Genomic DNA, 288,358 nt, shown 5'->3' with positions numbered 1-288,358 from the left:
GTCCTATTTTTCATTGAAGTCCCATTTTTTCTCCTGAAAGATTATACTCAGTTTTGCTGGGTAGGTGAATTTTGGTTGTAATCCCAATTCCTTTGCCCCCATCATTGACTCTTTAAGAGACCAGGGTATCATTGTGCCTTGTACATCACCTTGCAATAGAGAATCTATCTTCACTGTTAACCTAAGCCAGCTGGGAAAGACTTGTATGAACTGATGTATAGTGAAGTGAGCAGAACCAAGAGAACATTGTGCACAGAGACAGCAATATTGTTTGATGAAGAACTGTGAATGACTTGACTGTTCTCAACAATACAATGATCCAAGACAATCCCAAAGGACTATTGATGAAACATACTATCCACCTCCAAAGAAAGAACTGATATTGATGGAACAGACCAAAGCATGCTATTTTTCACTCTTTCATTTTTTCTTTTAATCAAGTTTTTTGTACAAAATGATAAGTATATTAATGTTTTATGTAATCATACATGTATAACCCATATCTGATTGCTTCCTGCCTCAGGGAAGGGTGAGAGGAGGGAGGGAAGGAGGGATAAAAATTGGAACTCAAAACTATAAATAAAAATGTCTATTACTTTAAAAAATAAAAAAATTAAAATTAAAGAAACCTAAACTAAGTAGAGATGGCAAGCCTATTTATTGCTTTGTACAAGATTTGTGTAATGTTAATGCTTATATATACTCAGGTACCCAGTAGTGCCTAACCCTGCTACCATCATTTCCTCATTTTCTTGTGAGGCTACCTATTCACTGTGATATAACTTTGCTCGGCTTTTTAAAAAGCATCCTCATTCATGCAGAATCTCAGTATCTGGAAGAACACACAAAGGACATGGACTCATTGACCTTCAGGATACATAGAAAGCCCTGACCTCTTTTCTCAAATCCAACAGCTGGATCTAGCTTTCATCACTTTCAAGAGCTCATCTTTAATCCAATACATTGATTACCTCCAACTGGCAGGACCCAATGTTGAAGTGTGTCAAGACAACAGCTGTCACTTTCTTCAGCTCTATCAAAGAGGTCACAAAGTTTCTAAATCAAAAGTTTATTGGTGCCATCCATAGATAGAGAATCTTGGTTTCATTTTATCTGCTAGTATCCACTCTGTTTCCCTTAAGCATGTGTAAACCTCATAAAATCTGTCTGTTCCCACAAACAAAAGACATCCATCAGAGTCATGTCATCCTTGGAGTAGCCAGACATTGTTGACAGTGGATCCCATCCTTTGGTGAGTTCATGAAACCCCTTAATTCTCTGACTAAAGACTGTTCCATAACATTTGCAGCTTGACTAGCAACACCTCTCCACCATTGCAGATCTCAAAAAGGCCTTGTTATTGGCCCCTGAATTGGAGCTTCCAGGTTATAGGAAGCCCTTCATTCTCTGCACATAAATGAAGAGGGATGGCTTCCAGTGTCCTGACCCAAACATTTGGGTTCACTTCACATCCTGTGACTTATTATTCTGCTCAGTCTGATGTGGCTGCTGGCACTCAGCCCTGCTTATACCCTTTTGTTGGAGAATTGTAATCTGGTTATGGGTGTCCCCTTGACAGTGCAGTGTCCTCAAAGGGTTGAGGCCCTTTTACTTCGCCATTGAAGTCAGGCCTTTTCTGACCAAAGACTTGCTAAATAGGAAGTGAGCTTGGTGGGTAAGGAGAATGTTATGTTCCATCCTTAATCCTGCCACATTGCTACCCAATTTGCCAGTCTCAAGGAAGCCACTGCAGAGCTGTATCTCTATAGTAAACATGGCTGAGAAACTCCATGATGATCTCTTTGACACCCCCTTGAAAAATCCAGATTATGTTTTATATACTGACAGGTCTTCTTTCATTAGAGATGGTCTTCATTACACTGGTGCTTTTGTGATCTCTAGCTATGACTATTTAGGTGACCTCTCTGCCCTGTAACTTCAGTGCCCAAGATGCTGACCTTACCAAGATATGTCACCTTACCAATGGAAAAAGCACCACAATCTAGAATGACTCATGGTATACATTTAGTGTCTGTCACATGTTTGAGATGCTTTGGCTGCAAAGGAGTTTTTTTAACATCTGCTGCTAATGTTATTGTGATTGCAAAATTCATTAGAGTTCCCTCATCTGCTTTGAGGCTTTCTGTTGCCCTAGCAACATTGTCCTGCCCACATCAATGGGACCTATCCTGTTTCATGAAGGAACAGTAGTACTGATACCTCCCCAAACTTGCTGCCCTAGAGGAACCTGCACATGTTTTTCCTCTCTCTCCGTCTGATGAAGAGGACCTCTCTCTTGGATATTGTGACTTTAAAAGCACAAAATGGAAACAATGCTTTCAGGCTAAATAGGTTGCTGGAGTCTGAGTGACTGTGGCAGGTAAATCACTTCTTCCCCAGAACTTCTATCACCAAATGTGTTTATAAAAGGGGTCATTTTGGTACATAAGAGATTGTAGACTTGGTTAGGAGGGTTTGGGTTGCCCAAGGAATCAACTGTTTGCCTCAATTTCATCATGTGGAAAATGAGATGAAGAAGGAAGTGGAAAACCACTCCAATATCTCTGCCAAGAAAACCTCAAATGGAGTCACAGAGTTAGACATTACTGGAAAATGACTGAACAACAACAAAGGGGTGGCCCCAAAATTTTACCTTACTACCCCCAAAGCTTGGGTCAGGTTGAACAAAGAGCTTAAAACCTTGATTACCAAGCTGTATGTTGAAACCCATCTAAAGTACCTTTATGGCTTCCTCTAGCTTTGTTCACAGCAGATCAAGGGGAGAATTACATATATCTCCTTTTGAATGTCCTCTCCCTCCAAGCAAGACTCTTTTTCCAGCACACACATCTCTATTAGGAGGAAATACCTCTGTTGCTTCTTATATACAGTAACTACAAACCAGTCAACGAGAACTCCATGACACAGGAATGACAACAAACTAGAACACTGGACTGGACCATAATTTTTATCCTGGAGATAATGTCTACATCAAGAATTTCTAATGGACCAACAAGGCCCAGACAGCTTGAGAAGGCCTATTCCAGGTATTACTGACCACTCCAACAGCAATCAAGATCAGGGAAAAGAATTACTATATACACTGTTCCTACATGAAGCCTGCCCCTCACATCAAGGACTGAATGTTGACCTTGATGAAGTATCGCCCTGCCTTGTTCTCTGGACTTGTCCTAACTATATTACTCATTATTGCTTTATATATTCTATCCTAAGCTGGGATTCTCCTTTCTGCTCCTCACAAGAAGACTAGAAAAGACTTAATACCATTAGCAACGTCTATAGAGAAGTGGGATGTGCTTTGCATTACCTTAAAGCTATTGGGCTTCATGGATACTGGGTGCATCAGGGAGACTGGATCATTCTCCCCATTAATAAGAATGAAACCATTCCACAACCCAGTCAGATGAAAGAGGTGTACACACACTACAGATTGAGGGAACTTGAAGGTCCTTGCTTCCCTGTTTCTCATGGCAAAATGCTATATAATTGAAGAGAATTTTAAAAAAAAACAACTTAAGTGAATACAGGCCATCACTTATACTGATATGGGAAAGAGTCACTTCCTTATGGCTCTTAATGACTCCACCCACAAAGTAGAAGTATAGATTTCCAGTATTGTTGCCCACCATCTCATTGTGTTTTTAAAAAGAGGAGGGAATTGGGGCAGCTAGGTGGCACAGTGGATAGAGCACAAGCCCTGGATTCAGGAGGACCTGAGTTCAAATCCGGCCTCAGACACTTAACACTTACTAGCTATGTGACCCTGGGCAAGTCACTTAACCCCAATTGCCCCGCAAAAAAAAAAAAAAGAGGAGGGAATTAATGCTACTCTAAATATGGGCACTGTTTTGAATTGAACTAAGACTACGCCATTCCCAAATATTTCTAAAGGAAGCCCTTTTATTTGTGCCACCATACCTGTATAGAGCACCATTTCTGACAATCACACTACTCCAAATTATTTTTTTCTTTCTAGCAATAGCATAGCAGCTGGTGTTTTTGATGGGAGTCTTTGAGGTATTGGCTACCATCCAACAACTATCCCAGGCCCTCTTGAGCATGCATGCTGCAAAATGGCTGTCCTCCTCATCTGAAGATCCCTGGGCAGTTTTCTGTGTGGGGCAGTAAGGCATATTCCTTATTACCCTCCAATTGGTATGGTGTCTGTAGAATGTCTTATGAGTCGTCAATCATACAATAGGATTCATAGGGGGAAACTCCACTAGAAACGGGAGCATGGTGGCACAAGCACCAAAAAAAGAGAAAAGATCCTTTCCATTGGTAATGTATTAACCATCCAGGACCCTGTAAAACAATATGGGGGGCAGCTAGGTGGCACAATAGATAAAGCACTGGCCCTGGATTCAAGAGGACCTGAAATCTGGCCTCAGACACTTGACACTTACTAGCTGTGTGACCCTGGGCAAGTCACTTAACCTTCATTGCTCTGCCAAAAAAAATTAAAGTCTGAAAAGAAGTTAGCTGTGCAGGACTAGAAGCCAGGAGCAACATGAGACTGAATCTATAGATCTGAGAGTCCTCTACAAGAAGATAATCAATAAACCCATGTGAGCTGATGAGGCCATCAAGAAAATATACAGACTCTCTATGGCTCAAAAGTCCATTCTCTGCTACCTATAAACATACCTCCCCCAAAACAAACAAACAACTTTACTAGATCTTACCATGCTTTCCAGCTATCATCATATATCCATCTCCCCTTCTCAGTCAAACTTCTTGAAAAAGCCTTCTATAATCAGTGTCCCTACTTCCTTTCCTCTCTCTTCTAAACTCTCTGCAACCTGGCTTCTGACCTCATCATTCCATTGAAATTGCTTTCTCCAAAATTTCTTAATTGCTAAATCCATCACCTAGTCCTCATCCTTCTTGACATCTCTGCAGTATTTGACAATATTGACCACCTTCTCCTCCTAGATACTCTTGTCTCTAGGGTTTCCAGGACAATATTATCTCCTAAGTCATCCTTTTACTTGTCCAATCACTCTTTCTCAGTCTCCTTTTCTGGTTTCTCATCCAATGTCATGACCACAAACCATGGGGGTCCCCCAAGATATTTTTCTTTTCTCTCATAAACTTGGTGATCTCATGAGCTACAATGGGTTTAATTATCTTAATACATATGGTGCCCAAATCTAGATATCTATCCTTATTCTCTCTCCTGAGATAAAGTCCTGTACCACCACCTGCCTAAAATTTGACATGTCCAAAACAGAATTCTTTCTCCCTAAAACCTCCCATCTTCTGAACTTTCCTATTATTTTGTTTTGTTTTGGGTTTTTTGTGGGGCAACGGGGGTTACATAACTTGCCCAGGGTCACACAACTAGTAAGTGTCAAGTGTCTGAGGCCGGATTTGAACTCAGGTATTCCTGAATCTAGGGCCGGTGCTTTATCCACTAAGCCACCTAGCTGCTCCCCACTTTCCTATTATTATTATTATTTTTTTATAATTTTTTTTGTTTTTTGTTTTTTTTTTGCAGGCAACGGGGGTAAAGTGACTTGCCCACGGTCACACAGCTAGTAAGTGTCAAGTGTCTGAAGCCGGATTTGAACTCAGGTACTCCTGAATCCAGGGCCGGTGCTTAACCACTGCGCCATCTAGCTGCCCCTCCTATTATTTTTGAAGGGCACTACTACCCTCCTTGTTATCTTTGACTCCTTCTTATCCTATCATCCAATCAGTTGCTACATCTTGTTATTTCTAATTTCACAGCATATCTCTTCTATTTATCACCTTTTCTTCACCACGCTAGTTCAGGCCATTATCAACCCTTGCCCACACCAGTACAATAGATTTCTGTCTTAACTCACTGCCTCAAGTCTCTCCCTACTCTAGTCCATCCTTCATTTAGCTGCCACTCAGTCCTATTTGCTGATCTTCAAACACAACATGCCATCTCCTGTCTCCATTCCTTTCCCTGTGTTGGAATGGTCAACCCCTCAGCTTTACCTCTTAGTTTCCCTGACTTTCTTCAAGACTCAGCTACAATCCTACTCTATGTAGAAGGGTTTTCACTCTGACTGCTAGTACCTTCCCCTATGAGATTACTTTTCATCCACTCTGGATATATCTAATAGGTAGCTAGTCATTTACATGTTGTACCCTCTGTTATGTAAGCACCTTGACGTCTGGGGATGTTTTTTTTTCTTTTTTTTTATTTCTCTAGCACTTGGCACAATACCTGGCTCAAAGTAAGTGCTTAATAAATATTGTTGACCAATTGACATATTGGGTTCCCAGTAGCTATTCCAAATTTGTGGTAGTCTGTTGCTCTATATCCTTCTCTCAAAATAATACCCACCACCACCAGCACCACCAATGTATTTACTTTTTTCCCCAGGTATCTAGTAGACACAATTAGTTCAAAATGAAGGCATTTAATAACATAGCATAGTAAAAATGTTTGTATAAAGATACAGTGCACTCTCTACAGATACACTTATCATTTACTGAAAAAAAAAAGCATGCATTGGGATCATGTATGAGTGGTCACATGTTAGGGATACATGTAGAAGAACAAGTCCTACTTCTAATTATATAGTTCCTTATAGCCTTTGATGATCTCATCAAATTATTCTCACTAGGCCTGCCTCTCTGGCCATAACATCTCTAATGGGTGGAATTCTCCAGTGGGCCTTGCTAGTCTTCTCACATAATCTCTGCTGGTGTGTTGCTCTATAGGCCTCAGGATTTCTCTGTTGGAATTTACTTCCTCTTCCTATCTTCTGAGATTATCTCTTCAGGGCCAGACAAGTGATATTAGCTTCACTTTCTTAGGGTATAATGGCTAGAGTCTATTCCTGATAAAAGCAGGATGTTTATCATCACTACATCAGGTTATCAAACACAAAGCAAAGCAAAACAAAAGCAAAACAGGCAGTGTCTCTGTCTGAGCAGAGATCAAAACCTTGTGTTAGAAGGCCAGTCAAAATGATGGATTAGGAATAAGCAGTAGAGCCAAGGTCCCCTGACAACTGAAGATCACAGATGTACCCCAGACCAAGTAGTGATCAGAAATCTAAGGAGAAACCACAGTAGTAGGTTATCTTTCCAGCACAAGATCACACATTTGATCCATAATTAAGTGACCAGGGCAAGGAACTATGGCACAGCAATGAGCCAAGATTATAGAGCCAATCTCTGAAATCAGAACAGGGCCTCAGCAGTGCCACTCTGATCCCAGAAAAGGCAATAGGACCTTGAATTCGGCCTCTAGCAGCATGGGGTTCAGCGCTGTCACTTTAGTCCGTGAGAAGGGAATCTCAGAGTCAGACTCCAAGAGCAGAGCAGGGCTGCTATGCTGTGACTCTGATGTCCAAATCAGGACATCAAAGAAGATGAGGTGTGTATGTGCAAGCCCACAATAGCTCTGCCAGATATACACAGAACCTAGACCTAACACAAAGTTTCAATTCAGGAGATAAGGCTGGAAGAATAAGTAAATGAAAACAAATAACTATTATAATTCCAGGCATGACTAAGACACAAACTGAGAAGAGAATAACTCCAGAACACCTATGAGCTAAGCCTTAAAAAAAGAAAAACATAGCTTAGTCACAAGACCAGTTAGAATTCCTAGAAGAAATGAAATAAGAGTTTAAAAAAGTTAAAACGATAATATAAATGAAATGAGAGTGCTAAAGGAAAGCACTGATAAAGAAAAGAGCTGTAGAGGAGAGACTCAAAGAATTAACAGCTTAACAAGAGGCACACAACTTGATTCAAATTATAATTTGAATTGAAAATTAAAATGGACTGAGAAAACAAGATAACATTTGAGCAGAAATTAGGTTTAGACCAACATCTCGCACAATATACCAAGATAAGCTCCAAATAAACATAAAACAAGTTTGCTGATTTGGTGCAGGTATAGTTGATTCTTCCATTCTCATCTTGAGTAGCCCTTACTGGTTAATCTTTAGAGATCTTCTTTTTGCTATTGGCCCATGTTCCCAGACCCCATCACCCTACCAAAGATGTGACAGTTGCCATGACAGTTCACTTTGTCTGAAAATTGCATGTAAACCTGGGCTCCTGGCAGCTCTGTGGCTTTGACCAGAAGACTTGTCTCACTACTAGCTTGTTAGCATGCTGCCCCATGGGACTGTGGCAGTGAAGGAAGTTGCATGTAACTCTATCCCTGATTGAATTCATCTATCCATTCCCTCAAAATAAGTGGTCAAAGAAAATGAAAAGGTCTTTAAAGGGGAAAAAAAATCTAAGCTATCAAGAAAGATATTTTAAAATGTTCTAAAACACTAAATTAAAGAATCAAATTAATGCAACTGAGTTTCTACCTCATATTTATCAGACTGACGGAGATGACAAAAAAGGAAAATAACAAATATTGGAGGGGTTATAGGAAAATAGGTGTTTTAATGCACTATTGATGGATCTGTGATTTTTTCCAGCCATACTGGAAAACAATTTGAAATGTTGCTCAGAAAATTACTAAATTATCTATCCCCTTTGACCCATCAACACTTTGATTCCATCAATAGGCTGCATCCCAAAGTGACCAGAAAAAGAGGGAAAGGACCCATTTGTACAAACATTTATATTAGTTCTTTTCATGAGAACCAAAAATTGGAAACTAAGAGAGAGTCCTCCCACTGGGGAAAGGGTAAACAAATTAATAATAATATAATAAATAATAATATTTCGCATTATTGTGCCACAAGAAATGATGAAATGGACAATTTCAAAGGGAACTGGAAGACTTCTATGAACTGATACAAAGTAATCAGAACTTGAAAAATCATTTATACAATGATAACACTACAGAAAAAAACTTTGAAAGACTTTAGGTCTATGATCAACATGATAAATTATGAGTACAAAAGAATGAGTATAAGACATACTACTGCCAAAGAAATAATGAATTTAAAATTCAGAAAGATACACATTTATGGAGATAGATAATGTGGGAATTTATTTTGCTTGACTATGTAGATATATAGTGAGGGATTTGGGTTTTTTTCTTAATTTGCTGGATGAGGGATAGTGTGAAGGACAGACAGATTAATGAAAAAATACTTGTTGACTGAAAAAAAATTAATTGAAAAAGAAAATTAGATGGACCAAACAGAAGTCAATGATTCCATGAAACAATAAGACATATTAAAACAATACAAAATTATTAAAAGAATTCAAATACAATTTGAAAAAATAGAAGAAAATATAAGATCATCCATAAAAAATAACTGACCTGGAAAACAGACTGAGGAGAAATAATTTAATAGTCATTGGACTGAAAGCCATGACTTAAAAAAAAAAAAGGAGCTTGCATATCATATTTTAAGAAAGAAAACTGCCCAGACACATTAGAACAAGAATGTAAAGTGAAGATAGAATCTACTGATTGCTTCCAGAAGAAATTCCAAAAATGAAAATTCCCAGGAATGTCATAGCTGAAATTCAGAGCTTGCAGGATTAAAAAAAAATACTGAAACAGCCAGGAAACAAGAGTTCTGGTACTAAGAAATCACAGCCAGTATCACACAAGATTTGGCAACTACCACTCCAAAGAGGTGGAAAGCATGTAATACAATATTCCAAACAGGAAAATATATAAGTCTACAACCAAGAATAACTTACTCAAAGGAAAAAAATGAACAGAGGGAAAAAATAGACCTTCATTGAAATAGGCGACTTCCTAGCATTCCTGATGAAAAGACCAGAACTGAGTAGAAACTTTGAAATATAAATACAGGAGTCAAGAGAAACATTAAAAGATAAACACAAGTAAGCAATTGGAGCTTTTTAAAGATAAAGTGGAAGGGAGTGGATGATACAAGTGTGCCTCAGAATCCTCAGGGATCACAGAAAGAATCAAATAAGACAGAGAACCTTAGAGTGGTATTGTCGTATTTTGGTGACCTTAAAAGAAAAAAATGAAAGGGAAGGGGAAAGGGAGAAAAAGGAGGAGGAAACATCTCAAATAATCAGGGTGTGCAAATAGAACTTGTGTACAAGGTAGAGGTGGAGAGATTGGGAGTTACTTGAATCTAACATTCATCTGAATTGGTCACAAACACACTCATGCGTGCACAAAGAATGTGTTGTAGAAATACATTCCACTCAAAAGGAAAATAGCAGGGAAAAGGGAAAGGCAAAAGTGGGAATAAGAGAGAGGGTAGATTCAGAGAGGGATTAGTCATAAGCAAAATAAACCAAAGCTCAGAGGAGAAGTCATGAATCAGAGTTTAAAAAGAAAGAAAGGGCAAGAACTTGTGAAAAAGGTGTGTTGATCTAAGAAAAGGAAAAAGAATAAGATGAAGGGAAATATATAATTAACATTGATAACTATAAATGTGAATGGGGTGAATTCACTCATAAAATGACACCCCCTCCCCCCGAAAAAGAAAAGGACATATCTTGAAAGGACAAAGGGAAGATAGGTACATTTGATGCACTGTTGTTGGAGCTGTGGACTGGTACAGCCATTTTGGAAAGTATTTTGGAACTATGTCCCCAAAATTACTCTTAGGGCATAAACCTAGAACTGGTATGCTCTTTGACTCAGAGATACTAAGTCTATGCCCCAAAGAGATCAAAGGAAAAGATCCTATTTGTACAGAAATATTTATAGCAACTCTTTTTGTGGTAGTAAAGAACTGTAAGGGGGTCACTATTATTTGGAGAGTGACTAAACAAATTATGGCACATAAATATAATGGAATGCTATGCAATCAGAAATTAAGAAAGTGATGCTTTTAGAAAAAACTTGGGAACACTTATATGAACTCATACTGAGAATGATTTCTACTAGAACATCAAAATTGTAAAAATGGACTATTTTGAAAGGTTTAAGAACTCTGATCAACCAATGTTTCAGAAGATCAATGATGAAAAATACTACCCCACTTCCTGACAGAGAGTTGATGGACTAATGTACAAAATGAAACAGACATTTTTGGTCATGGTCAATATAGAAACTTATTTTGCTTTGACTTTTTTGTTACAAAGGTTTTCTTTTTCTTTTTTCTAGGAGGTGGAAAAAAACAAATGCTTGATAATTTAAAAGTTAATTTAAAGCTCTCTTAGAGATGACTATCTAAGTTAGGATCTCAGTAATCATACGCACTCCTCAGATCCTCTCTGGCTTAGCTACAAATGAATTTGAGTCAGAACAGAAGGGAAACATAGTGTTCTCCACCCACCTAACACAAATTCCTGTTTTTATTATGCATATCTGTCAAGAGCAAAACCTGAACACTTTGTCCCTGTATTTTGGCCAGGAAAATCTTTTGTCCTTCTGTGCAAGTATGTTCAAAATGTATATAACATAGATATTTACATGATAATTTGGGTGGAAGAGATACTTGTAGTTGCCTCACTTTCTTTGTCTTATAAAATGGGGAAAATAATAACATTTACCTTCCAGGGTTGTTTTGAGGATCAGATAATATGTGTAAAGCATGTTACAAACTTTAAAATGCTATACAAATGCTAGCTGCTGTTGTTGTCATTGATGATAATGATGATAGGAGTTATGTGATTTGCCTAAGATCATATATATAATATCACCTAGAACTGAAGGCAATTCTCTAGATAGGGACAAATATGGCAAAAGAAACTTACCCCCAAAAAAAGGAAAGGAAGGGAAGGCAAAGAAAGGGAAGAGAAGACAAAAGGAAAGGGGGATCAGAAAAGGCTTCATATAGGAGGGAACTTGGCTTGAGCTGAGTTTTGAAGGAAAGTAGGGATTCTAAGAGGGTGAAGATCACTAAGAACTGCTCCACTCTAGAAGACACACAGGCGCCACTGTTCCCTTTCCCCACCAACAGGCCTTTCTAGGTCTCAAGTCTCTTAATGACTGCTCTGGTTTGGTTGTGGGCGTATAGGACTGAAGCTAGATACCAGGGATAACAGGGCCTTCTCTCATTGCCTTTTCCACAACCCTAGTTATTATCATTCCATATTCCCAGCAGTTCAAGGCAGGATCAGGAGAGGAAAGGTGGAGCCAGGGAGGGAATGAAATGACATAAAGAGAGAAGGTAGGATCTGAATTGGCTGAGAGCAAGGGCAAAGGGTCAAAGAATAAGGGAGACAGATTCCAACTACCATCACACAGAACCATGGCTGTTGGTTGTTACTAAGCAACCTCACCCTTCCTGAACCACCTCCCCATCCCCTGTATCTTCTGACTGAGGACCAGTGATCTAGAGCCTACTAGAATAGGCTGTCAACTGTTTTGGGGCTCCTTTAACTGACTTTCAAAAGTAGTCACTTATTGCAAGGTCCTGTGAGCCAGATTAGGAGGATCTGGAAACAAAAGTCCAGTATCTAAATAGATTTTTCTATTTTCCTTTCCTGGCTTTGGGTTTCTCCCATAGATATTACCTGAGGATCACTTTAGCCCCTGAGCGGCAGCAATCATGAGTCTGGGAATCATGGAAGAGGAAGACCTGGCGGAGTACTTCCGCTTGCAGTATGGGGAACGGCTGCTGGAGTTGCTAATGTAAGTCACAGACAAACCCTCCAATCCTCAATATCCCTGGTTCTTGACACACCTCTTCACCTCCAAAATAGGCTCCCAAATATCCCCAGCAAGCAGTCTGTGATAGTAGAATGAACCCTAGGGTACAAATCAGGAGACCCTCTAGGCATGTCTCCACTGATGATTATCTGTATAGTAACTTTCCCTCTCTGAGTATCAGATTTCTCATTTGTAAAATAAAAGTAAAATCTCCCCACTTCCCCAGTTCTCTTTTAAAATTTTTTCTTACTTATCAATAAACTTAATTATCAATAAAAACAAACATTGCAATGCACAAATAAGATTGTGAAGTTATAAACTTTTCAAAAGCATCTATTACATTTAACAAGACAGTAATGAAATTGTCCTGTTGTGTTCCCTTGTAAACTTCTTGTTCTTTTTTGTGTATTTTTAAATGTTTTATTGATGGTATTTCTTCTTTCTTTTTGGCTTTGTACCCCTCTCACTACCTACTAACCCCTTTCTTTCCAAATAGAAGCCCTCTCTTATACTAAGTATGTAGTCTAACAAGAGAAATAAAGCATATGGTCCATGCCTGAAAATGTGTGTCTTATCCTGTCTCTCTTTGCCAAGCAGGGGAGGAAATCTCATCATCAGACTCCTGAAATCATGAGACTAGTCACTGTAATGATTAGTGTTCTGAAGCCTTTCAAAGTGGTTTTCCCTTACATCATTGTAGTCACAGTGTGAAGGGTTCTCTTGCTTCTGCTCATTTCACTCTGCACTAGTTCATACATGCCTTTCCTGATGGGTAGAAAGCATTTTGTGATAGTGGGGGAAAAAGTCCCAAAAACAAAATACATTTTATTGTAATTTCCTTGCCCCTTCCCCACATAAAAGTCTAATGTCATCTGTCTTTGTCCATCTCTCTCTCTCTCTCTCTCTCTCTCTCTCTCTCTCTCTCTCTCTCTCTCTCTCTCTCAGACACACACACACACACACACACACACACACACACATACACACACACACACACCCCTCCACTCTCTGCTCTTTCTTCTTGAACTTCTGACACCATTCCAAAGCCCTCCCCTGCCCCATTTCTTTGGCTGATCCTGTGGGAAGAATAAGGATGACTGATTCTTCCCATAAGAGTAAGGGTATCGGGGGCAGCTAGATGGCGCAGTGGATAGAGCACCGGACCTGGAGTCAGGAGTACCTGAGTTCAAATCCGGCCTCAGACACTTAACACTTACTAGCTGTGTGACCCTGGGCAAGTCACTTAACCCCAATTTCCTCACACACACAAAAAAAGAGTAAGGGTATCTGATTCTCAAAATTACTATCCTGTCCAGGCCTTCCCAGGTATGCTATAGTGTGTATCACTTAGGCGCCATCAGGCCCTTCAAACAGTCATACTTTATTTCTGGTACCTTTGCAATAGGAAGTTCCCATCAACAGAGGAGCAGTCACCATCTCCATCCATCCGGCTCCTGGAGAAAAAGAAAGAGGCCAAAGTGATGCATCAAGCCATGGAAGAAAAAAAGGAGGTGAGGAGATGCCAAAGAAGGAGCACAGGGAGGAGTTGAGAGAAGGAGGCAGGGTGAGGAAGGGGTAATGCATAGGAAAGGGTGTGTGTGTGTGTGTGTGTGTGTGTGTGTGTGCATGTGTGTGCACATGTGTGTGCGTGTGTATGTGTAGAATAGGATGTGGGAGGGAAAGGAGGAAGTGTTCTTTTTGAGGATGGGAGACAGAAGCTCTCACCTATTGAAGTCTTGGTCTCTTCATTTTCATGGAAGAATAGAAGGGAGACAACCCCTTTGCATCCCTTTCCCCCTATGCCCCATCCAGAATAAATGCAAATCCTTATAGCTTCAGACTGATCCTGGTTTAGTGGCTCCATGCTCAAGGGTGGGGAATTGGTAGCAGTTTAAGGCTCTACAAGGAAACACCTGCTGAATCTGCAAGGATTGTGTGTGGATTTCTAGCTCTAGAGAACACCCAGCTGCTTACAGCCATGAAGCTTGAGTACTAAGTTCTGTTGACTTTTTTCATATGGTCCCATAGACATTTAAAAGGAGAATGGAAGCCCTGAATATGCGCTGGGAGGAACTTGGGGCCAAGGAGGCACAGCTAAAGGCTCATATAAAGAAGTTTGAACAGTTTATACAGGTATGCATAAGAATCTGAGTAGCTACAATCCCTCCATTCCATATACATAAATTCATCACCTCCACTCTCTGCTCAAAAACCTTGTCTGGCTACCTAGTGCCTCTAGAATAAAGCATATGTATGCCACCTGTACCTGGCATTCAAAGCCATTCAGCTTACTTTTCTAGGTTTATTTCACAATACAGACCTTATGTGAATTCTGTTCCAGACTAATCTACTATGACTAATTCTTATCTTAACCTTTTAAACCGCAGTTCCTTTGTTCCATGTCTGGAATGGCCTCCCTCCCACAACCTCTATCTTTTGAAGTCCCACTCTTGTCAAGGATAGGCTCAGGTGCCACGTTCCATGAAACCTTCCCTGGCCACACTCCAGGTAGAAGCCAACTCTTGAGATTTTCCCTAACACTATGACTGTACCTCTCCCAAGCACATTTGTGATGTAGTTGTTTCGTATGCATTTCTTTCCCCATAATAGAGCATATGTTCCTTGAGAGCAAAGAGTGTATCATTTTTCATCTGTATTCCTAGAACCTAACACAATGTCTTTTTTTTTATAAAGTAGGCCCTTAACAAACATTTCAACAAATAATTACTGAGTACCTGAGTTTAAGTACTGAGTGTAGGAAGGGCTCTGTGCTAGGTAGGCATTGTAGGTGTTACAGCAAGTAGGAAACACTTCTTCCTCTACAAATTTATAGTTTAGTTGGGAAGAGAGGACACAAACAGCTATAATACGCACAAGGTGGTATGGAATAAGCATAAGGAGCACAGAGCGTGTTATAGGAAGGTGTTAAGAAGGAAGAGATCTCTTCTGCATTCTTCTTGCCATCTGACAACATGTGTACAATCTGTAGCCCCAGCTGCTTCATCTGATTCAGTCCCCACAGACTTTGCCCATCTCGGCTGCTCTAGTTCACTTCTGTTTCTCTCCGTGGCCTGCCCTCTGTTCATCACAACCATCTGTTTTTAGCACTTCCCTGACATAATCCTTTGTAGAGAGGAGAAAAATGAACTCGAGAGACACTGAGTGACTTAAAAAGAAATTATTTCAAATCTCTTTCTCCTCTGTAAATTAGAGGATTGAACTAGACAGTATGCTTATCAAATCTGCAGATGAGACAAAGATGGGAATGAAAGTCAATACACCGGATGACAAATAAAGGAGTTAGTATCTAAAGAGATGCTGACAAGCTAGAAAGAGATGTGGTATGTTGGAAAGAGTGAAATTTGGAGTGGGAGGAGTCAAAAGGCCTCTGTGCAAATCCTGCTACATACTCCTTGTAAGACCAGAGAAGAGTCTCTTAGGCCATTTGAAGGGTTCAGTTCCTCATTTATAAAATAAGGAGGTAATGTCCCCTTCAACTCTAAGTCTATGATCTGAATGTAATCCTCCTCTCAGAAGTCAATGAAGATTGGAGATCTGTCAACTAGATAAAGGATTCACCTGGTTTCTTCTGGTTGTATGGAAAGTTGATAGAATTTTCTCCAGTGGGGGGAGACAGAGATTTTTGACTTTGAAAATAAAGAATGGGGGGCAGCTAGGTGGCAGAGTGGATAAAGCACCAGCCTGGATTCAGGAGGACCTGAGTTCAAATCCGGCCTCAGACACTTGACACACTTACTTAGCTGTGTGACCCTGGGCAAGTCACTTAACCCTCATTGCCCTGCAAAAAAAAAAAAAAAAACCACCAACAACAACAAACAAAAAACAAAAATGAAAATAAAGAATGGTGGTGGTTCAAAACTTGTTGAGGGGGGCAGTTAGGTGGCACAATGGATAAAACACTGGCCCTGGATTCAGGAGGACCTGAGTTCAAATTCGACCTCAGACACTTGACACTTACTAGCTGTGTGACCCTGGGCAAATCACTTAACCCTCATTGCCCTGCCAAAAACAAAAAACAAAAAACTCATTGAGGACCAAGACTTTTCTGGTGTGTGGTCAAGCCACAGGCCAAGTGAGTCCTCTGACCAGAGCTAAGGGAACCCTAAGCACCAGATGCATTGTCAGGCAGAAATGGAACAATAAATAAAGACAATTCTTGGTAACTATCAGACAGGAAGAACAGGTACTTAATGTGATCCTGGACCTGAGATCTACTCCTTCCTGTGTTCCCTCATCTATTCCCTTCTATTACCTGTCCCAACATAGTACCGGGTAAAGAGGAAGAAGCTGCAGACTAAGTGGTGAACATTTAGAACTGATAACTCTTGAAGCAGGGCTTTTGGCTTTCTCTTTAATGTATTTGAAACTGTATTGAAGCCAGACAGTTATTGAATTTGTGTCAGTTCTTTTTGAATGCAACCAGAGAAACTGGAAATGAGAGGGGGCACATCCAGAAGAGAAGGAGTCTAGTTTTGTAAACTTAATTTGGATTTTGCCAGTGTAAACTAACTGGAGTTTTGGAACCATACAATTAATAGAAATGAGAGTTCATTTGAGATAGGGGGTTAGAGAAAATAATCCCTGGGAAGTGTGAGAATTGGAATGACACCCCCTGCTGGGAAAGATATTTCAGGGAATCTCTGCCATGAGGAGAAAGCATGTGATTTAGAAACCATGTGACTAAGATGGCGGAGAGGAATCAGCAAGCTGCCTGAGCTCTCCTTCTATTCCCTCAAAAAGAACATTAAATCTAGCCTCTGGACAGATTCTGAAACTACAGAACCTGCAAAGAGACAGAGAGACACAGTCTTCCAACCAGAGATAATTTAGAAGACTTCAGGAAAGGTCGGTCTGACTCGGCCAAAAGGGAGGCACAGGGCAGGGCAGCAGCCCAGTGCCAAGGGGGTCGGGGCAAGTCAGCAGGAAGCTGTGGGCCACAGCCAAACAACTGAGGCCCCTGGATCCTGGCTTAAAAATCTGGTGGCCCAGCAGGACAGTGGAAAAACCTACCTAAACCAGCTGATAGGGCAAGTTGCCAGCTAGAGGGCCATGAACAGGATAGGCACGACTAGGCCCACTGATCCTAGCGCCATCAGACAGGAAGTGCAGGGCAGGGGAACTGCATGCACCATAAAGGTCTCAGTGTGTAAAAGGCCGGTGACACAGCACCTATACCCCACAACAAGAAGCTCAAAACAGGGACCCTAGTGCCCCCAGAGCAGACCTCAACTTAAAAAATAAACAAATAAGCTGCAATAATGAGTAAGAAGCAAAAAAGAGCCCTCTGCATTGAGAGCTTCTGTATCAACAGGGAAGAGGCAAACACAAACTCAGATGAGGACAATACCCTCAAATTGCCTACATGTGAAGCCTCACAAGGGAAGGTGAATTGGTCTCAAGAACAAAAAGCCTTCCTGGAAGAGCTCAAAAAGGATTTTAAAAATCAATTGAGAGGGGCAGCTAGATGGCGCAGTGGATAGAGCACCAGCCCTGGAGTCAGGAGTACCTGAGTTCAAATCTGGCCTCAGACACTTAACACTTACTAGCTGTGTGACCCTGGGCAAGTCACTTAACCCCAATCGCCTCACTAAAATAAATAAAAATTTAAAAATCAATTGAGAGAGGTAGAAGAAAAAATGGGGAGAGAAATGAAAGCAAAACAAGAAAACTATGAAAAAAGAATCAGCAGTTTGGAAAAGGAAGCACAAAGATTGACTGCAGAAAACAATTCCTTAAAAAATTCATCTGGCCAAATGGAAAAAAAAGTGCATAATCTCACTGAAGAAAACAATGCCTTAAAAAATTCATTTGGCCAAATGGAAAAAAAGGTGCATAATCTCATTGAAGAAAACAATGCTTTAAAAATTTAAATTGGACAGTTGGAAGATAAGGAATCCATAAGACACCAGGAATCAGTTAAGCAGAATCAAAAGAATGAAAAAATAGAAGAAAATGTGAAATATCTCATTGGAAAGACAACCAATCTGGAAAACAGATCCAGGAGAGACAATTTGAGAATCATTGGACTGCCTGAAAGCCATGATCAGAAAAAGAATCTAGACACCAGGAAATTATTAAGGAGAACTGCCCTGATATTATAGAATCAGAGGATAAAATCATCATTGAAAGAATCCACCGATCACCTCCTGAAAGAGACCCCCAAAAGGAAAACTCCAAGGAATATTGTAGCCAAATTCCAGAATTATCAGGTGAAAGAAGCAAGCAGCCAGAAAGAAGCAATTTAAATATCATGGAGCCACAGTCAGGATTGCTCAGGACCTGGCAGCTTCAACATTAAAGGACCACAAGGCTTGGAATATGATATTCCAGAAGGCAAAGGAGCTTGGATTGCAGTCAAGAATCCATTACCCAGCAAAAATGTGCATTCTCTTTCAGGGGAAAAGATGGACATTCAGTGACATTGGGGACTTTCAATGTTTCCTGATGAAAAGACCAGAACTGAATAGAAAATTCGATCTTAACATACAAGACTCAAGAAAAGTTTAAAAAGGTAAACAGAGGGGAAAAAAAGTTACTCAATTAGGTTAAACTGTTTATATCCCTACACGGGAAGATAATACTCATAACTCTTAAGAATTGTAAATGTATTCAGGCAGAGAGAAGGACTTTACACAGAGGGTATGAATATAAATTGTCTTTGATGTGATGATACAAAGAAAATTAAGGGGTTAAAAAGGGAGTCTATGGGGAGGAGAGGAAAGGGGAGGTGGAATGGGGTGAATTACATCATATGAAGAGGTGAAAAAAACAACCCTATTACAATAGAGGGAAAGAAAGGAGGAGTGAACATTGTTTCAACCCTACTCTCATTAGATTTGATTCAAAGAGGGAATAACATGTACATTCATTGGGATAAAGAAACTTAGCTCATTCTTTAGGGAAGTAAAAGGGGAAGGGAAAGGAGGGGATTGATAGAAGGGAGGACAAAAGCAAGGGAGAAAAGGGTAAAGAAAAGGGAGGGGGTGATAAAAAGGGAGGGCAGATTGGGGGAGGCAGGAGTAAGAAGCAAAATGTCAGTGAGGAGGAATAGGGTGAAAGAAGGGAGAAAAAGTTCAAAGGGGGTAAATAGAATGGAGGGGAATAGACAGTAATAATAACTGTGAATGTGAATGGGATGAACTCTGCTATAAAACGGATATGAATTGCAGAGTGGATTAAAAAAACAGAATCCTACAATATGCTGTTTACAAGAAACACATTTGAAGCAGAGAGATACACACAGACTAAAGGTAAAAGGCTGGAGCAGAATATATTATGCTTCAGCTAAAGTAAAAAAAAGCAGGGGTAGCAATCCTTATCTCAGACAAAGCACAGGCAAAAATAGATCTTATTAAAAGAGATAAGGAAGGAAACTACATCTTGCTAAAAGGTACTATAGATAATGAAGTAATATCAATATTAAATATGTATGCGCCAAGTGGTATAGCATCCAGATTCTTAGAGGAGAAGTTAAATGAGTTACAAGAGGAATTAGACAGTAATACTATACTAGTGGGGGATCTGAATCTCCCCCTCTCAGAATTAGATAAATCTAGCCAAAAAATAAATAAGAAAGAAGTGAAAGAGATGAATAGATTTCTAGAAAAGTTAGACATGATAGATGTCTGGAGAAAATTGAATGGGGATAGAAAGGAATATACCTTTCTCAGCAGTACATGGCACATTTTCAAAAATTGACCATGTATTAGGGCACAAAAACATCATAGTCAAATGTAGAAAGGCAGAAATAGTAAATACATCTTTCTCAGATCATGATGCAATAAAAATTACATGTAAGAAAGAGCCACGGAAAAGTAGAATGAAAATCAATTGGAAACTAGAAAACATGTGACTTTAGTGTCTGGAAGTTGCCTGGTGTCCAGAAGTTACATCTATAGAACCACCTGTGGGACCTGTCAATTAACTTGGAGCTCTGTGTGTGGACAGCCCTGTTTCCGTTTTTTCAGGAGGCTTCTGGGAGAAGCTGGAAATATCCCTACAGCCTTTGAGGCTCCTGGTCTCTTTCTTGTCGTATCTCCTCAAAGTTCAAGCAATGTTTCCAAAATGAGAAGGGAGGATGCAGCCTGTTCCTAGAACAAAGAACTCTACAGTGTCAGAGATGGAAAAGACTTCAGAAATCTTTAGAGTTAGCTGCTGTGTTATTTAAAATCTAAATTGTGGGTTCTAATCTGCCCCCCCAATCTTGAGGGGAAGCTGATAAATTCAACAAGAGTTCAGGCTTTTAAAGATTTTTAAAAATATATATTATAAGTTAGTGAAGAGAGAGAGAGAGATTGAGAACAGATTCCTTATACCATGTAAATCCTAGCTCAGATCTAATTTGGTATAGCCAGAGAGAAAGAAAGCAATTTCCTTTCCTAGCAGCCTACATGAAATCTCTCACTACCACGCCAGCGTCCGAATGACTAAGAGCCCCGCCCCCCCACCTTCTCCATCTGTCGCAACACTCATTTCCCAGAAAAAAAGGCCAAACCTCAATGGCTTCTTCCAGAAGCCATCTGTGAAACAGGAAGCAGGGCTGTCCATACACACAACTCCAAGCTAATTGGCTGGTATCTCTGATTGAAAAGTCCCACAGGTGGTTCTACAGATGTAACTTCTGGATGCTAAAGTCACGTGGTCTCTAAATCACATGCTTTCTCCTCATGGTGGAGCTTCCCTACAGTATCTCTCCAGCAGGGGTGCCATCCAATTCTCACACTGCCCTCTCTTACTCTATAGAGGAGAAAACTGAGGCCAAGAAAGAGAAAGTTACTTGCCCATGGTCAAATGGCCAGTAATTAGCAAACCCAGTACTTAGATTCAGGTCTATCAATTATTTCCTATATTTTTTCCATGATCACACAGACTCTCCTGTCTATCCCTAATGTGACGGGAATTCTACCTACAGAAATTTCCCAAACTATTTTTTTTTTTGGTTTTTTGGGTTTTTGGTGAGGCAATTGAGGTTAAATGACTTGCCCAGGGTCACACACCTAGTAAGTGTCAAGTGTCTGAGGCTGGATTTGAACTTGAACTCAGGTCCTCCTGAATCCGGGGCTGATGCTCTATCCACTGCGCCACCTAGCTGCCCCTCCCAAACTACTTTTTTAACATGATTAACCCCATCCCACACACATTTACATTTTACATGATCACATCTAAACTAACCAATCCTCAGCAATTTAGAGCATGATGACCTTAGACAAATCACTGTCCATCTTTGTGCCTGTTTCTTTCTTTGTGAAATGAAGGGTTTGGACTAAATGATCTCTAAATAAATCTAAACTTCCTTTCCAGCCATAAAATACTAAGATCCTAAGGAAGTTGCTATAATCTCTCAAACTTTCTACTCCTCAAATTCTTCCATTTTCAGCAGAACAATAATACCTGTGTGAGATTTAAAATTGGATATTAGATCATAAATCTACCCTACTTAACCTTTCCCTTAATTTATCTCCCAGACTAGTAAATGGAAGAAGCTTCTGGTTTTCTAGATAGACCATTTATTGTATGGTAGTCACAAGGTGATGTTGATTAGAAGGATAGAAAAGTAGAAACACAATACAAATCGTCTTAAGTCTAAGCTTAGTCTATATTCCGTATAAAATTCACCAAAAGAGAAGGCCACCTTTGGGGAGAGAGAGACCGTCTGTGCAGGGCAGTCAGGAGACCAGCAGAGCAGGAAAAAACTCTCACTTCCGTTCTCTCCTTGCCTTTTAAGCTCGCACCCCGGAAGTCGAGTGCGTAGCAGGCAGTCTGACGTGCGCAGCAGGCGGACTGGCGTGCGTAGCTCATGCCGTTGGTCTCCTCCCCGAAAGGGTGGTCCTTAAAAAAAACTGGCATCTTTCAGTTATCCTAACCGGCTGTTAAAAAACTTTCATATTTTTTTACCACACCTGAATGTCTTTAAATGTTCTGCAAAATGTCCTTGCCAGGACTGGAGGGAGGACCTAAGAAGTAACTCCCCAGGGGAGAACAGTCTGCTATAGATAATGGTCCCACTCTAGCTCTGACTGAGCAAACAAATACATCTCATAGAGGAATTTTAGTACCAGAGATCCAGTCTGTATAGTGGGGGCCAAGAAATCCCCTTGGCATTCAAGTTCATTGTCATGAATTCTCCATCCCTGAAGATACTCAAGGAGAAGCTGGAGTACCACCAGTCAGGGGTAAGCTGTAGAAAACAGGGTGAGGACCACCAATATCAAGCAGAAAGCTGGACTAACCAACCCAAAGGGGTGCCTTCCTGTTCTAATATTCTAATCACCCCCATGCTATGCCCCTTGCTAGGCTGACCACAGGAGCAAGGCAAGGCTGCTTGACCCCATGCCCTCTATGCTCCCCACATGTCCTTCTGGGGCCTCCCTCTAGGAAAATGACCAGAAAAGAATTCGAGCTCTGAAGAAAGCCAGCAAGGAGAGAGAACTGAAGAGGCTGCGGGTGAAAGAATTGGCTAGGGCTAAGCAAGAGATGGCTGCCCTGAGGCAGGAGCATCAGAGGGTCAGTGCCAAATTGCAGGACTACTCTATATTCCAAAAGTACTTGGAGAAGGTGGTGGAGAACTCCGAGGTAAGTGGGCTAATTCCGGTGTTCCTCAGGTTGTGGGGGGAGAATGGGTTGGGGATGATCTTTCCTTCTTGCGGATCAGCCTCCCACACAGGGGAAAGTACCCAGACCTGAGGTCAGATGTCTCCAAGACTGTGAGTGCCTCTGACTTCTTACTATCTCGGGTTAAATTGTCTAGCTCCCTCTCCCCACCTTTATTCCCAGTAACTTAGGTGGCTCTTTAAGACTGTCAATGGGTCTTCAAGAAGCAAGAGGAACTTAGGCCACAGATGGAGATGGGGGCAGGATTTGGCTGGTAGCTTGGTGAGAGTTTTCCTCCCTTGGATTTGGAGCATACACTCCAAAAATGTACATATTTATTTAATTACTTGTTTTATATATATATATATATATGTATATATATATATATATATACACGCACATACACATACATACATATATATATGTATGTATGTATGTATGTGTATGTGTGTGTGTGTAAATGTATGTATGTATATGTTTATGTATGTATGTGTATATATACACAAATATATGTGTATATCTATTCTCCCCATATATTTAAGTACACTATAGAACATATCCCCAAATATATTTTTAAAGGATGTTTAGGAAGTGGAAACTCTCACTTTGGAGACCACTGAATAGGCAACGCTTCTCCCTCAAAAAAAAATCAATCTAATGGGTTTTTTTTTGGTTTTGTTGTTATTTTGTTTTTAATAATCCATGCTCTTGTTTTATAAAAATGAGGTTTTGGGAGAAAGTACTGCTTATACTCAGATCAATAATGGGACCAAATATTAGAGAGTCTCTACCCCACCCCAGCTCCTTTTCCCAAAAGTATTTTCTCCTCCAAAATCTCTCCTTAGTGCCCCAGATTCTAACATCAGCATCATATTCAAAAAATTTCCATTCTGAATAGGCCCTTAAAGGTCACCAGTTTCAAGCACAGGACTTGCCCAAAGTAATGGAGCTAATAAGTGGCAAGACTAAGACTGAGAATTCAGTCTCCTGACTCTAGCACCTATAAGCACCTTGTATTATTCATAAGGTCATTGGAGAAGGGAAAGGGGTATAGATTCTGACTCTATTTCGAAAAGCCTATGATACAGACAGAGAGACAGAGCAAGAGCATTTCCTGAGCACTTCTATATTCCAAGTACTATACTAAGAACTGGGGGGTACAAATAAAAGCAATACAGTTCCTCCCCTCAAGAAGCATATATTTTAACAGGAGAAAGAGAACACACTACAACACAATAAGGAAAGCTGAACCAGGGGTGGGGGGTGGGGGGTGGGGGTTCTCTTGAAGAGGCATGATTTGGATCTGGTGGTCAGGAAATGAGGTTGGGGCCTGTTTCCTGGCAAGATAAGGTTAGAAAAGAATTTGGGATTAGTAACCCTCAGAGCCAATGGTGGTTTCAGGAGCAGACTCCTGAAGGTGAGAGTAGGAGTGGGAAGGAGATGATGATAATGGCCAGAGTAGAAGTTATTGCACCATTGGGCACTGAGAGTACCCAGCCTGGAGCCTCTAGGCTGAGAGGACTAAGGGTGATTCTTTCTTTCCTTCTCAGGCTAAGCCTCTGTTTGGGCAGTGAGTTGGGCCCACCCGAGAAGGCTCTAATCAACAAAGAAGGGCCACAGGTTAGATTATTGTACCCTTTCAGTGTATGTACAAGTCTAGATTCTCTTTCTTACTCTCTTTTCTCCTCTGCCTCACTTACATTCTTTCCCACTAATTCACTAGTGTAGTATTTTCTTGATTTTATAGAGCAAGAAACTGAGGCTGAGAGTGAAATGACTGCTCAGTAGTCATCAGTGCCAAATTTGGGTTTTCTGACTCTGTTTCCCTCATGTTCTCAGTGTGTCATTGTTAAGAGTCTCATCCTAAGCCATTCCCACTTTTTAGAACTAGTGGGAAAGAATGTGATTAAGGTAGAGGAGAAAAAATGGTAAGAAGGAGAAACTAGACTTATACATATATATGTATATATATATATATACACACATATATATGTATGTATGTGTATATATATATATGTGTGTGTATATATATATATATATATATACTAAAAGCATATGATAACCTAATCTGTGGCCCTTCTGTGTTGAGCGGAGCCTTCTAGGGTGGACCCAACTCACTACCCAGGCAGAAGCATGATAAGCTTGAGGGGAGAAAAATGGAGAACCCTCAGTCCTCTCAACCTGGAGGTTCCAGGGTGGGCCTAGCTCCCCAACCAGGCAAGGAAATTATTAATCTGAGGGGGGGAAAAGGAGAACCCAGAGCCCTCAGTCCTCTCAGCTTAGAGGCTCCAGGTTGAGTACCCTCAGTGATTCAACTATGAGAACAGATAGAATGAAAGAGATAATTAGAATTCCCTTTCTACTCCCCAACTTTTTAAAAAGTTTTTATTCTTTATTAATTTAGCATTTTCCACCATTTCAACTAGAAAGTAACTATTTGGGTGGGGAGGGGCAATGAGGGTTAAGTGACTTGCCCAGGGTCACATAGCTAGTAAGTGTCAAGTATCTGAGGCCGGATTTGAACTCAGGTCCTCCTGAATCCAGGGCTGGTGCTTTATCCACTGCGCCACCTAGCTGCCCCTGAATCCCCAACTTTTCAAGGTAAAATGGTATCACCACCACTGTTCTCCTTAATCCAAATGGGTTGGATCTGACAAGTTTGGAGAAGTGTTATTTATTGTTGTTATTCGTCCTTCATTCTCAAAGAAGACTAATAGATGGGTCTGGAAGGTAATGATTCCTATTCGCTTCCAACCTGTTATAGTTTGAGGAGATCCATGAGGTTATTGGACGCTACAAGACACTGGTGAGCATGCACCATGATCTAATGCAGTCAGCTCAAGAAGGGCAGGAGAAAATTGACAAGGCCAAGGCCCGGCTTACTCGCTATGTGGAAGAAAAGGACGATGAGGTCCTACAACACAACAATGAACTTGCCAGGTTGCAGATGCGGTACGACCGTGCCCGTAGTGATGTCATCGTTTGGGTAAGAAGGCCTTCACATCATAGGATTATCAGAGCTAGAAGAGAACTCAGAGATCATCTGGTAAATTCCCTCATTTTATAAATGAGGAAACTGAGGAAAATGATAAACCATAGGAGAGAAATGACACCCAATATCACATAAGTAGAAGAGCTGGGATTTGAACTCAGGTCTTCCAGCTCTAAATCCACTATTCTTTCCATTATACCACATTACTCAGGAAGGTGGCGTCTCACCCCTTTGTGTGCCAACATCGGTGACTCCAACATCAACAACCTTGTACTCTTGAATTTGGCCCACTCAAAGGTGGAAGATAATCCCAACTTTCAAGGGGAAGGAATATTATATATAGATCCTCATTCTATTCTCAGTAGAATCAGGTAATGGTGGCAGCTGTTGGCCTTTGCACCTCCTGGCCTTGACCTTCCCCAAATTGACAAATAAGGAGGTAAATGAGGGGGGATGAAGTCAACCTTCTCCTTGCTTTTTTTTTTTTTTTTTTTTAGTGAGGCAATTGGGGTTAAGTGGCTTGCCCAGGGTTACACAGCTAGTAAGTGTTAAGTGTCTGAGGTCGGATTTGAACTCAGGTCCTCCTGTATCCAGGGCCGGCGCTCTATCCACTGTGCCACCTAGCTGCCCCCATCTCCTTGCTTTTGAATAGTGCTGCATCCCAGATCTCCCAGACAGAATGACTTCTTTCCTTTTCCAAGGAGCATTATGTGACCCAAAAAGGAGGTTTACTGCCTCTTATCCTGCCTGGTTGTGGTAGTGAGTTATCTGAGGGTTGGACAAGTTCTGCTTCCTCCATGGGCTTTTAATCTACCTTCCTCATTCCCCCTCCTCCTCTCTATTTCCAGGAATCTCGATGGGCACATATCCAGAATACAGCTGCCAAAAAAACCCTCCTATTGGGGACCATCAAGATGGCAACCCTGAACCTCTTCCAAATTGTGAGCAAGCAACTGAAGGAGACCACTACACAAGTGCCTGTGGAGGACACCCACAAGCAGCTGGACCTGGTAGGAGGACAAGGACAGCCCTTTACAGGGTATCAGGGGATTCTGATGATAGAGTCATGGGACTTCCTTGTGCTGCAAGAACCAAGCCTGTCATGGACATTAGGGATAGTCCGGAGTCCCTAATTCACTAGTTCTGGAGGAGGTCAGGAAAGAGTGGGCGTTTGTAATACCATGACAAGCACCCTTTTGATGTTTCCTACCTGCTTATAAAACACCTCAGCTCAGGATGGCATTGATTGTGTCTAGGTACACATCAACCCAACTCATAGAGCCTCCACAGCCTAGGATTTCTGGTCACAGGTTTCTAGAAACAATCTTTGCTGTACCTGTCAGAGTTCAATACAAATACATATATTTATGATCTGATCCAGAGAAAAGCAATGATCAACTTTCCCTTTCTTCTTTGCTGGGCTTGGGATGACGGATGCAACATTGCATATATACTGTCAGACTTGGTTATACTTTTAGAATAAAGACTAATTTTCCTCACAGAATCATAATCACAAAATCAGAGCTGGAAGAGATCCAAAAGATAAAGTTTAATTTTGAGTAAAGACCTTTGGCCTTGGTCAGAAATATAAGGAAATGCAAGGTACCAAGTAAGAATGTGCCTCTCCAGGATAGAAAGTAACCCCTTATAAAGCACCACTTCAGTCTCTCAAAGCTTCAATCATTTTTGAATGACAACTATTCTAATGAGTAAAATGGGGGATTTTTTGCACATTTGCTTTGTGATAATTATTTTAGCTGCTCAGAGACTTTTTTTAAACCATCTTTCTATATGTGGTTTAGCTGTGTTCTGAACAACTGTCTAATAATCATAACTTTAAGTAATTATTATTGTATTGTCATTGTAATTGCATCCTTTCACTAATCCTTTCCATGCTGCTCATTCAACTAAAGAGGAGTTAGGATATTTTGAAGCAGTGGGACCTACATCCCTCTTCTCACAGATTCCACAAAGACCTGGGCACTAATTAGAACCTGAGAACCTGACATTAATTAGTTAGTTAGAACCAGACAACCAGACAAATCTAACTAATTAGAACCTAAAGAAACTTCATTTTTTCTTGGGAAGATGATCCATATGGGATTGGGGCAGTTTTGTATGGGTAGGTGTTTCACAAGCTAAAAAATTTATTTTCTGTGCCTTGTTTTGTCAGATCCAGGAGTTCATTCAAGACCTGTCAGATATCTGGGCAGAGGTTAAGAAGAAGGACACAACCATAAGCCAAAGCAAACCTTTCACATAAGACCTAGAAAAGGAAGCAATAGTTCCCAGCCATTCTGGGTCAGTACACTCTCAGCATTCCAATGGTACCCCCCTTTCCACTGAATAATAACCATCCCTCCCTCAGACACCCACTAAATGTGATTCCAAGAGACATTAAATTCTAAACAGACACAATTTCCATTTTATCATTGGCAGTTTCTTCATTATAGGAGGGTAGATGGGAAGGATTGGGAAGATAGCATCCAAGAATGGGAAGGTTGGGCATGTATACCTTAGATTTAAGGGGGGGAAAGATTTTGAAAAGATCGGAAGCAAGATAGACTGTGACCTGGGTTCTAAAAGTGGAAAATGGCTCAAGACAGATGGGAGACTCCCCAAAAAGAAATACTTAGAATACGATCACATATTATTTCTGTGAGGAGAGAAAAGTGGTCAAAAGGATCTGGATAAAAGATGGAAGACAAGAGCAAATAACCAAAAACAAATAAAGCAGGTAAGAAAAGCCCAGACCTGCAAAGATAGTCTCAGAGGAAGCTAAAGGCCAGAATGAGTAGAGGCATCTGAAAAACATTTAGGATACCAAAAAGGGCTGTTTTGTTTGTTTGATTTCCCTTTCAGGGAGAGAAAAATGGGACATGCTTGTTGTTTGCATAAGAGGGGAGGGATGTTATTTCCTTTCCCCCTACCCAGCTCAATTAATGCAATTACAAAATGTGATTCTGTTATGAGGTATAAAAACTGTTCTGACTGGTCCAGAAGGGAACCAGGCAACTTGTGGAACATATGACTTAGCTAAACCAGAGGGAAGGGTGGGAGGAGTGGGGGGGGGGAGGGTTGAATAGTTTAGAAGTTAAAGAGTGGGAGAGATTTCTACCACCTTCCAGTGACTCAAGCAGTAAAAGTGAGTGTAGGCTGAAGTGATATGCTGTGAGTTCTTTGGGAGCAGGAATTGTCTTTTCCCTTTCTTTGTATTCCCAGTGCTTATCACAATAACTGGCGCATAAGAAGGTGCTTAATAAATGTTTCTTGACTGAGTTGGTATCATAATCATAGATGATGGGGGGCGGCTAGGTGGCACAGTGGATAAAGCACTGGCCCTGGATTCAGGAGTACCTGAGTTCAAATCCTGCCTCAGACACTTGACACTTACTAGCTGTGTGACCCCCATTGCCCCATAAAAAAATTTTTTAAAAATAATAATAATAGATGATGGAGAGAAAAGAGAATCTCTATTTTTCTTCCATTTTATCTAACAAATTTCTGATTTTCAAATCAGAAAGGTTAAAATAAGCATAGTTAAGAATGAAGCAGGAGGTGCTAAGTATGGTAAGTTATTTATAATTGGCATCCAAGAACCCTGAATAAGGGTTCTTGCTGGCATAATGCTCCAGAACATAGGGTCAGCATGTTCCGATGAGGCAAGAGAGGAGGACTTTAGTGGAAGAAAGGGATGTATTTTCTATACTTAGGTACTTCTGGAGAAGAAAGGTGAAAGAAATCTAACTGGACGGTACCTTAGAGATCATTTAATTCAACTCAGTGTTACTGGAGTGGAAACTGAGACCTCAGAGAGGCTAAGTGACAAATCCCATAGACTGACAGACTGTTAGAGCTGAAAGACACTGTTGTCCAACCTCCTTATTTTATAATGAAGAAAACAGAGACCCAAACTTAGCACCAGGGCAGGAACTAGAACCCAGTTCTCTAACTCAACCTACATCCTTTCAGCCAGGTTGCTTAAATCTATCCTCTCCAGCAAAGCCCTAGAAATGCAAGGATGCATTTTAAAGTACTAATTACATATTTATAGAACTAGACAAAATATAACAATTCATGTAAAAGAACAAAAGTAAAACTATTCAGGGAAACTAAGAAAAAGTAAAAAGAGAAATTCTCCCTTGGGAAAATAATATCTATATTAAACATCTATGATTAAAATCAGATATCGAAGATAAAGGGAATTCACACAAATATGTTAAGACCAAACACCTACTCCCCAATAGAAAAGTAATCAAAGAATAAATAGTACTCAGAAGAAGAAATACAAATGATTTCTAGCTACATGAAAGATTGCTCCAAATCATTAATAAGAGAAATGCAAATTAAGACAGTTCTGTAGTTTTACCTCATACCCATCAAATTGGCAAAGATGATATAGCAAGGTTTCTGAACTTACTCTCACAACTCCTATTCGCATTGATAGATCAGGTGCTCGATGGTATGCTACTAAATCTTCCTTTGGGGTTTTAGGGGTATTATAGTTTATAAGCCCCAACCAGTGTTCTTCCTATCATGATTGTCAGTTGATATAAATTAGTCAGCCAGATTTAATGAGCTATTTGAAAGGAATATTTACTCAGATGATATGCTAAGAGTTGGTAAAAAAAAAAAAACAACCCTCCCCTTCAACCTTCCCCCACCCCACCCTGCCCCTACAAAATGTGTGAAAGTCTCCCACCAGCATATTTAGAGTCCCAAGGAACATGGACTCAAACTTAACACTTGTGGTAAATTTCCATGAAAGTCACCATGCATCCTTCCCAACAAACAAGTTTCTTTTCTTTTTAAAAAATTTCTTCTCTCTTTTTTTAAAGTAATAAATATTGTTATTTATAGTTTGGGATTCCATTTTTTAATCCCTCCTTGCCTCCCTCCTCTTCCCCCTTCCTGAGGCAGCAAGCAATTAGATATGAGTTATACATGTGTGATTATGTAAAACATTACCATATTATGCATTTTGTACAAAAACCTTAAATTAAAGAAAAAAATGAAAGAAAGTGAAAAATAATATGCTTCAGTCTCTGTTCCATCAATAGCAGTTCTTTCTTTGGAGGTGGATAGTATGTTTCATCAATAGTCCTTTGGATTGTCTTGGATCATTGTATTGTTGAGAATAGTTAAGTCGTTCACAGTTCTTCATCAAACAATATTGCTGTCTCTGTACAGAATGTTTTCTTGGTTCTGCTCCCTTCATCAGTTCATACAAGTCTTTCCAGGCCTTTCTGAAATCATCCTGCTTGTCATTTCTTATAGCACAATAATATTCCATCACCATCATATACCACAGCAACAAATCAGTTTCCTTTTTTTTTTTTTGTAGGGCAATGAGGGTCAAGTGACTTGCCCAGGGTCACACAGCTAGCAAGCGTCAAGTGTCCGAGGCTGGATTTGAACTCAGGTCCTCCTGAATCCAAGGCCAGTGCTTTATCCACTGCGCCACCTAGCTGCCCCTTAAACCAGTTTCTTGATAGAAATGAGGTGCATCACATATACCTGAACTAGTGCTATATCCTTCCTGCATATATTTTCCATTATATAGCTAATTAAGCCTCCTTTGATTAATTGCTGAATGGCCTACACATCACATTTCCTTGCAGTCCCAGACCTGAAACATTATACTACCCTGACCTACAAGACAGGCAAATTGAACTCTTTTTTGGGTAGTATTTTATTTTATTTTCCAATTATATTTGAAGATCGTTTTCAAGATTCATTTTTATAAGATTTTGAGTTCTAACTTTTTCTTCCTCCCTCCCTTCCATCTCCCCTCCCCAAGATGGCAAGCAATCAGATATGTTTTTCATATATATATATATATATATATATATATATATATATACAATCATGTTATACATATTTCCATATTAGTCATGTTGTAAAAGAAGAATCAGAAGAAAAGGAAAAAACCACAAGAAAGAAAAAATGAACAAATAAAGTGAAAATAGTATACTTTGATCTGCATTCAGTCTCCATAGTTCTTTTTCTGGCTGTGGAGAGCATTTTCCATAATAAGTCTTTTGGAATTACCATGGATCATTGTATTGCTGAGAAGAACTAAATCTTTCACAGTTCATCATCACACAGAGTTGCTTTTACTGTGTACAAGGTTCTCCTGGTTCTGCTCACTTCACTCAGCCTCAGTTCACGTAAATTATTCCAGATTTTTCTGAAATCCACCTGCTCATCATTTTTTATAGCACAATAGTATTCCATCACATTCATATACCACAACTTGTTCAGCCATTCCCCAATTGATGTGCATCCCTTCAGTTTCTAATTCTTTGCCACCACAAAGAGAGCTGCTAAAAATATTTTTATGCATATGGGTCCTTTTTCCTTTTTTATGATCTCTTTGGGATACAGACCTAGTAGTAGTATTCCTGGGTCAAAGGGTATGCACAGTTTTATAGCCCTTTGGGCATAGTTCCAAATTGCTCTCCAGAATGGTTGGATCAGTTCAGAACTCTACCAACAATGAATTAGTGTTTCAATTTTTCCACATCTTCTCCAACATTTATCATTTTCCTTTTTTGTCATATTAGTCAATCTGATAGTTGTGAGGTGGTACCTCAGAGTTGTTTTAATTTGCATTTCTCTAATCAATAGTGATTTTGAGCATTTTTTATATCTCTATAGGTAGCTTTAATTTCTTCAACAGAAACCTTTCTGTTCATATTCTTTAACCATTTCTCAACTGAGAAATTACTTGTATTCTTATAAATTTGATTCAGTTCTCTCTATATTTTTTAAATGAGGCCTTTATCAGAAACACTGGCTGTAAAAATTGTTTCCCAGCTTTCTGCTTTCCTTTTAATCTTGGTTGCATTGGTTTTATTTGTGCAAAACCTTTTAAAATTTAATGTAATCAAATTGCTTCATTTTGCATTTCATAATATTCTCTGTCTCTTATTTGTCATAAATTCTTCCCCTCTCCATAGATCTGATAGGTAAATTATTCCTTCCTCTCCTGTGGTATCACCCTTTATGTCTAAATCATGTACCCATTTTGACCTTATTTTGGTATATCATGTAAGGTATTGTTCCATGCCTAGTTTCTGCCATACTATTTTCCAGTTTTCCCAGCAGTTTTTGTCAAATGGTGAGTTCTTATCCCAGAAGCTAGAGTCTTTGGGTTTACCAAACAGTAGATTACAATAATCAGCAAATTGAACTTTTTGCCAGGAACTGTAAGTAATATTGATAGCCAGCCTTGGAGTCTAGAAGACTCAATTTAAGTCCTTCTTCTAAAGCATATTCTCTTGGTGACCATGGGTAACTATCTTGCCTTGGTGCACCAGCCAACTCTATAAACTGCAGAGCAGGTGGCAATCTGAATTGGTAGGAGTTTCATCATTGAGATTTCCCTATGCCAATGGAATCACAGTTCTAGTAAAAAAAAAAGTGACATTGGGAAATATTCATAGAGTGACCCCATGGGACTTTGAACTTCTGTATTTTGCCTATTTTTTTTTTATTTTTGCCTCATCAAAACATAATGGCCCTATGTTCTGGGAGATTACGCCAGCAGAACATAAGCTCTGCCAGTTCTTAGTGCTTGAAAAGGCTTTGAATACAAGTTTGGCAACAGCTGGTGTTGAAGAGCTGTCCTAGCTAGGTATGGAGAAGTTGAAAGTTGTGAGGGTAACCAGACCGTCTAGTAAGGCAGTGAAGAGAATACCAACATGGATAAAAACATGAATACTAGAAGCATTCTTTCCACCCTCTCCTCTCTTCTATCATTCTATCTAGAAAGGAATCAACATGATTAACAAACCATGATAATCAGTGTTTACTGGACTTTCCAATGAGAAGATGAGCTTCGGTTTCTAGGTGGAGGCTGAACACAGAAGACTGAGAACAGATGAGATTACTGCTTATTGGGTCTTCCATACGATGGGTGTAGTTGACCCCAAGCTTATATAAACCAATGTAACTCAAATGTCAGACTCCCAACATCCCTCTATAATGGCATCCTTCTAAAGGATTGAGTTGAATCTTGGGTATTGCTGTAATTATAATCCTATCTTATTTTACTCTTGCCTGGGGATCCACCAGATCCTCTCTGCCTTCTATCTCCCAAAAGTCCTTCCAATTCCTTATAAGCACTGTTTAACAAAAGCATTAACCATAGAACTCATAGAACAGATTTATTAGATAACAGATAAGACAGTGATTATAGTTCCACCTAACCTCACCTCCCTTTCCCTAGGGGCTTCATCAGTTGTCCCCTCAGCTCACAGTAGCAATTAGTGAAGTCCCTGTCATATGCACTGATATTATGGGTTCCAAGACCAATTCAGTGTTAGCTGTGTTTCTCTTCCCTGCAATCTGTGAGTTCCCTTGATCAAGTACCCACCTGCCTGCCATCACTTTCTGAATGCCACTCATTCTACATTCCCTCTCAGCATGTGCTCGTGGCTCTTGAAACTTCTGGCAACAAGGTCACTTCCTCCAAACAAATCCTCCTTCTCTTTATGGTTGCTTTATCTTCCTTTTTCTAATGCCCATGTCCCTCCATTTTCCACCATTCTGTGACCACTTACATCCCTTCAGAGCTGTTTGGGTCCTTTCTGCAGTGGTCTTCTTAGTTCATGCTCCACTATAAATTAAGTTGCAGGAGTAGGGCACTGGAGAGATAAGGTGCGAAGTCAGCCTAAGAATGGGAGCTTTGTGCACTCTGAGTCTGACTAGATATGGTATAGTAAAGGAGAAAAGAAGGCCCTCACCGCAACGGTGGTACTAATGTTTCCAAGCAATGGAAGAAATAAGGTTGAGAGGGAGAAAAAAAAAAAGACTGCGACATCCAGACATACAAAAACATTTTATTTGAATAAAAACACTCTGGTTGATCTAATTTGTATCTCAGGATTAAAAAGAGGCTTCTCCAGCCCCTATCATCCACCTTCTCTTGTGTTTTTAGTGCACCCTTCCCATTCTTCTAATATACATTCATACTAGGTGAATTTTTTTAAATTGTACTCTAAATTTAGAGCTGACCTCAAAACTTCTAATGTAGGAGACCTCTTTGTTTCTGGCTCAGTGCCAGCACACAGGGCTGGCTCCTTATCATCATTATCATTGTTACTATTTAATTCTTTCAGTTGTCCTAGAAACAGGGACTGGAATGGTTTGTCACAGCCAAGAAATGTGCCCAATGAGCTGCAAGGGACAGGACCCTGTCTCCAACCACTTCCCTTGTCAATGCTCTGCTTGTTGAAAAATAAAAAGTTTCCTCTTTAGTTCTTGGGAGTTCTATATGTTGGATATATTTCAAATTCTCTCTGGTTTCCCTTCCACATCTTCATCTCCTCCAAATCCCAGAAATTCTCTATTCTCCCCAAAGGCAGTGGTGGCCAATTTCTTTTCTGTATCTGGGATCTGTCCTCCTAGCCCCTGACCCCTCAGTCACACTCCTTCCAACCACCCTTCCCTCCTCCCAGCTGAACCTAACAAGGCACAAATAGTCTGGGCTGTTATTTCCTACCAGGTTGTTCTCTGAATTCCAAGTGCTAACTAGGGGCTGGAATGCAGTGTGTACCTTGCTCAAAATCTATCAGCCCCACTTCATTACCTGTAACAGGCACTTGGGAGTGAGGAGAACTGGACTCCAGTCTTGGCTCTGGAGGAAATATGTGCTACTGACTATCAAGTCATCTCACCGAGTATGCTCACTCATCTATAAAATGAAATGGTTTCATTCATTCAACTAACCTGACAACTGTCCTAGGGGATGAAGTATACTCAAATGACAACAAATTACACTTATATAGAGACTTACAATTATAAATGTAGTATGGACGGGGGGCAGCTAGATGGCAAAGTGGTTAAAGCACTGGCCCTGGACTCAGGAGTACCTGAGTTCAAATCCGGCCTCGGACACTTGACACTTACTAGCTGTGTGACCCTGGGCAAGTCACTTAACACCCATTGCCTGCAAAAAAAACAAACAAACAAACAAACAAAAAAATAAATGTAGTATGGTTAATTCACATCTGTTTAGGGAATATAAATTATGTAAGGGCCTAAAATTCTAGCTGTGATGTCTAAAATCTAATGAGTGGTCGCCTTAAATTAGAAAATGTATAGCACCAATCTTTGGACATTAAGTATTTATTAAAGTATATTAGGGGTTAGTAAAGAGAAATACTTGGATAAAGTATCCCTATTCTGCCTGTCCCCTGTTGTCTCTGCCACCAAGCCCAAGTCAGGAACCAAAAAGGCCCTTGCTTCCCCCATGGCTTCCCCCAGAACTCTCCTGTGAAACAGGAAACAGGGTGGTCCACACACATACACACACATAGCTCCAAGCTAATTGGTTGGTAGCTCTGATTGACAGGACCCACGGGACGGCAAACATCACTTCCTGATGCTGATCTGACCTTTGAAACCCCAGAAAGGTCACTTCCGGATGCTAAAGTCACATGGTTTCTTTTCAGGCCAGAGCACACAGTGTCCCTCCCAGCAGGGGGTGTCATTCCAATTCTCACAATTATTAGTGAAAACAACATGATTTTTCATTATTTTCTTTATATTCAGAGTACCCAGCACAAAGGCTTGCACAAAGTAGGCACTTAATAAATGTTCATCAAACTGAATTAGTTATTATGGAAAAAGCATTAATCGGAAATCAAGAAATGAAAGATAATCTTGGTTAGAACCATTAATTAATTTGTGACCTTAGGCAAGTCATATAACCTCTGTAAACCTCAATGTCATGATGATGATGATAGTGATGATGATGATAGAGAACATTTATTTCGTACCTACTATGTGCCGGGCACTATGCAAAATGCTTTACAAATATTATGTCATTTTATTTTGCAGGTCCCTCCCACCTCTTCCATATTATTTACCTGGAGTTCCAGAGGAATTTAGAGCAGGGCTGAGTTTAGAGCAGGCAGAGAGGGAGAAAGGGAAAAAAGAGAGGAGCATCAGGACCTGGGTAAGGACAGTTCCAGTTCCCCTTCGGGAAGCTATTCAGCAGTTCCCCAGATACAGACAGCCAATCACAGAGTTTAGTTGGTAATCTGAGTAAGAATTTCTCTTCAAACTACAAGAAACTAAGAGAGGCTCTAAACTGAACAAGCTTCTGGCTCTAGTGGGTGACACAGTCAAGGCATTTGGCTCCTTCAGTATGCATACAAAGCAGGAATGTAACTAACAATTTGGTGCAGAGACAAGAACATAAAATTATACCCCATCTATTCCAATGGCATGTGTGTTTCTGATAGGACTAGGTCTGGACCTGGGATTTCTTTTGAAAACTCTCCATTGAGACTTCCTTTACCAAGGTAGAGATCTACCTTCTCTGTAACTTAAAAGTCTTTGGGAGTAGCCTGTATGTAACAAAGGCAGGATTTGAATCCAGGTATACCTGGCTCCAAGTCCAATTCTCTAACGTCTAGGCCATGTTACCTCTGTGCTTATGATACTAGATACGTATTTTATATACATTTTTTGCAGCCACATAAAGTGGCTCACTTGTTTAGCCCTTGGATAGGATCCAAAATCAAGAGAACCTGGATTCAGATCTCACCTCTAGTGTTTACTAGCACTTCCTTGACCATGGGCAAGCCATTTAATTTTCTCTGAGTTTTAATCTGACTGAAATGGAAAAATAGAGATCTGAAAAATGGAAATAATAACATCTATAATATTTACCTCATAAGGCAGTTGTGAGGCTCAAAGGAGACAATATATGTACAATTATTTGCAGACCTTAAAGGCTATACATGTCAGCTATTGTTATTTTTACCATATATGGCCAATGAGGACTGAGTGCTCCTGGCAAGGATATCACTCACTACAGATGGTGGGCCCCCTGTGTGAGATTAGCTACATACCAGCCCAGGACAAACAGACCATCACTCACCCAGATGGACGGGTAGGCAGACAAATGGGTTATTTATAGTTCTGGTTACATTCTTTCAACAATGCATGTTAGCCAAAAAACACACAATACCAAGTTAATCTTTGACTCTTTAACTGAATATATTCATTTGAATAATGAGAACTGAGAAATTTAAGGAGTATGTGGGTGAAGGTCTGCTGATCTTCCTCTTCTTTCTCAGCTGCTTTTCCACCACCAGCAGCCCCATCAAGTTCTCTCTCATTTGATTCCCCTTCCTAAAATCTTCTTCCATCATCTTCCTCCCCTGTTGACTATGATTGGTCCTAAACTTATCCTGATTTTACTTCTTTAAAATCTCCCTACCTGCTAACTCACTCATCCTCTTCCCTGGTGACATTCCTTTCCTTTCTGATCTTCTCCTTGATGGCCACTGACATCATTCCTTTCTGGCCACTGGCACATGAATGAATGGACAGATTCAGATTGCCCACTGCAGTTAGACAAGAAAGCAAAAAGAAAATTCCTATTCCAGAGACAGGCAAAGCAGCAAACTCTTTAAAAGAGTTGGAGATTAACTGCTTTTTTTATTCCCATGGAGTCAGGGAAGCCAGATCTCTTCTCCCTTTGCTTATAATTTAAGTTGCCAGATGGACCGTGGAATATTCAATCACAGATAGTAAGCTTGCACTTTTCTGATTGTCTTGGGGCTGGGATCACCATATAAGAAAGAGGGAATAGTCCCTACCTTCAAGATGCCCAATTAGGGGAAAACAATTTACTCATATGAAAAATATATGACTGAAAATTCATTTATATTCTAAACTGACATTGCCCTTAGTTTCCATATACATTTCTTTGTAAAGGAGGTAGACACTTCACAGATAATAGGGTTTCTAGTCTCTATGGCTTTATAATTATATATAAGTTAAACTTCCTTATGTCAATATTTGTACTTTTATTTCGCCTTTTTTATGTGTTATTTGAATCAATAACTTGTTTAGATAGGTTTAGGTTGAAGCTATTTCAATTATATACTAAGTAGGGGCAGCTAGGTGGCACAGTGGATAAAGCACTGGCCCTGGAGTCAGGAGGACCTGGGTTCAGATCCGGCCTCAGACACTTAACACTTACAAGCTGTGTGACCCTGGGCAAGTCACTTGACCCCAATTGCCTCACTAAAAAATATATATATATATATATATATATATATATATACTAAGTAATCTTAATTTTATTATTTCTTCTTAGTATTGGTTTTGATATTTTCTCCCAAAAGTAAATGGTATGGTTGCAAACAGTTGATTAGACAGATAAGCAAGTTAAATTGTAAATATACTTGCTGAAATATATATGTATATGTACATATATTTTAAAAGAAGCTATATATGTTTTTGCCATCTCATATGCAATCCTTTCTTCTTATTGTTTTTAATTTAAATTTTTTTCCAATTATATGTGAAGATATTTTTTGAGTTCCAAATTTTTCTTCCACCCTCCCTTCCTTCCTCCCTCTCAAAGCCAACAAGCAATCTGATATAGGTTATACATTATGATCATGTTAAACATTTTCCCATATTAGTCATGTTGTAAGAGAAGAATCAGGACAAAAGGGGGGAAAAACACAAGAAAGAATAAACAACAACAATAACAACAAATTGAAAATAGTATGCTTCAATCTGCATTCAGACTCCATAGTTCTTTTTCTGAATGTGCAGAGCATTTTCCACCATGAGTCTTTTGGCATTGTTTTAGATCATTGTACTGCTGAGAAGAGTTGTCTATCACAATTGATAATCACACAATGTTGCGATACTGTGTACAATGTTCTCTTGGTTCTGCTCATTTCACTCAGCATCAATTGATGTAAATCTTTCCAGGTTTTTCTGAAATCCATCTGCTTATCATTTCTTAGAGCACAGTAGTATTCCATTATATTCATATACCACAACTTGTTTAGCCATTCCCCAATTGATAGAACACCCCCTCAATTTCCAATTCTTTGCCAAATCCTTTCTTTTTCTTGTTTGTATTTTGAAATATTTGTGTTTGTTGATGTTTGTTAAGTTCATAATAACTAAGAAAGAAAACAAAAAATTGACTCCCATATCAATATCCAGTCATTTCCAATTATTCCAATTTGCAAATCACATTGTTCTGATTGAACTAAGCCCCAGACTATTGCAAAGTCTCCTAAATGAGGTTAATTGCATTTGAAAGAGCTTGGCACTACTAACAACACAAGAAAAACCAAGTAGATAAAAAATATCAGTTGTCCAGACTATTATATGCAATTAGATGGAAAACCCATAGAATTAGACAATTAGTGCATATATCTTTGACAGATGATGCAATGAGTCCAGAATTGAATAGGAAGAATAGATTGGCTGGAAATTGTGCAATACTTTAAAAATTATTTTATTTTGACAATCACTTTTTAAATAATCCCTTCCCCCATAAGATTTCTCATAAAACAGCAGTTAAAGAAAACCATATAGTGTGGTGATTAGGAACGATAGCACATATAACTTTGCATGCTTAAGGTTTATCATCTCTTATGTAATGCCTGGACATGTGTATGTGTATGTGTGTGTATGCATGTGTATATGCATACACACACACACACACACACACACATATATATATATATATATTTATATACATATACGTGTGTGTGTGTGTGTGTGTGTGTGTGTGTGAAAACAGTACCATAGGGCAAGTTCTACAACATAATGGCTGGTGGTATGGCATAGCACATGTAGCACAGTATAACAGATAATATACCTTAAACCTCACACTCTCTGGGATGGTTTTCTCACTCTAACCTGCCCTCTCCTCATGCTGCTTTTCCTGGGGTATGACATTTGTGCTGAGTGAGGTACTCTACTGGGCCACTCAGTTTTGGTATTTGACCATCATTTCTACAATCTCCAGCTTCAGGCTTAGTTCAAATCCTGGCCTAGAGTATGCTATGTACTTTTAAGAATAATTGAAACTAGGGGCAGCTAGGTGGAGCAGTTGATAGAGCACCAGCCCGGGATTCAGGAGGACCTGAGTTCAAATCCGGCCTCAGACACTTAATACTACCTGTGTGACCCTAGGCAAGTCACTTAACCCCAATTGCCTCACCATAACAAAAAAAAAAAAAAGAATAATTGAAACTCATGCCCTGGGACCAATATATGCTTGGTCATGGTATCAACTGTCCCCAGCTTTGGGCTCAGCTGAAATACTAACGCAGGACACTGTTAAGATCTTTCTTTCTTCTTCTTCCTCTTCCTCTTCTTCTTCTTCTTCTTCTTCTTCTTCTTCTTCTTCTTCTTCTTCTTCTTTTTTTTGTTTTTGCCGGGCAATGAGGGTTAAGTGACTTGTCCAGAGTCACACAGCTAGTAAGTATCAAGTGTCTAAGGCTGGATTTGAACTCAGGTCTTCCCGAATCCAGTGCCGGTGCTCTATCTAGCTGCCCCTGTTAAGATCTTTCAGAAAGCATTGAACCCATACCCTAGGACCAGAAGGATTCTTCACTTTGAGGCCTGCCATATTCCAAGCAAAACCTGAGCTACTAACAACACAAGAAAAACCAAATAAATAAAGAATATCAGTTGTCCAGACTATTATATGCAATTAGATGGAAAATGAATAGAATTAGACAATTAGTGCATATATATCTTTGACAGATGATGCAATGAGTCCAGAATTGAATAGGAAGAATAGATTTGTTGGAAATTGTGTCAGACAATCCAATCCCATCACCAAGTTGCTCTACCCATCACCAAAGCTGGACTCCTCAAGGGAGCAGGAGGAGGAGGAGGAGGACAATGATAACAACAACTCACATTTATATAGTGCTTAAAGATTTACACAAGCCTGTGGAAGAAGTAGAATAGGCATTATCTCCATAGTTCATATGGAGAAACAAGAGATTCCCTAAGGTTAAGTGATTTGCCGCTGGTCATATTGCTAATAAGTATCAGAGACGGGATGTGAAACCAGGTCTCTTGACTTCAGTTCCAGCACTTTACCCAGTATTCCACTAGTTTTGTGATTCCATTTATTCCTACTTGGCTTTATTTTCGTACTAATCCATCCACTCATTTCCTGTTTATATTTCAGCCATACTGTGGACTGTCCTACTTACTTGGTATCACATTGTGGAATGTGAATTTTCAAATTCTAATTGATGATTTTTCTCCTGCTGCCATCTTGGAGCAGTGCTTGCCCTAAAAATCTGTAGGCTCCCAGCAACCCAGCTTTCTTAGTTTACCCTATCTGGCTTGGAGCCCCATCTCTGGTTCCAACATGACACTCAAGTGTTCAAGAAGAACGGGGAAAGCAAACAAAGAGGGGGCAGCTAGGTGGTGCACTGGATAAAGCACTGGCCCTGGATTCAGGAAAACCTGAGTTCAAATTTGACCTCAGACACTTGAAACTTACTAGCTGTATGACCCTGGGCAAGTCACTTAACCCCCATTGCTCCACACACACACACACACACAAAGTAAGGTGAGAGGAAGAACCTAAAATGAAAGTAGCATTAGCAAAACTTCTGATACTTGAAAATGATTATTGGGTATATTCCTAATTCTTTATAGAAATTCCAAGCTCATCACTTAAAAGTAAAAAGAGTTTAATCTTCTACAATGGGTCTCCACTTCTTCTTGTGTGAGATATTAGCCAAACTTTTTTAAATGGCCTTAATTGTTGTAGCATTGTATTTAATGTTAGTTCTCAGATTCATTTATTAAGTATTTAAGTGATTGCTCCCAGCAAGACCCTGTGTGTAAAATCGAAGAGGACACAGCTCCCATTCTCCAGGCACTGGTCTTGTGCTCTCCAGATTCAGTGAAGGTCAGTGGAAGAGACATCTCAGGTCCTTCTCTCAGAGTTTTGGCCTTCTAGATTTGTTCTCTTTCCAACTTATTCTTAGTATGTAGATGTGCAATCCATGTCCATAGCTGGAATCTCCCTCTATCCAGTGTGAACCTGACAAAGAGTTCCCATAGTTTGTCCCTCCCAATCCTACCTTTTACTAGGGAGAACCAGGTAAAAGGGACTCAGTAGTATACAGAACTCAAACACAGAATATGGGGGCCTGGGCATCAATGAACCAGAGACCAGCTAAAAAATAGGAATTAAGAAAAGAGTATGGAAACCCCAAAGGACAGGTAAGACATACAAAGTCAAAGCAAAAAGTTAGTAACCAAGAAATCCAAAGAAATGACCAAGATCTAACAGAACCTTAATCTTCGATTGCCTGCTGGCTCTGTCTCAGGGGCCTTTATATTCTCTTTCCTGTGGGGAAAGCCACTCCTGGGTGAGCTTGGGTTGCAGCTTGCAGGTGGTTATAACTACAAACAGCTGGCTGGCTGGCTAGTGAATGCAGGGTGGGAGACAGACACAGTTCTTTGGCAGAAGTATTTCCCTAACAACTGTGTGTAACCAAAAATCTGTGTGTATGACTTGTTTATATTCTGTTTGTAACCCATGACACAGAACTACAGTTCTGCAATAGTCTCCCACAGGTTTGATTTAATCATGGGATTTTCTTTCAAAATTTTCTTTGGCTTACACTACCCAATGCCCTCTACCACCACCACCATCACCACCACCCCCAACACACTCCCTGCACTCCCAGGATTTTCTCTGAGAATATCAGAATTTGGGTAATTTTATTTCCATTAAGGGTTTTCCCTGGGAACTTTGCAATCTCAGCTTCTGTCTAGATCTCCCCACAAAACCAAGATAAGTTCTTGGTTTCCCATTAAAGTCCTAAAGTATGCCTCATTGTGGCATGGAGCTGATATAATCATTGTGATAAAAGTTGACATTGATATAACACTTCACTGTTTACAAGGGGCTTTCACATAGAATATGTCATTTGATCTCAGCATAGCCCTGTGAGGTTAGAAATACAGGTGTTATTGTTCCCATATTATAGATGAGGAAACTAGAGCCCAGAGAAGTCCAGTAACTTGCCCAAAATGAATGGAAATTTTTGTGAGGATATAATGAGACATTATATATGTGATAGTGTTTTAAACAATATACTTATACTAAATTATTACAAAGCCTCTTGCCTCAGGCCTAAAAGGCCCTTGCGATGGGGAAGAAGTCCCAACAAAATACCCAGTTTGGGACTAATCTGGATTAATAATTATACTTACATATTACTTTAAAGTTTACAAAGCATTTTATATACATTATTATTTCACTGGACCATCACAACAACCATGCCAATATTATTGTTCCTACTACAGATATTATTACTTCCATTTTATAGATCAGGAAACTGAGGTTTAGAGAAGTTAAGTAATTTACCCATAGTTACACACCTGTCAGTGTCAGGTATTTGAATCCAGGTTTTCATGTCTTTAAGTTCAGCACCCTGGTTACTATATCACACAAACTCAGTATGTTGTTAGTAAAAAAATAACCCGTACTTATTTAGCACTTTAAAATTTATAAAGTGCTTTATTCACAACAGTACAGGTAGTATAAGCCATGTTATTTCTATTTGAGGTGAAGAAACAGAGGTAATGAGAGGTAAAGCAACTTGCTTAGAGTTAGTCAGTAAATGCAAGTGTTATGAATTTATGAATGATTGAGCTGTATTTCAGTTCAACTCAATTTCAAACACCAAACACGATGAAGAAATTCTGTGTTAGGGGCGGCTAGGTGGTGCAGTGGATAAAGCACCGGCCCTGGAGTCAGGAGTACCTGAGTTCAAATCTGGCCTCAGACACTTAACACTTACTAGCTGTGTGACCCTGGGCAAATCACTTAACCCCAATTGCCCCACTAAAAAGAAAAAGAAAAGAAAAGAAATTCTGTGTGTTAAGAGAAGCCTGGGGCAGCTAGGTAGCACAGTGGATAGAGCACTGGCCCTGGATTCAGGAGGACCTGAGTTCAAATCCAGCCTCAGACACTTGACACTAGCTGTGTGACCCTGGGCAAGTCACTTAACCCCAATTGCCTTACCAAGAAAAAAAAAAAAAGAGAAGCCTATATATCCTCAAATGATGAGGATATATATACAAGTACAAGTGTGGAAATTTATTGTGATTTGGGGACCCTGCCTTTGGGTTGAGATTTAAAAGCCTTAGGCCCTGAGGGGTTTTTTTCTGTGTAAGAGGGGCTAGGGCCCCTCCCCCTCTGTTTCAGTTGCCGGGAGGCCTCTGACCCAGGTTAAACTGTGCAGACAAAACAGCAGAAAGGCCCACAAAAACCCTCAGGGACGCTGGGGTTTGCTTCGCCCAGCCCCAGTTGCAGGCTCATGAAGCATGGGGCTCAGCTGGCCCTGGGGGCAGCGAGCCCAGGTTTCACCTGGGAGAGCAGGTTAATAAAAATGGATCAGCACAGGGAAATTGAAGAAGACGGGGATTGGAGAAACAAGACGGGGCAGACTGACGGAGCAGACAGACAGAGAAAGAAGGGTATGGAGAAAAGGGTTTTTTTAGTGAGTTAGATGGGAGGAGGCCAGAGGACTAGGAGGACGCAAGGATGTCAGTGAGAGAAGAAGCGCTTGGGGGTTCATCACAACAGTACAGAAAGGGGGTTCACTAAGGAGACTGAGGCTACAGTAGTGAGAGAGAAGTTAAAGAGTGAAGCAAGGGGCTTGGAGTTAGAAGAAAGGAGCTGAGCAGTGAAAGTAAGAGCGAAGCAGGGGAGCTGGAGTGAAGGAGAAAAAGAGTGAAAGTTGGAGAAAGCTGGAGCATACCCTAAGGCAAGAGGCAGCAGAAGCCCTTATTGAAAGCAGACAGGTTGTATAAATTTGCATTTCTTAACCCTTGTCTTTTATATTGATTTTTATAAATAAATTCTGCTTTGATTATTTAATTAAGAGGCTTCTTAATCTTTTGCTTATCAATTTGGTAGTGGAGCAGTGTGGAGAAATTTTTAAAAGACCCTAACAGATTGGCTTAGCAATCAGATAGCCAGCCAGTCAAAAGCCCCCAAGATTAGTCCTGCAGTCAGATTAGGGCCCAGTAAGTAAGTTAAAATATTTTTACATGTGAATGGTGACCACAAAGGGACTTAAGGCCCAATTATAATTTTTCTAAACTTATAATTTTTCATATAAATCCAGTTATCATTTTTTCAGATTAAGTTAATTATTATTTTTTTTTACACAAGCAAGACCTCAGAAGAAAATAGTGACTTGGCCACTAAAGTGACAAGAAGAAATGAAGCAAGAGCTTAACAAATTAAATTGGGGTGGGGGGATGGAAAGAGAAAACTTAGTACTAAAACTGGAAAACCTTAAGCAGTGGATTCTGGAAGCAGAATGAACCAATTGGAACTTATTTACTCCATTAGACAATAAGAACTCATTAGGAAAAAGTCAAAAGAGTGAAAAAAATAGGAGAACACATAAGGTATCTACCATCAAACAACTTGGCTTGGAAACAACTTGGCTAGGAAAGATAATATAAGAATCACTGGACTCTCCAAGCAAGAAATCATAAAAGAAAACCTAGATGTATTGAGAGGGTAAAGTAAAAATAGAATCCACTAAATCCTAACTAAAATCAACCTCAGTATGGAAACTTTCATAGTTAAATTCCTGAATTTCTAGGTCAAAATAACAAATACTGCTAACAGAAAGAAAGAGCTTAAGTACCTAGGAACAACTGTCAAGATCACAGCAACTACTTGAAAAGAGAATGTAACACATATAGACTCCCACTTGCTCTGAAAAGTTGAGTCCCCAGAGCATGGCTATTATATGTCCTCTGGTCGTTAGGGGTTTTCCTGAAGGGTTGAAGTTGTTATATAGCTTGTGCACCCCCACTAGTGTTCATCCTGCCATTGATGATTAGGTGATGTCTGTTAGTCAGCTAGACATAATTAGCTTATAGAAAGGATAGAATAGTAAGAACAGTTGATATTAAACCCTCCCTTAAATGCATTCTAAGTTCTGGGGAAAGTGGGCTCAGGCTCATAGAATATATGTGGCAAAAGGCAACTTAAAATTCCTAGAAATCCTTTGGCTAGAGTTCTTAAGCTGTTTCCCTTAGTTATTTTGTAGCTTTTTCTACTGGGCTCTTTATAGAGCTTATAATTTTAATTCTTGACTCCCAATTTAGACACTGCCATAAGTTGTTCCTTCTTCAACATTGATAGATAAGAAGTCTAAAATCATCTGGACCCCTCAAAGCTCGCAAAGTCCTCCTCTGACCAAAGTGTGTCAGAGGAGAGGGGATGGAGGACAGAGAAGACATAGGCCAAAGCCAAGAATCTTACCTTTCCTCTAAGCTACTCCTCAGAAATGGTGCTCTCTCTTCCCTGTGACACCAGACTTCTGAATCTCCATTCCAGGTAGCTGGATGGTCTTATACCAAGATCTCAGCCAATTCAAACATTTGCTGTCTCACCCAAAAAAAACAAACAAACGTGCCTCAGTGTTCACACCTAGTGAACAATAAAGATATATTCTTACCTGATAATTCTATCAGGTCTAAAAGATTGTTAAACCCATTAGTGTCCCTTTAGAACCAACCCCTCTGTCTTAAGGATCACAATAATGTTTTATTCTGTTTCTCTGGTTTTAAGGGGGGAGAGACTAGAGAAAGGAAGACTCTAGGGAGGAAATAATAAGAGGGAAGAACTTTTTCACATAATTGGGGTGCATGAGAAGAAGAGAATACATGCATAAGAGGACTGGAGAGAGTGGGTGTCTCATCTGTACAAAGGAGAACTGAATACATACACATAGTTTGGTATAGAAATGCGTTAAAATCAACAAGGAAACAAGGGGAACCTGAAATGAGGCATAGGAGGCTTTAGGAAAGAGGGCAGTCTCTATTTGGGAATAGTTGTAAGAAAAACAACAAATAACTTTTAACAGTAGATCATAAAGGAGGGCACCAAAAAAAGAGAGAAAAAAATATATATATAATAACTAGACATCAGGGTCTGGGCTTGGTGAAAAGAGAAGGAGCAAAGAAGTAGGAACAGACTACCTCAATTGTAAAATATTAGTGTTGATTAGATTCATTCTTTTTTCTATTTCCTTCTTTGCCAAGAGAAAGGGGAAAAGGAAAAAAAAGGCTTGAAAGGATGTAATATAAGAAAACACAAAAATAACTGTGAATATGAATCAGATGAATTCAGCAATAATAAGAGCCAGCGTAAGAGGGTGTGGCCCTGTGAGTTTCTAGCAAAAGCTGAGGAATTTAAATACAGATAACAATGAAATGTTAAGAGGAAGACCTTTGTTGTTCAGTGGTTCAGTCATGTCAAACTCTTCATGAACCCATGGACCATAGTGTGCATGGCCCTTCTATCTCCACTATCTCGCAGTCTGTCCAAGCTCATGTTTGTTGCTTCCATGACACTATCTATCCATCTCATCTTTTTCTGTAAACTTTTCCTTTTGCCTTCAATCTTTCCCAACACCAAAGTCTTTTCCAGTGAGTCCTGTCTTCTCATTATATGGCCAAAATATTTAAGCTTCAGCTTTAGTATTTGATCTTCCAATCTGAGTTAATTTCTTTAAGTATTGATTGATTTGATCTCCTTGCTGTCCAATAGACTTTCAAAAGCCTTCTCCAGCACCACAATTTGAAAGTGTTGATTCTGTGGCATTCAGCTTTCCTTATAGTCCAACTCTCACAGCCATACATTGCTACATAGTTTTGATCATATGCACCTTTGTCAGCAAGGTGGTGTCTCCCCTTTTTAGGATACTGTCCAGATTTGCCTCCTCTCCTCTCCTCTCCATAGACTTTGTGTTTATGGGACAGTGTTTTTTGGGGAAATACTTTTCTTGCTACGTCCTTTTAGTAAATGGCTTTGCTAAAGAACTGATTGTACTGGCTGATTGTTAAGAGTACGCACACTAGGGGCAGCTAGGTGGCGCAGTGGTTAGAGCACTGGCTCTGGAGTCAGGAGGACCTGAGTTCAAATCCAGCCTCAGACACTTGACACTTACTAGCTGTGTGACCTTGGGCAAGTCACTTAACCCCAATTGCCTCACCCCCCCCCCAAAAAAAAGAGTAAGTACACTGATAGGGGCTTGTGAGCAGTGTTAGGAAAATAGTCACTCATGGGATTACTCCCATAACTCTGAAAGTCATAGCAATCATACTTGTCAGGACTCAACCTGCCTAGGTTACTTGAATGGAGAATGTAAGCTTTAAGGGCTCTGCCCTTAAAAAGGGAAAGAAAATGTAACAAAGTTCAATTAGATATGTTTTAACTTCCAAGGCTGAATCTTAGTTTTCATCCATCTTTCCCAAGGGACCTGTACCATGGAGTCCTGATAGGTTCTTAAAATCTCAAAGCAGTAAACTCACAACTCTAAAATTCTATTCCTGAGCAGCTCTCTAAGACTAAGTGGCAGAAGTGACAAATGGCAGGGTTTACTCATTTGGGGATCCCTTATACCAATGACATCAAAAGCCTAGTCCCTATCCCCTATCTGTAGCACACAGTAGGAATTTAAATGCTTATTTATTAATTGATCGGAGGAAATGCAAGGCTGCCCATTATATAGTTATAGAAATGATATCTGTAGTAATGAGAAAAATAAATTGAAATAATAAGCATAAGCAAAGAGGAAACAAAATTACCACGCAATGGAGGGTAGATCAATGAGAGCCCAGTTCTGATGAGCATGCACTGTGTGCTCAGCCCAATATGGACTTTAGAAGACGTGGAGGTATTCTATGATTGTTTCCAGGTAGCTTAGTGTGTGCCTTTTTGATTTACTATTGATCCAGAACTGGGTACATAAATATGTCTCTCTCTTGCTCGGTTACATTCTAGTGAAGAGGTAATAACTACTGTAAGGCCCTGGGTGGGGAGAGTGCCAGCTTTCTCTGTCCACCCAGCTCTCCTGTCCACATAGTGGGACCAGGAGACTATGAGCACATGATCTATCATGTGCATATGACCCATTTGTTGCTCCTCTTCTTGTGTATATTTTTTTCCTGCATGAAGTGAAGTATTATTGGAGATAGTATGGATTAGGTTATTACTTAATGAGATTCTAAAAACCAGAAGAATCCCAGGGCTCCGGGAACTGGAATCCATGACAGTGCTAGCAGGTAGCTGATCCCTGTTAGGAGTGAAGGCCTAAAGAGACCTGCTTGACCCAGATCAAAAGTGGATCATTGGGGGCAGCTAGGTGGTGCAGTGGATAAAGCACTGGCCCTGGATTCAGAAGGACCTGAGTTCAAATCCGGCCTCAGACACTTATTAGCTGTGTGACCCTGGGCAAGTCACTTAACCCCCATTGCCCTGCAAAAAAAAAAAAATTTTTTTAAAAAAAGGTGGATCATCCTCTAGATGTTGGGTTCTACAAGCAAGGGAATTACATTGTTGGTAGACTATACCACATTGGTGGGGCCAATGTTTTGTATCAACCACTTTAAATTTAAGCCCACTGTTCCCAGGTGACATAGTGCTCCCCAGGTTCTGGAAGTAGGTTATTTATAGTTCTATTCTTGTTATATCTTCTCAGTAAATTACCCTTTTGTAAAAGCTAATTAATGTTAAATGATGTTTAGGTGCTAATCAAAAGTATCAGCGATTTTGAAGAGATAGCAACTGGCACTGGTTAGAAGATATTGTAAACATAACTGGGTAAAATAACTGGGGAGAACATAATAAGATGGAATTTCAAGCCAATAACATTAAAGAAGAACCCTATAAGAACTCAAGGTATAATAGCTGGCTCTGTGGGGAACAAGACTTGTCAGTGCAAGTGGGAGTTGAAAGAAGGATCCCTGGAATTTTATGAAGGCTATATCACTATCTGCAGGTATCTGCACTTTACTTAGAAAAACCTAGAATACAACTGAAATTAATTAAAACAATTAACAATTTCAATAAAGTGGCACAATATAAAATAATCCAATAAAACACATCAGTCTTTCTGTATATTACTAACAAAACATAACAGGAGGATAAAGTAAATGATGTGGCAGCTAGGTGGCACAGTGGATAAAGCACCGGCCCTGTATTCAGGAGTACCTGAGTTCAAATCCGGCCTCAGACACTTGACACTGACTAGCTGTGTGACCCTGGGCAAGTCACTTAACCCCCATTGCCCCGCAAAAAATAAATAAATAAAATAAAATAAAATAAAAAAATAAAGTAAATGAAATTCCATTCCGTAACCTTAATATGTATAAGATATCACAAAATCACAGGATTTGAGAGTTGGAAGGGTTCTTGGCAGCCATGTAGTCCAATTTATACATACAACCAAATGAAGATAGCTATCAGATTCCCCCATGAGTCTTCTCTTCTCTGGGCTAAACTTGACCATTTCCTTCAACAAATCTTCATATGACATGGACTCAAGGCTTTTCATCTTCCTGGTTGCCCTCCTCTGGACATTCCCTACCTTGTCAATATCCTTCTTAAGCCTAGAACTGAACACACTGTTCCAAATGATGAGGGCAGAACACAATGGAATTGTTGTGAGGATCAAGGAGATAATAAATGTTGAAAGTGCTTAGCACAGTGCCTGGCACATAATGGGCACTTAATAAATGTTTGTTACGTTTTTGTATCTTCTTGTATCTGGACGCTAGAAACCTCTTAATATAGCCCAAATTTGCTTTTGTTTTTTGGACAGCAAAATCACACTGCTGAGGCATATTGAGATTTTAATCCACTAACTTCCCCTAAGATCTTTTTTGTAACAATAACTATTAACAGTGAAATCCTAAGTAATGAGTGGGTCAAATAATAAATTTTAGAAACAGTTAATGATTATGTGAAAGAAAATGCTAATGATGAAAAAATATTCCAAAATTTCAGGGATATAGGTAATGCAGTTGTAAGGAATTAATTGTAATTTGGGGTTTCCATGACCACATCTTTGGTTCATTACGGTCAGACTAAAAAGATGTAATCTTAAAAAAGCCTAAGAGAAGATGGGTGTGTACTTGAAGAGATTATAGAAAAGAACAACTAAGTATCTAAGCCTCCTCTAGTAGTTCCCCTATGCCCACATGGGTCTGGCCAAATTATAATGGGGACAGCCCAGGGGGTATGTTGAACCAATTGGAAACTCAGCAGGGCTAAGAACCTCCTCTTCCTGTGGGAGAGGAAAAAAGTGGGGAGAGAGGAGCTGTGTGTGGAACTTCAGCCCAAACTGGGGAGAGACTGCACAGCTGACTCTCATTGAAACTATGGACCCCAGGTGGTGGTGAGTTTGTGGAAGTGAGGCCAGCTCTTTGAGCTAGCTAAGTGGGAAGCAAGTTTGGGTTTTGAGTCAGTCTTTGCTAGAGCCAGGGAGCTTATTTGTATTTTCTTCCCCTATTCCCTTTCTCATTGTCCTTGGCTTTATTAACTTCACCTGTGTTGTAAATTTTGTCCCCTTTAATAAAACCTGGTTTGTTTGTGGAAAAGAGGCTGTTAATCTCCTTTCTTATTAGTCTGGGAGAAATAACTAAAAAAGGCAGCTTGGAAGGGAGAAAGCTTTGGACCTAGAGGTCTCTCATTATTTTCTGAACCCCAGTATTACGGTGAGCCACCCAATTAACTATCCCTATAGTAAATTTGGCCCTTACACAGTTCTACAAGCATACATTAACAAAATAGAAAAGGAGAAAATCTATATTTTCAAAATTAGAAAACCAACAAATGAATAAACCTAAAATAAGCAGAAAAGAGGAGATATAAAAAAAAGTCAGAGGAAAAATAAACTGTAAACCAAAAAGATTATAGATAAGATAAACGAAACCAAAAGTTGGTTCTTTGAAAACATTAACAATAATATTATAAAGCAGTGAATAAGATTGATCAACCTTTAACTAACCTGATTAAAAAGAGGTTAGAAAATCAAATCCCCAAAATAGTAATTGAACAATGGGGCACAGTGGATAAAGCACCAGCCCTGGATTCAGGAGGACCTGAGTTCAAATCCAGCTTCAGACACTTGTCACTCACTAGCTGTGTGACCCTGGGCAAGTCACTTAACCCTCATTGACCCACAAAAAAAATTAAATTAAATTAAATAAATAAATGAACAAGGTGAAACAACAAAGCCAGAAGAAATTTTAAAAAGTTATCAGCAGGGGCAGCTAGGTGGCACAGTGGATAGAGTACTGGCCCTGGATTCAGGAGGACCTGAGTTCAAATCTGACCTCAGACACTTAAAGACTTACTAGCTGTGTGACCCTGGGCAAGTCATTTAACGCCAATTGCCCCACTTAAAAAAAAAGTTATCAGCAGGGGCAGTTAGGTGGCCCAGTGGATAGAGCACTGGCCCTGGAGTCAGGAAGACCTGAGTTCAAATCCAGCCTCAGACACTTAACACTTACTAGCTGTGTGACCCTGGGCAAATCACTTAACCCCAATTGCCTCACTAAAAAAAAAAAAAAGTTATCAGCACCTATTATGCATAGTTATGTGTTAACAAAACCAAGAACACAAAAAAGAAAGAGGATCACATTCACCAACATAAAATATCCAAACTAACAGAAGACCGACTTGAGATCTTGAATAATGCAATCTCAGAAAAAGGAATAGAACTAGATGCAAAAGAATTATCAAAGAAAAAGAACCTAGTCCTGGTCCTGATGGATTCATAGGAGAATTCTACCCTTCTCCAAAGGAGACTATAATTCTAGCCAGGAAAGGAAGCAGGAGGTTAGACCAGGAGGTTGGATACCACTCTGATCTCCTCAGAGAAAAGGGATACTGTTCTAGAATTATATTATCTATTCCCTCAAATATTACAAGGCTAAGGTAGAAGTGTCAAACTCATGGCCAATGGGCTGCAAGCCCAAATCAGATTAAAAATATAATTGGGAAATATTTAACAAAATAAAAAAGATCCATTTCTATTTGAGTTTGATGCCACTGGTCTACAGGGTGTAGTTTTCAGATTCATGCCTAAACTCACTAATCACTATTTATTAATGGGAAAAGGAGGACCCTAAACTCTATATCCAAAGCTTGACTTCCTTCCCACCAAATGTCAGTTCCATGATGAACATGCATAAAGCAAATAGTAAAGAAGCCCATTTATCCAAATTGTTAGCAAAAGAGAAGTCAGAGAAAGCATACATATGAGACAATACAGAGAGAGTGAAGGAGCCAGAGAAAGTGTACATATGAGACAATACAGAGTGAAGGAGCCCTCCTATTGGGAACAAGCTATCTCAACTCATCCAAGAGAGAGAAATCCAGATCTCACCCAAGGGGAAAATTTCCTAAAGTTTCTAGTGAGAAGAAGGATGTGATCACAGTCCTATTTGTCAGCTTCTTCCCAAAGTGTCTCTCTTCAGGTTATTGCAATAGCGCATCTTCTTTCTTGAAGTTGTACACCAGAAGGCCCCAAAAGACTGAAGAAATCAAAGAGACTGTTCATACTCAATAGAGCACATCTCTCTTCTCTCCACTCTCACCAGCTTGCCTCACTGAGGCATGGAGCATTGAGCTGCACCACTAAGAAGACAGCCCATATGAATGGACTTTGGGGTTCAGGTTACAATCATAAAAAGTATCTACCTACAACAAAATCAAGCATCATTTAAAATGGAGATACACTAGAACTTTTTCCCAATAAATACAGGAATAAAGCAAGGAGTCTCACTCTTCCTAGCTACTATTATTTGAGATAATTCAAAAAATGCTAACAATAACAATAAAATAAGAGAAAAATTAGCATAAAGAGAAGCATAAAGAAGATAAAAACATGATGCTTTACTTAACAAATTCTAGGAAATCAGCAAATATTTTGAGACAATAACATAAAGTCAGAAAAATAAAAAGGATTTCTATATAATAATCTCTAAACCCAAGCGACCATACTGTGATCTAAATAACCACATAAAAATGCACAAAACATTTAGGGATCAATCTCCCAAAACATTCAAAATACGTACATAGATTCTATTACAAATGATTATAATTACAAAGTATTCCTTAAATTAAAAAAAAGCAATTTAAATAGTCAGAAGAAAATTCAGTGTTCATGGCTGGGCCACACCAATACAAAAATCATTACAATGCTACCAAAGTTAATTTACAGTCTTAATACTATACCACAATAACAGCTATCTAATATTTCTCCCATCTTAAATTTGTGAAGTTGATTGTCTTATCCAAGTACAAGACTTTGCATTTATTCCTAATGAATTTTATCTTATTATATTGGGCTGTGGTTTAGTTTGGTCAATGGCTAGAAATTGCGGAGGCAAATTTAGACTTGCTAACAATTATAGCTGTTCACCAGGAGAATGGGCTGCCATCTTTGATGGTTTTCACCCAGAGAGAGTCTGCATGGTTTAGATATTTATAGTCAGTACTTATTTCTTATACGATCTGTACTAAATAGCTACTAGCATCTCTTCTAACTCTCAGATTCCATGATTCTATGATACTGAGTAAGAGAAAGGCAAGGTTGTTTTGTTGTTAGTGGTGGGATGTTTTATGTCATGACATATATATCAAGATACAAGATTTTTCTGTTAGCAGGTTTTCCTCCACAGACTATCAGCCCCATTACTTCATAGGTTAATGAGGTCTTAGACTTTGAGTTTTTATAAAAACCTAAGAACTGAGACATGCCTGGACTGTAGGTAATGGACTGTGGGAATGACACAGTCCAGATCACTGATCATTGCACAAATATGATCATTGTAATATACTTGGCAGCACTCATGGAGAGAGGAAAGTAAGGAGAAGGAAAAAGATAGGGCTGTCTCTGATACTTCCTGCCTACGGAAAGAAATCGGAGTTGCTGGAAAAGACGCCAGGAGCAAAATCTGTCACTGCCATCCCATCTTGTGTCAGGGCTGTGGATGACTCTAATATTAACCACTGACCCTTAGGTGGCGCTATGTTAAGGCAAAAGTGTTTTCTTCACAATATACCATGAGGTCAAGAGAGCTATCTCTATTTTACATTGTAGGAAAATTGAAATAGTTTAACCAAGGTCACATAGCCAGTGAGCCATAAAAAACCATGGCTTGAATATAGGTCTTTTGACTTCAAATACAATGATCTTTCCAAGTTCAGGCCCCTTTCCACTATACTTACAACTGCCTCCTGTAGAACCTAACTGGTTCTCTACAAAGTCAAGGGACAGTTAGGTGGAGACACAGTGGGTTGAGCACCAGGTCTGGAGTCAGGAAGACCTAAGTTCAAATCTGACCTCAGACAGATACTAGCTGTGTGACCTTGGGCAAATCACCTAACCCTGTTTACCTCAATTTCCTCATCTGTAAAATGAGCTGGAGAACAAAATGGCAAACCACTCCTGTATCTTTGCAAAAAAAAAAAATTCCAAAAAACCCACAAAACACAAATGGGGTCACAAAGAGTTGGACACTACTGAAATGGTGAAGTTAAGCACTCTAATTAAATAAAGTTGAAAGTGCCTAATAGTTTCCCCATGGTAATTGTTATTTCCTCAGTTGTTATTTCCTTACTGATCCTTAGGATCAAATGAGATAATATTTGTAAAAATCACTTAGCACAGTTCCTGACACATAGTAGGTGCTTTTAAAATGCTTATTCTGTTCCATTCTTCTTATTAGCACTTTAGAGGGCTGCATAGCATTTAGCTGGGAAACAATTTTTCTTTCCTAGCCATTGTTAAAAAGATATTGACTCCCTGAAGCTGAAACTGCAGAGTCCTCAGAAAGGAATTTGGAGGATTGGGTGTCTACAGAAATATGCATGTGTTGTTTGAAAAAGTCTTGCCAAGTGACAGAATGCTATGTTTGTGCCCAATTACGTAACAGCTCATCCATCTTGTCTGTTGTGGTAGCAGCGGCTAGGCCTCCAGCCTGGCTATATCAGTACAAGCTCCTTAGGGATAGGGAACTTCAATGGCTGCCAATTTCCTTTCACAGCATATTTGGACACTGATTTGCCATGTGTTCAAGAGAAAATGGTGTGGGTGAGGGGAAAGCACAATACTGTTTCATCTAGAAAAAACCTTAAAGATCTTATTTTACAAATGAGAAAACTGAGACCCAGAGAGGGAAAGTGATTTCCCCAAAGTTACCCAGTAGGCAAGAAGGAGAGCTAGCCTTTTCAACCAATCAACAATTATTTATTAAGCACTATGTACTAGGAGGCAACTAGGTAGCTCAGTGGGTAAAGTGCTGAGCCTGGAGTCAGGAAGACATAAGTTCAGAGCCAGTGTCAGACACATGTGTACTAGCTGTGTGACCTTGTGCAAGTCACTTAATCTCTGTTTGCCTTAATCCACTGTAGAAGAAAATGGCAAACCACTCTGTTATCTTTGCTAAGAAAACCCCATGGAGGTCACAAAGAGTCAGAAAAGACTAACATTGTGCTAGGCACTAGGACTATAAAGACAAAAAGAAGCAGACCTTACCTTCAATGAGCTTACATTCTGTGGAGGAAGACAAGTACATGTATATCCAAGTATATATGAAAATTGACATTAAATATTTGGGGGGGGGGCAGCTAGGTGGAACAATGGATAGAGCACCAGCCCTGGAATCAGGAGTACCTGAGTTCAAATCCGGCCTCAGACACTTAACACTTACTAGCTGTGTGACCCTGGGCAAGTCACTTAACGCCAATTGCCCCACTTAAAAAAAAAGTTTGTAGGGGTGAGGGACTTCATGCAGAAGGCAGCATTTGTGCTGAGTCTTGAAAGGAAACTAAGAAGGGAGAAGGGAGAACATTCCAGCATGGGGGACAAGCAATGTAAAGGTATGGACATGAGAGAGGCAGGGTCATGTATAAAGAACAAACTATAAAAGCACTAGAACCCAAGTCTTTTGGTCCCCAGTAAAGAGCTTTCCCCCCACTACCCTCTGCTGCCTCCTATAGTCAGTACAGTGTATTAGTAGGTAGGCTATAACCTGTACTTTTTTCCAGAATGGATCTTGCTAACATGATAGGACAGGCACTGCTTAGAGGAGAATAGCAGAGCCTAGGAGCTACAGAGCAGGATGGGGACACTCAGAGGAGAAAATTACTATAAGATCATATGATTTTTAGAGCTAGAAGGGACATTAAAGATCATTTAACCTAATTCTGGGCAGTGGATAGAATGCCAGGCTTAGTCAAGAAAATTCATCTTCCTGGACTGAAATCTGGCCTCACACACTTACTAGTTGTGTGACCTTGGGCAAGTCACTTAACCCTGTTTGCCCCAGGTTTCTAATCTGTAAAATGAGTGGGAGAATGAAATGGCAAACCAGTCCGGCAGCTTTGCCCAAAAAACCACAAAAACCCAAATGGGTCATGAAGAGTAGGACACAAGTAAATAACAATAATCTAATCCTTTTACTTTATAGATGAAAAAACTGAGACTTAAGTGCCCCCAAATCACATAACTATGCTTCAGACTTTTTTTTTCCTCATTAAAAGCCTTTATCTCTGTCTAGCTCTCCACTTACCTAGACTAGATGACCTTGGTGATCTCTTTGGACACTGAGATTCTTTGATTCTGTGATAGAATTGTGAAGTAGGCAAAGTGTATCTTCAGCATCTCTACCCATATTCTTCCCTTTCTCCTTTCAATGCTCCCTCCCCTTCAAATCCCAGTTGCTCTTATGCTCCCAAATTCTTTCCTTTTAATTCAAGCACCAATAGAGTGGTTTGCCATTTAGAGATTTAAACTTGCTGGGTAAGGAGGCAAATCATTTTTCTAGACCCCAGTTTCTTCATCTATGAAACAAAGAAGTTAGACATCTCTAAAGTCTATCCTCTTGTAAAGACCCAGGCCCCATTCGGCAGCTTTCTCTCAATTATCATCAGTGGCTCAAGGAAAGCAGCTGCAGAGAGCAGGAGTGGCCCAAGCTGTGGGTATTTGGCACAGCAAAAGAAAAGGGGATAAATGCCTTTCTTAGTAGGTCTGGTAGGAAAAGAGAAAATGCTCAGTTTATGGTGAGCATTCCATATACTTGCCAAATTTTTATCTCTGAAGGTTAAACTAGGAACCAGTTAGTGCTTATTTTTCTAATAATTACCAAACAGCTCTGGAGTTTGGGGTTCCTGCATTTTCAAACCTTAAGCTTCTTCTATTTTCCCAAGTAGATGAGTGAATAAAGAAAAAGCACAGAGAAAACTAAGCTTCGAGGGCCTTAGCAAATTCCTGATTTTTAAAAAAAATATATGTAAACAGTAAAAGATGAAAGTTTTGCAACATGGTTTTACAAACCAATTTCATTTTAATTTCCATGGAGAAGCACAGATAATCCAAATACATAAATAAGCACTACAGAAAATCTAAAAAGAAACAAATTATACATGAAAATGTATTGTTTAAAAAGTCATTGTGGGGGCAGCTAGATGGCACGGTGGTAAAGCACCGGCCCTGGATTCAGGAGTACCTGAGTTCAAATCTGGCCTCAGACACTTAACACTTACTAGCTGTGTGACCCTGGGCAAGTCACTTAACCCCCATTGCCTCACTTAAAAAAAAAAAAGTCATTGTGGATGATTGCATATATAACTATATTTTATAGTTTTTTGGTTTTGGGGTTTTTTTTTAGGGCAATGAGGGTTAAGTGACTTGCCCAGAGTCACACAGCTAGTGTCTGTACAGATTATGTAAATAATAAAGGTAATATGTGGGACAGCTAGGCACGCAGTGGATAGAGCACTGGCCCTGAATTCAGGAGGACCTGAGTTCAAATCCGACCTCAGACCCTTGACACTTACTAGCTGAGTGACCCTGGGCAAGTCACTTAACCCCAATTGCCTCACCCCCCCCCAAAAAAAAAGGTAATATGTGCATCAGTGTAAATTCATCACTATACTTATTATTGTCTCCCATTTGATGGGTGAAAGGTGGTATCTCAAAGTCTTTTTAATTTGGATTTCTCTTATTATTAGTGTCATGAGAACTATCTCCCACATAGAGCTTAGGAATGTCATTGTGTGGCTTAATAGACATCTCTAGCCTTTTCTCCCCACTCCCCTCCTCCTTTAACTAAAGGAGACTTTAATTTTTGCCAGGAGTAGAAATAGGAAGTTAGGGTCAGATGTTTGGTCACTCTCCTCTCCTCAGAGAGAGAGTTGTTGTTGTTGTTCAGTCGTTATTCAGTCATGTCTGATTCTTCATGACCCCATTTGGGGTTTTCTTGGCAAAGATACTGGAATGGTTTGCCATTTCCTTCTCCAGCTCATTTTACCAATGAAGAAACTGAGGCAAACAGAATTGAGTGACATGCCCAGGATCATACAACTAGTAAGTATCTGAGGCCAGATTTGAACTTGGAAAGATGAATCTTCCTAGCTCCAGGCCCAACACTCTATCCACTGTGCTACCTAATTGCTAGAATTACAGCTATTTGGTCCCTTAAATATTTACTGTAAGGGATATGATTTCAAGCTAACTTTTGATCACTGTTTCATTAATAGAAGAAGCAGGGCAATCTAGCTATCCAAAAGTATCTATCTTCCACTGAGTCAATGAACAATGAACAATGGTGTGGTAAACATTCCACCTAGATTAGATTCTCTTTATAAAGTCTTCTAGTTGGATGGGATGAGAAGCACATACACAGAGGATTTGGGAAATCTCATCTCTCAGCAATGTCCTTCACAAGGACTGGGCTTTGAATGAGGAAAAAGAAAGGGAAAAAACCATGGATCTCTCCAATATTAATTGGTTGTTAATAATCATTTCTCTTAGCTGGAAGCCAGAAATGCCTGAAGTGACTGCAGAATCTGAGGATACCGAAAAGAGCTATGGAAACTCAAAGCAGTCCAAAGAGACGTGAAGAAAATGGAGCTCTCCCACTCTTGATAACTCAATTCTACCTCTCATGCAGGTACAGGGCATTGATCTTCACCAATGAGTAGAGAGTACCATACCAATGAATTTGGGAACTTGGGCTACATTAAAGTTTGGATGGTTTTTTTTAAATTATGTTTTATCTTGGAAATGCCTTTAAATATATCCAAATCTCTCCTATCCTTAAAAAAACATCATTAGACCATGCCAAATGCTCAAGATATTCTATTTCTTTCCTCTTTTTCTCAGCCTTTCAAATTCTTTTTTCTCAAGTTCCTTGAGAAAGTTGCCTACATTCAATTTCCTTCATTTTCTCTTTTCTCATTCACTCCTTTCTGACTTGGCACCTTGTCATTGGACAAACACTGCTCTCCCCAAAGTAACCAAAGATCTCTTAATTGCCAAGTTTGATGGTCTTTTTTCAGTCCTCATCCTTCTTAACTTCTCTGCTACATTTGAAAATGCTCACTACCCTTTTCTCTTGGATATTCTCCTCTCTCTGGGTTTTTGAGACACTTTTCTCTCCTACTTGTCTAGCTTCTCTTTATTAATCTCTTCTTAGTACCTATGTCACACACACCATGTCACAATACCACTGACTTTCTTTTTTGCCTCCAGATCATATATAAACTCCTTAGCTTTAAAGCTCTTCATAACTATGAATGTTTCCCAAGGTTCTGTTCTAGGCTTTCTTTTTTTCTCTGTCTATACTCTTTCTCATAGTGACCTCATCAGCTCCTATGGATTTAATTATCCTCTCAATTCAGAGGATTCCCAGATCTATACAGTATCTCCAACTCTAGACTTTCCCTAAGCCTTAGTTCTACATCACCAACTATTCAAAGCATATTTCAAACTGGATATTGCAAAAACATCTCAAACTCAACATGTCCTAAACTGAATGCATTATCTCCTCTCTTCCCCAAACATCCATTTTCCAAACTTCCCTTTGTCGGCAGAAAACACCATTCTTTCAGCTTCCCGGCTTCATCACCTCTGTATTATCACTGACTCCTCCCCACTGCATAGTTGACAAACATTGACTGATTTACTTAATTAAGCAACCTCCACTATTTATAGCTAGTTATAAGATGCCCAATCAATTGGTCAATCTTAATCATAGGCTTTAGACTAAATGTGAAAAAAGACTTGGATGTGAAAAAATGTGAAAAAAGACTAAATGTGAAAAAAGACAAAGGCTGAAGAAACTCGTGCTCCAGGAGTTGTCTACAAATTATCATGCAAGGTTAGAACCAGAGTAATTTGAGAGGTTATAGCAAGTGTGGTTTTCTAGTAAAATCCCTGAGAAGGAACCTCCTGGAGAGAGATTTGAGGCCAGGAGATCAGTTAGAAGGCAGGTGCAGTAATCTGAGAGGTGATGCATGCCTGACTTGTATGAGTAGGGAGAAGAGGTCAGAAGAGATTCTGTAGTAGTAGAAATGGCAAGATTTGTGTCGCACACATAAGCTCTGAGGATCCTTATCCCAACTTCCAATGGGTCAGAGTAAGACTACATTCCCTCAGGTTTCTAGGGGGGTACTTCTGAGGTATCAGTGGTGATTCTCTAATGCCTTCAAAAATCTTCTCAAGCTCTCTATTGCCTCAAGAATACATAGAATAGGGGGCAGCTAGGTGGTACAGTGGATAAAGCACCGGCCGTGGATTCAGGAGGACCTGAGTTCAAATCCAGCCTCAGACACTTGACACTTACTAGCTGTGTGACCCTGGGCAAATCACTCAACCCCAATTGCCTCACCAAAAAAAAGAAAAAGAAAAAAAATACATAGAATAGAAGCTATAAATAGAAACTCCTCATTATAGGAAACTCCTTATTGTGACATTGAAAGCCCTTTGCAGAATTATTTCATGCTATTCTCTTTCATATTTGATATGTCTCAGACAAACTCGCTTTCTTGATGTTCCCTAAACTTTTAATTTCCTTTTCTTCCTCTGAGTCTTTCTTGTTCTTTTCTTTTTTTTCTGAGTCTTTTTCATAAACCATCCCCCAGTGCCTGGAATGCACTTGTTTATCTATTTCATCTTTTTTTTTTTTTTTGGTGAGGCAATTGGGGTTAAGTGACTTGCCCAGAGTCACACAGCTAGTGTTAAGTGTCTGTGGTCAGATTTGAACTCAGGTCCTCCTGACTCCAGGCCCAGTGCTCTATCCACTGCACCACCTAGCTGCCCCGTTATCTATTTCATCTTAAGTGTCATCAAGGCTCATCTCTTGTCCTACCTGCTGCAGGAAGCCTTTCTGATTCCTAGTGTTCTGTCCTTCTTCTAATTGTCTTGTATTACTTACCTGTCTTCATGGTGTACTCCTGAATAGATTGTAAGCTCCTTGAAGACAGGAAAAATTTTTTGTTTTGTTTTTGTATCCTCAGCACTTGACAGAGTGCCTTAAACATAGTAGGTATTTAATAAATGCCTATTGAATTTAATTGAATTTCAATTAATTTCAAGCCTGACACAGGGCCCATGTAGTTACTGACTGCCCTAGCATTAGAATTAAATTTTAGGTGATGAACCCAGACCTCCATGTCCAATTTGATGTCTAATTAAAGTGTTTGAATGAGGAGAAACAAATGTAGCAGGGTTTTTATGAGATTTTATATAAAACTGTCTCCTTAAAAAGGATAGGCAGTTTAGGTAATTGCTCATCATTTCTCAAGAATTTCTGGGCAACTTGCATCGTGTGAATCTCATCCTCTGCAAAGTTATTCTTAACTCATTTATCTGAGAGACATCCTGAAATATCCTCACTTCTTTCAAGTGCCCAGTTCTTGTAATGAGCAACAGTGAGCCCTGAGCCAATAGCACTGTTTCATAATAACACGTGGGTTGGTGGGGGCTTAGTCAAGCAGACAGGCTCACAGATGCTTTTGTGCATTTCAGCAAGGACTGGCTCAGGCAGCTCCTTTTGGGAGCCCAACAGAATACCTTTTTTTTAATGCAGGAAAAAAATCCCCTACTGAAATATAGTTCCTCTACCTCTTTTCCTATCTCAACTCCCCAGTTGAAATGCTCACCTTTCTACAAAATCTGCTGATGAAAATAAGTCACAGGATTGAACAAATAAGGACATTCTCATCTTCCCAGGGTTCTTCCTGTGATTTCAGTAATCAGTTGACCAAAAGCATCAGGGATAGCAAGGTCTGTTGGAAAAAAACATTGGACTTGGAGTCAAAAGAACTGAATTGGAGCCCTGGCTCTGCCACTTACCATATGTATGATCTTGGGCAAAACAATTGACTTTCCTAAGCCTCTCTGTACTCTGTACTCATCTGTACTTCACAGAAGGTGCATGCTCAGAAATTTGTTCTTCTCAGTGGGTTATACAGACCATGCATAGATGTTCCCGGTCTGGTTCCAGTGTGCACATGGAATTTTGGAAGTCAGTTTCTCACCATGATGATTCAAGGGTTGGTACTATGAGATTCTAAGTCTTCTAACTGATAACTAAGATAGAAGAATTGATCTAGGTGCAGCTAGGTGGAGCAGTGGATAAAGCACCAGCCCTGGATTCAGGAGGACCCAAGTTCAAATCTGGCCTCAAACACTTGACATTTCCTAGCTGTGTGACCCTGGGCAAGTCACTTAACCCTCATTGCCCTGCAAAAAAAAAAAAAAAAAAAAAAAGAATTGATCTAAAGGTAATACCCAACCATCTCTCACATCCTTTTGCTAGGTGGTTTTGAGGGAGGAGGACTGCTTTGAGTTGTTGGCAAAGCTATTAAGAGAGGCTGCCCTCTTTCTTATGTAGTCTTTATGTGCCCACTTCTGTTTCTTTTCTGTTCATTCTTATTGTACGTGAATGAATATTGGCATGCCCAGGTGACCTGATGAGCTTGGGAGATCCACAGGTTCCATTAGAGGACACATAGTGACTGGAGTAGATAGCAGGGTCCACTGGAGCTGGTAGCAGTAGCCACAAGTCCTTTCAGGCAGCAGTATAGGGGTCTAGGGACATTGCATTATTGGCCCAGTATAACAGCTGCCAAGCCTATTAAGGAGTCAGTGCAAGGTGGCCTAGCATATTGGAGAACAACCCTTATCCATCAGTAGATATAGCAGACTAAAGTATAATTTGGGGGGGGGGTGCGGAAGCAAGGAGGGTTAAGTGACTTGCCCAGGGTCACACAGCTAGTAAGTATCAAGTGTCTGAGGCCAGATTTGAACTCAGGTCCTCCTGACTCCAGGGCCAGTGTTCTATCCACTGTGCCACCTAGCTGCCCCAGCAGACTTATACTTAAGGTGAAATTCATTAGGAGTTCACAGAGAAAAGGACTTCTAGGGCCCAGGATTATCAGGGTACTCCTTTGTCATGTGTATTCTCTACAAATTAGATTCACTGACATCATGCTTTAAATTTGAACCCACTCTTCCCAGTGAACTTGTGTGTATAAGGGAAGTGTATGTTTTTTATTTGAGAGGAATTCTTTGGACCAACTACTCTTCAACTACACTTTTTCACAAATCTCTTTCATAAAAGTGAATGGAGGGGGCAGCTAGGTGGTACCATGGATAAAGTGCTGAACCTGGACTCAGGAGGACCTGAGTCCAAATCCAGCCTCAGACACTTGGCACTCACTAACTGTGTGACCTTGGCAAGTCACTTAACCCTCATTGCCCCGGAAAAAAAAAGAAAAAAAATTTTTTTTTAAAAAGAAAAGAAAAGTAAATGGAGTTAAGCAGCATGATATAGCGGATAAAGAGCTAACCTTGAAACCAGAAAGACCTCTGTTTAAATCTTGCCTTTGACATATACTGTGTGACCCTGGGCAAATCACATAACCTCTTACTATTATAAGCAACTCTTTATGGCTAGAAGTTGCAGAGAAAGTGATGACCTGAATTTCTAAATTTCCTCAGCTGACACCTACACAAAAATTTATCATGTATTAGGGCATAAAAACCTCACAATCAAATTCAGAAAGGCAGAAATATTAAATCCATGCTTCTCAGATCATGATGCAATAAAAATTACACTTTAAAAGGGCCATGGAAAGATAGATTAAAAATTCATTGGAAACTAAACAATCTAATCCTAAAGAATAAGTGGGTCAAAGATCAAACCATAGAAACGATTCATAATTTCATCAAAGAGAATGATAATAATGAGACAACATACCAAAATAAATTTTAAATCTCCAATTAAATACCAAAAAAACATTAAACTAATAAATAAAACTAAGATCTGGCTTTATGAAAAAAAAAACCAACAATAAAACAAATAAACCTTTGGTTAATTTGATTTTAAAAAAGAAGGAAGAAGGGGCAGCTAGGTGGCGCAGTGGATAGAGCACCGGCCTTGGATTCAGGAAGATCTGAGTTCAAATCCGGCCTCAGACACTTAACACTTACTAGCTGTGTGACCCTGGGCAAGTCACTTAACCCCAATTGCCTCACTAAAAAAAAAAAAAAAAAGGGAAGAAAATCAAATTGCCAATGCCAAAAATGAAAAGGGTAAATACACCTAAATAAAGAGAAGGAGATGTGCAGCATCTGAGACTGAGATGCAACAGAGTATGGACCGGTTCTCTGATACTTGTGATAATCTTGGCCTATGTACACCAAGAAAACAGAGGTTTCCACCATCCAGGCAAGATAAAGAGGTACGAGACAATGAGGTCCTTTCTGGACCTGAACTGCCAAGCATTCAAACACTACTGCTGAGAGCACAATTCTGATAGGTTGGCTACATTGTTCAAATGTCAAACATATGTCTGCCTAAAAGACTAATTTACAGAGAACTCACAGAAGACAAGAGTTCACGTGGTGCTCAGAAGAAGCAAAATACAAGAACACTCTCAAGGTCTTGCTGAAGAACTTTGGAATCAATTATGAGACATGGGAGTCACTGGCACAGGACAGCCCAGCACAGTGTGCCCATATCAAAGAAGGTGCTGTGCTCTATGAGCAAAGCAGAATTGCAGTAGCTCAGAATAAATTGACATGCACAAATCTACAAACATCTGCACTCCAAATGGGAACCAGGAAGAAATCTTGAGCAGCAGAGGGCCAGGTGGAGGAGGGACACCAGACTTGTTGGAACTAACAACTGCAGAACACAAAGTTTTGTTGCCTGGTTAATTAGCAAGTTGGCCTGGGGTTATCTATGGACCAGAGAATAGGCCAGGCAAGTGAAGAACCTGCCCCTCCTTGAGTCATATAGCCTGGGACCCCCTGAGGCTTGGGACAGTATAGCCTGGAAGCAGGGTCCCACGTTGGGAAGGAGTTGGGAGTCAAGTAAAAGACAGGCAAGATGAGCAAGCAGAGAAAGTTGTGAACCATAGAAAGTTTCTTTAGTGACAAGGAAGATCAAGGTGCACCTTCAGAAGAGGGTAGCAACGTCAGGGTCCCTACATCTAAAGCTTCCAAGAAAAATATGGATTGATCTCAGGCCATAGAGGCACTCAAAAAGGACTTTGAGGACAAAGTAAGAGAGGTAGAGAAAAAAATGGAAAGAGAAATGAGGGTGATGCAGGAAAGTCATGAGAAAAAAGTCAACAGCTTGAAAAATCAAATGGAAAAGGAGGTACAAAAGCTCTCTGAAGAAAATAATTGCCTAAGAATTAGGATTGAACAAATGTAAGCTAGTGACTTTATGAGAAACCAAGATACAATAAGGCAAATCCAAATGAATAAAAAATTAGATGGCAATGTGAAATATCTTCTTGGAAAAACTGCTGACCTGGAAAATAGATCCAGGAGAGATCATCTGAAAATTTTTAGACTACCTGTAAACCATGATCAAAATAAGAGCTTGGACATCATCTTCCAAGAGATTGTCAGGGAAAATTGCCCTGGTAGTCTAGAAGCAGAAGGTAAAATAGAAATTTAAAGAATCCACCAATCACTTCCTGAAAGAGATCCCAAAAGGAAAACTTCCAGGAATATTATAGACAAATTCCAGAGTTCCCAGGTCAAGGAGAAAATATTGTAAGCAGCCAGAATGAAACAATTCAAATACTGTGGAGCCACAGTAAGGATAGCACAAGATATTGCAGCTTCTACATTAAAGGATCAGAGAGCATGGCATATGATACTCCAGAGGGCAAAGGATTACAACCAAAAATCACCTACCCATCAAAACTTTGTATAATCTTTCAGGGAAAAAAATGAGACTTCAGTGAAAGAGAGGGCTTTCAGAACCTTTTCTCTTCATGCTTTGATTGTATCCCACAAGTTTTTCTATATTGTTTCATTGATGTCATTTTCTGTGTTAAAATTATCTGTTGTTTCTATTTATTCTTTAAACAATCAATTCTTTAGGATTAAATGATTTAGTTCCCACAGAAGTTTGAATCCTTTATTAAAATTCCTATTATTGGGGGGCGGCTATGTGGCACAGTGGATAAAGCACCGGCCCTGGATTCAGGAATACCTGAGTTCAAATCCGGCCTCAGACACTTGACACTTACTAGCTGTGTGACCCCGGGCAAGTCACTTAACCCCCATTGCCCCGCAAAAAAAAAAGGAAAAAAAAATTCCTATTATTGGTTACAATTTTTTGTTTGGTGGTCAGTAGACTATGTACTTAATATTTCTACTTTTCTACTATTTCTACATATGCCCAGATTTTCTACCATTTCTACTTTCTACATATGCCCAGCATATAGGAATAAAAATAATTTTTTTAATGTTGCCATGTACAGCTGAGAAATTGTAGGGGCCAAATTTAATATGGAGAGAGGTAATTGGGTGACTTGCCATAATATTGGGGTGCATAAAATAATGAGGGACCTCTAGGTCCAAAGTTTTCTCCCTTCCAAACTGCCTTTTTAGTTATTTCTCTCGGGCCAGAGCAGCTAGGTGGCTCAGTGGATAAAGCACTGGCCCTGGATTCAGGAGGAACTGAGTTCAAATCCGGCCTCAGACATTTGACACTTACTAGCTGTGTAATCCCAGGCAAGTCACTTAACCCCCATTGCCCCCCACACACACAAAAAAAGAACTACTTATTTATCCCAGGCCAATAAGAAAGGAGATTAACAGCCTCTTTTGCACAAACAAATCAGGTTTTATTAATGGGAATAAAATACACAGCAAAGGAGAAATTAATAAAGTCAAGGACAAGGGAATAGGGAAAAAGAAAAATGGATAAGCTCCCTGGCTCTAGCAAAGGCCAACACAATCCCAAACTTGCTTCCAACTCAGCTAATTCAAAGGGCTGGATTCATTTTTATTAACTCACCACCTAGGGTCTGTAGTTTCAATAGGAAACAGCTGTGTGGTCTCTTAGCGGTCTTCCTCCCGGAAGCTCACCAGCAGGAAAAAGCAAGCTCCTCTTAGTGAGTATTCCCTTTTCTACTTTTACTTTCCCTCCCCCAAAAGGGAGGTCCTTCAAGCTGGATGTGGAGAGGGGGTGGCTAGGTGGCGCAGTGGATAAAGCACTGGCCCTGGATTCAGGAGTTCCTGAGTTCAAATCCAGCCTCAGACACTTAACACTTACTAGCTGTGTGACCCTGGGCAAGTCACTTAACCCCAAATGCCTCACAAAAAAGAAAAGGACATCAGAGACCATCCAGTCCAACCTGTATAGGAAACCCTTTTGCAGCAGATCCAATAAATGCCCTGTGGCTTTGCCTTAAAGATCTCAACTAAGGAGGAAGACCTTTCTACTTTTGGATAGCCCTCATTTTAAAGACATTTTAATTACCTAGAGCCCTGATTTGCCTCTCTACCATTTCTACCCATTGGTACTAATGCTGCCTTTAGGAGCTGAACTGACCGTCTAATAAATCCTCTTCCACATTGGCAGACACTGAAATGCTTGAATACAGTTATTATGAACCCTTAAGTTTTCTCTTTTCCCAGTTCCTTCAATTGATACTAATATAGGATGATATTGAAGTTTCTTACCAAATGAGTCACCCTCCTCTGGACACTATAGGTTGTTAATGTCCTTTCAAAAATGTGGCACTCAGACAACTTGCCTCTGTTAATCCAGCCTTGTTATTTTTTTGAGTTGCTATCTCATATTGAATTTGAAAGCCACCAAAACTCTTTTTAAACAAACTGTTGTTTAGCCACACTTGTGAAATTATTATTGTTTTTTGTATTAATTTGCAGAATTTCACACTGGTTGTTGTTCAGACATTTAGTCATGTCCACCTCTCTTCATGACCTTGTATAGGGTTTTCTTGGCAAAGATACTGGAGTGGTTTGCCATTTCCTTCTCCAGTGGGTTAAGGTAAATAAAGGTTAAGAGACTTGCCCAAGGTCACATAGCTAGTGAATGTGTCTGAGGCTAGATTTGAATTTCGGTCTTCCTGATCCCAGACCCAGCACTCTAACCACTGAGCCATCTAGCTACCTCTATCTGTCACACTGGTAGGAAATAGTAAATCTAAGATTCAAACCCAGGTTCCCTGACTCTTGCTCCTCTTCCCGCTATACCAAAAATGGACTGGGAAGAAATTGTGGAAAGCCTTGAATGACCAGTTAATAAGTTTATATTTCATTTTGTAGACATTAAGTAACCATTAAAGACTTCTGAGTAGGCCAGTAACATGGGCAAAGCAATCACTTTCTACAACAGTCCAATGAAACAATAAGTCACATTTCTGCCCTAAAACTGTCAAACACAGGGACTTGATGAATTCTTTTATTGCCTTTGAAGTATAGCCTATTTCTCTGCTGAGAGGTAGTCTACTACTTTCAGACAAGACCAATATGTAGATTTATTTTGCTTGTTTGTTAAGAGGGATACTTCTCTTTGTCTGGATGGTAGGCTAGGGAGTCAGTAGATGGTGATAGTGAATGTTTTTGTTTTATTTTGTTTTCTTTGTTTTCTTTTTTTTTTTTTTTGCAGGGCAATGGGGGTTAAGTGACTTGCCCAGGGTCACACAGCTAGTAAGTGTCAAGTGTCTGAGGCCGGATTTGAACTCAGGTACTCCTGAATCCAGGGCCGGTGCTTTATTCACTGCGCCACCTAGCCGCCCCCTTGTTTTCTTTTTTACAGTAAATGTTTTTTTAAAAGGACATCAATAAAATTTTTTGGTTTTTTTTTTTTTAAGAAATTAGAGCAGCCCAGCTCCTTTTTTCTTCCATACCCAGGATCTGCACGGAGAATTCACAGTTGCATTTCCTGATACCAGCTGGCTAAGAGAATGACTCAATGCTGAGAGGACAAGACTCTTAGAGATGATTCAGCAGTTCCCTTATAGGGGGGCTGAGAAGTCAGAGCTGACAACTCTGTGGACCTCTGAAAAAGGGAGTGACTTCCCTGACCTCTCTTTTGTTTTAACCCTCCAGGTGGCATTGTACATATACACATACACACACACACAGACACATACTCATATGCACACACATAACTATATACACACACATATGTGTGTATATATGTACACACATACATCCACATACATATTATATAAGTAGCTCAGGCACTTACCATGAGGGGAGTACAGAAGTCCGCTTCCATGTGGTAGCTCCAGAAACAGGACCCAACTAGGTACAATATGATAGAATCACTTTCTACCTGAGTTTACCCTCCTCCATCACTAGTCACTAGTTTTGGGGTTTTTTTTCTTTTTCCAAGAAAGGCAACAAAGCTGTCTCTGTGACTTGATTGGCCTAGAGGGCTGAGGCTCAAACTGGGCCTCCCTTGATCTTTCTGATGGTTTTGACACAGCTCCCTTGCCGCCTAAGGGCATAAAAAGGCTCATTCTCTTGGGGTCTGGCTCCTTTAGACTTGGAGAATATCCAAAGGCCTGTTAGCTTGTGTGTCCATATGAAGGGAAGGGTGGTGGTGGCAGCAGTGGCATGTCTACCCAAGCTAAATGCTTCAGCATCCTTGTTGATTATACTTTCTATACCGTGGCTAAGTAAATCTCCTGGCATTAACTGTTGAACGGTGTTTGATTACTCATTTTGTTCTAACACAAAACCTAAACTAACCACAGAGTACCGGCCTGAGTCAGGCCTGCTTATTAGACAGGCTTGAGTCTAGTCTCCTAGATGACTTTTTCACTTTGTTTCCTTTCCTAAAACGTTAACCAGGGGCAGCTAGGTGGCACAGTGGATAGAGCACCGGCCCTGGAGTCAGGAGTACCTGAGTTCAAATCCGGCCTCAGACACTTAACACTTACTAGCTATGTGACCCTGGGCAAGTCACTTAACCCCAATTGCCTCACTAAAAAAAAAAAAAGTTATCCAGACATTAATCTCGAGATGGATATACCCAGGTTTAGAGGCAATCTTAGGAACTGGGGAGGTCCAGATGTTCTTGGTCCTTTGGAAAGAACTGACTGGCAGCAGGAGGATGTGTTCCCAGCAACTACTCTAGAGCTATGGGAACAGATGACTGCCAAGAAGATGATCCCAGGTCTCTGCCCAGCTTGCCAGAAGACATCCACCATGATGGGAACAGTAAAGAGCAAAAAGAAAATATAAAATGATTACTTAGCTCTTCTAAAAAAAATGCCTTATATCTATTCAAGCAAGGTTCAAGAAGGATATAACAGAATTTATTACACATACTTATTTAAGTCTGTTTCTTTCAAATGCACACTTGAGAGTATTCTATATTTAACATTTCTTTTGTGTGGCTAAATAATAACTGTCCCACACATGATTCACATTATATATCTAATATTTTTCTATTTATCTTTTTGGTGAGAGCCCTAACCTTGATCCCAAATCTCAGTTTTAAGTCAATTGTTCTTGGGGCACCATAGTATGGAACTGTAATAAGACAAAGAGTGGGAGAAAGGGGAACCTAACTTTTGTTCTAGCTCTTCAAGAACTGAATCCAGCCCGAACTATCTGTAGGAATCCATAGCAGATGCAGTCCTTAGTGGAGAAGGAAGAACAGCTATAGTTTTTGATAGACTCAGAAGAATCTCCTGAATGAGGATCCTGTTTTAATTACTCATTCATCAAATATTGATTGTATACCTGTTAGATGCTGAGATAAACACAAAGATGAGTAAGACAAGGCCCTTGCCCTGTGGAAGCTGACAATCTACTAGATAAATTAAATTACATATACAAATATTCATGGAAGTATATGGTAAATGCCTTGTAAATTGTTTGAATGAAGTACTGGGCCTTCTTATCCAAGAGGTCCCAAGATCCCTGAAGTAGCAGGGAACCCAGACTGGAACCTGTGTATTGTAGCTCTCTACTCATGTGAAAATTATAACTGAGGAACTTACTGTGTATTGTATTAAATCCCTACAGGTCCAAGGTCAAATGTAGGTCTCTGGCAGACTTTAGCCACATTTTGTGGTTAGATATTCCCTTCAATATAACTGCTAACAAGCATCAATTTCTCTGTTAAAGAATGAACTGTTGTCATGGAGTGGGACCATGGCTTGTGGCTTGACTCATCTGCTAAAAAAAAAAAAATAGGGGGTTATTTTTGAAATCTGACCATGTTCCCACAAAAGTTTTTGCACATATCTTTTGTAAGATGCAAACCTTCCATTCCTAATTTAGTTTCTCTAAAATTTTCCAGACTGAGACTGGAGACAAAACTGGAGAGAGAAAAAAGGGTGCTTTTTAGGCTGTTGTGTGTTTTTTTAAGATTGTCTCCAGTAATATGCTTGTATCTAAGGCTTTGTTCTGTTGATTAGGTAGGTAACCAAAGCATCTTCAAAGCTTCTCTAGATTCTCTCTGTTAATTTTGTATATTCAGGGATCTCACATTGGAATCTGGATTGAATTTTGGGGTGGGGGCATTATGGGGATGGACAAAAAAAAAGGAGGAGAAGGAGGTGTAGTACATATCAAATAGCTCTCTGCTTATTGATGGAGGAAATCTTTTGGGGAAAAGGAAAACCTCAAGAGCCTTTCAGTACTATCCAAGGCTTCTCTGTTTTATGAAAATGGATTGTCCTCTCCATTTATTAAAGAACCAAAGTTCCTTCAAAGGTTAGTCCAAGGTCTATCTCTCTGAAGGAGTTTTTTCCCAGACTACAAGGTTTTCGGCCTCCTATCAACTCTTGTCATCTGTAATGATAATAATAATAATGGCTCATAATGGTATAACAGGGGGACTGGTCAATGTTGGAGTGGAATGGGGGCAGCTAGGTGGTGCAGTAGCACCAGCCCTGGATTCAGGAGGACCTGAGTTCAAATCCGGCTTCAGACACTTGACACTTACTAGCTGTGTGACCCTGGGCAAGTCACTTAACCCTCATTGCCCCACAAAAAAAAATGTTGGAGTGGGGTAAGGGTCTAGTACTCAGAGATTTCACAGAACCCTTGTTACAGAGCCCTTATTATACTTAGATACATTGTATAAGCAGCTCTTTCACAGCTATTATATTATTTATATTATATATCTTTATCTTTATATTATATATTTATACTAGATATAACTTAATAATTATGTATGTATATATAACTTATAGTAATGAATACATTATATTAATATATTATGTTAATAATACATTGTTGATGTATTATATATCTATATATTAGCTAATAGACATGTAATAACAGTGTGTTATATAATAATATATTAATTATAATATAATCCTATATTGTGTTATATGTTAATGTATAATTATATATATTATATATATATATCAGCTATTGATCTTGTAACAACCCTATGAGGTAGGCAGGGTCTGTATTATTTCCATTAAATGATTAAATAATATTTGTAAAGCACTTAGTACAGTTGGCTATGTATAAATGCTTACTCTCTCCTTCCCCTTCCCCCACTTGACATAGAAGGCAACTGAGGTTCAGGGTAGTTAAATATCTTGCCTAAGGTCACATTGCTAGTAAGAGGCAGGGCTGGCCAAAGAGCTTTCCACTATACCCCATTACTTCTCTTGCACCATTCATTTGGCACTGGTTATATTTATGTGATACCTAACATTATTTATTTATTTGTTTGCTCATTCCTTCCTTCCTTTTTATGTACAGATCAACTCAATTTCATTCAACAAGCATTTATTAATCACCCCCTATGTGCCAGGCTCTGGGCTAAGTACACAAGGACAGAAATTAAATAGTGCTTGCCCTCAAGAAGTTTATATTCCATAGGAGGGAACAATATATACACAAATAAATAAATACAAAATATATACAGGGGAAGTGCAAAGTAATTTGGGGGAGGTGGGGAGAGTACTAACAACTGGGGTGGAGCAGTGCTCATTTTACAGATGCAGAAAGTGATCGCAAAGCTAACAAGTGACTCAGATAAGAGTCAAACCAAGTTCTTCAGACACCAAGTCCAGCAGTCAATCTATTATATCACAGTGTAGCGAGCTTTGAAAGTAGCTAGGGATTCCTCGAGTTGAAGTAAGGAATGAGAACATTCTGGGCAGGAGGAATAGTCAGTACCAAGGCACAGGGTGGTGTAATAGGATGTTATATGAGAGGACCAGTTTGGCTGGAATGTACATGGTAGGAGGAAGGGGAACAATGTGAAACCAGTCAGATAGATTGGAACAGATAGTGAGGGACTTGAAATATCAAGCAGGAGTTTATATTAGTGAGCCACTAAAGCTGTTATTTTCACCTGCATTATTTGCCAACTCCTGCCTTTCCAAGTAGATCATAAATACCTCAAGTACAGGGACTGTGCCTCCACATTCTTAGAACCTAGTTCTATGTTCTCCACACAAAGTTTAGCCAACAAATGTTGGCTACTTATGATGATGACTTTCATAATGTCCATTTACAGGGCAAACCACCTGATCTTTGGAACCTTTAATTTAGTAGGAGACTTGGATAGCTGTCCTTTTTGCCTTTTACCTCTCAGCAATCTTACATTTACTATGAATAAATGAGTATTGGAAGTTGTATTCAGAGTTTTACACAAAAAATAGGTAAGAAAGGAGTTGGAAAAACTCCTTCAATCAATTTGTAACCGTGGGACTGCCCTTGGGGCCTAGTCTCTAGAGCATGTTTGGTTGCTATACCTGGTACCAAGCCATGTATAGGCTTGGGGGGCCTAATTCAAGAAAATTTTAATTTGATGGAGAGGGATTTTGTTTTTTAGTATTTTTGCAGGGCAATGAGGGTTAAGTGACTTGTCCAGGGTCACACAGCTAGTAAGTGCCAAGTGTCTAAGACTGGATTTGAACTCAGGTTCTACTGAATCTAGGGCTGGTGCTTTATCTACTGTACCACCTAGCTGACCCCAAGAGTTTTTTTTTTGGGGGGGGGGGTTTGGGTTTTGTTTTTTTTTTTACTGATTCATAATATGCACAGTTTTCCTTTGACAGTTTTCTGTCACCTTCCTGAGCAGGTAATGGAAAGCCATTTAGTTGGCTATGGAACCATTCATGCAAAAGTCACAGACAAAAGTTTCCTCTTCCATGGTGCTGAGTGAGACAAGAATCGCTATATTCTATATCTATGAAATGGAGAGAAAAGTGGCAGGCACTGCCATCACCTCTCTTATCTACCCACCCAGGCCTACATGGTTGTGAACCCATGGCTGCCTCTTTGTTTCCTGTTTCTGCTATGTCTATTCTTTCCTGATCTTGGATGAGTGAACATTTGAGACAATATGAACTAATTTATGACCTTGCGAGCACTGAAAGACCAGAAGAGCTACCAGTGGTCCAGCAATGGGAATCCATAACTAAGTCAATAATTGGGAGTCAAGCTTAATGAGAGGCAAGCCCCAAGAAATGACCTTGATGCAGTCAAGTGCTGAATCAACCCAGCACTGAGATAGTATAATCCTACAAGCCAAGAACTGACTCATTCATGGGTTATACAACCCCTAAAAGTGTTAATAGTCACCACTGTAAGTTTGAGTCTCTTCTTCCTAGGGACCAAAGCACTTTGTAAAGGAATTACCCTGCCAGTTTCAGAGGGTTTTATATTTTGGGTCTTTCAATGTATTCTCAGTACATTATACCTATGTAAAAGATAATTGAGTTTTTAATTAGTTCATTGATATTAGGGTAGTAATCACTGTTTAAATAGTATTGGGGAAATTTCGATGGTGAATGATATTGGTGGAATATACATAAGTGAAAAACACCCCAACCCTTCAGGGTTACCCCTATGGCCATGAGATGGGCCTGGGGACCTGACCTACCAGTGTAAGGTGGAAATGGAAGAATGACCTATATACCCTACAAATCAAACAATAAGTATCGAATTAATACTCATTACATGTGGGTAATGTGCTAAGTGGTGGAATACAAAAAAAGGTATAGTGATAGAAAGTGTGGAAGGCACTACATGTATAATGAGGATCCATGTATGACAAGGATGCTGTCCTTCTGTGTTTTGAAAGGAGATAGAATAGAATAATTTGAGAAGACAGATGTTGGAAGCATTACCTCCTGACAGAAAGGTGATGGATTCAAGATGCAGAATGAAACATATTTTTTGGACCTTTCCATTGTGGAAATTTGTTTTCCTTGACCACACTTATTTGTTGCCAAAATAAAGAGAGAAGAATAAAGGGTAAAAAAGGAACATTTAATTTTAAAAAGGTGACACACACAATGAATTAATATTCATATGGAACATGTATGGAACAAATAACATAGTAGCTAAACAATTAAAGGGAAAAAATTAAATTAGTTATTGGGAGAAATAAATAATAAAACTCTAATAGTTGGGGACCTTAATATACCCTCTTTCAGACACAGTTAAATTTAACAATAAAAAGCAAGGAAGAAGTTAAAAACCTTAATAAAAATTTAGGAGAGTTAGATGTGTTCTTTTCTCATGATTACTAAATGAGAATAGAAAAGATTATAAATATTTCTAAGTTTTAATGGCACTTCTCCAAAAATTGACCATGTATTAGGGCAATAAAACCTCATAAACAAATGGAGACAATCACAAATATTAAACATATCCTTTACTGACCACACTGCAGCAAAAATTTAATTCAGCAAAGGACCATTGAAGAAAGTACTAAAAATTAATTGGAAACTAAATAACTAAATTCAAAAGAATAAATTATAGAAACAAAAGATAATTTCATCACAGAAAATGACAACAATTAAAGAACATACCAGTTTTTGGAATGGATTCTGTGGTTGAAACCTTCATGCCAGTTAGAATAGTTTAAAAGATATTGAAACCATCCTCAAGACTTGATGGGCTCTGGGGGCAGCTAGGTGGCGCAGTGGATAGAGCACCGGCCCTGGAGTCAGGAGTACTTGAGTTCAAATCCGGCCTCAGACTCTTAACACTTACTAGCTGTGTGACCCTGGGCAAGTCACTTAACCCCAATTGCCTCACAAAAAAAAAAAAAGAAAAAAGAAAAGAAAAAAAAAGAAGACTTGATGGGCTCAAGGAACTAAAAGCTCAGCTTACTCACATTATTTCCTCACCACATGACCACAAAGCAGACAGGAGGTAGATCAGCTGGTAGATCACCTTGTGCAACTCACACAGTGGTTCAGAACTGGAACAGAATGATCTTGTTGAAGTGAGGCATGTGCAGGGTAAAAAGAAGGTAGTCCTGGATTGAGCTTTAATGCTTCTGTTCTTTCTATTGTCAATGGCTTTAGAGATGATAGTTTTGACATGGGGGTTGGGCCAACTAGCTATCAGGATGGACACACCTAAGAAGTAAGGGAGATCAGCCTATTAGGCATGGCTGCTGCCTGATCAGCACCAAGGGACAGAGATAACTCCAGAAGTTAGGACCTCTAAAGGGAACTTTCCATAGTCAGGTGGTCACCCCCTAACTCTGGGGAGTTTAGATAAAACCTGCTTGTGGTCATAGCAAGGAGAGCCTTGGAAGTTAATAGCAGTCCACTCTCTTTTAGGCCTACCTAAAATATTGTCTCTATGTCTTTTGTTTTGGTAATTTAAGCCTCTTCCAAGTTCTAGAGAATTTCCTCAGAACTCAGTTTACCTTCAAAGTAGCCAGGAGGCATTGATTATTTGGGGATCAAATGAGATTTCCTGCTCACTTAGAAAAAAACCCAAAAACAAATACAGAAGTATGTCTTTATCCTTCTGGCTTTGCTGGGACCAGATGCCTTTATATAGCTAATGGCCATTCTCCTTTCACCAGCTGAAAGAAGGCCCCTCTCAGGTTTTAGGCAATCATATCTGTGAGTGAATAGAGAAAGAACTGTTTGATTTTGAATAGCTTTCTGTTACTGTCAGTGTAGGTAAATGACAATCTTCAGTTCTATGATTGTATACAGACATAGCCAGCCAGTTGAGGGGTAGCATGAGGTACCCCAAATGATAAGGGAATGCAAAGCAAGGCAGAGCCATAGAATTTTAGGATTGTCAAACAATTGTGTTGAAGGAACTGAGGTGGGTTTTTATTTTTTGTTCTTAATTTCAGAGGCCAACTAGAATTAGCCACATAGACTTTGCTATGATTCTTCAGAGCTTGCCTTGGAAGACACACTTGAAAGAACAATGCTTAATTCTCCCCAAGATGCTTGCAACATTTCTGGAATTCAGGATATGGAAAATTGGGCTATTTGTACCTCAGTTAATTTACTGAGGAAAGGCATGGGTACTGCATCAATTTAAAAAGTTTCCACTTTCATTCATGAACTGTCAACTGTGAATTGTAACTCTCCATCTCTGAAATTTTAAGTTAAGGGCCCTCCATAGAACTCAGGCCCATTGTAACCATTGCTTACTATCATCTAAAATGGATCAACCCTTCCAGAGGCTCCCTAGGAAAAGCTTGGAGGACTAAGAGATATGAACCTAGGCTGTGTAATGAATGTACCAACCAATTAAATATGTTAGAGCTTCCCTTTTTCACAGGGAACCAGGCAGTGGGGTAGCACAACAACTAGCTAATGAGGAGGACTTTTGAAGCCTAGGGCTGCTGGATGTACCAGTGAGCCTTTGTGAGTAAATTTTAGCTGAATTCAGAGATGCCTGCAACTGCTGAAACCAGTCTTGACCAGTTCAGGGAGAACTGCAAACATCTTGCTTTCTGAATTATTGTGTTTACGAATATCTTCTCCCTGGACCCCCAATTCCTGCCTGACTTTCTGATTTATTGTGTTTCTCCCTTAATCCCCACTTGGGCATAAATACTTCAAATAGGTATAAATACATTACCCTTTTCCACTTCCCCTTTGAGCCGCTGAGAGCTTTGTCTCTCTGATCCAGTTTGTAAGCTTTTCTCAGATAATAAATGTTTTTATAATCTTTGTAAACTATCATTGGACTCTGGCTCATTCTGGGTCCCCCCTTTGGATCCAAGGTTTCTTCCATTTAACAGTTAAATGGTTTTAATGGGGGGGTGACATTTTGGTGGGAGGTAGCTTGCTCTCTGGCAACAAGGGGGAAAATGAAAGTGTCCACCAAGAAGGGAGAAGTTCTTTAGAGGCATCTTTTGGAGTAAAGATGTTGTATTTTAACAAACAAACAAAAAAAAGATATTGTATTTATCCCTATCCATCCTCAACAGGGCTCACAGGGAGGAAGAGGTCCTGGCTTGGGGGCCAGGTAACACTAAGTGGGTGACAATACACAGCAATCCTTCCTGATCTATAATGAGTATCCATGACTACAAAGGAAGTATCATAATCATTGCTATAGTCCTGATGTTCCTGGTGCTTTTCCTGTTCATGGTCACGTCTTTACACTGAGAAATCCACTGTGAATTACAAAGATTTGGCACATGGAACTGATTGCTTAGACCTAGTAGTCAGTCCTTCCATAGAGGGAGATGCAAATGCTGAGATTTCTAGTCTTTGTACACTTATATTTAGTCACTAAGTCAGGGGACTCTTCCATTGTTTGTTTTGTTTTTGTCATGTTCTTTTTTTTTTCTCCCTCTTTTAGCGCTACTTCTATATGACTTCTTGAATTCTAAAGAACCAATATCATGCCTTGGTTAAGGGAGTTTCAGAAGGAGATGTCCAAATGATGTAATCTAAATTCTGACTATGTCATCAATAGCCAATCAGAAGACACACCTATGTTGTTAGAGATTTTGTTCTGTTGTTTTGTCAGCCCTCACTCAAGGTCTTTCATTATTGAGAAGCCATACACCCACTTTATTGGTTTCTACTAGCCTAACTAACAAATTGATCATCCTCAGAATTTTGTCTCTCAGTTTGTCATAATTTTCAAATGAAAGAGTGCTTTTCCTCCCTCTTTGATCTCTTCAAGGTATAGGCCTGATTTTGAATTGCTGGGTCAGAGTATGCACAGTTTGGTGACTTTGGGAACTTAGATCCAAATTGCTTGGTAGAAGGGCTGGATCATTCCATAACCAAACCAGTGGTTTATTAATGTTCCTGTTTTCTCAAGGTACTTCAACATTTGTCATTTTCCTTTCTCAATCTGATCAGTGTGAGTGAAGCCTCATAGTTACTTTTATTTGCATTTCACTAATTTTAAGTAATATGGAGCATTTTTCCAAATGATTATTGATCTCTTGGACTTCTTCTTTAGAAAACTGCCTCTTCATATTCTAGCTATGCTTGAATGTGTGTGTACACATATATATTCTATGGCAAGTGACACTGATTTGTTTATGTTGCCCAGAGTAAGGAAAAATAGCATTTTCAGTTACAAAATTCTAAGTAAAGCCATAACCTAATTAACCAGAAGATAAATGCCTGCCAGTCTATTGTGCCAGGTCTCTTTTTGCCTGGTCTGTAACTTCTCAGGGGAAGAGAGAATGCCATTCCATTATTCATTGATCTCCTTCCTTTGAGGTAAGGGAGAAAACACATCAAGCTGGGTCTCCTGCCCTACCTCTTGTTGTTATTCATCCTTTGTTCTCAAAGGGGGACCAATGACATAAATCCTTCCCTTACAGATCTCTATGGGGAGCCATCTGCAATGGGAATTCGTCTGCAATGGGTCCAGGTACAAGTAATTCCCCTTCTCAATCACCTAAAAAGGAACAAAGGGGCATTTGTGTTTTGGAGGTTCTAATTGATTTAGCTGACTACATAGAAATAAGTCCTTAGTTGTTGTTCAGTCACTTTTTTAGTCATGTCTGATTCTTTGTGACCCCACTTGGGGTTTTCTTGGCAAAGATACTGAAGTGGTTTGCCATTTTCTTCTCCAGTTTATTTTACAGATAAGGAAACTGAGGCAAACAGAGTTAAGTGATTTGGCCAGGGTCACACAGCCTAGTGTGAAGCCAGAACTTAAGAAGATGAGTCTTCCTGATTCTAGGCTCAGCACTGTGCCACCTAGCTGCTCAAGTACTGACCAACAACACCCTTCAAATAGAGTCAACAAGCATTTATTAAAGTTATTTAAGTTGTTGAAGGTTTTTTTAGAAGATCTTAAGGGCCTTATTATCAAGGATCATAGAACACTTTATATGAGAAGTATCCTAGCCCCTGCTCCTAATAGGCAAATTGGGCTAGTTTTTCCTTAAAAGTACTGAAACCATCTTTAAATTTTGATTGATTGAAAGGATATTGGCATTATTTCCTGGTCACCTGAATGCACAGAGCAGAAGGTATACTCTGATGCTTGACTGAAGACAACAATGTACAACTCAGGCATGAGACTGTCATTCAATAGAAATCAACTTGAGATGCCTATCCTCATAAATATCTTTCTGCAGTGATTAAGTCAATCTTTCTTCATTAGCTGATGGATAATCTATGAACATCTCATTTCATTCCAGGATCAAACATGAATTAACAGGAGACTGGTTTGAGACAGGCTCAGCCCAACACATAGCGAAAGTGGTCAAAGTTTTAGGAGAAAATTTATCTCTAAACACTTTCAACAACAAAAGAGAGAAAGAATATATCAATGAATTGATCATACTACTAAAATAAAACCCAAACCAAACAAATATTTTTATAAACTCAATTAAATAGAAATTCTGAAAATCAAAGGCAAGATTAACATAATTGAAAGAAAAAACAATAAGTAAAAAGAGGGGCTTTTTTCTTTCTCTGTTTTGGCTCTGCTTGGTTTTGGTATCAACACTATAATTTGTGTCATAAAAGGAATTTGGTAGCACTCCTTCTTCACCTATTTTTCCAAATAATTTTTATAATATTGGAATTAATTGTTCTTTAAATGTTTGGTAGAATTCACTTGTAAACCCATCTGGCCCTGGAGAGTTTTTCTTAGGGAGTTCATTAATGGCTTGTTCAATTTCTTTTTCTAATATGGGCTTATTTAAGGATTTTATTTCCTTTTCCCTTAACCTAAGCAATTTGTATTTTTGTAAATATTTATCCATTTCACTTAGATTGTCAAATTTATTGGCATACAGTTGGGCAAAATAGTTCCTAATTATTGCTTTAATTTCCATTTCATTGGTGGCGAAATCACCCCTTTCATTTTTGATACTGGCAATTTGGTTTTCTTCTTTCTTTTTTTTTTTTTAACAAATTAACCTATGGTTTATCTATTTTATTGGGGTTTTTTTTATATAAAACCAGCTCTTAGTTTGAGGCTTTTTTAAAAAGAAAAAGAAAAGACAATAGATAAATAATCAGCTCATTTTTTTTAAAAGAGGCAACAAAAAACCAGTATCAAAAATTTAAAAATAATTCTCAATAAATACAAAAGAAAAGAAATTATTAGAAATAATTTTGTTCAACTCCATGCCAATACAGTAGGCAAATGAAATGGATGAATAGTTACAAAATTGACCAGTTTTATAGAACAAGAAATAGAGAACTTAATCCTGTCTCAGAAAAAGAAATTGAACAAGCCATAAATTAACTCCGAGAGAAAAAAATCATGTCCAAAAGAGACATTATCTCTTCCACCAAATTGTACCTTCTTTCAAATTTCTCTTTTACCATATAGGGCTCCCAATCTCTCATCCCCCATATCCCATCTGTTGACAAGAATTGTCGTTTCTATCTTCACAATATCTTACATATGTCACCTTCTCTCCATTCATACCGCCGGTACCCTGGTGCAGGGATTTACTATCTCATGACTGGACTGTTGCAATAACCTTCTGGTTAGTCTTCCTGCCTCAAGTCTTTCTCTTCACTCCAGTCCATCCTCCTCTTACCTGCTAAAATCCTCTTCCTAAAGCACAGCCTCTCCATCCCTACTCAATAAACTGCAGTGGTTCTTTATTACCTTTAAGATCAAATATAAAATCCTCTATTTGTCTTTAAAAACCCATTACGACATAGCCCCTTCCTAACTTTCTAATTTTCTTATACTTTATTTCTCTCCATATACTCTATAATCCAGGAACACTAACCTTGTTGCTGTTTCTCAGGTACAATAGTCAGTTAGTTGATCCATAAATAGTTAAGTGCCTATTATTTTTTTTTACATATAAGGTATTTTATTTTTTCCGTTACATGTAAAGATAGTTCTCAACTTTTGTTTATACAAGCTTTACAATTTCAGATTTTTCTCCCTCCCTCCCCCCTCCCCTAGACAGCAGGTAATCTGATATAGGTTATATCAATATATCTATATACATATACATATGTATATATACACACACATATATATATACATAATAACATTAATCCTATTTCTGCATTAGTCCTGTTATAAGAGAAAAAATCAGAGCAATGATGAAAAACCTCAAAATAGAAAGAAAACAACAGCACCAAAAACAAAAGAAATAGTATGGTTCATTCAGCATCTATACTCCACAGTTCTTTTTTTTCTTTTTTTCTTGGATTTGGAGATCCTCTTCTATCATGAGTTCCCTGGAACTCTTCTGTACCATTGCATTGGTGAGAAGAATATGGTCCATCACAGTAGATCAACACTCAATGTTGATGATACTGTGTACAATGTTCTTCTGGTTCTGCTCATCTCACTCATCATCAGCTCACGTAAGACCCTCCAGGTTTCTCTGAACTCCTCCTGCTCATCATTTCTTACAGCACAATAGTATTCCATTGTATTCATATACCACAACTTGTCCAGTCATTCCCCAGTTGATGGGCACCCCCTCAACTTCCAATTCCTTGCTACCATGTAAAGAGCAGCTATAAATATTTTTGTACATGTGGGTCCCTTTCCCCCTTCCATGATTTCTTTGGGCAAAAGACCTAAAAGTGGGATTGCTGGGTCAAAGGGTATGCACAGCTTTATCGCCCTTTGGGCATAATTCCAAATTGCTCTCCAGAATGGTTGGATCAGTTCTTAAGTGCCTATTATTAAGTGCCAGACACTAGGGAAATGAAAAGAGGCAAAAGACAGTGTTAGCCTGAAAAGAGCTCACAATCTAATGGGGAAAACAATAAGCAAACAAATATGCACAATCTATATACATGATAAATAGGACTTAATTAAGGTAGGGAAAACACTAGAATTAAGAAGCATTGGGAAAGATTTCCTACAGAAGATGGGAATTTAGTTAGGACTTAAAAGGAAGTAAGTAGATGGAGATGACAAGAGAAAGCATTCCAGGCAAGGAACATAAGGTTCCCCCCCCCCCCCCCCCCCCCCCCCCCCCCCCCCGGCAAATGTCTGGTGGCAAGAAATGGAGTGTCTTATTCATGGAAAAGTCAGTGTTACTAGATCAAAGAGCATGTAGCAGGGAATAAGGTATAAGAAGACTGGCAAAGGAAGAGGGGGCTAGGTTATGAAAAACTCTGAATGCTCAACTGGATTATGCATTTGATCCTGGAGGTGATCAGGAGCTGCTGGAGTTTACTGAGTTAGTGGGTCAGATAAGAGCTTTAGGAAAATCACTTTGGTGGCTGAATGGAGGAAGAATTGAAGTAGAGAGAGATATGAGGCAGGTGGACTTACCAGCAAGCTATTGCAATAGTCCAGATAGGAGGTGATGAGGGCCTGCACCAGAGTGGCAGCACTGTCAGAGGAGAGAAGGGAATATATTTGAGAAATGTTGCAAAAGTGAAATTGACAAGCTTTCACTATAATAGGTGGATTGTGGTAGATAAGAGATAGTGTGGAGTCCTGGATGCCTCCTAGGTTGTAAGGCGGAGGGACTGGGAGAATGATATTGCCCTCTATATAGGCTTTAGGGGGGAAAGGTAATGAATTCCATTTTAGACATGTTGAGTTTAAGATATCTACTGGACAACCAGTTCCAGAAGTCTGAAAGGCATTTTGATGCAAAATTGAAGGTCAGCAGGGAGTTTGAGGCAGCATAAATAGATTTGAGGATTGACAGCATGGAAATGGTAATTAAATCCATGGGAGCCGATGAGATCACCAAATGAAACACTATAGACAAAGAAGAGAAGAGGATCCAGGACAGAACCCTGTGGGACACCTTGCTTAGAGGGCATGATCTGGATAGAGTTCAAGCAAAGGAGACTGAGGAGGAAAAGTCAGACAGATAAGATGAGAACAAGGAAAGAGTAGTGTCCAAAAAACCTAGAGAGAAGAGCATATTAAAGAGAAAAGGATGATCAATAGTGACAGGGATCATAGGTAACTTTTTTCTTGTTTTTATTTTTTTTGGTAAGGCAATTGGGGTTAAGTGACTTGCCCAGGGTCACACAGCTAGTAAGTGTTCAGTGTCTGAGGTCGGATTTGAACTCAGGTACTCCTGAATCCAGGGCCGGTGCTTTATCCACTGTGCCACCTAGCTGCCCCCCTAGGTAACTTTTGAGAAAGCAGTTTCAGTGGAATGATGAGGTCTGACGCTGGATTGGAAGGGGTTAAAAAGAGGAGAGAAAGTGGAGGCACCTGTAAGAGATGTGGAACAAGGGCAGAGAAGAAAGGATCAAGTGAAGGTTTTTTTTGAGGATGGGGGAGACATGGGCATGTTTGTAGGCAATAGGGAAGGAGCCAATAGAGAAAATAAGCAATAGCAGGAGAACATTGTGCACAGTAGCAGCAATATTGTTCAGTGAAGAATTGTGAATGCAATACAATGATCCAAGACAATACGAAGGACTAATGATGAAGTATATTATCCACCTCCAAAAAAAGAACTGATATCGATTGAACACAGGCTGAAGCATGCTAGTTTCACTTCCTTTCTTTTTTTCTTTTATTCAAGTTTTCTTATACAATATTACTAATATGGTAATGTTTTACCTAACTGCTCATGTATTACCTATATCTGAGGTAGGGAGTGGGGAGCAGAAGAAGGGAAGGAGGGATAGAATTTGGAACTCAAAACTTAAAAATGTTTATTTAAAAAAAAATAAGTGGGGCAGCTAGATGGCACAGTGGATAGAGCACCGGCCCTGGAGTCAGGAGTACCTGAGTTCAAATCCGGCCTCAGACACTTAACACTTACTAGCTGTGTGACCCTAGGCAAGTCACTTGACCCCAATTGCCTCACTAAAAAAAAAAAAAATAAGTGATAGCATGGGGATGATAGAGGGGCAATCTGTCTGAGGAAATGGGATGAAATTGGATAGATTGGGCAGGTAGAAGGATTAACCATAGTAAGGAATAATGCCACTTTATCCTGTGAAACAGGAGTAAAAAAGGAGTTAGTGGCAGATATATGAGTGACATGAGATGAGGAGGAGGGGAGAAGAGGGATCTCACAGTAAATGACCTCATTTTTTTTCTGTAAAATATGAGGCAATGTTCTCAGCAGAGAGAGTAGGGGAAGGTAGCCATAGGAGGCTTGAGAAGGGATGAAATGATTTGGAAGAGGTACTGGGGAGAGGGAGATAACTGAGTAGAGAACACTGACCTCATTTCTTTAACTTATCCTTTATCCTTGCTCAAATTCCTTTGCCTCTAAGCCAGGGAGAATTTGAGGGGCATGAAAGGGTGACTAATTTAAGAAAGGTATATCATTTGATCTTTGGCTTTGGGGGTTGAAAAGAACAGACCTAATCTAGGCCTAGAGGTATTGTGCCTCTTCCTAGCTAGCTGTGGGTATGATCTGTCAGCCTGCCCTTATTAGAGAAGGTTCTAGCCATTATACCCTTTCAGACAGTAGAAGAGGGGCACTCCGTACCCAGAGAAGAATAGGCCCGGCAGAGATGCTGCCATATTCAGAAAGGAGCAAGCCAATTGAGAGTATTGAAAAGACATCACCCTGTATCATCAAAAATGAGCTGAGTCAATCACATGTATGCTCTATGTGTGGATCCCTCATGTCCCCTTTTGTATGATCCTTAGTTGTGTTCATTCTTTTCACTGATGGTGTGTATATTTGTGGGAGGGTATGCCTCCCTACAGGGAGAATGGCATATGACAAATCTACTTATTATACCATTTTACTAAATGCTAAATATCCATCATCTATCTGGCAGGATGGCAGATGTAGGACCTCCTACCATTCTCTTTTTTTTTTGTTGTTTAAGTGAGGCAATTGGGGTTAAGTGACTTGCCCAGGGTCACACAGCTAGTAAGTGTCAAGTGTCTGAGGTTGGATTTGAACCGAGGTACTCCTGAATCCAGGGCCAGTGCTTTATCCACTGCGCCACCTAGCTGCCCCCTGCCACTACTGGTAAGACATCCTCAGGTCTGCTTATCCTCTTGCTATGAGAGGAGTGTGATTCCCTCCACAGAAAGAGCAGGGGTGGACCAGCTTTTACCACAAAAGAACTTTCTGTGTTACAAGAGAAATTCAAACAGCAATCTGATGCAGGAGCCATGGCTCCTGAAAGCAAGGTCTAATGGAGTCGATGTAAAGAGAATCCTTCTGTTCAGAAGTTCACTAGGTTTGGAGAGCAAGTCACTTAACCCCCATTGTCCCCCAAAACGAAAAAAAACCAAAAACCACTAGTGTGTGGTAAAAAGTTTTTAACAGTCTGTTAGCGATAATGGAGAGACAACAGTTTTTGAAGGACCACCCTTTCGGGGAGGACTTCCAGGGTGCGAGCTTAAAAGGCAAGGAGAGAAGGAAGTGAGGTCTTTTGCCTGCTCTCCTGGTCCGATGACTGCGCTGCACACACAGACGCTGACGGAGGTTGGACTCGGCCCTGCTCGCCTTAGCACGTGCTTGACGTGGCTCTCCCCTTCAAAGGTGGCCTTGGGTTTTTGGTGAGTTTTATATGGAATATAGACTAAGCTTAGGTTTAAGACTATTTGTTTTGTATTTCTACTTTCCTATCCCCCTAATCAACATCACCTTGTAATTTCCAAACAATAAAAGCTCTAGCTAGAGACCAGAGGCTTCTTCCATTTACTGGTCTGGGAGATAAAGGAGGGAAAGGTTAAAAAGGGGCGGTTAATGCTCTAGTATCCAATTTTAAATCTCAGAAGTGGCAGTTCACAAGTGTTTTCCTCATGGACACTCTCATTATCCTGTTTTATGGCTCTGATTTCAGTGGAAGCAACCTCTGATAACTTCTGGGCTGAAGACCTTATTTCCATCCCGAGAACGGAGGGTTCCTGGCTATGGACTGTTGGTCTTCAAATCCATCAGGAAAGCTCCCTTCACTTGTATGGTCTCAGTTCCATTAGTTGCCCTCAGCCTTTAGTGAACAGTCCTTAAAAATTGAGAGCTCTGTCTGTAATTTCTGAATATGCTAGAGCAGAACACTTTCAGTCTTCTTATATTGGCAGTCCATGTTCTGCCAACAACTACCAGAGATTGTTGGACCTCATGCTCTTGGTACCACCCATCAGTCTATTCCAGCACCCACTGAGCCAATTGTTCTTCATCAACGGGAGCCTCCTCTGTTCCACTGAGAGCAATCCCCAGACAAAACCATTAGGGCTCTAGCAACCGTGTACCATTGGGAGGTATCTGACCCTCCAATCACCTCTGTATTATTAGTAGTTTTCTTCTCCCCAACTCAACTATGATGTGAACCACAAGGCCATATCATCCCAATTTCATACTAGCTATGTCAAATGTTAGGGACAGGCCCAATAATGTTACTATCTTAGTTCAGGTTTGATTTTGAGATACTGTTAGATCCAGTTATCACAAAGGGTTTACTTAGTCATCAATAAAGGTACTTAGCACCAGCTTTGGTAGGCTTAGGCCTCCTCATCTCCTTATAGAAATGTGCCTATTCCAAAGGACTCATGATGAAACATGGTATCCACCTCCAGATAGAGAGGTGATGGACTGAGAGTGCAGACTGAAACATATTGGGGGGGGGAGGGGTTGGACATGGCTAATGTGGGAATTTGTTTTGTTTGAATATAAATATTTGTAATGGGTTTTGTTTTCTTACTGAATGAGTCAGGGAGTGGGAGTGGGAAGGAGAGAATTAGGAGCTGAAAATAAAATGGAATTTAAAAATAGAAATGTGTTTGGTCAAGGGCAGGATATGATTACTTGAATTGTCTTGGGCATCCACCAAATCTGAGAGGTCCAGGTTCCATGTGGGTGGGACTGTTTATACCTGTAGGTGATCAGGAAGTTGCATCAAGGGAGGTAGAGGGCCAATTAGTAAGTACTACTTTGTCATTTTGTGGAAAACTAACTCCTTTTAGGAAGGAAAAAAGGGGAGCAAAGGGCCTGACATGTTGCAGAGAAACCCTGATAAATATTGGTCCTATCACAAGGGATCACGAAACATCTAGACTAATGGAGTCATTGAAGAACAACATTCAGGTGGCTTAAAGACAACCTAAATCTCAGGGAAGCTCCAGCCTCCATAAAACAAAGAAGAGTGGAAGCATGATCAAGGGCAGGTCAGTACCTCCTTGGCCACCCAGTTGGAGGAGAAAGATGTGATCTGGAAATTAATGCTGTCTCCATTCCAAAGATGAGAGGGAGTCAGAAAAGTGAGTGCCTCTTCCTCTCATTTTAAACTCTAAATCTCTAAACCTTGCCAGATATTGACACTACTTCGGTCAGTAAGACAATAAACATTTATTAAGCACCTTCTTTGTGCCAAGAACTACTAAGAGCTGGGGATACAACAACAACAACAACAACAACAACAACAACAAAAGGCAAAAAAAAAAAAGTCCCTGCTCTCAAGGAATATATTATATACATATATATATATATATACATATATATATATATATATATAATAGGGAGACAACATACAAACAATTATGTACAAACCAGCTATAGACAGGATACACTGAAAATAATTGGAAACAAAAAGAGAAAAGAGGGAAAAATTGTACAAAAAATCTTTATAGCAACTCTTGGTGGAGGCTAAGAATTGAGAATCAAGGGAATGTCCATCAGTTGAGGAATGATGGAAAAAGCTGTGTTATATGATTGTAGTGGAATGGTCTTGTGCTACAGGAAATGACAAATAGGATGATCCCCCAAAAACCTTGAAAGACTAATGAACATCGATGTGAAGTGAGCAGAGCTGAGAGGACATTGTGTGTAGTGACAGCAGTATTGTTCAATGAGCAATTGTGAATGACTTAACTACTCTCAGCAGTGCAATGATCCAAGACAATCCCAAGGAACTAATGAGGAAGCTTACTATGCACCCCTATAGAAAGAACTGATAAAAAGAACACTTGTGGATTGTACATATATAACCTGATTGCAATCTTGTGGAGGGGGGAAGAAAAGGAGGGAGGGAGAGAGAAAAATTTGGAACTCTAAATCCTATGAAAATGAATGTTGAAAACTACCCTTACATGTAAATGGAAAATAAAAGAAATGTTTGTTGCTAATAAATAAATAAATAAGAAAATAATTGGAAATAAAGGAAAGCAATAGAATTAAAGGGAATTGATCAGGAAACGTTTCTTGTAGAAGGTAGGATTTTTGCTGGGACTTGAACGAATTTTGGTAGGGCAGGAGGTAAAGATAAAGAACATTCTAAGCAGGGGGATCAGCCAATGAAGATGTCCCAAGTTGAGAGATGGAATTTCTTGTTTGAGGAATAGCAAGAAGGCCAGTATCACTGGGTCACACAGAGTACATGAAGGGGTGTAAGGTATAAAAATACTGGAAAGGTAGTGGTGGGGTGCAGCTTATGAAAGACTTTGAGTGATAAACAAAGGATTTTGTATTTGATCATGGAGGTAACAGAGTAGCTGGACTTTTTTTAGGTGGTAGAAGTAACCATCATACCTGAGCTTTGGACAACTTTGACAGCAAAGTGGAGGATGAAGTGGAGAAACTATCTCAATACTCCCAGGAATGAAGTGATAGGGGTCTATATCAGGGTGGTAGCAGTGTCAAAAGAGAGAAGGAGGTGTATGCAAAAGATATTACAAAGGTAAACTGACAGGCCCTGGAAATAAATAAATTGGATATGGGGGTTGAAGAGAGTAAGGAATTGAGGATGATACCTAGATTTTAAACCTGGGTGACTGCAAGGATTGTGATACCCTCAACAGTAATAGTGAAGTGAGGAAGAAGGGAAAAGACAATGAGTTCAATTTTAGACATGTTGAGTTTATGATGTTTATACAATATCTAGTTTGAGATATTTAATAGGCAGTTGAAGATGTGAGACAGGAGGTCAGCAGAAGAGTTAGGAATACAAGAGTGGATTCGAGAATAATCAGAAAAGAAATGATAAATTAATCCATGGAAGCTGATGATATCACCAAGTGAGATAGTATAGAGGGAGAAGAAAGAGCAGGACAGAGCCCTGAAGGACACCCATAATTAGTGGCATGATCTAGATGCAGTGAAGGAGACTAAAAAGAATTGGTCAACTAGCTAGGAGGAGAACCAGGAGAGTAGCATCATGAAATCCTAAAGGAGAAGCAGGTAATTGAAAGTGTCAAAGGTCAGGTCAAGAAGCATGAGGATTGAGAAAAGGTCATTTAGCAATTAAAAGATGATTAATAACTTTAGAGAGAGCTTTTTATTGAATTATGAGGTAAGAAGCAGGCTATAGAGAGTTAAGAAAAGAGTCAGAGCAAAGGAACTAGAGGCACCTATTTTAGACAGTCTTCTTAAGGAGTTTTGCTACAAAATGGAAGAGAGATATGGGAGGATAGCTAACAGGAATGAATGGATTAAACAAGGGAATTTTGTTTTTGTTTTAGTTTTTATAATAGAGGAGATGTGGACAGCCAATAGACAGGAAGAAATTGAAGATAAATGAGAGAGTGGGGATGACAGAGAGAGCAATCTGCTGGAGGAGATGGGATGGGATGGGATGGATCACTTGTGCAGGTGAAAGAGTTTGTATCGGTAAGGAGAAAGGCCACTTCTGGGTGAGACACAGGTAAAGCAGAAGGTATCTGAGTGAAGTGAGATAAGGAAGGAGGGAGAAAAGGAAATTCTTGGTAAACATGGGAGGAGGGGGAGCCAGGAGAGGTTTGAGGAAGGATGAAAATGTTTAGAAAGAGCCTCTGTGATGAATGGGATAATGAGTCCACCTCCAGGAAAAGGAAGAGGAGGAGGACTTGGAATGAAATGAGGCACTCATAGGTCCAGTGGGTCTACCTCCTAGTCTTCAATCTACTGATTAGGAAAGCCAAGAAAAAGTCACAGTGAGTCATTTTTTTTTCCAGCTAAGAACAACTTAAGAATATAGACAAGGAGGTCTTGAGACACTGGAGAGGGAGTTAACCAGAAGTACATTGAAGGGGTCAGGGAGGCAGGGTGACAGCAGGTGTAGTGCCAGTGTTGGAAGCACTAAGGCAGCACTGCATTCTAACACCTAGGGATAGTAAGGGATCTAAGAATAAACTCTACAGCTAGAAGCACTGGGACAGAGAGATCATCAATCAGTAAACATTTATTAAGTTAATGTATTTATTAAGTGTGCCGGGCATTGTGCTAAGCCCTGGGGAAACAAAAAGAAGCAAAAGTAAGTCCCTGCTCTCATGGAGCTCACAATCTAATGGGGGCAACAACATACAAACAAATATATACAAAGCAAACTATATACAAAATAAATAGGAAATAACAGAGGAAAGGCACTATCAATCAATTAATAAGCCAAATTTGTGCTAAGCCAAATAGTGGATACCAAAAGGATCAAAATATAGTCTCTTACCTTAAGGAAGTGATAATCTAATGGGGGATTATGTGACAACATGCAAACAAATATTACATAAAGCAAACTATTTACAAGATAAATAGGGATTTAACAAGAGAAGAAAGGAACTAGAATTAAGAGGGGTTGGGGAAGGCTTCTGGTAAAAGATGGGAATTTAGTTGAGCCTTAAAGAAGTCATGGTGGTCAATAAATGGAGATAAGGGAGAGCATTCCAGGCATGGGGAATAGCCAGAAAGAATGACAAAGCCAAGAGATGGGGTGTCTTGTTTGTGGAGGGGCATGGAGGCCAGTGTTACTGGATCAAAAACTATGTGTCAGGGAGTAAAGTGTAAGAAGACTGGAAAGGTAGGCAGGGGTTAGATTATAAAGAGCTCTGAATGCCAAATAGAGCCTTTTGTATTTGATCCTGGGGTAATAGGAAGCCACTGGAGTTTACTGAGTAGGGGAGTGACATAGATCTGTGCTTTAGGAAAGTTACTTTGTTTGCTGAATGGAGGATAGAATAGAGTGGGGAGAAACTTGAGGCAAGCAGACTCACCACTAGGTTATTAAAAATCATCAGGTGTGAGGTGATGGAGGCCTGCCCCAGAGCGGTGGCAATGTCAGAGGAGAGAAGGGGGCATATTTGAAAGATGTTGCAAAGGTGAAATATACAGACCTTGGCAACCAATTGTATGGGGGTGGGGAGAGAGAGTGAGGATTCCAGGATGCCTCCTGGGTTATAAGCCTGAAGGATGGGGAAGATGGTGTTGCCCTCTACAATAATTAGGAAGATAGGACATGGGGAGAGTTGAAGGGGAAAGGTTATGGACATGTTGAGTTTAAGATACATACAGAATACCTAGTTCAAGAGAACTAGATCAGGAGAGATTGAGGCATAGAGATGATAATTAAATCCATGTGAGCTGATGGATTGCTAAGTGAAGTAGTATAGAGGGAGATAGGGGCCCAGGACAGAACCCTGAGGGATGCCTATGGCTAGAGAACATGACCTGGAGGAGGATCCAGCAAAGGAGACTGAGGAGTCAGAGAGGTAGGATGAGAACCAGGAGAGAGTGGTGAAGACAGTATAGAGGAGAAGAGAATGATTGTGTCAAAGGCTGCAGAGAGGTCAAGGTGAATGAGAATAGAAAAAAAAGACTGGATTTGGTGACTAACAGATCATTAGTAACTTTTGGAGAAAGTGGTTTTGGTGGAATGATAAGGTTAGAAGCCAAATTGTAAGGGGGTAAAGAAGAGAGTGGAAGGAAAGAAAGTGAAGGCACTTCTTGTAGATAACCTTTTCTAAAAGGATTTTACAAAAGGCAGAAGAGATAGAGGATGATAATTAGTGGGGATTAAAGAACCAAGTGAGGGTTTTTTCAGGTTGGGGGAGTCATGAGCATATTTTTAGGCAGTAGGGAATGAACCATCAGACTGAGATTGAAAATAAGTGGAAAAGTAGGGGTGACAGAAGGGGCAATCTGTTGGAAGAGATGGGATGGAATGAGATCACTTGGACAAGTAGAGGGTTTACCCTTGGGAAGAAGAAGGCCACTTCATGTTATTGTTCATCCTTTGTTCTCATGTATGGGGCAGGGGTAAAGGAAGAGTTATTGTCAAGAGACTTTGGAGTGATAAGGGATGAGCAAGAAGGGAGAAAAGAGAGCTCATGATAAATGGCCTCAATTTTTCTGTATAATATTCTGTAAAGAGAGTGAGGGGAAGAGGAACCATGGGAGGTTTGAGGAAGGATGAAAAGATGTGGAAGAGCTACTCTGGAGACTGGAATAGTGAACTGATCGGAGAGGTATATTGTTATCCTTTGTGCTCAAAGAGGACCCAGATGACATCACTATGTTGAGATCAAGGTACAGTGTGTACAACCATGACTGATAAGACTAACATGAGCTCAGAAGGATCTACCACAGTTCGGTACAAATAGTCCATGAACATTTTCAGTGTAGATATCTCTTAAATTTGTGCATCTCACATTTCTTTTCAGCTACTACAATTCTGCTTTGTTTATAGAGCACAGCACCTTCTTTGATGAGGACATGACATGCAGGGCCAGTGTCTCCCATGTCTCACAAATCATTCCAAAATTCTTCAGAGTTCTTGAGAATATAGTAGGATTGCCTAGCAGTAATAAGGCCCAATTGAGTTTGTGTTACATAAATTTGTGGTGGACTCAATGACAAAGGTTGCAGGATTTTCTCTGTTTTCATTCAGGAGCATGTGTGTGGAATCAAAGCTGGTAAATGGTGTGAGTGATCTAAGGCTGAGCTCTGAGTAGGCCTAATCAGTGATATGATTAGGGGGCTAGAGATTCATGAGAGGAAGGCCATATAGAGTTGAATTGGTTCACCAAAGGGTCAAGATGGGGAGAAGAGAGTGCCTAGTGCAGGGATGATGGCCTAGAAGAGAAGTGAGCAAAGTATTGGAGGTAGAGTAGGGTTTTGTATAGGAAGGCAGAGGAAGAGGTAAAAAGCCAATAAATTGAGGCAGCTAGGTGGCGCAGTGGATAGAGCACCGGCCCTTGATTCAGGAGGACCTGAGTTCAAATATGACCTTAGACACTTGACACTTACTAGCTGTGTGACCCTGAGCAAGTCACTTAACCCCCATTGCCTGACCAAAAAACAAACAAACAAACAAAAAAGCCAATAAATTATAAATGAATAAGGGAATTTTGGAATTCTTAAACATAAAGATTGGGCACTGGCAAGTTAAAGGGTATACCCATTTTTGTGCATGGCTGAGGTGGAGTGTAAGAGTAGCTCATGGGAAGTGACTAGGTTGAGGAATTGAGTGGTTAGAATGTTTGAGGGAAAGGCACTATGTATACTGAAGTCCCTTACTACAAGATCAGGAGCTTGGGGGTCAGGGGAAGGGGAGAAAGATTGGGAATCATAGACTGAACTTATTAAGAAAGGAAGGGAGGGGGCAGCTAGGTGGCTCAGTGGATAAAGCACCAGCCCTGGATTCAAGAGGACCTGAGTTCAAATCTGGCCTCAGACACTTGATACTTACTAGCTGTGTGACCCTGGGCAAGTCACTTAACTCTCATTGCCCTGCAAAAAAACCAAAAACAAACAAACAAACAAAAAACAAAAGAAAGGGGAACAACCTGGGAGTCTATAGGCAACAGTTGACAGAATTTTGATTGGGTGATGGATATGAATAGAGAAGTTATTGAGTGATAGAGATAAAGGGAGAACCTGGAAGTGGCAATGGCAAGCAGGGAATATTCCGACTCGCCACAACTGTCACCACCATGATCCCCACTACCACTACCATCGAGCCAAGGAAAATGAGTGAAGATGCAGCCAAGTACAGGAGAGGGTGGCTAGGGAGGCTGTTTCATCATGGGGGAAACATGTTTCAGTAACAGCTAATAGATGGAGGAAGTGAGAGATGAAAAGATTTAGGATGAAGGGAAGTTTGTTGCCTAAGGAACAGGCATTCCAGAGGGTACAGTGTGGTGTATGTTTGAAACTTTAGGGTGGGACAGTTAGGGGAGATGGAAATGAGGGATCAAGTGGTAGGGGGAATGGAAGATAATGACTCCATCAGACATCAAGAAGAGGGATTATATGATGATCTATAGGAGTTCAGAGTCAATGGGATGTGAAGGGTGTGACTATATGTGAGAATGTTCATTATTAAATAGAAGGTGCTACTCTTCTTCCCAATGGAAGTTGGAGGTCAAGCTGGAGACAAGTGCCAAATGAGATGGGAAGTACAGTCAGATGATCAGATGGGAAGCCCTATCTCAAAACTCTTCCTTCCAAATGCTGGAGATGAGGCAGGAAAAGGATACATCTAGAGATTGAAATTGAACTCGCATACCATGAGAAAGAAGTTTCATTCCCCCATCAACTTTCATCTTCCTCTTCCATTAAAGGACAGGTACATAAGGAGATGGAAGCTCTCAAGTTGGAGGGTAGGTTACTCTTCTTGCACTTTCAACAACCCATCTGGGAGATTGTGCTGGCAGCAGGAGATAGAGGTTGCCTTGTGCTGACACAGACAGAAGTTGTTGCTTTGGGGTATATGGAAGATGCCTGGCCTAGCCCCTTGCAGTCTTCTCTTAGGGGATATGCTGTGCCCCCCAGCAGGGGGTGGAAGACATGAAGCCCTGGTGCGATCAGAGGAGCTATGACTTCTCATGTGAGGAAGTGGTAGACTCCCTGAATTGGGAGGGGGTGAAGATACCAGGGGACCCCTGAACCAGTGCTGGGAACTGAAATAGGGGTCAACTGGCAGCTATGGTCACAGTTTCAGGGTAAAGTGAAGCAATCAAAGTTGTGTGTGAAAGAGGATATAGCTGTGTCCAGATCAGGGAAAAGTTCTAAAAACTTTGTTGTGTGGGCCTAACCCCAAAAGCAGAAAGGGAGATACTCAATTCTAGCCTTTAGCCCATCACATAAGCCTACAGTGGAATAACAAGGCAGGAAGCCAGCACCACAGGAGAGGAAAGCAGTTCAATCACTGAACCAGCAAGTCCTCCCAGTGGGCTATCAGTAACTGAGTCCAGAAATAGTCTGCTGAAGCTCAACCACACACAATCCAACAGACTCAAACCTGGGTCAGGAACTTGCAGAGAACATACCAAGAGGGCTGTGAACAAACCTCTTTCTTGATCACATTATCTTGGAAGTACAGAAAACTTTCAGGCCCCCTGGCTGAGGAGAAGGACAGAAAAAGACAGAAGCTCAGGTCAGACATCATCCCTTGAAGTTAACAGAACCCAACACTAACATAAAGTCTAAAATCAAGAAGTAGGCTGGAAGAATGAGCAAACAAAAAAGAACCTCACCATAAAGATAAAGCCTCATTACTGTGATAACAGTGAAGCTTAAAATGTAAACACAGAAGAAGACAATGACTTGAAAATACCTATAATAAAGGCCTTAAAGATAAATGCAACCTGAACAAAAGCCCAATGAGATTTTTTTTTTTTTTTTTTTGCAGGGCAATGGGGTTTAAGTGACTTGCCCAGGGTCACACAGCTAGTAAGTGTCTGAGGCTGGGTTTGAACTCAGGTCCTCCTGAATCCAAGGCTAGTGCCTTATCCATTGCGCCACCTAGCTGCCCCCCAATGAGATTTCTTAAAAGAATTAAAGAAAGATTTAAAAAGAGCAAAAAAAAAGAAAAGATTTAAAAAACCATATTAGAACAATAGAGGGAAAAAATGAGAAATGAAAGGTATCTAAGAAAATAATGAAAATTAACATCTTTATAAATGAGGTATGAAACATTATTAAAGAAAACAACTCCTTAAAAATTAGAATTGACCAAATAGAAGCTAATTACTCCATCAGATATCCAGAAATAAAAAAAACAAAATCAAAAGACTAAAAAAAAAAGAAAAAGAAAATGTGAAATACCTTATAGAAAAAAAAAAACTTACCTGGAAAATAGATTGAAGAAAGATAATTTAGGCATCTTTGGACTTCCTGAAATACAACAACAACAACAACAAAGGGCCTAGATATCACATTTCAAGATATCTTAAAACCAGAAGGCAGGACTCATGATGGAAAAGGCTCTCCAAATCCAGAAAAAAAAAAAAAAGGGAACTGTGGAATATGGATGCTGATTGGACCATACTATTTCTTTTGCTTTTGGTGCTGTTGGTTTTCTGTTTTGAGGTTTTTCCTTTTTGCTCTGATTCTTCTCTTATAACATGACTAATGCAGAAATATGTTTAATGTTATTATGTATATATAACCTATACCAGATTACCTGCTGTCTGGGGGAGGGAGGGAGGGGAGGGAGGGAGAAAAATTTGAAATTGGAAATCTTATATAAACAAATGTTGAAAACTATTTCTACATGTAACTGGAAAATAATAAAATACTTTTATTTAAAAAAAACCAGAAAGCAAAATAGAAATTGAAATAATTCATGTGTCAACTCCTGAAAAAAAAATGAAAACTCCCAGGAATATTGTAGCCAAAATCCAGAACTCTCAGGTCAAGGGGAAAAAATTCTGCAAGGAGCCAGAAAGAAATAATTCAAATAAGGAGCCACAATCAGAATCACTCAAGATTTAGCAGCCAGAAAAGGAAGTCTTCCAGAAGGGAAAGGATGTAGGATAAGAGCCAGGAATAACCTATCTAGTAAACTAAATATAATCCTATTGAGGGGAAGATGCAAATGTAATGAAATAGAAGACTTTCCAAGAAAAAAAACAGAACTGAATAGAAAATCTTACATTCAAAGACTCAAGAGAAGCATAAAAAGGTAAACATGAGAGAGAAAGCATAAGGGGCTAAACAAGGTTAAACTATGTACATTCTTAGATAGGGAGAGGATCCATGTAATCCCTCAGAACTTTATTATCACCAGAGCAGTTACAGGGAGTATTATTACTATTATGTTGGGATGATCTAAAAAGAGGAAGGGAAGGGTGGGAAATAGGAATGCACTGGGAGAGGAGAGAAGGGAGTGAAAGAATGGGGAAAATCAGCTCATATAAATGAGGTATGCAAGGAAGATTTTATTCAATGGAGGGAGAAGTGGGGAAGAGCAACACTTGACTCTCATTTTCATCTGAACTGGTTCCAAGAGGGAAGAATAAATATACACATTTTGGTATAGAAATTCATCTTACCCAATAGAGAAGTAGGAATGAAAAGTGTCAAGAGAAAGGGAAGATGGAATAAGGAGGAGAGTAAACTACTGGAGATATGGTCAGAAGGAAAACAGAGTTTTGAGGAGGAAACTGGGTAAAAAAAATAGGATAAGTATAAGAGAATAACATATAGAGAAATATACAGTTAGCAATCATAATTGTGAATGTAAATGGGATGAACTCAAGCTTAAAATGGAAGAGGACAGCAGAATTGGTTAGAAACCACAAACCAACAATATGTTGTTTACAAAAAACACACTTGAAACTGTAAGATACACATAGAGTTAAAATAAGGAGCTGAAGTGGACTCTATTACTAAAGTAAAAAAAAAAAGTCAGGTGTGGCAATCATGACCTCAGATAAAGCAAAGCAAAAATAGCACCAGAGAGGAGAGAGAGGGAGAGACAGAAAGACACACACACACACACACACACACACACACACACACACACACACAGAAACAGAGACAAAGACAGAGAAACAAGGAAACCACATTTTGTTAAAAAGGTGCCGTAAATAATGATAATCATATTGATACTGAACATACATGCATCAAATAGCATAACATTCACATTCATTTTTCCTGATATTAATAGTATTTTATTTTTTTCCAGTTACATGTAAAGATAGTTTTCAACATTCATTTTTATAAGATTTTGAGTTCCAAATTTTTTTCCCTCCCTTCCCTCCCCCCTCCCCAAGACAGCAAGCAATCTCATATATGACCCCATTTGGTGTTTTCTTGGTAAAGATACTGGAGTAGTTTGCCATTTCCTTCTCTAGCTCATTTTACAGTTGAGGAAACTGAGGCAACAGGGTCATGTGACTTGTCCAGGTTCACATAGCTGGTGTCTGAGGTCGGATTTGAATTCAGGTCTTCCTGACTCCAGGTCCAGTGCTCTTATCTACTATACCATCTAGCTGCGTTGAAAAATGTAAAACAACTCTGATGTACATTCTTATACCCATCAGATTGGTTAAGCAAGCACACTTAATACACTGTTTAGTGGAGCTATGAACTAGTTCAACCATTCTGGAAAATAATACCTCTACTAGAACTATGCTCCGAGGAGATCAAAAAAAGATGAAAAGGACGTATATGTACAAAAGCATATATAGCAGCTCTTATTGTGGTGGCAAAGAATTGTAAACCGAGGGGATACTTATCAATTGGGGAATGGCTGAACAAGTTGTGGTATATGAATGCAATGGAATATAATTGTTCTATAAGAAACGATAAGGAGGATTTCACAAAAACCTGGGGAAGACCTGAATGAAGTGATACAAAATGAAGTGAACAGAAGTAGAAGAATAATCTACACAGTAAAGTAAAGGTAATTAACTATGAAAGACTTAGTAATTTTGATCAACACAATGATCCAACATCATTCCAAAGGACTTATGATGAAACATGCTATTTACCTCTAGATAAAGACCTGATACACTCAGAGTGCAGACTGAAGCATAATTTTTCCCTATTCTTGCTTTTTCTTGCCTTTAATTTGCTGACCATGGCTAATGTGAAAATGTATTTTGCATGACTTTACATATATGTAATAGGTTTTGTTTTTCTTGCCTTTTGGGGAGGTTGGGAAGTGGTAGGGGGCGAATATAATTTGGTACTAAAAATAAAATCTCAGTGTGTAAACAAATAAATAAATAAATGTTCATTGACAGACTATTTTGCCATAAGAAATGATGAAAGGGATGGTTGCAGAGAAACTTGAGATGACTGTTATGAACCAATGCAGAGTGAAATGAACAGAACCAGAAAAACCAGCTGTTGTTATATAACATTACTATAAAAGCAAAACATGTTTGAAATACTTAAAAACTCTGATCAATGCCATGACCAATTGTGATTCCAGAGGACTGATGATGCAGCCTGTTACCTCCTGACAAGTAATGGGCTCAGAGTGCAGATTGAATCATATACTATTTTGGACACGGTCAATATGGGAATTTGTTTGGCTTAACTATGCATATTTGCTGGAAGGATTCTATTTTTATTCTTTTCAATAAGGGAAGGTAGGAGGGAGACAAAATAGATTTTTGATCATGGAAAAAATTTATTAAAAAACAAAGAGAAAAAAAGTATAGCTAAGTTAGGATTGTTATGTAGTATAAGTTTGTTTTTCCTCTGGTGTGGCATCTGAATTAGCATTTCATATTTAGCACCCCCAGAGAGGAAGCCATTAATGCCTATACAAAAAGGCCTTTGATTCCTTTACTTGAGAGAACAGCTCAGTTACCTGCCAGATGATTGCCATTTATCCCCTTTATTATCCCTTGCTTTTGCTTTCATTCCTAAAGTATGTCTTCCTTTTTTCCCCCAATAATAATTTGATAAATATCTGCGTCATTTGCCCTAGCATTGGCCCTTACCATTTATGGTATCATGTAAGTGCTGTCAACTTTTATTAGAATATGAGCTCTTTGAGAATAGGGATTGTCTCACTTTTCTCATGTGTATTCTTAGTGCTTTCTACATACTAACTACTTTAATACTTTTTCATTAATTCATTCCCTCTTTTCTTCTTTCCAACCTTACTCTAAGCTTAGACAGCCCTAATGAATCTAGCAAGACGATTGGGAAACATTCCAGGCTTATACCATGATATTTCTCAATTGTTCCACTCAAAGATCTCAGAGTATAGATCTGGAAGCCAAGATGGCAGATCACACCTTGCTCTGCAACAATCACTATCCTGGAACCCCAGAAAAAGGAGAACCTTTTCCTATACAATAAGGGGAAATCTCTGGAGCTGCCACACATCTCCAGTCCTATACCATTGCTTCAAATTGTTTTGTTTTGTTTTGTTTTTGCAGGGCAATGAGGGTTAAGTGACCTGCCCAGGGTCACACAGCTAGTAAGTGTCAAGTGTTTGAGGTCAAATTTGAACTCAAGTCTTCCTGAATCCAGGGCTGGTGCTTTATCCACTGTGCTGCATAGGTGCCCCCTCCTCCCCCATTGCTTCAATTTTAATGCAGATTTTTGAAGATCACTTGTCAGGATAGGATACCAGACACTGAGGTCCTTTCTCAAACTAAACTGACAAGCATTCAAACTCAGAGAGTGCAACTCCTACGAGCTGGCCACGTAGTTTGACTATCAAACTTATGCTTGCCTAAAAGACTATTTTATGGAGAACTCACATGGGGCAAGTGATTATATGATGGTTAGAAAATGCAATACAAGGGCACTCACAAGATTTCTCTTAAGAACTCTGGAATTGATTGCATGACATGGGAGACACTGGCACAGGACACCCAGCATCACATGCCCTCATCAGAGAAGGTGTTGTGCTCTATGAACAAAGCAGAATTGAAGAAGCTCAAAAGAAATGCAAGATGTGCAAATTTAGAGAATCCACTCCAAATGTTTACATGGACTATTTGTGTCGGATCTGTGGTGGAACCTTCTGAGCTTGTATTGGTCTGATCAGCTATAGTTGGACACACTAACTTGACTCTAACATAGCAATGCCATTTTGGTCCTTTTTGAGAACAATGCATATTTAGAAGCTCACGGTATCCCATTCTTGTCATCTGCTAGTGGTAAAGGTTATCTTTTTTTGGTTTTGTTTTTTTGGTGAGGCATTCGGGGTTAAGTGACTTGCCCAGGGTCACACAGCTAGTAAGTGTCAAGTGTCTGAGGTCATATTTGAACTCAGGTCCTCCTGAATCCAGGGCCGGTGCTCTATCCACTGCGCCACCTAGCTGCTCCCAAGATTATCTTTTAATAAATCTCTTGGAGAGGTGCTTGCTGCTAAATGAAGGAACTAGATTGGCCAGGAGAAACTGATTTTTGCTTCCTCATTTCTAAACTCTTCAAACTCAAGGAGCCCTCCTTCCAATTACAGTGGTAAGTGCCCTTAATGGGTGGGGGGCTCATTGTTTTCAGTGGATGTGGACCTACAGAGAACCTTGAACCCAATAGGGTGGATATTCTGAACACCCCATGTACTACATAGGTAAAACAGCAAACAGTAAAAAAGCAAGTTGGTGACAAGAGCAGAAAGAGAATTCAGGTCAGAGCTTGATTGTTTTGTTGATTTTCTAGACTTAAGAAAGTGATGGAAAAAACATTAATAATGCAGATTAAACTTTAAAGTTTGTCATGTATATACCTCCACTTACCCCCCCCCAGCCTCTTGTTAAACATTTACTAGCATACCCTTGCTTACAACCCAAGCCTTTATTGAAAATGTATTCTTAAAAGTTAATAAAATGGTCTCTTTCTTGCCAAATTCAATTACTTTTTTCTGTTTCTTTGACCTCTTTGGTATTTGGAGTTTGACTACCAATGGTTTTTTTTTTTGTTGTTTGTTTATTTATTTGAAATACTACCTTATCCTACTTCTCTGACCTCAAACATATTACAATCAAGTAGGGAGGCAAGAGTGACTTGTACATAAAAGATTTTCAAGGTAGATATGAAAGTTATTTTTAAAATGACCTACAAAGGGAGTTCAGAGTAGGGAAGAGATTACTTCTGACAGAGAATAAGGAAAGCTACATTGGAGATGATACAGCTACATTTGAACTGGGCCTTGAAGGACTAGGCAGAAACTGAGTAGATGGAATTGAGGTAGGAAAGGGTTATCATGAGCAAGAACATGAAAGATAGGCAAGTACAAGATGGAACCTACGTGGGAACCTTTGTTTGCAACTCTACTCAGAGGCTTCAGGATGGCCCAAGTTTATAGACTTTTTCCTAATGGTTTGCAATTTTTGAAGTCAAATATTTCCTTTTGAACATCACCACGGCTATTTTAACATTTAGCTTGTAAGGAGTTCAACTAGAACATGTTTCCGTGTAAATTAAAAAATACACTGACAAGGATATACAAGAGCCTGATAAAGCATCAAAAAACCTCAATATGGTTTTCAAGGTGATCAGAAACAAATACTATTTGATAAGAATTTGTTTTTATTGCATGTGGGGGGGTGGGGTGGGGAGGGAAAAGATGGGTGAAGAAGTCATGTAGCTTCAACTTAGTACATTTTATCACTCAAATATGTATTTATGACTGTCCACTGATTTAAATAGTTGGAAGGGTTTTATCATTCTTTACACATGCAATGTCAATTGACTTAGAATTCTAATAATATTATTTCAAAGTTAATATTACATTACCTTTCCTTTCACTCAGTTTTGCTTAAAATGAAATTACTTAAATTTAAAATAATTTCTAAAGGCTTCAGAAAAAATTGTCTAACCCTTTGGGTAATAGAAAAATGGTACAGCTTCTTTGGATTATATTAAGGAATTTATTCATGTAAGGAAAAATATGTGTTTGTTAAATAGGTTAAACATAGCTGCCCTCAAACAGGATAACACAATTAATATGAAAACTGACCAAAGAAATAAAAGGATGACTCAAAGCAACAGAAAATGATTTTAAATAATCCAAAAGATGACCAAAATATTAAAATAAAAACTGTTTAGATTGCTCAGCCACCTCACACCTTGTAATTTAGAAGATAATTTTTATAGTTATCTGGTCAAATAAATAGTTCCTTTTTTAGATCTCTGACAACAGTAAAAAGGTGAGATTTTGGTAAATGACATGTACTTGGAAGTAAAAGTCTCATATGAAAGTGGGTAAGTTTGGCTGGAGTGTGTGAAGGGGAGCCAGAGGAGATGAGTCTGCAGAAGGATCTGACGCCAGAGCCTCATGGACAGGCTTACATACTAGGAAGGGGAGTCTGGCCTCAGTTTATTTAAATGAAAATGGGGCATTGTTTTCCAAAATGACCTCTTCCAGCTTTATATCTATATTATCTTATGTTTTTTGGTGTGTGTATGTGTGTGTGTTTTAAAGAAATACTTATTTAGAGCATAGGTTCAGGACATTCAGGATGAGGGTCAGGAACATGATGTTAAATGACAACAATCAACTCACAGTTAAGTATTTTAGAGCCATTATTTCTTTTGATCCTGGTGACAAGCTTGTGATGTAGGTAGAAGAGTTTGTATTATTCACATTTTATAGCTAAGAAAACTGAAGGTCAGGACAAGTTGAATGATTTGCTTCAGATCGCAAAGATGCTATTAAGTAGCATAACCTGGATTTAAAGGTACTCTCTGAGCTCCATGCTCTTTCAGGCACCAGGCGCCTCCCAGATAATAGAATTAAAAATTTATTAAAACTGAGAGGGGTAATCCTTTCATTTTTTTGGAGGAAACTGAGGCCCCAAAAGGGAGAGTAATTTGCCCAAGGTCACACAGCAAATGATTGACTTGGAATGTCAATGGAATTCCATTTATCGTTTACGGTGATTTTGAGTGCAGTGCCCCTTCTACTACACCAGATTAGAGCAGGGAAGGAAGATCCGGAAATCCCCAATCCCAGGTCAAAGGTGTGCAATTAATTCTAGTCTGGAAGTTCCATAGAGAGGGCTCAGAGAAAGCCAGGGAGGCTGTTATAGCTATCCTAGCATTTATCTTTATTGCTGTGTATTATGGTTATTTGTATCTCTGAAACCGATTATTAGAGCAAGCACCAGATTTTTCCCCCCTCCGTCTCTCATACTTATCTGGGATACCCGGTTAGAATGCACATTCCCGTTTTGGGCGGTTCCTTTTTGTAAACCGGTAAGACACTGGGAAAGCACAGGACCCCATCTGCCCCGCAGTGCTCTGCTCCTCTGGCCGGAATCGATCTTGTGTAAACTGGGCCGGAGGGAAAAGCAAGGTTGGGAGAGGACTTGCCCTTCCTTCTCTGCAGGTGAGCTGCAGAGCCTCGGGCCACTCCCCACTCCGTCTGTAGCCCGAGAGCCAAGGTCCTAGAACCGCGCGCCCCATTAACATGGGAGGCATCCGCGGGAAGAACCGGGGATCACCCGAGCGAAAGGGTCAGGAACGTCCGAACCCAAGGCAGGGCAAGGCTGGAACCAGCTGGTTGCAGCCTGGGGTGGAGGCTGGGGGGCGGAGGAGCGGAAGCTGGGCAACAATGTGGAGAGGGAGGGAGGGGATCGGACAGGGGGCTGCACAGTCGGAGCTTCCCCCAGCTCCAGCCGCTGGGAGAGATCGATGGGATGGGATGAATCGCGGCCGCACGCGTGAGGGCAAAGGCGCGCCGCAGCCTCGGAGTCTCGGGCCTCGGCGGGGACTGCGCCCCCTCGGCTCCGGGCAGCCACATACTTCCTAACCCTGAGGCGCGTCCCGAATGCCCACCGCCCGCAAGGTTGAGCTCATGGGCAGCTTCGGTACCGGCCTCCCCTCCTTGGGGGCGAGTGACTGACACCGCGGGAAGCCCGTGAGGTGCGGACGCCGGTTGCTAGGGCGTTGAACGCGAGCCAATGAATATTATTTGTGATGGGTTAGGGGGCGGGGGAGGTGGGCCGGGGGTAGGATCGCTTCTCGGGGTTGCTAACGTCTAGCCTCGGAGTTGGACGCTTCAACGGACCCGCCGTGATGGGCGTGGGGCTGGCCCAATGAGGGTGGGCGTGGGAGGGGCGGCGCGTCGCAGCAGTGCTAAAGGAGCCCGGCGGAGGCAGCGGTGGGTTTTCGTCTGAGGAGCCGGATCTGTGGTCGCTGCTGGGCATTTGCGGTCGCCATCATCTGCGCCTCAAGGTGAGGGGGTGCGGGTTCCTGCAGCCGGCCTTGCGGTCCTTCGCCGCCGCGCGGGCTGGGGCAGGAGGACCGGAGTGCGGGAGGGCGCTGGCTGGGCCCGGCGGGTATCAAGGCTTGTTTGGGGGCGGGGGTCTTCTCTGTCTGGGCGGAAGGAGAGTGACTTGAAGGGCTGCTGAAAAGAAGAGGCGGAGGAGGCGAGGCAAGGGGTCGCGGGCTTGCGCGCGCGCTCTCTGGAATGGCCGTAGGGCTGGGGGCCCTCGCTTGGAGGAGATGCTGGGGGTACGGCCCCCTGCTGGGGGTGTGAGGTCGTGTCGGGGGAGGGGGCTCCCTGGAGGAAGATATCCAGGCTGCGTGTAAATCTGCCCCCCAGAGGGATCCCTAGGCGGGTGGGGGGCACCCCGGGAAGGGTGGGGGCTCTGGATGAATGTTGGGGGTGTTTGTGGGAAACCCCTGAAGGGTGGGGAGGGGTTCTGCGGAGCGGACAAAAGGAAGGGGGCGTCTCGTGTGTTCCGTGGGGAGCCTTGGAGGGAAGCGGGCCCCGCGCGCTTGCGGGCTGGGACCCTTGTGCGGGGAGGGGACAACGAAAGAATGACTGCAGACGGAGCCTTCGGAGGGGAATTTGGATGTCTGCGGACCCCTGTCAGGGAGGGTTCCTGGAGAGGGCGTGTAACCCTGGAGGGGCTGGGAGGAGTCCCGGGAGGAAGGGGTTCTGGGTAGGACTGAGGGGGTGCTGTTCTGGCGCGGGTCGGGGAGGGCCGTGGCTGGGAGGGAAGGAAGGGGGAGTGTTGGGTGGGCTGGGCTCGACTGCGGCCCTCGGTGGTGGAGGGGATTGTGGGGAGACTGGAGATTAGACTGTCTAACGGAGTGGGGGGAGGGACAGAGCCATGCGGGCTGGGAAAGCGCGGGTACCAGGTGCGGGAAGTAGTGTTGAATGTGCTATAGAAGAGGGCGAAGGGTCGATCTGGAGAAGTAGGGCTGCGCTTGTATTGAGTGGGGTGGGATGGAAGAGGAGGGGTTGAGGTGCAATGTGAAAGAAGGCAGGGGTGGGGGCTACGTCTGTGCCTTGGGAAGGGCCTTGCGGAGGCGGGAAAATGTGGCTCGCTTGGGAGGGAAGGGAGGGGGCTCCTTAAATGAGAAGGGGCTGGCTGCTCTTGGAGGCTGGGTTGGCAGGGAGGGGAGGGTCGATCCTCGATTTTGGATCCTATTTCTATTGTGTGAGTGGCTGAGAGTCTCATCTCTGCTTTCTCCACTTGAGGGGCTAAAGTGGGGCTATCTCCAGCTCCCCATTCTCTTTCCTATTCCTCTCCCCGCTCAGCGAACCCTCTCCCCCCAATACCAGTCAGTCGTGAGTCGGAGGCAGCTTGAAACTGGTGCGTTTGTGGGCGCTTTTGAACAAGCTCTTTACCCATGTGGTGGTACGAAAAGGCCCTCCGGACTGGCCTGTAGTATAATGCCCCAGACAAGGGTGAGAGCATGAAGAGGTTTGGTGTGGGTGTCAAGCTCTATAATATCACCGTTATCTCTTTCTGCCTCTGCAGCTCCCTGCAGGATCACTGCGGTTGATTGGGGGGGGGGGGTGCAGTGGCGGTGGGTGGAGGTAGGGACTGCACAAGAAACAAAGACCTCCCTGCAGTTTTAACTGAATAAAATACCAAATATACTACTGTGCTTTGCTGAAATTTTGATTTTTGATTTTGAATCCGAGGCTTGTCTGAACTATCTGAATTATTCTTGATGCCATCTCACTTAAGTAAAAAAAAAAACTTGTATTTAGGTTCTAAGTATCCTCTAACTATCCTATCTTATTCTTTTGATATTTAAGTATCTCTTGCCCTAGAAAAGTGGCCATTTTATGCATTTTTATCTCTGCATCTTGAAGTCTGTTACTTCTGGAGAAGACTAGAAGGGAAGTGACCCGTGAGAGCATTGCTTTTTATTTGGGATCCTCAGGGAAATTATTTCAGTAAAGCCTGGCTGGATGACAGTAGAGAGAAATTGGAAGAGCAGTGTGGATGGAAGATAAAGGAATGTAGAGCTTCAGCTGTTGATTTTCTATATGTGTTCTAATTTAAGAGAAATTTACTAAGTGCTTACTATGCAGAAAATCTCAATTGATGATGGTGGTTTTCATTATAGATTACTTTTTCTTTGCCAGTTTAAACAGATTTCAATAACAATTTCAAGAAAATAGAAAGTCTTAACCAAATAAACATCTTATTGATTTATGGATCTATCATTTGTTAGACTAAGGCAAATAACTAGTTCATTTGGAGAAAAATTGTCTAGCAAATGCACACGTAGAAAGAAAGATCGATTCTCAGATTTTTTTCAGTAATGTGTATGAAAGTGTCTCCTGGATTAATGAATTTCACAAATATTTGAACATTATGTGCAAGGCACTGTATTAGACAGCATGGAAGATACAAAAACACTTAAAGTTATACTTAAGTGGTAGAGAAAAGTGACACAAACACCTATATTGGGTTATGTGTTTTATCTAAGAGCTAGTGGGAAGGAAGTCTTCAAGCTGAGGCTGGATGAGCAGATCAGGTATGTTATAAGGGGGCATTCCTTTCAGATATGGGTTGGATCAGATAGTTGGTGAGGTGGCTTCTGACTGAAATTATGTGGTTCTGTGTCTTGAATTAAAATTGTATTATAGTCAAATGCTCTTAGCCAGTGCTATTCAAGTTTAGAGAAGGAAGAAATAATAGCTTTTTATTGCACATTATTATTTCCTTGTAACAGTTCTATGAAGTAGATAATGCATATTATCTCTTTTGCAGATGATAAGCTTAGCCTCAAAGTTGGTGATTTAATTTCCAGTTAGAAAGTGGCAGATCTCAGATTAAAAAATACAGTGCATTTTACACATAACCCTTATGTAATGTTACAGATAGGTAGATTTATGTAGTCATACATGGAAAAAGTGTTCTAAAACTAGCAGTTGTTGGTACTTTATGTGTGGTATTGAATTTTTAAAAGTATTATATGATTTGTTGTTTTTTGGTTTTTTTTTTAGTGAGGCAATTGGGGTTAAGTGACTTGCCCAGGGTCACACAGCTAGTAAGTGTCAAGTGTCTGAGATCGGATTTGAACTCAGGTACTCCTGACTCCAGGGCGGGTGCTTTATCCACTGCACCACCTAGCCGCCCCAAGTATTATATGATTTGTACAAGTATTCCTGTTTTTTTTTTTTTACTTAATTAAACAATTACTGCTTAGCTGCCCTTATTGCCTGTTTCTACATGCCCTCATTCGCTGCTTTTTTTGAATTAAGAAAAACTTTTTAAAATATCACAATCTATTTTTTACCTGCTGCTTGAGTAATGTTCCTATTGCCAGCTCTCTAATATAACTACCTTACCTAAAAACTCATTCCACTTCTAGATTCATGAATTCATTTCACAGATATTTGAGCATTTATTATGTGTAAAGCACTATTAGAAGCAGTGTGGGGGATACAATTAACACAAGACTGTATGCTTAGTAAGGAAGCTGAGGGACACATACCTACATTGGAATCTGTTTGGCCTCATTCTAACATTTTTATTATTGGCTTAAAGGCATAGATTACCTTCTCATTAAATTTATCCCCATTGAATACTTTGGCATTTAAGTGCCTTCCCATATCTGACTCTGACCTAACATTTCATCCAACTTGGACCTTCCTGTGTTCTCTTTCCACCCCCTCTCCTCAGTGTGGCTTTACTCAAGGGTGACCCCTATGCCTGGAGTGGAGTGAAGTCCTTTCTCTTAATGGATATTTGAATGGAATTGTCTGTGTATATGCTTCAGTCAGCAAATATTTATTGAGCACAGGTACAGTTGAAGTTTTGGCTTCACAAATTTTCCAAACTTCTCAACATTTTGTTTCTCTTTTGTTTAGATCCTCCATTTTCTAAACTTTTGGGAGTCTGTATTAAGCATTGTACCCTGAAAAAAAATCAGTGTCATTCTTGACCTCTGCAATGTTAAGACACTGCTGAGTAGACAGACCCTTCTTGAAACTCTGCAACTTGTTCCTTTTTCATCTTTGCTCTTTTGACACTTTATTCCTTCATAAATTCACCTACTTTCATGGTTTTAATGTGACCTCTCAAATCTATCTTCCAACCTCTTTTGAAATATTGAAATACCTATTGAAATATTTCCAAATGTTTACTTCTGGCTGTAGGTAATTATTTCACTGATAGAACCTAAAAATGAACATCTAAGACAGGAACTAGCAACATTTTCTGCCAAATCAGTCCCTTTCTCCTAACTTATTTTTTTTTTAATGTATGAGGTATTTTATTTTTTCTGTTACATGTAAAGATAGTTCTCAACTTTTGTTTATACATGCTTTACAATTTCAGATTTTTCTCCCTCCCTCCCCTCCCTCCCCCCTCCCCTAGACAGCAGGTAATCTGATATAGGTTATATCTATATATCTCTATACATATACATATAGATATATATATACACACACATATATATATACACATAATAACATTAATCCTATTTCTGCATTAATCCTGTTACAAGAGAAAGAATCAGAGCAGTGATGCAAAAGCTCAAAATAGAAAAAAAAAACAGCACCCAAAACAAAAGAAATAATATGGTTCAATCAGCATCTATACTCCACAGTTCTTTCTTTCTTTTTTTTTTCTTGGATTTGGAGATCCTCTTCTATCATGAGTTCCCTGGAACTCTTCTGTACCATTGCATTGGTGAGAAGAATATAGTCCATCACAGTAGGTCAACACTCATTGTTGATGATACTGTGTACAATGTTCTTCTGGTTCTGCTCATCTCACTCATCATTAGCTCACGTAAGACCCTCCAGGTTTCTCTGAACTCTTCCTGCTCATCATTTCTTACAACGCAATAGTATTCCATTGTATTCATATACCACAACTTGTCCAGCCATTCCCCAATTGATGGGCACCCCCTCAACTTCCAATTCCTTGCTACCACGTAAAGAGCAGCTATAAATATTTTTGTACATGTGGGTCCCTTTCCCCCTTCCATGATTTCTTTGGGCAAAAGACCTAAAAGTGGGATTGCTGGGTCAAAGGGTATGCACAGCTTTATCGCCCTTTGGGCATAATTCCAAATTGCTCTCCAGAATGGTTGGATCAGCTCACACTAATGCATTGTTGGTGGAGCTGTGAGCTGATCCAACCATTCTGGAGAGCAATTTGGAATTATGCCCAAAGGGCGATAAAGCTCCTAACTTATTTTATATTTTAATCAGCTTTTATGGAACTATATTAATGATGTTAGATTCTTTCAAAGGCCTTTAGCCCAGTCCAGGCACATGCCTTGCTAGGTAGGGATATGTGCCCTGTCTTAAGGCTGTATTAAGGATGCCCACAAAGAGCCTGATTCAGTTGTTTGGGGTTTTTTTTGGTGGGGCACTGAGGGTTAAGTAACTTGCCCAAGGTCACACAGCTAGTAAGTGTCCGAGGCCAGACTTGAACTCAGGTCCTCCTGAATCCAGGGCTGGTGCTCTATCCACTGTGCCACCTAGCTGCCCCTCAAACATATTGTCTTTTTTGAGATTATTTTATTCACTATGAGGGCTACTCCATTTCTCTTAAGGGAAATCTTGTCCACAGTAGTATATATAATGATCACCTGAATCAAATTCATCCATTCCCATCCATTTAAGTAGTTCACCTAAGATGTTGATGTTTAATCTTTCCATCTCATATTTGACCACATCCAGCTTATCTTGGTTTATAGATCTTACATTTCAAGTTCCTGTGCAATATTGGTCTTTGTAGCATCGGACTTTTCTTTCATCAGATATATGTACAGTTCTGCAGCTGGTTTTGGCCTAGCTACTTCATTAGTACTGGAGCTACTTGTAATTGTCCTCTGCTTTTCCTCACTAGTGTGTTGGGCACCTTCAGACCTGAGTGCCTCATCTCATTTTAGTACTGTCCATATGGTTTTCTTGGCAAAGATACTGGAGTGGTTTGACATTTTCTTCAATGGATCTTTTTTTTTTTTTTTTTTTTTTTTTTTTTTTTTTTGCTTTGCAGGGCAATAAAGGTTAAGTGACTTGCCCAGGGTCCCATTAGCTGTCAAGTATCTGAAGTCAATCAGGTCTTCCTGAATCCAGGGCTGGTGCTTTATCCACCAGTGGATCATTTTTTGTTGGCACTCTGCATTATGACCTATCTGTTTCTTAATCCTGCATGGTGTAGCTCATAGTTTCATTGAGTTATGCAAGCACTTCTGCAGTGGTCCAGGAAGGATCTATAATGTAATTTTAGAAAGGTAGAAAACACTTAACAGCTTGGGGAGTCTTCATAGAAGAGATGTCCTCCAAGCTGAGTCTTGAAAAGAAGACAGAAGCCCTTTTGAAAGTTAGAAGATGAAGAGGTATGATGCATTTAGCTTAGAAGATGGATTCTGCCAATACATGGAGACAGGAGATGAAATATTGAGTTTAGAGAACAAAGACTAGGGGAATGATGAAGAATAAGGTTAGGAAGGCAAGCTAAATCCAGGTTTTGGAGGGCCTTAAATGCCAGGTGGAAGATTGTATTTTATTTTAGAAGCAAAAGGGAACTCCAAGATTTTTGAGCAGGAGAGAGACATTAGAGCGGCGCTTTAACAAGATTGTTCTTGGCAGGAACGTGGAGGATGGATTAGAGACAAGAGACAGCAACCAATGGAGACCAATTAGGGCTATTATAATAGTGAAGGTGAGTGGTGATGAAGTCTTGAACTAGGGTGGAAACCATGTGAGTGGAGACAAGGAGATGGGTGCCAAGAGCTGTGGAGGTGGAATTGACTTGCCAACTGATAGGGTATTGGGTTTGAAAGAGGAGAAAGGATCAGAAAAAGTTAAAGGATCACTGAAGGCTGTGAAGCTGCATATGAAGTATAGTAGGACCCTCAATAAAAATAGGTTAGTTTGATATGGAGGGTAAGGGGTAGGGGGAGATAATGAGTATTGTTTTCAGACATTGTTTCAGTCCAGCAAACATTTATTAAGTACCTGCTGTGTGCAAAACACTGGACTAAGGGCTGAGGATACAAAGACAGAAATGAAACAGTTCCTGCCCTTAAGGAGCTTACCAATGTAGCTGGTAGCATACAACATATACACAGGTAAGTAAATACAAAGTTATACAAAGTATTTCTGTGGGAAAGCATTAACAACTAGGAAATTAGGAAAGATCTTTTCTAAGTCACCCGAATTATTCCTTTAAGGAAGCTAGGAATCCTTACAAGGTAGTGTTTTTGTTTTTGTTTTAATTTAATTTTTTTTCAATTAATAAGCCTTTAGTTCTTTTCATTCTCACCTCCACTGAAAAAAGCAAAACAAAAAACCTTGGTAACAAATAAGCAGTAAGTCAAGCAAAACATTTCCCATGTTGACTACATCCAAATAGGTACAATTTATTTTGCATCTTGAGTCCTATCATATTTTTCTTAGGCGATTATTCATCATTGGTCCTCCCGTTAGTTATTGCATTGATCAGAATTTTGGTTCTGTTCACTTCTCTCAGCATCTGCTCATGCAAATCTTACCATGAATCTTTCAAATATCCTTTTCGTTATCTGCAGCATAATATAATTCATATGCCTTGATTTGTTTAGACATTCCCCAGTTAAGGAATACCCCCTTAGTTTCCAGTTCTTTGTCGATACAAAAAAACATACTATAGTTTTATACATACACAGGGGTCCTTGTTTTCTTGGTTTTCTTGGTTTAGGCCTGGGTAGTATTAACACTGGATTGGGTCAGAAAGTTGAGTGGTTTTGAGGGCATATTTCTGTATTGCTTTCCAGAATGACTGGATCAGTTCATAGTTGTATCAAATAGTACATTGATGTATTTGCTTTCCTGCAGCCCCTTCAACATGTCATTTTTCTTTTTTACAAATGTTGTCAATCTGATGGGTGTGAGGTGGAACATCAGAATGCTTTAATTTACATTTCCCTAGTTATTCTCTATTGGTGGGGCAACTAGGTGGCTCAGTGGATAGAACACCAGTTCTGGAGTCAGGAGGGCCTGAGTTTAAATCTGACCATAGACATTTACTGTCCATGACTGTGGGCAAGTCGCTTAACCCTGATTGCCTCAAAAAAAAAACCCCAATTTATTGATTGGGAATATTTTTCATATTGTAGATAGCTTGTATTTCTTGGAAAATTGCCTTTTATATCTATCTGCATGTATGTGTGTGTGTATATATATCCTTTGACCGTTTATCAATTGGGGAATGACTTTTTCTTATAGATTTCAATTAATTCCTTGTAAATCTCTATAAGGTGTTATTGAAGAAAGGGTATATTCCAGACATGGGGGGACCACCTATGCAAAGGGATGTAGGAAGATGAAATCTCAAGTTCAGGGTCTTGTTAGCTGGCCAGTTTGATTGGAACAAAGGCATCAAGGGGGAAAATAGGTGGAAGAGATTGTGGATGGCTTTATATGATGTATGGATTTTGCATTTTTTACTAGAGACAGTTGGATGAAATGCACAGCTTTTGATGGATATACACATGTCAGTGAGTGGTGATGTGGGACTAGAATTCAGGAGAGATTTAGACCTGTTATCTAAATACTTAGAGATAATTGAACATGTAAGATATAATGAAAACACTTAAGGGGAAGAAAAGAAGATGACTTTGGACAAGTTCTTGAGTGGGGCCACATTTACTACAGAGAAGAGGAATGATTTGGCAAAGGAGAGTGAGAATGGTCAGATATGTATGAAGAGAACCAGGGAAGAAAGTCAAGGAAGCTAAGTGGGGAGAGTATACCTGGGAAGAAAATAGAAGTCAAGGAATTTTTTAGGACTGAGGAAAAAATATAACAAAATAGCTGGTAACCTTGTGAGAATTCTATTGTGTTATTGGCTTCTTGCAGGTGGTGTACCACATTTTGTTTCAATTCCTTTATATATTATTCATAGACAGGTTGGCTTGATGAATAGAACATTGGATCTTGGAGGACCTGAATTAGAAATATGCCTCAGGCATTAACTAGCAGTGTGAGCCTTTTGTCACTTAACCTGTCTCACACCCAGGTTCCTGATCTATCTTTATTCATTTTTTTTTTGTGGGGCAATGGGGGTTAAGTGACTTGCCCAGGGTCACACAGCCAGTAAGTGTAAAAATTTTTTTATACCATGTTCATCCACTGCGCCACCTAGCCGCCCCCTATTCATTTTTAATAATGATAAACATTTTTATTTAAAGTTCCAAATTCTATCCCTTTTTCACCTCCTTCTCCTTCCCCCTCCCTAAGATGGTAAGCAATCAGATATGTTATACATGTGCAATTATGTAAAACATTATAATAGGGGCAGCTAGGTGGCGCAATAGATAGAGCACCGGCCCTGGATTCAGGAGGACCTGAGTTCAAATCCGGCCTCAGACACTTAACACTTAACTAGCTGTGTGACCCTGGGCAAGTCACTTAACCCCAATTTGCCTCACTAAAAAAAAAAAAAGGTCTAAAAAAACCCATTATAATAGTTATTTTGTATAAGAAAACTTGAATAAAAGAAAATAAAAGTGAAAAATAGCATGCTTCAGTCTGTGTTCAATCAGTATCAGTTCTTTGGAGGTAGATAGTGTGCTTTATCATTAGTCCTTTGGGATTGTCTTGGATCGTTGTATTGCTTCATCAAACAATATTGCTGTCACTGCACAACATTCTCCTGGTTCTGCTCACTTCACTATATGTCAGTTCTTTCTGAAATCATCCTGCTTGTCATTTCTTACAGCACAATAATATTCCATCATAATCATATACCACAGCTTATTTAGCCATTTTCTAATTGATAGGCATTCCTTTGATTTCCAATTCTTAGCCACCACAAAAGAATTGCTAGGAATATTTTTGTACAAATAGGTCTTCTCTTTTTGGGGATGTCTTTGGTATATAAACCTAGCAGTGGTATTGCTGGATCAAAAGCAGTTTTATAGCCCTTTGGGCATAGTTCCAAATTGCTCTACAGAATGGTTGGATCCATTCATAACTCCACCAATAGTGGATTAGCATCCCAGTTTTCTCACATCCCCTCCAACAACCAATATTTTCTTTTTTTGTTATATTTGCCATTCGGATAAGTGTGAAGTGATAGTTGTTTTAATTAGCATTTCTCTCTAATCAGTAGTGATTTAGAACATTTTTTCATATGACTATAGATAGCTGTCTGTTCATATCCTTTGACCATTTATCAATTGGGGAATGACTTGTAGTTTTATAAATTTGACTCAAAGGCTCCATTTCTCAAATATATTTCTGAATATTTTTTTTTTTTTGAGTGGGGCAATAGGGGTTAAGTGACTTGCCCAGGATCACACAGCTAGTAAGTGTCAAGTGTCTGAGGTCGGATTTGTACTCCTGAATCCAGGGCTGGTGCTTTATCCTATGTGCCACCTAGCTGCCCCCCCCCCCAAATATATAGAGAACTGAGTCAGAGATACTTGTTTCAATAATCATATAGATTACTATAGTGTAATTTGTACCTTTTCTGTTCTACTGATCCACTTTTCTATTTCTTAACCAGTATAAGATTGTTTTGATAATTACCCCTTTATAATAGTTTGAGATCTGGTACTGCTAGACCACCTTCTTTAACATTTCTTGTCATTGATTCCCTTGATATCGTTGAGCTTTTGTTCTTCCAGATGAATTTTGTTCTAGAGCTATAAAATATTTTTTTGATAGTTTGATTGGTATGGCATTAAATAAATTAACTTAGGTAGGACTGTCATTTTTATTGTATTGGCTTGACCTACCTGTGAGCAATTAATATTTTTCCCAGATTGTTTCAATGTGACTTTATTTGTGTGAAGTGTTTTATAGTTGTGTTCGCATAGTTCCTAGGTTTGACTTGGCAGGTAGACTGCCAAGTATTTTATATTGTCTACAGTTATTTTAAGGTCCTGGATCTTTAAAAAAAATCAGATAACTTAAGTATTATGTTATTAATAGAAACTTAATTTTTTTTTATTGCACTTTTCTTCAATCAACAAATGTACTTTCTTCACACCCCCCCCCCCCCCAAGAAAAATCCCTTGTTAACAAATTTCTGCACTGGCCATGTGAAACCCCCAATCCCAATCTATGTCATTCTACATGCTGAGTCCTTACCCTCTTCATCAGGAAGTGAGTAGCACATTTTATTCTTTTTTTTTTTTCACATTTTATTCTTATTCCTCTGGAATAATGGTTAGTCATTACAGTAATCAGAGTTCTGATTTCCTTTGGAGTTGTTTGCCATACCATATTCTTATCTTTATATACATTGTTTTCTTGATTCAATTCAACTTTTCATCAGTTCATTCAAGTTTTTCCAGGTTTCTCTGAAAGCATTCCTTTCATCATTTGTTTTTATTTAATTTGGGGGGGGGGGGAGCGCTGCTGGGGCAATGAGGGTTAAGTGACTTGCCCAGGGTCACACAGCTTAGTAAGTGTTAAGTGTCTGAGGCTGTATTTGAACTCAGGTCCTCCTGAATCCAAGGCCAGTGCTTTATCTACTGCAACACCTAGCTGCCCCCTCTTTCATCATTTCTTAGAACACAGTAGTACTTTATCACATCTATATACTTGATTCCCAGTTGTTGAGCACCCCCCACAGATTCCCCCTTTTTTTTGCCACCTCAAAAAGTTGTATTTTTGTACCTTTTTAGAGTTTGTTTTACTTAGTCCTAATTTCTCCCTTAATTTTTGCTCTAATTCCCCTTTCTCTTTTTTTAAATTTTCCTTTTGAGTGAATGTATTTCTGTACCCAGTTTGTGTGTGTGTGTGTGTGTGTGTGTGTGTGTGTGTGTGTGTGTGTGTGTGTGTGTTAGTCTCCTTTGACCAGTTAAGATGAGAGTAAGGTTTAAGTGTCAGGCGCTTATCCCAACACCACCTCCTTGTTTGTATAGATGTTCTATTCTGATTATGTGGGATAATTTTCCTTAACCTTCTTTTTCTCTTTCCTTATTATATTCCTCTTTCCTTCCCTTTCCATTCTTCTTTTAAGATCAAGACATAACCACTCCCAGGCCTTCTGTCTAATTAGACCCTTGATGATGATAAGGGATTATAGGGAGTACATGTGTCATTTCCTCATTTAGAATGTAAGCAGTTTATTCATTTTTTTTTCTTTTTACTCCTGTATTTGAACTCAAACAGTTTCTAGGTGTTTTAGAGTCATTTTCTTCTGAGTTTGTCTTAAGTGTCTTTTTGTCATAACTTTTAATAATGGGATTCTTTTTTTGTTTGTTTTGTTCATGATGTTAGGACCCAATTCTGTGCGCTTCTATTGGAATGAATGTCTGGACTGTTCCTTTTGCTGCTTTCTTGGGGTACTGATTGTTAACCCCAGGGAGAGCTCAGGATCAGGATTTGTAAGATTTCAGCACTTCCAAAGTGATATGTTCTAGTGCAAGATTATTTGCTCCGCTTTTTTGAGGTCTACAAATTCCTCAGCTGGGTTTGGGTCTCAGCAACAAGAGACTACTTACTGCTGAACTCAGTCACTGTTGTTTTAAGTGACAGAATTGTAGACTCCTTTGGCCTGGGATTGCTGTTCTGGTAATTCCTCTGCAGTCTTCACACTGGGCTGGAGGCTGGAACCTGTACCCTGTTTTACCAGATCTACTCTTGAGATTTGGGCCATACTGTTACTCCTTGCTTTTGAACTTGCTCCTCTGCCTGGGGGAGAGGTGGGGTAGAGGGAGAAGGAAGGGGAGGGGAGGAGAGACAGGTCCTTCTTATACCCTGAATCTGTGACTTGGAATTCAGTAGTAGGTAACACAGCTTCCAGTTTGCATTTTGTCTCCATTGTGATGCTCTGGTATGGGTTTGGGGCTGCCCCAATATTTTGATTTAAAAATATTTTTAATATATTTTCGTTCTTGACTAAGCCTTACTTATTCTGTTCATTTGGTGCTATTGTACAATTTTAATTAGGTGCTTACTGTATGTCAAGCACTATACTAAAAGATGAGAATACAAATAGAAAAATTGACACATTCCCATGTTCTCAATGAGTTTATTATAATTGGGGAATACAACACATCAAGGAAAATTTAAGCTGTTGGGCAGCTGAAAAGGCCTAGATTCTTAAGAGTGCAGTGAAGGGGTAGATTGCAAGTCCCAAGGTTACATCATATGAAGACAGTGCCAGGGGTCTGTGGGAGATAGAGACAGGATGTATGGTAAGGCCTAGTGGTCCTCTATCTCACTAAAAAGAATAGAGTTGATTTCTCCTTTCTCATACAAGATATCAAACAGACTAGATGGATGGATGAGAGGGTGGGGAAAGGTAAGGGTAAGGAGGGGGGGGGCAGGGAGGAAACACCTGTGCTAGAGTCCTCCTAGTGCCTTATCATCCCAAATGGGTTCTGGGAATAAAAATAAAGTTCTAGGCTGTGAGCCAACCCTTAGAATGTCCTTGGACATCATATACATGTGTGCATATACACACCTTTGGTCCTGCCTGACCTTAAACTTATGACATCTGATCTAGAGTTTCCCATCAGTTTATCTTGTACATGCTAAGAATGTCCTACAATTCCATTTTTGTTTTTAGTAATTTCATTACTAGTTCTTGGTTACTGGAGGTGGCAGATCTTTTGTCACTTCCTGATCTTGATGAAAGATTGATTGATTGCCTTTGGATCACCAACTCAAGTCTAACCAAAGAGTGATAGTATGCCTCTCATCATACTTAAGGCAAATGACAAAGAGCCAACATGACTTCATTAATAACAGGTCATGTCAGACTAACATATCCTTTTGACAGGATTTCTAGTAGATGAAGGCAATGCTGTGGATAGAAGTTATTTAGACTTTTAACCAGCATTTGATGAGCTACTCATAGAGAAAAAATGGAGAGATATGGTCTAGATAGTCATACAACTAAGGGATTTAGAACTGGTTGAAGAGCTGGTCTTGGATTAGTCATTAATGGTTCCATGTCAATTTGTCACCTTGGAGGAAGGTCTCCCATGGATTATTTCAGAGATGTATTTGGCATCATTCTGTTTAATACTTTTTATCTGTGACTTGCTTATTCAGTTTTTAGTTAACAAAAATTGGGAGAGATCATTAATGTAATAATAGATCCAGAAAAGGTCTTGATACTGGATTGATTTTAGTAAGATGAAATTTTTTTAAATTATTTTTACCTGTGTTAAATTTTAAGTTTCATACTTGGATTCAAAAATTGATTTTGTAAGCATGAGGTAGGATGGCATAGTTAGACAGCAGTTCATATAACAAAGATCTGGGGAGGTTAAGTGGACAGCAAACTTAGTACAAGTTTCACTGTGTCGATAGAACAGCCAGAAAAGCTAATTTAATTGTAGACTACTTTGATAGGCCTTTTTCTAGGAATAAAGAGGCACAATTATAGCTTTACTCTGTTCTGCCCTGGTTACACCATAGCTGGCATTATGTTCAGGTATCACATTTTAGGAACAATATTGATCAGCCAAAGGAATAACTGGAATGTAAAGGACTGAGTCTGCATGTTGTGTAAAAGATTTTTTTTTAATTACAGGTTGTAGATCCATTCTTAGCACATTTTATTTTTCGGCATATCACTAGCACTATTTTACAAACAGTAGAATAACCATCTTTTCTCTCTCGTAGAAGGGGGAAGGATAGCTTTTTTATGTGTGAGACTTCACTAGATCTCCTAATAATATTCTAATATGGCACGAGAAGGGCTTACCTAAGATGTGTAGCCCCCAAATTTTCTTCCCTCTAATTTTGTCTATCCTTTCATAATCTGTCACTTCTGTTATGGGGTGAGGGGCTCAGTTTGAGATAGGTCAGCATTCAGATTCCCAGGGCTTGGCATCATACTAGCGTTATTATTCTTGCCTCTCTTTAAAAAAAAAAAGAAGCAACCAAATTTTTTCACTCTGAATTTAAGAAATAGAACAAGCATTTCCATAGCATAGTGGATTAAAAAAAAAAAGAATTGCATATGAAACTGCAACTTTTATGTACCATTTGTTTTTCCTTTTAAATATAAAAGTTATGTAACTTTCTTCCCTCCCCCAGCTCCCCACCCTAGAGATGACTACCATTAGACACAAATATGTGTAAATCCACATTATATATTTACTTTTGTTCATCAGTTCTTTCTCTGGATGCAGATAGGGTCTTTCTTTGTAGGTCCTTTTTAGTTAATTTGGGTACTTAAAGTTCTTAAAACAATATTTTTTCTGCATACGATATTCTCTTGTTTCTGCTTGTTTCCCTCATGCATATCTTTCCACGTTTTCCTAAAATTGAGCTCATAATTAAAGTGACTTGCCCAGGGTTCACACAGCTAGTGTCAAGTGTCTGAGGCCAGATTTGAACTCAGGGTACTCCTGAATCCAGGGCTGGAGCTTTATTCATTGCGCCATCAAGCTCATAATTTCTTATAGAACAGTGATATTCCATCACAATCATATGCGACAACTTGTTTAGCCATTCCCCAGTTGATGGGGTATCCTTGCAATTTCCAGTTTTTTGCTACCACAAAGAGAACTGATATAAATATTTATAACATAGTTTCCCTTTTTCCCTATTCATCTTGGGAAACAGATCTAATAATGGTATTGCTGGGTCAAAGGGTATACAGTTTTATAACTCTTTGGACATAATTCCAAATTGCTTTCTAAAATAGTTGGATAAGTTAACAGTTCCACCAACAGTGAATTAGTGTCCCGATTTTTCCACTTCCCCTCCAACATCTGTTGTTTTCCCCTTCTATATTTTAGCTAATCTGATAGGTTTTGATTTGCATTTCTCTAATCAATAATGATTTATAGGATTTTTTCACATGACTAAATTGTTTTTAATTTCATCAGAAAACTGCATGTTCATATCCTTTGAGCAGTTATTAATTGGGGAATGACTTATATTCTTATAGAAGAGACCGTTATCAGAGAAACTGCCTATAATTTTTTTCTTCAGTTTTCTGCTTTCCTTCTGATCTTGTCTACATTTGTTTATTTGTACAGAACCTTTAAATTTAATGTAATTGAAATTATCCCATTTACATCTGTTCAGTTCCACTGAACTACCTTTCTGTTTCTTAGCCAGTATCAGATAGTTTTGATAATTACTGCCTTATAATGTAGTTTAAGATCTGGTACTGCTAAACTTGCTTCCTTAACATTTTTTTCATTAGTTCCCTTGATGTTCTTGACCTTTTGTTCTTCCAAATTTTTTTATTACATTTTATAACATTTTATGTAAGACATTTTTTTGTTAATTTAATTGGGATGGCATTGTATTGTAGATTAATTTAGGTAAAATTGTCATTTTGATTATATTGCCCCTATGTAGCCATGAATAATTAACATTTTTCCGATTACTTAAATATGATTTTATTTGTATAGGGTGGGCCAAAAGTCATGAAGGGGTTTTAGTATTTAATAACTTCTTTATTTTTTGTTTTTAATTTACAATACATATACAGTACATATAGAAAATGAATTTTCATGTCAAATCAAATCAAAAACATTGTGACTTTTGGCCCATTCCGTATAATTTTTTTTTATAATTTTGTTCATATAATTCCTATGTTTAGCTTTTTATACCATCTAGAATTCTTTTAAGTGAGGTATCTCTTACTATCTCTTCGTTCAGGGGAGTCCTCTTTTAATGACTGGTCTGATCCTGATCCCAGGCCCATGAGGTAGAGCCAATAGTGCTTCATGCCCACACCCATTGTGGATCTACATGTCAGATACAGCCACATTCTGGTGGGATGGGATGGGGAGGTGAAATCAAAATAATCTCAGATAGATGAGAGCATTTCAGATAGGTAGCTCTGGTGTGTCTGCCCCTACTCTTAGTAGCTATTCTCACAGAAAAGAAATTATAGATCCCTGAGCCTAAGGGTAAGAGTTAATACTACTAAGCCTGCCAGTGAAATTCTATAGTATTGGAAAGAACCTTACATATGTGAGGCTTGACTTCTTAAATATTGGACTGTGTATCATTTGTTGTTTTTTTGGACTGTGCATTGTTAACACCTTTGTCAATAAATGCTTGTTAACAGACTGGATGGCTGTAGTTTTAAAGTTGCAAGGGCCCTTAGGGTTCATGTATTCTAATCCATTTTTACAGAGATGAAGTAACAGACCCAGAGAGGTGAAAATGATTTGCCTAGGATCTCACTGTAGTAAAGAGTGTGGTTGATACTAGAATGCACTCCTACTCCACTATGGTGCTGCCTCCTGTCCTTGTTTCATTTTGGGACTTTGGTCCCTTTTTGTCCTTGATTGCCTGCTTAATTTGTGGTATTGCTTGTTCTTAATTTTGAGGCACTAAATCACCATGGGCATGTTTTGTAGTGACTCCTACTTATATTGCTTTGCAGTCTTTGTTAAGTAGATATAATGTAGATAGATAACATTTTCAACTTTATAATGTTTGCTGAAGTTTTTGTTTTACATTGTAGAATGGTTGAAGGTTGTGATTTAGTTTGTATACTTTAGTTATGTGCTTATTTTTTAAACATGGTTTTCTTTTATTCCTTTACAGGCATATACCATTGTATCTTTCCCTTTACAATGGCGCAGAGGAGTGGACTTGAAGATCCAGAGAGGTATCTCTTCGTGGATAGGGCTGTAATTTACAATCCTGCCACTCAGGCTGACTGGACTGCTAAAAAGCTGGTTTGGATTCCATCAGAGCGCCATGGTTTTGAGGCAGCAAGTATCAAGGAAGAGAGAGGAGATGAAGTTATGGTTGAATTGGCAGAGAATGGAAAGAAAGCAATGGTCAATAAAGATGATATTCAGAAGATGAATCCACCTAAATTTTCCAAAGTGGAAGATATGGCAGAATTAACATGTTTGAATGAAGCATCTGTTTTGCATAACCTCAAGGATCGTTATTATTCTGGACTTATTTATGTAAGTAGTTTTGGGAAAAAAAGATAGTAACTGCAAATTATTGTAAATGATAACCCATGTCATAAGCACATGAGTACATTCAATCTCCATATTCTCTACTAGAATTTCTTTTTGCTGAACTCTAACATTGATAGAAAAGGTAATCTGATTACCTAGGTCTTCCTTTGTTTCAAATATAAACGTAATTTGCATATCAGTTTAGGTCACCTTCCTACTCAGTAAATTCTAATAGGTTCCCTATTACTTACAGGATATCAAGTATGCTCTGTTCGGCATTTAAAACTCTTCACAATCTTTCCTTTTTGTACATTTGCAGTTTTACCCATTACTCTCCTCCATGTGCTCTGTTTTCCAGCTACCCCAGCCTGTTTGTATGTAATTCCATGTTATTGTGCCTTTACACTGACTGTGCCATCTATTCTTGAAATGCTCCTCTACCCCCTCACTTCTGGCTTCCTTTAAATATTCAGTGTCTGTCCCCACAGTTGATAGATCTTTTATTTGTACCTAGTTATTTAATACTGTCTCTCCCCATTAGAATGTGAAGGCAAGGACTGTTTTTGCATTTCTTTGTAATTTCTTCGCTTATTTAGCCACAGTGCCTGGTTTGTAATAAGTGGCTAATAAATGCTTGTTTACGGACTGATGAAATATCACCAATCGAACATATACAAATGTTATTGTAGTGTTATGAGTCAAGGAAGTATGTGAAAGGTTGTATCACAGATCCTGAAATCACTCGTAGGAGCAAAATAACACCTGAGAAGTCCAGAGAAGTGATAGATAAAGGTGATGGAGCATGGGTTAGCGATGAAGAAAAATAAGTGGAAAAGTAGTAGATCAGTTGGTATAAAAAATCATACTAGTGAATATAAGGGAAGAAAGAATTTTCTTAGCATTATGAATGGAAAACATGGAAAAGGTAGTTGTAGAGTTTCATGTTTCTGATACGGTAAGAGCTAATGAATTGAGAACAGATCGAAAATGAGAAACACTGCCAGATGTTTGTTGGAAAAGACCTCAAGATCAGAAATCAATAGATGGCTAAAATAGCTAATACTAACAGTGTTTGTCATAATTGTTCTCTGTGATCCTGTTTCTTCTGTCTATTTAAATATCAGACAACCTTGTGAGGTAGTTACTATGAGTGTCACCCCCATTTTGTGGATGAGGTAGTAAAGGTTCAAGATCATACCCCTAGTAAGTCGGTGAACCTCAATTTGTGCTTTAACCCTCCACCAGGTCTTTCACCAGGTTCATGGAAGAGTTCTTTGCAGTCTTGGGAAACTTTCAGTAGGTACTGAAGAATGTAACCTTGAAGACATCTGTCAGTGTCTTTTTTTTTAGTGTCTTTCTTTTAACATTATAGAATGTTAGGCATAGTCAAAGAATGATAAACTGAGCAGCATGGTGACTTTTCCATTGTCTGAGGGCAAAGAGAATGTATGATGTAGATCTTTCCTCCTTACCTTTTCCCCCTCATGCCCTGCTCCATCCCTCACTTTATTTTCATCTTCTTCTCATGGTCAGCAGAGCTATTTTGCAGGAATGAGCAGAACTTATCTGGTTTAGGATCTCACAACATTAGAATGGAATTCTTGGGGTGTAGATTAGAGAAGAAGTTGGGCTACCAAAATGGGTAAAAAAGATGTTCTGTGGCTATAGCTTTGTTAATCAGCAGGCACAAAAATATTAAAAACAGAATGGTTTTATTAATAGGGTAGACTGTGATTTTCTTTTTAAAGAAGTAATTTATGATCAGTTAAACATAAATTTTTATTTTTTTAAATTGTCTTGATAAGGTAGTGTGGTACTATGGAAAGAGCCCTAGATTTGGAGTCTAAGAAACTGAGTTTGAAGGTGAACTTTGCCACTTGGGTAATAATATTTAAGCTCCATGGGCTTGAATTTCCTCATCTGTAAAATGAGGATATTGGACTATTTAACTTTTCTAGGTTTATAGATTCTGTGATTATATAAGGCTTTGCTAATATTACCTAGCTTGAAAGTCGGGAGAAGTTGAAGCGGGGAGAGGGGAAGACTTCTAAGAGGATTTATACCATTTTCCATTTGACCAGAGTAGATTTGTGGTTGTTGAAAGTGAGAGGTGGGGCAGCTAGCTGGCAATGGATAGAGCACTGGCCCTGGAGTCAGGAGTACCTGAGTTCAAATCCAGCCTCAGACACTTAACACTTACTAGTTGTGTGACCTTGGGCAAGTCACTTAACCCCAATTGCCTCACTAAAAAAAAAAAAACTAAAAAAAAAGTGAGAGGTGGTAGGTTGCAAGTGAGAGGTGGTAGGTAAATTTTGTTGTTCTTTGGACAAGAATTTGCTAGAATAAGAAACAAAGCTTCCATTCTATATGTGTAACATTTTAAATTTCAACAGCTTAAAATGAATTAATTTAGTCTTTGAACCTTATAATCCAGGTAAATTTATAGGGGGAAAATAGTGGTCTTTATAAATTTTTATAAAGAAAGGGATTTAGCAGTTTTTGAAATAAGTGATTAGTTTGGTTGGGTGTCTCATTTGTTACAGAGTACATAGACTTATTCTTGCTTATTGTTTTTCATATTGTTTTCTTGATGACACAGTAAATATGCAGTTTTAGAAATGGTATAGGAAATACAGCTGAATGGATATTGACCCTGGCAGAATGTTTTGGCTAGATAAATGCAGCACTTAACTCTTAACACTGTGCTGCTTGTGTTTGGTTCAAAATTTTTTCTATTAACTATTTCCCTTTTTCCTCTCCCACCCCCACCCCTCACCCCTGAAAACAAAAAACACCACATTGTAACCAATATCAGCCTGCCAAAACAAATTCCAATAGGCTTTGTCCAGAAATGTTTTATTCTACATTTAAGTTTATCACCCCATTGTCAGTCCTCCTGGAAATGTCTTTGGTCATTGCATTGAGAGTTCTTAGTCTTTCCAATTTGTTTGTCTTTACAGTGTAGTTGTTATTTTATAAGTTTTTTATCTGGTTCAGCTCACTTCAATCTGCAGCACTCTAAAAATGTCCCTTGTAATTTCTTTTTTCTTTGAATTTTTATTATGAACTAGAAAATCAAAGATGAACATTTTCCCACACAGGTCACAAAATGGGGGGGTTACCACATAAAATCATGGGTTTATCACATACAGCTTATTTTTTAAAAAATATATTAAATTTAGCATGGTAGCACAAACATTGCCTCCTGTCACCTTCTGCATATTCTTCTGCTCTTTTCTGTGTATTTTTTTCATTGTTCATTTCTTTTCATCACTCTCATGCATCACTCTCACTAACTCTTCACCCTTCCCCAACTCCCTTCTCCCTGAATCAAATCAAAGTCCTCCCTTTTAACAAAAATATTGTCAAAACAAATCTGTGCCATTTATTAAAAATGTTAGTGTCCTTCTGCACTCTTTCTATCACTTCTCCAAATAGAAACCTTCCTAGATTTCTGAAACCCTCTCCTGGATCATTTCTTATGGCACAATAGTATTCCATTACATTATTTTTTAAAAAAATTTTCAATTACATATTAAGATATTTTTTTGAGTTCCAAATTTTTCTCCTTCCTCTCTCCCCCTCCCCCCACTACATTCTTACAACATAGTTCAGCATAGTTGAACAAAATAGTTCAGCCATTTCCCCATTTCTAATGCCAAAGTTAGGAATCGCCTTTGTTTCCAGTTTTTGGTCAACACAAAAAGCTGCTATTTTTGTAACTATAAATCCTTTTCTTTTTTTCTTTGATCTCTTTTGGAGTATAGGCTTAGTAATGGTATCATTGGGTCAAAAGGTATGAGCAGTTTAGTGATTTGGGCATTGCTCCAACTTGCTTTCCAAAATAGCTTGACCAGTTCGCAGCTTGGCCAACAGTACACAAATGGGTGCATTTTTTCAAAGCCCCTCTAGCATCTGTCAATTTCTTTCCTGCCATTTCTCCCTTTCTTTTGTCAACTTTGGAACTGTACACTTTAATTTGGAACATTTTTTCACATGGATATGAAAATATTATAGTTTTCATTGAAAACTGTTCATATCCTTTGACATCAGTTGGAAATGAGACCTTTGCCTGAGAAACTTGCTGCAGATATTTTTCCTCAATTAACACTTTCCTTCCAATCTAAGCTATATTGGTGTTTTGATCGGTATTGAAATTGTCCATGTATCTTCTGTGATCTTTTCTATACCTCATTTGGTCCCGAGTGCTTCCTTTCTCATATAGAAAGGTAATTTCTTTCTAATTTGTTTGATATAACCTTTTTACATGATGTAACTTTTGGAGCTTATTTAGATATGTGGTGTGAGATACTGGTCTAAATCTATTTTCTGGTTATCAAGCAGTTTTTTGATAGTGAAATCCTTATCTCAGTAGCTAGGACCTTTAGGTTTATCCAACATTAGGCTACTTGTTTTATTTGCTATTGTATTATTTTCCACTGATCAATTTCTTAGCTGCTAATTCCAAGTTATTTTGATTATAGCTTGGTACTGCAGTTGGAGATCTGGTAATGCTTGGCTCTTCCCACTTTTTTTCATTGTTTCTCTTCAGATTCTTGACCTTTTTCTTTTGATAGTTGATTGTTTTGACACTAAATAAGGTAAGTAGTGTTATCATTTTTGTTATTGGCATAGCTTAATCATGAGCAATTAATTTTCCAGTTTATTTAGGTCTGTCTTTATTTCAATAGAGTTGAATTTATATACTTCCTATGTGTGTCTTGGCAGGTAGACGCAAATATTTTATACATTCTGTACTTGAGTGGAGTTTTTCTTTCTCTTTTCTTTGTTGGTAATATACAGAATTGCCTGATTTATATAGATTTATTTTATATCCTATTTTTCTGTGTTACTTCAGTTTTTAGTTGACCCTAAGGGTTCCTTCCCTAAGTATCATAATTTGCAAAAAAGCTATAATTTTGTCAATTTATTCTTTTTTTCTTTTCTTTTTTTTTTAGCGAGGCAATTGGGGTTAAGTGACTTGCCCAGGGTCACACAGCTAGTAAGTGTTAAGTGTCTGAGGCCGGATTTGAACTCAGGTACTCCTGACTTCCAGGGCCCGTGCTCTATCCACTGCGCCACCTAGCCACTTCCCAATTTATTCTTATTTCTCCATTTTCCTTTCCTTGTCATTTATATACCTAGCATTTCTAGCACTATATCAAATAACATCCTTAGTTATCTGGACTTCATTGGGCAAATCTTGATACTAATGAAAAGTCACTTTCTGGGTAACTAATAATAAATTATTAATTAGGCTAGCAAATCAATAAATTGATGGTCAGTGGTCTCTCTCCAGGTAAAACAAAAGACCACGGAGATCATCAAATGCTTTAATACCTTTTAGAAAAGTGAGTGCCTTTGACTGGCAGAGAAATACTGATGGTAAATAGGGAGAGAGTGGACATATTAATGAGGATATCTGCCAAAAGTCTTCAGCTCCTCTTTCAGAGAACTTGACTTGATCATAAAACTCAGCCTCTGGAATTTAGGACAAAAGAGTACTCTTGCTTTTGGTCTAGACTAAGGGATCCCCAGATCACTTAAGTTGAATAATGGGATTTCAAGGGCTCATGCCTAATGCCCTTGGGGCCTGGATTCACCTTGATTAGATTCTCTTTATATTTTAATCAGAAATAAACTCTATGGTGGTTGGGGTCCCACCCAAGATTGAGAAGAAAGTTTATGGAGGGTGAGGCCAGTCTCTTCAGTGTTATTTATGTTAATCTCATTATCAACCCTAACCTTCACAAGGACTGGGCTTCTTCCTATGTAGGAATGCAAACAGTTTAACGTTTTTTAAATGAAAAAATTTATTGTACGCAATCACTTTATTATCTGGGTCTCTCTTTTCTTGCCTTTGTACAAAGCCAGTAATTCTTAAATTATCTCCTAATTTCTAAAGAATTTTCTTCAAGAGCTTTTTGTACTCCTTTTCCATTTGACCAATTCTTCTTTTAAAGTTCTTTAGTGACTTTTGTACATCTTTCCATGTGGCCAATTCTGCTTTTTAAGCACTTATTCTCTTCATTGGATTTTTTTGTTGTTGTTCCTCATTTGCCATTTGGCTTATTCTGTTTTCTAAGGTGTTATTTTCCACAGTATTTTTTGTGTCTTCTTACCAAGTGTTGAGTCTTTTTCATGAGTTTCTTGCATTAAATTTTTTTTTGTAATAAAGTATTTTTTTTTCCTGTTGCAAGATAGGTCTCAACTTTTGTTTATACAAAAGCTTTCCAATTTCAGATTTTTTCTCCCTCCCTCCCCTCAATCCCCCCCTCCCCTAGACAGCAGGTAATCTGATATAGGTTATCTATCTATCTATATAGATATAATAACATTAAACATATTTCTGCATTAGTCATGCTATAAGAGAAAAATCAGAGCAATGAGGAAAGACCTCAAAACAAAAAAAAACAGCACCAAAAACAAAAGCAATAGTATGGTTCAATTAGCATCTATACTCCACAGTTCTTTTTTTTTTTTCTCCTGGGAATTTGGAAATCCTCTTCCATCATGAGTCCCCTGGAACTCTTCTGTACCATTGACTGGTGAGAAGAATCCAGTCCATCACAGTAGATGAACATACAATGTTGATGATACTGTATACAATGTTCTTCTAGTTCTGCTCATCTCACTCATCATCAGCTCATGCAAGACCCTCCAGGTTTCTCTGAACTCCTGCTCATTGTTTCTTACAGCACAATAGTATTCCATTACATTCATATACCACAACTTGTCCAGCCATTCCCCAACTGATGGGGCATCCCCTCAACTTCCAATTCCCTTGCCACAAACATAAAGAGCAGCTATAAATATTTTTGTACATGTGGTTCCCTCTTCCCTTTCATGATCTCTTTGGGAAAGAGACCCAAAAGTGGATTGCTGGGCCAAAGGGTATGCACAGCTTTATAGCCCTTTGGGCATAATTCCCAAATTGCTCTCCAGAATGGTTGGATCAGTTTACAGCTCCACCAACAATGCATTAGTGTTCCAATTTTCCCACAGCTTCTCCAACATTTTCCTTTTTTGTCATTTTAGGCCAATTTGATAGGTGTCAGGTGGTACCTCAGAGTTGTTTTAATTTGCATCTCTCTAATCATTAGAGATTATAGAGCATTTTTTTCATATGGGAATGGATAGTTGTGGTTTCTTCATCAGAAAACTGCCTGTTCATATCCTTTGACCATTTCTCAATTGGGGAATGACTTGGATTCTTATAAATTTGATTTAGTTCCCTATATATTTTAGAAATGAGGCCTTTATCAGAAGTACTGGCCACAAAAATTGTTCCCCAGCTTTCTGCCCTCCTTCTAATTTTGGATGCATTGCTTTGTTTGTACAAAAATTTTTTTAATTTAATGTAATCAAAAATCATCCATTTTGCATTTTATAATATTCTCTATCTCTTGTTTGGTCATAAACTGTTTTCCTTTCCAAAGATCTGATAGGTAGACTATTCCTTTCTCTCCTAATTTACCTATGGTATCACCTCTTATGTCTAAATCATGTATCCATTTTGACCTTATTTTAGTATAAGGTGTAAGATGTTGGTCTATGCCTAATTTCTGCCATACTGTCTTCCAGTTTCCCAGCAGTTTTTGTCAAATACTGAGTTCCTATCCCAGAAGCTGGAGTCTTTGGGTTTATCAGACACTACATTACTAGTGTCATTTACTACTGTGTTTCCTGTGCCTAGCCTATTCCATTGATCCTCCACTCTATTTCTTAGCCCGTACCAGATAGTTTTGATGACTGCCGCTTTATAGTAAAGTTCCAGATTTGGTATAGCTAACCCACCTTCCTGTGAATTTTTTTTTCATTATTTCCCTGGATATTCTTGATTTTTTTCTTTTTCCAGATGAATTTTGTTATTTTTTCTAGCTCTATAAGATAATTTTTAGGTAGTCTGATTGGTATGGCACTGAATAAGTAAATTAATTTAGGTAGTATTGTCATTCTTACTATATTAGCTCTGCCTATCCATGAGCAATTGATATCTTTCCAGTTATTTAGATCTGATTTGATTTGTGTGAAGAGTGTTTGGTAGTTGTGTTTATAGAGTTCCTGGGTTTGTCTTGGCAAGTAGACTCCCAAGTATTTTATATTATCTACTGTTACTTTAAATGGAATTTCTCTTTCTATCTCTTGCTGCTGGACTTTGTTAGTCATGTATAGAAACACTGATGATTTATGTGGATTTATTTTATATCTCACTACTTTGCTAAAGTTGTTAATTGCTTCAAGTAATTTTTGAGTTGATTATCTAGGATTCTTTAAGTATACCATCATATCATATGCAAAGAGCGATAGTTTTGTTTCCTCCTTGCCTATTCTAATTCCTTTAATTCCTTTTTCTTCTGATTGCTAAAGCTAACATTTCTAGTACAATATTAAATAATAGGGGTGATAATGGACATCCCTGTTTCACCCCTGATCTTATTGGGAAGGCCTCTAATTTATCTCCATTGCATATAATACTTGCTGATGGTTTTAGGTAGATACTGTTTATTATTTTAAGGAAAGCTCCACCTATTCCTAAACTCTCTAGTGTTTTTATTAGGAATGGGTGCTGTATTTTGTCAAAAGCTTTCTCTGCATCCATTGAGATAATCATATGATTTTGGTTAGTTTTCTTATTGATGTGGTTGATTATGTTAATAGTTTTTGAATTTGATGGAACTCCTTCACCTATTTTTCCAAATTTGTGTAATATTGGAATTAATTGTTCTTTAAATGTTTGGTAAAATTCACCTGTAAACCCATCTGGCCCTGGGAATTTTTTCTTAGGGAGTTCATTAATGGCTTGTTCAATTTCTTTTCTAATATGGGTTTATTTAAGGATTTTATTTCCTCTTCAGTTAACCTGGGCAGTTTGTATTTTTGTAAATATTCATCCATTTCATTTAGATTGTCAAATTTATTGGCATACAGTTGGGCAAAATAATTTCTAATTATTGATTTAATTTCCACTTCATTGGTAACATCACCCTTTTCATTTTTGATACTGGTATTGGTTTTTTTCATAAAATCAGCTTAGTTTTTTATTGATTAATTCTATAGTTTTTTTACTTTCAGTCTTATTAATTTCTCCTTTAATTTTCAGGATCTCTAGTATCTAATTGGGGATTTCTAATTTGTTCTTTTTCTAGCTTTTTGAGTTGCATGCCCAATTCATTAATCTCCTCTTTCTCTTTTTTTATTCATGTAAGCATTTAGAGCTATAAATTTTCCCCTAAGCACTGCTTTAGCTGCATCCCATAGATTTTGGTATGTTGTCTCATTATTGTCATTCTCTTGGATATAGTTATTGATTGTTTCTATGAGTTGTTGTTTGACCCATTCATTTTTTTTTTTAATGAGGCAATTGGGGTTAAGTGACTTGCCCAGGGTCACACAGCTAGTAAGTGTGTGTTAAGTGTCTGAGGCCGGATTTGAACTCAGGTACTCCTGACTCCAGGGTCGGTGCTCTATTGATTGCGCCACCTAGCTGCCCCCCTCCCCCATTCATTCTTTAGAATGAAATTATTTAGTTTCCAATTGATTTTTCATTCTAGTTTTCCCTGGCTCTTTCTTACATGTAATTTTTATTGCATCATGATCTGAGAAGCATGCATTTACTATTTCTGCCTTTCTACATTTGACTATGATGGTTTTTTGCCCTAATACATGGTCAGTTTTTGAAAATGTGCCATGTACTGCTGAGAAAAAGGCATATTCCTTTCTATCCCCATTCAGTTTTCTCCAGACATCTATCATGTCTAACTTTTCTAGTAATCTATTCACCTCTTTCACTTCTTTCTTATTTATTTTTTGGCTAGATTTATCTAGTTCTGAGAGGGGGAGAAGATTCAGATCCCCCACTAGTATAGTGTTACTGTCTAATTCCTCTTGTAACTCATTTAACTTCTCCTCTAAGAATTTGGATGCTTTACCACTTGGTGCATACATATTTAATATTGATATTACTTCATTATCTATAGTACCTTTTAGCAAGATGTAATTTCCTTCCTTATCTCTTTTAATGAGATCTATTTTTGCCTGTGCATAAGGATTGCTACCTCTGCTTTTTTCACTTTATCTGAAGCATAATATATTCTGCTCCAGCCTTTTACCTTTACTCTGTGTGTATCTCTTTGCTTCAGATGTGTTTCTTGTAAACAGCGTATTGTAGGATTCTGTTTTTTAATCCACTCTGCAATTCGTTTCTGTTTTATAGCAGAGTTCATCCCATTCACATTCACAGTTATTATTACTGTCTATTCCCCTCCATTCTATTTACCTACTTTGTACTTTTTCTCCCTTCTTTCACCCTATTCCTCCTCATTGATGTTTTGCTTCTTACTCCTGCCTCCCCCAATCTGCCCTTCCTTTTTTATCACCCCCCTCTCTTTTCTTTACCCCTTTCTCCCTTGCTTTTGTCCTCCCTTCTATCAGTACCCCCCTTCCCTTCCCCTTTTGCTTCCCTAAAGAATGAGCTAAATTTCTTTACCCCAATGAACATATATGTTATTCCCTCTTTGAATTAAATCTAATGAGAGTAGGGTTGAAACAATGTTCACCCCTCCTTTCTTTCCCTCTATTGTAATAGGTTGTTTTTTTTCACCTCTTCATATGATGTAATTCACCCCATTCCACCTCCCCTTTCCTCTCCTCCCCATAGACTCCCTTTTTAACCCCTTAATTTTCTTTGTATCATCACATCAACGACAGTTTATATTTATACCCTCTGTGTATAGTCCTTCTCTTTGCCCAAATACATTTATAGTTCTTAAGAGTTATGAGTATTATCTTCCCATGTAGGGATGTAAACAGTAACCTAATTGAGTATTTTTTTTCTCTCTGTTTACCTTTCTAAACTTCTTTTGAGTCTTGTATGTTAAGATCGAATTTTTTATTCAGTTCTGGTCTTTTCATCAGGAAACGTTGAAAGTCCCCAATGTTATTGAATGTCCATCTTTTCCCTGAAAGAGAATGCACATTTTTGCTGGGTAATAGATTCTTGGCTGCAATCCAAGCTCCTTTGCCTTCCGGAATATCATATTCCAAGCCTTATGGTCCTTTTTTTTTTTTTTTAAAGTGAGGCAATTGGGGTTAAGTGACTTGCCCAGGGTCACACAGCTAGTAAGTGTTAAGTGTCTGAGGCCGGATTTGAACTCAGGTACTCCTGACTCCAGGGCCGGTGCTCTATCCACTGCGCCACATAGCTGCCCCTCCTTGTGGTCCTTTAATGTTGAAGCTGCCAGGTCCTGAGCAATCCTGACTGTGGCTCCATGATATTTAAATTGCTTCTTTCTGGCTGCTTGGAGTATTTTCTCCTTCACCTGATAATTCTGGAATTTGGCTACGATATTCCTTGGGGTTTTCCTTTTGGGGTCTCTTTCAGGAGGTGATTGGTGGATTCTTTCAATGATGAATTTATCCTCTCATTCTATAATATCAGGGCAGTTCTCCTTAATTTCCTGGAATATGGTGTTTAGATTCTTTTTCTAGTCATGGCTTTCAGGCAGTCCAGTGATTCTCAAATTGTCTCTCCTGGATCTGTTTTCCAGATCAGTTGTCTTTCCAATGAGGTATTTCACATTTTCTTCTATTTTTTTTGTTTTTTTGATTCTGCTTGACTGATTCTTGGTGTCTCATGGATTCCTTATCTTCCAACTGTCCAATTTTAATTTTTAAGGCATTGTTCTCTTCAATGAGATTATGCACCTTTTTTTCCATTTGGCCAGATGAGGTTTTTAAGGAATTGTTTTCTGCAGTCAATCTTTGTGCTTCCTTTTCCAAGCTGCTGATTCTTTTTTCATAGTTTTCTTGTTTTGCTTTCATTTCTCTCCCCATTTTTTCTTCTACCTCTCTCAATTGATTTTTAAATTTTTATTTATTTTAGTGAGGCGATTGGGGTTAAGTGACTTGCCCAGGGTCACACAGCTAGTAAGTGTTAAGTGTCTGAGGCCGGATTTGAACTCAGGTACTCCTGACTCCAGGGCTGGTGCTCTATCCACTGCACCATCTAGCTGCCCCTCAATTGATTTTTAAAATCATTTTTGAGCTCTTCCAGGAAGGCTTTTTGTTCTTGAAACCAATTCACCTTCCCTCCTGAGGCTTCACAAACATGTAGGCAGTTTGAGGGTTATTGTCCTCATCTGAGTTTGTGTTTGCTTCTTCCCTATTGATACAGAAGCTCTCAATGGAGAGGGCCCTTTTTTGCTTCTTACTCATTATTGCAGCTTATTTATTTATTTTTTAAGTTGAGATCTGCTCTGGGGGCACCAGGGTCCCTGTTTTGGGCTTCTTGTGCAGGGGTATAGGTACTGTTTCACCAGCTTTTTACACTGAGGACTTTAAGTGTGTGCAGTCCCTCCCCCCCCCCCCCCATTCCTAACTTCCTGTCTGGGTGCACTAGTATCAGTGGGCCTAGTCGCACCTGTCCTGTTCATGGGCCTCCAGCTAGCAACTTGCTCTATCAGCTGGTGCAGGTAGATTTTTCCACTGTCCTGCTTGGCCACCAGATTTTTGAGCCAGGTTCCAGGGGCCTCAGTTGTTCAGCTGTGGCCTGCGGCTCCTGCTGACTTGCCCTGACCCCCTCGGCGCTGGGTTGCTGCCCTGCACTGTTCCTCCATTTTGCTTTTACTGAAGTCTTCTAAATTATCTCTGGTTGGAAGATTGTGTCTGTCTCTTTCCAGGTTCTGTAGTTTCAGAATCTGTCCAGAGGCTTGATTTAATGTTCTTTTTGAGGGAACAGAAGGAGAGCTCAGGCAGCTTGCTGATTCCTCTCTGCCATCTTGGCTCTGCCTCTCTTGCATTACTCTTGATGGAGGAGGCTAAAAAGGTTAACAGATAACCTGTCAAAAGTGTAGCTAAAAGGGGTTGGCAGATAACCTAAGATCAATAGTACCTAAAAGGGTTAACAGAGAAACTAAGGTTTGTGTTCTTATCAATAGTACTGTAACCAAGAGGGTTCAAGACCCTACCAACCAATACTATCAACAGAGACAGTAACTAGGGACTATTAACCATTATTATTCCTAGATGACAGTACACCTAGAAACCAGATCTTAAGTAAAGAGATACCAAAAACACAGTCTAAGAAGTTTAAGCATGTCTTTAGGAACATTTGCACAAAAGGCCCATCTTAGGTTCACCTTAGAGTATAAACCCCCAAAACACACCTCCAAGGAAAAAGGTACCAGCCTGGGGGTTGTCTTAAGGCCCCAGGAAGTCCAAATTACCACAAGACTTCTCCTGTACCTACCTCCTTAAGGAGGAGATTAAGATAATGAGGAGATAAACTTTTCTCACTATAAATATAACCATTTTTATCTCCCTATTCCAAACCCTTATCTCCTAGGTGTCTCCCTGTCGCCTCACAGTATTTTAATAAAACTTGGGAAACTGAGTCATTGAGTCTTGTAATTCTTTGGGAATTTGATCAATTAAAATCCATCACTCATTTCTTTTCTTAGTTTTTCCTCTACCTCTCACTTTATTTTTTAAATCTTTTTTGATCTGGAAATTTTTTTGGGAGGGACTGAAACCAATTTATATATTTTTTTTGAGGCTTTGGGGTATAGCAGTTTTGTCAGGTTCTTTTTTTGTTTGCTCATTTTTCCAGCCTATTTCTCCTGACTTTTAACTTTGTCAAAATTGGGTTTTACTCCTGGGGTTGCAGGGGTATTGTCCCAAGCTCAGGGTTTTTTTTGTGCAGCTGTTTTCAGAGCTAGTTCTATATGATCTAAGGAGAGGGAGGTGTATTTACTACTCTCCTCACCTGTGTTTTTAGTCTCTGATCACAAGCACTCTTTTCCACCCTGGAACTGTGACCAGGGTCCCTGCTTTCTTGCAGCTGCAAGCTCTTGAGAGAAATTATCATTATCATACTGCTATATCAATAACCAATTATTAAATTGGAATCCAAGCTTTTCTGTTTCCTCGTTAAGGCACAGCTTTTGTTAAAGCTAATCGCTGAAGGATATGACAGATTCCTCACCCTTAAGGAACATGCTGGACCCCACCCAACTAGGAGACCTAACTTTTTTAGGCTTTTTGGTGAGTTTAGTTTTAGTTTTTTGTTTAGAGTAGATACAAAATTCAGTCTGGGTGAATCCTTCTATTAGAGTTCCTAAACTCTAGCTTATGACCCAGCTCATGAAGGAGAAAAAACAACCAAAAAGGTCTAGGTAGAGATGGATTCCTATGTCCAGATTGCTGGAAGTGACTGAGGCTTGTGATCAAACTATGATTTCAGCAGGAGGAACTAGTCTCATTAAATGTCTGCTAATCAGTATTGATTTTCACTTGTCAGGAGCATCCCCTTTTAGAAAGGTATTTACAGCTCTCAGGGTCTCCACTGGGCAGGGAGGGGAGGTCTGATTACCAAGAGAAACCTGACCATCGATTTATTCATTGCCATCTAGCATAATTAATAAATTGATTATTAATTGCCCAGAAACTGTCTCAGGGTTTTTCATTTGTCATACTGTGATGTTCTAGTGTTCCTCCCTCTGAAACTGTGACCTTTGTCCTCTGAGTGTTGCTTTGCCCTCTGTACTTCTCCTTTATCCCACTTGAGATCTATTCTTGTGGCTTTAACTCTTACTTCTTTATAGTCCTTTCCTCTGAGAATTAGTTTTGTATTTTCTTCCAGTTGCTTGCTAGATATTTCTGTTTGATTTCCTACCAAAACCACAACAGTATGCCCAAAACTGAACCAGTCTTCTGGAAAGTCAGATTTCTCTTTGAACTTCTTGTTACCCCGGTTCAAGATTGTGGAATGCTCTTTCTCTGAATCTTAAAACTTGAAGGTTTGAAGGAACATTAGTGGCCATCTAATCTTTCTGTTTTATTTCTCCACTATCTCTCTTATCTCTCAGTATCATGTTATGGAGTCATAATATCTCTGTTCTGGCTTCTTCCTTATTGTATCTTCTGGCTTATTGTATTTTGTCACACTTGAACCTCATCGGTTTCATAACTATTTTGTTGACCGTCTGATCCATTAAAAAAAGAACACTGACATATTCATCTTAAAAATACTACTTCCGGTATCTTATATGATAATATTATATATATATAATATATAATAAATACTTTTGAATGCAGCTGTGCAAATAAGACCAATTAAAACAACAAAACTTGGATAAATATACATAGAAAAGCTGGACATGGAAGGAAGCTACAGGATGCTTTTGTTATCTGTGATAAAATTTACGTATGTATATTCATCACTTTCCCTTTTTTTTTGTTTGTGTTTTTGGAAGTGTATACTTCAGTTATGCTGTATATTTGCCTAAGAAGTAAGATGTTTTGTTCAAGGGCATTTTTTCCATCTTCAATTTTTATTTTTGTTTTTTTGACCTAGACCTACTCTGGACTATTCTGTGTAGTCATAAATCCTTACAAGAATCTTCCAATTTACTCTGAAAATATTATTGAAATGTATAGAGGAAAGAAACGTCATGAGATGCCCCCACACATCTATGCTATATCGGAATCTGCTTATAGATGTATGCTTCAAGGTAAGTACTAAGTTTGTTATTCATACCTTAAATGTCAATTAATGTGAGAATTAGAAACATCACCCTTTGTGTATAGGTAGCAGATAAATGCTCTTTTGTTGCTTTGTTTTGTGAAATTGATGTTTTTCCATTTTAGCTTGTTTTTAATTCCCTTTGTATAGCATGTGAACTTTTTATAGTGCTTATTTGATTCATAGGGTAGCCATTGTTGACTAAATTATATTATATTAAGACCAAGAAATGGTAGGAAAAGTATAGCTACCATCTCATTGGGAAGGAAAAACCATCATTGATTTTGAGTCCCTATGGCAGGAAGGAGCAGAGATATTCTCCTGGGTTGGACTGCTTATAGGAAGGATTTTGATAACTAATGACTACTTAAGGATCCCAGTCATTAAATGTCAGAGGTAGGACTTGAATTTAACTCTTACTCACTTTGAAGGCCACTTCTTTATACACCATGCCATGCTGTCTTTTCATTTATAGCATGTTATTTTTTTTTCTTTATTTGAATATAAAGCTGGACGTAATGGGAGAGAATTATGACACATAATTCCCCATGGCAGCTCCTTTTCTTTGGAATACAGGACTGTATTGCCTCCTACCTTATATTTTTAACTTAAATTTACTTTTTTTAAATTATGAGCTTGACTGACATCAACATACTTAAACATTTCCCTATACAAAAAAGAAAACTTCACATGAACCTGAATCTTCTACTTAACAGCTTGTTCCTGGGTTTTTTGGGGTTTTTTTGTTTTTGTTTTTGGTCTATTTAAAATGTAATATGTTAGTTTGAGTGGTATCCTGTTTGTCCCCTTTTGAACTCCTGCTCATTTCTTTCTCTCTCTTTTTTTGTTAGGCAGTTGGGGTTAAGTGACTTGCCCAGAGTCACACAGCTAGTAAGTGTTAAGTATCTGAGGTCGGATTTGAATTCAGGTCCTCCTGAATCCAGGGCCAGTGCTCTATCCACTGCACCACCTCGATGCCCCAACTCTCTATTTTTAAATGATTCATTGATTTTCTTTTCTTTAGTATCATTGCTCCCTCCACTCCAAAATAAAAGACCTCCTTATCTCAGATAATTTAAAGTCACCCTTTGCCTTGTTTTAATTCATGGTGGTATATTCTTCCTTCCCAAAGGTACCTGACTATAGAAGACTTGGCTCAAGTCTTTTATGTTTTATGGGACTAGAACCAGTAAGCTATAAACCCCATATAATTTTTAGATTTCCCATCATTTAATAAAATCGGTTGTTAAAAGGGAAGCAGCTCAGCTAGGTGTTGCAGTGGATAGTGTGCCAGGCCTGGAGTCTCAAATCCGGCCTTAGACATTTACTAGTTGTGTGATCCTTGGCAAGTCTCTGCCTTAGTTCCTCATTTGTAAAGTGAGCTAGAGAAGGCAATTGCCATTTCCTGAAAAATAATAACAATAATTTGCCAGGTAAAGTGCTAAACACTTCAGAAATATGATCTAATTTGATCTCCTCAACAACCTTGGGAAGTAGGTGCAGTTATTGCCTCCATTTTAAGTTGGGGAAACTAAAGTAGAGATTAAGTGACTTGTTTAAGTTGGGAGAATTACTGGTTAAATTTAAGTAGAGATTCCTGTGGTTTTCCTAATGAATAGTTGAAAGAATTATAAATTGTGGGTCATTATATTTGTGTTATCTTTAATTTCTTTTTTTTATTTGTAAATGCATGCTGTTTTTAAGTACAAATTGATGCATATAAGAGACAGATCTCTTGAAGTTCCCATTAATAGGCAAAGGAGGCCTGATTGTGATTATCTTTGTTCCAAGATCCTATGAATAACTAAAAACCTTGCTGTTAGCTTACTCTAAAATATTGTTGTTCTTTTTCAGTTTTTCAGTAGATGTGAACTCCTCACTCCAGGCCCAGAATTCTTGACACACCTAGCTGCCCCATTTATTACAATCATGCAATTCAGATGCTCTTTCATATTTACACTGGCTTCAAAGAAAGAAAAAATAATTTGAAAAAATAATCTAAATTACTAATTACTAGAAAAAGAAATCAAAGAAAGAATCAATACATACAAAAATATTTATAGCATCTCTTTTTGTGATAGCCAAAAATTGGAAACCAAGGAGATGTCGTTCTTTTGGAGAATGACTAAATAAAATGTTTCATACTTTTGGAATATTTGGTATTGGAATATCATTGTGCCATAAGAAATGATGAAATGGACAACTTCAGAGGAAACTGAGAGGCCTGTTATGAACTGATACAGAGCAAAGTGAGCAGAACTAGGAGAATAGTTTATACAATAATAACATTTTAGAGAACAATTCTAAAAGAATGAAGATGAAACATGCTGCTCACCTGTTGATAGAGAGGTGACAGGCTCAGTGCAGAAAGAGACATGTTTTCAGATGTAGCTTCTCTGTTAGGGATTTTTGAGCTTCATCAGGCCTTATTTGTTCAGTGGTTTTGAGAATACTGGGAATCAATAGAGTACTTTCCCCATACTTTGTAGGAGTTCTGGGTTATAGGTGTAGAACATAGTATGTAATGTAAGACCTTTAATTAGTTTTTTGTGGGGTTTTTTAGCCCCCTTTTTGTGTAATCTCAATCAAGTTATTTAATTTATTACTTAATTATTTAATCCTTGGACTCATTTTCCTTACCTTTAAAATATTTTTGAGATCTCCTGTTTCACTAAATCTCCTGGTTTTATGATTGAATTTGCTAGGCTGTGGGAATTCTTTGTAGTGTTTTGTTGTTTTTTTTAAATTAAGCAAGATATCTTTGAAAGGAATTGTTTATACCTAATAACTTGATTGCCAGCTAGGGCATGAAAAAGGAAGGAGTGAAGTATTTCAAGTAACTGATTTTAGACAAATCACTGTATCTTAAAATTTATTTCCTTTTAATACTTCATTTGATTCACTCTCCAAAGTTGTTTGTTTGGCTTGTAACTGTTCTTTCTCCACCTCTATTCTCCTTTTTATAACCACCACTCCCACCCCCATCCAATTGAATTTAATGTGTTTCTCTGCCAAACTGTTTCCTTCTTTGCCTTTTTCCAATAAGTGAGTTTTGTTAGATGAGAAATAATAAATTCTTCAATGCAAGTCAACTCATAGTGTTGCTAAAGTGACTGCATCTTCTTATGTAGCTATCTCCTGGGAGTTGGTTTTGCCCCTTGCTATAGCTTTCACAGGTCAGGACTCTATTGAGTCCTGTTGGCTTCAGTGTTCATTTCACCAGAGATTACGTGGTTTTAGGCCTTCCTCCTGTATCCCTGAGCAGAGCTCAGGAGTCCTTAGACTAGATGGAGGAGCTTGCTGGTTTTTTATTTTTATTGAATCTTTGCTCGTCTTTTACCTTTGTACATCTGGAGTGTTTTTCTGGAGAACTGGGCTTGGTCAGATTGTTTCCACCATCTTTACTGAAAGTTTTGTTAAACTTTATTCAAAAGAAATGGAATAGTTAGAAGATAATGGTGGCATTTCATATTCAGAAGGTTTCCTCTTGAGAAAAAATGTGTGTGTCAGAATTCCTTAATATGATTAGTTGGGGTAGAGAGAAGGAGACTGTGATCCAGGCAGTTAGCTTACTGAGAATGTCCAGGGGGTAGATATGAGTCAACAATTTTTTAATTGGGTGAATAAATTTGGATTACAAGAAGTGCTTATTGCTGAGTGATGTTAGTAGGAGGACAGTCCGAGAGTAAGTGATGGGGAACAAGGAGCATTTACAATTGCCCTACCCTACTGGTAAATTCGGGATGAGAGAAAAATGTAGGCTATACTGGAAAGGGTGGCCAAGTTAGGTTTCATTGAGTGACAAAATATGCAAAGAGGAAGAGAGGGCTCTGTTTTAAATTAGAAGTCTATTAGTTACTTAGACACTCCAAGGTTCAGGCAGTTCTTTAGTGGGACATTGGAAGGGTGAATGGGAATAGGAGAAAGGACAGCTGAATTTGGGGAAATGAGCTTCTTAGCAGGTGTTTAGTATCACAGGGATGGAGATAGGAGTATGTTAACATTGGGAATAAGTCTAAGACACTGTGAAGACCCCCTTAGAACAGGAATAAGCACAAGGGAGGTATGTTTTGGAGCTGGGGAGGTTGGGATATGTAGATGTCTTGGGAAGGTTTCTTGTTTTTTGTTAAAAATTAATAGACATCCAAAAAAAGGGCTAGTCTTTTGCTTTGGGCTCTGAAATTGCTGTATATGCAATATCAGCTGAATGAATACAATTAGACACAAATTAAACTGGGGATGCAGTCAGCTCTTGAGCTGTACCACTCTTGCTTCTGAACTTTTTCCTCTTGGTACACAACCTAAGGCTTGCAACTATTCCTTATTCCAGAATATCACCCCTTGCCTCAGGTTGTCTCCTGTCTGCCTTGGATATTGACCTTTACTGGGGTAATAATTGACAACGTTGCCAGTTGGCACGGGATCCTGCATCTTGCATAAGTTGCTCAGTGTGTGTCTGATACTTTGTCTTGTCCTAGTCCCTGTTTGCTGTAGTGTTTGTTCTGTTGCTGTGAAAAATTTGCTTTGACCCAAGCCCTGTCCATTGTGTTTACAGGCACAGGAAAATGGCTACTTGTGACTTTTTCTTGGATTTCCTCACCAGGATTGAGTGTGGTTCATTTTCTAGATGTGCTTGAGGAATTTTTGTGGGAAACTTTCTGCTACTCTGCCATGCTGGCTCCACCTTCCTCACTTCAAATGACTTTAAAACATACACATACTAATAACCCCAGTCTAATTTAGTGCTGTGCCTTTCAAAGTTATTTTTATAGGTAATATGTTTAAGTGATATTGGCACTGCTCAAAATAGATTGAACGGTTTTTTTAAGTACTTTGAGTGATTCATTTGGCAATAAGCACGTGATACAATTATTCTATGCATCATTGTTTAGAATATTTTCATTGGTAACAAGTATTTTGTCCTTTTGAAGATTTGCTTTTTTGGAAGCATTGTCTATTTTTTATTTTTTAACTTATTTTTTTAATCATAAAAGTGTTTTATTTTCCAGTTACATGTAAAGATAGTTTTCAATATTTGTTTTCATAAGATTTTGAGTTCCAAATTTTTCTCCCTCCCCCCTCCCCAAGACAGAAAGCAATCTGATACAGGTTATATATGTGCAATCACATTAAACGGATTTCTGCATTAGTCATGTTGTGAAAGAAGAATCAGAACACAAGGGAAAAACCTTAAAGAAACAACAACCAAAAAGTAGAAACAGTATGGTTCAATCTGCATTCAGAATCCAGTTTTTTCTGTATGTGGAGAACACTTTCCATCATGAGTTTGCTGAGAAGAGCCACATCTATTACATAATGTTACTGTTACTGTGTGCAATGTTTTCCTGGTTCTGCTCACTTCACTCAGCATCAGTCCACTTAAGTCTTTGCAAGTTTTTCTGAAATATGCCTGCTCATCATTTCCTTATAGCACAATAATATTCCATTACATTCATATACCACAACTGGTTCAGCCATTCCCCAATTGATGGTCATTCACTCAGTTTCCAATTCTTTGCCACCACAAAGAGAGCTGCTATAAATATTTTTGTACATGTGGGTCATTTTCCCTTTTCTATGAACTCTTTTGGAATACAGACCTGTTCCAAAAGTGTTAAGTGTTCCAAAAGTGTTAGAAAAGTGTTGTTACTGGGTCAAAGGGTATGCATAGCCTTTGGGCTTTTGGGTGTGCCCTTTGGGCATAGTTTCAAATTGCTCTCCAGAATGGTTGAATCAGTTCACAACTCCACCGTGTGCCAATTTTTCCACAGCTTCTCCAACATTTGTCATTTTCCTTTTTTGTCATATTAGCCAATCTGATAGGCGTGAGGTGGTACCTCAGAGTTGTTTTAATTTGTATTTATTTCTCTAATCAATAGTGATTTAGAGCATTTTTTTCATATGGCAATAGATATAGTTTTGATTTCTTTTATCTGGAAACTGCCTGTTCCTTTCCTTTGACCATTTCTCAATTGGGGAATGACTTGGATTCTTATAAATTTGATTTAGTTCCCTATATGTTTTAGAAATGCCTTTACCAGAAACACTGGCTGTAAAAATTGTTTCCCTGCTTTTTACAGAGATTTTGCCTATTTTTTAAAAAGAGGATATTGCTAATTTTTTGCATTCCTCTCATCCTTTGAGTAGTATGGGTAGTTGGCATAATGTCTTATACATGAGCTCAAGGTTTGACTTCAATGAAATGATAACTTAGATCTTAAATTTATTTATTTTTGTGGGGCAGTGAGGGTTAAGTGACTTGCCTAGAGTCACACAGCTAGTAAATGAGGTCAGATTTGAACTGAATCCAGGCTGGTGCTTTATCCACTGCACCACCTAGCTGCCCCAATAGAGATCTTCTTAATAGTTTATATGAGGAAATAATTGGCCTTTTTTTGGGGCGGATGCATAAAGTTTGTGGAGTCTCAGATCTAGAAGGAACTGCCATGATATTTCTCATCCATTTATTTCATTTTAAAGCTATGGAAAGTCTGAGAGATGATTAAATGAAACTGTGTAGTAGCAGTACAGTTAATGGTTTTTTTTTTTGTTTGGTTTGTTTTTTTGAGGCAATTGGGGTTAAGTGATTTGCCCAGGGTCACACAGCTAGTAAGTGTCAAGTGTCTGAGGCTAGATTCAAACTCAGGTACTCCTGAGCTGGTGCTCTATCCACTGTGCCACCTAGCTGCCCCATATTTGATCTATCTTATATATTACATTGGGATGATATTTCAGTAGTCATGCTTGCAAAGTTTTAATTAAACTAATCTATTTTATAACCCTTAGGGCATAGTTCCAAATTGCTCTCCAAAATAGTTGGATCAGATCACAATTCCATACAACAGTGGATTAGCATCTCAATTTTCCCACATCCCCTCTAGTAATCCAACATTTAAATTTTTGTTACATTAGCCACTCTGCTAGGCATGAGGTGGTACCTCAGGGTTGTTTTAATTTGTATTTCTCTGATAGTGATCTAGAGCATTTTTTCATATGATTATGGATAACTTTGATTTCTTTGTCTGAAAACTGCTCATAGCCTTTGACCCTTTATCGACTGAGGAATGACTTGTATTTTTATAAATTTGACCCAGTTCTCTAAATATTTGAGAAAGAAGGCCTTTATCAGAGGTGCTTTTTGCAAGAATTCTTTCTCTGGTGGTATTTCTTATAACATGTGACAAATAACGTGACAACTATTGGACATATATTAAGTACTTAATAAGTACTTAGGGAAATCACAATTGTTATTATCAACACTGTCTCCTAGGGGCAATAAATACATCTTTGTTTAAGCCAGGAAAATCTGTTAGTTCCTCTGGTTTTCTGTCCATTTTAAATAATTAATGTCCATTAAACATAATTTAAATGTTGCTTGTTTGAGGTTGTGGATTAAGTCATTTTTACTACACACACCTCAGTTCAGTTTACTTTAACAGTGGGCATGGGAGTTTGGGAATCATACTCTTCATTCTCATACATTCTTTGCTGATTTGATTTCAAACCCAAAAAATCTATATGATGAGCATCACTTTGGTGGGGCTTTGGTACACAAGGTTATATCCTGGGATCTATTTCTGACCCTTGATATTCCAATGGGTCCATAGATAATACTTACACATCTAGCTTTCTGAGCAATTTCGTGATGCCTAGTACTTAAAACTTTAAAAATGAGAACAATGAATGAAAGCTTGAAAAGCACTGTATTTCAGTTGTTATCCTTCTGACTTGCTATAAACTGAAATAGAACAAAAGAAAAGGCTTTTTTTGGGAAGAAAACAAAACTCAGATCTGATTTTAAAATTAAGACTAGTAAATATGTAATTTAATTTCAGAAAAATTATTCTGTTCTGTTTTGTGGGTAATTAAAAAATGACAGGGATAGAAAAATGAGGCTGAGGAGAGATGTTTAAAACAGAGGATTGTCATAGCTGCCTTAATCTCTCCCCTCAAATTAATCTCTTTATACTGTCATTCTCTTAGACCACCAGCAAACCTTTTTTGGTTAATATAATAAAATTTTCTAATGGAAAATTAAAAACAAGAGCATATTTACAACTTGTGCTTGTCTTTTTCTTTTTCAGATCGTGAAGATCAGTCTATTCTTTGCACGTAAGTAAACAAACTTTCATAATTGTCTTTAATAGTAAGAGGAACTTAGCCAATTTTTCTAAAACAATTACAATCTTTGGCAGTTCTTTCTTTAAACTTTGTTTATCTATTCCTCTCACTTTGCCACTGCCACCATATATAGGTCAATTCCTCATTCAGTCATTCCTCATTTATAATAGGCTTCTAGAAATCCTCCCTACCTTTAGTATCTCTCCTTTTTTAGTTCATTATTCCTACTGATGCCTCCTAAATGATGGGTTAGCTACTCCTTCACTGAACCTATATTTCCTATTTTCAGGATGGTGATGTGTCTTGTAATCATGCCATGAATACTATTCTGTTCAAAATAGCAAGGGATGATTGAGAAGAAAAGACTTAGGGGCTATATGATAATTGTCTTGAAGTATGTATAGAAAAGAGGGATTATACTTGGCCCACAGAGGACAGATATTAGCAGCAGTGCTAGAAATTGCAGAGATGCAAATTTAGCCTGTTTTTCGGGAAAACTTCCTAATAACTAGAGATATCCTTAAATGGAAGGAGCTGTTTTGGTAGATATAGTAGCTTCCTTCTTGCAAGAGTTCTTTGAGTAAGAGCTAGATGACTCATGTTGTATAGGGAAGGAGACTAATTGTTAGGTATGGGTTGGACCAGATGGTCTGTCAGATTCTATGTGTTATAATTGGAATTATCTGTAATAAGCTGGCATTACCAGCTGCTTCTTGTTGGACGTTCACCAAGGGCCAACTCCAGCACCTAGCTGGATGTGGAGAAGTACCTATTGCTTGGTGGTGTGCGTGACATCTTCTCATTAGACCCTAATCCAGAATAACCACTAGTGTCAAGGCTCAAGCTACTCATTCTGCCTTCCATATTCTTCATGTTGGGACCTTATCCAGGACTCCCTCCAGTGTTACCTGTCTCCTGTACCACATGCCTAAGGATCATTGACTCCTTTAGTTGCGACACTGTTAAAGGATCATCCCCAGCATTGGCTTGGCCTGCTCTCTTCCATTTGCCCCCTCAGGGCTTTCTCTAGAACAAACAAGGTTTCCCGCTTGCCAGTCCTCTTGAGAGTTCTCACAGGATACATCTCCATCTGCCATGAGATTGAACCTCAAGTGAAGATCTGGAACACTCTAATCTCCTGCCCTTTTCAGGGAACCCCTCTCTCCCAGCCAATGATACTCTTCTTGGACTCTGGTTATTTTTTATTTTATTCCCTTTTTAAAAATTCCCTTTTACTCAACCTCATCCCAGTAATTCTAAACCTTTATATCTCCATATTCTTTCCACTGTACCCTCTGGAATGCCCATTCCACAATTAAACTCCCTTTGATCTTTTTTTTTTTTTAAGTGAGGCAATTGGGGTTAAGTGACTTGCCCAGGGTCACACAGCTAGTAAGTGTTAAGTGTCTGAGGCCGGATTTGAACTCAGGTACTCCTGACTCCAGGGCCGGTGCTCTATCCACTGCACCACCTAGTTGCCCCTTCCCTTTGATCTTATAACATTTTTTTTTCTCATTCCTTCCATCATCTGGCCCAAGTTACTCAATCTACTCCATTTCCCATGCCCTCTACTCTACCACTTTACCTCATATGCACAGAGATAGCAATATACTTGACTTTGTCATTCCTGCAAGTGTTTCACTTCTTTAATCACAAACTCTAAAATTCTTTTGTCTGATCATAGTACTTTTATCATTCCATCTTTCTCTGGCAGCATCACTAACCCTTTTCTTCTTCCTTGCTGTGCCATCCTTTCCCTTCACCCCTCAGACTATCAACCTTGCACTGACTACATTTTCCTTTCTTCTTTATCTTGACCTCATGGTGAACCAGCTTTAGTCTGTGCTGTCTTTGCCTCTATGTTCTATCATGTTTTAACAAATCCCAACACTAGATCACTTCCAATATCTACCTGTTTTCCCTTTCTGCAGCTCCATTTGGAATAGGAGCAAAGTAGGCAGGTATTGGAGTCTATTCTTCCCTTAACCACTTTGCTAGTCTTCTTTCCATAGAGTTGTTCCAAACTTTTTCATCTCTTCTTAAGCCTACTTTCTTTGCTGAAAATGGTCCCAAAGCTCATTGAAAATATTGAGACTATTTTCCAAGAGCTGCCCTTCCCTCCCCTCCTCATCTCACATAATTAAAACATTTTAGTTAACTCCTTTACTCTAGTCTCAAATGAAAACTTGACCCCTCTTTTCCAAAACCAGTCCCTCCATGTTTCCTTGACCTTATCACCTCTCAACTCTTCCAGCAAATTGCTCCTTCACTTTCTAATCTTCAGTCTCTTACCATCTCCTCACTCCTAAGATGCCTACAAATATATACAAGTCTCCCCAATACTTTAAAATATAAAAACCCCTCATTTGATTCTATAATCCCCATGTGACAGCCATTCAGGTACTTAAAGATGGCTGCAGTGTCCCTTCCCCACTCTTGTTGCCTGGTATTTTTTCTCTAGGCTCAAGATTCCCAGTTCCTTCCTTTATCTGTATGGCATGATCTGCAGTTCTTTCATTCCCTGGTTACTGTCTTCTGGACATGTTATAGTTTGTCTCTCTTCCTCAGTAATTCCATAACTGAAGAATATTCAGAGTAGTATTATGGAACTCTTTGGAATATGCAGAGTAGTATTATGGAACTCTTTCATAAGGAACCTTATTATGCTATCCCTATTAATATTGGCTAGGTAAACATTAGTTTCAAACACAAACAAGTCTTTTGACTTGTTCAGTTGTTTTCAGTCATGTCTGATTCTTTGTGACCCCATTTGGGGTTTTCTTGGCAAAGACTCACTCATACTGAGTGTGATATGGCACATTCCAAAAAGGGAACTACCACCTTAGCCACTCCTATACTGGAAATTTTTGGTTAAATATCTTAGTGCAGTTTTGGTGGAGAGTAGTTATTGGGAAAAGTTTGTATTCTAACTTTACGGAAACATTTCTGTTCTGTAATGTGAGATTGACACCCTAATTATACCCAGAAGCAAGTTAACGTTCACTATAGAGATGGAAACATGGCATAGTAGAAAGGGTGTAGGTTAATCAAGATTAATTTTGGAGTTTAGTCTTAGATATAGTTTCTTGATGATTTTTTCATGTGCTCTGATTCCAGAAAATCACTTTGGAAAGAGAAATATAAGCAGAGAGATTTTATGGAGTAAAGTCTCATTTTGTGCATATTTTAGGATGTTATTTGAATCATTGAAAAAAGCATTTAAGTGCTTATTTTGTTCTAAGCTCCATGCTAAACGCTGTATATACAAACACCAAAACAAGGCAGGACCTGCCTCTCCCCTTACATTCTAATAGGGCGAAACATTGCATGCAGGTGAGTAGTGGTCCTAGAAGGGTTATATTGATCTTGGAAGTCAGGGATAGTAAAAAGGATAATAGGGAAGTTCATTGACATGCCTCCTTTTGAAGCAGTGGTTGAATTCATTGGATTACAGCTCTAATGAGATGAAAAGCGGTTGGCTGAATAGTTGCCTGGAGGGTGAAGAAACATGAACCCAGAGCAGAAGTTCATAATTGTTTAATTCCTTCTTGGGAAAAGTCTAGAAGTTTGGTTTGCAGAGAGCATAACACCAGCAGTAAGCAAGGCGATGAAGAAGACTTTTAAAGTTGAGTTGCAGTTTTATAAATGGGTATAACAGTCTTTTGGTACTTAGCAACATGACTAGATAACATTAACTTTAGGGCCTAATATCATTGAACTAGACGTTCTCCATCTCCATACTCCTGACATAATATTTCAGAATGTTTTCTCGAGCTCTGGGTGGAAGTTTCAACTTATTGAATATAATGTATGTGTCACTTATGTAAGAGAAGCAATAGAAAACGAATCTTTTTCTGAGAGGGCAAGGCACTGTTTGCTACTATTTTTTATTTTTGTAGTCATCTTGCTGCTCTTACTCTTCTGGCTTTGTTCTGACAAACAGAAGGCCATTCTGTCAAGGTGACACTTCTTGTTTAATTCTTTTTAAAATTTCAGTTCACTTAAATATATAGTTTCTTCTGTTATTCAATAATGCTTTTCTTTCAAAGAATTCCAGATGTTCTATTTATAGAATACAGCATTTTAAAAACAATTGAAATAGCCGAAAAGGTTAGAAAAGCAGAAAAGACCAGGAGTGATTTGTTGATTCATTAAGGTGTTCTTCAGAGGTTAGCTTTAAGGTTTTCGCAGTCTGCTCTGGGAGCTTGGATTCTAGTCTCAGCTTTACCACTGATTGTAACCATGATTTTTAACCATAAAAAGAAAAATTATATAGGAATGTTAAGTGTTTCAAGAGCTGGGAGAGAATAGTAGAATACAGTAATCAGTCAGCCTTAAAGTGCTTCCCTGTGTATATAGGTGAAAAAACTTTTCTAGGTCAGTGAAAGCTGCAATGAAAGAAAGGCTCATGGGGCTTTTGACTTTTGATAAAGCCATGGAAAATCCTGTAACTACAGACTCAAATTTTTGGAAGAAAGGAATTAGACTTAGTTGTATTGTATTCAAAACTTAGAGAAAACCATTGTTAATGATAAGTAGTGATTAACAAGGATTAAAGATTAATGAAAGAAAACTTTGGTTTTTTAATATGTTATTTTCAGTTTTATTTTTTAACCCCCCTATCCATTTAAAAGAAAAACAAAATCACTTGTAACAGTTATGCATAGCCTAGCAAAACACATTCTTACATTATTCTTACAACTTGATCAAATGAGGTAATATTTATCAAGTTCTTATTAACACAGTGCCTGGCACATAGTGAGCACTATATAAATGTTTATTCCCTTCCCTTTTCTGGGACCAAAAATGTATATCTTATTTTGCATCTTGGGCCTCCTCTCTATCAGGAGGTGTATAGTATTGTTTGAAATCTTGATCCATATTGTTAACAATAGCTAATTTATATTAATTGCTATAATGAAGAAACTGAGTCTTAGGTTGTGACTTGCTCATAATCAGGTTGATACTAAGTGGCAAAGGTCTTCTCATCCTTAAACCCAGTGAACTTTTGATTGGCTTTGATCTTTTGCTGTAGATCTTCTTTTTTTTTTTTTTAAATCACAAAAATATATCAGGAGGTATAAAGTGTAATAATACCTTTAAATGTGAAGTTCCTTGCTCAAATTTTGAAAATTAACTGTAAGTACCGAATAGATGAGGGCTAGCAAGAAAATTTAATGGACAGTAAGCTTAATATGAGTCAATATGGTGTCATGGCAATTTAAAATCTAATGAGATCTTGGCCTTAGGCCAAGACTGTCCAGAATGTGGAAGGTGACACTAGTTTTTGAGTGTATGTATGTATAAGTAAGAGACAGACAGATAGATGGAGAGACATATGTGAAAGCCTTGAAGAATATACTTGGATATTGTTAGCATAGTAGAGAGGATTTAGAAGGTACATAGCTTTCTTCAAATGTTTCAAGAATTGTCATGTCAAAAAGGGAATTGGCTTGTTGGAGCCCCAAGTGTACCGCTAGGAGTAATTTCAATGGAAATAGATTTGTTAGCATAGAGAAAAATGTCTATATGGAAAACCTAGAGAGCTCTTCCTTTTCTGTATATCTATAACCATCTCTCAAAGATCAACTTTTGGACTGGGTATGCTATATCTGCTTTAAAGAATGAAGATGAACTCAAGTAATTATTCTTTCAGGGGTGAATCTGGTGCTGGGAAGACAGAAAATACCAAGAAAGTTATTCAGTATCTTGCTCATGTTGCTTCTTCCCATAAAGGAAGAAAGGACCATAACATTCCGGTAAGCGTCAAAAAAAAGTCGTGTTGTTGGTTTTTGGTTGGTTGGTTTGTTTGTTTTTAATTAAGAAATGAAAATCAAGAAGAAAAATCTGCATTGAATTGCACAATTAATGCTTCATTCTCTTAATCAGCTGTTTTACCACAAAAAAGGCGGGAGGAATGTTGTAGGATCTGAGGTACTCAATAGCAGCTGGATCAAGGAGAATTTTCCCATCTGTGGAATCTCTAAGGAGTTAGTAAGCCGAATTGAGATTTGAACACTGCTTAAGCATATCAATTTTTACTTTCACTCAGTAGGATCCTTAAACTTTTTCACCTGCTTGGTCTTCGGAGCACTGTGCTGTTATTGACCTCTACGACTTCCTTCGGGGGATTATGGGGATGAGGTTTGATAGAAAGGGGGGGAAAGCATGTTTCCTTAAAATTGATTTGGATAAGAGGAGAGAGTAATATTTGGGTGTCTTAGGGGGATGGGATGAGGGTGTGAATAAATTAATCTGTTCATTGGATTGAGGAAATTAATGTAGTCCTCAGGTACTCAGGTTGCTAGTCATCATTACAACTCTCAGTTCTTATAATATAAACATGCAGAAGTGCCAGTTAATGGAACCTGATGGCATGCTCGATAAGCTTTTATCACATTAAATTGCATGTTGACCTGAAATGATATGGGAATTTAGCTTGCTACAAGGGAAAGCCCAAACTTGCTAACATTTGCATTTATTTGTTTGTAACCAGCCTGAATCGCCTAAGCCAGTGAAACATCAGGCAAGTGCTTTTCTTTATGCTTCTTAGTTATGAGTTAAATGACTATTTATTCTCTTTGGTTTCTTGTGTGTTCTAATGGAAACAAACTATATAGATAAATTTTGTACTGTCAAACAATTCTTAAAACAATAATCAAAATAGTTATTTTTCAGTTGATAGAACAAATATAATTTACTTCAATTTTGTCAATTTGTTTATTTGTTCTGTAATGTTGACTTTATTTACAAAGCATGTTCATGTAACAAGGTTTTTGCTCCAAATATATCCATCCAATACTGCATGGAATTATTTCATTAGCTGTTAATTATAATCTGATGTAGGCTTTTGTGTTCTATGTGTGTTTTTAGTTACATGCTGTGATGTCAAATTGTAACACTTGGGATAGCAGATATTTCTAATCTCTTAAAAGTCGTACATTATTGCCATCTGTGTCTGTATTTAAAGGCTTCATTTTATTCAACATAAAGTTAGGGTTTTCTTTCTTGTGGACAAGTTCAGGAGAGTATGGTTCTGGAAATTATGCTTAATATTTAATGAGACTGATTCCTTTTTAGCTTCACAGGCCACAGGAGTAACATGTATAGGAGATAAAGGAGATGAATTCTCCCTCATGTGGAAGGTACAGACATAGTCTAAGTCAAAACTTCTTAAACTGGTTGCGACCCCATGTGGGGTTGCATTACTGAATGTGGGGGTTGTGAAAAATTTGGCAACAGTAAAAGATTATGTATACTATTTTATATACCTATATACCTGGGGTCATGTAAAAGGGTCATGAGTGGAAAAAGTTTAAGAAACCCTGGAATATAGTCTTTTTCCTGTTGTGCTAACCTTATGGACTTATCTTCTATAATATAAATAGGCTGTGCAAATGTGAGGCAGACTTTATAATTTATAAATGTCAAAGAATTGGACTTTATGCATACTCCCACTTAGTTGGGAATATGCTCTAGGCTAGGGCTTCTTAAACCTTATATATTTGAGAAATAACGCCATTATCAGAGATACTTGTTGCAAAAATCTCCCCTCTTACCCCCCTCCAGTTTTTCCTTATAATTTTGGTTGCATTGGTTTTGTTTGTACAAAAACTTTATATAATTAAAATTATCTATTTTACATTTTGTAATGCTCTCTATATCTTCTCTATATCAGACAGAAACTATTCCATGTTCTCTTATTTGCTTATGGTATCACCTATATGTGTAAATCATGTATCCATTTTGACCTTTGATCTTGGTATACCATGTGAGATCTACCTTTTTTATTTTTATTTTTTTTTTTTTTAGTGAGGCAATTGGGGTTAAGTGACTTGCCCAGGGTCACACAGCTAGTAAGTGTTAAGTGTCTGAGGCCGGATTTGAACTCAGGTACTCCTGACTCCAGGGCCGGTGCTCTATCTACTGCGCCATCTAGCTGCCCTGAGATCTACCTTTTTTAAAGAAAAGGAAATAGACATATCAAATCACAGAATCATAGAATTTGAGAGGTTGAAAGAGACTAGTTCAAACTATACATGAAAGGAATCCCTACTATAACATACCAAACAAGTGGTGGTTGAGGTTCTGCTTAAAGACCTCCAGAGAAGGGGAACCCACCACTTTGGACTCTACCACTCCACTTTGTGATAGCTCTGATAGTTTTCCTAAATTTGCCTTTATAACTTCCATCCCTTGTTCTCCTAATTTTGCCTTTTGAGGCCAGACAAAACAAGTTACTCCTCCACATGCTAGCCCTTTAGACACTTGACAACAGTTAACTTTGTTTCTGCTGAGCCTTCTCTCCTGCAGATTAAATATATCCAGTTGTTTCAATTAATCTTCATATGACATAGCCTTAAGTTTTTTCACTATATTTGCCTCCTTACATTAGGACTGCTAACTTCTTTTGTTGATTCCCTGAACTTTGGACATTTTACATATCTACATTTGAGACCATTGGTTTTATTTATCAGCACAAATTGTCTCTATGAAACATTTAAATAACAAAAATAATAATACAAATCATTATCTTACTGAAAGTACAATTTTGCTCTTATTTTCCATTCACGCTGACCTGTGACTCTGCTGGTCTTTGTATCTGGACATTGTTTTAGCCAGCTGAGCAATCAAGTCATAATTAGTTTTTTGATCAGTAATTAAATGTTACTTTAAGCTAAGCTTTTGTGTATTTTAGGCTTTTCATGCTTGAATAGCATGGAGCCTGGTCCATACAAAACTTGAGTTCTGATTCAAAGGCAAAAAGATGGTGGAATGCACATCATATTTTAGATCTCATCAACCTGAAAATTTAAATATTAAATCTTCCTTTTAGAGGAAAGTTTAATTCCTTTACTGGTAGAAAATGATAATTTCTCCATTCTTAAGCTTTCCACCCCCCCTTTTTTATGCATGTTGATCAATAAAGTATCCATAAATCATTATTTAAGTCCACCAGGTCTTTTGCCAAGTGATCTGGTTTTTTTCAATAAGTGAATTGGGACTAACCTTTATCTTTGTTTCATAAGGAGCTGAAAACACCAAAATCCATGGTTATAAAGACTATTGTCTAATCAAATTTGCTTATAAAAGATTAGCACCCCTGCTCTGCCAACTCCTCTGCTTCTTTTCTCTCAGCCATAGTGCTTAAGAAATTACTTGTTAGTTTCACTAAAAAAATCTGAGTTTAGGAAATTGGAATTAGCTTATTGTTGTTTTAGGATGCCTTTGAGTATTCATTTTGTTCATTCCTTTGTGAGAGGTGCTGGGCGTGGGGGAGGTTAGTTTTCTTCCATTTTTGGAAAATAGATTTTTTATATCTTTGGTTTTGTGAGATTTAAAATTGGATACTAGATCATAAATCTCCCTTCTTTAACCTTTTCCTTAATTTATCTCCCAGACTAGTAAATGGAAGAAGCTTCTGGTCTCTAGTTAGAGCTTTTATTGTGTGGTAGTTACCAGGTGATGTTGATTAGAGGGATAGGAAAGTAGAAATACAAAACAAATAGTCTTAAGTCTAAGCTTAGTCTATATTCCGTATAAAACTCACCAAAAGCCCAAGGCCACCTTTAGGGAGGAGAGCCGAGTCAGGCACATGCTGCTAACGGCGAGCCAGGCCGCGTCCAACTCCAGTCAGCATCTGTCTGTGTGTTGCGCCAGTCCTCGGACCAGGAGAGCAGGAAAGCGATCCCACTTCCGTTCTCTCCTTGCCTTTTAAGCTCGCACCCCAGAAGTGGAGTGCTTAGCAGCCAGACTGACGTGTGTAGCCCATGCACGGCCATTGGTCTCCTCCCTGAAAGGGTGGTCTTTTAAAAAACTGGCGTCTTTCCGTATTCACTAACCGACTGTTAAAAAACTTTTTACCACAGTTTTTATATTACCCTTGTTTCTCAGTATATTCTTCTCTCCCAGAGAGCTATCACTTATAGAACTTTTAAAAATAGGAATAAAGAATTCATTAAAACTAAATAACATATCTAAAAAATCTGACTTTATATGCCATGTTCTACACCCTTGAACTTCCACCTCTAAAACAGAGAGGGAGGAATGTCTTTTCGCATCTCTTCTTTGGAGCCAAGCTTGGACTTTATAATGTCTCTGTTTCATTATATTAACTCATTCATTATATTAACTGCCTATTTGATTTTGCCCATAATAGAAATCTCTTGCAAGGTATGGTCTTGATTCAAGGGAGAGAGGATGGAGTAAAGGAGAGTCCTACAGTGTTGTTGGACAGATGATGTAATAACTTGAATAGGGATATAACCACCCTGGAGGTTCTATAAAAGCGTTAAGGCTTTTTGCTACTGATAGCTCCCAAAATTAGGATTCTGTAAAAATCACTAGCTTTAGGGGCAGCTAGATGGCGCAGTGGATAGAGCACGGGCCCTGAAGTCAGGAGTACCTGAGTTCAAATCCGGCCTCAGACACTTAACACTTACTAGCTGTGTGACCCTGGGCAAGTCACTTAACCCCAATTGCCTCACCAAAAAAAAAATCACTAGCTTTTTGTCTCCTGAACCCTTTTTTTCTAGGGAGAGGGCAATAGAAAGATGGACTTATCCACTTGGAGTTATGTTGGAAGACTTTGTTTTGTTACTACAACCCGCACATACATGTTTAGCCATTTTTGTTAGATTTCTCTGTGAAATTTAGGTTACTCAAGTGATTCAAGAGTAAAAATTTGGAATCTATAAATTTAAACAAAAGAACTCATCATCATTAGCTCCTATAATCATAAGTTTGAAGTAGAAAGGAACTTTAGATTATTGAGGGATTTGTAGATATTATCCAGAGTATCCCTTAGTTTACATATGAGGATTCTGAGGCTCAGATTAAATGATTTGCCCAGTGTCTGTTTGAGATGGACAGATCTTCCTGATTGCATGTCTGGTATTCTATCTGCTATATCATCTTGTCTCATTGAGCAGAAGAGAATTGATGAGAAACTTGGCTCAAGAAGATACTGCTGTTTGGTTATGCCTGGACTAGTCAAAAATGTGAGTCAACATCCTACTACAGGAGTAATTTATAGTATCTTAAGAAATCATTTCCAGTTAAAATCGAGTTGTTGAAATTATGGTAGTTTAGGATTTAGAACCATCAACCAAGTATTTATTTAAGCACCTATTGTATACCAAGCTAGGTGCTTCATTCACTTTATTTGTATAAGGATAGTTTTAAATAGATACATGATAATTATCCAGAGAATAAATACAAATAAATAAAAATTTGTTTAATAAGGTAGTTTAAGGAGGGCACCAACATTTGAGAGGACTAGGAAAGGCTTTAATGTAGAACATACTTGAGCTGTGTCTTTAAGAGCAGAAAGGAATTCATTGATGTGAGCGGAAAGGGGGTGCATTTCAGGCATGGGGCCATGCAAAGGCACAGGGGTAGGAGATCAAGTATTATCATCTGTGTGTGTGTGTCTGTGTCTGTGTGTTTTGAAGGAGAGTGAGGACTGATAAGACCAACATGAATTTGGGAGACTGCTTTTTAAATGACTGTTCTGACCATGTCCCAGCTAGGTGGCCCAGTGACAGCACTGGGCCTGGGTTTAGGAAGACCTAAAGTCATATCCAGCCCCAGAAACTTCCTAGCTGTGTGACCCTGGGCAAGTCACTTAAACTGTTTGCCTTAGTTTCCTCAACTCTAAAATGCACCTACCTTGCAAGGTTTTTATGAGGATCAATATTTGTAAAAAAAAAAAAAAACCAGCACAGTCTCTAGCACATAGTAGACACAAAATAAATGCTCCTCCCTCTTTTTCTTTGTTCCTCTCCTTTTCCTTCCCTTCTCTCTGTTATCCATTACCTCAAATGTTAAATGTGTCTATATAGTCCAGACATACTGCCCTACTTAACTTTTCTTCAAATATGATCTCCCATTTCTAGATTATCCCATGTATAGTACTTGGAATGGTTTGCCTCCTAATTTCCTACATTTTGAATCCCTAGCTCAGGTACCATCTCTTGCAGAGGACATTTCTCTATTCCCCCAGCTGATTATGCCTTCTCCTCTGACTTTTCCATTCACTTTCTATTTGTCTTATGTATCAATTTATTTATATTTGGTGTCTACCTAATTAGAACATAAGCAGTGCTCAGATTATGTTTTGCCCTTTTTTTTTAATTGTTTTGCTTTAAAAAGTGTGTATATGTATGTATGTCTGTGTACACATTAAGAGTTTAAGAAGTGCTCTGTGACTTAAAATGTTAAGTTTTCACGGTTGAATTTTCTGGAAAATTCATTAATGGAGAATTACCTTATCCATTGCCAGGTAAGTGATTTGTTACTCTATAAAACAAAGCAGAACTGATCATCTGCTAAGATTTGTCTTTTAAGTAGGCTTGGCTAAATGATACAACACTGTATTTCCTCATTGAATTTTACTACAATTAAAATTAATGAAAATCTGGGAAATCTAGATAACTGCTTTAGAACCCACAACATAGATATTAATATAGAGTCTAACATTTTTATGTATAAATAACTACTAGAAACCCATATTGGTCTCATTGTTGTTCATTTTCACCTGGCCTCTGGTCAGTATTTCCAAAAGTATTGACTTTTGATACTTAAACTTCATTAATATGTATAATGAATATGGAGTAAGAATTTTAGATGTGTCCCTTAGAAATCTTCCAACCTGTCTTTTATAGATGAGGAAACCGAGGGTCCTATGTGGCTAAGTGCCGCAGATCAATTTTCCAGTGACTAGCTGTGACCATAATTGTCTCTTGTTTAAGTATGTTGATGTGAAGATAGTACACTTGTTTGGCTTCCAGCTTCTAATTTTCAAATCTTTTGGTTTTTTCTCTTTTTTCCCCACTTTAGAAACACTTCAACAAGCTGGTTTAAAGTTTTGGTTCAAGATTCGATTTTTACACTACAGTAATGTCTTTTTAAAAAGCAGTCTAGTTTTATTCACAGATTCCAGTTTTTTAGTTCCAGTCTAGAAATATTTCTTCAAGAATTGGCATAGGATACTATTCTTGTTGGTATTCATTGATAAAATATGGGTTAATGTACTTTTAATGTTCTTTGTGACTTACATACAAATTCACATATAAGTCTTGGGTACACCTAATAAGCCTGCATCTTTCTGGATACAAGCAAGAGAATTGAATTTGAATAAGAAAGACCAGTAATGCCTTTTTAATTCCTTTGGTTTTCCTGTCTTTTAAATAAGGATAATGATATCTAGCCAACCGATATCAGAGTATTTTGTACATATCTGTTGATTATCTTTGTACTATTCCTCTAATGTAAGATAATATTTTTAATAATGAGATTTGGTTTAGAATCATTGGGAGCAATAAACTATATAAATTACCTAGGAAGGAACTAGGAATAAATATTTGAAAAGAACTGCTGAGGGGACAGCTAGGTAGCACAGTAGATAAAGCACCAGCCCTGGATTCAGGAGGACCTGAGTTCAAATGTGGCCTTAGACACATAACACTTACTAGCCAGCTGTGTGACCCTGGGCAAATCACTTAATCCTCATTGCCCTGCAAAAAAAAAAAGAAAGAAAGAATCATTGTTATAGTGTTACATAACATTTTACTTTTGGAAAATTTGTTTTTTGTGGTTTCCCATAAATCTGTACCTAAATGTTTTTATTATACTTAATCCATCATCTTTGTTTAACAGTATTAGTTTCTTTGATATAATTTTATATAATATATGGTATGTGCGTGCATGTGTATACTCTAATTTATTTCATTTTTAGTGAAGTCCTATCAAAACCAGGATTGAGAAGACCCATTTAAAAGGGACAGTTGGTATGAAAGAACTGAGAAAAAGAGGCAATCAAATGTGAGGATTAATTGAATACTTCTATATTTGTTTTTGTGTTTTGTGTGTGGTATGTTTTAGGGAGAACTTGAAAGGCAACTTTTACAAGCGAACCCAATTCTTGAATCATTTGGAAATGCGAAAACTGTGAAAAATGACAACTCTTCTCGTTTTGTAAGTAGTACCATAAAGTTTAATTCCTCAGTTTCCTGTCTGAATTACTGGAATGAATAAGGAAATGAAGTTATTGTACCTCTAAGAATTTAAATAGAAATTAAACTGCAAAGTAGAAGACAGGTGGATCCCTTGGGGTGGGCGGGGCGGGGTGCTGTTGTTTATAGAACTTTTAAAATAGTTTGCTATTTCATGAGAGGACTTAAAGCATTTGTTTACTGTGTTTAGTCTTATTTGCCAGAGCATTCAGAATTCCAAAAGACTATCATTTGGCTTTTGATTTGATGTAACTTTTTAAAATGTATGTTAATTTATAGTATAGTCTCATATTTTTTTTCTCCACTTTTTTTTTTTTTTTTTTGGTGGGGCAATGGGGATTAAGTGACCTGCCCAAGGTCACACAGCCAGTAAGTGTCAAGTGTCTGAGGCTGGATTTGAACTCAGGTACTCCTGAATCCAGGGCTGGTGCCCTATCCACTGTGCCACCTAGCCACCCCTCATATTTTTTTTAAACCATTATATTTGGACAGAATGAGACTTGATTTCTTTTTTTTTTTTTTTTTGCGGGGCAATGGGGGTTAAGTGACTTGCCCAGGGTCACACAGCTAATAAGTGTCAAGTGTCTGAGGCTGGATTTGAACTCAGGTACTCCTGAATCCAAGGCCGATGCTTTATCCACTGCGCCACCTAGCTGCCCCCTGAGACTTGATTTCTTAAGAGAATCCATGTTGGGGGCTGTTAGGTAGCGCAGTAGATAAAGCACTGGCCTTGGATTCAGGAGGATCTGAGTTCAAATCTGGCCTCAGACACTTGAAACTTACTAGCTGTGTGACCCTGGGCAATCACTTAACCCTCATTGCCCTGCAAACACCACCCTCCCACCAAAAAAACAACAAAGAGAATACATGTTGAAAATACATTTCTTGGAGATGTGATGTTATATCCATATTCATCGAGAATGAAGAAAAGAACTGTTTTATGGTCTGTTTCATTTACTGGATATTCTTCTCTAGGCCTCTAGACTTGGAGAAAATTATTAAGTTCCTAAAAGAACATAAAATTTTCCTTTAAAATCAGGGTGTTAAAGGGGGAAGCTAGGTGGTGCCATGGATAAAGCACCAGCCCTGTATTCAGGAGGACCCGAGTTCAAATCCACCCTCAGACACTTGACACTTATTGGTTGTGTGACCCTGGTCAAGTCACTTAACCCTCATTCTCTCTCTCTCTCTCTCTCTCTCTCACACACACACACACACACGCACCATGAAGTAATACAATAAAATCAGGGTGTTATTCTAGTCCCAATTTCTTCATTTTACAGAGTAAAAAAACAGTCCCACAAAGTAAAAGTGACTGGCCCAACTAAGATCACAGACACAGTGCTAGTATTAGATCCAGGACAAGAGCCTGGGTCTTTAAACTCCTAATCCTCTGTTCTTTGTCCTGGTTCTGTTCTTTAGGCCAGGGCTACTGGTTTTTCTCAAGTACATTGGCCAAGGATTTTTACTTGAATTTTCTTTTTTCATTTTAGGGACTTGCATAGCATTGTCTCAATGTCCCCCATGGGGAGATAGAAGCATTTTGTACATAACTCTTGTTCTTCAGCCTTCCTTCAATTATTAAAAACATAAATAACTGCCTTTCCTCCTTCCAAAAAGCTTAGATAGGAATAGGGAAGAGAAGGGAGAAGGGAATAAGTATTTATTAAACATGACAAGTAGGGTATTGAAGCACTTTACAAACGTTATTTTATTTGATGCTATATAGGAGAGATACATAATTTCATCTTATGCACTGATAAACTGGCTTCTTGAGAGCTTTATAGACATTGGGAGGGCTTTAATATTTCCTGGGAAACTCTATTAACTCTGACAAAGGATCATTCCCAGGTAATAGGATGTGTTGTGAAACCTTACCCCAAGAAGAAAGATTTTTATTTTTACACAGTGTTCTGTACGGTTCCCAAGAAATCTGAGAGGAATTATGTTCATCTCGGATCTCAGGGACCAGATTTCCTATGCACTAAAACATAAATTAAACGTAAAACATAAAACTAAAAAGGGAGTTGCGTGAAGTAGCTCTGTGCACTCTTCTTTTAATGTAGCTTCCTTGCATGTCATTGGCTCTCTAGAATCCAGTCAGTTTTGGGGCATAAGGTAAGTAATTTTCATTCCCTATCCTTCCATCTGTTTGTATTTTTCTGTTCTTTAAAGTGTTTGCCAAATGTTGGTCAGCATCTGTAGAATGATTTCAGATGATTTGTCCTTGAAGTAAGAATACATATTTCCAGCATAGGAAACTCTTGATGCTATGCTTAATTTACACTTCAAAATAGTTTTATGGGGGTTTTTTGGTGTGTGTGTGGGGGGGGTTGGGCTTGGGGGGAGGGGGGGGGGGCAATGATGGTTAAGTGACATGCCCAGAGTCACACAGCTAATAAGTGTCAAGTGTCTGAGATTGGATTTGAACTCAGGTCCTCCTGAACCCAGGACCAGTGCTTTATCCACGGCGCCACCTAGCTGCTCCCTTCAAAATAGTTTTTAATAAGAAACAAAAAACACAGAACTATTCTGGTATTAGGTGACAAAATTTATTGAGGCCACTTATACTCTGTAGATGTGCAACCTTCTCTTTCCCGAATTTAGTCATTGTTCAACATAGACAGATGCTTTCAAAGTATTGTTTTGTTTTTGGTGAGGCAATTGGGGTTAAGTGACTTGCCCAGGGTCACACAGCTAGTAAGTGTTAAGTGTCTGAGGCCAGATTTGAACTCAGGTCCTCCTGACTCCAGGGCCGGTGCTCTATCCACTGCACCACCTAGCTGTCCCCATAGGTGTACTTTTAATAACAAGAATATACAAGAGACTTGTAGGATCAACAAGCATGAAATAACAGGCATTGTAATAGGATCTGGATGATCTTAAGAGCATCACTTCTATGTATGCCCTTTTACAGAAAATATATCACACTAGATTTATATATTTTAGTAACCATCTATATCATTTGATAGAAGGAAACAGTTGCACAGACTATCCATAAGCAGTAGTTCTACCAATCTTTTGCTACAGGGAAGGAGGTAGTACATTTTGCCCTTGTAGATACAACAAGATACAACAAATAAAATAATACAAAACTAAAGCATATTATGACTAATTTAAAGAAGGAAGATATGGATACAATGAAGAGACTAAAGACTCAGTTATCAAGAATTTGTTTATGTACCTACTATGTGCTAGACACCATGATAGGCACTGGGGCACAAATGAGACAGTTTCTGAACTCAAGGAACTTGTCATGTCCCACAGCTGTCCATCTTATTCATATACTTCACAAAACTGCAAGAGCCATGCTGTAGCCACCATCTTGGCTAGCTCCAAAAGTAACATTCTTAGCATCCTTTGTACATTGTACTTCATTTTTGAACAGGTCTCTCTCAGTCTTAGCCCTGTATGGTCTAACTCCCATTTGGATACTACCTTCTTAACCAGGTTTTTTCTTTCAAATTATTTCTCTATTGAGGAAAACTTAAATCATTCCTCTTTGGTCTTTAGTTTCTTGCTGAAAACTTCATAATCATTGACAATATTTTTTAACTTCTTCCAGTATCATTTGTGTTCATGAGAATCAACTGAAGTGGGTAGTTGTCTTTTTTTTTGTTTTTTGTTAAGTCTGGGAAAGTTCTGTTTTGTCTTAGGTCTATTATATTCCTGAAACATATCTTTCTATTTTCATCGGTTCTTTTCTCTGACTGTTACATTATTGTCTCTCACCCAAGCTTCTTTGCCTGTGCTATGTGCGTATCTGTGTAGATATAGATATGCATATATGTATCTATGTGCCTCATATGTATATATGTAGGCGTATGTGGGTGTGTATTGGAGGGCAAGCAGTTTCTTCCTCAGAGCATGTACCTCTACTCTTTAGGAAGAGCCTAAAAAGTAGCTTCTGTTTTTTAAAGTTCTCATTGCATAACTTATATTTCCCCTTCTCTTCTGTATGAGACTCTATTCCTCATCTTCTAAAAAGGGTGGCATCTCTCCTGTACCTCAGATTCTTTTTATTCTATCATGTTTATAACACTATTTAATTTTTTGACCATACATGGATTTTGATCTTTGGGAATATGTTCTAATATTATAATGCTGCTGTTTATTATAAACATTTAGGAACATTTGGTAAGCTTTAAATACATGCCCAAAAAATCTAGTGAATTTTTTCACTTTTCAGGCATTTTGACTGAGTTGAGTATATTCAGTACAAATTGTCTAGTCATTTGCTTTATATACATCTTAGTTTGCTAACTGCTAGATGATGATATTTGCTTTTAATACTTTGTCTCATTTTTAGTATACAACCTATGCTAATGTGGAATAGCTTGCTCAACATTTCTATAAGAAATTCTGTTTTCTATAGTTAGCACAGTGGAGCAATCACATTTGGACTCTAACCTCACAATCTCCAATAGCCTATGTGAGGTAGTAGAAATGACAATAAAGGAAACTGACAGGAAGAGAAGCTAAAACACACAGTAGACACAGAAGTCCCTTTTGAGCATGTTGATGGATCTGTTCTCAAGATACCTTCAAGAGAAACGCATACCAAGTGATTATTAAATTCATGGATACTATGACTGCCCAAAATAATTGCAAGAATATTTCTGCTGTTCAGTATTTCTAACCTCTCATCTTTACAAAAGCTCTGTGCTAACAACCTAAAAACATGAAGCATCTTTAGTGAAAATGTGAAATTAGTAAGTTGGCTTTTGTATCTACAGCAGACCAATAATTTGCTGTCTTAAACAATTGACTAAAAGTTCTAGAGATTGTACCATTTTGTTGATAGTTTTTAAGCAGTTTGATTTGCCTTACGGGCTGTTCTCCAACATGTGAATTTTAAAATGCTTATTTTACAATATATGTACATATTAATGCCATATAAGATTCCTTGAAAGATATGTTTTTTATTTTTCCAGTTTCATGTAAAGATAGTTTTTAACATTCATTTTTGTATTGTTCTCCCTCCTTCCCTTCCCTCCCCCCTCCTGAAGCCGGCAAACAATCTGATATATTTTATACATTACAGTCATGTTAAACATTTCCACATTAATCATATTGTGAGAGAAAAATCAAAACAAAAGAAAAAAACAGAAGAATGAAGAAACAACAACCAGTTGCTTCAATCTGCATTCAGATGCCATAGTTCTTTGTCTGGATGTGTGGAGAGCATTTTCCATCAGTGGCATTGTCTTGGACCATTGTATTGCTGAGAAGAGTTAAGTCTAACACAGTGGATCATCACACAGTGTTGTTGATACTTTGTACAGTGTTCTCTTGGTTCTGCCTTTTCTAATAGCAATTTGATACTACTGATTGTTAATGGGTAGCACACAGTGACAAGTGCAGTCCCTCTTTCTGTAGACCCAAACTGTGAGTGTTGCATGACAGTCCAGGCCAAAGCAAATGCTGTGGGGACTTTACCTATAACTTCCCCAAACATTTGGAGGTACCCACTAAAGAATCTCCTTTTTGTATTACTTAATTTTGCACAGATCCAGTAGAGAACAATTAGCATTGATTTTCTTTATATATGTGTATAGTTGAATGTTTTCTGTATTTTACTATACCTATTACTAGTATGGAGGATGATATAAGTAATATGGATATCCTTAGAACACTGGTACCTCTTTTCACTTAGAATTATCTCCCTCCTAATTTCCCTGACTCCTTCAGGTTCCAGCTAGATTCTTATCTTCTGCCAAAAAGCCTTTGGTGACCTCTCTTAATTCTTCCCTGTGTTGATTATCTATGATTTTTTCCTAAACGTATCTTTTTTAAAAATAGTTGTTTGCATGTTCTATTCACCATTACACTGTGAGCTTCTTGAGAGCAATAACAATTGTTGCCCTTTTTTGTATCCATAGCACACAGCACAATGTCTGGCACATAGCGGACACTTACTAAAACAAAAATACTGGTGCCTAGCAGTGTATCTAGAGCCACACAGAGGACTCTTATTTAAAAGTGCCTCATAAATTAAGAGAAAAGGATATTAAAAGCAAAAAGCTGTATTTAAGAAGATGTGAAATACTAAGTGAATTGAGGCAAAGAAAAAAACTGTTTTCTGTAGGTTGCCTAAGTATATAGAGCCTTCTAAAATTGGGAATTTTGGAATGTATTGAATACTATTTAACAGACCTCTTACAGACTGTATAGAATAAATTCCTTAACCTTGTGGAACCATTTGATTCCACATTTGTTATAGATTACTAATTTATTGAAGAATCTTATTTTAAAGTCTTACAAGGCATCTGGTTTGCATTAAAGAGTTCATTCTTTAGGTCAGCATTGCTGTTATAAAAATAATCGTTCACAGTTATTCCAGTTCTGTTGATGGAAAAGTAATATGCATTCCAGATGGTAACATATTTTGTACAATAAATACATTGAAAAGACATTTTTAAAAATAGTCTGGCTTTGTTTCAAAGTGATTGTAGTTCTAGTTAAGGAGACTTCGTAGGATGTTTTTGTATATCCTCATAGCAGAAAATCTTTAGCTATGGAAGAGTTAATTTCAATATAACCATCAGACTGTATTAAGTATGACCAAAATAACATCCCTTATGAATATGAAGTGGAGGTGATTTAAAGGATTAGATCTGGTAGATAGAGTGTATGAAGAACTATGGACAGAGGTTCACAGTAATGTATAGGAAGCATCAAGAAAAACATTCCAAAGAAAAAGAGCAAGAGAGCAAAATGGCTCTTTACAAATCACAGAGAGAAGAAAAGTATAAGAGAAAGATATACCAAGTGAATTCAGATTTCCAGAGAATAGCCAAGAAAAATAAAGGTTTTCTTAAATGAGCAATACAAAGAAATAGAAGGAAATTATAGGATGGGAAAGACGAGATCTCAAGAAAATTAGGGCTATTAAGGGAACATTTCATGCAAAAATGGGCATGATAAAAGACAATGTAAGGATTTAACAGAAATAGAAGTGGTTTAAGAAGAGGTGGCAAAAATATACAGAAGAAGTAAACAAGAAAGACCTATACATCAACTCTAACTAAAATAAATAGTGTGGTTACTGATCTAGAGCCAGACATTCTAGAGAACACTAGAACACTAAGATTATTGGAGGTAACAGAATTCCAGCTGAGCTGTTTACATCTAAAAGATGTTGTTAAAGTGCTGTACTCAATATCCCAGCAAATTTGGAAATCATAACAGTAGTCACTGGATTGGAAAAGATCAGTTGCCCTGATACTAAAGAAGGGCAATGTCAAGGAATGTTCAAATTACTGAACAATTCTGCAAGCTAGACTTCAGTTATATGTGAACTGAGAGTTACCAGAAGTGCAGGCTGGTTTTCAAAGAGGTAGTGGAATTAGAGACCAAATGCTAGCACTTAGTGGAGAAAGCAAGGCAGTTCCAGAAAAACATCTACTTCTGATTAATGAACTGTACTAAAGCCTTTGACTATGTGGATTGCAACAAAATATGTGAAGTCGGGGGCAGCTAGGTGGCTCAGTGAATAAAACGTTGGCCCTGGATTCAGGAGGACCTGAGTTCAAATCCGACCTTGCACTTGACACTTACTAGTTGTGTGACCTTGGGCAAGTCACTTAACCCTCATTGCCCCCACCCCCACCCCCCAAAAAAAAGTGAAGTCCTCAAAGAAATGGGAGTACCAGGTCATCTTATCTCCTGAGGAACCTGTATGTGGGTCAAGAGCAGCAGTTAGAACCTAACATGGAACAACTGGTTTAAAACCGGGAAAAGCTGTAACTATATCATGGAAAAAAGTGAGGCAGAACAAATCAAAAGTCATAATCAACAATCAGATATATAACAGTCTGGCATTAAGTCTCTAGGTGAAAGTAAAGGAGGAGATTATAAAAGCTGGTTTGAAGCCATCATGAGTCCTCTGGAATTGTTGTCGATAATTTCATTAATCAGGATTCCTCAGTCTTTGAGTTTTTGATTTTACAGTGTTATTGTATTAGATGTTTTCCTAGTTCTCACTATGCTCAGCATCTGTTCATAAAGGTTTTACTAGAATTCTCAGGAAACATGACTGTTCATTCTTAGTGTTCTATCATGTTTGTTTCTATATCTATCATCTCTAGCTTGTTTAGCCATTCCCCCAATTGATGGGTACCTGCTCAGTTTCCAGTTTCTTGCCAGAGCTTACACACACACAAATTCTCTCTCTCTGCATCCTTTTCCTCTTTATCTCTTTAGGGCATAAACATTGCCTATTGTGAGCTTTAGCAAGCCCTCTTGATACTCTTCTTCTCAGTCAGACTACTTGCCAGATTCCTTTCTCTCATTTTGTACAAACATTGGAATGTCAAAAGCCTATGTTGCTTAACACATACTCCTGTCTTAGACTGAAAGGGCAGGGGGATGTTACTTACTTAGAATATACTTAGATTATGTATGCATTGGTGGCAATTATTAATGTGGTTACTGATGTCACTGTTCACATTGGGCAAGATTGACCTCTTTGACACTGCATTATTTATTTATTTATTCATTTTTGCTGTTTTGAATGAAAGAACAGTTGCATATTTAAATGGCTGCCATTTGCTGACAGAATGATGAGGAATGAGAATTTATTCAAAGAATCCTTCTCTCTCCCTCTTTGCAAGTGGAGATAGCACTGCTGTTCCTCAAAAGGGTTATTTGGGGAGCAGCTAAGTGGTGCAGTGGATAAAGCACTGGCTCTGTATTCAGGAGTACCTGAGTTCAAATCCAGCCTCAGACACTTACTTACTAGCTGTGTGACCCTGGGCAAGTCACTTAACCCCCATTGCCCTGCCAAAAAAAAAAATTTTTATTTGGTATAAGCCAAGAAGGATACCAACTCTGTTCCAGTTCAGAAGATGAACAACCATTTTAACCTAAATTGCCCTCATTCATTTTTGTATCCAGTACTCTCTGTACTCCTTTGTTTGTTTGTTTGTTTTTTGTTTTTTTGGTGAGGCAATTGGGGTTAAGTAACTAGCCCAGGGTCACACAGCTAGTAAGTGTTAAGTGTCTGAGGCCGGATTTGAACTCAGGTCCTCCTGACTCCAGGGCTGGTGCTCTATCCACTGTGCCATCTAGCTGCCCTTGTACTCCTTTTTTTTGACTGCTGAAGAACTTCATGTCATTTACCCGGTTGTCACCAGTATAACCTTTTGTGAAGGTATTAAACTTTGTTAGCATCTTAATGCATTAAAAAGGTAAATAAAGTAAAGTTGTGATAGGGTAAAAGGGCATAATAGTACTTGTCCTCTTTAGTGGTGAAGCTTTTAAAATCTATAATAACATCCTTTTCACATTTCTCTTCAATTTGTTTTTTGTGTATACAAGAGACAGCTAATTTTATAGACAGTATTTTTGAAATGTGCTTTTTACATATACAGTAGCAGTAGGTTTCCAAAATGGAATTGGGCTTAAATTATTTGAGTTGTTGGGGGTAGCTAGGTGGTGTAGTGGATAAAGCACCAGCACTGAATTCAGGAGGACCTGAATCTGGCCTCAGACACTTGACACTTACTAGCTGTGTGACCCTAGGCAAGTCACTTAACCCTCATTGCCCCCCCCCTCCAAAAAATTGAGTTATTTATTAAATTGATTCACCTTAAATTAAGGTAGCAGTTTTTATAACCTTTAGGGATACAATGTAGATATTAATATCATTATAAACTCATCAAAATTCTATCCTATTGATAGAATTAATAGCACTCTGAAAGCAGAAAAGAAGAGGTCAAAGGTAGTGCTTTTTTCTATGGTAAACAAGTTGTGTTAGAGACATGGCCAAAGAGCAGCATGTGTGCCATTGCACTGGCCATTTTAATATCCTCATTGATATGATTTTAGGGTTCACAGCAATTCTGTGAAGTAGGTTGCAGTTTATCCCTGTTTTACTAAAATTCTGGGGAGGTATCTGAATTGGTGCTTATAGCCAGATTTGGGAACTCTGAAAGCCAGTATTAGTGATGCTCATCTCACCCCTCCTCACCACACTGCCTGTTATTTTTGCAGGAGAACACACGTAAAATAGCAAGATGACGTTCCAAATATAGCAGTGCTCCAGAAATATCAATTGGAATAAAATCCATCTTAATGTTAGCAGTTTAAGGACACTTGTAGAATCTCTCCCTACTTCTCTTCTCTAATTGCATTGTAATCTACGGCATCATATTTCTAGTTTAATGATTGAAAGATTCTCTAAAAGCGTCTGTCCTCCATTTTAGGATGATGGTGGAGATAGTGATCAACAACAAAATGTTTCTTTTGTCCTTCTTTATCATGGCTTTTTGACAAGCACTGTAGGAAACTTGTAATGACAGAGGGAATAGCGCAAATCTGGTATAACAATTTCCTAGGTAACATTTTACATGACCTCCTTACATTATTTTTCATTATTTATTATTAGATCAGTGAACTTCATCTACTGACTGGCAGTAGATACACAGTGTGAACTGATCAACTTTGCTCGTTTTTAGAATGTTTTCCCCACCCTCTCCTACTTCTAACCATTCAACTTCAACTTAGTGCATTGTTTATAAACTACACCTGTAAAAATTTTTATTCACATGGTACTATGTATAAAAGATAATTTTACTGAGATTCCAACGATTGACTCCCACCATAAATAGTTCTATAAATTGTGTGAATTATATTAAGTAATTCACTTTCTCATTTTCTTGAGAATAAAAGAACACACTCACAAGATGACTGGCTTAGGTTAGGAATTTAAGCATAGACAGTGGGGGTTTCCCGTCCCTTATTAGGTATGTCACTTGGTCAACATTTATTAATCATCAACTATGTGACAGACACTGTGAAGCACCAGAGAATTGTTAGTTATTATATTTAATGAGTTCTTACTCCTGACCTGCATTCCTAAGGCTCTTCAATCAATTTACAAACATTTATTAAGGGCCTACTATATGTTCCAGGCACTGCTAGTTACTTAGGTTACAACTGGAAAGAAACAGTTCCTTTTCATGAGGACCTACACTCAAATCGTACATATAATTATATGCAGAATAAAATAGACTGCATAAACTAGTTTGTTTTCTCTTTTTGGGGCAGTGAGGGTTAAGTGACTTGCCCAGGGTCACACAGCTAGTGTCAGGTGTCTGAGGTCAGATTTGAACTCAGGTCCTCCTGAATCCAGGGCTGGCACTTTATCTACTGCACCACCTAGCTGCCCCAACAAACTAGTTTTTAAAAATTTGTGAGGAAAAGAGCTAGTAGTTGGGGAGATTAGGAAAGACTTCATATAGAGTAATACTTGAACTGTATCTTAAAGGATTCTGTAAGGTAGTGCTGAGGAAAGAGTACCTTCCAGCCTAGAGTATGAAGATGGGGTCTCTTGTGTGAGGAACAGAGAAGGCCAGTTTGGCAGAGTGTACTGTCCAATAAGACTAGAAAGTTAGGTTGAGGTCAGGTTGCAGCGGGCTTTAAAAGCTAAACAGAAGAGATGTTATTTTATTCTAGAGGAAAAAGGGACCCACTGGAGTTGCATAGTATGGTATTGGGATGGGCAGACATCATCAGCTCTATGTTTAAGGAAAATTATTTTGGCAGCTATGTGGGGAAGGAGACCAACCAATTAGAGTTGTTGTAACAATTAGGAAAGTGTTTTTTCTTTTTTTCTTTGTTTTTTTGGTAAAGCAATTGGGGTTAAGTGACTTGCCCGGGGTCACACAGCTAGTAAGTGTCAAGTGTTTGAGGTCAGATTTGAACTTGGGTCCTCCTAAATCCAGGGCCAGTGCTCTATCCACAGTGCCACCTAGCTGCCCCAGGAAAGTGTTAACGAAAGCCTAACCTAAGGTTCTGTGTGGGTAGAGAAAGGTTCAATTGTGAGAAATGTGGAGATGGTATAAGATTTGGCAAATGTTTTGGTATGTGGAGTGAGGTAATAGGAATTAAGTATAATTCTGATATTGTAAACCTGGGAGAATGGAAAGCTGGCAGTATCAACAGAAAAAGGGAAGTTTATAAGGGGTTGGTTTTGGGGAGGGAAAGAAAGGGTTTATTTTTGGTCATCTTGAGTTTTAGGATGTCTGAGACATCTAGTTTGAAATGTCCAAAGACAGTGATGATATGGGACTTAAAGATCAGAGGCGAGAGAGCTCTTTTTTTTATACATGTGTATTTTTATACTGTGTATTTGTTTATATAAATATATGTGTGTGTATGTCCTGAAACATAAAAGGCATGAGGAAGAAGCACATGTTTTAATTATAGATGCTAGGAAATAATCTAATATTTGGTTTTTCTAGAAAGAGCTAAATTGCAAGGAAAATACTCCTGAGAAAACAGCTACTTAATCAAGAAGATTCTTTCCTAAACATTCTAGTTAAAAACATTAATGCTAAAAAAATGAATTATAGTAGGAATTTGTATTAATACCGATGACTATAACTTAGTTCTTTAACTTACTTTCAGGGCAAGTTTATACGGATCAATTTTGATGTCACTGGTTATATCGTTGGAGCCAACATCGAGACATGTATCCTCTTTCTATGATATAGAATATTAAATAATTTTCTTTTGTTTATAATGTTATAAAATATAAGTAATCATAATGGTTGATGGGGGGTAGTTGGAATACAATGGGTATGTACTTATTTAAAAAGCTTCAATAAAAACCCAGCATATGGCAGAAAAATCAACATATAGGGAGTCCTAAAACCAGAAGGAAGAGTGAATTAAACCCCTAAACAGGATACAAAGCTTTCTTAACAAATGTTATAATAGGAATGAAAGTGCATCAGAAAGCAGGAAATGACAATGAGAAGCTTCTTAATATTCAATAGAGAAAAATGATTCTTCAAAGAAGAAATTAGGAACAAATATAGATAAGATACTAGAGATATCAAAGCAGATTATTTTTTTAAAAATGGAATATTAGGAAAAAATGAACTCTTATAGAAGCTCTTTTTAGAGAGAAAAAAGCTGCTGCTTTGAAAATACTAACAATTAAAAACCATTTAGTTAATCTGATGGGAAAATATGAAAGAAAAATATGAGGATATATATTTCTCAGCAGCATGTCTTAGAAACATAGAGCATGCTCAAGGCCACAGAAAAAGCATAAATAAATGCAAGAAGCACAAATGAAGTACATCCTTTACACAAATAAAAATAACACAATAAAAATAGTTATTGGCACTGACAGTGCAAGCAAAAGATGCAGCCATAAATTGAGGTTTCAGAATGATAGGAATGATGAGTGGGTCAAACAATAAATCATAGAACCAATAATTATGTAAAAGGGAAAGATAATAGAGACAACATGTCTTAAAAATAGCAAAGATAGGGGCAGCTAGGTGGCGTAGTGGATAGAGCACCAGCCCTGGAGTCAGGAGGACCTGAGTTCAAATCCAGCCTCAGACACTTGACACGTACTAGCTATGTGACCCTGGGCAAGTCACTTAACCCTCATTGCCCTGTAAAAACAAAAAACAAATAGCAAGGGATAAAGCCAAAGCAATACTCAAAAGAAAACTGAGAACAGCTCCTGTAAAGGTGGTAGGTTCTCCCTCCTTGAAAGTTTTCAGGCAGAAGTTAAGAAAGCCACCTATTGGATAACCTATTGGAGTGTAGATTCTTCTAGACAACTGCTAAGATGCCCTCTACTTCTCATAGTCTATGATAATGTGATTCTGAGAATTCTGTCAAATTTGTAAAGACCAATTAACTGTGCTATACAGATTCTCAAGTTGAGAAAGCAGACCTTTTCCCAATGTCATTTTATTGAGACAAATATAGTCCCAATACTTAAATTGTGGGAGGTTAAAAGAGAGCTCAATATCATTAATATGCATGTTTCAAAAAAATTTTAATAAAACTTACTATGATCACCTTGGATTTGTACCAGGGATGCAAGCAAGAGAAATAATTGTTTTCCAAATGCTTCCTAATGAATACCATTAATCATGAGGCAGGGGGATTTTCTAAAACCTAGACATTGAATAAGTCATAGTGTAAAATATTCAGTATTATATGGTATAGGGAATTTTCCCCAGTACATAGAGTACTAAAGCTATTGTGACTTTTTCTCCAGTTATAACATTTACTTTTTCAATCCTAGAAATGCATTAAATAAACTGAGACAATAACTTCAGGAAAGTATCAGTATATAAAATAAAACTGACAAAATCAAGATTTTTAAATAGTAATGTAGACTTCAAGAAAAAAAAATAGAAAGGGAAGCCCCATTTAAAATGCTCCTCAGAAAAATGAGATAAGGAGTGGATCTGGGATTTCACTGGCAAAAGATATTTCCAGGGAGTAAATTATTCTGCCAGTGAATGTCAGCACCTTCTCTGAAGAGATGCCTAGAGCCCTGAACCTTAACTTGATAGGTTAAGTAAATCCCAGGATCTCACAACTAGGAGGGATCAGAAACAGCCCTTAAACTTGGGTCTTAATTACTTTCAATTTAGTTTTCCATCCATTATCTCTAAAGCAATAAAGAACTATGTTTATAATCAGAGGATTCTTCCACGTTCCTGAATGACCCATTACCTAATTAATTACCTAAATTAATCTATAGATAGGTATATTGCTTGTAGCAATCAAACTGTATTCAGAGTATACTTTACAGAGCTTGTCATGGTACTGATAGTTCATCTGGAGGATCAAAAGCCCTAGACTCTCAAGGGAAATGGTGAAAAAATTAGGAATGATGAGGAATTTCATTTCCAGACCTTAGGTCATATTTTAAAGCAATAATCATCAGACTAGTTGGCATTGGATTAAAACAGAAAAGTAGTTTTGTGCAACAAATTAAGATGAGGAGGAAGCCAAAAACAATTGAATGCAAACCTGAGAATGATGATAGCTTGGGCTAGAATTATATATTTGACAAAAAATTGCTGTGTAACCAGGAAATGGTTTGGACAAAGTTAGGTTTAGATCAGTAGACACTTAATACAATAAGTTCAAAGTGCATACTTGAATATCAAAGTCAAGATGATTAGGAACTTTGGGGCAGTGAAGTGGTAGGTACAGGTATAAAGCACCTGGCACAGGGCCTGGCACATCATAGGTGCTATATAAGTGTTTTTCGTATTCTAGTTATTGATTTGGTCAGAATTCTTAATGAAATTAGGCATAGAGGTTATTACATATATAACATTGAAAAGCTTTTGCATGAACTGAGTAAGTCTATTTAGAACATGAAGGAAGCTATCAATAGAAAAGGAAGATTTTTATCATTAATATAGATGACAGAAAAATCTGTCTGGTTCTAGATATATAGGAGACTAATACAAATATTTATGATCAAGAGCTATTCCCAATAGAGAAGTGGTCAAAGGATGTAAACAAACATTTAACTATTAAGGGACTATTAAATTATTAAGGGACATTTAAATAACTTTCCAATTTACCAATAATAGCAGAAATGCAGATTTCATCTCAGCAAATTGAAAAAAAAGAAGACAGATATGGGAATAAGAAATACTGGAGGGATTGGGGAAAAGCAAACACGCTGTTGGTAGAGCCATTATTTGGTCCCTTTCTGAAAATCCATTTGCAATTATGCTAAGTGAATAAAATATCCATATCCTTTGGCCTACCAGTACTACTGTTATATATGACCAGAATGTCAAGTGTTGAAAGTAATGGCTTTTCTACATGATAATATTTTATGGCAGCAGGAGCAAAGAACCTAAGTATATGCCCATTGTTGGGAGGATGGCATAAAAAGTTGAGGTACATGAGTGTAATGGAACATGACTACACTAGGAGAAATGGTAAGACTTTGAATTGATGCAGCGAAGTAAGCAGAAACAGGAAAAGAAAAACAAAGCTATTCAGGATGACGGTTAAGCGGAAAGAACAGTAAAACAATGAAAAATCTTTGAAATTATAATGGATTTGTACAATGCCAGATGAGATGAGAGAATGCTCCCCCCTCCCTTTTTTTGCAGACATAGTATGAGTATGCTGCATTGCATATAATGTCACATTTGGTCGATAGGTTTGTGATTTTACTTGAACTTTATTTTTCATCCATCTTGTTTTAAAAGTTCGCTCGATAGTGGTGGGAATGGGGTTGTCATTCAGAAATATGTGATCTAAATTAAGAAAAAGGTTAATAAAGTTTTTTTTTTAAATATGCTTCCTGGGGGCAGCTAGGTGGCACAGTGGATAAAGCACTAGCCCTGGATTCAGGAGTACCTGAGTTCAAATCTGGCCGCAGACACTTAACACTTACTAGCTGTGTGACCCTGGGCAAGTCACTTTAACCCTCATTGCCCCACAAAAAACAAAACAAAACAAAAAATATGCTTTCATTCTGCTGTTTCCTGGATCCTTGGGTTGTCCGTTTGGATCAGGAGTTCTTAAACTTGGGTCTGTGGATAAATATAATTATATTATTGTTAAGGGCTAAAATTCTAGCTAGTCTGTCTAAAATATCTAATGAGTGGTCGCCAATAAATTATAAGCTTTAGCAAGAGTTAGACTTGTAAGCGTTTATTAAGGAGAATAAGAATTTGGTAAAGAGAGAGGGAAAGGCCTAGATTCCTATCTATTAAAGGGAGAGCGCATTTCTAGCCCTGCTCTCCACCAGAGTCCAGAGGAAAGAGCGTGAGACCGAGTGCCAGTCTCTTCCTTCCTCCTCCCACAAGCCCGCGTCACTTCCTGACGCCAAAGAAAAGACTCCTGGTCTTGCCCTCAAAGACCTTCACTTCATGGGCAGAACTCTTCTACAGTAAGTCTCCAGCAGGTGGCGTTATTCCAATCGTTACATTATAATATAGATATAATTAGTTTTCTTTGCAATCCTATGTAAAAAATTACTTCTAAAAACATTATTTTGGGAAGGGGTCTATAGGCTTCAGTCTGCTAAGGGCATCCATGATACAGAAATGGTTAAGGACCCCTGAATAAATCATTTACTATTGAGTGGAACTGTCCCTTGAACCTCTCTGTAATGAATTTTCCCAGCTGAATCGTTTTTGATGATAGAAAAGACCTTTGTTAAAAGAGACCTTGAATTGTGTGGTTTTACAAATGAGGAAAGATGATTTCTTAGCCAAGTGGCAGATCGTGAACTGTCATGCAAGTTTCTACTACCTATTGCAGTAGCATCCAAACCATGTAGTACCAATTTCTTTGACATTCATTTATAAGAAATCCAACGTCTTTGAAATTACAAAACAAAAAACCCACTATTATTGGGAAATGCTCTCATTCCTTTTTTTCTACCAATTCTAAGACATATATAGACACAACTTTCATGAGTAGTTTAATGGTTGTCTTCACTTGAAGCTTGGCTGGCCTTTAAATTCTTCCAGCCTAATGTGTAGGAAGTAGACTGAAATACAGCTTGTGTCTTTTTTCATTGGTTTGTTCCACTATAGCTACCATAGCATTTGTTATGAGTGGGGAAAAGTAAGCTTTCATTATTATGGGATACTGACCCTGTACTGACTTTGCTACCTTTTGACATTTTTAATCCTTAACTGCTCTAACTCAGATCTTTTGGAAAAATCTCGAGCGGTTCGTCAAGCTAAAGATGAGCGTACATTTCACATATTTTACCAACTCCTCTCTGGAGCAGGAGAACATCTAAAGTGTAAGTTACCAATGCATTGAATTTTTTCTTAAGATATTTTTGATTTAATAATAGAGTTTGGTCTTTTCCCTTTGAAGAAGTCAAAGCTTAGGGATATATACAAAGTATAGTACCAGATAATAAAGGTGGCTATTTCTCTTGCTAAGACAGAAGTAAAGTTTGCTTTTTAAATAATTGTTTAATTTATATTTTTTGGAATACAAAGTAGACTTTCTCAGGTTTAAATGTTTCCAGGTTTCCGTTGCATAAAATAAAAATTTATATGAAAACTGAGATGTTTTGATTGACATTCTTTTGTTTATGAGTGATTATACAGAGTTCAGATTGTTAAACCTGTTTTTGGTAAATTTTCTGATGTGATTTTAAAAATGAGTATAAAGACAAACAATGCTTAGGGAAGAGGACAGATGGATTTTCAACTAGTGCTTTACTTCAATCAGGTGATATTCATGGTATTCCATTTTAGATAAATTATTATGGATGCCTAAAACAGATAATTGGAACACAGTTATTCATATGGAGGTCAGTCATGGATGACTGAAAAAGTGATGTAATTTATGGAAATAGGAAACTGAGACATGGGGTAAAGACTAGTGTTTTGAGTCTTCCTGCTGTATATAAAGTTCTAATGCCAAAAACAGATACAGAAATGCAGTTGAGACAATTAAGTAAACGATTGTCCGTTTATGAGCAATTGCTAAAAAATTGTTTTATTTTGTTTTTCTTTCAGCCGATTTGCTTCTTGAAGGATTTAATAACTATAGATTTTTATCCAATGGCTATATTCCTATCCCTGGACAGCAAGACAAAGATAACTTCCAAGAAACAATGGAAGCGATGCACATAATGGGCTTCTCCCATGATGAAATCTTGTGTATGTGTGGGATCTATAAGATCCAGTGTGTACTTCATTCAGTAGAACTTTTAAACCTTCACAAAACTTCCAAAATAATCTTCCCAAAGCACAGGTGTCTCACCATGTCACCTTCTGCCTCAAAAACCTTCCATGCCTCCCTGTTGCTTACAGGATAAAATAGAAACCACATTAGCCTGGAATTTAAGCCCTCCACACTGTTTCTACCCTCCCTTTCCAGTTTAAATTCAGACTACTTCCCTTCATAATTTCTATGTCCTACTCCCCATAAATACCCTAACTGAAGCACTAATGTTCCCTGAACTTGACATGTTCTCTGTGCAGTGATGTAGCCTGTACAGCTAAGAAAGGGACTATGTCTGATCTTTTTATTTTTTTTAATCATAAAATTATTTTCAAATTACATGTAAAGATAGTTTTCAGCATTTGGTTTTTTCCAACATTTGGCTTTTTTTGTTTTTTTTTTGCGGGGCAATGGGGGTTAAGTGACTTGCCCAGAGTCACACAGCTAGTAAGTGTCAAGTGTCTGAAGCCAGATTTGAACTCTGGTATTCCTGAATCCAGGGCCGGTGCTTTATCCACTGCGCCACCTAGCTGCCCCCAACATTTGTTTTTATAAGATTTCTGGTTCCAAATTTCATTCTCTCTAACTCCCTTCCCTCCCCTCTCCCCAAGACAGAAAGCAATCTATGTATGTTATTTATGTCTGATCTTTCTAAGTGCTCTCCTCTCCTCACATTTTCCTCAAAAGTTGTCTTGGAAACGCTAAAGAGTTCTTTCTTTGCCTCAATCAAACACTATATCCATTAATCTGAATGTATATTTATCCTTCCTCATAGCCTGTAAAAGTTCTTGTAAACAGGAGGTATAGTTTTTTATATTTGTTATTTGCTCATTCTATTTATAGGTGGTAAATTCTTAAACTTGTTTTTGTTGTATTGACTAGTTCCAAGTTGGGATACAATTTGCAAAAAATTTTATGCCTTTTTTTTTTTAAAGCTTTGGGTTTGCTAACCTGTAACAGGAATTATAAGCTTAAGAAATAACACTGAAAAATTTTGGACCTAATTTGAATGTATCACTAGCTCAATCTGAGGGGACAAAATTATTAATATTTTTTGCATTTGCCTTTTTAATATAGCAATGCTTAAAGTAGTGTCCTCAGTGCTACAGTTTGGAAACATCTCCTTTAAAAAAGAGAGGAATACTGATCAAGCTTCGATGCCAGAAAACACAGGTAACCTAGTAAAATTATTTTAATTCTGATTGTAAAACATGATAATAAATTTGGGATGGAGGAGGGAGAAACATATTTAATTAACATATTAACTAAAAAGTTCATGAAGAGTATCTTCTGGGGATAGTCATCACAGTTTCAACATATAGAAATGTATCATTTTCTGTACAGAATGCTAAAATGACAAAACTCAGTTATAACTTGAGAAATTCTTTTTTTTAGTAGGCAGCTAAGGGGGTACAGTGGAACTGATGTCAGGAAGACTCAGTTCAAATGTGGCTGTGATGATTCTAGGCAAGTCACATCACCTCACCTCCCTCCACCTCAGTTTCTGTATCTGTAAAACAGGAATAATTCTAGCACTTTGCTCACAGTGTTGTTATAAGGTTCAAAAAGAGAATTTTGTAAAACGTTCAAGCGTAAGATAAGTGCCGAGTGGTGGTCATGGGTAGTACTACTACTGGTACTGTGAATTTTTTTTTTTCCTGTATCTTTTAAATAAGGTTAGAGACCAGAATTGTGATTTCATTAGTTTTAGGAAACTTCTGGGTCGGGAAACTCTCTTTGTTAATCAGGTTGACACCTCTTATGTTCTAGGTCACTGAGGTCTAGTGATCAGTCTAGAAACTGGAGCTCTCTATCCACTGTCCATTCATGTTCTGTGGCCCCCAGTTCATAGCTTACAAGGGACTTGTCATTTCACTTGATGCTTTACTTGGTACTTCTTGTCAGTCAGAGCTCCTAGTTTCTAAACTATTAAATGTATGACTTTTTTTTTTTTTTTGTGAGGCAATTGGGATTAAGTGACTTGCCCAGGGTCACACAGCTAGTAAGTGTTAAGTGTCTGAGGCCAGATTTGAACTCAGGTACTCCTGACTCCAGGGCCGGTGCTCTATCCACTGCGCCACCTAGCTGCCCCAAATGTATGACTTTTTGAGGGTTTCTCAAGATTGAAAGGAATATGCTGGCCTACATTATTTCCTTTTCACATCTCTTCCTATTCATGCACAATAGAGCAGAACTTAAATTTGGCTCAAGATATACCGTTTACTACTGTGTAATTGTGGACCTTCACCTTCTCATCTAGAAGAGAGTGTTGAATTTGATCATTGAACCCCCTTCCAGCATTAATCCAAATTGGATACTTGGAGCCTTTCAATGACTCACAGGCAGATAATTATTGTTGTACCTGGGTTGGTTGTTGTGTTTTCTTGCCTTCCAACAGGAAACAACAAAAATATAATTTCAAAATTTATGGTACATGTGCTTTTTCTTGTTGTATGCATTTATTTCTCATAGATGCTCTGCTTTTGTGCTTAGTTGTGAGTCCATAGCAGTTTTGCTTTGAGGGATACTAGGGAATGCTTCATGTCTAGAAGTGGATAATAATGATTATTATTATAGCTAACATTTACATAGTTCTTACAATGTGCCCGGCACTGTGCTTTACAATTATTGCGTTTTATTCTTGCAACAACCCTGGGGGTAGGTGCTATTGTTCCCATTTTATAAATGGGGAAACTGAGGTAAGCAGAGGTTAAGTGACTTGCCCAGGTTTACACAGCTAGTAAGTGTCTGAGACTGGATTTGAACTCAGGTCTTCCTTAACTCCAGGTGTTCAGCATTCTAATTTACTGTGCCACCTAGCTGTTTAATGTTTTAGTTTAGAGAAGCCTTCAAACTTTATGCAGTTCTTTGTGGATACTTTTGAAAGTTTTTATTGTGAATTTTTTTGTTTTTGAAAGAAAAGACAAAATGAGGTAAAATATGTTAATGTAGCATGTGTAAGATGTGTAACTACTTGTGGGATCATTTGTCCTGAATTCTTAATTATATAATATTGCATAAATGAAAAATATATTTATAATGGTTCATTTTATTTTTATTTATTTTTATATTTATTATTATTTGTATATTATTTATAAAATTTTTAAATTCTATTTCTTGCTTTTGTCTCATGAATCATAGTAGTTTTGCTGTCAGCTGCTACCTATGTTTTAGCCACAAACCTTTTATCTTTTTTTTTTTTTTTGGGTGAGGCAATTGGGGTTAAGTGACTTGCCCAGGGTCACACAGCTAGTAAGTGTTAAGTGTCTGAGGCTGGATTTGAACTCAGGTACTCCTGACTCCAGGGCCAGTGCTCTATCCACTGTGCCACCTAGCTGCCCCCAAACCTTTTATCTTAAATCTAATATCTAGTCATTTCTATTTTAGATATAGATTCACACTGGTGTGGTCTTTCTTCTAATCTCCCCTCCTGCCCCCCATACTCTCTCCTCTCCCCATATTAGAAAAGGTTATATACAATATTATTAGAATATAGTTTCAATATAATATTCCAGAATAGTCACTACAAATACTCATTTGACTATTCTACAAGTGTTCTCTGGGAATAATCAAAGGGACTTGTCCTCTCTTATCAATATCTTAATTCTTTCTGAATGGAGATGTCAATGCTATCCCTTAGTGGATCATAGGCCCAGGTTCTTCTGAGTATAGGAAAAGAAAGGGTTTTTAGACTGGAGAAATATTTAATATTTTGGGGAAAATTAAAAAGAAGGGTGTTTTTTTTTTTAATTTGTTTTGTGGGGCAGTGAAGGTTAAGTGACTTGCTCAGGGTCACACAACTAGTGTCAAGTGTCTGTGAGGCTGGATTTGAACTCAGGTCCTCCTTGAATCCAGGGCCAGTGCCTTATCCACTGCGCCACCTAGCTGCCCCCAAAAGAAGTTTTTAATAACGCTTCCACAGTGCCCTATGAAATGATTGACTTTTGAATTTTTGTTATTATATTAGCTACTTGGTTCATATTAAATAATTATTACTAGAATTTACTTCAGAATTATTGAGCATCTCACATAGACTCAAAGCAGGAAGGGATTTTAGGGGCCCTCTAGTGCAACTCATATTTGAATAACAGTGACTGCCTCCAATGTGTGTGGGAACATATCATTTATGATGAAAGCACATCCAGCTAATTGTTAAGAAGCTTCATTTGTTTCAAAGCTAAATATACACCTTTGAAATTTCTCCATTGCTTCAGGTTCTGTTTTCTGGAGCCAGGCTGAGCATGTCTAATTCTCTTCTACATATCAACAAGCCTTCTAGGACTTAAGAACAGCTCTTGTATTCCCCTCAAGTCTTCTCTTGTCTAAGCCAACCATCCCTGGTTCTGTCAAGCTATCCTTATATGGCATGATCACAAGGCCCTTCACTGCTGCCAACATGTGTGATACTTATCAGTCTCCTTCCTAGACTGTGGTGGTTAGAACTGAACACAATATTCTAGATGTGTTTCAAGCACATGATTCCACATTCTGGAAGTTATGCCTATCGAGGTAGCCCATGATTTCAGTTGCTTTATTGGTTCCCATATCATTCTTTTTACTCAAATTGAGCTTGCAGTTTACTAAAACCCCCACATCTTTTTCAGGTGAATTGCTGTCTAGCCACAGTCTCCATTTTTGAATTTGTTTTGTATTTGTGTACTTTTTTTCCTCCTCAAGCATAATAGCCTAATTTTTCCTTTATTTTAGCCCAGTATTGTGACCTATCAAGATATTTATTACCTTGGAATCCATTGTACAAGCTATCTCTCAGTTTGTGTCATCTACAGTTCTGATAAACATGCCAGTGTTTTTCCATGTCAGTGATAAAAATGTGAAATCAAAGAAGGCTTTCTTTCTTGTAATACTTTATGGACAACCTAGCTGACATGGAACCGTTAATGGTCCGGGGGTACACAGCCAATTTCCAAATCCATTTTCTTGTATAGCCATTTAGCTAGCTAGCCTACCTCTCTAACTTTACCACAAGAATAATGTGTTAAACTTTGTTCAAATCTAGATAAAGTGTGACATTCTCTCATCTAGAAGTCTTGTTGAAGCCATATTAGCTCTTTGTGATCACTGCTTCCTTTTAGAAATGTTGTTTTGTCATTATACTTGTGTCTGACTCTGCCAAGAAAACCCCAAATGGGGTAACAAAGATACTGGAGAAGTCTATCTTCTTCTTCAGCTCATTTTACAGATGAGGAACTGAGGCAGATAGGGTTAAGTGACTTTCCTAGGGTCACACAGTTAGTAAGTGCCTGACACCAGATTTGAACTCAGGAAGATGAGTCTTTCTGACTCCATGCCTGGCCATTGGCAGAAATCTAAGGTAAACTTACTGGCCTAGAGTTAAGGACATTTGTGGAGTCCACAGAGGGAAATTCTTCCGTGTATCCTTTTATAACTACTTCCCTTGATTCTTCTTCAATGACATTTCCACTTACTAAAGCAACATACCTGGATCCTCTATTGATAGTCCAAAGGTGGTGGCACCATTGTCTTTTTTTTTTTTTATGCGGAGCAATGAAGGTTATGTGACTTGCCCAGGGTCACACAGCTAGTAGGTGTCAAGTGTCTGAGGCTGGATTTGAACTCAAGTCCTCCTGAATCTAAGGCTAGTGCTTTATCCACTATGCCACCTAGCTGTCCCCACCATTGTTTTTGATAATAAAGTATTTCTCATAAACACCTTGACACTTTTCATCTTGTTCTTGCAATAGTGCCTTTGGGATGACTGCTTAGACTCTTGTCATTCTTTTTTTTAACTTTTTTTGTGGGCTGTTTCTCCCCATTTTATGAAGTAATAATGCTTATGTTGTTTTATCATTGTGTTCTTTAAGATTTTACAGATGAGTTTAAATTCTAAAAGGATGTTGCAGCCCAACACAGTTGACTGGAGGGGTATAGAGAATATGAGATTCCCCTGTTTCTTACCTTTAAAAAAACAATTTTAACTTCTGGATAGGGGTATGCAAAAGTGGAATGGGATATTTTAGGAGATGGTGAATTCTTTTCATTAGAAATCTTAAGCAGAGGCTCAGTAGTTAACTTGGAAATGTAAAGGGGATTTCTGTTTCAGATGGGTGATTCTGGAGGCCCCTCCAACACTATGATAATAACTAAGTGGGCAAAATAACGATTTGTGTTCATCATTCAGTGGATTTGCAAATACTGACTGTAGAAAAAGCTAACAGATGATATGTCTTAGAACCAAAATAATCAGCATTGGATTTTTTTCAGCAAATTCTGTGGAGATTTGGTCTGTCTATTACTTACATTAGTAAAGGCAAAGAGTACCTTGGGTTATATCTAGGACTTGCATTTCCAGTGTTAACTTAGTGGAAAGAATGTTACTACTTTTAAAAAATTGCTGTTGAAAAAAAATAAAGGAAATATTTATGAGTTCAAAAAAACCCACAATTTTAAAAATCCACCTTTGATTCAGTGGAGCGGCAAAATACTGCCTAGTGCTTTATAGGCTCTGAAAACAGTTCCTAAAGAAGAGTTGAGAACTAAGAGATTTAATGTTATTAATTAACTATTAAGCAAGCAAATAATGAAGGAATCAGGAATGCTTAGTCTCAAAAAAATGAGACTAAGGAAGATAGGCCAACTCTTCATATCTCTAAACAGGGGTGAGTAAACTGGTCTCTGCTTGTTTTTGTATGGCCTGTACTCTAAGAATGGCTTTTACATTTTAAAATAAATTTAGGCTGTTTGAAAAGAAGGAAAAGCATGACTGGATATAACTGTCGTTTGTTGAATTTTAATTTGGAATGGTAGTTTGACACATAAAACTTTTAGTGATAAGGATTCAACCTGTGATAAGGGACTCTAGGATCAGGCCATTCCTTCTCCCAATGAAAATCAGTACCTTTTGTGGAACTTAAAATCTTTTTAGAGTTGCCAAGAGTGCTAAGAAGTTGAATGGCTGCCCAGGGTTCAAACAGCTAGTATGTGTCAGAGGTAGGTCTTCCTAGGTAGGGAGCTGCTGGTCTTCATTACTACCTGTATTTACATAAATTATACTTCTTATGTCAGTCTTAGCAGTCCCCAAAATTTATGGGATTATCACTTGGTAGGTGGCACAGTGCAAGGCCTGAAGTCAGGAAGACTCATCTCCCTGGGTTCAAATCTGGCATCAGACACTTACTAGCTGTGTGATCCTGGGCAAGTTACTTCACCCTCTTCTGTAAAAATGACCTGGAGAAGGAAATGGCAAACACTCCAGTATGGGGTCATGAAGAGTCAGACACAAATAAAAATATGTCTGAACAGCAACAAAATATAAAATATGTCTTAGTGTGATTTCATCAGAACCATACTTTGTCCTAGCCCTCCCATGATGAACAACTTAAAAGGTTGCTAAGCTATTCCATCTAAATCTGTTTACTGGGCCTATACTTTGAAGTCCTTTCAGGATTGAAGACTTGACAGAACTTTGAAAAATCTAGGATCTTTTATTTCTCAGTACAAAGTTCATTAGAAGAACACGTATTGGGGCAGCTAGGTGCGCAGTGGATAGAGCACCGGCCCTGGGTTCAGGAGTACCTGAGTTCAAATCTGGCCTCAGACACTTGACACTTACTAGCTGTGTGACCCTGGGCAAGTCACTTAACCCCAACTGCCTCACTAAAAAAAAAAAATTTAAAAAAAAAAAAGAACACGTATTAGATAATGTTTCATACCAAAATACTATTTAGATATGACTTCTGTTTTGTCTCTTTTTTTCCTCATGTTTCTTGGTTCTTGCCTATATTTATGATCTTTTCCTCCCCTACCTGTTTTTCTTGGATCTGCCTGTCCAGGTGTTTTCCAGAAATCAATCATCTCTAACATTCTTGGTAACTGGTTAGGGGAGGGTAGCGAGAGATGTACTTCAGTTTTTTGTCTAGCCCTCGCTAGACATTCTTTACTCATTTTTACCTTCCCAAGTATTGACTCACATCACACATCTTCTTGTCTAACCACACCTGTCTTATTCTGTGCTTGTGAAAATTGCCATCCTTATTTTGCTTGGTCTGCCAAAAGTGAGGGGTGTCACTTTGTGGTTGTTTCAGTGTTTTCTTTTTTGGCACTATTGCTTCATAAAGATAATAAAACTTTTACATGGTTGCCACTAAGCACCTAGTTGATAGGTTAGTGGATAAATCATTTTTTATTTTTTAAAATTAATTTATTTTTTGCTTACAGTATTTTTAAAGATTAAATCTTGTTAAAATTTCAGTTGCACAGAAACTCTGTCATCTCTTGGGGATGAATGTAATGGAATTCACTCGTGCCATCCTTACTCCTCGGATCAAGGTTGGCAGAGATTATGTCCAGAAAGCCCAAACCAAGGAACAAGTAAGTTTAGAAATAATTTCTTCTGTATTTTCTTTGAGTGATCCACTTCCTGACATGTTTTTTTAAAAAAAACCCTGTTCATCTTAAGATGATGTACCAACAAGAGTAGGGTGTGTTAATCCTTGTCCAGAGTGGTTGGTGCAACCACCAAGAAAGAGACATTTTGAACGTGACTCAGCTGAGGAAGAACCAGCCAGCTGTGTGCTGTGATTCTTGGTAGTAAAAAGCTACAAGGAACTCCAGAGATGACACTTGAATGCTCCTACTGACAGGACTTATTTGTACCCAACAAAAGCACCCTTTCCCACAGAGCTTCCTTACTTATTGGGACATAGTTGTGTCCTCAAAGTAGTTGTCAGTTATTGATGTTTTCAGTTATTTGTGATAATTTCCTACACAAATATACTAATTCAAGAAACACCTTTAGTCAGATTTATAAATGCAGCTTGAAGGGACTTGAGAAATCTAGTCTGCCTACCTTTTTTATACAAGAGGAAACAAACAAGGCCCAGAAACGTTACAAGATTTGTCGGAATATGAACACGGTCCTTTCACTCCAAATTTAGCACTTTTTTCATCAAATTGTACTGCCTCTTCTACCAAACTGAACTTCATTTTTTTCTGTGATGAAGCTATTTATGGGCATATCATCAGTCAAGGGTTTATGGTTTTGTTTTTAGGGTTTTTTAAATCTCTTTAATTTTTAAATCACTTATTACTGCTCATTTGAAAGTTCTCAGATTAAATGCTTGATGCATTTTGATTTTCAGGCTGATTTTGCTGTAGAAGCACTGGCAAAAGCTACCTATGAACGTCTTTTTCGCTGGCTTGTTCATCGCATTAATAAAGCCCTGGATAGGACCAAACGTCAAGGAGCATCTTTCATTGGGATTCTGGATATAGCTGGATTTGAAATTTTTGAGGTATTTCAAAATGTTTAAATTATTTTTATTGATGCCTTTTGTTTAGGAACCAATCAGTACTTCATTTCATGCTAACATTGACTTTGAACTATTGGGCTGCCCATGCTAGGTCTGCTCTCAATACGTTGGATCTTAGTTACCCATAAGTGTTCCATTTTTATATTCTTCTGACTATAACTATCATTCTGTCACTCCCTATGTTTCACCCTATGGTGAATTGGAAGATGTTACATCATGTTTGGGGAACAGAGATAATTTTGGCTTTTGCAGGGGCGTAGCATCCATTGATACTGGAAATATAGATTGTGAAAGGGTTTAGAAGTTAACATTTTATCCCAGGGGCTATTGCCCCTACTAGAAGCTACTAGGATCCAGTTAGTAGGGGAGTCAGATTTACACTTAAAGTAAATTCTTTTTTTTTTGGTAAGGCAATTGGGGTTAAGTGACTTGCCCAGGGTCACACAGCTAGTAAGTGTCAAGGGTCTGAAGTCAGATTTGAACTCAGGTCCTCCTGAATCCAAGGCTGGCACTCTATCCACTGTGCTACCTAGCTGCCCCCTAAAGTGAATATTTTAATAGAAATGGAAAGGGGAGAGTTTTGAGTCAGAGAAAAGTGATAAGGGCCTGTAAGGTAGGGAGAGGGGGGAGTACAGAAGGTATCAGTATTAGTAGAAAGAAGGACTTGAATGTGAGAGATGTTATGCAAGTAAAAATGATAAGATTTAGTAATTAATTGGATAGATTAGGAGATGAATAGTGAGGAGTAAAGGATAATATTGATAACATGCATCTTTTTTTGCTCTCATTAATCTCATGGAAGTATAATCCCTGTAATAAGAGCTAAATTATTGTCTTGCTTAATTTGAAATTATCTTCCTGGATAATCTGGCTAATTCACAGCTCAACCCTCTGAATGGGGCCAACTGACTTGCCCAAGGTCACACAACTAGTCAGTGCCAAGTGTCTGAGGTAGAATTTGAACTCAGGTCTTCCTGAATCCAGGGCTGGTACTTTATCCACTGTGCCACCTAGCTGCTCTCTCCTTACTTTGCCTTTGTTTCTCTTTTTACCTAATATGATAATTTGATCGATATGAGGTAATATCTTAGAGTTGCTTTTTAAATTAATTTTTCATTATAAATTTGGATTGTCATACTTTATTTGATTAATTTTTTTCTTAAATCTATTTTCCTCTAATTCTAGAAGCATTGATTTTTTTTATTCAAAATTCTTTCAAATATCCATGATCTGTCAGATCATAGATCTGAGAGCTGAAAGGAATCTTAGGCCAAGGTCAAGTGAATTTAGATTCACTTCTTCTTTCTACAAATGAAGAAACCGAGTTCAAATCCCTTCTCTGGCAATCAGTTACTAATGTGACCTTTGGCAACTCACTTGAGGAAAACGACCCCTAGAGATATTAATGGAGAGAGATGGATTAGGTGACCTTTTTTTCAGTCCCTTTTAACTCTGAATCTATGATTCTATAATTTCTTTTATCCTGTCTTGTTAGAAGTTCCTCACTCACCCATAATTGTGAAAGACAAAAACGTCTATTTTCTACTTTTTTATGATTTAACATTGATCTTAGTTACTTGGTCTTTCCTCTTGTTATGCATATTTCTATTTTTGGAAAATGGCTTTTTGGAACCTCATTCTTTCTTCATCACTTTTACAGTTGAATTCCTTCGAACAACTCTGCATCAACTATACCAATGAGAAACTACAGCAATTGTTCAATCATACCATGTTTGTCCTCGAGCAAGAAGAATACCAACGGGAAGGCATTGAATGGAATTTCATTGATTTTGGATTAGATCTGCAGCCCTGCATTGATTTAATAGAACGACCAGTAAGAATACTCATTTTTACCTAGTTTTATATATACTTTCACATTCAGAAGCATCATGGCTCAGAAAATGGGATTCTGGACTATATTTATAGTGTTAATGGCTTCAGCCAGTTAAATTGGCAGGCAACTTCTCATAATCTTACCTTATTTTTTTTCCATTTCCAGAAATATCTAGAAATTCAATTAGTTTAAATTTCACAAATGTAGTAGCATTCAGTATTTGATAGTCAAGAGTTCTTTTACCAAATTCAGTTTATTAGGCATGTCACAATGAGTCCTTTCTATTTATTGTATACTTAATACTTTAGAATGTGGGCAAAATTTCTTTTATTGGAAGAATTCTATTTTTTATTATATATCACTTTATCAAGAAACTCCTTGTATACATTTAGATCAGCATTTATGCAGCAACTTATGTTCTTAGAAAATTGTCTGTGGCAATTAAGTATTTGTTCAGGTGTCACCTAGAAAGGACGGGTCAGAGGTGGGACTTAAATCATATGGACTTTCTGACTCCTAAGCAGGCTTTCCACCCATGATCCCAGGCTGCCCCTCTGAGTGATTGTCAGAAAATATTCAAGTTCCCACATGTTCAAGAAATTATTCCTAGCTCCCAATTAACCAGTCTCTCTGTATATTTGAAATGCTATGAAAGAAAAGGACTAATGTATCTGCCTGCTCCCCCTTCCCCCTTTCCCAAGTCTGTTAGTCCTCTTCCATACCTTCAAGCATAATTATACCCAAACCATTAGAGATGAAAAAACTCTTTCCAATTAAAAGTCTCTAGGAAGGAGATTCTGAATCTCCAATGGTTATTCAGTATTTCAAAACCATTGATATGTTGCAAGTATTGAATTTTTTTTAAAAGATAATTTTGTGAAGAAAAGGTAATTTGGTGTATATTTAAGGTCTGTATTCTGATCAAACAGCTCTGACCCAAGGAAGGCAATGGTGTTGAAGAGAGTGCTGACTTGATCTTTCTCCCTTCTCTCCTGCTGGTGGTGAATAGTCACTTCTAATTTAACTTTTTTCTTTGATGTGAAACAGACAATAGGCAATTCTTTTCCCCTCCCCTCCCAGCCCGCTGGGGCAATGAGGGTTTAGTGACTTGCCCAGGTTCACACTGCTAGTGTCAAGTGTCTGAGGCCGAATTTGAACTCAGGTCCTCCTGAATCCAGGAACAGTACTTTATCCATTGTGCCACCTAGCTGCTCCCGGCAACAGGCAATTCTCAAAGCAGAAAAAATAATTGGGGCTTGGCATTACAGGGTGTCAGAGGGACGCTTAATAAAATACAGTACAGTAACTGCTTTTTGAGAGGTTAGTCTTTAGCAGCCTTAACCTTTCTTAAGCTATTGGAAAAAAAAGTGATTATAGTAAAGCAACACACTTTACACTTGAACTCTCACTCCAAGGTGTATTGACTTTTATTTAAAAATTATAAACATTTTAATTCATAGTTTTGAGTTTTGAGTTTTATCCCTCTTTCTGCCCCTTCCCTCCACCCTCCATGAGGCGGTAAGCAATCAGATATGGGTTATACATGGGCAATTAAGTAAAACATTGCCATATTAGTCATTTTGTACAGGAAAGCTTGAATAAAAGAAAAAAACGAAAGAAAGTGAAAAATAGCATGCCTCAGTCTAGCATATGTTCAGTCAATATCAGTTCTTTCTTTGGAAGTAGATAGTCCTTTGGGATTGTCTTGGACTATAGATATAGTCAAGTCATTCACAGTTCTTCATCAAACAATATTGCTGTCTCTGCACAATGTTGTTTTGGTGTTCTGATCACAATATATCAGTTTAATGAATAATACTTAACAGCCTTAGTTTATTTCACAGCTCTTAGTAAATTATAACAGATTCTTAACCTTTTTGTGTGATGGATTCCTTTGTTATTCTGGTATCATATATAGACCTCTTCTCAGAATTTTTGTTTTCACATTTCTTTCACATTTATTTGTTCTTCTCAGATTTTCCTAGAACATGTTGTCTTGATCCTCCTTTTCCTTAAAATTTCTTACCTTTTTCCTGTCATCTTTGTAATTAATAAATATGTAGCTAATCAAGTCATTGATATGGACTTGCCTTCAAGGAGCACAGAGTAGGGGGTGGCATTAGGGGAGTGGAGTGTAGACCATAAAATGTTGAGCAGCATGGGTTCAAGGAGTGCACTTCACTGGAGCAGGTGTACGTAAATAGCAGGCTTTGTGGTACCCTTTTGGCATAGCCCATGAGCTAAGAATGGTTTTTACATTTTAACATGAAGCTTTATTGTTTTTAAAATGTAAAAACCATTCTTAGTTCTATACAGAACCAGGCTCATCCCCTGCACTAGAGACATCCTACCAAATTGATCCATTAATACCTATCTACTCCAGAACATGACCTATACTTGATAAACGTATGTTGGTTTTTAATATTCCTTTGCCACATAGCTTTTGTTAGCTCTCTTGGATATGCCTTGGATAAACTGGAGGTTCCTAAACAGTACTGTTTCCTTAGGACAGCGTTATATCTTCTTATGATAAAACTTTTTATAATGGTCTCTAATTGACAATTAGCATAATCAGAAACCAAAAAGATACTTCTGTATAAACAAATCTAGTTGTCTAATTAAATCTAATGACCTTTTAGAACTATGTCCACTGTTCTTCAGATATCTCCTGATACTTTCCTGATAACTTGATTAATTAGTCATCAAGCATATTTTTTTTTGGTAGCATATTTACCCTAAGCCAGAGGTCCCTAACCCAGGGTAGCTGATCTTTTAAAAAAATATTTTTATTACTGTATTGAAATATAAGTTTCTTTTGTAATTCTGTGCATTTTATTTTATAACATTATTCTGATTAGGAGACCATGACAGAAAAAAGACTCAAGAACTTGTGTTCTAGACCCTTCTATTACAGTTTTTCCTCTGTAATGTTGATGAATCCTTATTTGATTCTATCATTTACCAGAAGACTCCATTCACTCTTCCTGGAAACTTTCTTTTAAAAGGGCAGAAAAGGGGGGGGGGGGAGCTTTTAGAATTTGAAAAGGAAAACAGATGGGCCATTTGCTTAGGCTACTTTACTCCCACTCCAGAATTATGGTCACCTCCCCACCACCTCTAGACCTCATTCCCAACCTCTTAGTAGAGCTATCCCCCTTGCCTGCTTTGACAGGTGAGTAGAATGTAGGGAGGTTTTCACAGGATTGGGGGGGGGAGGGGATTTAGAACTATTAATGAATTCAAGGAACCTCTCATAGAGTAAAAAACTGCAAGTCATAGAAGCTAAATGACCATGCCCAGTCTCACATAACCTTCTGATTCCACTGTCTTTAAGATTTTCTCCATCACACATCACACCTTCATTTACACCTGTTAATAAGGAGTCCCCTGAAGTGGTCACATGCATTCGAATCTGCATTATTGAAATGTCATGGGAAAATGGGGTAGGGGGTTAGGGAAGGGGATAGGGGTTTGGGGTCCTTAGGAATTCCTCTTTAAAGAATTATATCCTCTTGCACACAAAAGCAATTAAATAACATAGTAGTTTATTTAGGGCAGGGGAAGGGAAACCATGAAAGAAATCCTTGGACTTCTCATGGGGAGAAAGGCATGGCACAGAGGTGGCTCTGATATACCAGTCTCCTCAAGCAGGAGACTGGCAGGTACTTTTATAGAGGACTGATGGGGATGATGGTCCTTTAGTGAGGGAGACTAGACTCAGTCAGATCTGGTTCCACTTATCTCTCTAGGCGTGTCTGTCCTCTGGTCTAGTTTCTCAAGGAGAAGGTTCTTTGATGTGCCCCAGAGAACTTCTGGGGTGCTATAGGCCCATAACAGAAAGCTTTATTCTGTGAAATTTGTAGTTGGTTCCAGCCCAATGAAAATATGTATTGTGGATTTGAATAATACCTCTGCAGGTTATAAGCTCTAATGGAACCTAGCTGTAATTTGAAGTATTATGCTGATGCATAGCTTAAATGAGAGGTAGTGGATAGAAAGCCAGAGCCAGAACGACCCAGTTTCTTCATTCAAGTCCTGCTTTAATCAACCAACAAACATTTATTAACTGCCTACCTAATACCAAGTAAAAGCACACAGATACAATGAGTGAAAATCCCTGCTCAAAAGGGGGATGGCATTAAGTACATACATACATATTCTTTATGCAAGTACTTACATATACATTTATAGGTATATGAATAAAGAGAACCACAAAGTTATTAAATACAAGGTAGTCCTGGAAGGGGGTCTCTAAGTTGGAGATAGTTAAGAAAGGCTTTATCTAAAAAGTGATGCTTAAGCTGTATCTTGAAGGAGGAAAAGAGATTTGGTGATGGGAAGGTAAGAAAGAGAGTTCATTGCAGGCACAGGGGACAGCCAAAACAAAGGCATGGAGGTGGGACCCAGAACATGTGAGGGATAGTCCTACTACTTGGCTGAGTTGCCAAGTATAAGAGGAGTAATAATGAGGCTGGAAAGTTAGGTTGGGGCCAAGCTGTGATGGGCTTTAAAAGCTAATAGTGGGGGTAGCTAAGTGGTGCAGTGGATAAAGAAGCACCAGCCCTGGATTCAGGAGGACCTGAGTTCAAATTCGGCCTCACACACTTGACACTTAGCAGCTGTGTGACCCTAGACAAGTCATTTAACCCTCGTTGCCGCCCCCCCCACCTCTACCCAACAAACTAATAGAGGAGTTCTGTGTATAGAGGGACATTTTTATCAGCAGGACTATTGGGTGGTGCAGTGGATAGAGCACTGGGCCTAGAATCAGGAAGATCTGAGTTAAAATCCAGCCTTAGTCAGTAGCTGTGTGGCCTTGGGCAAGTCATTTAACCTCTATTAGCCTCATTTTTCTCCACTGAAGAAGGAAATGGCAAACCACTCCAGTATCTTTGCCAAGAAAACCCCATAGACAAAGTCCTTGAGGTTAAGTAGTAGACACCATAACAACAAAAATCTTTGGCAACAATGTTAGGTTTCTTGTAAGACTCAAGGCGGGGGAGAACAAATAGGGGAGCTATTGCAATAAGTTAGATAAGACGGAATAAGGACCTGAACTAAAGAGATAGATGTGTGAGTAGAGAGAATGGGTCAGATGTAAGAAATGTTTTGGAATTTGGAAAGATTTGACCACTGGTTGATAATGCCCAAGATGACACATCTGGGAGACAGGTATGGTAGTGCCTCTGGCATGTGCTGGTTGTGTGATTCTGGGCTAGTCACTTAATTTATTATTTCTCTTTGCAACCTTCTAAGTCTATAAGATTCATGATAAAGGAGCTTGCTCCCTGGGGAGAAGTTCCCAGTATCAGTGAAATCACAGGTCAGGTCTAGTCCCCATCCCTGTTCCAGTAATGCAGATTTAAACTTCCATTTTAGCCAAAGGAGAACCTTCCTGTTAACTTCTAATGTATAATAATGCTATTACCAGGCTCTACACCTTAGAGAAGCTGTTCTGTGTACTTAATGGGAAAGTACAGTGCGATAGTTGTTATCACTAAAGGAATTATTTACAGTATTCAAGATGGATGTAAAATGTTGTCAATGCTTGTGGCTTCTTTTCAGGCTAATCCCCCTGGTGTATTGGCTCTTTTGGATGAAGAGTGCTGGTTCCCTAAAGCTACTGACAAGACCTTTGTGGAAAAACTGGTTCAAGAGCAAGGCACACACTCCAAGTTCCAAAAACCACGGCAACTGAAAGACAAGGCAGATTTTTGTATTATTCATTATGCAGGAAAGGTAAGAGTTATGTTATAATTAGATTTTCTAAAATTTGTGTTGTATCAAATGTTTTTACTTCAGTAAAAAATTAGAAACCATCTTTTTGGGGTGAAGCAGAATGAAAATCATCTAATTGATGATTAAATCATGCTAGAATTCCATTTAGCCCATTTCTTCTATTTTTAGCCTTAAAATTATTTATTTCATTTAACCAGCCCTACTTCTTTCCAAAAACAGGTGGACTATAAGGCTGATGAGTGGCTGATGAAGAACATGGATCCTCTGAATGACAATGTAGCTACCCTTTTACACCAGTCATCTGACAGATTTGTTGCAGAACTTTGGAAAGATGGTAAGAAATGCATACTGTTTTTCTTGTCCTTTGGTTTATGATCTAGTACTTTTAATTGACCTAACTGGAATTATTAAAACTTTACTTTATCTCATAGTCTGCTTTTATATAGCTATAAGTAGAAGCTGCTTTTTTCCCTAGAGCAGGGCTGCCTTTTCAACGGAATTTGTCCATCTTAAGGATAATTCAGCTGAAAAAATTAAAAATTGAGCAAATTGAGCATATACCTGGTTTTCTGGTGAGGATGAATTGTGGGAAGTGTTGCAGGAGAAAACTAGATGCTTAAAGTAATAGGATAAGAGCTGAAATGGACCTTAGAAATCTAGTCCAATCAATTCCTGGGCCCAGAGTCATAAACAACTGCAAAGAATGACCCTTACTACATTATCTACATAATCTACATTAGCACACAAAGAGAGAAAAATACTCCCTATTCATTCACAAGTCTTTTCCCTTAGATCTGTCCCCTTTCAGATTTTGCAGTATTAGAAGATTGATGAGAGAGACTACCTGAAGCTATATCCTCTAAGCACCTGGTTGGTACAGGCATGCACAGTGACTGGCAAAGCAACCAGTAAATGCCCTATATCTGCACCTGTTTCTTTTGTTTCTACCCTTGCTCTACTTTTGTTCTTGAAAATCTCTGCTGCAGATTTATTTCATTTGTTTTCAAAACTGAGTGCAGTTATTTTTGTGATTCAGTAGCTCATCCTAATGTAGTCCACCCTGACAAAAGTACAAGTAAAAAGAAATTGACCTATACTATACCATCCCTGCTACTCAAAGCCTTCCATTCACTTCTTTTCATTGCCTCTGAATTCTCTTGCTCTTTGTGGTGGAACTCCTGGAACAATCCTTTATCTGCTTTTTATTCAGGCCTTTATTTTGACTGTATCTGCCCTGCCCTGCCCCTAGCTTTGTCTCAGTCTTGTTTTCTGAGAGCCCTGAAATCTTTCCAGATCCCTTCTCAGATGCCAAGGAATAACAAGACAAGAGAAAATACAACTGTGAGGAAGCAGAAATAGGTACATGTAGCAAATGAAAAAGTACGGGAAAGAAAAGAGAGCAATAGAAAACCTGTGTGGTTTTGTGGATGAGTGCCTGCTGCCCAGTGGAACTAATGCTTTCAAGAGCAGGATAAGATGTCTTTTGGAATGTATATGTGAAACACGTGACCTGGGTATGGGTACTTGTTTAAGAGTACCTAGGCCTACATGGGTATGAGAGTGATTATGGAGCTAAGCTCCAATTCCAAAGAATCAAGGAGAAGAGATTGGTTTCCAATAATTAAAATAGAAGCTTCAGTATTCTCAGGCTTTAAATGAAAATTGGTTTGTTGTTACTGAGTAGCACATGGTATTCTTAAGTGAATTCAATCTCTAGGGTCATGTGAGAACTGTGGAGCTTTCTTGCTTTGAACTTAACATCAGTTTCATTCCCAGGTTCTATGAAAAAGTTCTATCTCCTACTGAAAAATGGCTTCAGGTCTGACTTAGGAGGTAGTGGACAATCTATGTAGAAGCAGTGGCATTTACACTAAGGTAAACATGTTTAGGAGTAGAGGAGTAAAATGGTCAGTCATTCAGCAAGGAGTGTTTGTTGCATATCTCTTGCAAGAGGTTCTGTGGCCTAGTAGATAAATCTGTCTTAGAAGCCAAGAACATTTGGGTTTATTAAGTCTTACCTCTGACATACATAGGAGCCTGGGTAAGTCAGCTCAGTGTTCTAGACCAAAGCTTCCTAAACTGTAGGTCATGACCCCATATGAGGTTAAGTCCTGACACGGTCACGAAAAAATTGGCAGTAAATGTTTGATTTGTATTTTTTTGTATACCTATGTATCTGGGGTCATGTAAAAATTTCTCAGGCAAAAAGGGGTCACAAGTTGAAAAAGTTTATCTTCTAGATAATTCTCAAAGGCTTAAGCTTCAGAAAAGTTGCTAACTTGTATTGTTAGAAGATTTTTCTTTACCCAGGATGTCCTTATACCAGTGAAATTACAGGTCCATTTCTCTGCTACCTATATGTATCTTTGTCCAGGTTACATAGTTTTGTAAGACAAAACAAATACAATGAACAAAACATAGAATAAAGGCGTATATTTGATAATAGTTAAGGGAATGAAAACTTAGGCCTGAAGTGATCAGGGAGAATCATCATGAAGCTGACATTTGGTGAATCAAGTCTTGAGGATGTCGACAGGAGAATATGTGAACTTACTCATCCCAGGCAGAGCAGGAATAAAGATGGGAAATCAAAATGCATGTTTGGATAGGCTCCAGGTTCGAATGGAAAGATTGGATTTGGAGTGATAGGACCTAGGTTTAAATTTTGACTCAGCTTCTTACCACCTGTGTGTCCTTGGTCAAGTCACTTAAGCTCTATGGGTTTCAGTTATCTCTTTTCAGAATGAATGAAATGGACTAAATGATATCTAGGGTAGAACCAGGTTTTTAGAGAGTTTTGGTTCCTAGGGAGAGGATTATGAACTTCAGTTGGTAGGCAGTAAGGAGTTACTTGAAATATTATTATGTGACCTATGTATAAGGAATGTATGTGAAGGATGGAGAGTAAGTACAAGTGGAAAAACTACTGTAATGAGCTAGGGTGGTGACAGGGGAATTTCAGTAATAATGAGGTGGATATAAGAGATGTTATGTTTAAAATTGATATGACTTGAGATAAGGAAAAAAAGTGAAAGATTTCTAAAATGAGAGTCAAGGTTTGCGTATGTTGAGTTGGAAGGTCCAATGGGACATCCAAGTAGAGGTGTACTATAGGCCGTTGGAAATGAAACAAATGAAGCAAGGTCAAAGCAAGAAATATCAATGTGTAGAGGTGATCCAGCCATGCAAGTGATCAGGTTTGCTGAGGGATAGAGGGAAGAGAAGAATCTTGAGGACTGAACTTAAGGGATAAGGAAAAAGAGATAGAGTTGAAAAGGCGGGTGATTATGCGAGGTACTAATCAATTTGGTATGTCCCCTCATTAGCTTGATATTAAAGGGACTATAGAATATCATGAAGGAGACTGATATGTGTCCTACCACTTTACTGAGAGGATGGCAAGGAATTTGTCTGGTCCTCAAGCAGTGGGCCTTCCACTGCTGTCATTAGAGGGAATGGACATTTGTTGAAAGAATTGTCTTCTTTTCCTCTCCTTCCCATTTCCCTGTTGCCTATAGCTAGGGAGGGAAAACCCTTCTGACAAGGATAATAATTCCCCCATTCTCTTTGTGCCTTCCCAGTTAAGTTGATAATGTAGATTTTAAGAGTTCCAGGATCACCACTGAAGAGTCAGGATTGACTTTGTCTTATGCTGTTGGCTAGACCCCTTACCAGTATGCTTCCCCCCATCAAGATTATCAGTTGAGCCATTGTCAGCCAGCCTTAAGTAACTTTTAGAAAGGGGTATTTACTAAGGTAGTCTATCAAGAACAATTTCCCCAAAATATCTGTACCACAGTCTCCCGAAGGTTTGTACAAAGTACAGGAGAGTGTGGGAGCAAGCCCAGAGAACACCTATGGCGGAGGGGTTAGTGACATAGCTATTGGTTGCTGGAAGTCTTTTTTCCATAATGGGATATATAAGAAATGCCCCTTATTTATGGTCTCTTTGCTGAGTGACGTAAGTCCATTCTGACCTTTGCTCCTGAAGATGTACATGCTGCTACTTGCTAATCAGTGAGAGGGCACAGTTTAGCAAGATAGGAAGATGGAAAGTCTATTATAATCAGGACTTTCATTTTACTTCATCCAGTGCCTCTCAAAAACTTTCCATACTTAGTCTGAGTCTCTTGATTAAGAAGTATTCTCATCTAATTAAAATATCAGAGCGAATAGAGATAAAATAGAATAGGGTATTTTTAAAGCCCATCTTCCTTGAAAGGCACTATTTGAACCACTTCACACATTTTAATTTTATCAACTTGAAGAGATAATCCGTCAGATTTACCAGATGCTCCTCTGTTTAAACCCCCAACTCACTTCCATAAACACTTAGCAAAGTTATTAGAGTGTTAAGAGGTGGACCTGGAGAATCTGGGTTTTGTAAATTGAAGAAGTGAGTATACAGACCACCTTATGATGGTCCATGTTGTCACATGCTGCAGAGAAGTAAAGGGTGAAGAGAATTTTTGAAACATCTTACAATTTTGTGATTAGGAACCTGTTGGTTACCTTTGAGTAAAGTAGTTTTTGTAGAGTGGTGGAAAAGTAAGAACTTATTGAACTCTTACTACTGTGATGAGCACTAGGCATACAGTAAAAGTCAAAAACATGGTCTCTAACCATGCGAAAAATTATAAATGGAAGGTAATTAGAGGAAAGCCTTTAGTAGTAGGGAGGACCGAAGATTTCCTGAAGTGTTTTGAGTTGAGTCTTGAAGGAAGCCAGGGAGGCACAGATGAAGAACTCCATGTGCTCCATGCATGGAGGGAAAGGAGATGGAATGTTGTGTTTGAAGAATAGCAACAAAATATAAGTAAAATGGAGTAAAATATAAGGAGATTGGAAAGGTAGGAAGGTGCCAGTGATGGAAGGGCTTTAAAAGCCAAATGAAGATTTTATATTTGATCCTAGAGGTGGAAGGGAGCTATTGGAGTTTATTGAATTGAAGGGGGCACATAGAGTTTCACTTTAGGAAAATTACTTTGTCAAGCTAAGTTGAAGATGGTTTGGAATGGGAAAAAACTTGAAGCTGGAAGACCTACCAGAAGGCTTTTGCAGTAGTTTAGACTTGAGGTGATGAACACCCGAGCAAGGGTGTCATTTATATGAGTAGAAAGAATAAAATGTATATGAGACATTTTGTAAAGGCAGAAACAAGATATGGCAGTAGATTGGACAGATGAAGTGAGAGTCTGGCAGAATGATGGTACCTTTGAGAGTAATGGGGAAGGGGTTTTTTTTAGGAGAAAGGGTGATGACTTCTGTTTTGAGGTGGAAGGAGATAGTGAGCTAGTGAGGACATAGATATATATTCAGTATAGACAACTTTGCTGAGATGAGTTGAAGGGAAGGTGACATAGGATAATCCCTCTATATTTTTAGACAGGGAAATTTAAGATGCGTGAGAACTGGAGGATCTCTAGAGTAGTATCCTGAAAAGAGGGTAGACAGAAAAGAGGGAGTAAAATTTTTTGTTTAGAAATTGAAGGCAGGGGCAGCTAGGTGGCGCAGTGGATAGAGCACTGGCCCTGGATTCAGGAGGACCTGAGTTCAAATCCAGCCTCAGACACTTAACACTTACTAGCTGTGTGACCCTGGGCAAGTCACTTAACCCCAATTGCCTCACTAAAAAAAAAAAGAAAGAAAGAAATTGAAGGCAATAAGGTTGTGAGAATATAGAATTTTAGAGTTTAAACATCATAGGGGTAGGATAACTGTGAGATGGAGGTTTAAGATGTGCTGGACCATTTTGATCAAAGTAGGGTAAAGAAGAATGATTGTTGGAATTGAGGTTGAAGAATTATGTAATAAGCCTGTTTAGTATTCTTGATGATGACCTATCTAATTCTCCAAATATTTCTATAGCTGGAAGAAACCTTAAAAATACTTATTTTTGCAGAAGATGGGGTAAAAAAGGAAGATATCTGAGCCATATTAACAGTGGGAATGGAAAGAAATTAAAATAATGAGATTCAGGTGGAAACTGATCCTTTTGATGCCTAGTTGTGTTCTATTATGTATAGCATTCTTTCTCAGGAAAAGACAAATACATTTGAAATTATTGCCAACATCAAACTGTAATTTTAAAGGATCTAGATTCTACTCCTTATTCTGACTTTCCTAGGAAAATATACTTCAGAGACATTAATTTGTTTTTTCTTAGGCTATTTTAGGTTCATCAAAGGTTCTCAAGTTCAGTTTAAGTATTTACTGAGAACCTATACTGAACCACTCTGTAAGATCCTGAAGGGAATACAAAGAAATATGACATGATCACTGCTTCTGAAATCTTACAACTGACTTGTAAGTCAGTAAGCTCTTATGTAAAAAATTTGAGACAAACTTTCCTGGGCCACCTCCTTCCTGTTTGTCTTTATAGCACTATGCTCTCATACTTTGACTGGCAGTGTCAAGCCTTTAAGCAGTAGTAGTTTCAGAGCATCTAATATTTGCAAGGCACAGTTTTAGGCATCAACATCTATGGTCAAAAATGAAGAAATTTTGAGCACGAAGAAGCTGACTTGGCCATGACCATCACATTCTCAGTTGCAAGTGGTGTTGGTTGCAGCAATTTGGCTTGTATGCATGAATTCAGTTGAAGTCTGAGATTCGGATAGTTTTTGAAGGATGGAGAATTTTTCTTAGGAAAACTTTTTAATGACTCAAGCTCAGGGAAGAAAGAGGTGAGTTGGGATGGATGAGTTTTTTTCTGACAGAAATAAAAATTAGCAAGCTACGTGATTTCTCTTTGCACCACACTTAAATATACAAAGGAAGAAGGTAAGCTAATTCTAAAGAAAACTTAATTACCTGACAAAGATATGCTAAGATTGAGTATAAAGCATGTAAGCTAGCTTTAAAACCTTCTTTTCTTCTAAAACAAAGATTGTATTTGGATTTTACAGATTTTTCTGAAGGTCAAACAAGGAGAATTCATTGGTGGCAGCCCTGCCCTAGAGACATAGTGCCCCTTGCCTATAAATATATGTGTTTTCATATACTCTTACACACAATTTAGGGGATTCCTTCTTGAACACAGATTTCTTTTCATGAGCTGAGGATTTTATCCCTTAATCCAGGTTATTATCCCTTAAGGTCCTTGTAACAAGAAATTTCTTATTACAGTTGTTTCATAAAGTATACTGTGACTTATGAGATTTTTCATGAATAATTTTGTGATTGGTAGATGGTTGAAAATTACTCAGTTTCATTGGAAAATTCATATCTACTGCTTTGGAGGTTTTTAACAGTATGGTACAGTAGCACTTTCTTTGAATTCACTTTACTTTATTATATATTACTTTACTATATTATCACCAACATTTACAAATTCCCATTGAAATAATTAAAGGAACACATTTATCAGTATATAGATATAAAATAAGCTATTTTTACAGTCATTAGTTCCTTAAGTTACTATAACTTTGCTTCATTTGAAAGTATCGTGTTTATAGAGGGACTCTATACAACACCACTCACTTATAAGGGGAAGAACACCAATCATATGTATATGTACAGAGTCTGAAATCAACTTTCTTCCCCCTTACTATCCCTTCCAGTAAATTTAGCCACCCTCAGATTCGTCAGAAAGGCAACAGTGAAGAGAGTGAAAAGAAAGCTGGTCTAGAAGTCACCAAAGACTTGGCTTCAAGCTCTGCCTCTGACATACAGGCTGTGTGACTCTGGGCAAGTCACTTAACCTTTCAGTGCTCTGGTTAACTCTATAAAGAAGGTTCTGACCTGGATTGGTAGAGGTAGCTTCTTTATGTAAAGAGTTCCCTCTATCAAGAATGTCACAGTTCCCATCTCTATCTTAGATTGATCAGATTTAATTATTCCATACAGAACCCTGCCCAAATGTGAAAATCCTATATATATTTGCATGGAATTTGTTATGGCCTGGTTATTTTTGTAGCCCAGTTTCAAAGTTTACTTGTGATTTCAAATGTTATGCGTACTAACGAAAGTGTTTTATGTATCTGCTCTTCTGTCCTTCTGTTTTTTGCTGTTTCTCTGCCTTAGAGATTCAGAATATTCAGAGAGCTTCTTTCTATGACAATATTTCTGGTCTTCATGATCTACCAGGTGAATGTATAAAAACTGTAGGTCTTCTCAAAGCCAAAGGATTGTATTCCCACAGGAAAACCTTTTTTTTTTTTTTCCTTTTTTGGGGGTGGGGGGAAGAGGGAGTGGGAGAGGGAGAGGGGGGAGGAATGGATTGGTTGGTTTTGGTTTGGGGGAGGTTTTTGCTCATAGGTTTGCATGATTCTTTCATTTCATGCTCTATTATACTGCCTCAAAGCAACTGTTTGAGTGCATACCAGTTCAATTGCTACTGCCTACATTTTGCTTATTTTATACACAGCTATTACAGGCCTGCAAATTAAAAGGTATGTGATTACCTTTTTGAATAGTGCCATTTAGATACATGCTTTCCAAATAAATATTGATGTTAGATAGCTATTTGGTATATTATTTGCCTTTGAGCCAATTTTAAAATGCAGTGCTGAGGAATTTTAAGAATTTAAACAATAAAATATGGTGTACACGTAGTTATGTAGTTGTTTCAGATAAAATATATTTAGCATGTCATAGGGAATATAGAGCCAGCTTTCCAGGTCAGGAAAACTTGAATTTAACTCCTTCCCATGGTGTGTTCTCTAAATCAATTTGGGTCTTGGAACTCAGTGGAAAGGTCAAGACTAGACATGTTTTTCAGTCATCTACATATAGATGATAGTTGAAAGAGTGTTTTAAAATGAAGAGGGAGAGAAAGATGGGACTCTTGGAGTGGGACAGAAAGATCAATTCAAGGATTTTTTATATAGTGGAAAAACTTGAACATGTTCATAGGAGGATAGAAAGAACAAGTAGAGAGGGATTGATTGAAGGTAAACAATAGAGAAGCATTGATAGGGTTCTGGAGCCAGGGAGGTTAGACAGATCAAAGATACAGGATCAGAATTAAGGTTATCTCTTTTGTGACCACTGGTGTTAAAAGAAAGAAAAGGGTTGCGGGGGGAGGAAAAAAGGGGGAGAAAGACAGGGATAAAACACATTTTAAAAATTAACTTTTTTCCATCAGTAAAAGTATCTCCTTGCCTCTCTTCTTCCTCTTCCCCTAATTGGAGGTGTGTGTGTCGGGGGGAGAATCTTGTTAAAAACATGTATAGTTGAACAAAACAAATCCCCACATTTACTATGTTTTTAACAAAATATCTCAATCTGTACCCTGAGTTCATCATCTGTTAGGATTTGGACAGCATTTTTCATCATGAGTTCTCTGGATTCATGGCTGATGATTGTATTAGACAGTTTCAAAGTTGATTATCTTTACAATATTAATGTTACTGTATAAATCGTTCTGGTTCTACTCACTTCACTCTTCATCAGTCTTCCAAGTTTTCTAAGACTATCCCTTTCATCCTTTCTTAAAGTACAATCATATTCCATTGTATTCATGTACAATCATTACCCGTCACAGTTTCTAATCCTTTGCTACCACAAAAAAGAGTAAATGTAGTGAAATTTTGAGGAGCAGACTACGGGCCAGGATTTGAAAGATGTCAATGAAATGGGAAATTAAGAATCTTCTTTAAATGTGAAGTTGTAGATTCATTTGACAGCTTGAGCAAAGCTACTTAAACTGTGGTTCATGACCCCATATCACATAACTGAGTGTGGGGGTTGTGGAAAATTTGTACCTATTTTATATAGCTATATACCTGGGGACACAAAAATTTCTCTGGCAAAAAGAGGTCACAAGTGGAAAAAGTTTAAGAAGCCCTGCTCTCTAAAGAACTCAATGCTTTACAGAGATTCCTATTTGATAGGACACTAGATAGGACAAGATATGGTATGTAAGGCCTCCTTGAGCTCATTAGGATTCTGTAATCCCTGACCTTTTTTCAGTCCTCTTCCTTGCTGCTATATTTGACACTGTTGAGAGCACCCTCTCTTCCTGAATACTGTCTTTAGCTTTTCATTTTTCAGTGGTATCTATTTGGATTTAGTAGAAATAGAATGGTCAGGAGAGTTTGAAATAACTTCTTAATCTGATTTAGGAAGCAGAAAGTCAGCATAAGTTTCCTACCAGAATGGAGTGATTTAATATCATACTCATATCGATGTAATGGTGGTAGCATCTTTAGTAATTGAGTACTTCTGCTTTCTGTCATTTGTTAACACAGGCTGCCCCAAGAGGTAATCTCACTCATTGTTTCTTCTGAATCATTTTAAAGCCTATTTTGTTGTTCTTTATTGGGTTTTGAAACCATAGATCATTTGGTACTTTGTCTTCCTGATGCTATTCTTAGGGTTACCACTTCAGAGTTAATCTGTTTTTTGTGTTTGTCTTTGACTTTGTGCTCTTCCTTCTGCCATTTTTGTGTGTCTATGTGATACATGTCTTTAGAAGTTTCACTTTACTTTGGCAGTGATACCTAGAATTATGACTACTGCTTTAGGCATCCCTATAAGTAGATCCCTGTAGATTTAAAAAATTCTTTCAAATTTGGTCATAAACCCTACATGACATTTTACCCTTCATAGAATTATATGTTGAACTGGAAGGGACCCTATACCATCCAACCTCAGCTTTTCATTTTACAGGTGGGAGAATTAAATAGACTTTCAGTGCTGTACACCAAACAAAAGAGTACTTCAGAGAAATAGACAAAATTATGGCTAAATTTACCTGGAGTAACAAAATATTAAGACTCTAAAGAAAAAATAAAGTGGAGAACGGGAAGGAAGGGGGCCTAGCAATAAGCAGAGTAATCATCCATACTTTACATGAAACAAATATACAACAAGTATACAAGACCCAGCAACAATTTTATATATTAGCCTAGTGTTTGACAAACCCAAGGCTCCCAACTGCTGTGTTAAGGACTGTTAAGAAAGTTGAAAAACCTTTTGGAAAAAATTAATGTCAGATCAGCATCCCACAATACATTTCACATCCAAAGATCCAAATTGGTATGTGGCCTTGATATATGATACAATATGATGTGATTTATGATATAAACAAATTAGAGGAGGCTGGAATAAGATACTGTTTTACAACTATGGTTAGGGAAAGACATCACAGGAAATAAAACAATTTTCATTATATAAGCTATTTACAACCATACAAAATGATCTATTGGGTTCTGCCTGACATTTATCAGATTGGCAAAGATGATCAAAAAAGGAAAATGATAGTTTTTGAATAGGCTGTAAATTAGGCCAGCCAGTTTAGAAAGCAGTTTAAATATGTTTTATATCTCTCATCCCATTGTTAGCCAAATTCCTGGGGGGCAAGGTGGGGGGAGCAAAAGCCAAATTACTTTCTACACATTTTCTTCCATTTCCTGCCTTCTTTTTCTTCAAGCATTTGCATGCATTCTGGCTCCTCACTCATCATTTAGCAGAAATTATTCTGCTATAAGTTGCTTCCATGTTCCACCCCTCTTTTGAACTGTTAAATGTTGTTTTCCCCCATTAGAATATAAGCTCTTTGAAAACAGGGACTCTTTATTTATTTTATTTTTCCATAGGACAATGCCCAGCACATAGTTAAGTTCTTAATACTTTTTTGCCTTCCTGTTGTATCTGACACTGCTGACCGTCTTCTCTGAGTGTTTGTGACACTCCCGATTCTCCTCCAACCTGGCTGCTTCCTTCTCTATCCTAAATCCCGTTCTCCTTCTTAGTGGCTTCATCAGCTCTTAATGAGTCTATGCAGACCCAGTCTAATCTCTGAGTACCCTACTATCAGTTCTCTGTTGAACATTTCAAACTGAATGTCTCACATTCATCATGTCCAAAACAGAGCTCATTTCCTTTTCCCCAACAGTCTCCCCTCTTCCAAACTCCTCTATATCAAATTGAAGGTAGTGCCACCCTTCATAACCTTGGCATTATGTTAGACTCATCATTCTTCAGTTGCCAAATCTTGTTTCTACTTTTACAATACTTTTTACATCTTACCCCTTTTCTGTTTCCACAGCTACCACAGCTACCACCTTAGTTTAGAGCTTATGACCTCCAATTTTGACCAATTAACCACTTGGTCTTCAGAAGACTGCTTCAAGTCTCTTAGCACTCTAATTTTCTCCTACACAATACTGCCAGAATGATTGACCACAATCTCAGATGGTCCCATGCCACTCCCCTACTCAATCGACTCCTTTTCCCTTCTAAGATAAAAATATCAACTCCTGTTTAGCTTTTAAAGCCCTTCACAACTTGGTCCTAATCTTTTTCTAGAGTTTCTAGGACAACTCCCCAATACCTCTTCAATCCAGTTCAGGTGGCCTTTTCTCTGTTCCCTAACCTCTCAAGGCCTTCCTCTGTTCCTTTTAGATTCAGTTCAAGCACCACATTTCTAGATCAAGCCTTTCCTGATTATCCCACCCTCTCCCCTAGTACATGCCAAACTATCTTGTATTTAACTACTTGTATTTATTCTCTTAATATTTTTGTTTTCTTCTGTATATGTGTATTTATGTCCCTGTTTAAATGTAAATTCCTTGCATGTAGGGATTGTTTGATTGGGGGGGGGGAGACTTTCTCCTATGCCTGATGCTTAGCATACACAAAATAAATGCTTGTTGATTGATTCATGACAAAAGAGAATCAGTTGAAGAAGTTAGGATTGTTGAGAGTAGAAGAGTTGAGGGAGGGGCAGGTCCAAAAGGGGATGAACTACATAAGATATCTTCAACTATCTTTGATGTCTGTCAGGTCCGAGGGGGAATAGGATATATTGTGTTTTGAACAGAACTAGGCCAAATGGGTAAAATTTAAAATAAGCAAATTTAGATTAGATGTAATGAAAAACCTAATAATTAGAGCAGGCATGATATAGAGATTTTTATTGAGATATAGATTGAACTATATAAGATCTGTAGGATCCCTTCCAACTATGACATTATATAGATTGCTTAAATGAGCTAGTATCAGAAACAGAAATTGAACAGAACATGAATGATATCTTGTTAATATTCACCAGAGGGATTCTCAAGCAATTATATCCAAAATTCAAATAACATGCAAAGAATAGTTCTCATTCTTTGTAAACTTCTCCCAAATGATTCTTTTTTATAATCTGTTTAATTTATCTTTTTCCTGTATTTTATCCTGTACCAGTTAGCTTTGCTAATTACTGCTTTTCACTCAAATTAGAGATCTGGAAATGCTCCCCCTATTCCACCCTCAGTTCTTTTCCTTCCTCCAGAACTCTTGCCCTTCTATATGAATATTATTATTTTATCTTTTTATGTCAAGTTCAACTGTTGCCTATCCATTCTCCCCCATCTAAGGACTTTACATTGATCCCTACTGAGTTTCGTTTATTCCAGTTCAGCCCAGTTTTCTAGCCATTGCTAACTGTAGATCTCTCTCCCAACTTTGTGTCACCTGCAAATTTGATGAACATCTATGCTTTCTTATAAATTATTATTACTCAAATGAATCTGTGATCTCACTGTGAGTATTCCCTCTAATGCAGATCTCTGCCTGTCCAGTGCAACTCTTGTCCATCTTCTCTGATAAGTTTACCACTTGCAGCTTTCTTGCCATAGCAACATATACATACCACACATAGGATCAGAGAACAAACAGGACTTTTTCCTGGGATAGATTAAAAGAGTGGCTAGTGAAAGGTAAGTGAGGAGATAGAGAATTGAATTCAAGTCACTTAGCTCAGATGGAGTACATACTTAGCTATTGGAGGAACAGAACCACCTTCCTCCACACCCCATACTGATCAGCTCGGCAAAGATGACTAGAGAGGAAAATGACAAATGATAAAGGGGCTGTGGGAAAACAATATATTAATAACTTTTCAGTAGAACTATGAATGAATGTGTACTCCTGAAAGATCAATAAAGGAGGAAAAGGATCCATATATACAAAAATACAGCACTTTTTAGTGGGGAGTGGGAATAGGAAACTTGGGGATTGACCAACCAATTATGGTGTGTGGATATAATGGAATATTATTCTCACCTTAAATGAATGAAATGGACAGTTAAATAAGACCTTTGAACTGATGCAGAATGAAGTGAGCAAAACTAAAAGAACAATCAGTAATGTGACAGCAAAATTGTCAAGGAAAAAACTTTAAAAGACCTTAAAACTTCAATCATGTTGTGTTGACAGACAACAGTTTCAAAGGGTTGAAGATGAAGTATGCTTACCCATCCATCTCCTGCTAGAGAGGTAATAGACTTAAAAGTTAAAATGAGAAATACACTTTTGGACATAGCCAACATGGAAATTTGTTTCACCGTGCTTGTTTGTACATTCATTCATTCATCCATTTTTATTATTTTATTTTTTGCAGGGCAATGGGGGTTAAATGACTTGCCCAAGGTCACACAGTAAGTGTCAAGTGTCTGAGGCTGGATTTGAAAAGGTCCTCCTGAATCCAGGGCTGGTGCTTTATCCACTGTGCCACCTAGCTACCCCTTATTCATTCATTTATTAAGACAGCTAGGTGGCTGGGTTCATAGAACACTGGGTTTGGAGTCAGAAAGACCTGAGTTCAGATGTGCCTCAGACATTTACTAGCTCTGTGACCCTGGGGCAAGTAACTTAATCTGTTTGCCTTTTTTGAAGATAACTTCAAAATAGAGAATTATAGTACCTACCTTCCAGGGCTATTGTGAGCATTATATGATTTCCAATTAGTGTTCTATAAGGCATTGTAGTATAGTGTAAAGTATACTTATTTTAGAATCAAGGGACTTAGAAGACAATCTTGGCTATCTCAAAACACGGGGTTTGGGCTATATTACCTCTTACATAAGAGGTCTAAAGCTATGATCTTTGACCTATCCATGCAAAACTATTGTTCATAGTAACAAGTCTAGAAATAAAATGTACCCAGGAATGGAGACTAGCTGAACAAATTGTGGTTTACAAATCAATCAAGAATTAAGTGCCTTATGCCACATGCATGAAATAGAATATTATTGTTCCATATACGATGATATATAAAATGATACTAAGTTTAAAACTACATATATAACCACCAGAATAATATGTACACTGACTATAGCTGTCTAAAGATAATAGCAGTAAAATAAACAAAATCCAGGAAAAAAACTTCAAACCCCCCCAGAAAACTAAATAATCATTTTTTTCAAAGATTCCACAAATGCATAATTGTTTAAATAATTTCTTTTGTTTGTTACATGTTGGTTTTTAAAAAATTATTGTTCTTTATGCCTTTCAATTACATAATGCAATTAATTTGGAAGGAAAAAAGAATTAAATTTTCTAAAAATAATTTTGAAACACCATAATTTCTGCTAATAGACCATAATTTTATCCATATAATAGCAGTTGATTGCAGTCAATCAACAAGTATATATGAATAAAATCTTCATAATCAAATACATAAGGTAATTTTCATAGTCAGGAAAAGAGTCGGACTCTAGGAATATTGATTGCCATTTAGATGCTTTTTAAACTTGGAGTCTAGTTCATCCTTTTGAACTTTGGGATCTGAGAATATTAAGTTCCTTGTGGGCAAATAATCTTTATATTCCCATATTCTGAAGTAAGGTTTTAATAAATTCCTGTTGATTGATTTAGAGGTAGAAGTTCATTAATTCAGTTATTTAACAATAACTGTGTCCTGGGCATCTGCATGAAATGTGTTATGGGATTAGTAGATAGTCTGGTTTTCTTAGATCATAAAGTCTGTGAAATGTGATATATTGTAAGCTTCAATTTAAAGTGCTTTTCTAAGTTAGGAGTATTGCTGAAAAATAGCTCAAGGTCCTGCTGTGACTGTCTTTTCTGTGGGGTAGGGGATGACACCAGCAAGCAAGAGAGAAAAGTAGTTGGTCATTCAATCATATTTATTGAGTACCTTTTGCACATAACACCATATAAGTGGGGGAATGGGGAGAAATCATATGATGTACAGTAGCAAATACGTACGTGGTAAGTGGTATAGGCCAAATGCTATAGGAGTAGAGATTAGAAAAGGACAGCTTAAACATGAAGTGACTAGAAAATAATATTGTGAAGATGGCATTTGAGTTGGGTCTTGAAGGAATAATTTAAAGAGGGGGACATCCTAGACCCAGGCACACAGCCAGAAAATCACAATGCATGTTTGGATAGGCATCCTGGTACAGCAGAAAGAATGATGGATTTGTATTCACAAAACCTAGATTCAGATCACAGCCTCTTAATTAAATGGATAGACAATAGAGCATTTATGAAGCAGTTGTTGCAAATAATAATCCCTACCTTCAAGGAGCTTATGTTACAATGGGGCAAAACAACACACAGCTTGAAAGCCTATGGATTTGGGGGAGAAGGTGTTCTATAAGAAGCTGAGAGGTTTTAGTGAAGGAAGTATGCCTAAGATAGTAGTTTCTGCAAGGTAGCTGCAGTACCTCAGGACATAGATTTCTGCAAGAGATGGCTTGGGTTAGAAGGAGGAAGTGTGGAGTAAATGATCTAGAAGGAATTTGGGTTCAATGGAAAGTACTTTGAAATCATAGGGCTTGCTTAGTGTTGGCTTAGTAGGGTTGGGGCCCTTCCTGAGAGAGTAGTCCATTTGAGGAAGCACCTCATCCATGGTTTAGTCATTGGAAACAGTAGGATGATATGGCTCTGGCAATTTTTCATCATTATAACCTAGTATAGATTCCTGTGAGCATAATCCAGTTGTTCCTATAGTTCTTGGGTAAATTAAATATCCACATTGATTTCAGGAATGATGTGCCTGTTGAGGCTATGGGGAGCTTTCCCCATCTTCAGGGATCTTTTCCAGGTGAAAGGTATTATGTTCAGCAGGCATGACTGCAAAGGAAAAAGGAGCCACAAGCAAACTTAAGAATGTGGGCTCAAAAGTTTCTGTACCACCAGTCCCATAATATGAGGACCTCTAGACCCAGGGTGGCTGTGCCTTATCATAGTCCTTGACACCTTCACCTTCTCCAAGGAGCTCTTCTATTTACTGGCTCTCTGACCTTAGGTAGATAACAACCTGTTTGTGTGCTGAGGGGACAGTGGAAAAGGGAGTGACTCTGGAATCAGAAGAATTTGTACCCACCTTTTCACACTGTATGATCATGAGCAAGTCAGTTACCCATCCTGTACCTCAGTTTGCTTACCCGTAAAATGAGGAGTTTGGACTAGATGTCCTCTGAAGTCCCTTCCAGCTCTAAATAGACAGTGTTGAAATATAGGCGTTCTGGGCTAAGAGAGACAGTCAAAAGACCGTCCTTTTATTGAAATTAACAGGCCAAGGAATTTAGGTATTGTAAAGATTTGTTACTTTTGCAATAACAATGATCTTTAAAAGATCTGGTCAGAATTATACATTAGGAAAATTAGTATATCAAGATATCTTAGCTTTGGTAACAGTTTTAACAATTTATAGTTCTAAGTTGCATATAAAGGGTTTGTCTCAGATGTTTTAAGGATATCATGATTATAAAAATTACAGAATTTTAAATGTTTATACTTATAAATACAAAAAACTAATAAAATTTAATTTAAAAATTTGACCTAATTTAAATGTGATTATGAAGACCTTTGAACTATATATAAGCAGAGAATGATAATAGTTTTCATGACATAAAATCCAAAATTACAGCATTTCCAAAGAACCACATAATTTCTTAAAACAATGTTCCCTTGAAATAATTGAAAATTATTTTTTTCTCACAAGAGCCTCTTTTCAAGAACATCACCATAAGGTTTTTATTACTGCCATTTATGACAGGAAAAAGTTTTTATTTTTTCCCATTTGTCCATAGTTTTATAACAATAAACAAAAAACTACTTTCCATTTTTAGGTTCATACAGTAGATTTTTTTATTCGTAACTTTTTAAAATTTTATGTTTATGCCCATCTTGACACACAGTGTGTGCCCTCCAGGTGATGAATGACACCTCCAATAGGAGTGTCACTTGTAGTTGGCTTTTCTCTTAACTCACCACAGCCAGGCATCCTCACCATTCTACTTAGCATGCAAGAAATTTTGGCCTGCATTACCTTTTTTAAAAGTTTAAAATAGCAGCCTGTTATAACACAACTTTACTACATTATACACAGATCCATACAATATATTGTCAACAGCCATACTTAGCTACTTAGTGCTTGAGGATTGCATTGAGAAGCTATTTACTGAAAAGACGAAACTGGGTAAAATGCTGGACAAGAGGCCTTGTAGCAATGGACAGATAATCAAGGTACTGTATTTGTACACTGAGTGTATGTTACTAATCATCAGTAACATCTCAATAGCAATGAACCTGGCCATCTACCTACTGAAGGATGGATAGATATTTGGTCATATCTCCCCTTTTCAGATAGCATTTTTTTCACAGCAGTGTTTTTAAATTTGCAGAGTTCTGCTATAAAAAATTATATGATAATTTGCTTTTGCAGTAGTAATTTTTGCAGTGCTGATTATTTTTTAAAGGTCAACATTATAAGTACTGTGTTTCAAAGCTACCTTGCAAGTTAAAACTAAAAGAATTTTTCTGCTGTAGGCTGCTCCACAAATTATAATGCAGATAACTGACACAACAAAGGAATTTTCATTCACATACCACCAGCATGTAGAACCATGAAATACATTAAATGGAATTCCTGTTCTAGGAAAAAGGAGTACATGCAACACCATGAAAGGTTCCATAAACTTAACCTTTAGTTTGGACATTTCTTCTTGGAGGAAATGCCAGAAATAAAGGAAAAGTGCCTTCTTCTGACTATATAACAATAGTGTAAAAAAGTAATTATTAATTATGGATTTCTTGGGACCCAGAGATCAATCCTTTCTCCCCCCATGACAGAAAGTCCTGTTCTGATTGATGGGATCAAACCACACCTAGATAATGGGACTTTGCCTTAAGCAACTTGAGTGAGGGTCTTCTCCCTGATGTCATCTGTAGAGTTCATTTTAATTTAGACCACCCTCACGTCATGTCAACCAATGGAGAATAAGACCCTTTGGCCATACCAGGAACTCTCTTTTAGCTTGGCCCTCTTAGGACAGCTTTGGTCTGATGGCCTGAGACCATGAGAAGTTAGGGAGACACATGGTCCATATTTTATTGGTATGTAATATTAATTAAATAATTATATATAAAAATATGCTCAATGCCAAAACTGATAGCAAATTAATCTCAAAAAGTTTTAGCTTAATTTATAAAACAATAGCTCTTTTAAAACATAAGCAGATAGAACTTGCTTCTCCCCACCCCAGCTCCCCTAACCTTGATGTCTTTACTGCAAAAGAATTGTATTCTAGGAATTTTTAGCAACAACAGATGTCTTCAACATTTTAGCACTTCAAATCTTGGCTGAAAATTTCATCATAAAATAATAGACTAAATGTATCATCAAATTTAAGTTTTGGCATTAACTACTGTAGTTTGCAAAAAAGAATAAAAATCGCCACTACTTCTACCCTCAAAAACTGCTTAGAATTAAAAGCAGCCTTTTTAGGGTATATAGACTGATTATTCCAACTTTTTAAACATTAATTAGTAATGTGTGCATTTCATTTTCAACTATTCATTTGGTTAATAATTTTACTTTATTTGTTAAAGAAGAGATAAGGCTTCAAAAGTTTATTTTTCACTTTTTTAGGATGTTTATCAAGATATAGCTATGAAAATCAGTACTGATTCAGCTACAGTTAGCTAAATAGAAGGGGAATACTTCTAAAAATTTGAATATCTACTGCCTCTTTCCAAAAAAAAAAATTGTTCCACAAAGGAATTCCTTTCTTTTAAATTTGTTCGCTTGAGAGTGTATACCTGTATTCTTCTCAGCTAGTAATCGGGGAATAGAGTAAGAGTAAATATTAGAGTGGATTGTGTAGATAATTGTGGGCCATTATCAACATGATAAATCTAATACTATATTCAATCACTCATGATAAAGTTAGAAAAAATTTTAGCTAGCGTTCACATGAAAAATTATTCTTCCTTTAAGAAATAGAAAGGTGAATAGAAATACAGAGTAAACATTTTTCTGTGTTTTTGTTTCCTTGCTCTTTAATTTTTGTATAGTACTTATTCTTTGCCTTTATCTAAGTGTTTCTAACATGTTTGGAATTTGAAGAAATTTATACAGTTAAAATATTCCCATTCTGTTTAAATTCATCTTCCCAGAGTCACTTTTCTCTGTCTCCAATTTATATATTAGGGCTCTGGAAAGTAAGTTGAATATTACTAGTTTCGAGCAAGATAATTTATTTAAAATAGTGACCATGTAACTATATAATGTTTTTAAAAGTTAGTTTGTATTTACATTAAGTTATTAAAGCACTAAGACATCTTGCCATAGAAGTTTGTGGCTTATGATTCCACTGCTTGTGCCCAGTGTCTGGATATGCTGACTGCCTTCCCTAGATGGCATCCCCTTCTACCATTTGTTTCACAAAGCTTGTGCTGCTACCCTATTTATTACTCTCTGTCCTGTTATTTTGTTTTCTGATAAAAAGTCATAATTGGCTTGATTTTATATTTCCTTCTTGTTTTTACCAGTGGATCGTATTGTGGGTCTGGATCAAGTCAGTGGAATGACAGAGACTGCTTTTGGCTCAGCATATAAAACCAAAAAGGGCATGTTTCGTACTGTTGGGCAACTCTACAAAGAATCTCTCACTAAACTGATGGCCACCCTTCGAAATACTAACCCTAACTTTGTTCGCTGCATCATTCCCAATCATGAGAAGAGGGCAAGTACTAAGTAAAACATTATATTTATATTCCAAATTATAAACATCTTTAAAATTGTCAATCTCATTGCTAATTTTCAAATTTTATTTGTCATTTTACAAAAGATAACATTTAAACCATCGTTTATTTTATTAGGCCGGAAAACTGGATCCTCATCTTGTTCTTGATCAGCTTCGTTGTAATGGTGTCTTGGAAGGGATTAGAATCTGTCGACAGGGATTTCCAAACCGAATAGTGTTCCAGGAATTCAGACAAAGGTACCAGGACTTAAGACTTCTTTACTTACATGTGCTTCACTCCTAACTGAAAAAGTAACAGTCAATTCTTCTATTTTTCCCAGTATTGATTAGGTGTGCTGCCCAAGCACTGAAGAATGACATATATTGAAATCAAGCACACATCAGCGTGTTTAAAGATGTAATTCAGTTAATCAGTAAAAACTTACTGAAACTTAATAAAGTGTTCAATAATAGTGTTCAAAATCCTATGCTTTTCAATGTGCAAATTGCTTAAGTGATTGAAATATGGTTCCTGCCCCCAAATATATGATTGGCAGAGATAAGACACATATAGGAAGTAATATTAATTCAAAACATATGTTCAATGAGATAACTTTGAAATAAATAATTATTAATAAAAAATTCTTATTTGTTCTAACCATGAAGTCTCCTTTAACTAATTATAAAGGAGAAAAAGTGGGTTAGAATATAAGGCAATGAAGAGAACAGAGTGGATGGAAAGCAACAAAATTATCCAGGAAGGAGAAGAGATGACTATAAAGAAAAATTCAAAGTTAGGATGGTATAATGGGCAGGACTGGCTGTGTTTACGTTCAGAGTTGAAACAACAGTTATAAAAAAGCTATTTAACAAGGATATGGCAACATTTAGCTCTGGTAGACAAGTCTTTCTCTTGTCTCCGTATGAAAAATGTTTGGTCCATAGGACCAAAATTGTCTTTGGAACAATTTCTGCTATGACTGAAATGCCCAGCTCCACTTGGGTAGGCCTTTTTATGTCATCGGGACCAGCAAACCATATCAATATGGAGTTACAGGCAAAAATATAACTTGAGTTTAGTCTCAGGGTTAGCCTCCTTGCCTTTTAGAGAAAGAAATCTCTGATTTGGGGGGGGGAAGAAAAGGTGGTGGCATTAACAGGGGTACTAGCAAAGATGGAAATCTATTTTGTAGGATCTCTTTCTTCACTTATCTTTTTCCTCATAGTTTTCCTTTGTGTAATTCAGATTTAATGTAATGGGTGCTCAACTTGAGTTATGTTCTTGGACTACCTACTGTTAAACTGCTCTTCTGTTCTACCTGACCTAAAATCCCTGTTACTGTTCCTTTGGGTCATACAGCACATGTTTCCATACTAGGGGTTCTTCTTACCCTTCTTTGTGTCATGGACCCCTTTGGCAGTCAGGTAAAGCCTATGGACGGACCCCTTATCAGAATGTTTTCAAATATATAAGCTATATAGTATTAGAAAAGAAACTATTATCTTAATTAGTATCCTGAAAATATTTTTTTTAAGTATTTTTGGATCCTGACTAAGAACCCCTGCTCTAGAAGACATTGATCAAAAGCTATTATTTTACAGGGTACCCCTAATTTAGAGTTCCTTGATTCTTTTTTGGTAGCCTATATGGTGTACCCCACAGAGATGTCGCATATTAGTGACATTTAAATTACATTGTATGCTGAACAGTCCAAAAGATATTCACTTTTTATTCCTTGGAACAAAAAGGACATAGCATCCAGGAAACTGAATATTCTCCTCATGCCTCATTCATATACCAAAGGTAAAAAGCAAATTAGAAAGTCTCTCGTCTTATTGAGGGGAAAATAAGAACAACAGAAAAAAGCCATATGTAATATCTAATAAGCTAGCCCCTAAAACTGTAAGTTGTTTCAGTGACATCTATTAACCATGAGACATGCCTTTCCTGGTGTTATGTAATTGTTCCCTACTCCTGGGCATATAAGGCTTGTTTTTTTTCCCATATTCCTTTCATCCATATAACTGTATTTATTTTAATTATCATAGAAAGATGATTAGTCTTAGAAGTCAAAAGACTGAGTTCAAGGGCCATCTCAATCTGTGCAAACTTTGGCAAATTTAATTTCTCTGAGCCGCAGATCCCTTGCATATAAAATGATAACAACACCCACCCCATGAGGTTATTGTAAGGATTAAATGAGATAAAATATGTTAAAGGGTTTCATGTGTTACAAAACTCTATATAACATAATGTCTACTCTTTTTGGATTCACTATCCTTAATTTTATTGTCTAACCCAAAGAAATAACAGTAATTTTGAGCCTTTCTTGGCCAGGAAGGTAAAAATCCTCTCCCATATAATCTAGGAATATATAAAAAGTAGTGGCTTTGGTGGGTGGCCCAGTCTGGGATAGGAAGAATTAGGAGTTTTTTCAAGTTTTCAATCAGTAAGCATTTCTTAAGCACCTCCATGTGTCAGGCTCTGTACTAGCACTGGAAATACAAAGACACCAACATGTTCCCTCAAGGAATTCACATTTCGGGGAGTGGGGATGGTGAGGAGAGGAGGACACATATATTTGGGTTTTTTTGGTTTTTTGTTTTGAGAGGGTTTAGTGACTTGCCCAGGGTCGCACAGCTAGTAAGTATTAAGTGTCTGAGGCCGGCTTTGAACTTGGGTCCTCCTGAATCCAGGGCTGGCACTTTATCCACTGTGCCACCTAGCTGCCCCAACACATATATTTGTTACATATTGATAGTGGGGAGTTTTTCAACTGTGCAAAATACAGTTTTCATACCTTTTAGGGGCAGAAAAGTTGCTACCAGTAGATGAAAACTTATGTATGCTGAAAATTTATTTTGATTCCTTTGCTCTATACCTTTCTTATAGATATGAGATTCTAACCCCAAATGCTATTCCAAAAGGCTTTATGGATGGTAAACAAGCTTGTGAACGAATGGTAGGTTTTCCTTAAGTTATTGTTTGGTATTACACATTGTTAATTTGTAACAGAACCTTAAAGCAACTTTTGTCTCTTAGATCCGAGCTCTAGAATTAGACCCTAACTTGTACAGAATTGGACAGAGCAAGATATTCTTCAGAGCAGGAGTTCTGGCCCACTTGGAAGAAGAACGAGATTTAAAGATTACAGACATAATCATCTTTTTCCAAGCTGTTTGTAGAGGATACTTAGCCAGAAAGTAAGTTGATATGGAATGTTATAAGAACAGTTATAATTTGCATTTATTTAGCACATTAAAGGGGTTTAAAATGTTTAATAATAAACATTTTTTATTTAAAGTTGAGTTCCGATTTTATCCTTCCCACCCCTGAGGTGGTAAGCAATCAGTTATTATTTATACAGTAGCACATTAAGGTTTTCCAAATATGTTAAAAACCCATCAAGGTTCAGCTTATTTGCTACTTTCTTCTAGTACCTCTCCTGATTCCTCCAGTTGCTAATTTCTACTTGTAGCCACAAGCAAAACACTGTACAAATTTTGTGTGTTTCTTTGTAATTAACTGCAAACTTGTTGTAGTCTCCTAATAGAAAATGAGATTTATTTATTTATTTTGGTGAGGCAATTGGGGTTAAGTGATTTGTCCAAGGTCACACAGCTAGTAAGTGTCTGAGGCCGGATTTGGACTCAGGTCCTCCTGACTCCAGGGCCAGTGCTCTATCCACTGCGCCACTTAACTGTCCCAGAAAATGAGATTCTTGAGGGCAGGGACTGTTTGGTCTCTCATGTTCACAGTTCCTGGCACACTGTGGATGCTTATGTTTGTTGATTTATAGATTCATTCAGATCCTGTACCAAAAATTGAGGAAATAAAAAGATCAGTATAATATGGACTCTTCCCTATGAATCCTTCAGTATGGTTTTATCATTAAGTGCATTTTACAGTGTTCTAATTCTTTGAAAATGCAAGGCTGCATATGTAGATTTGTCTTATTATCTGAACAGTGATCAGAGGAAACATAAGGAACAGCCAGGATAGAGATATATCAGGATCATAGAAATGATAGGAGAGTTTCACGTAGAGGGAAGGTAAACAGTGTAAAATACTGCAGAGAGAGAGGTCAAGGAAATGAAGAAAAAGACCATTGAACTGAACAAAAGTGGGAGAAAATGAGATTGAGGAGATGGGTTGAGGTCTGAATCATAAACATGGAACAGTATCACTTCAAAATACACTTAAAAAACCCATAAAATGAATAAAGAAAGGACTGCTTAGGTAAATGTATAGGCCTTGACAAAGTTAGGTAGCATACATTTATAGTAATCAAGATTTTCCATGCTAAGACCATGTGTGTAGTATGTAGGAGCTAAAATATTTGGTTAACTAGAATACTCTCTTCTCTGACCACATCAAGTTAAAATAATTTATGTTATTTATCTCAGAAAAACTTTGTCATTCCAGAAGCTATTAATTTTTCCCCAGTACTTATCATAAATATAATTTTCTTTCTTCTTATTTTGGTTTTAAGGGCCTTTGCCAAGAAACAGCAACAACTGAGTGCCCTGAAAGTCTTACAGCGTAACTGTGCAGCTTATCTAAAATTACGGCATTGGCAGTGGTGGCGAGTTTTTACTAAGGTGAGTTGCTTGTATGTTTTTAATTGCTTTGTGATTATATAATAGAACAAAGAAAACAAAGACAATGTTAAAAACTTATTTCTGATTCTGTCACAGGTGAAGCCTCTACTACAAGTTACCCGCCAGGAGGAGGAGCTTCAGGCCAAGGATGAAGAACTGTTGAAAGTTAAGGAGAAGCAGACAAAGGTAGAAGAAGAACTTGAAGAAATGGAAAGGAAACATCAACAGGTATGTTCACCCCTACTATTGCTATTAATTAATATTAGCTCACTTAGTAGTATTTGTAATTCAAGGTGTAAAATGTCATTTACTACTGAGTGATCGTCCTCATGTTGTAAAATCTTGTAGAAATAGATATATTACTTCATTAAAGGTAAGTTATATAACTATATTCCAAAGCAATTACAATCCAGGTATAGAGGTGGTTGGAAGCCTGAGGCATGTTACTTTATCTTTCTTTTCTCCTGAGCTTTTATCACATTATAAAGACAAAATCTTCTTCTCTTTCTCACCTTTCTTTGCTCTCTGTTCACAAAAATCACCTGTAACTGTAAGCATTTATTGGATGAATACCTAATCTATAATCAGATTTGCACTAGTGAACTTCTGTGCATGTCTCCTGAATAGAACAAAAAAGGGGGGATAGAATGAACCTCTTTTCTTTTTTTTCACTGTTACTTTGCTAGCTTTAGTAGAGCCTAATATAAGACCTTGTCTGTAGGGCTCAGTAAATGTTTTGATAGTAATGAAATGAATCACAACATTGAAGGTTGTTTTGGGTTTTTTTTTTTAAAGGACCAAGATTTCAGTTTTCTCATTCTAGAAAAATGTTTTAAGCTTCAATAATGACCATTTTGACCTTTGCTCTATCTAATCAATTACTTGACTGACCATCGGTTTTAATATGACTCCCAGATTGGTAACCAATCATTTCCTATTCGTTATAATATAGTAGGTTTCATTTAAAAAAAAAAAATTTGGTGCTCAACATTTCCAGCATCTTTCAACTCTCTATGATAATATAAAAAACTATCCATGATAATATAAAAAACATGTGGCTTCTGACTGAGCCTCTGAACAGAGAGAGAATTTACTGATTTGGAATACTGTGGAATTGTTGAAATGGTAGCAAACAATAGTCATTCAAATGCAGGCAAAAATAAAGGGGGGAAAATGAGTTGAAGGCCCTAAAAAAAGTTCCTATGTTCCCCCTTACTTTATACTGTTTTCTCATTCAACTCAACTATTATCTCCACTTCTCTTCAACACGGTATTAGAAATGCCAATAATTACATAATATTGGAAAGAGATATTAGCATCATTAATATCTGAAACATTTGGCAAGGCGTTTAGACTGCAGTATCATAAAAGACAATCATACCTCTTGAAGCAATACTGTTATTATTGAGAACGTATCTAGATTTAATTTATGTATTTATAGCAGCATTATCTTTTATAGCCAATTTCCAGCAGTTGGAAATGGCTGAATCAATTGTGGTATATTGAAATAATGCATAGTAGGGGCAGCTAGGTGGCACAGTGGATAAGCTCGGGCCCTGGATTCAGGAGGACCTGAGTTCAAATTTGGCCTCAGACACTTGACACCTACTAGCTGTGTGACCCTGGGCAAGTCTCTTAACTGATCCACCAAAAAAAAAAGAATAGAAAAAAAATAATGCATAGTGAAGACAGTATAGTGACTGACCACAGCAACATCAAAGGGAAAATTGTATTTATAAATGTACAGAGAGTAGCAAAAAGGGGGAGGGGGGTTGAATGACCATTTTATATATTGGACATTCATAATTCAAATCTAAATTGTTTGAAATGTACTTGGTTTATTAAAAGTATGTCTGCTTATTTATTTGAGTAAGTCTTTGAAAGTACATCTACTTGGAGTTATTGTTTTAGGCATAAGAAAAGTATGATATTATATCTAGAAATCTAATTTCTGATGCAATAGTGGTAATTATTGAATTCTAGCTATAAATTCCATTTGACATGAAGTTTCAGGACTGTTACAGCCCTCTCTATTGAATGTTTTGTATGAGTGCATGACATTTCATTAGGTATTTCCCTGTGTTTATAGCTTTTAGAGGAGAAGAACATTCTTGCTGAGCAGTTGCAAGCAGAAACAGAACTCTTTGCCGAAGCCGAGGAGATGCGAGCTCGTCTGCTGCAAAAAACAGGAACTAGAAGAAATTCTTCATGATCTGGAGTCCAGGGTTGAAGAGGAGGAAGAACGAAACCAAGTGCTCCAAAATGAAAAGAAAAAAATGCAAGGGCACATTCAGGTATCTGTAAATGTTTCTTTGAAGGATTGTATGGCTCAAAGCAGATCACCTCTGTGAAAGGACTTTTTAACTTTGGAGGCTGGGTCAGCCACAAACTGCAGGATTCTTAGAACTGTCTCCAAGCTCCCTGGAGATAGGGCCTGCCCCACAATTTCTCTAAAATGCCTTCCATCAGAGTATAAGCTCCTTAGGCTGACTCTTCAATTTTTTGGTTTTATCTCTTTTGCTGCCACAAAGTGAGTGTTTAATGAATGTTTGTTGAATTGATTTGATTATATATTCTCTCTTGGCCTTAGCTTGTTTAAACCCCATATAACAGTGCACCCATACTGAGATCTTGGAGTAAGTAGACTCCTTGATCACAGTGAAAGAAATAAGGCCTTGAAGTTTTCCAATTGCCTTTGTTGAATGAGTAGAAGTTGTAGATATGGATTTTTGTGTCAAATAGAAAGAGACTGGTTAAATTAATTATAGTTAAACTTAGAAATCCAGTGATAGTGATGTTTTTAATCATGTCTTCAAAAGTTATTTCTTCTTTTCTTTGCAGTAACAGTCCACAGTAAAATGGTATTTTGTTCAGAATTTAAATCTGTATTTTACATTCTAAAGTAATGTTTTACCAATGCCAGATGACATGAAATCATAAATGAACAATAAATGAAAAGCAAGTACTCCCCTATGTGCCAAGCTTTGTTAAGCACTGGATATATGGGGGGGAAAAAAAAAGAACATAGTCTGCTCTAGAAGCTCACAGCCTAAGTAGTGAACAAAACACATGTAGGAGAATTTAGCTACAGAGCAGATAAAAGAGATTGGCTCCAGGGTCCCAGAGCCCTTAGGATGTACCAGGGTATCTGCTGTACAAGAGCAGCAGCCACCATCAGGAAACGATCCTATAGACCAAAGTGAACAAGGGATTCTGGGTTCCCACTGGCAGGGTTTGAAAGGCCTGGCCAGGAAAGGAAAAGGGGCATCAACAGGAAGGATGGGGTGGCTGTTATGGCAGAGGGCGGGGGAAGTAGATCTTTCTGGGCAACAGTTCCTGCTAGGACTTTCTAGGTACCCCCAGGTGGAGTCTTGAGCAGCTTGCCGGCATGGAGAAGTAAGGTCCCACTCACTAGGTGCCGGTTCTGCCTGGTCTTGAGGAATTGTATAATGAACATGACTTTCTCTTTTTTAGTCATTGTAGTCATCTAACTTAATCTTCATTCAACAAAAATTTATTAAGCCCCTGCTATGTGTGGAGCACTAGAGTACAAAGGTAAATATTAAAAATAATAGAAGATTTTTATATAGTGCTTTAAGTTTAGCAGAATATTTACAAAATATTATCTCATTTGATCCTCAACAATTTTATGAGGTAAGTACTACAGGTATTTATCTCTGTTTTACAGATGGGAAACTGAGGCTCAGATGTTAAGTGATTTGCCCAAAGTCAAACACCTAGTAAGTATCAGTCAGGATTCCAAACCCAAGCCTCTCCTGATTCCAAGTCTAGCAATACTCTGATGCCTCATGTTTATCTCATAAGCTATAGTTCTTATAAGCTTTGAGAACCCTGAAATGTAGTGTAACACCCTTTTGGGTAAGTTGGTTCACCTACTATGTAACACCTCACATCTCACTTCTATGTGTGTACACCTCTCACTCACTGGGCTGGATTTCTCACTAATCTGTTATCACATTTACCAGATCAGTGTTATCTGGAAAGGACTGTCACTATGAACCTACATCCAGATTCTTTCAGGGTCCTACAAATGTATCTGTTATGAAGAATACACCGCTTCCATGGTTGTCACTTTAGTTCTTAAGCCTAAAACAATATTCATCACCAGTTACTCTCAATCATAACACTTTTAGATATAGATCTTAAACATAACCGTTTACTAACCAATAAAGAAAAATAACATAACAAGTACTCATATTAAAGCAAACACAGTATTGCTTAATCCACATTTAAGCCTTCCACCAATACACTTAGAAAAACCTGGCCAGGAAGAAGGAAAACCGAGGTACTTAGAATTAGTCATTTACCATTGGACCTCAAGCTTTGATGTCATTAACCACTTTTCTGCTAACTGTCCTCATTGCTCTATAGCTGAGCAAGGTAAGCATACCTAGTCAGCTTATTCACAAAGCATCTGTATTATCCAATTAGATCTCAGCATCTCTTCTTATAATGCAAAGCAGCTACAAAACTCCTTCCCCTTCTGCATTTTCCTTGTAAAGCAAAGGGAGTAGCAGAAAGCTAAAAGTGATGCTGATTCTTCACCTTTCTAGGTGTTGCTGAAAGACTACAGCTAGAGCTGAAGCTATCCCCAATGAACTTTAATCTTAATTTATCCAGTTATGAACTAGAAGCCAAAGCTTTTTTGTCAGCTGATTGACTACTCCTGCTGCTGTTTCTTCAGAATACCTTTGAAAAAGCTGCTTTTAGAAACCCTGCTGAGTCTTCTACTCTGCGAGGCTTTTCAGTCTCTTCACCATAGGCTCTCAGTCTAAGTACTTTCAGTGACTTAAATTAAAATCCTCTACTCAGTGACTCACCTTTCACTTCTTTTTTGTTTGTTTGTTTGTTTGTTTGTTTGTTTGTTTTGTTTTGGTGAGGCAGTTGGGGTTAAGTGACTTTCCCAGGGTCACACAGCTAGTATCAAGTGTCTGAGGCTGGATTTAAACTCAGGTCCTCCTGACTCCAGGGCTTTATTCACTGCGCCACCTAGTTGCCCCTCACCTTTCACTTCTGAAGTAATAACTCAACTGGTTTCCCCTTATCATCCCTCATTTGAGTTTTATCCTCTTGAATCCTCAAGATTTAGATGCAAATAACACACAATAGTTGCAGTAGTTGAAGACCACAGTGCTCTGCAGCTCCAACCATTAATCACTTCACAAAATAGCCATCTGTCGTGTTCTTTGTCTTTAAACTGCTTCCTCATACTCATATTTATGCAGTTTTTAGTAAATAAAAGTTCTTTCTCTGACCTAATTGTTCAAATTATTCATATACAAATAAGGCATTACCCCATATCCTTTACAAGCTGATTTAAGTCTATAGTTCATTTTCTGTCCAAAACTTCTTAGACCCCCATCTGATATCTCTATCTTTACATGCACATTTTAGTAGTTTTTATTAAACCAAAGTTCTTAACCTTCTCCTTTCAGGCATCATATGTTTCATCCATGAAAAAGGCTTTATTACATTCAATTTTATTAATTTACTATTTATTACATCTTTACATTCTTTGCAAGTAGACTTAATTCTTTTTCTTTAAGCAAAAGTAATTTTTCTGCCTCTTTCAGCACTACTGCTCTATATGAGAGGTCAGGACTTTAGACATTCTTTTCAATATTCCTTGGCTTCATAAATACTTTCAATGTTTTCTGAATTTTTTTTTTCTTTTGTAAACTATGTACTTTGTACTTAGCACAATGCCAGGAGTTCATCTGGAAGAAAGAAACATGAACCCCTCTCAGACCACCACCATTTGAGCAAATAAAACTGTCAGTTCCTTACATTATCCCCAATGGATCAGGAGTTTCTTTCACATAGGATCCTAGAGTTTTAGATCTGAACAAGAATACTCTCTACAATCTTCTTGACAAATACCACCTTTTTTTTTTTTTTAAGTGAGGCAATTGGGGTTAAGGGACTTGCCCAGGGTCACACAGCTAGTAAGTGTTAAGTGTCTGAGGCCAGATTTGAACTCAGGTACTCCTGACTCCAGGGCCAGTGCTCTATCCACTGTGCCACCTAGCTGCCCCTGACAAATATCACCTTAACTTGAATGCATCAAATGAGAGGAAAACCAACTCTTTCTAGTGGTAGTTGCATCTACTTTGCAATAGTTGAATCATTAGGAGTTTCTTTTTGTAATATTAAGGCCTTAATCTACCTCTCTAAAAACTTTACCTGTTATTCCTGAGTTAGCTGTTAGAACAAATAAAAGTCTAATATTTCTATATGACAGCCCTTCAAATGCAAGTTTCATGTTCTCCCTTAGTCTTTTCTTCTCCAGGTTAAACATCTCCAATTCCTTTAGTAAAGCCCTATATGACATGGTTTTTAATCTCTTACACTGTCTCTGTCACCTTAGACAGGTCACTTAAGCTTTCCTGTGTCTCAGTTTCCATATCTGAAAAGTGAGGGGGTTGGACTAGATGTCTTCTGAGATCCTTTCAGCTCTATATCTATCATCTTACCTTTCTCTTACTGAAAATATATGTGTGTGTATACATCTATACATGTTTGGTTGCCACATCACACTATTAATTCCTGTTAAGCTCATGTTAAATTCTCCATATCTTTTTCAGATATTTGTCTAGTCATATTTCCACCACCCCATCATTCTAGTCTGTTAAAAAACATTTTGTATCCTGACTTTTGCATTAACTATCCCTCCAAAAGTGTGTGGGGTGGTACAACCTGCAAATTTAATGAGAATTCCATTTTTTACCTTATCTCCAGGTCATTGATAAAAATTTTAAAAAGCACAAGGCCAAGCAAAGATACCTAGAGACCTCATTCAAAATCAATATTTAAAAGGGGCAGCTAGGCAGTACAGTGGATAAAGTGGATTCAGGAGGACCAGAGTTCAAATCCAGCCCCAGTCACTTGACACTTGCACTAGCCCTGTGACCCTGGGCAAGTCATTTAACCCTCATTGGCCTGCCCAAAAAACAAACAAAACAACAACAGCATTAAAGCATTAATGATTACTTTTCCAGTCCAGTCATTAACCATTTCAACTGTAACTGCCATCACTTTCCATCTTGGCCAACAGTACAGCCTGAGATACTTTGTCCATTAATTTTCATTAATTTTAGTTTTGTAACACTGACATTTAGGTGTAGCCTGTGGACCCCTTCTCAGAATAAAGTTTTTAAATGCATAAAGTAAATAGTTACCAAATAGTTTAGAAAATAAGTTCTTGAACTAAGAAATCCATCATTCCATCAAAAAAATTTATTCAGCAGTAATGTGTCTGACAAGAAAGGCAACAACAGTTCCTGTTCTCAAGATGGGAATTATTCTCTGATATTACATTATTCTTTTTTTTGGTGAGGCAGTTGGGGTTAAGTGACTTGCCCAGAGTCACACGGCTAGTAAGTGTCAAGTGTCTGAGGTCGGATTTGAACTCAGGTCCTCCTGAATCCAAGGCCAGTGCTTTATCCACTGCACCACCTACCTGCTCCACATACATTATTCTTTGTCCATTTTTCATCCCAGTTCTGCAGTGAAAGGATTAAAATGGGTTTGTTCTGTTCTTTGAGGGCAGGGCTGGTTATTATAATTACCCTGTTCGATTTCATTTTATTCTTTTTACCTTTTTGTAGTTATGTATATTGTTTTTCTGATTCTTTTAACTTTGCCATACATTAGATTATATATCTTTCCATGTTTTTCTGTTTCACTGATTGTGTTTTTATCCACATTGCCTAGTACATAGCTAAATGGGTGTTTATTAATTGACTCTTATGACACAGTGACTATCCATCTTCATCTATTTCTGGTTTCTTTCCGAGACATCTGAAATATACTCTAGTGCAAACATCATTTCTGTTCCTTTTTCCATTGCTCTCTACCATGTTTTCCCACCGTTGGTTTCCTGTATTTCCTCCCACATGTACACATTCTTTTTTTTTACACATTTTTTGTATACAATAGTATTCTCTCATTATTTCTTTTGAACAGATAACTATCCAGAGACATATTCAAGTCATTGGTCATATCTCACCAAGTCTCATTGAAACCTGGGAGATCAGATTTGCCTTCTTGCATTATGAACTCTTATTCACCCTGTTTGTTACCTATACTTTGTGCATTTGCTTGTAAATATTTGAGATCACTGCAGATTTTTTACTCCTTCTTGGATTGTTTCCTCTAATGAAATTGTCTTCACTGCTACTTTCCTTCCCCCATTATAGGGACTTTGTTTGGTATCAAGCTTAGTGGATATATGTAGGCAGTTTTTCCTCTTCTCATATCTTTCCTTCCTTAATCAGCCCTTGGGTACATATATACCATATTGATCAGGAACCAGTTATTCCTATATTTTAAGCCTTGGCCCTGAAATCTCAGTCCTATTGTCATGCCAGCTGTTTGCTTCCTGAATTTGATGCTGAATCCCAGAAGACTGAGGACTTTACTTTCTATAAAATGCTGTAGTGTGGGGGGCAGCTAGGTGGCGCAGTGGATAAAGCACCGGCCCTGGATTCAGGGGTACCTGAGTTCAAATCCGGCCTCAGACACTTGACACATACTAGCTGTGTGACCCTGGGCAAGTCACTTAACCCCCATTGCCCCACCCAAAAAAAAAAGCCTTCATCATGGAATAATGGATAAAGAGCTGGACTTGGAGTCAGAAAGATAAAGGTTCAAATTTCACCTCTTAGCTGTGTGACAGTGGATAAGTCACTTAACCTGACTATCTGAGCCTCATATAACAGACTACAAGGTATGTGCAGATTGCTATCTGCATAAGTACAGGGAATTTTAAAAAATTGATACTGATTTAAACATGAAATGAGTGTAACACATTTGTATAAGAGGAAAAAAACTTTGTACCATTAACAACCAATAATTTGTAAGTGTAATTTATAGATTCTAAATGATTTGAAATGCAATAGGGATGATTAAAGGGCTTTTAGGCTGATCTTCAAATATAGGTGACCAGTTACAAATTCAATTTACTTATTTTTGATTCATTTTTAGCCAAGTATCAGAATTTGAGACATTCATTTAATACCTTTAAGAAGATCAAATGTGTTCAACAGTTTTGAAAATAGAGATGTATTCTTTCTATATATATATTGCTTTTACTTAGACTTTAATGTGATTCTAAGATGTTACTTTTTAAGATATAAGATTATCCTAGAAAAAGTAAGCAAAATATGCATTTAAGTATTCTTCTTCCATAAAGGACCTAGAAGAGCAACTTGATGAGGAAGAAGGAGCTCGACAGAAGCTACAGTTGGAAAAAGTCACAGCAGAAGCTAAAATCAAGAAAATGGAAGAGGAAATTCTACTTTTAGAGGACCAAAATTCCAAATTTATAAAGGTATCCTTGTGTTGCCACCTTTGTTCTGCATACTTATAGACTTACGTTATAGAGATTCTAACAACATTCATGAACTGTTTCAGATTTACTTATTTTATTTCATTGTGAAATGTACATTTTTAGCTTCAAAGTTTTTGCTTTACTTTAGCCGCCCTACCTTACGATGTCAGCACTGCTGACACAGTTTAGTATACTAGCTTGGTACCACTTTTAAAAGTTGCATCTAGGGGGCAGCTAGGTGGCGCAGTGGATAGAACACCGGCTCTGGATTCAGGAGGACCTGAGTTCAAATCCAGCCTCAGGCACTTACCACTTACTAGCTGTGTGACCCTGGGCAAGTCACTTAACCCCAATTGCCTCACAAAAAAAAAAAAAAAACCAAAAAATGAAAAGTTGCATCTTTCAATTTCTTTTATAAAATAGTCAGTTATTCCCCAACAGGAAAAGAAGTTGATGGAAGATCGAATTGCTGAATGTTCTTCTCAGCTGGCTGAAGAAGAGGAGAAATCCAAAAATTTGGCCAAACTCAGGAATAAGCAGGAGGTGATGATCACAGATTTGGAAGGTGAGTATTTTGTAACCATGAGTGTTTTCAAGAAGGTCACTCATTCAGATTTTGTGATAATTTAGATTTGATATTTGATTGTTGTTGAGAATGCCCACACAATTTTCTAAGACCATAAGTTGAAGAACATGGGCTGTTCTGTGTTTTTAGAAATTTTCTCCCAAACCAATTAGGTTATAATTCCATTCCAAAACTCCCAAAACCTTGATTCTTAATGAGTCAAGACTGCTTTTGGAACTGTTAAACAATCTTTAAAGTTTTTTTATACATTGTTTTGTAATTATTGATCTAATGTTAGTTGTAATTTATTAGTTGTTATGGAAGACAGCAAAAACAAGTTAGAAAATATGACTTAATATAAAGAGTGGGACAAGGCCAAAGCTTTATGCAGAGATATTTCATGTTAATATCTTTAATACATTCTTCCCCAAAAAAGTTGGGAGGCACTGGACATAATTAGATATAGGTAATATTATATATTAGGTAATCTAATAGAAATGACTATGTGGAATTGATTTCTTAATCAACCATGTTTACAGTCAAATCCTCAATTTGTTAAAGCAAAGATAAAAATCAGTACCAAGTTTCAAGAAAGAACAAATGGAAGATAAGAGTGTATTTGAGGCAACCCTAATCTTAGCTTTTTTAAGAAAGCTTTTTTCACCAAAAAATGAGAAATGGGGGTGGTTTAGAGAAATATAAATTCAGCACCACAGACCAAAAGATCTTGCTTTAGCCAGAAAGTATATTATCTCCTTGCTAAGCAGAGAAAATGAATCCAGGGGCAATACTACTTCAGAATATTAACTTGATTGGTTAAAAAATATTAGAAAAGAAGATAATGTATGATTATGAGAAGTATTTTCTCCAAAAGTATTAAGACACAAGAATTTTGCAGAAAGATGAAATTAAGTCAATTCATTCTGACAGAACTTAAGGAGAAAACTAAAAGGAGAACAGCAAACATGAAAAAGTTCTATCAAGATTTTTGTAACAGAGAGAGGGGCAGCAATATAAGGGACAAACAGTGGGACTTAAACCAAAAAACAGCAGATATCCTTGAGGACAGTGAGGGGAGAAGAGAATAGCAAATTGAAAGGGAGGGGATCTCAAATGTTATTTCTCACAAAAGGCAATTACGAAAATAACTCCAACCTATATGTCAACTTTTTCATCTTAAAAATCTTTGTGAGAAATATCTAATGGTTCTAGGAGAAAGGAGCAGTCAGGCAACAATATTCTAAAGCGGGCCACATCTATATAGTTGGCTAAAAGGTGTCAGGTGTTCTCTATAAAAAAGCATTTGATTCAGTACAATGCACTCCTCAAAATTATATGTATACAGAAAGAAATAAATGCTAGGGAATTTTGAAGAGGGAGAGGAATCAATGAGGAAAGCACCTGAGCTGAACCTTGAAGAAAGGTGTAAAGATTTAGACAGAAGGAGAGGAGACAGTGCAGCAAGGCAGGAAATGGAATGGTGAGTTTCAGGAACAGCTGTTATGTCAATGTGACTAGGACACAGTTCATAAAGAGAAGCTGTGTATAACATAACACTGAAACCAGATTGTAGAGCGCCTTAAATGTCAGGCTGAGGAACTTACATCTTATCCTCCTAGAAATGTTTGAACCTAGGAATAAAATTATAAAGATTAACGTGGACCCAAAGGAAGAGAGATGAGAAGATGCCCCTTCCTTACCCCTTCAAGGTGGGAAGGTGTATTATTAATCAGTTGTGCTGGCTTTTCTCCTTTTAAAAAATACTATCAGGGCAGCTAGGTGGCACAGTGGATAGAGCACCGGCCCTGGATTCAGGAGGACCTGAGTTCAAATCCGGCCTCAGACACTTAACACTTAGTAGCTGTGTGACCCTGGGCAAGTCACTTAATCCCAATTGCCTCACCAAAAAGAAAACAAAAAAATATAATATCTATCATATGGGATGGCTCTTGGGGAGAAGCAAATGGGAAGGACACATGAGACTGGTAATGGAAGAAACAAAATATCAATAAAAATATATTTGGGAGCAGCTAGGTGGCGCAATGGATAAAGCACCAGCCCTGTATTCAGGAGGACCTGAGTTCAAATCCGGCCTCAGACACTTGACACTTCCTAGCTGTATGACCCTGGGCAAGTCACTTAACCCCCACTGCCCCACCAAAACCCCCAACATATATATGTATGTATGTATATGGTGTGTGTGTGTGTGTGTATAGATATATTTAACGGTCCATTAAGTGTCCAACTTGTTCTGTCATAAGAACTATCCACTAGTAGTTCTATGATCTGGGAAGTGAAGCTTAGGGGACAGATTCAAAGATGTTAAATGTAGAGCAGCTACACTAGACCGGTACTTTATACCTCTTTATGGGGGATAAAGGGAGAGCAAGTCTCTGACTTTCAGGATTATGAACCCAGGTCACTATTAGGAAGGTGGTTCTTGCAGCAGATATAGGAATGTTTAAAGGAGCAGATGAGTAGTTTTTGGACATTAACATTCTTCTAGAATCCTTCTAGCAATATCATTTGTTTCCATGTGAATTACCAGAAGTGCATAGTAATATTCTAGTTTTTAGTTGTCTGCCGTGTCTTGGATACCCAGACAGCAGATCTCTCTGTTGTTGTAATATTGACAACTTTAGTACCCTTCAGCATGAATATACCAACCACCACTATCATCTTTTCTTCCCTTGAGTCTTAATGATCTCTTCTAATAGCAGTTGTGGATCTCTACACCATTATACCTTGGAAAGATGACGGGCTGCTTTCCCCTTCAAAGTCCAGCTCCCTCCTCATTTAGAAGATCCTTATATTGCTATTTAACTTGGCGCTCAATGTCCTATCCTTGCTTTGAATGCTGAATCCTGATCACAGATGCTTTGCCTCCTTTGGATGCTTATTTCTTTTTTCTTTTCTTATTTTTTTTCCCCACATGAAACCCCTCCTAACAACCTGGAGAGTATAGAGGCATTCTTGAAACCCTTTTACCTCTCACCCTTCTACGTCCTCCCTTCTATCATCGATAAGTAAACCTTAGTTGACCAGAAAAATACTGTGCACTCTGAATGTCCTGAAAATTTCCCCTTGTATATTGTCATTCCTTCATCTTTCTTGCTAGTAGATCTCCTAGAGAACTGCAATGTCTAGCTGTTTTATGGGGTCTTTCACCTGTGTAAATATCTCACTCATCTTGCTCATTACTATGTTTTTGTTGTAATCATCTTTTTACCTTGCTATTAACTTTGCAGGCTCACCTAACTTTCTTTCCACCTTCTCTTCAATTCCCCCCAAATTTCCTCTCCCCACAGTCAATCTCTGGGCCTTATTCACTATTGCAGAAGCCTCCTTCAGCTAAAGTTCTGCAAAAGCCAGAAGTTGGAAATGAATAGATTGGAAGCAGGGACACCACTTAAGAGGAAGCTATTAAATGATGGAGATATAAATGAAACAAGTCTGAATTCAGAATGATGGCTCTATGAATAAAGAGAAGGTGATAGGTACAAAACATGTTGCAGAGGTAGAACCATAGGACCAGGCAATTGATTGGCTGTAGTTGGGGAATTAAACAATCAAAGATAATAAGTGAGCTGGAAGATGGCAATACCTTGAATGGAAATTGGAAAGTTGGGAGCAGAAATCACTTTGGCAAAGGAAAATTAGTTTCATTTTAGTAAAAATGACAATAATAATTTGACATAATGCTTTACAGTCCAGACCAACCATTTATTTATTTATTTTTAGTGAGGCGATTGGGGTTAAGTGACTTGCCCAGGGTCACACAGCTAGTAAGTGTTAAGTGTCTGAGGCCCGATTTGAACTCAGGTACTCCTGACTCCAGGGCCAGTGCTCTATCCACTGCGCCACCTAGCTACCCCTGCTTTACAGTCTAAAAAAAACCAGCATAAGTTATTTCATTTGAACCTAATAACTACAGGTACTGCCTGTATTATTTTGTTTTGGGCGGGGCCAGCAGAGCATTGAGGGTTAAATAACTTGCCCAGGATCACACAGCTAGTAAGTGTCAAGTCCGAGGCCAGATTTGAACTCAGGTCCTTCTGAATCCAGGGCTGGTGCTTTATCCACTGCACCACCTCGTTGTCCTCTACTACATGTATTATGTATTAAGCCCATTTTGCAGATGAAAAATTTGAGATTGAGAAGTTTAGTAATTTGCCCTTGCTTACATACCTAATTAATATTAGAAATGAGAGTTGAATCCAATTATACATGTTGAATTGGGAAAGTCATATGGAGATATATGATAGCCTATTGACAATGCCAGAGATGTTAGTGATGTTAAGATAATAATTGAGCTAGCAGAAACTGCTGAGATCAATAAGGAAGAGAATATAGTGAAAAGAGAAAAGGGCTCAGGATTGACCCTCATAGCCTTTCCTGAACGACCCCTGGCCCACCTGCCCCACAAGACACAGCAAACGCTGCCTCTTTTCTAGTCCAATGAAGGAGAGCAGAGAGGAGGGTTGAAAATACTAGGGCATGGGTAGCTTCACTGCACTTGAGGGAGAGGCAATTGAAAGCCAAGCTGGGACCAATCACATATTCCCCAGAGGTTACTCAAAGCAGAAATTGCCTTTTCCCAAACACTGCTGCCCCTCAAAAAGCAGCTGAAGCTGACTGCATAGTGATAGGTAAGAAAGAGAAAAAGAGTAGAGGGGAGGAATAAGTCAGGTTGGAAACCAACATAGAGGTAGGGTGGAAGTGGGAGTGCCATAAGATGGATAACCTGAAAGCTACAATGACTGTGCTTTACCCCTCAAGAAGTAGCAGATAGTAAGCAGAAGCAAGAATCGACTAGAGCTGCACCTGGAGCCAGGAAGACAAGTTAAGATTCAATCCCAGACACTTACTAGCTGTTTGACCCTGGGTGACTCATTTAACCTTTTTGCCTCAGTTTCCTCAACTGTAAAATGGAGATTAACACCTACCTTCCAGGGTTGTTGTGAGCATTAAATGAGATAATTGTGCTTTGCTAAGCTCAGTGTCTGGCACGTTGTAAATATGATATAAATATTAGCTGTTATTAGCATAATTTCTGGTTTTTATTTGTTTCAGCTATTCTTGACATTTTTTTTGTCATTGTTCCATTACAGGGGGTGAGGAAGTTTCCACAAGAGTTTTTCATTGCTTTGCTTTCCTTTATCTTCTAATATTTATTAATCATACTTCAGGTTCTCTTTGCAATTTTTTCTTCTCATTTCTAGGATCTTTTGTACTGATCTCTGTGTTTGTTTGTTAGATTGTTATTGAGGCCTTTTTTTCCTCAATGCTTTTTATGGTGATTACTCTTTTTTCACTTCTGTCCCTCCCTTTTTACTGGTGCCACAGAGCCTATGCACCGCACTACCTAACAATCTTAATGTTTGAACTTATTTAGGTAAGAAATTAGTTCTCAATGCAGCAAATAGAGCACTCAGTGCATTCTACCTGACAGTCAAACCTCACACACACACACACACCCCACCACCAAAAATAATTATGCAAACTTCTAATAGAAAGATTGTGAATGATAGAAAGGATGTGTGCTTTAGCTAGTCATTTAGTAACACCATTTGATTTGATTTGATCTTTGTCACCTTTCCATGTGGTGTTTTGTTTACATTGTGGTCGTTTGTGTATTCTTTTGATTCTTCTTCATTCTTTATGCAGGTCTTCCTCTGTTTCTCTGAAATCTTCATATTCATTGTTTTTTACTGCACAGTAGTATTCCATTACCATCACATACTACAATTGGTTTAGCCATTCCCTGATCTCTGGGGCACATAATTTGTTTCCGGTTTTTTTGTTTTTGGTGGGGCAATGAGGGTTAAGTGACTTGCCCAGGGTCACACAGCTAGTAAGTGTCGAGGGTCTGAGGCTGGATTTGAACTCAGGTCCTCCTGAATCAAGGGCCGGTACTTTATCTACTGTGCCACCTAGCTGCCCCTGTTCCCAGTTTTGTTGATACTACATATAATAATCCTGTTGAGACTGGACTTGCTGTCTGTCTTTTGTCATGGTGGTCCTCTTTGACAACAGATGTCATGACTTACAATGAATTGGATTTAAGCGAGGGAGACTGTGCAAAGTCACTAGCCTCACTCTCTCCTCCAGAGCCATCTGGGTCCAGTGGCAAGATATACATCAGGACGATTGGAGATGGCTCTAAATGTTGAGGCAGCTAGGTGGTATAGTGGAAAATACCATCCATATTGATACTTTAATTCGGTCAAACTCATTTCTCCTTTTAAATTATAATGGGTTTCAAACATGTGGCATGTTCTTGAATAATAAATAGCTGCTTATTCTAGAAGAAGTTCCAACTTGGTTGTCTTGATGTGTTCAGTGTGTTGAAGAGCCTATGTGTCTTGCCTTAGAGCGCTTGAAGAAAGAAGAGAAAACTCGTCAAGAACTGGAAAAGGCCAAAAGAAAACTTGATGGTGAAACTACAGATCTGCAGGACCAAATAGCTGAGTTACAGGCTCAGATTGAAGAACTAAAGATCCAGTTGGCCAAGAAAGAGGAGGAACTACAGGGTGCTCTTGCCAGGTCTGAGATTATTAAGAACATGTATTTAGTCATGCTTGTATGGATTTTATTTCTGAGTAAGCTGGAGAAGAATTGGGGGGAGAAATTTCCAGATGTCAACTACATATGCCAACATTCATTTAACTCCAAGCCTGACTGGCTTTATCATAACAAAATTGCTAGTGTTTCTGTTGATTTAAATGTATTTAGTTTGTGGTGAAGCTTGGGGAGGAAACAGTTTATTTACCTCAGTTTTTTCCCCATTTATTATAATGTTATCTTTTTAGAATGCAGATATAATTAATATATAGTCTTAAGAATCTATAGTCATTTCAACATGATTAAATTTACAACCAAAGGGTCTTTTAGGATAAGTTATACCAGTATTTGGCCACATGGCAAGACTCTTGGTTACAGAAAATTCTCTACAAGAATTAATTTTACACAGAAAAACTACTGGATAAAGGCATCATATCAAATTTGCAGATGACACAAAGAACTATCACACTAGGTAATAGAGTCAGAATTCAAAAAGATTTTAAGGTACTTAAAACATTGGGATGTATATTGTGAAATCATGAAATTGAGTTAGGGATAAACAGTCTGACAGGTTCAAAATGACGACAAGTGAAAAATCATGATTGCAGTTCATAGATAGAAATTCATCTGAATAATTTCTAGGTGTTTTAGTGGACTGCAGACTTGGTATGAGTCAGTTTTGTAATATGATAGTCAAGAAATGGTAATACAAACTTGGATTGCAATCAGAAAGGCACGACTCCTTTATTATTTATATGCTGATTATTATTTAATATTTATATGCTGATCTTCATATGCCCCTGCCCTGATACTACAGTTCTTTCAATCATGTTTAGAACAGAGCTAAAACTTTTTTCACTCCTGACCCCTCTTTGCCCAAGAAATTTTTACATGACCCCAGGTATCTACATATATAAATTAGATATACATAACCTCTTATTTGCCAAATTTTTTGCAAACCCCACATTCATTTATATGACCACATATAAATGGGGGCGTGGAACACAGACTTAAGAAGCTAAGCTTTAGAACACCAAGAGGAAGGGCCACCAGAATGTCTTACGAGATCATTTGGAGGAATTAGTGATATTGAGACGACTCAGAGGTAAGATACTTTCAAGTATTTGAAGGAAACATTAGAATTATTCTGTTTTGACCCAGTGGCCAGAACAATGGATAGAATGTTCAAAGAAGCAAACTTAGGTGTGATGTCAAGAAAATCTTCCTAACAAGTAACTCAACTTCCGAACTCAACTAACCAGTAGTTAAAGTGGGCTACCTCACGATACTGTGGGGGATTCCTTGATTGGAAGTCTTCAGCTAAGTCTGAATGGACCAGTTATCAAGTGTATTGTAATGAGACTTCTTTCTCAAGTATTGATGAACTAGATGGCCAACCCTTCAACTTGGATCCTGTGATTCTCTGGCCTCTTATCCGTGTTACTTACTTTGTAGCAGGATTAGATTCTGTTATACAGAGAGGAATGCTCAACCCTTTTCTTTTTGTTCTCACATCAAAAAGCAATTTTCCTTATCCTTCTCCATCTCAAAGATTCCAATTATTTCCATGGCGGGGGGGAGCAGGTAAATTTCAAACTCTCAACTTAGAGATTTCTGGCTTCAACCAATCCTTAAATGTCAAGAATATATAATTCTCTAACTCTCTTGCCATTCTCATTCTGGTTACCTTCAAAGCTCTGGACATGCTCCAGATTAATGTTTTTTTTTTTAATTCTGAGGCCCAACACTGAACCTGATAGTCCTATTGTCAGTTGTTATTCTGGAGTATCACCTCCCTGTTCCTGGAAACTAGGCCCCTCTTCATGGAACCCAGGATGAGCTCATGCTGAGTGGAACTGCCAGGTCTTTTTCACACTGCTGTCTAACCATGCTTCTTCCATCTTGTACCTGCCATTTATCTTTTTAACACAAGTGTAAGATTTTATAATTATTTCTATTGAGTTACACATTATTAGATTCAGCCCAGTGCTCTACCGATTTATCTGGGTCGAGGTAACTGTCCTTCCCAGCTTTTTGTTATCTGCAGATTTGATATACATACCATCTGTGCCTTTATCCAAATAAATGATAAAAATGTTAACAGGAGAATGCCTGTCAAAATGAGACAGAACCATTGAGAACTATTCTTCCAATTCAAACATTCATCCTATTCTGATTCTAGGTAATTGTGATCTTTCCCCTATCTCTTCATCTTTTCCACAAGAATAGCAGGAAATCAAATTATTTATACTAACTATCATATTTCAGATATCACTTGTAGTAACTCATATCTGTCCGTTCTTTTAACTTGAGGATATAGCCAGGTGACTTGAATTACTAAAGCAAGTTCAAGTAATCAACAGATGTCTAGATAACTGAAGGCCCCAATCACTACTATATCTTTTCTCTGGGCCAGCCTTCTCATCCATTTCCTAATCTTTTCTTTCTATCCATGTGGTCTGTATCATATTTAAATGACATGTACCTGTGCTGTTGTGTTTTCTTATGTTGATTAAAAATGCATATTCTATTGCCTGAATACATGGCATTTAATACTGATAGAAAGTAGTTCATACATATAGTACAATGCAGTGTGCAACTGATCTCAGATTTAAAAAAAAAAAGGCGTTAGATGGATGGTCATGTATTGGTCACTGGGAGTTGACTGAATGCCTACCAACAGTATATTATGAATGACTGACATTGGGACTGTTCAGGTCCCCAGTTCCCTGCCATCATTGTTGTGGCTCTTACCACCTGAGGAAAGAATGAATGGGCAACTGAGGTACTACTGGGTTCTTCAGTGATGGGTATCCTTTATATATATGTGTGTGTGGTGTCTGATTTCCTTTTATACCTGGATTTTTAACAGAGGGGATGATGAAACACTTCACAAGAACAATGCACTGAAAGTTGTCCGAGAACTACAAGCTCAGATTGCTGAGCTCCAGGAGGATCTAGAGTCAGAAAAGGTCTCCCGAAACAAAGCAGAGAAGCAAAAAAGAGACTTGAGTGAAGAGCTGGAAGCCCTGAAAACAGAACTTGAAGATACTTTGGATACTACTGCAGCTCAGCAGGAGTTAAGGTGACACCCGTTTATATCCAAGAAACATAGAAGGATTATAGATGTTATATGTTATAGATATGTCTAATGAATATTTATTTCCATAATTATACCTCTTGTGTATGTAAGTCTATTCTTAGGTAATATTCATGTTGCCCCTTTATCTTGTAATTTCTTTCTTTTTTTCTTTTTTTTGTGAGGCAGTTGGGATTAAGTGACTTGCCCAGGGTCACACAGCTAGTAAGTGTTAAGTATCTGAGGCTGGATTTGAACTCAGGTCCTCCTGAATCCAGGGCCAGTGCTCTATCCACTTCGCTACCTAGCTGCCCCTATCTCATAATTTCTTAATTGCATTCCTTTTCCTTTCCTCATTAATGACCGTAAATCCCTTGCTCTAATCATTGATCAGTTATAGCAAGTGGTTGGTTAAGAATACTTTGACAAATGTGAGGAAGAGGTCTAGAAGTAGGGAAAGGAGCCACTTAAAATCTTTTCCTGGGCCTCTGTTAAATTGAAAGGTAGTTTACTTTAGCTCACTGTCACATGATATGCCCAAGAGTCCCTAGTCCTGGCATTGCCATGTACAATATGTTTGAGTGGGGATAACTGTTTCACTTTTCCGGATCTCACTTCCCAGGTTTTTCTTCAATCATCCTGCTGGTTATTTCTTAAGGCACACAAGTATTCCATCGTATCATATACCACAGTGTGTCTGGCCATTCCCTAATTTATGGGCATCCCCTCAGTTTCCAATTCTTTGCCACTACAAAAAGAGCTGCTAGAAATATTTTTGTGCCCATAGGTCCTTTTCCCTCTTCTTTGATATCTTTGAACTACAGACCAAGTAGTGGTATTACTGGATCAAAGGATATGCACAGTTTTATAGTCTTTTGGACATAGTTCCAAATTGTTTTTCAGGATGGTTGAACCAGTTCACAACTCCCCCAGAAGTGTTCCTATTTTTCAATATCCCAGCATTTATCATTTTCCTTTTTTGTCTTGTTAACTAATTTGATGGGTATGAGGTAGTACCTCAGGGTTGTTTTAGTTTGCTTTTATCTGATCAATGGCATGTTTTCAAATTATTATAGATAGCTTTGATTTCTTCATCTGAAAACTGCATGTCCATGTCCTTTGATCGTTTATCAATTAGAGGGTGGCTCTTATTTTTATAAATTTAGCTGAGTTCCCTATATATTTGAAAATTAATGCCTTTATCAGAGAAACTTGGTGGTCTTTAGTTTTCCAAGGTCACCATGATTTCGAACCCAGGTTTCTTAATTGCCACTATATCACACTGGTTCTTCTCATATGATACCAGATGAACTCCTCACCTTTCTATTATAGCTTATTACAAGAATATCTTGTATCTGAGGAACTAAAATTTCTATAGAAGGGTATGTATTTATTTGTACTACCAATTCTTCAATGTATGTAGGAAAATAATTCTGGTTTTCTGTTAAAAATTGCTTTTCTGTAGGACAAAACGTGAGCAGGAAGTAGCTGAACTGAAGAAGGCTATTGAAGAAGAAACTAAGAACCATGAAGCTCAAATCCAGGACATAAGGCAGAGACATGCTAGTGCCCTGGAAGAACTCTCTGAACAACTTGAACAGGGCGAAAAGGGTAAATGAAAATGGCAGTCATTTATAGTGTCTCAAAACCAATTCCCAAACTAGAATTTCTCATTGTTCTACATTAATTTTCTTTTTTAAAATAAAATCTTATTGATTCTTTCATTTTTTTACATCACTAAAATTCTTGTATACCTCCTCCCCCCTCCCAGTGAATTTTGCAGTTCTTTTAAAAACTTATCCTTTGACTTATCTATTGGTGAATGGTTTTTGGGTTTTAAGTGTTTCATGGATATTGGATACAAATTTCTTTCTTTTTTTCCCCCTGGGGCAATGAGGGTGTACACAGCAATATTGTTCTTTTTTTTTTTTTTTTTGTGGGGCAAAGAAGGCTAAGTGGCTTGCCCAGGGGTCACACAGCTAGTATGGGTCAAGTGTCAAAGGCCGGGATTGAACTCAGGTCCTCCTGATCCAGGACCAGTGCTTTATCCACTGCACCACCTTGCTGCCCCCAGATACCAAATATCTGTTTAAAATTTGATATAAGGAAATTATTCCAATTTAGCCACTTCCCGCTTAGACTTAATGCATAATTTTGTTTGTGCAGAAATTTATCTTTATAATTGCCTCTGTCTTTTGTTTGGTTTAAGAATACATTGCTTATAAAACAAAACAAAACAAAATAAAAAAATCTTTAGAGGCAGCTAGGTGGCCGAAGATGGATAAAGCACCAGCCTTGGATTCAGGAGGACCTGAACTCAAATGCAGCCTCAGACACTTGCCACTTACTAGCTATGTGTGACCCTGGGCAAGTCACTAACCCTCACTTGCCCTGCAAAAAGACAAAAAACAAAATAAAGATACATTGCTTCTGCCATAACTGTAAGAACTGTAAGAAGCATATGATTTGCTTCTCTTTTTTTCTTTATGGTATTTAATATTGAGGTCATGAATATGTTTTGAATTTATTAGGTAAAATGGCATAAGGTATTGACTTAAGCCTAATTTTGCCAAATTTCCCATCTACTTCTGTAAAGTAGGGAGTTTTTTCCTAGGTAATTCATGTTTTTTATTTCATCTCAGATTCAGAAAAAGGCTTTGACAATTAACTAATGCTAACTTATGCTAAAAACTATAAACATGGGCATTTTTACAAAAGTATCTAAAACCAAATACAAATATTATGCAATAGAGATACATTAGATACTTTCCCAATAAATACAAGAGTAAAACAAAGATGCCCAGTCTCCCCAATGTTATTTAATATAATTCTAAAAGTGCTAGCAATGGCAATAAGAATGTAGAAGAAAATATAGGTAAAAATATAGGCAAATAGAAGGTAAAACTGTCTCTTTGCTGATGACAAATCTATCAAAGCATGGTCCTGGCAACAATCTGAGATAGCTTTCTGAGGACTAGACTCATTAAGACTAAAGAAACTAGTCCCATAGGGTGTTGAATTCTTTATCTATGGCAAACCATTAAACAACTGCCCTTCAGTCTCTCTAAGGCCCCCTTCTTCAGGAATGATAGGTAAAATAAGTCCATTACTTTGGGGGGGGTTTTTTGTTTGTTTGCTTTTTGGTTTTTGGTTTTTTTTTGGTGAGGCAATTGGGGTTAAGTGACTTACCCAGCGTCACACAGCTAGTAGTGTTAAGTGTCCCCTAGCCGCCCTGAGTCACTTCCTGCATCCAGGGCCCTCTGTTCTTCTGTATTTCTTGGACCATCCAGTATGAGCAGGCCATTCAGGCAGCATGTTTGCCAGAAATCCATTTTATAAGTCCTTTATTAAGTCTTTATTTTATAAGAAAGGATAGCATGGGGGGCAGCTGGTGGCACAGTGGATAGAGCACTAGCCCTAGAGTCAGGAGGACCTGAGTTCAAATCTGGCCTCAGACACTTGACACTTACTAGCTTTGTGACCCTGGGCAAGTCACTTAACCCCACATTACCTCCACCAAAAAAAAAAAGCATAGTTAGCATGGATACTAACATTGGTAATTATAGGGGGGTTTTGCATGTCACTGTTATACTTTAATTACATCGTATTCTTTTAACTCTGCTTTCTTCATTTGTATTACTTACCTGTTACCCCTTGTTTGATAATAATGTTTCCTTTTAGCCACAGCACTAAAAAGGTAGGTACCAATCTAGTTCCCCAATTTTTTTAATGCTATGATCTTTAAAATTAGAGTTGTGTCCATTTTGAGTATTATGATGTGTTAGTCTAACCCTAAGATGTTGTTACTGTGTCTATTTAATAGTCTTTCTTGATCCTCAATATTCTACTCCCATAACTCATAGCAGGACACCTCAGTGGTACTGTCCTGAGTTAGTTTGTACCAGAATAGAATTCATTATCTCTTTATCCCACTCCCATTGCCACTTATTAAAATTGCCTCCATGTCATTAATTTAAATGTCTTCCAATTATCCCTGTGAAATTGTTTGCTTTTTCATGACAGGGACCAAGTCTCATGCTTATTTTGTTTGCTCCACAATGTTTTAGCATCACTCAACATAATAAAAGAAGCAATACTATTTAAAATAAAGAAACTCTTATGAAAGCCTTTGGGAGAATATTTAATGGGCTTCTTGGAGATCTCTGATCTACCAAATATAATCTTGTAACATTTTCTAGTCCTAGCCTAGTTTCTGTGTATGTATGGACTACGTGTATGTGTGTGTGTGTGTCTCTAGTCAGTATACATTTTTTAAAAATAAAAGTATTTTATTATTTTCCAGTTACATGTAGAGATAGCTTTTAGCATTTTTTTACATAAGATTTCCAATTTCAAATTTTTCTCCTCCCCCCCCCCCAACAGCAGGCAATTGAATTTCATTTTTAAGCACCTGCTATGTGCTATGTACTATTCTAGGCTCTGAGGTAGATATTGTCACATGTAGAATACCTACCTGTTCAAAGTCTTCCTGGTAAAAGTATCATGTTCTTTATGAAGTGCTATAAAACTAAAAGCATTTATGAAATAATTTCTATTCATGTGGGCTCTTTCTGTCCAATAGTTCAAAGTAAACCTTGAGAAAAACAAGCAAGGTCTAGAGACTGATAACAAGGAGTTGGCCTGTGAAGTGAAAGTACTACAGCAAGTCAAAGCAGAATCTGAACACAAGAGAAAGAAACTAGATGCTCAGGTACAGGAACTACATGCCAAGGTCACAGAAGGAGACAGGCTGCGGGTAGAACTTGCTGAAAAAGCAAATAAACTCCAGGTAAATTAGAGAACCTTCATTCTTTAAACCCAAATCAGTGAAACACTAGCATTTCCTATTCTTTAACCAATGTGAAAGTGCTCTATTGATATGCTATTCATTTGAGGAAGAAACGTGAAGACTGTCACTCGAATATTTTGACACTTGAAAGGTGTTTCCTGTTTATACTTTCTTCCTCTAGGAGATGAAATTCCTATTCTTAAGTTGGTATTAATAATGCTTACCAACATGGTTCTTGACTCTAATTTCATTATCAATACTTCTGATGATTGCAGAGCAGAGTCCCTCCATTCCTCTGTAATAGTTTCATAAATCTTGCATGCAGAATCCAGTATATTGTGACTACAGTAAATTTTTGTCATTTTTAACCTGCTTACTGTTGTGCTGAATCGGGACTTTTATTCCTATATACAGAATGAGTTGGATAACGTCTCAACCCTCCTGGAAGAAGCAGAGAAAAAGGGCATTAAATTTGCCAAGGATGCAGCCAGTCTTGAGTCACAGCTACAAGATACACAGGTGCATTTGTGGGAACAAAAATCTCCTTATAAAATTTCTCCTCTCAAGTTTTAGTACATATATGGATTACACACTAGTCCTTGATTGAATTGCATCTGCCTAAAAGTTAAAGGCAGCTTAATACCTCTTATTTTGTATCATACTTGTCTTTTGCTTTGTATAGGCTGTACACTCTTGATAATTCATAGAATGTCAGAATAGGTAACCCAGAACACTGGATAATTACCAGAGTATCTGCTTATCTCTGTCTCTCTTACATGCACACTTTCATGCACACAGGTCCTTCAGTCTGTGATGCTGGTGGTCGTAGAAGGCAGTTGTTTAATTCCTTTTTTTTTTTTTTTTTTTTTTAGTGAGGCAATTGGGGTTAAGTGACTTGCCCAGAGTCACACAGCTAGTGAGTGTTAAGTGTCTGAGGCTGGATTCGAACTCAGGTACTCCTGACTCCAGGGCCAGTGCTCTATCCTCTGCGCCACCTAGCTGCCCCCAGTTGTTTAATTCCAAAGGAATGTCCTTGGTAGCTGAGATTATAGTTTCTTTTATGGACCCTTTTTGCCAAGAACTGTGATTTTTTTGTGATAAAAACATCAGAAAGTCACTTTCTTTTCTTTGAAATTTAGATTAATCAGTAATTTACATTACCCATATTGTATAGTCTTGAGTAACACTGTAGCATTTTAGAAATTAAGAAGTGGTTTGTAGAGAGTTTTCAATATGGGTAAAAATGAAGTGGAGGGTTATTAGGCAAAAAGGTAGAGACAGGCCTTGTTAATTTCTCACATGTTGTTTGGGACTCTATTTTAAATCTGTCACACTTTCTGTAGGTCTCAGTTTGAGACAGAGTATGTGATTCACTATAAATTTGTATAATAGTTTTCTAAACTTAAATAGTTTCACGGTGGATGCTTGTCGTAACTTCATATTGACTTTTCTAACATAGGAGCTGCTTCAAGAAGAGACGCGCCAAAAGTTGAACCTCAGCAGTCGGATCAGGCAGTTAGAGGAGGAGAAGAACAACCTTCAGGAGCAGCAGGAGGAGGAGGAAGAGGCCAGGAAGAGCCTGGAAAAACAAGTGTTAGTCTTGCATTCTCAGGTGTGCCGTGCTTTTCTCTTTGTTGTTATTGGCCTCGCTGTGTAACACTTAAGCCAGTCATAGCATGAGGAAGCTGAATTATTTCAGTTCCATTTGGAGACAGTTAATTAGGTTGTGCTAAATTAAGAATTAAGTACTCTTTTTTGACCTAGATAATTCTGGTACAATGCTGGAAGTGTTTTTAGATGAAGACATAATAAACTATACACTGTGTAAGATCTTGTTTTAGTTAAAATTTGACTACCCACTTTATTCCCCAAAATAAATTTTTTACTATTACCATTGAAATTTTGCTTGCAGATGGTTTATAATGCAGTTAAACAAATACAAACATTTTAAATTTAAATCTTACCTCATGGACTCTTCACCTTTATGATACTAGGATCCTTCAGCATCTTTAATAATGCCACCTCTTTTTACTTATAAAATCTAGTTGGCTGATACTAAGAAAAAGGTTGATGATGACTTGGGAACAATTGAAAACTTGGAAGAAAACAAGAAGAAGCTGCTCAAAGATATGGAGGCATTGAGCCAGCGCTTAGAGGAAAAGGCACTGGCATACGACAAGCTCGAGAAGACCAAGACGCGTCTGCAGCAGGAGCTCGATGACTTAATGGTAGATCTGGATCATCAACGCCAGATTGTCTCCAACTTAGAGAAAAAGCAGAAGAAATTTGATCAAGTAGGCAATTTGTTGTGTCTCTAAACTTGAGGTCCAATAGAAAGGATCTCATAATTCATTTGTCACTCTATTACTTGTATAATAGTTGACATGATATAGGAGGATGCTTTAGGATTAACCTTTTCGTTGTATTGATATGTGCAGCTCCTGGCAGAAGAAAAGAATGTTTCTGCTCGATATGCAGAAGAGAGAGATCGGGCTGAAGCAGAGGCAAGAGAGAAAGAGACCAAAGCCTTATCCTTGGCCCGAGCCCTGGAAGAAGCATTAGAAGCAAAGGAGGAATTTGAGAGGCAGAATAAGCAGCTCCGCACTGATATGGAAGACTTAATGAGCTCAAAGGATGATGTAGGGAAAAATGTAAGTTTCCATTTCTAAAATGATGGCACTATTTGGGGTGCAGTTTTGTTGTTTCACCAAAGATCTCTCCTTCCCCACTGATAAAAAAAGGAAAACAGAACCCCTGTTTATATAGTTAAACAGCAAACTCCTGCCCTGACCGTGTCCATATATGTAGGAACCATACCGTCTATCTTCTGACAGAGTTAATGGATATAATTATATAGCTACAGATATATTGTTATTGATATATTATCTTGAATCTGTCAATATTACAGGTAGCACATTTCACTTATGTTATTATTATTTTATTTATAACATTCATGTTATTATTGCTAATTTTCTCACTTCACTCTATATCATTTCATACAAGTCTTCCCAGACTTCTCTAGAAGCATTCCTTTCATCATTTCTTACAGCACAGTAGTATTTCTCCACATTCATATACCATTACTTGTTCAGCCATTCCCCAGTTGATGGCCTCCCCTCAGTTTCCAATTCTTTGCCACTGCAAGAGCTGCTATATTTTTGTACACTTTGTACATGTACATTGTCCTTTTCTTTAAAGGTATAGACCTATTAGTGGCAAAGACTCTGCACGGTTTAATTTTTTTGAGGAATATAGTTCCATGTTCCTTTCAGAATGACTGAACCATTTCAGTTTGGCCAACAGTGCATTAATATACATGTTTTCCCATAGGCCCCTCAGTCTTTTTTGGTCAACTTTGCCAATTTGTTGTGTGTGAGGTAGAACTCCAGGTTTTTTCAGTACACATACTTCTAATTATTAGTGATTTAAAGCACTTTATATTGTTATTGTAATTTGGATTTCTTCCTCTGGAAAACTGTCTGATCCTGTCTTTTGACTATGTAATAATTGGAAAATAACTTAGTCTTAAAATTTTGAATCCATTCCGTATATATCTTAGGAATGAGACTTTTATCAAGAAATTTTCCATCCATTTACCTGCTTCTCTTATATTCACTTTAGCTGCATTAGCTTTGTGCAGAAACTTTTAAAGTTTTATGTAATCAGAATTATCCATTTTACCTTCTTTAATCCTATCTTCCTAAGTCTGATTATGAAACTTTCTCCTCTTCATAGTTATAACTAGTAATTCATTTATATTGTCAAACTTTGTGTCTAAGTCATGTACACATTTGATGTTTATATTGGTATATGATAAGATAAGATTTTGATCTGTACCTCATTTCTACTGGAGCATTTTCCAGTTTTCTCAGCAGTTTTTGTCAAATAGTGAGTTCTTACCCCAGTACCTGGGATAATTTGTTTTACCAAACATTAAGCTACTGTGCTCATTTGCTTCTGTATATTGTGTACCTAGTGTGTCCCACTGATCAACTAACCTTCATTCAGAGGCCTCCTACCTTTCCAGTCTTACTCTTCATTCAGTCATACTCTTCATTCCAGTGACGTGGGACTTCTGACTATTCCATGAACAAGATTCCCTGGACATTTTCTCTGGTTTTCCCCATGCCTGGAACATTCCTCATCACTGCCTTCTGACTTTCCTGGCTTCCTTTAAGTCTCGATGATAATCTCATCTTATAGGAAGCCTTTCCCAACCCCTCTTAACTCTAGTACTATCCCTCTATTCTTTCCTGTTTATCCTACATATGGCTTGTTTGTGCATATCTTTGTATCCCCAGCACTTAGCATAGTTGCTGGCACATGTTTATTGTCTGACTACTGAGAGTATTCTAAATAGAAGTGACATCCTTTCTTGACTTTCTCCAAATATTATCTACATCCCAACAAGAAACTCTTTAAACCAAAATTTGTAAATACTACTAAATACTACCCCCAACCTAAGGTAGATAATTGTCATGACAACTTTTTAAAAATCAGCCATAACAAAGCATATTAGTAAGAAGCAACTAGTTGGCAGCCTATGGAGAGATCAAAAACCAAGCAAGATGCTTGTCTTAAATTAGGCTTTGCATCTGTTTTGCCTGGGATTTGCAGATCTGGTAAAGTAAAAGAGAGCAGGATAGACCAACTGTGACTTATTTTTTATGAAATGTCCGATTTTAGGGCTGTCAGTTGTTTTATATGTAACTGTAAAGAGACATTACAAAACAAAAATATATGACTTCAAAAGACAATATGTCAACAGAAGATAATTTGAGAAAAATGTGAAATAAACTTAGGAAGGTAGACGGGAGCTAGGTTCTGAAGTTATCTTTTTATTGACTCAGAGGACCTCCTTCTAGCTCTAAATCTGATTCTGTGACCTCTGATGGCATAGGTCCACGAACTTGAAAAATCCAAACGGCCTTGGAACAGCAAGTTGAGGAAATGAAGACACAGTTGGAGGAGCTAGAAGATGAACTCAGGCTACAGAAGATGCTAAACTCCGTTTCTGGAAGTCAACATGCAAGCCATGAAGGCCCAGTTTTGAAAGAGATTTGCAGGCCAGAGATGAACAGAATGAAGAGAAGAAGAGGCTACTGATTAAACAGGTAGGCCATAGAAACCCCCTCATACCTGTGGATCCGCATAATAATTCCATTCCCATTCCATCTACTCAGCTTATGAGAAGCATTATGAAATACGAGAGGAACCCGCCTCCTCCTCTCTGTGTATATTAACCAAGTCTAAACCCATGTCAGAGTGCGTGAGCTCGAGGCGGAATTGGAGGATGAGCGTAAACAGAGGGGCTCTTGCAGTTGCTTCCAAAAAGAAAATGGAAATGGACCTGAAGGACCTCGAGGCACAAATAGAGACTGCAATAAGGCGAGGGACGAAGTGATCAAACAGCTTCGAAAACTCCAGGTGCGTTGAAGGCAGGCCCTCCCCTCCCCCCAATGACTCGCTTTGGTAGAGCATCGCTCTTTCCAGGTGCAGCCAGCATGGCGGGCCATCAGTCCAGGTTTGGGCCCAGCTCTTTATGGCCCTGAGCAATTCTCTCCACTTCCTTGGCCTCAGTTTCCTCATATCTAAAATAGAGATAATAGCACCTACTTCACCGCGTTGTTGTAAGAATTAAATGAGACAGTATACATAAGAACTTTGCAGACCTTTAAAGTTTATGGAAGTGTTAGTTGACTCTTATTTTAAACTGCCCATGCGATATAATGTCCTCATGACTGCCCATGTGAAGATAGAGATCAGGCAAGTTTACTTAGTACAAAACAAGTTTCATACCAGTTTAAGTATGAATTCTTGCCACCCCCTGCATAATGGGCTTATCCCAGTTGAAGGTACAGCAAACCACTGGGAACAAAGCTATCAGGCTTCTGGGTTCCCCTGCCATTTCCTCAGGCCTTTGGTGACATTATTCTGGTGAAAATGTATTTAATAATCTATAAAGGAACATTTTAATCTTTGCACCTTTATTACTACTTCATGGATTTTCTCATGCTATTCATTTTAAACCACCAAATTGCTTCCCAAAATATTTTTCTTAAAAAAACAGGCACAAATGAAAGATTACCAGCGGAGAATAGAAGAAGCTCGGCAGTCCCGGGATGAGATCTTTGCTCAGGTCCAAGGAAAAATGAAAAAAATTGAAAAGTCTTGAAGCAGAAATACTTCAACTACAAGAGGTCAGATGCAACCCTGAGAAATAGTTTTTTTCAAACAAAAGCATCTTGTTTCCGTTGAATTAATAATCCCCATCATCATTGAAGTACAGTATTGATCTAAATATAGGCTATACTCTTCTCCAGAATTTGACTCATATAAAACCTGGGTTTCTGTTACCTGAAGAAACCCCACTATGCAGAGTGGGATATTCCAAGCGTGATTATTTATAATTTCTCTAGCATCTTTCTTAAATATTTGTTACAAGTTAAACATTATCTGACTATTAAATTGATGATGATAGTTATTAGTTGTGCTCTCTAGGGATTTGAGTGTTAGATGCTTGCAACTGAGTCATAATTGCTGTGAGAGCCATGCTATATATTGCCTTATAGATATATTTGCTATTGCAATTTTCATATTATATAGATTTAAGAGGTTTTTGTTTCTTCAGTTTGACAACATAAAGGAAGACTACATACATTTTATTGTGAAAATAACGGTAGGCTTGACCCTCCCTTTGAATTGTGTGATCATTTCAGAGGGTCATTTTCAGACAGATTTCAGGAATGGGTTTTTGCCTGTGGTATGTTTTGGTAATGCATATGAATAGAAGTATAAGGTCTTCTGAGGGCCAAACTCTGTTAATTGGGTTTCTTATTTGAAGAAAAATTTAGCAAAGCTAGAACTCTGTCTAAAAATATTTCAGTCTGATCCAAAAAAGGGGAAAAGGAATTGGAAATTAAGGGAATGGCCCATCAATTGAGGATTGGCCAAACAAATTGTGGTATATGATGGTGATGGAATACACAATGATGAAGCAAGATGCTTTTAGAAAAACCTGGAAAGACACAAACTGATGCAAAGTGATGAAATGAGCAGAATCAGGGAGAACACTGTACAGTTATAAGCAACTGCAAATGACATTAGGTCATTGTATTGCTGAGAATAGCTGTCATTCTACTAGCACTTTGAATGTACTTATGATGAAAATGCTATCCACCTCCAGAGAAAGAATTGATGGGAGTCTTGAATGCAGACCAAAGCGTACTAATTTTCACTTTTGTGTGTTTTGTTTCATTTGGTTTTTTGGCATGATTGCAAATGTATATAACATAACCTATGTCAATTTGCTTACTCTTTCAGGGAGGAGAGAAAGGAGGGAAGGGAAGGAGGGAGAGAATTTGGAACTCAAATTTTTTTAAATGAACATTCAAAAATCGTTTTTTACACATAATTGTGGGAAATACCACCCCAAAAATAAGTAATAAATGGAAGTATCTCAATATGAACAATTTTAGGAACTTGCTTCTTCTGAAAGAGCCCGTCGACATGCTGAACAAGAGAGAGATGAACTTGCTGATGAGATAGCCAACAGTGGCTTCTGGGAAGGTGAGTAAAATATATTTCCCCTAACAGGAAAGGTTTGGGAACTAATGACAAACCCACAGCTGTCTTAATTTGGTTAGTCCAGTTAGTATATTTGTCTTTCTTAGATAAGTCTTTTGAGGTAACAGGAGCACCATGATTTGTGTTTTGATTTTAGATTGATAGTACATTTATGCATGAAAACCACTGGATTAGGTAGGAGTCAAGTTACTAGTCTTACTCTGCCTCTAACTAGCTCTGTGACTCCAGGACAGTCATTAATATGCTAAATATATCATTCTTACATTTGATTGTGCCTGGCACATGGTCATTAAGTAAATGTTGGTTGATTTGATTAGAATCTGCATTATACACTAACTTCAAAATTCAGCTACTATTTTTTTAATCTGTAAAATTTGGTTCTTAAGATTGGTAACCAAAGTACTTAGAAATTGTCCCTGTGGATTAATTTTCCATAAAGGAGCCTTTTCAAACTCCTTTAGGGTCCAGGCTGATTTACTTAAAGGTCTTAAATCACTTCTCTTCATAGAATGACCCTTTAACTGATTTATCTTCTCCTCCCCATCACTTTTATTTAATTCAACTCTCTGTTTTAAAAATAACACTGAAAATAGAACCATAGAACTAAAAAAAATTTATATTATTATCTCTCCTCCCACTGACCTCCCCTAATAAAACAATTTTAACAAACCGTAATCCAGAAAACAAACAAACAAACAAACCCTTATATTCTGTCTTATTCTGGACTGCTCTATCAGCTCTTTAGTAGTAGTTGAGTGGTATGAATCATCTTTGGTCCTCTGTTTTTTTCTATAATGTTTCAAAATGTAATATAATGTTCTTCAAAGGCTAGAGGGGACCTTAGATCGTCTGTTCCAACCCTCCTCCTTACAGAGTTCTGTCGGTTTGGCTTCGCTGTCACTGTGTGATGCACTCCCTCCATCTCTCCTTTTGCCTCTCAGATCCTCTTACTGGATGAGAAACGGCGCCTGGAGGCTCGTATTGCACAGCTGGAGGAGGAACTGGAGGAATAGCAGAGTAATATGGAGCTCCTCACTGACCGGTTCCGTAAGGCCACCTGCAGGTAAACTGGTTACCAAAGATTGCTGTCAAGGTATTGGCTTCACTTTCTAAGCAAATGGCTTCTGATGTAACATGTGGTGGCCTCTCTTCCCCCTCTGCAGGGTAGACACCCTCAATTCTGAGCTGGCTGGAGAGCGAAGTGCTGCCCAGAAAAGTGAAAGTGCCCGTCAGCAGCTAGAGAGACAAAGCAAAGAACTAAAGGCCAAGCTGCAGGAGCTGGAGGGGTTCCGTGAAGTCCAAATTCAAGGCCACCCATCTCTGCTTTGGAAGCAAAGATTGGGCAAATGGAGGAACAGCTTGAACAAGAAGCCAAGTAAGTTTGAGTCTATGCTTAAATGTAACTTCACTTTCCCACCAACTCATTGTGATAAGGAGTCACAGTCAAAATCTAAGCCAAATTGATTATAGGGGTGGTTTTCTGGGTCCATGTTTTTTCCTCTAAACTTTTCAAAGATTAAAGTTGAAGGGATTCAGTCAGTCCTTTCCACCTCATCCCCCACCCTGTTTACTAATTATAACTGAGGCTTAGAGAGGTAATTGGTTTAATCAAGGCCAAATAATACTGGAGGCAGGGCTCTTCTCAACAGTGCAGTGATCCAAAACAGTTTCAAAGAACTCATGATAGAAAATGGTCTCAACAGCCAGAAAAGAGAACTGTGAATTATGAATTCAGGGGTTATGTCTCAAAAAGCACAGGGAAAACCCAGTGTAAGCCTTAAAAACCATATAAAGATGTTGTCCTTATTTCCACATGTTATTCCACTAAACAAAATAAATTGGAATTAACATGACTTTTACTACATCATGGAATTTGAGAGTGGAAACCTCAAGGCTCACCTAAAAGCAAGAATCCCTTCTACAGTATATGGTACAACCTTGGACATCAGTGAAAGTGGGCCATTTCCTGGGCAACTCATTTTAGCTTGTACACAGTTCTTAGCGCTAAGAAGCTTTTTCTTACCTTAAGCCTAAAATTGCCTATTTGCAATTTTACCTTAGTTGAGGGCAAGCAGAGAATTTCGTGTACTTGAAGTTAGCTTATATCTGCCCTAAGTCTTTTCATCTCCAGGTTAACAAGCCCTGCCTTCTTCTTCAGTCAAGGCTCCCATGGCATTAGAGAGCCCTCACCATTCTTGGCTGCCCTCTTCTGGATGTTTTCAGGTCATCAAATAGCTTCCTAAAATTGGGGTGGCACAGAAATGTTTCTTAAGTACTCCAAACACAGCACGATTCTCACCCCACCAAGTCCCAGACATGTTCTTTTAACGTACCCTAAGGTTGCATTAGCAATTTACTAAAAACCCCATGATTTTCAGACAAACTGCTGTCTAGACCTTCCTTGTCACATATTGGTGAGGTTGATTTTTGTTTGCAACTTGAAATTGGACAGGGATAAATGTGATGTTATTGGATCTTGTGTGTGCTCAGCACCGTGCTAAGCACTCTGCGAGTATTTCTTTTCATCCTCACAACAGTCCTGGGAGGAGGTGGGTGCTATTATTGTCCCATTTAGCAGCTGAGGAAACTTGGGCAGATGGAGGTGAAAGAGACTTGCTTTGGCAAGGAATGTGACTTATACCAGGATTCAAGCCAGGTCTCTGTCCTTGTGTCCACTCTGCGGTGCTTAATGAGATTCATGAGAAGTACATTTACCAGTTTTTTCTGTATAACTCTGGTGATTAGGAAGGACCAAAAAAGACCAAATAGATGTTCTCTAAGAACCTGTTTTACATTTGAGATCTGTTTCCTTCATTTGTGAGAGGTTCCTCTGGGCTGTATGTATCTAGACGTAGATCTAGGTTGAAGGAATATTTTTTTTTAATTAATAAAGCATTTTATTTTTTTTCCCGTTACATGTAAAGATAGTTCTCAACTTTTGTTTATACAAGCTCTCCAATTTAAGATTTTTTCTCCCTCCCTCCCCCCTCCCCTAGACAGCAGGCAATCTGATATAGGTTTATATATATACACACATACATAATAACATTAAACATATTTCTGCATCAGTCATGTTAAAAGAGAAAAATCAGAGCAATGACGACAAACCTCAAAATAGATAAACATCAGCACCAAAAACAAAAGAAGTAATATGGTTCATTCAGCATCTGTACTCCACAGTTCTTTTTTTTCCTGGATTTGGAGATCCTCTTCCATCACGAGTCCCTGGAACTCTCTGTACCATTGCATTGGTGAGAAGAATCTAGTCCATCACAGTAGATCAACACACAATGTTGATGATACTGTGTACAATGTTCTTCTGGTTCTGCTCATCTCACTCATCATCAGCCCACACAAGACCCTCCAGGTTTCTCTGAACTTCTCCTGCTCATTGTTTCTTATAGCACAATAGTATTCCATTGTATCCATATACCACAATTTGTCCAGCCATTTCCCAATTGATGGGCATCCTAGGTTGAGGGAATATTAAAAAAGAAAACCCTTCCTCAGAAATCCTATTTCTAGAATTTCAGTGTGGACACATGTCATTTTATAGGGAACGAGCAGCAGCCAACAAGCTTGTTCGCCGTACAGAGAAGAAGCTAAAAGAGATTTTCATGCAGGTAGAAGATGAACGTCGGCATGCAGATCAGTACAAAGAGCAGGTAAGTTAAGGAAACATTCGTGGTGAGAGAGAAAAGTGTTTTCGAAGCTGTTCCCTAGATGGATGGCTACTAGGAGCTCACAACCCTAAAGGGGGGAGTCAACATGTAAGTGACTTTGTACAAACATCTCTACAGGAGGAAGATAGTAAGCTAAAGGGCTGGGAAAGCTTTCTGGTAGAAAGTAGAACTTAAGACGATACTCAAAGGAAGCCAGAGAAGCTATAAATCACAGGCAGAGGGGACAGCTAATGAAAACACTGAGCAGTTGAGGTAGATTATTGTGTTTTGTGACACTCGGTCACAGAGTACATCGAATTGGGAGCAAGGTGTAAGAAGTGTTAGAGAGGAAGGGGCCGGGTTATGAAGGGCTTTAAAAGCCAGACAGAGGATTTGATATTTGATTCTGGAAGCAATAGGGAGCCACTGGGAATGATTGAATAGGTGGGTGCTATGGCCGTGCCTGCATTTTAGGAAAATCAATTCGACAGCTGAGTGGAACAAGTGAAACCAGCAACTACTGTGACCATCTGGGCATGAGAGGATGAGGGCCTGAACTAGGGTGGTGGGAGTGTTAGAGGAAAGGAGGAGCCTATACCAGAGATGTCAGGAAGGTAGACACAGCAGGCCTTGGCAGCTGATTGGATGTGGGTGAGGAGGGATCTGGGCATGGAGGGGAATCAAGAGAGAAGGAAGCCTTGAGGGTTTTTAGGGTTGTGAGCTCCTTGAGAAATTTGTTATCCCCAGAGCCAGGATGACTCTAAGAGGAAAGTTGGGAAGAGGAGAGAGAGGATTTGGGGGAAATAAAGAGTTATCTGTGTTGGACCAATAAGACATTTCTCCACAGTTCTTCAATTTATTAATTAAGCCATTAATCACAGTATCATTGTGCTTTGAAGGAGAAATCATAAGAATTCAAAAGAAGCTTAAGGTGTTCTGAAACTTAAGAGGGCAACTAGAAAAGTATTTAACTTTAGAAAGGTGATGACCACAATAATGTAAAGGAAAACAAGACCAAGTCAACAAATACAGTGCCCAGTCTTGACTGGAGAACTGATAATGAAACAATCACACTTCCCTTATCTAAGAAGAAAGGCAAGGTACAATCTGTCAGACATGGTCAATGGATTTCATTTGTTCTGCTTACCTGAGCTTCTTTCTTATAAGAATGATATTAAAAAGCATCAATAAAGATGTAGTGATTATAAATATGCTCCTACCTCAGGATTTCTAAACTTGAAGATACCAAATGGGTTCTTTACCCTCACACCAAAAGTTTCATTTCTTTTGGTTTTTTTGTTTTTGTGGGGGGTTTTTTGCAGGGCAGTGGGGGTTAAGTGACTTGCCCAGGGTCACACAGCTAGTAAGTGTCAAGTGTCTGAGGCCGGATTTGAACTCAGGTCCTCCTGAATCCAGGGCTGGTGCTTTATTCACTGCGCACCTAGCTGCCTCCAAGTTTCCATTTCTTAAAACCATTAATGCTATGAATTCTTACAGTCTTATGTAAACTAGCTCTCCCCTACCTGGTGGTTCTTTGATGACAGTAACTCATAATAATTTATAGCCAGTCTAACCTGATTGGTGCCTCATAGCAACCTGAGTACTGGTCTACTTACTTTTGCCTCTTGTTCTTCTTTCTCCTGAAAGCAAAATGCTATAAAGACATCTTTGTAGTCTCCTAGCCTGAGTCCCCAAGGTGTGGATGTCGTGGGGGTTGTTAGGCAGATTGTACTTTGTGTGTGCCCTACTCACTTAATCCCTCTCCCTTTACAATTCAGGTTCAGAATGAGACTGAATGTGAGCAATGATCACTTTTCCACTCCTCCCACTCAGATTTAGTGATTTTCCTGTTTAACCACTTGTGATGGATTTTCTTTATCAGATGGAAAAGGCCAATGCCAGAATGAAGCAGCTCAAACGTCAGCTGGAAGAAGCTGAAGAAGAGGCCACTCGTGCCAATGCCTCAAGGCGCAAACTCCAGCGTGAACTAGATGATGCCATTGAAGCCAACGAAGGCCTGAGCCGGGAAGTCAGCACTCTGAAAAACAGACTGAGGTCATGCTCATAGACAATTTTGGATTTTAGCAGAGATCCCAGTCAGGTGGCTCTTCTCAAAGGAGGCTAAATGTTGGTAGCTGCCATCTTGTGATGGGAATGCACAGACAGCTTCTGAAAGCTCTGGCTTTTAAGGTTTAGGAGAATGTAAGGGGAAAGGGGGCAGCAAGGCAGCATAGTGCATAACACACTGGCCTGGATTCAGGAGGACCTGAGTTCAAATCCGGGCTCAGACCCTTGACACTTACTAGCTATGTGACCCTGGGCAAGTCACTTAACACTCATTGTCCTGCCAAAAAAGAAAGAAAGAAAGAAAGAAAGAAAATGTATGGGGAACACAAATCAGAGCCTCTGTGGAGACTAGACTTAATATACTCCTAGAAAGAGTTTATAATAATAGGTTGTCAGAGCAGCAAGTGGAGGCTGTGGGCCAATGGTTATTATTGGTATGATGCTCTTCAGTCTAGGTATTGCCAGGGAGGCTTTTACAAAGGAATTACTTACCTCTGTTTGTGTTTCATCCATCAACCAAAGATGCAAGTGAGAAATTGGCAACATCTGTCCAGAGAGCCTCATTTGGCCTGACTTTATTACATGTGAGACCATTACAGTTGAAATGTCCGATCTCTATTTAGGCTTTCTTTCCAAGGACCCTTATGGTCTTTTTAAGCAGGATTCGATACAACAGATTTCTGCAAATTTGGATAATCCCTTGTTTTAATAATGATAAACCTTGTTTACATGGCACTTTATGGTTATAAATCCCTGTTACCTAATTTGATTTACTGCAACCTGCCATTATGAGATAAGCAGGGACACAGCCAGTAAGAGACCCTGAAATGAAGCTTTTGATGTTTCAGTTAAAATCAACCTTTCTTCACTCTCCTAATCATCATTAGTTGGACAACCCCATTTCAACTTGTTAAGTCATGTCTAACTTTCCATGACACCATTTTGGGTTTCTTGGCAGAGACCCTGGAGTGATCTGCCATTTTCTTTTCAGCTCATTTTACAATGGGGAACTGAGGCAAAGAGGGTAAGGACTTGCCCAGGGTCAGACAGCTAGTAAGTGTCTGGGGCTAGATTTGTATTTAAGAAGAAAGTCTTCCTGACTTTAGGCCTGGCACGCAGTCCACTGTGCATCCAAAACTGCCCTTATATAGACATGAGGAAACATGATGGCAAAAGGCTAGTAGGAATTTAATAAAGATATTTTTTTGTTTGTTTTTGTTTGGGGTTTTTTTTGCGGGGCAGTGGGGGTTAAGTGACTTGCCCAGGGTCACACAGCTAGTAAGTGTCAAGTGTCTGAGGCCAAATTTGAACTCAGGTCCTCCTGAATCCAGGGCCAGTGCTTTATCCACTGCGCCACCTAGCCGCCCCCCTTAATAAAGATTTTAAAGTAATTTGTATTTTACTGATTACAGTATCTATCCATACTTGGGAGTAAAAATACATACATATTTATACTAATACATAGTACATAATAAAACACAAAAGGTGAATTGGTTGATTTTTTTTTTTAAACCAAATATCACTCAGTGTTTTGTGGAAAATTAGACTGATGATACTTAGTGCATTTGTGGACTCGATGGGCTCTGCTGCCCCCTGAGGTCTCTGTGTCAGGCTGCCTTGTGTAAGCTATGACAAATAACGTAACATGAGGGCAGGGAGCCAGGAATGTCGTCTGAGACCTAGAGACTCAGACTTGACTGTCATTTGTCCAAGTTATGGCCAGTCACCTCTGTCTTCATAGTGAATTTTGTATGCCATGGGGGAGAAAGGGCACGACTTAGTAAGCAACAGCTTACGTGCTTATTCAAAAGTAACTCTTTGCTGTACAAGTTATCCATCCATAGCCAACTTTATAGACTATTTGTCCTGTTCCTGTCTCTGCTCCCCCATCCCACCCCAAAAAAAAAAAACAATAAGCCAATACCACTTTTTGTAGTTAGGGTTATACCTTCATGTGACATTAATTTATTTGTTCCTTGTTTTCCCAGGATGTGGACCCAGCATAAGTTCTTCTAGGTCATTTACTTTGAGACCGTTTTCTATTAATTTGCTAGAATGATCCTGTGTGTGTGTGTGTGTGAGAGAGAGAGAGAGAGAGAGAGAGATAGTGCCCCGAGGACATAAGAAAAGCAGAGGTCCCAACCTTAGCATGTTCCAGGTCCTACTAATGGCTCTTTCTGTTCCCCACCCAGGAGGGGAGGCCCAATCACCTTCTCTTCCAGTCGATCCAGCAGGCGCCAGCTACATATCGAGGGAGCGTCCCTTGAACTCTCAGATGACGACACAGAGAGCAAAACCAGTGATGTCAACGAGATGCCATCTGCACCAGTGGAGTAGAGAGAGAGGGCCGGAAGCCAGCTGCGATACTGTGGGGTGAAACCAGGAGCCCTGACCACCAGTCTGCCTTGTGGCCACTAATCAGCAGAGGATATGGGCAAATTATAAGGTTTTTCACTGAAAGGTCAACTGTGTCTTAAGGCTCTCTAGCCTCCCCCATAATATACCCTGCTTCAAGTATAGGTACAAATGCTCTTTTTTTATATATATTTACATATATGTTAACAGGATTATCTGTTCAATGCATCTATTTTCCAAATATTCTTTGGAAGGCCATTTCGTAAAATGCTGTCTGAAGAGATTTTTTTTTTTTTTAAGGAAACCTCAGACCCTTCATTCCCAGATACTTTTCTTGGGGCAGACCCATGGTTGTTATTATGCATGCTTTCTGTTGTACAGACAGTTAATGTAGCTTCTCCCATGTTCATGTGGTCCCTGGCTTCTCAGCTGGATCAAGTCCCTTAGAATATTGTGAAGACCAAACTGCGCCTTTCCTGTATCTTTCCTTTGATTCTCATATTGTGATCAACACTCTCTCAGTGAGCAAACTGTGAAAAGGGCTTTGGAAGTACTGAAAGGACCAGAATGGGGTAGGGGTTAACTTGCAACAGCCCCTGAGGGATGGACGCCTTGACTCTGTCCCTGTGGACTTTTCTCAGTCAGATCTGGTGTAGGCAGAAGGACAATTAAAACTGTGCAGCTGAGTTTCCAAGTAGAAATTAACTTATTTACTGCCGGACGAGACTCCAGAACCCTGTGTCTGTCAGTGCTTCCCGCTCCTTAGGAGGAAGCAGCCTCTGCACTCCAGAGCAGAGACTGTGAAAGGCCCTGCAGCTTCCGGGCTAACCTTGAATTCCAGCCATGGCTTCTGAGCCCAAAAGGGGAACATTGGTTTTTCACGTCTGAGGCTTGTTCCAAGTTTGTCAGTGGTCTAGAGGCTCAGCATTGAATACCTGTTTTCCTGAATGTTAACATGCCAGTGAATATGAATCCTTTCCTTTCCCTTCTCCCTTTTAAACAGTGTTACAGTAAATATTTAGCATTCTCTTTTGGTTAATAGTTAAATAATTTGACATTACAGAAAGTGCCTTAGACACTACAGTACTAAGACAATGTTAAATATATTATTTACCTATATAACAATTTAATGTATTAATTTTTGACTGCGTTTCATATCATGTACCTCTCTAGTGAAAGTGGTATGATGAATATTCAGTGATGATGAATCAGTGTTAATTAGAAATCTTTGATCTTCTGCAATGGGCTTGAGAACATGACTCATTTTGGGTTTAAAGCTTTAACATCGGTTATGAAGGTTTTGTCATGTGGGTATGGAATCTCTTATTTCATCCCATCCCCTTTAGGAATCATATTGGCTGCTGACCACCAGGCACTTGACTGCAAACATCTTTTCTTGTATCCCCATATTTCTAGACAATGATTTTTGTAAGACAATAAATTTATTATAGATATTTATGCCTGCTCTGTTTACTTGAAGGAAAAAGCATCGTTGAGAATAAACAGACCTCAATAAACGAGAATGATCATATGAACATAAAATCTGCTTTCTCACCTTCTGTTCTGCAGCTTAACATTCATGGTAAAAGTCATCCCAGTTCTTCACCAAAATGCATTCGTCTTAGTTGTTAGACATGAAGAGACATCATTCTTTCTCCGTGTTTTATTATATAGACCCCCCCCCCCCCGTGTTCCCTTTTCCAGCAAATGATTCTTATGCTATGGTAAGCTGATTAATAGCTCCTATTTATATGGCAAAGAGCTCAACTTTTATCTCCATCTTTTAGATGAGGAGATGGAGACTCTGCAGAGCAGAATAACTTGCATCCTCCACCCAGACAGATAATGGTGCAACCCAGATTCAAACTCAGGTGTCTTGATATTCCTATTCTAGGCTTCTTTCCATCACATGACTTTTTTTTTAAATTCAGAATGTTCTATGCTAATCTCCGAATTCCCCAAAACTTCCACCTGAGGTTCTAGGAAAGTAGAGAGGGAAAGGAGTCCTTGAAGTCTGGCCATGGCATAGATCTGGAAGAAATGGGCATCAGTAGCAGAATTCTATGCAGAGGAGTAGCACTGCTACTTGGTCCAGGAACACAAGAAGACTCAAGCTAGTTTTCTCTCAGTGGCTTCTTGGCCAACGCAATTTGGGGATAAGAATGGGGTGAGGAACAACAAAGGAAAATAGGGTATTGGCTTATATGCATGAAATCCTTAATCATTACTCTAATATGATTGGGTTTATGCAGTTACATCATACATTGGGAAGTTAGTGCTTTGGTTAATTAATAGCTTTTGAGCTATCAATGGAAAGATAAGGATGCTTTGGTTAATTTTAAGAACAATGGCCAGAATCAAGCATTCTCTTGTGCTTAATATTTGAGCAATTTGCCTTAGGTAATACAGTACTTAAGATGATAAATAGTCTGCAATAGACTTGAAAACATGACTTAGATTTTGGATCTCTGGCCTTCTTTTCTAGCCCTAGCTAATCTCATTTGGATAGTTAAGCAAAGCCCACCATCCCAAACTGTTAGACTTATGTTCTGATTATTTTTTAATTTATTTTTTAAAATTAAAAAGCATTTATTCCCCCCACCTCTAGGCCCATTAGAAAAAGAAAGAGAGGGGCAGCTAGGTGGTGAAGTGGATAGAGCACCAGGCCTGGAGTCAGGAGGACCTGAGTTCAAATCCTGCCTCAGACACTTAACACTTACTAGCTGTGGAACCCTCAATTGCCTTACCAAAAAGAAAGAAAGAAAGGGGAGTGTCACTTTACCCTCATTGCCCCGGGGTGGGGGATGCCTTGTAACAAATATTCATAGTCAAGCAAAACAAGTCACCTCATTTCTAGACTTCAGGTAATCTGGTACATCCTGGCCTACAGGAATATGGTAAGTAGCCCAGGAAGATTCATACATTAGATGTGAGTTGGCTATTGGGGCTTTCTGGAGTGTAGTTTCAGAGACTAGTTTCAGTAGAATATGACCATAACATGGAATCCTACAAAGGGTTTGATGAAAGCTCTTGGGGTAAAACCCAGGCAAAAAGGGGGAGGACCTCAAGCTACGACTGAGGTCTCCCTACCCAGCAAAACTACTGCCTTAAGTCTGAACTCATAGGAATATGAGGATGTGTGTGGCTCCTGGTTGCAAGGGGGAAAGCATTTTGGAGAGCATTTTCCATCATGAGTCCTTTGAAACTATCTTGGACCATTGTACTGCTGAGAAGAGTCAAGTCTATCACAGTTGATCAACACATAATGTTGATGATACTTTGTACAGTGTTCTCCTGGTTCTGCTCATCTCACTCAGCATCAGTTCATGTAAGTCCTTCCAGGTTTCTCTGAAATTCACCTATTCATCGATTCTTAAAGAACAATAGTATTCCATTACATTCATATACCTCAAGTTCAGCCATTCCCCAATTGATGGGCATCCCCTCAATTTCCAATTCCTTGCCACCACAAAAAAGAGCAGCTATAAATATTTTTGTACATGTGGGCCCTTTTCCCTGGGAAAGCCAATCAGGGTAGGTTTTTTAGAACAATCCTTGAATACTGGAAGGTATAAATCCAAGATCTCAGATGAATTCAAATGGCATTAAGATCTGCCTGAAGAAGTGATCAGAGATCAAGGTTGTGCTCTGCCTGTCCTTTATTCTTTCTTTTCTCCCTTATTTTTCTTCCTTCTGTCTAGAATGGATTGGCAATCTATCGTCAAGTATGCCCCAAACCTGATTTATGTCTAACCCCTCATTTTATTTAGGAGGTTAAATTATTTGCTTAGCATGAGTGACCTATACAGTGCTAGTCTACTCCAACAACACACAGTCAGTCTGAAACTGCTGCCCTGCAGGAGCTTTTATTAAAACCTGAGAAGGGCAAGAGGAGAGGAGCAGCCTGAGTTCAGACAAGGGGCTGTGCTGTGGAGGAAGGAACTCAATGAAGCAAAGGAGGGTTTAGGGTACTGAGGGGGAGTTCATTTTTCTTCCTCCTCAGTATCTAGCCTCTGAGTTCAGATCTGCTTAAGTTGCCTCCTACTTTTTTGAACTTCTTCCATTAACAAACATTTATCTAGGGCCTACTGTGTACTGTGAGCCTTGGGCACCCCAAACCGCCCCTCACCCAGCCCAGCTGCTCTCCTCAAAACTGCCCCTGGAATGTAAGCCTAGCCCAAGTCCTGTTCAGTTGGGATGTGCACAAAAAACCTCAGGAATGCCCCAGCTTCCTCCTCACCGCCCCCAGCTCCAGGGCCACATGGGGCTCTGCCTGCCCTGGGGGCGCCAGCAAATTAACTTGGTGCATGTGGGCAGGGTCAGGAGGAAAAAGGATTATATAGCCTGGGGGGCGTTCAGTTAGGAGGGGAGACAAGAAGTGAAGCAGAGGAGGCGGCTGACAGTGAAAGCTAGTGGGGTAGTGAAGAAGAGCGGTTCATGGCTGAAGGTGAGGAGACGAGTGCAAGCAGCAAGCAGGGAGAGGGGGGTAGTGGGCAGCGGCCAGCATACCCTCAGGTGAGAGATGGGCAAGGCGGCAGGAGAGAAAGTTAAAACAGGTCATATATTTATTTCTTGCTTTTATTTTTAAGTTTATTCTCATAAATAAACCTTGTGTCTGCTTTAATTGAAAAGGAGGCTGTTTGATCTTGTTTCTTGCTAGTCTGGGAGAAGCACTGGGGCAAGGCAGGCCCTTGCAGCTTGGCCCAGAGGGTGCTTGGTGGGTCTGGGGGATTTTTTAAACCCCCAGGCAGATAGGCCCTTGCAGACTGTTTTAGGCAGCTAATAGTTTATAGATTAGCCAACTAGCCAGGAGTTCACAGATTGGGGGGGGGGAGCCTCCCAATTGGCTCTTCCCATATTAAATTAAAAACAGTCAGATAGCCAGCTAATTTGAATTATGAAAATTCACAGATTAGGACCAGTTAATGTAGTATTTTTTACAGTACACAGTACTAGGCAAAGGACATATGAAGGCAAACTGAAAGCTTCTGTCCTCAAGGAGTTTGTTATACAGGGGAGCTACAGGGGATGGTGCTTATTAAGACAGCAAGAATGTAGAAGGGAAGATGGGACCAAGGACAGAGCCTTGGGGACATCTATGCTAATAAGAATAAAATATAATCTAAGTGTCTGATACATAGGTGCTAAGTAAATGTTTATTAATTGGTTAATCCTGCTGAGGAGACAGAATATGTGCCCATATGTTTAGAAGGATAAGCAGAAGAAAGCAGAGAAGATATAGGAAGAGTGGGTGTTCAATAGTATCAGAAGGTCAAAGATGAGAATTTGGGGGAGGGGGCAGTGGGGTTAAGTGACTTGCACAGGGTCACACAGCTATTAAGTGTCAAGTGTCTGAGGCTGTATTTCAAATTCCTGAATCCAGGGTCAGTGCTCTATCCACTGCACCACCTAGCTGCCCCCAAAGATGAGAATTTTTAAAAGGCCAGTGGAGTAAACTTTGAGAAAATCATTTTCCCTGGAATGATAGAATCAAAGGGGGTTAAAGGGGTTGACGGGGATAGCCAGGAAGACAGCCAATGTAAGAGCAACAGATGCCTGTTTCACAGTGAAAGGAAGACTAAAAAGACAGTTTGAGTTGAGTGAAAGGTTTCTTTAAGGACAGGAGAGATACTGGAGCATATTTCTGGATAGCTGGGAAAGATCCAGTAGATCAGGGAAGAAGGAGGGAATGATGGAAGAGAGAGGCTTCTAGAGAAGACGGGAAGGATGTAAGTAAGGATGCAAAGGATTTAGCCCTAGCAAGAAGGATGAGAAAGCTTAACCAGCTTTGATTTACTCAGTAAAAAAGAAGTTAAATTTGTCTGCTGATAATGGGAGTGACACCGTATCTGGTGGTTTGGAATAGGCTTGGTGGAGAATGCTCTAGTGTCAGTCCATTAGAGGTTAGATAAGGTGACAGGGTTTCATGGCAGCACTATATTGGAAAAAAAAGATGCTTGGTGATGTTCCAGAGCTGAGGGCTCCTGGGCAACAGAGGGATGAGGCATTATGAAGTGGAAAGAATGGTAGACTGGGAGTCAAGGAGCTGGGTTTGAATCTCAGCTGAGTGACCCTGGGCCACTCTGGGACTCAGTTTCCTTGTTTTTAAGCACATTTCCAAAGATGTTTGGAGGGACTGTGGAAAGATAAGTATACATGTATTATTGATGGAGCTGTAAGTTGGTCCAACTATTTCAGAAAAGTAAAAGTTAAAAAAAAAGAAAAGTAAAAGTAAAGTTAATGTTAATATCCTTTGATTTATTCATCCTAGTAACCTTGAGTAGATAAACAGAAAGATCTCATAGTAATCAAAATTCATAGTGGTACCAAATGGAATAGCAAAAAAAGTTGCTAACGAAATAGCTTAACAAAATGTCATATGAACATAATGGAATGTATTTTGCTTTCAGTAAAATGAGTGGGAAGATTCAAAGAAACATGGAAAGACTGCAATGAACTGATGCAGAGTGAAGAAAAAAGAACCAAAAGAACAATGTTCGTATTGATTATAATACAAATGAAGACAGCAGAATTCAGGTGAAATACAAAGGACCAATGTTGGTTCCAAAAGACCAAGGTTAACCTACTTTCATCCTTTCTGTTAAGAAATAGTCACATATACTGTTAGTCAGAATTGAGGGTTTTTGGAGGGGGTGTTTTTTTTTATTAGGCTTTGCCTTTAAAAAAAAAAAAAGGAAAGTTTTCAGTGTTGTTTATTTGAAAGCAACTGATATGTCAAAGAAAAAAAAAAAGAATAAAAAGTTAGAGGGGTTTAGACCTCACTCTTCTAATTTGATTGACCCTAAAACTGAAGATCAGAATTTAGTGCTTTACTGACCAGGCTAAACTGGTGTCAGACATTCATCAGTGTGAATACTGAATCCAAAGTTGGGGTACAAAGACAGCAAACTATAACCCTTTATCAGATTGTTTTCTATCTTGGAGGAGGGAAGGAAGGGAGGGAGAAAAATTTGGAACTAAAAATTTTATGAAAAATGTTTTTTAAATGTTATCTTTACATGTAACTGAAAAAAATTTTAAATAAAATGCTTTAAAGACAACAAACTAGGGACTCAAGTGTGGAAAGAAAGTGACCCAGAGACTGCTGTTTAATGATAGCAACAAGAATCTACCTACATAGAGCAGTGGAGCACACCTTTAAAAGTTTGCTGAGTGGGGCAGCTAGATGGTGCAGTGGATAAAGCACTAGCCTTGGATTCAGGAGGACCTGAGTTCAAATCCAGCCTCAGACACTTGACACTTAACTAGCTGTGTGACCCTGGACAAGTCACTTAACCCTCATTGCCCTGCCAAAAAAAAATTTTTTTAAGTTTGAGTGACAACAGAGGGAGGGTCTAGAAATAGTGGGAAGAAAATGTATCAAATCCTTCTGACCCAGTATGCCATAGGCATGAAAGAAGCAGCAACTGTACTTTGATATATGGGTAAATAGAATCGATCCAGAATGAGAGCTTGAAGAGGCAGGGTTCAAGATAAAACAATTGAAGAAGGCATAGGAGGATATGGACTGGATAGGGATAGGACTGGATTGGATAGGAATTTAAGGCCCTATTCCCAACTCTTGCCTTTATACTTTTGGAGTTGATATTCACATTGATATTCATCCATCATCAGCCTATTCAACTCCAGTAAAGCACTTGTGCCCTTTAATCAGAGGGATAGTAAAATGGGGTCTCTTTTTTGCAGCAGCCCTACACACCCTTGGGCCACATGGACATGATGGAAGGAGATGGGAAAATAGTTAGTAGTAACTCAGTTTCTCCTTTACTTCAACACCCCTATCTCCCTTAAACATCCCTAATTTCTCCACAGAGCATCAATGGCCAAGATGGGACAATTTTCATCCCATTTTCCAGACTTAAGTGCCTTCTCCAAACGAATCCAAGTCAAACGTTTATTAAGCACCTACTATGTGCCAAGAGCCGTGATAAGCGCTGGGGATACTAAGAGACAAAAGGAGCTTATCTAATGGAGGTGGGGGGGGGCGGATAACAACAGGAAAACAAATACAGAACAAATGAGAAAAATAGGCAATAATTAACAGGGAAGGCACTAGAATTTCAAGAGGGGTTGGGAAAGGCATCCAGCAAAAGATGGAAGCCAGAGGAGTCAGTAGGCTGGGATCAGAGCCAAAAGGCAGAGTGTTTTGTAGAAAGCCAGTGTCACTGCATCAAAGAGTCCATGTCAGAGAGTAAGGTGTAATAAAAGGGAGGAGGAGGCAGAGTTATGAAAGGCTTTGAATGCCACGTATTTTTGTTTTTGTGGTCACAGCTAGGAAATGTCAAGTGTCTGAGGCCAGATTTGAACTCAGGTCCTCCTGAATCCAGGGCCTGTGCTTTATCCACTGCACCACCTAGCTGCCCCAAATGCCAGAGTATTTTGTATTTAATCCTGGAGGCAACAGGGAGCCACTGAGCTCACTCTTATTGAGAAACCGGATAGAGTGATTAGCCTAAAAACCTAGAAAGAAGAGGTTATCAAGGAGTGAAAAACTATCAAAGGCTGCAGTATTGAAGAGAATGAGGATTGAGAAGGGCCATTGGATTTGGCGGTTTGCAGAGAGCAGTGATGACATTGTAGAAGCCAAAACACAACAGATTAAGAAGAGTGGGAGGTGCCTGTTGGGAGATGGCCTTTTCAAGGAGTTAAGCTACAAAGGGCATATAGGATAGTGGGGTTTTTTCAGGATGGGCATGTTTATAAGCAATAGAGGAGCCAGTAGACTGAAAATCAGTAAACAAGTGGACATGACAGAGGAGGCAACATGTTGGAGATGGGGTGGAATGGGATCACGTACATAGAGAGAGGGGTTAGCCCTGGCATCTGATAGGAGATGAGGAAGGAGAGAAGATGGAATTCTGGAAAATGGCCTCAATGCTTTATTCTGTAAAAGATGATGGGGGTGGAGGTGGGGGCAGATAGGCATGGAAGGTCTGAGGAGGGATGAAGAGGCTCTGGGGGCAGGATGCTAGGGGAGGGAGTTTGCCTGGCAGAACCAGGCCTCAGTGCCCTAGTGGGGGCCCACATGAGCTGTGTGACAAAATTTGTAGTAGACCCAGTCAGAACAGTTGTAGGATTTTTTCTCCCGTTGTTTAGCGGCACATGCAGGAGCAAAGGCAATGAACTTGTGGAATTGACTACAAACTGAGGCTTGTCAGAACACCATCAGCACTGAAAGAGGCCCAGGGATTTAAGAGGAGAAACATGTGAGGCTGAAATTGTACACTCAGGAGTCAAAATGGGGAAAAGAGGCAAAAGGGGCTAGTGTAGGGGGATGACCAGGTGGAAAATTGAGAGGTCAATTCTACTTGTGAAACTCTACTTGTGAAAATTCTGTGTGAAATACCACAAAATTACCCAGCGGTCTCCCTGGCACCACCAAACATGAAGCTTCCAAGTACCCGTGACTTGATTTTTTTGAAGAGGGGGATGTTTTACAAAACTTCTCATTAATTTCCCTCTGAAGCAGACTGAATTCTTTCCATTCATTTTTTTTCCTTGTGGGGCAATGAGGGTTAAGCGACTTGCCCAGGGTCACACAGCTAGGAAGTGTCAAGTGTCTGAGGTTGCATTTGAACTCAGGACCTCCTGAATCTAGGGCCAGTGCTCTATCCACTGCACCACCTCACTGCCCCTTTCCATCCATTTTTTTTTAAAACTGAAATTATAAGGTCTGTGGCCTGCCCCAGATCCATCTCCAACTTCCACAGTCCATTAGGCAATCTTCATATCTCTGATTGTTATGGAAGCTTTTTAGATGGTGAAAAACTGATGGAGCAGAGATATCCCTTTTAGGTTGGTTGGAAGTGACTGGTGTTATCTTTCTTGTCTTTTTTTTTTCTTTTTTTCTGAGGCAATGAGGGTTAAGTGATTTGCCTAAGGTCACACAGGTAGTGTCAAGTGTCTGAGGCCAGATTTGAACTCAGGTCCTCCTGAATCCAGGGCTGGTGCTTTATCCACTTTGCCACCTAGCTGCCCCCTCTTGTTCTTTTCTGGCCAGCACGTAAATAACTACAATTAGGACAAGTTAAATCAAAGTAATAAAGTATTCTAATGATATATTAAAAACTAAAGGAATAGTCTTTGATACTTAAAAGAATCTGATTTCATCCATACAGGTACTCCTGCCATCAGCACAGATTACAGTTCCTTACAATTCCTTATCTTGTCCTGACCTGTGAAATTCTTGACCATATTTTTCCATAAATCCCCCAGGGAAAATTCACCTAATGTTCTGGAGGCCTTCTGATATAAAGCAGGAGCTATCTTTTTATTTTCCATCTTATTTTTGAAACATGTTCATGCTTTTCTGACTCTGATGGACAGTAATACTTTCCTATTCATAGTAAAAATCTGTGCCAAATAAAATCAAAAGACAAAAGTTAAAAGACAACTGTGAGCATCATCCCAAATTTTGTTTACTGACTTCTAGTGTCCAGTGTTTAAGTGAATGAATGACGATGTGATAAATATATTCTTGAGAACAAAAATGGTCAAAGAATTTGTTTAGAATAAAAAAGAGGGCATTAAGGGCAGATAGCGGCTCAAGTTCTTAGGTGAAAAATTTGGGGGACATTGTCATGGACATTACAAGGTCTAAAGTCTGTGATTTATTGTTCTCATTTGACAGAAGCATCTTGTTACTTAAGTGGAGCAGTTTAATTGAATTGATGCCCAACACCCACCCACTACACTAAGGAGAATTTGAATTCAAGGGCAGAGCCTGTAGACGAAAAGTCTAGTACATCAGTCACAAAGATTCCAGCATTTATAATGGGGTAGAAGAGAGCAGTGAAATTCCCCAATTCCCATTCTGATGCCACAGCCTCATTCATGGCTCAGCCCAGTGCTCTTTGTCAGAGGTGAGGTCTCTGCTCACCAGCCTACCAGCCACAGGAAGTGAAAATGTGTTGGTGCCCTTTGGCCCAATCCATTCTGTAATGACAATTTTCAGAACTTTCAACCATTGATCTGGGTTCTGCTCCCTGGTGTCAAGTACAAGATGTTCTCATCCTCTTCCACATGACAGCCCTCTTGTTCCCCATTATCTCTTATGATCAGTCAAAAAGCATTTATGTGCAAGGTACATACACCAAATGAAACAATCCCTACCTGTAAGGAACTTCTAATGGGAAAGACAGTAAGTGCATACGTAGGGATAAGAATAAGAGCTCAGCCTGTTATTTCATGGATAGAGAAGGTTCATAGATGAGGAAACTCTACTTGTGCAGGTTGGCACCTCTGCAACTGCCAGTCTTTTACTTGACATGGGCAGGATCACAGAGTCATTCTGAATCAGTAAAGAGGATAAATAGAAGGAAGTCGCTCTATACTTGTTGTAGAGCAGAGGTTTGGATCCCACCTGCAGAGTGGGACAGTGAAATGATGGATGGGTTTGACCACTTAAGGTCTCTTGGCCTCGGTTTCCTCCCTTTACAATTAGGCAGGTGGACTAGATGACTTTTGGAGTCTCTTCAGCTCTAGATCTATGATCACAGATCTAGAGCTGAAATGGATCTCAGATACCAACTGCTTTAGAGAGTTCCATGCAAGAAATATCAGAGGCAAGATTCGAAACCAGGTCATGACATGAGCCCATGGGTTCCCACTTCATTACATTGTCTCACATGGGCAGCTGGGAAATGATAAATGGGAATTTCACTGTGGCTTGGGGGAAATCAAGGATGCTGCAAATTGAAAATATTTCTCTCCTTCAAAGTTCCATCAAATTTATGATGCAGAGATTCCCACTATTTCAGAAACCATTGCTGATCCACAATTTTTTGTACATTTTTAAATTTTAAAAATTATGAATTTAACACAATTAGCATTTTCACGTACAAAATACAACAGGAAAAGAAGATTGTACATGAAATCATTACCTCTCCTATATAGCTCGCTTTTCTATAGTTCCCTTTTCCTTCTAAATAAATAATAAATTCAACGTGTTACTCTCAAATCTTGGTGTTTCCTTCTGGCCTTCCTCTTATTTTCTGTTCATCTCTTTAAAAAAAACAAAACACCTGCAATTCTTAAAAAAAAAAAAAAACATTTCATTGGCAATCTTAACAATAGCCTCCTTTCCCTCCCAACTTCCTCTGTCCTAAATTAAGAGGAAAAAAAAGAAAAAAAAATACTTTTGTTGCAAATATAGTCAAACAAAACTAATTCTTCCATCGGCTATAATTGATAATGTTTATCATTTTCTGTACTTTCAAATCACCTCTCTGTCAGGAGGTGTGGGTAGCAAGCTTCATCTATACTCTAGAATAATGGATACATTGATAAGAGTTAGGTCTTCAAATTTGTTTTTCTTCAGAGTTGTTACTGTTCTCTTTGTTCCACTCATCTTTGTCAATCTGATGGTTATTAGGTAGAACTTCTATTGCTTTAATTTGCATTTCCCTAAATAGTGTTTTGGAGCACTTTTTCATATGCTCAGTAATAGTTTGTATTTCTTCCTTTGAGAACTGACCATTTATCCTTCGACCATTTACCTCCTGGCAGGTTGCTCTTGTTCTTATATAGATATCTTGAATATCAGACCTTTATAAAGAGAAATTTGCTCCAAAGATTTTTTTTTCCCAATTAATTGCTTCCCTTCTCATTTTCATTCCACTGGTTTTATTTGTGCAAAAATTTTCAATTTTATGTAACCAAAACTGTTCATTTTATCCTCTGTAATTCCTTCTGTTCTTAATTCCAAAAAGTATTTTTTTCCCTTAGTCCTCTAATTTACATAGCCATTTGCAGCCTATCTTGGTATATATTATTGCTTTTGTTTTCCCAGCAATTTTTTTTTTTTGGTGGGGCAGTGAGGGTTAACTGACTTGCCCAGGGTCACACAGGTGGTAATTGTCAAGTGTCTGAGGCCAAATTTGAACTCAGGTCCTCCTGAATCCAGGATGGGTGCTTAATCCACTGTGCCACATAGCTGCCCCTTTCCCAGCAATTTTTTTGAATGAATCTTCATCCCAGTAACTGGGGGCTTTGGATTTATCAAAAACCTTGATACTCTGTCCATTTGCTTCTGTATGTTGTATACCTAGTATGTTCATTCCACTGATCAACCTCCCTATTTTTTAGACGGGACCAAATAGTTTTAGTATAACTTTAAGATCTGATATTGCTAGGCCCTCTTCTCCCCACCCCACTCCTCGACATTTTTTTTTCATTATTTCCCTTGAGATTCTTGTTCCTTCAGTTGAATGTCATTCCTTTTTCTAAATTTCTATAATGTAATCTTTTGATTGTCATTGGCATTTTTATTATATTTCCATTGGGTTTCCTTCAGGCCTTCATGCCACCTATGAACAATCTCCAATTATTTAGATATATTTATTTCTATAAAAATTGTTTTTTAGTTATGTTCATATAATTCCTTTGTAGGTTGATTCTCAATTTATATTTCTATAGTTATTATAAATGGAATTTCTCTTCTTACTGTGTTTTATTAGTAAAATACAGAAATGGTGAAGATGTAGATTTATTTTGGGTTGTGCAACATTGCTGAAGTTAACTGTTTCAATTAATTTTGGTTGATTTTTTTATTCCCTAGATATTGTTCATTATAATCATCTTCAAAAAGCAATGATTTTTGTTTTGTTTTGGGCATTTTATATTGACAAATAGTTGATGTTGATGGACATCTTTTCTTTATCTCTGGTCTTACTAGAAAATATGTTGGCTCCTGGCTTTTTATAGATCTAACTATATGATGGAAGTCCATTTATGTGCTTTCTAGTGTTTCTGGGTTTAAGTGAGGCAGTTGGGGTTAAGTGACTTGCCTAGGGTCACACCGCTAGTAAGTGTGTTAAGTGTCTGAGGCCGGACCTGAACTCAGGTACTCCTGACTCCAGGGCCGGTGCTCTATCCACTGTGCCACCTAGCTGCCCCCTTTCTAGTGTTTCTAACAGAAATGGATGTATTTTGTCAGAAATTTTTTCAGCATAGCAGCATGTGGTTTCAATTAGTTTTGTTATTAATATTGATAGTTTTCCTTTTATTTAAACCAATTGGACTTTCCTAATGTAAAACCAACCTGTTCATAGTATATTATCTTTTTAAAAAATATATTGCTATAGCTTCTTAGATTTTTAATATTTTACATTGATTTTTTTTTTTTGGTGAGGCAATTGGGGTTAAGTGACTTGCCCAGGGTCACACAGCTAGTAAGTGTTAAGTGTCTGAGGCCGGATTTGAACTCAGGTACTCCTGATTCCAGGGCCGGTGCTCTATCCACTGCGCCACCTAGCTGCCCCCCCCCTTTAATTTTTAATAAATTTGGTACCTAAGAAATTTAAGCCTCTGCTTAAAGGCTCCTCATAATAGAAAACTCACCAACCCCACCAGAAAGCCCATTCTACTTTTGCACAGCTTTAATTATTAGGAAGTTTTTCCTTATATTGAGCTAAAAATCTGACCTTCTACAACTTTCCGTTATTCTGACATGAAATCTCATTTATCTATTTATCCCCTAAGAATTCCTGAAACACTCAAATAACTTTGATTAAATCTGGAATACCACTAATAAAGAAAGCATCAAGGAACTTAAGAGTTGGGAGGCACTGCAAAAGAGCAGGAATCTTATGATTCAAATCTTAGGATTCAAATTCTACTTACCTATGTGTTACTGGATAAGTCACAATTAAATTTTCAGGACCTTATAACTTCATCGTCTGTAAAATGAGGGAGCAGTGTACTAAATGACTTCTAAAGTTCCTTTTCAGTTCGAAATCCTATGATAGACCTAATCTCTCTTTACTTCTGTAAATATTGTTTTGTGGTTGTATTCCTATAATTCATATAGGTGGACACTCAAAATAATTCTACATTTTTTATATTTCAAAATCCCTTGATACTCTTGTCTCTGAGATGGCCCATCTCATTAATGCCAACCCTTTCCCACTTTTACTTACTCATCCCCTGCTCTTTAATCTTTTATCTCTCCCTTCCACTTGCCGTATTTCCCATGATGCCTATAAATATGCCCAAGTCTCCCTCATCCTTAGCAAGCCATTTGACCATCCTTTCACCTTCCTCTACTCTCACTCACTTATCAACTCTTTGCAAACTGACTTTCACTCGACTGAAGGTTCTGAAACTGCTAAATCCTCTTCATCCTTTTTCATCTCTGTAGAATATGACCATCGGGGGCAGCTAGGTGGCACAGTGGATAAAGCACCAGCCCTGGATTCAGGAGGACCTGAGTTCAAATCCGGCCGCAAGCACTTGACACTTACTAGTTGTGTGACCTTGGGCAAGTCACTTAACCCTCATTGCCCTGCAAAAAACAAAAACAAAAACAAAAAGAATATGACCATCACCTTATCTTCCTGGATATTATCCTCTCTTCTTTGGGTTTTCATGACACTGTTCTTCTCTTGGAGGTCCTGACAATTCCTTTTCAGTCTCTTTTGCCCCCCCACCCGAAGGTGCTTGCTCCCTTTCTCTCTCATTGACATTTTGAACTAGTTGTCCCAGACTCTAAATGTCCAAAACAATTCATCTTTCTACCAAAACTTACCTCTTTCGGAAACTTCTCTATTCCTTCTAGTCACCTGAGTTTTCTACCTCAGAGTCATCCTCCACTACCCACTGTCCCTCATGCCATATAAACAGTCTGTTGTCAAGTCTTGTCAGTTCTTCCTCCACAAGTAGTCACAGTAGCTACTCAACCACACTCCTAGTCTTCAAAATCTTGCTCCAACCTTCATTTCCAGTCTTTTTATATACAGGGTGGGTCAAAAGTCACAAAGGAGTTTCAATATTTAATAACTCATTTGTTTTTATTTTGTATACATTATATATAGGAAATGGATTTATATTACATGTGAAAAATCTCATAAATGATGACAAATAAAGAAAACTTTTGGCTCACCCTGTATTATTCACTCGGATTCATTCTAAAACTGTTCCTGTTTCTCAACTATGATGCTCCATCTTGCATCTTCATGCCTCTTAAAATCCTTAATTTGCTCAACTCAAACTCTAATTTCTATATGAGGCCTTTGCTGACCACCCCCCACCCTGCCCGTTACTAGTGCTTCCCCCACAAATTACCTTGGATTTATTGATTTATTCTTTGTGAAATATATCAATATCCCACATAAGATCTGAGGCTTCTTTATCTAAGCTCTCACAGATGAGTCTCAGGACTGGAGCTTAGGACATAGACATACATACATACATACATAGATTACATATAAGGTACATATTGTGTGTACATGTGTATACACACAAATGTCTCCCGATAGAATTTAAGCTTCTTGGAGGCCGGGATTTAATTTTTGTCCTTGTATCCTCAGCATTGAGCATAGAGATTGAAGTATTTAATAAGTGCTTGTTAAATTCCACATGATGGGCCTTAAATTTTTGAAGACATTTATTCAGTCTGCAGAGGGCCTTCTCTTGTTCAAGCTAAACATTCCCGTATCTTTCATTCAGTTCTTATATGGCATGATTTCTAGCCCACTCATTATCCTGGCCACCACATTCTCTTCCACACGCCACCAACCCCCACCAAATACTTTTTTGCCAAAAGTCTTTCCTAAAATGTTGATTCCAGAACTGAACATGATACTCTAGATGTGGGGTAATAAGGGCTGACTACTAGCCCTGGAAACTTTGCCTCTCAATAGAGACATGTAACACATAAGTTTTGGGTTTTTGTTCTTAACTGACACATCAGACTCTTGAAGACTCCTGTTGAACTTACAAGACCCTAAAACCTCTAGATGTTTGTAGTTCATTTTGGGATTATACCCACCCACCTTGGAAGAAACTGGTGGCCAATAAAAGTTGTCACACAACCTCTCTTCTGTAATTTTTAATGGTTTTCCAATAACATTTGGTACAGGAGATGTTACAGAAATAAATGTTTATTATCTTGAAACTAGTATATCGTTCATTCCCTTTACCCTGGAGGAAGGATTCCATTACATGTGTAGGCAGATGGGCCTCTGTGCACTCCTGGGCGAAGTCTCTAGAGTTCATAGAACCACAATAGCATCGCTCGTTACCAAGGATTTAAGTCTACTACAGGGCAGATAAATCTTGTCCCCGTAACACAACTACATGTGATGAAAGCCTAAGTTACGAGCTGTGGGGTGAGTGTTCTATCCCCCATTATCAATTATATTTTATACTTGTATAGTGCTTCCATATCTAGGATTCTTTAAAAGAAATTCCACAGGAGTTTAACAAAATATTAAATATAATCATTTCTCCCTAAAATATGCACTGAAAGAGGGGAAGGCTGCAATATTCTTCAATGCAATCGTTATGTCACAAGCAGGGCCATACAGTTTTCCATGAGTACATATCTGAAATGACATTTGTTAATATTTGATTTATAAAAATTTTATTCCCAAACATTTTCAGGAACGGATTTGATCAGTAGCCAACAGTGAGAGATACAGCTGCATTTTAAGATGGCCAATGTGAGGTCTTTGGTTTAGCTGGTGTGCTTTATTTTCTTTTTAATATAACATGGGTGGGAGATGAGAGGAAAATACCCAGAGGGTGTGAGAAGGTGTCTCTGCAGATAAGAGTTTGAGGGCAACATGTCACCTCATTAGTGTTAGTGAAAAACACCCCAACCTTCGAGGGCTCATAGCTTCAACTTTAGCTTGGTTCATGGCATGTGGAGTACTTGACAGATATTACCTGAGGATGTAACTTTGCAGGCAGTGAATTATGGTGTGGAGATGAGAGGGAACAGACGGGCTCCTTTTTTAGAAGGAGACTCCTCAGGCCTTCCTAGAGGGGTCCAAATGCAAAGCAGATTAAGGTCAAGGATGAAGACACCTTTTGTGAGGGTAAAGGTTTTAGGAGCCTCTGTGAAGATTCTACCCTGTTCTCTGCCCCCTGGACCTTCTTCCTTTTGCACAACCCGGAATCACTAGCCCTGTTAATGCTGCAGTTAATATCTCTGGCTTTCTGAGCAGCATCTAATTAGTAAACTCGCAGCTTCTCCCCAGAGCTCCCCTCCTCCCCACAGCCTTCCAGCTTCCCTGTCAAGAAACCAGTTAAACTATTGTGTAGTTAGCTCACTGAAGCCCTGCTACACAACAGGGAGACAGCTCTACTCTCCAGGAAAGCCTTTGAGTGGCAGGTTTAGGGGGGGTGAGGGGGGAAGGGATGACAGGGTTCAGGGAAGAGAGTGGAACCATGAGTTGTTGACGTTTTCAAAAGGTTAAATATAATAGGGATAAGCTGGCCTAAGGGGCCATGGAAACTTCAGGAAAGGAGAGCTGGTGCTGTGTGACATGAGTTTTCTGATTGGTTGCAAAGCCTGAACCAATGACTCGGGAGGGGCTGAGCTCAAAAGGAGGGTGCACTCCCGAGAGATGTCTCACTCTCTTTCCTTCCTTGGCAGTTTCCAGTTTGGGTGGGGGGCTGCTTGGAGCTGCCAGGGAGCAAAAGCGAGCTGGCCAAATCCCCATATCTGGCCACTGAACACATGGTACCTCCGTTTCTCTTGTTTATTCTTTTTTCCCCAATCTTACACGAAGGACTATTCTGAGATGGGAGTGCCTAGCCAACCCAGTGAATCTGAGCCACACAAAGTAGCTGGAAGCAGCAGCCATAGGGGTCAGAAAGTGACAGTAGCAAGTTTGAGGTGGACATGGCCATGAAACAACACTGTGGACATTAAAATGTCTTTAGAAAGTATAGGGTGGGGGCAGAGCAGCCTGGCCTAGGAGCAATTGAGCCCTGTGAGGTGCCAGCCAGCCTAGGTGGGTCACAGCTGCTGTTGTCCCTCTGAAGTCTGAACAGAAAAAGTGTTAGTCGTAATAAAGTAGCCCAACCCAGCACACCAGCGGCTCAACCCTTTAGCAGGTCACCTGCTTGACCGAAAGCCAGGCATTGCATGAGGGATCTATGAAGGAATAAAAGGACTTCCAGGACTAGGAGTCAGGAGCCACACAATTCTTGACATAAGTGCCTCACTACCAGTTGTACCTCACATTTGAGCCCATTCTCCCAAAGAATCTTGTGGATGCAAAGAGAGAGTATATCCCCAATTTGAGGTGAATGTTTTATAATTCTCTTTCCTGATTGTTGTTTGGGAGCACACCAGTGAGCACTGGTACTAGAAACCCCAGCTCCTCAGTTACCCCTAGAACCTTCAAAATACTAGTCAGCCAACCCTCTGAGGACCCCAACCTTTGAGTGTGACTATAGGTTAGTGGGGCTATGAGAACAAGTCTGATGCCCTCCTAAAGGCTCCAAGGCAGCCCACCCAAGTGTGAGGAAGAAGTTAGTGCAGCTCATCCATTGCTTGAAGAAGCAGGAGACTGGTTTGGGTGACTCCCCTGCTAAAGAATGGTCCGTATGACAGTGGGCAAGTTATCTCCCCTCTGTGGGCTTTATGCAAAATGAAGGGATCTGAATATCTAGTCTATAATACAGGGTCAAAATATATGAATTTTCAAATGAAATGAAATGTTAATAATCACTTGAAAAAATGTTCAACCTCATTCATCAAAGAGATTAAAACTACATTCAGGTACTACTTCTCATCCATCAAACTGGTAAAACTTATTCAAACAAACTGGATTGTTGAAGAACTTTTGGACAGCAGTCTGGCTGTTAACATGACAAAAATAATCATTACTTTGGACCCAATGTTGCCATTGTTGGCAATATACCAAGAGAATTTGCTTCTTTTTTTAAATTTCAATAACTGTTCAAAGATTGTTAGAGTTGCATTATTTGTAATGGAAGTACCTAAATGTCTAGCAACAAGGAAAAATGGCATAATGACCAAATACTATAATGCAACTGAGGTAAGGAAGAATGAGGACTCGTGGAAATACCTTTAGGAGAGAAAGGCAGCATGGGGCAGTAGGAGCTTTCAAAGCTCTACCATTTACTCTGACCTTGAGCAAGTCGAAATGCTTTAGTTCTAAGTTTTTTCAAGAATATAGAGATTCAGGGTGGAAGAGATCCTAGTCATCTGGTACAACTCCTCACTTTACTTTACAAATGAGAAAACAGACCCAGGGAAGTTAAATGAATTGCTCGAGATCAGCCACAGAGGTACTTACTATGTGCTAGAATGGGGTCCACTGACTCTGGATCCAAGTTCCCCGCCCCCCCCCCATACACATGCACTGCACCATCAACATGTAAAGGCTTTTCTAACTCTACATCTATGGTCCTAGACTCCTAGGTTCCCAAATAATGTAAAGTGGGAGAAAAAAACAAAAAGAGTATCTGCCAAGACCACAGGAGAAAACTGAATGGGAACTGACAAAGTAAGAATCCCGAAAAGTTATAACATTTTATGCTGAAATTCATTAAACACAACTAGTTGCAAAGCAAGCTAAACTGGCTGTGTTCGTTTTATACTACACCATATGGATAGGAGCGGCATGTCTCATAGAGGCTGGAACGGTTTCCCTTCATAGAGAGGAGGGGAGTCCTCAGGTCAGCCTAGGGCTGTGACATCAAACTCAAACAGAACTGGATTCCTACAGCCTGCATATTGACTTGGAAGACTAACAGTTAACATTATGTTTTGTTGTATTTTTTTCATTTTGTTAAACATTTCCCAATTACTTTTTTTTTTGGTGGGGCAATGAGGGTTAAGTGACTTTCCCAGGGTCACACAGTTAGTGTCAAGTGTCTGAGGCCAGATTTGAACTCAGGTCCTCCTGAATTCAGGGCCAGTGCTTTATCCACTGTACCACCTAGCTGCCCCCAATTAATTTTTTTTTTTTTTTTGGTGAGGCAATTGGTGTTGACTTGCCTAGGGTCACACAGCTAGTAAGTGTTAAGTGTCTGAGGCCAGATTTGAACTCAGGTCCTCCTGACTCCAGGGCCGGTGCTCTATCCACTGTGCCACCTAACTGCCCCAGACCCAATTACTTTTTAATCTTGTTCAGGCTGTACTGGAGAGTTTTGCCAGCTTAGATGCAGCCCAGAGGCCCTGGGTCTGGAAGATTAGGGTCTGAATCCCTGGCATTGCTTTCTTTTTTTTTTTTTTTTCCATGAGGCAATTGGGGTTAAGTGACTTGCCCAAGGTCACACAGCTAGTAAGTGTTAAGTGTCTGAGGCCAGATCTGAACTCAGGTCCTCCTGACTCCAGGGCTGGTGCTCTATCCACTGCGCCACCTAGCTGCCCAGCATTGCTTTCTTGTCACCTGAAGCACTAAGGTTAATTCCCAATAATGTGTCATATGTTGTTCTGACAGCTTGCTGTTTAAATTCCTCAAATAGCCCCTCCAAGTTCCAGCCACCTTCTGACCCTAGGAGGAAGTTCCCTTTCCCTTAAGGGGCCTTGACGGGGTACTCCTCACTCCCTCCTGAGCTTGAGGCTCTCTTACCAATGAAGTCCATTCCCAGTTCTCGTCCTCACTCTTTGTTACAGTCCCAGTCTCAGTGTGATTCAACACATTCTTAAGGAAACCGCAGAGATCATGTATCAAGCCTGCACACAGTCCCTGCCTTCATCAACCCTGCCCTGTACTGTTACTAAGTCTGTCCATAAACTGCATTCAACGCAGAGTTCTTAAAAAACAAAAACACAAACACATGTGTCTCTAATTCCTGAATGGGCCAAGATTTTAATTTCAAATATTTTCATTTTCGTTATGCTGGCAATCTAGCCTTTGTAAAAACCTTAGCAAGGTCCTGTCAACCCTTAAGCACTCACCCTTCAGGCAAATCATACAGTGCCATTTTCCTCCTTTGAAAGAGTCTCCCATTTATCACTAAAAGTCTGGTAGCCTCAAGGTACCAAATTTCTGTAACTGTCACCTATGGGTCCCTTCTGCATAACCCCTTTATTTCAACTACAAGGTCTTCTTATTCTATCCAAACGTCAAATGTTTTGGATCAGGCTTAGAATCGGAAATACTCATGAACTACAAAATGAAATAATAAATTTACTTATAAAAGTTTTTTAAAGATATAATTATTAATGAAAATATATATTTCCCTCCACCTCAGCATTCACCATGGCAGCAGAGATGAATCAGAAGGATATTTAGAAAGATAGTGGGAATTCTGCTAAATCTTTAGCACATCAGCTCCCTGTAAGGCCTGCCTTTTTATGCCTCAGGCAACAAAAGAAAGAATGGTTTAAGCCCTGGTCTTCTAGACCAACCAAATCCTGAGGGCAGACTCCTTGCTTGACTCACTGTGTCTTTGCCTCTGAGATTACTCAACAAATTAGCAAAAAATAATTCAAGTAAAACAAATTGTTGAGAAACAAGCTGCTAGTGAAATTAAAAGCACTAATAAATGCTAGCTATTGTTACTATTTTCTATAAAGCAGAGCAAATAATTCCTGCCAGGGTTGTTGTGAAGACAAAATAAATAAATAGTAAAGGCTTTTTTTCTGACAACAAAGAAATGGGGAAAAAAGGATATATATATATCAATGAAGCAAATGGCTAAACAAAAGGTAGCCCATGGATATTATGGGATATTACTGTAATATTAATGGAAGACATAATGAAATTATATTCATATCGTGGGAAGTCATGAACTTATTCAGAGTGAAATAAGTAGAATCAAGGAAGCAATAGATATAGTGGCTATAACAATATTAATGAAAAGAATGAAAACTAAGTATGTCCAAAGACAAATTTAACTACTGGACATTTCCAACTGGATGGCCAGTAGACATCTCAAATATCTCTGAAACAGAACTCATTTCTCTCTATGGGGACCATATCCCTCTTCCTAACTTCTCTGAAAAAGGCACCATTAAACTTCAAGTCACCCTGGTGCACGGCCTAGGAGTCTTCTTCAACTCTACCTCATCCCACTCACCCATAGCCAATCAGTCATCAAGTCTGACTAGGTCACTCCCCTGCTCAAAAAATTCCAGAATCTCTAGGGTAAAATTCAAACTATAATCTGGCTCATCTATTTTTCCAGATCCAATACATTTCAATAAATACACTATACTGGACACTTAATGGTCCAGCCAAACTGGCTTGCCATTCTTCACACGTGACATTCTACCATCTCTGTGTCTTGCATAAGCCATCCCTCATGTTTGGAATGCATTCCCTTTTCTCTTCTACTTTGTAGAATTCCTAACTTCCTTCAAAGTTCAGTCCAAATGCCATCTCCTTTTTTTTAAAAAAAGTTATTATTTTCAGTTCCAAATTCTCTCCCTTTTTCCACCTCCCCCCAATCCGCTGAGAAGAAACATGATATCCCTCATACATATAGCCATGTAGTTCCATCTCTTACCAGGACCTTCTTGGTCTCCCCAGTTCCTAGTGCCTCCTCCACAAAATTATTTACTTTATGTCTAACTTACATATGTACATATTGTTATTCTTTATAAAAATTAAGGTAATTGTAGGTAGAGACTGTTTTGGTTTTGTCTTATATCTCCAGCACACTTTAGGTGTTCATAAATGCTTGCTGACTGACTGAATTTACCCCACTAAACCTTTTCTTCCTGACTTAAATCATCATTCCACTCATAACTTCAAAAGTCATCTTTGACTCTCTTCTTGTTTCACAGTTTCTGAATCCTGTCAATGATACTTTACAAACATTTCCCTCCTTATCCTTTCCATAGCAGCCACTCCAGCTAAAGACCTCATTACTTCTCATAGGTATTATCATACAAGCCTAACTAGTCTCTTGATGTCCATTCCTGCCCTACCCATCCGTCCTTCATAACACTGCCAGAGCAATTTTCTAAGTCGGTCATGTCAAAAAACCTTAATGTATTCCAAACTGACCATTAAATGAAGTATGCTCCTCAGTCTAGAATTCATGGCCCCTAATAATATGGCTCTATCCTCATCATAGATGGTTCACTTCAGCCAAACTTACCTACAGTCTCTGCCTCTGAATACATTTCATTCTTTCTTGTGTTCTCTCCCTTTTACACTGCCCTCTCCCAAACACCTTGCCAAATAATCATCTCTAGAGGGTCATCGTTCAAGATCTAACTCAAATGGCAGCCATTTTCTACAGTCCTCCCTTCTCACCACAGAAATGATCTCTCTTACAGCATTGACTCCACAGGCACTCATCATACTCTAATCTGTACTACATCTAACTGTGTACAAGTCTAGTGCTAGATGAAGGCAAGCGCTGCCTTCCAATGGCACAGTAATAATAATGATTAACAAATTATTCTTTTTTTTTTTTTTTTAGTGAGGCAATTGGGGTTAAGTGACTTGCCCAGGGTCACACAGCTAGTAAGTGTCAAGTGTCTGAGGCCGGATTTGAACTCAGGTACTCCTGACTCCAGGGCCGGTGCTCTATCCACTGCGCCACCTAGCTGCCCCACAAATTATTCTTTTAATAGTATGTTTTTTTTTTTTAATGAAAATGTCTGTCCCTTTGCTCATCTTATACTGTATCATCTAGAAGAGATTGTTCACTGAAGCCTCAGCTGACCTCCAGATCTCTGCCCTTAAAAAATATCAATCTCATCAGTTACCTTCTCTAGTCAAGATTTGTAAAAGTGGCAACTGACAGAGTCAAGTTCCTGGAAAGCATCCCTGATGGTGTTAATAGGCAGGTGTTTATATATAGAGGAAAATGCTAGGGAGATGTTTTGATGAAATTCCA

The 288,358-nt window shown here is 38.5% G+C and overlaps 2 protein-coding genes across 2 annotated transcripts; both read left to right on the top strand.

Annotated features, from left to right (window-relative positions):
* The first annotated feature begins 12,380 nt into the window (after window positions 1–12,380).
* CCDC42 (coiled-coil domain containing 42) lies at window positions 12,381–28,389 on the top strand. The gene is made up of 7 exons (XM_044003348.1): window positions 12,381–12,505; window positions 13,929–14,034; window positions 14,552–14,656; window positions 22,919–23,116; window positions 25,899–26,120; window positions 26,975–27,136; window positions 28,300–28,389. Exons 1-7 carry the CDS (start codon window positions 12,423–12,425, stop codon window positions 28,387–28,389), a joined length of 966 nt encoding a protein of 321 aa, XP_043859283.1. The 5' UTR covers window positions 12,381–12,422.
* Window positions 28,390–108,160: 79,771 nt separating this feature from the next.
* MYH10 (myosin heavy chain 10) lies at window positions 108,161–265,230 on the top strand. Its single transcript, XM_044000022.1, is given in 53 exon segments — window positions 108,161–108,179; window positions 125,050–125,423; window positions 140,776–140,932; window positions 149,028–149,055; window positions 154,721–154,823; window positions 155,561–155,590; window positions 162,949–163,041; window positions 175,494–175,557; window positions 180,541–180,639; window positions 181,370–181,513; window positions 182,655–182,750; window positions 189,808–189,926; window positions 190,697–190,849; window positions 192,528–192,701; window positions 198,267–198,440; window positions 198,660–198,774; window positions 206,466–206,528; window positions 218,961–219,154; window positions 219,291–219,412; window positions 222,048–222,117; window positions 222,198–222,358; window positions 223,648–223,756; window positions 223,853–223,984; window positions 225,846–225,931; window positions 225,933–226,050; window positions 232,971–233,108; window positions 233,550–233,673; window positions 240,048–240,219; window positions 243,110–243,322; window positions 244,782–244,953; window positions 247,899–248,105; window positions 248,520–248,624; window positions 249,565–249,717; window positions 250,151–250,399; window positions 250,544–250,756; window positions 253,006–253,030; window positions 253,033–253,086; window positions 253,089–253,117; window positions 253,120–253,152; window positions 253,154–253,223; window positions 253,372–253,415; window positions 253,417–253,480; window positions 253,483–253,532; window positions 254,176–254,244; window positions 254,246–254,305; window positions 255,584–255,706; window positions 256,634–256,755; window positions 256,856–256,976; window positions 256,978–257,007; window positions 257,009–257,067; window positions 259,249–259,357; window positions 261,237–261,409; window positions 263,614–265,230. Coding segments are annotated over 53 exon segments (6,120 nt in total). The 5' UTR covers window positions 108,161–108,163; the 3' UTR covers window positions 263,759–265,230.
* The last annotated feature ends 23,128 nt before the right edge of the window (window positions 265,231–288,358 follow it).

The sequence above is a fragment of the Dromiciops gliroides genome, chromosome 4 (assembly GCF_019393635.1).
Source record: "Dromiciops gliroides isolate mDroGli1 chromosome 4, mDroGli1.pri, whole genome shotgun sequence".
Classification (NCBI taxonomy): domain Eukaryota; kingdom Metazoa; phylum Chordata; class Mammalia; order Microbiotheria; family Microbiotheriidae; genus Dromiciops; species Dromiciops gliroides.
Note: the sequence above shows the minus strand (reverse complement) of the source record. Positions and strands in the feature narration are given on the sequence as shown.

Bases quoted from the DNA above. Each gene is read 5' to 3' on its own strand.
- CCDC42 (XM_044003348.1), top strand. From the start codon at position 12,423: ATGAGTCTGGGAATCATGGAAGAGGAAGACCTGGCGGAGTACTTCCGC. The intron at 23,117-25,898 runs GTAAGTGGGCTA...AACCTGTTATAG, and splicing joins AGGTGGTGGAGAACTCCGAG to TTTGAGGAGATCCATGAGGT. The intron at 26,121-26,974 runs GTAAGAAGGCCT...CTCTATTTCCAG, and splicing joins GTAGTGATGTCATCGTTTGG to GAATCTCGATGGGCACATAT.